Source organism: Harpia harpyja, chromosome 6 (assembly GCF_026419915.1).
Source record: "Harpia harpyja isolate bHarHar1 chromosome 6, bHarHar1 primary haplotype, whole genome shotgun sequence".
NCBI classification, from domain to species: Eukaryota; Metazoa; Chordata; class Aves; order Accipitriformes; family Accipitridae; genus Harpia; species Harpia harpyja.
In genome coordinates, this window is record NC_068945.1 from 62,468,005 (window position 1) to 62,679,028 (window position 211,024).

General features: G+C 44.0%; 6 protein-coding genes and 1 long non-coding RNA gene across 14 annotated transcripts; 3 read left to right on the forward strand and 4 right to left on the reverse strand.

The window, feature by feature from the left end:
* Positions 1-2,301: 2,301 nt before the first annotated feature.
* On the forward strand, positions 2,302-33,680 carry DMTF1 (cyclin D binding myb like transcription factor 1). Of its 3 annotated transcripts, none has more exons than XM_052788979.1 (17): positions 2,302-2,471; positions 9,343-9,459; positions 9,983-10,105; positions 11,075-11,169; positions 11,935-12,049; positions 15,694-15,770; positions 17,238-17,395; positions 18,215-18,247; positions 19,386-19,495; positions 20,308-20,536; positions 22,215-22,366; positions 23,865-24,080; positions 26,496-26,581; positions 27,274-27,435; positions 28,184-28,570; positions 31,357-31,504; positions 32,318-33,680. In XM_052788979.1, exons 2-17 carry the CDS (start codon positions 9,351-9,353, stop codon positions 32,425-32,427), a joined length of 2,310 nt encoding a protein of 769 aa, XP_052644939.1. In that variant the 5' UTR covers positions 2,302-2,471; positions 9,343-9,350; the 3' UTR covers positions 32,428-33,680. The 3 variants fall into 3 exon arrangements, with proteins under 3 accessions (XP_052644939.1, XP_052644940.1, XP_052644941.1); XM_052788980.1 differs by having other exon boundaries at positions 9,986-10,105; XM_052788981.1 differs by lacking the exons at positions 2,302-2,471; positions 9,343-9,459; positions 9,983-10,105 and having other exon boundaries at positions 11,080-11,169; positions 11,857-12,049.
* Positions 33,678-43,323, reverse strand: TMEM243 (transmembrane protein 243). Its single transcript, XM_052788982.1, has 4 exons — positions 43,153-43,323; positions 36,437-36,487; positions 35,439-35,543; positions 33,678-34,188 (listed from the first exon to the last, which is right to left on the reverse strand). Exons 1-4 carry the CDS (start codon positions 43,228-43,230, stop codon positions 34,066-34,068), a joined length of 357 nt encoding a protein of 118 aa, XP_052644942.1. The 5' UTR covers positions 43,231-43,323; the 3' UTR covers positions 33,678-34,065.
* A 13,785-nt stretch (positions 43,324-57,108) lies between these two features.
* MEIG1 (meiosis/spermiogenesis associated 1) lies at positions 57,109-66,119 on the reverse strand. 2 transcript variants are annotated; one of them, XM_052790886.1, is made up of 4 exons: positions 66,016-66,104; positions 63,511-63,643; positions 61,452-61,614; positions 57,109-59,391 (listed from the first exon to the last, which is right to left on the reverse strand). In XM_052790886.1, exons 2-4 carry the CDS (start codon positions 63,612-63,614, stop codon positions 59,263-59,265), a joined length of 396 nt encoding a protein of 131 aa, XP_052646846.1. In that variant the 5' UTR covers positions 63,615-63,643; positions 66,016-66,104; the 3' UTR covers positions 57,109-59,262. The 2 variants fall into 2 exon arrangements, with proteins under 2 accessions (XP_052646846.1, XP_052646847.1); XM_052790887.1 differs by lacking the exon at positions 63,511-63,643 and having other exon boundaries at positions 66,016-66,119.
* Positions 66,120-66,273: 154 nt separating this feature from the next.
* DCLRE1C (DNA cross-link repair 1C) lies at positions 66,274-84,278 on the forward strand. The gene is made up of 14 exons (XM_052789500.1): positions 66,274-66,412; positions 66,501-66,552; positions 68,579-68,663; positions 73,080-73,139; positions 74,431-74,486; positions 75,108-75,209; positions 75,472-75,544; positions 75,710-75,850; positions 76,397-76,498; positions 77,119-77,255; positions 77,419-77,473; positions 78,887-78,975; positions 79,842-79,942; positions 81,847-84,278. The coding sequence occupies exons 1-14, from the start codon at positions 66,304-66,306 to the stop codon at positions 82,833-82,835; spliced, it is 2,151 nt and encodes a 716-aa protein (XP_052645460.1). The 5' UTR covers positions 66,274-66,303; the 3' UTR covers positions 82,836-84,278.
* Positions 84,279-84,577: 299 nt separating this feature from the next.
* Positions 84,578-95,904, reverse strand: SUV39H2 (SUV39H2 histone lysine methyltransferase). 4 transcript variants are annotated; one of them, XM_052789504.1, is made up of 8 exons: positions 95,815-95,904; positions 94,419-94,564; positions 92,757-93,428; positions 90,825-90,971; positions 89,106-89,235; positions 87,631-87,746; positions 86,901-86,940; positions 84,578-85,597 (listed from the first exon to the last, which is right to left on the reverse strand). In XM_052789504.1, the coding sequence occupies exons 1-6, from the start codon at positions 95,831-95,833 to the stop codon at positions 87,637-87,639; spliced, it is 1,224 nt and encodes a 407-aa protein (XP_052645464.1). In that variant the 5' UTR covers positions 95,834-95,904; the 3' UTR covers positions 84,578-85,597; positions 86,901-86,940; positions 87,631-87,636. The 4 variants fall into 4 exon arrangements, with proteins under 4 accessions (XP_052645464.1, XP_052645463.1, XP_052645462.1 ...); XM_052789503.1 differs by lacking the exon at positions 86,901-86,940; XM_052789502.1 differs by having other exon boundaries at positions 84,578-86,940.
* Positions 95,905-96,676: 772 nt separating this feature from the next.
* HSPA14 (heat shock protein family A (Hsp70) member 14) lies at positions 96,677-111,631 on the reverse strand. 2 transcript variants are annotated; one of them, XR_008235663.1, is made up of 14 exons: positions 111,519-111,631; positions 111,211-111,291; positions 111,038-111,120; positions 109,963-110,011; positions 109,052-109,145; positions 108,840-108,930; positions 107,708-107,812; positions 106,720-106,881; positions 105,662-105,817; positions 104,286-104,388; positions 101,791-102,003; positions 101,223-101,347; positions 100,139-100,209; positions 96,677-97,363 (listed from the first exon to the last, which is right to left on the reverse strand). XR_008235663.1 is itself a non-coding variant. In XM_052790156.1 (14 exons), exons 1-14 carry the CDS (start codon positions 111,573-111,575, stop codon positions 97,285-97,287), a joined length of 1,518 nt encoding a protein of 505 aa, XP_052646116.1. In that variant the 5' UTR covers positions 111,576-111,631; the 3' UTR covers positions 96,677-97,284. The 2 variants fall into 2 exon arrangements, 1 of the variants encoding a protein (XP_052646116.1); XM_052790156.1 differs by having other exon boundaries at positions 101,223-101,396.
* An 853-nt stretch (positions 111,632-112,484) lies between these two features.
* Positions 112,485-115,171, forward strand: LOC128143220 (uncharacterized). The gene is made up of 3 exons (XR_008235683.1): positions 112,485-112,780; positions 113,576-113,730; positions 114,262-115,171. It is a non-coding gene; the product is annotated as an uncharacterized LOC128143220 (long non-coding RNA).
* Positions 115,172-211,024: the final 95,853 nt, after the last annotated feature.

The window sequence follows — 211,024 nt, forward strand, 5'->3', positions numbered from 1 at the left end:
GACAGCTCAGGATGCATGAATCTCAGTTACTCCACAGAACAAGAGTCCGTTACAGAGTAAGATTTTATCCAGCTCGTGAAACACCAGAGAACTCCAGTCATCGCTTTTTTCTACATATACCTTGAACTTGATATAAAGTAAATGTTCCTGAGCATGGTTATATCACGTATCTGTCAGGAAAGTGATATTACTCCCATTGTACAAATGGGGAATGGGACACAAACAGAGGTCATAACCCCAAAACTGAGCAAAAAGTCTTGCAGATCTGTGCCTAAGACACAGGACGGTGGCATACAATTCCCGGTGCCCCAGTCCACAAAGTGCTGCCACGTGATCTGACAGCAGTGGCTTGTCATCTTCATATCTCATTGCGACACATCCTAGAACAACACCACCACATAAAAGCAGGTAACAATTTTGCAGTTTAAATATGGTTTTCCACAAGGTACATCGAGATAAATGAGATAAAAAGAGAATAAGGAGAAAAACTTTATACCCAGCATGAAAGAAGCTCATAAGTGAGGGGAGAACATATGGAGAAAATAAGCAAGGTATGGAAGGAGTCCTCTTCATGTTTGCAACTTACTACATGAGGTCTTTCTAGAAATTTCATGTGATGAAGACATATATGAAATGTCAAAATTACTGCTTCCGGTACAGTCTGAACTCATCTCCTGATTATGCATTTTGGTACAGCTCAACCAAGTGATATCCTGTTGTTTTTGAAGCAAGACCACAGCCGCCTTGAAAAAAAGGCAAAACAGAGATGTACTTCAAAAAAGGCAAACGTAGGATCCCCGCTCCATTTGCTGCAAAAATTGGGGGAAAAAAAACATCAGGGAGCTGCAAGAGACCATGGGCTCGTGAATCAAACAGCTGTATGCAGCCCTAGAAAACCGAATTCTACCTCTACTTTGGCCAAGGAGTGCCTAAGAGCACTGGGTGCTTAAAACAAACTTTTCCCTGGAGGTCAACTACTGGATGGGGAATTTGAGATCCCCGAGGTTTGGTGTCCAGAAAAACCAAGTGCACAGACAGCGGAGTTAAGTGTGCTTCAAACAAAACGGACGCTATAAATCCTGCTTTCAGCTCCTTATCCCAGCTACCTTCTCCTTGTCCCAGCCGCGCATTTCATCTCCATTCTTTCACCACCATACAATTATGTGCAATGTCTCCTCCCTACCCTGCCTTGTCTCCCCATTACAATTCTGAGTCTTAGCCCCTCTGTTTCCATGTCCCAACTACAAGCCTTCGTTTTAGAGGTGCAAATGCCCAGTTTTTCTTCATGACTTTTTTAATTTAGAATAAGAGACAGCGAAACCGAGCTTTGCTACGCTCCCTTCCACAGAAACTCCCTGGGAAGAGCCACGCAGGGAGGACCCTGTTCTCCCCCGCATCTCGAAGCTGTAGCATGCTCAGGGCAGAGACATGCGAAACCATATGGGCAAGATGCAGTTGCCTAACCGTAGTCACCTAGGCCCGTCTGAGCGATCCTAGACCAGATGGGGCATCTCTCCTGCCTTGCCTCCCTCCAGTTGCTGCTTCAGAAGCGCACAGGGCTCCCCCGGTCGTGCTGACTAGTCCCCGGCAGGCATCTTCGACACTTTGGGGGTTTTAAGGTGTTAGAAGGCACCAGATGTTTAAGACAACCGAATCCTGCCCTGCAAACACATTCGGGATCCCGAGAGCCTGCGAGGACGGATTGCAGAACAGCTGTTTACAGGGGACAAGGGCACATCTTAAAGCCCCTGAGAAGGTCTGGGGGAGGACGCGGCTGGAGATCCACCGCCTAAGGGAAGCAGCCAAAATGGGACTTTGTGGTAGAAGCGGAATGAGGCTTTTACACATAAAACCGCGGGCAGGGGATTCCGCTCACCGTCTTGCCCTGACCTACCCGGTTTGTCTGCGAGGGTGACTTTTTTTTGCCAAGGGTCAGGGCGCCCGCAAGCACCCGCTCCATGAGGCAGCGAGCACCACAAGCCGCAGACCGCCTGACGCCCGTTTACTCTCGTTTTTAAGGCTCATTTCTGATAATACGCCTTTTTTTTTTTTTTTTCTTTTTCCCCCGCTCCCCAGGTCATCAGGCAGGAGGGAAACGAAGAGCCAGGCAGGAGGGAAACGAAGAGCGAGCCCTGAGGGAAGCGAGGATGCCCAGAGGAGCCTTCCCTCCGGGCCGGCCAGCGGGGCCCTTCCCGCCTCCCCCGGCAGCGAGGACGGGCCGGGCGCCGTGCGCTTTGTGGCGCCGCCGCGGCGGCGGCCCCCGCGCCGTGCGCTTTGTGGCGCCGCGGCGGGGCGGAAGCGGCGGGCGGGCGGGCGGCGGGCCCTTCCGGCGGGCTCGCGGGTCTGCCTGCGCCTTGCCCCGCCGCTGCCTCCGCCTCCCCCCCTCGCCGCTCGCTGCCGCTCGGCGCCTCCATCCTGGTACTTGGGAGTCTCCATCCTGGTTTCTCAAGTGCCCGGACCCAAAACAGGAAGTAAGTGCGCGGGGGCCTGCGGGCTGACGGGGCCGGCAGCGGCCGGGCAGCGGCGGAGCGGCGCGGAGCAGGCTGAGGGGGGGGTGGGGGGGGGGGATCGGGAGGAGGGGGAGGCGGCCATGTCCGGCCCCACGCCTCGGCCGCCGCCGGACCGCGGGCTGAGCCGGGCCGGCAGCGGAGCGGGCTAGCGGGCTCGGCCCGCGCCGCCGCCGGGCGCCGAGAGGACGGGAAAATGGCGGCGGCCCGGGACCAAATGGCGCTGGCGGCCGGGGGGCAGCGGGGGGCCGAGGCGGGCCCTGAGGCGCGGAGCCGCCGCCTGCGGGGCGCTGCCCCCGCCTTGGGGGCAGTGCCGGGGGCTGGCGGGGCCGCTGCCTCCCGCCGGCTTTCTCCTGCGGGCCGTGGCCCGTTGTTCCCCGCCTCCCCGGGGCGCTGCAGGGCGGCGGGAGCGCTGCGCAGGAGGGACGGTGGAACGGGGCGGGGGGCGCGGCGGAATGGGGGAAAACTTGGAAATCGCCGAGCCTCGGTTCCCTTGGGAGGGCGGCGTGCGGGTTGGGTTTGGGTTTGGGGGGCTTTTTTTTTGTTTGTTTGTTTGCCGTTTCTGTTTTAAAGTGCTGTCCCCTTACCTCGATGTCTGTAATAAAAGGCCACCTGCACGAGCGCCTTTAAATCTCCCGATTTCCCCTCCCTGGGTCTGCGGTTGGGGTTTCCTAAGCTTTTGGCTTTTATCTGTTCTGTTTAATCATCTTTTTTTTTCCAGCGAGAGTTGTGATTTGAGGTTGCTTGGGGCTTTATTTTTAAGTGGAGTCTGAAATGCGTAACTCTGCCAAGATCAGGGGGTCTAAAAGCGGTACCAGGCTTTTCTGCACTAGAGTTACGCTCTCTGTTTTGCCAAAATAAAGGATTCTGGTCAGACAAGCCTTTTTTTCCTCTCCCCCACCCCTCCCCTTTTTTTTTCCCAGGTTTCTTTATTCTTGGTTGTGCACTTGGGCACAGTGAAGCGTGTTGCACTTTTACTAGCTATCTCTTTAGCTGACAGATAGTATTTGAATGTATTTATTCAGAGTTACCATTGTTCAGCCCCACCTGGCCATTGTAAGTTACGTGTTGAAGTAATCTAGAAAATGCTTTTTGTTTGCCAGCGCTGCTCTGGCCATAGATGTAAGTTGGCTTCTTGACAGCATAGTTAAAATCCCTTTGCAAAACCAGGAGGTCGAGGCTTTGCAATGAGATGGGCACATCTCATTCAAATTCTCATTTCCATCAATCCACATGAATATAATAATGGCAACAATTTCTTTCTTGTTTTCTGGACACTTACTGAAACTTTCTAGATGATGTTTTATGACTTACCGAAAAGATTGAACAGTAATTAAAACTCCATAAATAGAATGCCTAAAAATACCGATTTTTGTCTTAACCACTAAAAATTATAAAAGGTGGGTATATAAGAGACAAAGACCTCCATGTGTTTGTACTGTATTTTACATATTCTAGTAGTTCCTTATTTATGAGCGTTAATTCTGTGCTCGGAAAGCAACAGAGCTATGGCTTTGCTTATCAGTCTTAGGCCTTGTACAGTTACGATAACAATTTTTCATATTTTATTGCATGCTAAATTTCTGCCTGTTGTTTATAAAGGTGAAGAAGTTACTGGAATGCTTAGAATGAAACTGGACTTACATGAAGGAAAAAGAATATTTGTTTTAGTACATATCATACTTGTCAAGATTTTTGTCCATAGTCATAACCTTGTGCCTGAGAGCCATTTTCTATTACTGAAAAAGAAAACTTGCAACTTTCTGTGTTTTTTCTTTTGAAAGAGCTACGACTTAGCTTCCCCCCCCCCGTGTGACATTTAAGCATGCTCAGTGCTCTTTATTAAAATATCAATGGATAGGCTAGAACTCATGGAGTTCTGCCAAATTTGGATCAATGCAAATGAGAACAGTTTGTCCTATTGTGTCTCCCATATATTCTGTTTCTGTGATGGCCCACTTCTCTAAATACCACTGATGAGTGAAACGTAACTGTACCTAAAGGACTGTAATCTCATGTTGTTACAGTTTAATAAATCTTTGTATGCCTTGAACTCAGGTCTTTGGGTCCTTCTGTTTGATATTTGTCCGGTTTGGTCCCCTCTTACATCCGTTGTTGCAGCTGTTAAAGACAGTTTCTCTGTGGTGGAATTTTAAATTTGAGTGGAACCCACTTGGTGTGGAGAAAAGTGGTTTTTTGTTGAATAATAGCATAAGAGAATTGGCGCTAGCTGAACAGTAAAAACTTCTGATTATGTATTGGAAGTATTGACTTGGTATGGAATACACTAAACACGCTTCCTTAAATATGAGGTATATGAGGTCCTCTAATGACTTTGTTTCATTTGTGTTACTCTTGAATGAATGCCTTGAAATCCCAGTGCATCCCATGTGATTGTTCCAGTTAAATGCCTCAGTAGTGGAAGCCTCCCTTAATAAACTTCAATTTTTGCTTCTTACAGGGTTTACTGAAATACAATTTTACATTTTGCCCAGTGCAGAGAACACAGCCTTTAATACAATTTCATGTAGAAATTTTAAAAGATTTACAACAGTCCACAGAAGACTAGACATAACATTCAGTTAATGACTAGGCATAATGACAGAATTCTGTCTGCAAGGGTAAAAATACTATTTCTTAGAAGTGCTTAATTTTTACAGCCCACAGAATAATTGAGCCCATCTGCGTGATGAAGATGATTAAGAATTACAGGAATTTTGTATAAAAATGTTCAGGTTTTTGGTAACGTGGTATAAAATCAGCTTTGTGGGTTTTTTGTACCTAAATCTGCTGCACGTTTCCCAAATAAATAAGAACTGCTGTATTATGTGGCATTAGTGGAAAATTTATATTGGGATTCTATATTAAATGATTCTTGCAGGCAAAGTATTTTCCTATCTGTTTGGTTGCATGTTGAAACCTGTTTAAAATTGTAATGCAGCTCTTAAAAATGTGGGATTTGGTAAATGCACCCGAAAATCTAACAAGCCAAAAAGTGCTTATTAAATTTGCACTAATTTTTAAGCTGCTATCTTAGAAATTTAAGATTACGCTGTCTTCGCTGCATTTCGTAATACGCATCCACACTGTTAGTGTGTGTGCATACAACAGTGTTCCCTTCCCCCACAAGCTGACGCCCTCCTTCAGAATGTAAAATATTAGTGGTAGATTGGTATTTCTATAAAGAATGTGTTTGAATCAAGGATTAAAGAAAAGTCTTGTGTCATGCATTTAAAATTAAAGCAAGCTTTTTGTTTTAAATAGAAAGCAATGCATTTTCGAAAGTATACTTAGTGAAGTTAGAAAAAGAAGGTGATACTTCAGACGTGACGAGACTACTCATGTTGTAATTCTCACTAATTAAGGAACATTGGCTGTCATTAACTTTGTATGTAACTTTTTCAAGAGCAGACTTGTACTGGATGTGCAGGTGTCTGTATTAAACAGAATTCGCATGGCACATCCTAAAAGACCTCTGCAGTGGTACGGCATTGTTTAGCCTGGCTTCGGCTGTCATCTCATGATAAATCAAGGACATCAGGCGAGTACAGTGTCCCTGCAGCCAGTATCAAAGAAGCCTGCATCAGAGGGCGTTGTCTCCTGCAGCAGCACTGTGCTTTCTCCACTGAGCTCACCGTAAACTCCAGGTGGTCCCATCATACGTTGTATTGGATGTGTCTTCAGCATTCCTGGTAGTTTCGTCGTTATTTAAGTGTAAAGCAGTGATTTTTATAAGATCTGGAGATTGTTTTCTATTCATACAGAAGAACCACCGCAGTTATTCGAGATTTTTTTTTTTTTCTCACCTTTGGGTCACTAATTCATGTCTTTGTGTGTTAGCACTCCTGTCCTGGTGTAAATGTATTTTGAAAGAACAAGTTTCTTTATTTCCTTCAGTTTTCTTGTATTTATGTAGTCTAGTGAATAAAAAATAATGTCCAAAATATGCATTTGACTTTGACTTGACTCCTCATGTTCTTTGCAGTCAGTTTTCAGTTGAGGTCCAAGGCCATATCCATTAAACTTGATGGGAATTTTTCCAGTCAAATCAAAGATTTGGCTCTTCCTAAGTTTTTATAAAGGCTTGGTTATTATTACTTTCACTCAGAAAACTTGAGATATGCTAAATCTCAAGTATCTGACGCAGAACATGATTGTTTTTTCCGGAGAGCCTGCACTTACTGTTGGGATAAACTGTTCTTGGGAGATTGGCAAAAAGTTATAAAACCCTGCTCAGTCCAGGAGTTACATTGAGGAGTGCTGCTTAGGAAATCACAGTTCCTTGAACAATGTGTTGTGCACTTTTTTTGGTGCTTTGTAAGGAGTACCTGGGAGCTCAAGCAGACAACTGTAGATGTCTAACTTGATCAGAAGAATCGGGGCTGCTGTTAGGCGTGGAGCCTCAGCTGTTGTCTATTTAGAGTCCTGTTATAGCTCTGTATGGAAGTGACAGGGTAGCAGCTATTGACGGTAGTATAGCTTCTTCCCCACCTTTGATGGAAATGCCAGGTTTGGATGCGTGGAACCCTTCCATGTGGTATTCTTTTCTCTTCTAACATGGCAAACTGGCAAGGGAGGGAATGCAAACGGACAAACCTAATTACTCTGTGGTTTTGGTTTGGGAGCCTAATCCTATAAACTTGTTTTTTGATTCTTAGCAAATCCTGAGTAACTGACGAAAGAATGGCCCGGCTTTGCTATCTCTGTATTCAGTTTTCAGTACTCTTTCAATAAAAAGAAAGAATGGTCTTCTCCTGTGGATGGTGCTATAGCTTCCGCTGCTTCTAGATCGGCTTTAGGTGAAATACATGATTGACATAATGTGTTTTATAAAAATAAATTTCATGTCTTTCAAGCCTTTATATAGTGGTGAGAAGAAAAATAGTGCTTTCAGCTGATTGTAGAAAAATGTTACTGCTATTTGTTAAGTTATAATTCAAGAAGAATCCTCTGTGGCATTTCACGTAACTTTGGGGATTTTTGCTACAGCATTCCCTGTAGTAAAAGTTGTTCAGAAAGTACATATGAACATGAAAAAGAGAAGCTATCTATTTCTTTTGGCCCTCCAGAATTACCCAATTTGTTCACTCCCAGAAAGTTAAATGAATAACTCAAAACTGAGTTGAAGAAGTTACAGTCGGCTAATTTAGCTATAACACTTTGGATTTCTTTCTTCATGTTTTAGAGTTAATGATGCCTCCTTTGGTTCTTAAAAATCAGTACTGTAGCCATGCAGCAACATCACTTCTAGTAAAGGATAGGGCAGAAGCTGTAAAACTCAGAAGCAGATGAATCCCAAGGAAGTTACTGCCTCCTGCACTTGCATGTGGCAAGGAGGTGTTGCTGATGGTAGATATGAAAGTAAATTTGAGAACCCTCTGATGTAAAATGTCAACGGTATCTGAAATTTTTGACATGTTCAGAAGGGTAATATCACTTCATTCTAGGAATCAGTCACTACATGTGCTTAAAGATGTGCCAAATCTTCATCAAGCTTGAGAGGTGATAAGTAATTTTATTGAAAGACTGACAGTAGTTTTATCCTTCCAAGAAAACACTGCTCTTGGGAATCTTCAATACCAAAGAACATGTTTTCTGATTAAAAATTAAATCATTTCCTGCTGAAGCAATATTATTAACATTATACATGGGATTTAAAATCCAGGTTGTAAATTCCACTTGCATATGGGTATCCCTGCATGATACATGGAAGCTTTGTAATGTAATTGTGATTGATTTTTTTTTTTTAAGCTATAGTCAATGATTTTTTTAACAATGTAAGTTAAAATTGTTGATAACTGCATTTTGGCTTTAAAATAAAAGTTACAAGTAATTTTTTTTCTGCTGTTGACATATGGGAAAACACATAAAAAAGACTGAGCACTTCAAGGAGAAATAGATGATATCTTCTTTTTACAAAGCTCTGCCAAAGACTCACCAAACCCAGGTGCCTAAAACTGATGAGAACATTGCAAAGTTCCTGGATATTTTTGATGTGATCCCATTTAGCTTGTGCAGCAGAAAAGGTTATTTCTTCATATTTGATGGATTAGAACTTTTTTGTGGGGTTTTGTTTTATTTCAAGGTTAGTAATAGTGCTAGTTTACATTGAAATTCTTGCAAGCTTTGGGTTTCTTCTTAGTACTTTCATAGTGGAAATGAGATCATCAGAAGCACTTTGTTTTGCTCTAGTTCATAGACTTCAGTGTATACTGCTTCTCCTGGTTAACTTCCTGTGTAATTTTTTATACTGGTGATTGCTTGCACCCAGTTTTTCTGTTGCTCTTGTTGTTTCAATGCTAAAGAAAAAGTACTAGCTTCACATTTAGTTACATGCGTGGAAGGAGACTAAAACTTTGCAATTTAGCAATCTATAAATAGTGCAGCTATGAGTGGGATGACACTACAAAAATATTTCTCAGTCCTGGCTAGCTTTAGATTATATAATAGTAAAATTATTAAATGAGCAGTGGAACAAATATTAGTGAAAGAAAAAATAGCAGATGCGGAAAAGTAATAGCCTAGGTTTGTGTTTAAAAAAAAAAAAAAATAGTGGTAGGTTGCAAATGCTCCTGAATAGGGAGTTTAGGTACTATTTTTAATTGGAAAAGTATCTTTGAAACTACCTGATGTTACCCTGTGCGATAGAGAAGTGCGCAGGAAAAGTAAAGGCAGGTGAATGTCTTAAACCATGGAATTGTTCATGTGAAAGAACAGACGGATACTCATCATTCTCTTCGGGAGTTTGTGCTGGTTGTTTGAGATAAAGGAAGCAGCACTATGGTCAAAGTGGCAGTCTGACTGAAGAAAGGTAATCTGTATATTGCTCTTTCAGGTTTGAGTATGAGCACAGTTGAAGAAGAGTCTGACACAGTGACAGTAGAAACCGTGAACTCTGTGACACTGACTCAGGACACTGACGGGAACCTTATACTTCATTGCCCTCAAAATGGTATAGAATTGTATTGCATAGTATTTTTTTAATTCTTTTTTCATTGATCCAACCATCATACTTCCCTGCCCCCCAATTCTGTGAGCTACTTGGATTCAGCCTACTGTGCTGCAATTTGTTCTGTTTCAGTTTAAAGAAGGATTAAATGTCAAACTAGGTGTAAATCACAAAATTTTTTATGTATGTGCCCAACAAGGATATAGCTGTTCTGATTTATTTCAGTGGAAATGGGTTCTTAGAACCAAGCATGTACCCGAATTTCTGTAGACTTAAGGGGTTTGTTTGTGTGTAATGGACTGCGGATGGAATTTACAAGGAAAATCTCACAGAAAATGTGTGTTGAAGGTGGCATGTGAACTGTTATTGCCCATAACTTAGACCAAGTTCCTGGGCAGTAGTAAAGCACCAAACCAACCTATCACATTTGCCTCTCCCTTTTGTTTTGGTCCACTTTGTTAAGAGAACTTGGTCCAAAGCTCCGCTTCATTGATAGAAAGTAACCTGTGTATGTTTTTGTTGTTAGAAGCTGATGAAGTAGATTCTGAAGACAGCACTGAACCTCCTCCACACAAGAGGCTTTGCTTATCAGAGGATGATCAAAGCCTTGATGATTCCACTCCATGCATTTCTGTTGTTGCAGTTCCAAGTAAGTTGTTTTAAGTTTATGTACTCTTGTAGCAAGTGTTTCTGTTGGTAAAGGTTAAAAGTGGACTCTGGATCACAGTAGAATATTTTGCATGTTTTATTTTCAAATTTTATTAATATACTTGGGTATCATCTTTACTTCTCAGAGCCTTGGATGGTTTTGCAGCAGTTGTTATCTATACAGTACTGGCAAAATAAACCTGCCTTACAGATAGAGGACTGCAGGCACAGGTGCATTGAATAAGTTGAAGGATAAGTGAATGACTAATGAACTAGATGCTCTCCTCTTACAAAGAGCAATTAGGTTTTTCTAATGATCAAACAGTATAGTTAGTATTGCCATGTTTTGTAATACTGAGATGTATGGTCTTTTTAAGGTAGAGATTGTTGTACAAAAGGTAGGCTGCGTGCTGAATTAGTCTTAAGTGAGTTGATTGAGTATTGGATAGTTCAATATAATCTCCCAAAGGGAAGCAAAACCAGATCTAGGAAGTTAAAATACCAATTTACAATACCTAGAGTAGCTGTTTATTTGGTGGAATTTAGTAGAAACTCCTTAGAGGTAAACGCATTATCATGTTGAAGTTGAAGGAAAACTGGGGAAAAAGAATACAGCCAAAAGATTTGAACATTGTACTTTAGTAATTGGATAATACTGAAGATAGGGCTGGAAAGGAAGCATTAATACAGTGCCAGATGTTTGCACCAGATCAAACACTTTTTATTTATTTGTTTCACACAAGGTCTTAGTCACAGTCAAGCGTAAAACTGAAGGTTTCAAAACCCCTATTTAAATTTTATGAAGAGGAACAGTCAATAATCATTTTGATGATTTTACTCTGTCAACAAGTAAATACCAAATAAGGCCTCTTTAAAATTTTCAGTGCAAAGGTAACAATTTATAAAACCTGTAGCCTGCATAAAAAATGTTACAGGGGTAAGGTATGCAACTAACTTGTACATTCTGAAGTTTCAGAAAATGATCAGAGCTTTGAGGTGACCATGACTGCTACCACTGAGGTAGCTGAAGATGAGATTAATGAAGGAACTGTTACTCAGATTCAGGTACAGTAAAACTTCAAATTTGACCTTTTTGATGTACTTTTTTTTTTTTAAATTGAAATGAAAAAGGAAACAAATAGCAGAAGGGGCTTATTAAATTAATAAGATTATTTTTAGCATTAAACTAATGTATTTGAGCACAGATCTTGTTTGTAAAGTGTTGTTCTGTAGAAGTGCAATTGAATCATTTTATATATGAAAGAGGTTATTTGTAGCGTAACTTACTGCCCAAAGAGCAATACAGTAAACAGTAATAGATGTAACCCCCCACTGATAATTACTTGCTCTGTGGTGATCTGCATAGAAGACAAGTTTATCTGTTATTTCTGTCATTCTTTGATTATGAATTCAGCTTTATAACAGGCCTAAATATGCTTTGTCTTGTCACCAGTCCTAACAGTTACATACAGTTTTCCTTGTGGGTGTACCATGTTTAAAAGGTCTCAATTGGAGATGCTGAACATAGTCATCTTTCCACCAAAGCCAGTGATACTCTTCATATTCACTCTACATTAAACAGGATGAGGAATGTTATCTAATTAATTCTCATATCATATATATGTTAAGATGCTAAATCTTACTCAGGTGTTTTAAGAAAGGTGAATATACTTTTAATGCCATATCTAAAAAGTGTCACTTTCTGAGCAGTCAGCAAGGTAACTAGATGTGCTGGTTTCATTTTCCTTCAAGTTATGCCTCCGTGTTAAATGCAAGGTGCTAGAACGAACTGAAGATCTTACTGGATGATTTCATATTGGTCTTTTCAAGATTCTTCAGAATGAACAGCTGGATGAAATCTCCCCAATGGGCAATGAAGAAGTGTCAGCTGTTAGTCAAGCCTGGTTCACAACCAAAGAGGATAAGGATTCTCTAACAAATAAAGGTAGGATATTTCAAATGCAATTCTCCCATGCTGTAAAAAGGTGTAAGCTATTCCAAATGTTTCAGAACGTTTCACAGGTTGCATGAAGCAATCTCTGGTCTGGCTTTTTTAGTGAAGATATTTGAGAAGACTGATTCTAAAAAAGCTGAGAGATCTAATGCATTAAGTCTTCACTGGCCCTCTTACACTTTGTATGCAAGAAGAAAGTTGGAACTCCAGATAAACTTGGAGAGGAAGAGGGGCCATGCTTGCAGTGGTGACAGTGATTCTAGTGGCTGTTGTAGAGAACTGCTGTAGATAATGTGTGTCAGCACAGATGGGGCAGACAGTTGCATTTGCTCTGTTTGCACTTCTACCTGGTTAGGAGATGGGAAGCTGCAGTCAGAGGGGGGTACACCAGGAAAAAAATTAATCTGTGCTCAGGTTAATACATCTTCCTCCAAGCAGGACTTACTGGTCTGGCTACTATGTTGGGATTCATCTTAAACAGTTTCTGGAATGGAGTTGCTTCAGAAGTAGAGGGATCATGCAGACCCGGATCTACTGAAATAATCACCGCTACTCCTAAAACTACCAATCCATTGGCATTCCTCCTTTTCAAAACGTATCTGCGTAATCATGTAGTAGCTGCTGAACTTTAGAGCTTTATTTCTGCCCCCTCCCCAGGGAAGTGCCTTTCTAAACCTAGAGAAACAATTTAGCATCAAATGAAGACATGTTGTCTCTCCAGTTTCCTCAGTCTCTCTACTATTTTTCTTACCCTGACTTTACGTCTTTCTAGGGAAAAAAAAAAATTAAATCTTTTTCAGTTAGTCCAGAGCAACTCCCTTTTTTACTAGAGAACTTTAGGAAAGAAAGTAATGGTTTTCTCTCACAGAAGCAAATGATCTCTTACCCAGTGAGTTCTACTCCAGAGAGCTGAGTATACTGCTGAGTCAGTGAAAAAATGTGGGTGAGGCGTGTAGAACCTGGGTGTTGGATATGGAAAATTCAGAGAAAGGGAGCTGAGCAACTATGTCAATGACCACTCGGTGGTCCCAACTGTGCACTAACAGTTGCTTCTAACAGCCAGTAAGTAATTTCTCCCCATTTTCTCTGTCATTATTTATTAGATTTATAGGGCTTCAAAGCTCTTCAGTATTCAGTCCAATGAGTGGGGCAGGGATGGGATAGCAAAGAGATTCCTTTGCATCACGGCACTGAAGGCAGCTGGATAGAAATAGTGAGAAATCATGTTGCTACAGTTCCTGTGCTCTAGGGTGAGAGGAAGCACAGAGGTTATGATCTTTTCAGGAGTGTCGTGGTTTAACCCCAGCCAGCAACTAAACACCACGCAGCCGCTCACTCACTCCCCCCCCACCCAGTGGGATGGGGGAGAAAATCGGGAAAAGAAGCAAAACCCGTGGGTTGAGATAAGAACGGTTTAATAGAACAGAAAAGAAGAAACTAATAATGATAATGATAACACTAATAAAATGACAACAGCAATAATGAAAGGATTGGAATGTACAAATGATGCGCAGTGCAATTGCTCACCACCCGCCGACCGACACCCAGCCAGTCCCAGAGCGGCGAATCCCTGCCCCCACTTCCCCGTTTCTGTACTGGATGGGACGTCACACGGTATGGAATACCCCGTTGGCCAGTTTGGGTCAGGTGCCCTGGCTGTGTCCTGTGCCAACTTCTTGTGCCCCTCCAGCTTTCTCGCTGGCTGGGCATGAGAAGCTGAAAAATCCTTGACTTGAGTCTAAACACTACTGAGCAACAACTGAAGACATCAGTGTTATCAACATTCTTCACATACTGAACTCAAAACATAGCACCGTACCAGCTACTAGGAAGACAGTTAACTCTATCCCAGCTGAAACCAGGACAAGTAGCCAGTGGTAAAGGACTTGGGTTGGGACCAGCACATTCTCAGCTGTGACTGGAGGAGTATGTACTGGTGATTTGGCAGAGAGATAAATGACTGTTTTCATGTGACTTGGTGGCCTCATGTTTGATGTGTGTCTTGTTAAATATATTAGAAACTTATTGCATTTGTAGCTGTCTCAGAGGCGTATCAACTGAGCATATATCACAAGTGGCATTTACAGTTGTGAATGAATGAGGGCACTAAATCTGGTGATTCTAATTAAGAGATTAATAATTTGAGGAAGATATTTCCAGTGAAATATGCCAAGAAAAATATTTGAGAATCCATACTAGCTGAACTTTTCTTGGGGTCTCCATGTTTTGTTACAGAGAGCAGCTGTGGAGGAATAACTATATGCATCTCCTTTTACAGTAGCTAAGAATTCGATGTGTGTTGCCTGACAGTCTCCACCTGATAATGCTTTCTTTCATGACCTGTGGGCAGGTTATAATAATCTTGGCACTGAATATGCAAACATGTGAAGTGCAAAATATACTTCCTTTCCTAAAAGAGTTGGGTATTAAAGGTTATTGCCAGTAAAGAGTAGCAGTGTCCCTTTAAGTCAGTTCAGATGCTTGGATAGAGGTGTGAATCACAGCTACAGTAGTAGATTGTTGGTATGTCTCTGTAGCTTTGGAAGAAGAGATTGAAGCCATCAGGCACAAGGGAAGAGTTTTCTCTCATCAGTTCCAATGGAGTTAGTAATAATGCCTGTACTTTTCATTATAATTGGATTTGAGTAAACAGTCTCTTTGGTGTGTTCTGCCTCAGCTCTGGTAATTAGCAGGCTGAGAAGGAAGTACCCTGATTTTTCTGAGCAGAGATGGGCAGATAGCCAGCACACACCAGTATGTAAACTGGGTCACCAGCATAATCTTAATTATAAGCAATTGTTAATATTAAGTATGGTATGAGCATGAGGGGAAAAAAGAGGAATATATATATATAAATTTAGGGTAGGAACGTTTTAATGTTTTATTGATAGACCTCAGGTTTGAAATTTTCTCTCTAAATAAAGTTGATTGGGTTTGCTTTTAAAGCTTAGCTGGCATTGTAGTTACTAAGGGCATAGATGGAGACAAAACATAATGTTTGTTTCTATTGGTTTACCACTTTTATTTGGGAGTAAAACACTCGCCATCAGTCTTGACTGTGACCACTGGGCATTATTCTCAATGCAAAAGAAGGAGAGAGATAGAGACCAGCTTGTTAAAACAGACTAGGTAGAGATTTACCTCTGTGAAAAGCACTCTCAGTAGGTAGCACTACTCACATGTTGGGAAGTGATAAGGCATATAAGAGAATCCCACGTTGTTGCCAATTCCTCACGTAGTATTATGAGTCACATTTTAAGTCCCAGCTTCTGGAATCATTTGCGTGCGTGGAAACTTCAGCTGTCAGTTTAAAGACAGAAATTTTCTACTTATGGCTGAAGAGATAGCCTGAGAGTGTAGCTTGACAGCACATACAGAATTCATGTTCTGTTTTGAAGAAATGCATGTTTTTGAAAGAGGGGTCTGACACATTATTTAAACATTAGTGGACAGTTACTAGGGATTGTTTATCAGTTCTGAAATAACATCTGTTTAAAATTAATTCTAGTTAAAGTAGCTAAAATTACTCTCTTCTTTGTTCATTGCAGTAATGAGGGCTGTGTTTTCTGATATTTCTGTTCTTGTTGTTTTGCTGACTTTCACTTCAGTAATTAGTTTGTCATTTCTATTTTCAGGCCATAAGTGGAAGCAAGGGATGTGGTCAAAGGAAGAAATTGACATTTTGATGAGTAACATTGAGCGTTATTTAAAGGTATGTGTTGAAGTATGTTATCTGCTAGTTGGCGTGGTGATGCAGCTCCTGCTAGAAACCAGCTTTCTTTAGTACTTCCCAGAATAGGCAATAAGTGATTCTGATCAGTTTGTAGTAGAAATGGTCATTACTCATTTGAAATACATGAGAAAATTGTATCCACACATAGGATTTAAGACAACTGAACATAACATTGCTTTTAATTTGTGTACTGAATATAACCCATTTTAAAATTTCATGTCGGGATGCTCAATTGGCTTAATCTCTTTCTCTGAATATGCATCACTCATAAAACCTTTGATGAAGGCGGACGAAAAAAATGGCACTAGGAGTAGAGATAATTTTCCTTACAAAGCATTGAATACAACTTCCAGACTTCTTTGATGCCATATCTGTGTTTGTTTACTATGCTGACAGGATGCCTGTATCTGCTTTCTTCCCCTTAATATATCGGTGTCAGAGTTCAGTGTAAAAATCGGCATGCAGTTAACATGCTGAGAGTGATAATTGCCCATAAGTCATATTTGAGGTAGGCTTACAGCTGAGAATTTTTGAGCTGAGCCCTTACAGCTGAGAATATATAGCCTGGGTACTACAGGTTCAGAATCCTTCATTTGTGAATCAAAAAAAGCCCTGAATTTAGTCTTCATTGGTATAAAAATCCTCGGTATTAGTTGTAGAAAGTGTGCCTGCCCACATGTGTATTAGGATGTCTGCCACAAAATCATTCACAGGTAATATTATTTTTTAAATCTCGAGAAGCTTTTTTAAGCTAGCTAAATAACTTTTTTGAGTTACTGATAACTCGCTGGATTCATTATTTTCCCATTTATCTGCTTTCTTGTACTGTTTCGAATAATTGAAATACAGTGATTTTTAGTTTAAGCTGAAGTTAAACTAAAACTTTCCTTTTATACTTAACTCTAATGTTCTTGTATTGAATTTACTTTGAGTTTCCGTCAGAACAAGAAGAGTAGTTTTAATTGAAAAAAAATGCTTTCAGATAAGGAATATCTAAAATTATGTAATAAATTGATATAGCATTGTTTGACAACTTTCCCTTTTATGACCCCAGGCTAATTCCACTACGGTGTATTTTCCATGGTGTTCTAAATGACAGTTCAATTTTTGATCTTAAATATACATTTGGACAGATTTTTTTTTTTAATGTGGATGAAAGTTAGAGCTTCCATGTCTACCTGGACTCTGGTGTAAAAAACAAAACAAAAAAAACCCAAACCACCAACAAAAAACCCCCCTAGTGTTCAAGGGTTTGTATTTGAAGTAGCAAATTCATAAATACTCAGTTTAACTTTTGGACGGTAGTATTTGAGATACATAGAAAGTTGCATAATAGTATGCTAGGCTTTAGTTCTTAAATGTTCTGCTTCTCGATTTCTAGGAGACTTTATCTAAGGTGTTTTGTTTGTGGTTGGTTTTGTTCTTTTTTTAAATGCTTTCTTCTAGGCCCGTGGAATAAAAGATGCCACTGAAATTATATTTGAAATGTCAAAAGATGAAAGAAAAGATTTCTACAGGACAATAGCTTGGGGTCTGAATCGGCCTCTCTTTGCTGTCTATAGAAGAGTTCTTCGCATGTATGATGACAGAAACCATGTTGGAAAGTATGAAAACCTCTAATGCTGCATGGTTTTTTTGGTATGAGTAGGGTCATATATTTAATGTTTGACATGTTATATGTGAGACAGAAGGTTCTAGACAGACAGACCTAGCTTTTGCTAATCATAAGTCACATCTGCTGATTCTCGTAGATCAACCTTGACAATTGTTGTGTTAAGTTGATGGTATCCACAACTTAAAAAAACCAACCAAACAAAAAAAACCCGAAAACAAAGGTGCAGAGAATTCTGATATGATTAGAAGACTGACACAAGCATGGATCTGCTGAGTTGTTGTTTCTTTCTGGAACTGTGATTTTGAGCTAATTGATCTTCATCCCTGTGCCCTTAGTTTGCCCATCTGTAAAGCAGTGGGTATGGTGCCATCCAGAAGTGCTGAAAAGGATGTTAGATTTTAAAGGTAGTTGAAAATTAAAAATACCATCTCAATGCTGATTTTTTTTTTTTTAATGGAAGGTCAGCCTTATGATGATTGTGAACTGAGACAGGAAGGAAAAAATAGCTGGGTTTTGAGACTAATACACAAAATTTTAATTCTGTTCTTAGTAGTAAGATGACCAAGAATGAGGAATTTTGCTGGAAAATGAGAGGAATGTTAGACCAGATAACCTTAGAAATGCACTAATGTGGAAAATGACATTTGTTCTTCACCTTTTGAAGCGTTCAGTCAGATTGGTTCTTAGAGCTGAAATTCCTTAATCTCTTGTTGTAACTAAATGTGTACTGTGTGGTTAGTAAAACAAAAATATTTATGCTGTATGCTTTCTGTTTAAAATAATGTCTTTTTATTTACCTGTTGCTTAGGTATACTCCTGAGGAAATTGAAAAGCTTAAAGAGTAAGTCTTATTATTAACAAGGTCATCCTACCTTGTTTATATTTAGTAGCTTGAGTAGTTTTAACAGGTTTTGTAATATGAAATCACTGAAAAGTTACAAGTATATTTGACTGCTCCAACTCTATGAGAAAATAGCGTTCGCTAAATTAATCTGAAGAGAATTGAACTACATTTGGATTTCTTTTTTAATATATTTTCTAATGTGTATTCACGACGTAAGCAATATGCAACAAAGTTCTAAAGCAAGCCTTCTGTTGGAACTAGTAATGTTTCAGATTTTAACAAGCACAGTCAACATTTGCAGTTATGTTTGTGAAAAACAGACGTTCCCTTTCTTTAGGAAACCTGAGCAAAGGTTATTTCTAAAGAAAGTGGTAGGTCAAGGGTAGGATCTCCCTTATGTAGTATTAGAGAGAGACATAAATAGTCGGCAAGGCTTTTTGATTTTCACTGTGAACCTGATAGATCAAGCAGGAGGGGCTGCAGACTTTATCTCCTTTTGCAGCTTTCAAGTGTTGAGCAGTTTGAAGAAACCAGGTTGGACTGAAGGAAGGAAGGGAGTGTATTTCATTGCGTTGATGGATATGTTTGGATCAATTTAGCTGGTTTGTGTCATTCACAAGGTGCCTTTGGTTCCAGACGTGTCAAAAGGAGTCATGGCTCAACATGTTAAGCAACCTGTTGTCATGTGTGGGAGGAAAATAATAGTTAAAATTATGAAAATGATTATGCAGTGGTTTGCTTGATTTAAATTGTAGGATGCCTGGGTTTTCATTGGGCATTATTTGGATTTCTCAAGTGATCTCTATACCATCTGAAAACCCTGAGGAACTTGTGTAGAATGGATGTTGACTGTTTATCTAAACATTCATACTGTATTTAACACAGTAATTAAGCCTCACAACGTTCCTGCAAGGCAGTTAGATATTAAGCATTTTGTAAGTGAGTATCCTGTGGTTTAGCTGGCCCAAAGGCTTCTAGAAACGTAGAAAAATCAGCAGTGATGATAGAAAGTATTAATACTGTAGTATCAAGTGACTCCCCATTCTGCACATTCATCCTGGTTTTATTATATCGCATTTGATATTTTGGTAAACTCATAACTGGATATAGTGCTAATGAGCATGTTTCTATTTAGGCTGAGAATAAAGCATGGTAACGATTGGGCCACAATAGGAGCTGCACTGGGGAGAAGTGCTTCATCTGTAAAAGATCGATGTAGATTGATGAAGGATACCTGCAACACAGGTGAGGTAAATGCTGGTGTCAGTAATGGGTATTCTAGTTAAAACTCTGTCACCTTTGCCTTTGTCAATGGTGTTTTCAGAGATTTGTAACCCTGAACTGAGGAACTTGCAATGTGAAATCTGGGGACGTTTTTAGAATGTATTTGGTATAGGTTTCTCCAGTTTCCCTTCTAAAAGATCAGAACACAGTTATTTTTGCAGTCCATTTTCCGTTGTATGTTGTGCTACTGGAGCATATTTTATTGAGGTGGATTGAAAAGTACTTTCCCTTGTGTTTGATGTTTATAAACATACACTGTATATTTGTTGTCAATTAAGAGACAGGTGTGCTTTAGGAGTAAAGTAAACATACACTGTATATTTGTTGTCAATTAAGAGACAGGTGCACTTTAGGAGTAAAGTATTGTTTATTTTGTAGTGTATATATTCAAATGGAAGGAAAATTTAGTCAGACCTCATGTCATTACTGAATACTAAATTGCTGTGTGGTTAATTTACTTCAACTAATACCATTCAGGTAGCTTGGACCAGTTTGCTTTGGTCAGTATTTTGGTAAGTTCTGTGCGCCTTCATTCACCTGCGAGAGGAAGAGAAGAGAAAGAAACTTGGCAGCAAAATGATGGAATTATGCATTTGTTAATCAAGAATGGATATAATCTAAATTGTTAGTAAGTAAGAACAGTTATATCTTCTTCACAAGTCAATATTTGCATCTAGAATAAGGCACTGAAGCTAAATGTCTGTTGATGTGTTACAGAGCAGAACAGAGGGCATCTCCTGTTAGTTAAGTTGGAGGGCTTTTCTCTCTTTCAGGAAAGTGGACAGAGAAAGAAGAAAAAAGACTAGCAGAAGTAGTGCATGAGCTAACTAGCACAGAACCAGGTGACATTGTCACACAAGGTGTATCATGGGCTGCCGTGGCAGAACGGGTCGGGACACGCTCTGAAAAGCAATGCCGCTCTAAATGGCTCAACTATCTCAACTGGAAACAAAGTGGGGGCACTGAGTGGACCAAGGAAGATGAAATAAATCTGATCTTGAGGTTTGTTATTTTAGTTACTTTTAAAGGTTTGTAATACATGATGCTAGCAGGATTCCATTGGGGTCCATTTTGCTGGTTTCTTAGACACTAAAAACTCTAGAACCCTCCAAAAATCACTGCTGTGTTTACAGTTCCCAGAGATTTATTATTGAACATATTTTTTGTTTTTTGTTTTTTTAGTGAATGTTAGTGTTCGTGAAAGGTGTCAGATTGAAAACCCTGGAGACTGAAGTCTTCTTTATTCCACAGAAAAGGTACAGCACAGGCAGCGACCGTGCAAGCTTCCCACACGTTGCCCCACCAATGCGCTTTAACCCTTAACTGGAGGGTAGTTCAGTCTCCCTGCCCATTCAGTCCTTGGCCTCTCTGCTGAGATGACCAACAAGGGTCAAGTGTGGTGGTGGTTTCTGTGATGTGGACGTCTTGTCTACAAAGAACTAAACTGAGACTGCAAATTAATTTCATGTAGGCCACCAAACACTGATTGGATATCAGCATCTTTGACTACATTTGAACTGGCAACCTGGTAGTAACTTTGGAAATCTTTTGCTCTCTCCAGTCCTCCTGCCGTTTTGAATGCCTTTAACTCAGGCTTTTTAGCCAGTGGATTTTTATGGGTTGATAGTTTTGGGTGGGAATAAAAAGCCAAGACATCCAGAGAATCTAAGCATTATTTACAAAGCAATATTCACTAATTTACTGAAGCTGTTTGACATGAACTCAAAATGAGGAACGTGATTCCACATTTCAGAATGTGCTGGTTATAATTCTTAATATTTCTGTACAAATGGTATCTGTTTTGGTCTGTCCAGATATCCTTAACACATCCTGCAGGGTTGGTTTTGGTAGCTTTTTTCTTTTTTCCTTTTTTTTTTTTTTTTTTTTTTTAGCTAGCAAGAGTGTTCAGTGCTATTGCTTGGTTTGTGAAGAGTACTTTTCTTAACTTCCACAAAAATCTTTTCCCTTCTCGTTGTTCACCTGTCTTTCATATGTTCCATGTACAGATGAGCTGGAGGCAGTTCAGAGATATTTATAGTATTCAAACAGATTCTGGTAGAATCCAGTGTGTGCATAACATCTGCCAAAACTACGTGAAGACTGTCCCTTACCTGGAGAATCTGATGGGTTTGATTTATGAGGAACTGTTTAATACTGTAGTTAACTTCATCTACTTTGGCTAAGAAGCATCTGAGAGGAGGCAAAAATCTGTGTTAAGGACGGATGAGTGTTATTTAGGAGAAAACAGAAGTAAATATCATAACATGAAATTAATTAAGTGAAAGTTCAGAGTGAACCTCAGGAAGTATTTCCTGCCTTGGAGATGTATTTGGGGAATGGTTTTTCCAAAGAGAAAAGATGCGAGTACCATCATTTGGAATGCTTCACAATAATCTGATCAAAGTCCTAATGTATATGTAAATAAGGAGAGTAATCCTGCATGGCAAGGAGATGGACTGGATCATCTAACAGGTCTAGTCCATCTTCTGTTGTTTATGATTCTGCTTGACCTCTGGCAGCGTGGCGCCTTGGAAGCCTGTGTCAATTCATGAGCTCTGATGGACTATTCACTAGCATGCCATTTTGCCGCTGTTACGTGTGACAAGACTGGAGATGTGCAACACCCCTTCCAGTCTGGAGCGTAGTTTCTAACAGGTAAATATTTTCTGTATTCTGCCAGGATAGCGGAACTTGAAGTTTCTGATGAAAATGACATCAATTGGGATTTACTAGCTGAAGGATGGAGTAGTGTCCGCTCACCACAGTGGCTTCGGAGTAAATGGTGGACCATTAAAAGACAGATTGCAAACCACAAAGATGTTTCATTCCCTGGTAATGTACTATCTGCACACTTCTCTTCTGACAGCTCCTTTCACAAATATCAGAGGAATAAGGCTGCATTTTGTTGTCTACTTACAGCATTGCTGGCCAAAGAGCACATTGCTCCTTTGCTGGAACTTACTGGCCCCTTGGATCTGCTGGCTGAATTGCTCCTACAAGCAATTCTTAAGTGTTTCAGTCGAAACAAGCCAAGCTGATGTATACACCTAAACTGTAGATTTTGCCAACTCCCCTCACTTTGGCTAAAGTGAGAGCATGTATCTAAGCAGCTCAGCTGGCAGATCTCAGATGATGATGATCTTTGGTATGGAGGGCAGTGACCTCTTCAGGTGGAAGAGGATATGTATCTGCAGCCTAGCAGTATCACCTCAGGTTAGATCTGTTACCTTTAAAATGTAATCTGTGTGAGGTGCTGAACCTTAGCTGTAGACAGAAGGTAGATCTACAACTAGCTGCACAGTGAGGATGAGGGGAGGAATTGGGAGTATAAAGCTCCCCAAATAGGTGTCTCATAGCATTTTCTCATTCTTGGCTGGAGAAACTAGTGCCTGAGACAAAGGGTATTTCAGTCTCCATGACCTTCAGCCCTCCTTTTCTCTGACTTGGGGAGAGGAACTAAACTTAGAGAGATTAGTCATGTCATAATGAAAGGTGTAATTTAATGGACACTTTTGCTGTGGTCGTCAGTGTGGTTATATATTAGTCATGCCTGGAGGCTGCAATTGAGAGGGTAGCCCTGTTATGCTTACCATACATTAATAGACAGTTGTTGCATGAAATAATCTATAATATAAATATGCCACTGAATCAACAGGCTCCCCTCTCTTTCCCAGACAAAATGTCATGGTGTCAAGAGTGGGAGATGTTTAAACAGTTTGCTGTATTGAATGCTAGAAAAGTAGAGGCCTCAGCTTTTGTAACCATATATATGTCAACCACTCCCTCAGTGGGACCAAAGTGATCACAGGGAAGAAAGGTGGGCAGTTTTACTGGAGTAATGGGCCGCTTCATGCACAGACAAAGAATTGTAGTGTAGCCACTGCAAGATTAATTCTCTTTTCCTCCCTATTTCCAGTGACACTTCTGTCAACCTCTTGAACAAATCCACTTCCATGTTTTGTAAGATTAGAGGGTTTACTTCTTATAGCACCATTACACAATTAATGATACTGGAACTTGATTGTAGCTTGGAGATATACTATATGTGTTTTTAGAGAGGTCCAAAATTTTATGACGTTTTCTTTTTTTTTTTTTTTTCTAAGCATCCTAAAATGTCTAGATTCCTTGAGAAAATGAAGTTCACTCCAGTAGTTGACTATAAATGTGTTTTATGTATGTGCTAAGTTTCTAGTTGATATATCTCTATAAATTGTTTAGGTTCCAAATTCAGAAGGATTTTGGTTACTTTTTCCATCTTGGATAAATCTCACATGCAGCATTTCAAATGTGCTTCTTCAACATGCTTTAGCGTGAGTATTCTTTCTCTCAGTGCTGATAAAGGGTCTTAAACAACTCCATGAGAACCAAAAAAACAATCCAGGGCACCAGCTTTCGGAGAACAAATCTGGAAGTGGATTACCAAACACTAATTCCAGTTCGGGGGTTCAGCACGTGCAGATTCGAGTGGCTCGCTTAGAGGAGAATGCAGGCAACGCACCAAGCCCCGTGGCAGCTTTGCAGATTCCAGTCCAGATTACACATGTCTGTAAGTCGCTGAAACGAATGACTCGATGTCCTCTAATGAAACGTAAAGCTTTCTTATGTTAAGATGGTGAAGGAGGAGTGGGCATGTCTTAGAGAATTTTATTAATTCTGCTTTGGTCTTGCTATAACTTGAGATTAAGGATTTCTGGATTCTATTTGCCCATTTCTAACTTTGTTAGGCAAATGAAGGTATTACTGTGGCAATAGTACCAGGAAGCTGCAATTGGAGTGCCTGGACATAGGGGTTGTAGGTGTCTGTCGGTGTGCATGCACACAAGAGCTTGCCATATAACATGTTCTTTGAAAAGGCTTCAGTACACGAGCATCCTAATGAAGATACAGTGTATATGTCTATTCTTTAAGTTTCTTCTGGTAGCTCTTGTCCAGAACAATAGATTTCATGTACAAGATCTCCTTTTGTAAAATATATGCTGTCCCTAAGTTCTGATGAAGGACACTGAAGAGAGGGTATATAATGTTGTTTTTTCTAGTCCTGCTGTTTATTATGGAGTTATTTCTAGGCACAAACACTCTGGAAAGTGTTAGCTGCCGAGTCACACTGACATTCAGCTGATGATCTGCTCTAACCACTGTATTTTTTTTCTTTAAGTTGGTGCTTCCCACGCTCTTAAGGATGAACTTTGCTCATTATCAAACATTTATTACCAGGTCTACCTTGACTGTAGTGCTTATTGCTTGTTTTTGTAACTAATCTTACTAAGTAACTCCAGTCACGCCAGTCCAGTCACTCCATATGCAGCCTGTCATCTCCATTGTATACTATTTTGTGCTGTTTGTCACTTGTGAATTTTATTAGGAAAATGTAGTGCTTCAGTCTTGCTGATTACAAAATTAATTAATCAGGCTAAGAATTGATTCTTCAGACTATGACTAGATAGGCATTTGGTGAACAATTTCCTGCTTATAATTTCATTAGATTAGCCTATCTTAATCTACTTACTAAGTGCCATCTTCATTTTATCTGATTTAAATTTTAATTAGAATGACGCGCAATACCAAGCCAAGAACTTTTTATCTGACGTAATACGTCAGTGGTCTCAGACTTTGAACCAAGCTTGGTCAAAGCTATTGGGTTTTGATGAGCAGGCAAGATGTGCTGGTATTCTGTAACTTTTCGTCCTTTCTGAATTGAATCCTGTAATGGTTATTTTGTGATGTCACTTACCCTTGTCTGCCTAACAAACCTTTTTCCCCATTTTAGTCTGCTTTCCTGAAGAATTTCTGTTTGTGTAATCAAAGTGAATTTTGTATTCTGTCTTTCCCAATCCCATGAGAGCTGAACCTATTAGCCACTTTCAGCTGCATTTGATAGAAGGCTCAAGGTTTCAAAGGGGTAATTGCTGTAAGCTTTATGAACATACCTGGCTAGGTAACAGACAAGCCACACTTTACAGCTGTCTGCTACTAAGTGCCAGGAAATCTGCAGCAGGAACCCTTGAACATGCCACTCCAACAATAAAAGCTTCAGAATCAGAGTTTGTATCTTCTTAAGAGACCAAAATTATTCTACTTTGAAGCTACAGAGTCTGAGATAGCCAAGTTTCCAGTGCTTGGAGCACTGCTGTCGTCATGCAGGTCTTTTGCCCTTTCGGCATTTATGGAATTACTGGATAATCCCAGGCAAAGTATTAATTTGCCTCCAGCTTCCTGGAACTTCTGAGTTTTTAAAGAGTTAAGTAAAAATCATGATTACAGCTCTGAATAGGTTTTTTGATATCTTATAAAGCTTTGGGTATGAGCTGTTTGGACCTGGTGATCTTGAAATGTCTGATATGTAAACTGTTTTCAATGCTTCTCTTTGTTACTTTTAGAATTAATGGAGATAATTGCATAAATAATTACTTGTAGTAAGAATACTTACAGCTTTTATACACTGTAATCATAATACACAGGGTAGGCAAATATCTTGTGGAGCATCTGATGTTTCATCAGTGGTGGACATACTGTGAAGGGCAGAAAAGGTTAAAAATACAGAAAAAAAAAAAAAAAAAAGAGGTCCATGGGAAATATAGCAATATTAAACCTGACACCATTTTAAAACAAGTTATACATGATCCAAAGGATATTATTACACCAGAACCTCTTACAAATCTCATTACCAAAAAGTAATTAGATCACTTCAGATAACTTTATTTGTCTGCTTTTATCCCTGTGCACTAAAACCATACTTTCTTTCTTTTGCTTTTTTGGATTGTAGAATGCCCTCTTTAAATAGTATTGTATCTTGGGTACCAATCAGAGAATGTTGTCATTAGGATAGAAGTCAGTTTTCTTTTTCCTCTTACTGAAATTAACAGTACTCTGCTGTGTAGTAATTATAGTATGTTACGCTCTCTGCAGGGCTGAAACATTTTGGTTTACATACTTATTTTTCCTCTTTTTCTTCCTTTTGCAGCCTCAACTGATTCCCCTGCTGCTACTGTTGACTCTGAGACAATAACACTAAACAGTGGAACACTACAGACCTTTGAGATTCTTCCAGTAAGTAACAGAGAACTGATATTTGTTACTGTGTTTTTTTCTTTGAAGCACAGCTACTTCTTAGACTATGGAACTGTGCATTTCCCAAAAAAATAGTTCTCAAGTGGAAGGTGGAAGTTAAGAGATCTAAAACTTAAAAGCTCAAAGCAAAATGTATTTCTGAAAGTGTAATTCATTAGTGCTGTGGAGTAAAATGTGAATTGTGGAGTAAAATGTGAATTACAGTTAAATGCTTTAAATCTGTCTTAATGCCTTAGTGCTATGAAGTTTTCCTTTGTGCTCATTGTTTTCTTGTTGAAGTCTGACATAACAGAGCCAGAGGAAGCTCCCAGTAAGTAAAGATTCTCTCAGTTCCATTGTTCAATAATTTATAGCACAGTTTCTCTTTCTTCTCAATGTTAAGAGTAAGTTGAATTTGTTCCTTTCTTACCTGCTGTTGTACAGCATAATACAGTCCTGCTTAACTCTTGGCCTTAGTTAGTACTTGTCTTGGTAGTCTAAGGTTATGGATGGGTTTCTTTCTACTTCTTGAGTGCAGTACAGCAATCAATGCAGTAGGGATTGGATTTGTTTGTTTGTTTTCCAGGGGAGTTACAGTTAGACTAGTTCATGTAAACAAACAGGCTCTGAGTGCTCAGTGTGGCCCAGGAAGGCAGTGTGTTTAGGTATTAAACTTGTGTTGTCTTTTGTAGTCTTTCCATCTCCAGCCGACTGGAACACCAGGTACATATTTACTACAGACAAGCTCAAGCCAAGGCCTTCCTTTAACGCTGACGACTAGTCCTACCATGACCCTAACGGCTGCTGCTGCTGCTCCAGCCTCCCCAGAACAGATCATCGTTCATGCCTTATCGGTATGTATTTTGAGCAGTGAAAAGACTGGAGTCTGAGCAGTGGAGGGACAGGAACATAATAATGCAGGCCCCTATATGTGCATGTTGAATTTGCAAAGCAGTTCTTAAGTTATAACTGTTACTTTGCTTAAAATACTGAAGAGTGAGAATTTCTTTTTTTTTTTTTATTGTTTTTAAAAAGCAAGTTGCTTCAAAACTTAGCGTTAGGAAGCAACTTAGTTCTTACTGTGGCTGAACATGATGTCTCTCTCTGGTGGCTTGCCCCCCAGCAAAACAAAATACTACAGTTTCCTGATGTTTCCAGTTACTCTCACCAATGAATATTGGTGTTCACAAAACTTGTATAGTAGTGACAGTATTACTTTTTATTAGAGGGAGGGAAGGGGAAGCAAACTGGAGATTGAATAACAAAAGTGATGCAAAATTGGGAAAAACCTCTGATCTTTTGAATCTACAGTGATCCTCACCTGAACAGTTGCCTCTTTCATATTACGTATTTACATTATTTGTGACTTAAAGAACAGTTTACACCAAATTCAGTCTATGAATTCATCATTTAAGGCCAGGAAAGGTCAACAGATGATCTGGGCTAGCATACTATATATGTAAAACTCTAAATTACACTTAGTAATGAGTTCTTTGAATCCTTTTGCTTTTATTTGCTGAAAGATTTGAAGATAACTTGGAGGAAAGTCTCTGACATTTTTTGGTTTTTGTTTGTGTGTCTTTTTGCAAATACTGCTTACAGCCAGAGCATCTGTTAAATACAAGTGACAATGTCACAGTGCAGTGCCACACGCCAAGTGTCATAATCCGCACCGTTGCTGCTGAAGATATCTCCTCCTCTGTCACTCAGGCAGAACTTACTGTTGATTCAGATATTCAGTCAGCTGACCTGACAGATCCTCCCGATACCCTAGAAACAAATACTTTCCCAGATGATATCCATCAGTCGAAGCTGGGTGATGAAGAACAGGCAGCCTACAATGAGGATGATGCCTCCAAATTCAGCAGCAGGAGCAGTAGTGAACTGATGGATGGAGTTATGGTAAGAACCGAGGAAGAGATTTCGGATACCAGCCTGAAACAGGAAGAGGATTCTCACTCTGATTTACCCAGCACTTATGTTACTGAGGTACGGGAGTGCATGATACTTGGTATTTTCCCCATTTCTGCATCTTTGACCTTTATATTAAGCTATTTATATGAAATATGTCAGTGATTTCATGTATATCGTAGTTCTATGAGTATTTTGTTCAGATCCTCTATCCTTGAGCTTCATTAATATGTTATGGGTGTGAAAGTGATAGCATTTAATTTGGTACTAAGGCTTATATTTTACTTAGTCTGGAGCATTGAATACCGCACTAGCCGTGGAGTTGCTTCACTGCTCAGGGTACTTCTGCATGATGACTGTGGAAAGTGGGAATATTAGTGGCACCAAACAGTTGCCTTCATCTGATTACTGTTTGATGCTGTTGCTTTAAACTAGGCTGTTAATTGTCCAACACACATACTTTACAAGTAGATAGACTGCTGAGCAAGGGAGGTGAGGTAGAGTATTTAGTTTTTGCTCTATGAATCTAATAACATATTTTGAGGTGCATCACAGTTTCCATTTTTGAGGACTTCTATTAAACATACTACTCCAGTAAATATCTGTTAAATTGGAATTTGAAGCATTTAAGCTATTTCTCTGGCCTCAGTTTTATTCAGCTGCAACACCTGAGATGCAGAAATGAGCTTATCCAAATGATTTCAGGCATTGGGATTGTTCATACTAAATTCCTCCATCTTTCAGTTGCTGGAACTATGGTAATGAGTAAGTCGAGGAAATAGAGATGCTAAAAAGAAGGTAACTCTCTTTAGTGGGTAGAAAATACGTCTTTCCTTAGAAGCTTGATTAGTTTAGACAGTGGGAAGAGATGAGTTAGATTCAAATACCCCATCCTGTTCTCTAAAACACTGTGCTCTACAGTTGCTGTAATTCTGCTTTATCAGTCTTGAAAATCCATTGTTGATATGCTTTGACTTTGTTAGGCTTTGTGAAGAAGTTTCTAATAGGCACTGCATATCCATTGTGCTCTTACAAAGAGGAGTATCTTTGTACATCTCAACAGTCTGCTGCTACAGAAGCATTTGAATACTGAATGCATCCAAAACTGGGGATTATTTTTCCATTTTCCTCTTTCTTGTCTCATGGTTGACAGTTGTGATAAGATTCTCAACAGTTGAGGCAGCCCATCAGCTTTCTACTCTGTTTAAAATTTTGGCTTCTCAAGGTAGAATTAATAAACTTTTGCTATAAACCTAGTCCTAATTAAGCTTTGTAGAAATCGCTTTTGGCTAGCAGGATATAAAGAGGTACTAAACTTTCTATACAGAAAGACAAACTGAGTTTGTAAGTCTAATTTGCCTTACACTTCTAGTCAGATTCAAGTTTGATATGTGTATTTAAATTCTAGGAAATAGTGGACTGTCTGTGAGCGATTCCAAGTGAAAAGTTACTCTAGAAAAACATGCCTAAATTTTGCTTTCTTTAAGTCAGTGTTGTTTTTATGCACTTGCCAGTATTGTATTGTCACTGTGGGTGTGGGTAGTGGGAAGCAGGCAGTCATGCTGCAGAGTGTTATTATTTCTGGCTGGGAAGGGTGCCCATTTGCCACAATGGCTTCTTTAGTTTTTCACGCCTCCTCTTCCCAGTTTCAAGTCTTTCCACATACTGCTTATCATGGGCAGGTTCAGCTGTGCTCTCTGCAGGAAGCTGCTTTTGCAGGTTGGGCATACTGTGACTTGCATGAATGGGTACACGTTGGGACCAAGTTTAAATCACTGACCTGCAGCAAAGAGAGTCAACTCCTTCAGCAGCACCAGGGAAAGGGGTTTCAGGCAGCTGCCTTTACAAAAACACTGTGAAACTGTGTAGGAAAATTAAGTTTTGCCATAACTAGGTGGAGGAACTTCAGGATTTTCTTGAACAGAGAGGGCTGTAACCTCTCCCAAACAGTTCCTGCTCCCTCTGAAAACAGTGATATATCCAGGTACCTTCCATTCTGCCAGCAACATTTGCTAGCATTCTGCATCAGTGATTCCTGAAGCTTGAACAAACCTTACGCATGTTACACACAAAAACTGGAATCCAAGTATCTCTGCTTATTCTGGCAGTACTATCTAGGATGTCTTTTCACTGCATTTGCAGAACCAGGAGTCTGCCGGAGCGTGTTGTGACACTGAGTAAGCCAGATGTATGACTGCCAGTCCAGTACTACAAGAGCTAGGGAAGAGGCAGCAGCAGCTATTACAGGACAGGAAGAGAGCAGGGGTATTGAGCACTTGTACCTGGAAGGAATCAGTGTGTTGCCAATTTTTTGATATAATGAGGTCCCGCTAAAAAAGTTTGGAGCCAACCTACAGTCAGCAAGTGACAGGGCAAGCAAGGCACAGCAATTAAAATGGGTCTTTTGAGCTCTGTGTTCAGTAGTTAAAACTTGACACAGAAGTTCAGGTAAAGCTACTTCATTTGTGGAGCTGGTAGTACTATAAAGGTATTGCTTCAGTATCTGAGAACATCTAGACAACAAGTAGTGGAAAAGTTTAATTATTCCTCTTTATAGACAAAACATTTGATTTAACAAGAGAACATTTTATCACCCCCTTGCAGTCCCTCCTTTCCTCTCGCCCTGCCCTTATACTGCTCACAGGGTAGAATTCTTTTCATCTTGTTTTTTATATGCCTGCACTGGGATGAAACATGCCCTATAAATGCTGAAGTAAACTACCTCAGATGCTGACATTTCAATTTAATGAGATAAAATTCATCCAGGCAGTGTATTGCTTACTGTAGAGTATGGCTGAGCAATGGAGATTTTTCTGTTTATGCTACCAAGAGTACACTCTCATGTCCTGTTCTGTGTTGTTCAGGACCTGGGTTCTCCAACGATAGAAGAACAAGTTGATCAGCCTACAATAGATGATGAGACTGTGCTTATTGTTCCTTCTTCCCATGGTTTTATCCAGACAACAGATGATATAGACAGCGAATCAGTCTTGCCCCTGACAACTTTAACAGGTACAACAGTCCCTGTGCATGGTCGATGTTGGAGCTAGGATTCATTAAAGCAGTATGGCACTTTTGAGTTCCCGTAAAGAACATTCTTTAGATCCTTGCTTTCTCTTAAATAATTTTCCATGTCATTGCTATGAAACTAAGCAAGTTGGTTACCCAACTGCTATCAGTAGAAGTGGAAGAAACTCGCACTTAACCTTGTGGGAAAAGCATTATAATAGCAGCTGCTTCATGACTTGCTGAGCCATTTCCATCACCCTTGAGCCTTGAATTAGTACACATAGGCTAATAAGTAACTCTTTCTTCAGTGTGCATTTCTTCATGCCTGGTGCTTCAATGAAAATTCTTACTTGAGAGAAGACCAGAGGCATCAGAAATGCACTTGATGCCTCTCATGGTGAGGGGCTGGGCTATTTGGGGGTATGTTTGCACAGCACTCACCTGGAAGGGCTTGTTAGCTTGTGCCACACTCCCCAATGCCAAGATTCATCTCAAACTTGGAAGCAACACAGATATACTCTGCACCTAACAAATATGCCTTTCCAGAGGAAGGATCTCCTTGCAGAGCCATCAGAGGGTCAGCACTAGGCCTGATATAGTAATACCTGATGAATCCAAATGTGAGTCACACCAGTTGCATCCATATAAGTCATAGCTTACCTTGAAACTAGAAACTGAGAACTGCCTAGTTTGAGCCACATTGCTTAAAATTGATAAAAATTCCAGACAGCATTTTCTGTCTCCTAAATGTGTATTTTATATCTTGTTATAATGACACAGCAAGTAACAGTTCTAATGTACTACATCTCTTGACAGATCCTATCCTACAGCATCACGGAGATGGGTCACACATTATTGGCTCATCGTTGGGCAGTCCTGACTCGGAAGATTCAAAGGATGTTGAAGATTTAGTGAGCTGTCACTGAGAAGCAGTAATCATGTCCATTTTCTATTGACCATGTTTGCATTATGAAATTAGTTACAACCCTGTGCCACAGTTCCAAAGAAAGCAGTCAGTCCGTATCTTTAAACAGAAACTTCCAGTTTGAAATGACTACAGTGCACTTTCTTTGCTCAGGCTATTTACCTCATTTGTAAAGGGTTACAGAGCAGCCAACCGAAGCCTGATGTACTCCGTCTCAGCTGGGGTGTTTCAGTGTTTTAAAGAACCTCTGTTGCAGTGCTCACTGCTAGGATCCACATGGTCAGTTCTGATCTGACTTGTTACTCCTGTGCTGAACCGCACAGCTGGAAAACTGGACAGAAGTCAAGGATTGTGGACTGTAGCCTCTTAGTGCCACAGCAAGAATTAGTTTGCACGTTTCATGAAGAATGGGTGAGGATTTCTGCACTTACTGACTCTTGTAATACATGGAGTAAGAGAGACTGTTGCATTTCAGGAAGAAATGTATTCCATCAAAGACTTCAGGGAGCATGGGCAGCATCATGAAGAAATGGTCTGTATTCCCATCTCATCTGGCTTATCAGTACGTCTGCGGCATAGGAAGAAGACACAGATGCTTATGGGACTTGCCTGGTCTGCTTGTTCCTGGAGTCCGTTGCTGGCAACGGACAGAGTTCAGAGAGATCACTTGTGGAAATTTTTTTTTCTTTTTTCTTTTCCTTCATCACTACAGCAAGCTGAATAAAAAGGGAAGGGCTATGAGAAAGGGAAGCTACTGGGACCCACCAGCCTCCCGCCACAAGCTTGTAACTTCTTTGAAGATTGCTGTGAGTAGGCTGGAACATTTGTCTCTCTCATTGTTTACATGACACTATCAGCCACCTCTCCAGAGGTGATTTATGCAGCAAGTTAGTAGATGGGGGGTGGTGTGGAGGTGGCAAAGTCTTGGAGAAATAGCTCTGTGAGAATTTGGGCATAGGGCCCCAAGGCAAAGGAAGCCAATTAATTCCTACATTCAAGGGTTTGAAACAGACACTAGGCTGAGCAGCAGCCTGTTAGTTAGGAATTGAGAGAAAAAGCTATAGAAACTAAAGACTCATGTATAAATTATTTTATTTATTTCGGTAATTAGCTCTTCATAATCAAGAGTTGGTCTTTTTCAGTCTGTGGTTTTGTTAATGTGAAAAATAAGTTGTAGTTTTAAATGGTTGCCTAGGGAACAGAAATAATTGTATATTCAGTTTAAACAAAATAAAGAGTATTTGTCTTACGTAACTGTAAGATGCCATTTATTTATACTGCTACAGATCCTTGCAATGCTGCAGTTTATTTGTACAGTAATAAAAAATGCAGTTTTTTCCAAAATGAAAAAGCTTGTGCCATTCTGAAACATCAGTACAACTGGAATGTTCATTAAGTGCAACAGTAGCTCTTCAAAAAAAAGCAGAATGTCACATCTTATGGCAATAATTCTCCCCAACAAGAGGGACATTACATATACATTTACATGAAAATCATGTACTGTTTTGTCCTTGCACAACCCACTTCTTTCCTCTCATGCTGACTGTCCTCACTTAAATGTCTCGGGTAGAGCCGAGAGCTGAGCTGAAAGCAGTCTGTCTGACACAGCAGCGTCATCGCTGGGTATTCCCAATGTCCATCATTTACCCACTTCATGGAAGTACAGGTTGGCACATATACATAACATGACGATAGAAAATAATATATAGTAAATTAGGTTCCTAAATTTAGGTTCCAGGTCTCCTTGTCGATACCAGTAGATCTAGAAGAGAGAAGGAGTTTGTATTACTTTATAATGCCAGGTACTTCTGAGGAAACTTTCTATGGTAACTGAACTGGCACCTTCTAGACCTTTTTTTTTTTTTTTTTTCCTGGAAAACAACCCAGGTTCATCTGACTGGAGGAGACTAGGTGTAGAGTTCAGCTGATTTTCTTAACAATTAAGAAATACCACCTGCTTTCTTAGCATGCTTGTGGAATACACAAACAAGAATTTGGCAGGGTGTTTCTCCCCCAAACAAGGCTGTTTGTTTGTGAAACTAGGGTGCCAGGTTATCTGTGAAGACATGGGTTGTCTTGTCAGCTTTGTTGAAGAGGGGGGGGGTTGGGTGGGGTTTTTTTTAACACTCAAAACTGGCTACACCCTGGTTGATGAGGACAAATGTCAGGTTTTGCACTACATATAATTGATCTTGGGCAGAGTCATGGCTAGCAGCCATAGAACCAGAAACTGGTACTGACCAGGCAGTGCAGAGCACCTTCCCAGCCTACCCAGCAGTGAGGGTCAGGGGCTCAGGGCTGCAACCATTCCAGGTCACAGCTGGAAGAAGGAGAATGCTCCAAGTATGCAAACGTACAGCAGAGGAAGGAGCTGCTGATATCCCTGCTCATGGCAGGGGCATTGGACTAGATGGTTTTTGAAGGTCCCTTCCAACCCAAACCATGCTGTGATTCTATGAACTCTGACCTGCCAGTTCCCTTTGCCAACAGTTGGGACCAACTCTCTTGGGGTGCCGCAACTGTTGAGTAGAGGAACCTCTGCTACTACCCCAATGAAATGCCACCTGCTGTAGATTCCCGCCGCTGTAACTCATCCCCTGGGCCTGAGAGGTCACCGACTTCTGCAAGTGCCTGGCTGGCCCCCCCACTTCAGGTGTTTTGCTCCAGCCTGGTCTTCTGCAGCACAATCCCTCTCTGCTTTCCCATCTCACTGCTCTGCTCCCCGGTCTCCTATTTCACATCTCCACTGGCAGCTATGGGTGGCATTGTCACAGAGGTGACAAGTCTTGCATCACAGCTGGTCTGCAGAAGTTGGCTTAGTTCACACGCTTACTCTGCGGCAAATACAAAACTGGTCACTAGTCTTTCATTGTCAACTTGTTTTATGGAGGCAGGAAAGCTTTTCTAGGAAAGTGTAAAAAAGAAGGCGGCACCACGTAAAGTAGATTTTATTCAGACTTCATCCTCAGTCATAGACTCAAAAGCTTGCACGGCAAATGTGGCGGTACTTACAAGTATGCCAGCAGAAATGCAACACAAGGAGATGCAGAAAGCAAAAAATATATTCACAGGTTTTGGAGGTAGTTGCGGGAAGACAAAAGCACTGATTAGAGTGACCTGTATGGAAGAAAACAAAGATGAAGACTGCTCTTGCCTGCCGTCACAGCTGCAATGAGAAGAGAATCGCCCTGACAGCTGGCGTACCGCAGCACTCGCATCCAGTTCTGCACCCCCCTCCCTGCTCTTTAACTCCCACCCTGTGAAGAGCTGGAGGGGAATGGAAAATTCTGGAGGAGAATCGTTTTGATGCAACTGCAGACTTAGAGGGCTGAAAAAAAAAACCAACAATAAAAGCTTTGCTACTCTGGCTTGTTGCTGGAAACCATCCTGCAAGTACCCATAAAGCCAGCAGGCACGGGGGTGCACGCTGCCCGTGTAGGAGCATCCCTTCAGCCAAGCTTTCCACCAGCTGGCACCGTGGCTTTCCCTACTGCTTCCCTGCACCTCGGCTCGCAAACGATGCTGCTGCCATGGACCACAGAACTGCTGCTCTCCAGTCACGATGGCGTTGTGTTTGTCTTTTAAAGCTTGGGGAAAGCATAACTCGAGACAAAGTGACAAACTTCGGAAAAACTTCTATAAGCCATAAATAGAGGGAAATAAATCATAAATAGAAGGAAGTAAAGAGAAGCAAAGACATTCTCCTGGGTCATAAGCACTTTGTCATCTCAGCCAGCCTCACGTTCAGCCAGGATGGACAATCTGCCCATGGACTTGGGGCTTTTTGTTGCACAACTAGATCTTAAAACGCGGCTTGAAGAAAGGTATTCTCCTTCTCCTGTTGTCAAAGAGTTTCAAAAGACAGATGCCCCCCAAAGTGACTACCGGGGCCCTAAACTACAGCCTCTTTGGTCAGTGAAGTTTTGCCACCCGTTTTGGGGAGGAACTCCGATTTTCACCCTGTCACCTAAGGGAGGCACAAAACACGGGACGGGATGGGAGATACTTACTACAAGCAGCAAGGACGTTAAGCCGCCAACAACTAGATTGATGACTCTGTCCTGAAGAAAAGAGAGGACAGTTACACACAAACCTTGCCCAAAAAAAAACCCCCAAAAACACATAAAACAGACAGGTAACCAACAACACCCAGAGCACCGCATCAGCCAGGACCCACGTTATCCCCAGCACACCCAGCAGCACCCTCAAGGCTCCCTGGTCAGCTCTGCCATGCAGGAAGGTTTCCCTTCTTCTGACTCCGTGGACCTCAGGGAGGTTGTACTGACCAAGTCCTTGTGCAGCAGGTTTGCTCATTTGCAGTCGGCTTCTTCACTATGTCCTAATCAATTAGAGTGCTGTAAATCCTTTTTAAAAAACAATTAAAAAGTGGGAGTGCACAGACGGAGCTTGTCAGGAAAAGTTTATTTTAGCCTCAGTGCCTGAGAATGAATAGCTTGGTAGTGTCTTAGGTGGGAATTTTGGGGCTGCTGGCAAGGAGGTGAAGTGTTCCCTGCAACCCAAATGTTCCCCCCTAACACCAGCAGACCTGAACACGCCTCAGGATGGCCCTGCTTGGATGGACAGGTATTCCCCCCCCTGCTTCTTTCTGCTGCTCCCCATCAGTATAAAACACTTGGCTGGGAGGAGGCAACATTTTTGCACCTGGGAAGAGGCATCCCTTCAGTGTCAGCATCGCAGTCCCACCCCAGACGGCACAGGGGCAGGGACCAGCAGTGGCACTGGGCTGCGTGACCGTGGGTTCAGAGGAGCACCCAGGGCAGGACCCCATACTGATGCACTCGCTGGAGTAAGAACAACTTGATGCAAAAGGAGAACATTCCCATCCCTGCTGGAATACCTGCCTCCTCCCTTTCTTTGTGGTGCTGCTCTGAGTATAAACATCTATCACCAAAGTCAGACTGGGTTGTACATAGTCAGGTGTAACACCTCAGACGGATGGCTCCCTAAATAAAATGCTGTAAGAACAGCTACAGCAGAAAAGATGTGCAGAGAGAGAAAAAACCCAGAACTTCAATTAATTATACTGAGAGTCATTGAAGAAGTACGGTTAAAGGAAAGTGAGAAAAGAGTTTGAGCAGTGAAAGCATCTTGCCCAAGACATCCCAGCCAGCAGGCAGGGCAACCCAAGTTTCCCTCCACCTGGTCTTGCACCCTTCTTCCCTCCTAGCATTACATTTTGGAAGACAACTTGTAGAAGGAGAAGCCCCAGGTCATGAAGAAGTAACACATGGCAGCGGCGGGGCAGGAGGAGAAAACAGAGAGCAAAGAGGAGGAGGCAGAGAGCAAAGCATGCTCTGGCAGGAGAGCACCAGCCCTGGCCTAAGGCTCACTGGAGCTTGCGGTTCAGTAACAGGCGGGTGCTGTGCTCCGGTCACGTTCATCCCCAAGGGAAAGGACCACAGCAAGCAGACTCTTCAAAACCTCTTCTATTAGTCCCCAGCTCCTCTACATAAAACAGCGGTGGCTGCAGCAGTGGGAAGTGACCCACCTCCATAGGAAATCGTCACCAACACCCGCTGCGCGGGGTCCTCGCCAGCCAGGCACAAACCCCTTCTCACCAGCGTTTCCGCATGCAGTGTCAGCGATTCAAGAGCAGCCTCTGGGAGCCATCTACGAGGCACCCCCCACCAACCCCAAAAAATGAGCTAAGAGAAGTAACTCCAGGCAAATAACAGATGCAACGGGGCGAAATGCAAGCACGCTACCTCCACGAGAGCATATCGCGACAGCTCGGCTGGACTCCTCTGCCTGAGCTAAAATAAATTAATTAAAGAACTCAAAGCTAACTTTAATCTAGACGGTACGCAGGGGGGTCCTTAGCCCCTAAAGCAACTCCGATATCGGGAGAGGACAGCAGTTTTGCTCTGCCCTTGCTCTGCACAGCTGGCTGAGCCCACCGAGGCCATTTTATGGGGCGGGGGGGACCAGAGTTTGCATTCGGCCTCAGCTCCCCAGGGACAAAATGAGTGGCAGGAGGTGAGCCGCTGGATCCTTTCTCCCTTTGTGCCATGGGGAGGTGGGTTTTGAACAGCGGAGGAAGGGGAGGGAAAGCCGAGGAGCCGGCTGCCGTGGGTCGCCATCCTGTACCGCTAACCCGGTGAGCACACAGCCACAGCTGCCTCTCCGCAGAGAGGCTCGGAGGGACAGACACACGGTCGCATACCTACGGACAGGATACACCATCCAGAAACTCAGCCATGATTAGGTTTCTCCTAATTAACTAGAGACTTGGAGGGTGGCTATTTTGAGATGGGGAGAACCTACCCGTTTTGCCAAGACAGAGACTGGTCTGCCAGGAGAAAACGAGGGGGTCGGACTCGGCAGTGACTGCGGAGCATTTCTCTCTGCCTGTTTTACGGGGTGCGGGAGAGAGCGTCCCCCCGGCACAGGGACCTCTCATCTCATGCTGCCGAGTGATGGGCATCACGGCGACAGCCGGATCGGGTATGGATGCCAGCAGCAGCGTGGCTTTGCTGCGTGGCAGCCAGTCCCTGGGGGTCAGGGCATCCCCTTCCCCGCGGTTAAACCCACGGTCACTAAAATTTTCCAAATGCGCTGCCGGGAGAAGAAGGTATTTCAGGATCCAGGGATTAGAGCCACTGATCCTGAAATCCCAGGCTTGGCAAAGTGGCAAGAGGCTGTATTCCCCGGTGCCCGCTGACACTTCAGCCCCAGGCAGCTTAGCACAGCAAAAAGGTTAAAAATACACAAGCAGAGGCCAAGACGGCTAAAGGGATTGGGGATGACGGAGCCTTTCACCTCTGTGCCGTGACCGAGCATGCAGCCCGGCCCAGGCAGACGCTTGTGGATACCGGGCACACAGAAACGGGCTGTGACGAGCCACGTGTCCTACAAGTCATGTCACCCAGCTGGCACAGCCAGCTCTTGCACCCAGCACAGCTGATTCAGGGAGGACTTTTCTCCAGGATCACTATGTATTGTGATAGCTGCTAGAGTAAAAAGACAAAAACAAAAAGGAGCAGCAGCAAAAAAGCTCACCAAAACAGTGAGCATGCAGGCTGCTGGAGATCACCCGCACCAGCTCAGGGTGCTCACACACGGACACCAACTCACGATACAGCCCGGCAGCGCACGATGCGCTGATGGGGATCCCCGTTCAGCTAGCCAGCAGCCGAGAGGTAGCGAGCTGTTCGCCAGACAGGCAATGAATTCCATGTTTCAGTGCTGCACAAGCTGCATTTCGAAACAGGAGGGTTTCTGCCCTCTCCTCCTACTCCAGGGAGGGTGTTGCAGGGGCTGGAGGCACTGGGCTGTTCCCAGTGAGCTGCTGCGGTGCAGAGGTCTCCCTCCAGCTGCCTGTGGGAAAGGGAGACGAGGTCAGGAAGCATCAAGCCCTTGCAAAGCGGGAGGGCACAATCCAGGATCCTTTGGGACCTGGGTCAGGGTTACTTTGAGCAACAGGGAAACTGAGGCAGGACCGAGGGTGTATCTGCACGACTGCGCCCGCGCCATGGGCTTTGAGAGAGCAAGAGCTTTGCTCTTTGCCCCCTTCCAGCTCGGCACCTTGCATCCTCAAGTTAGCGGCTTGCGGGCTGAGCCCACAGGGAACAAGCTCCTGGCAGAGGCTCGGCCAGGACAGGGGAACGGGCTGGTCCCCAGGAAGGTGGGTACCTGGTGGCATCTCTGCAGGCACGACAGAAACGCCATTTTTATGCCTTACATCAGCAAGTCCAGATGGTCGGCAGCAATTGCAGCCCATTGCAGCCATAGGGGATACCTTAATCTAGTGCCAGATTAAACTACGTGGAATAGCAGACAGTATATGCTATACACGAGAAGAGCTGTGCTCAGGACCGCGCTGGCCGCCCTCCCGCTGCAAGACACGGGGACGTGCTGTTGTGCCCTCGAAGGCTCCTCATTCCCATCTGGAGCTGCTCAGCCTCTTCCTATTGCCTTCTGCTTCCAGCCCACAGCAATTAACACCCACCCGTTTATATTTAAATGCTCCCGTCACGGAGGAACCCAAGCAGCTTCTACTTTCAACCTCTTTCCTAAGAAGTCCTGCATCTGTGACGCTCTGTCTCCTCTTTGCCACCTTACCGCTCGTGCCTTTGCTTTGTGTCATCTCATACCCGCTCGCTGCCAGTGCTGCATCCCTAGTAACCACAGCTGAATCCACAGCGCTTGGCATCCAGCAGCATCGTGTTGTCACTCCCCCTTCCCACCAGGGACTTCTTTGGTACCAGCTTGCCCCCGATCTCCGCTCGGGAGCCGGCACGGGAGGGCGAGCTTGGCAGGAGCAGCCGGACCGTGGCAGGGGAGGGAGGCCGATGCTGCCGCCCACCTCTCTCGTCCCCACAGGGCGGCTTTAGCCCCAAAGCCACCAGCGTGGAGAGCAGGAGAGCATAAGAAGGCAAGAAGAGGGCATCCCCACCTCTACATCCATCTCCAACCGCCGGCAAGGGCGCGAGACCCCCGATTTGGGTGCAGGGCTTCCTGGGGCACAAGCACTGCCCCTGCCTGCGGCCTCGTGCCCAGCCCAAGCGGAGGGTCCCGGTTTGCCGGCACCGGCCATCGCTTGCAAGAGACCCAAAAGCGGAGCCGGGGCACGGGCAGATGCGCTTCTCCTGGCAGACCTGTTCCCATTTGAAGGCAAAGTTTAGCTTTTCTGAGACGGAACGTTTCCAGCTCCAGACCTCACCAGCGTCCGTCTCTAAGCAACCCCAGTGAATCCCAGAGGAAACCACCCCGGGCCAGCACAGCGATCCCTTGTCCCTCGGCCATGGGTACGGCAGGGAGAGATCATCGGCCGCCGCTGGTCCCATATGACGGGTTCCAAAACCAGCCCGAGGAGACAGGCAGGGGGTGATGTGCAGGACACTGGATCCCCAGGATCTGGGATTCACCAGATCACAGGAACTGGAATTAGCATCCCATGTTTACAATTTACTGCTCTCCTTTGCGAGCAGAGCTGCAGTTGGAAAGAGACGGGGGTCAGGGATCGAAGGCTTGACCTGGGCTGGAAAGTTTGGGGTTTGCCTGCCAGGACTGCTGCCTGGCTCCGACGGCACATCCCGGTCCCCAGGAGTCTCCATCCCTGGAAGCTTCCCAAAATACCTGACCAAGGACTGGGCAAAGGTCCCCTCGCCTCCAGTGCTCCCCATCAGGGCTGGCACCCACTGGTGGGGGAGAGCTGTCCCCCCTCAATTTATCCTCTCTGAGGTCCCGCCTGTCCTCCTCCTATCCCACATCATTCTGGTTTTCCCCCCAAATTTGGCTGGTATCACTTTATTTATGTTTTTATTAAACATTATCATTTTAGCAGCATTTCCAAGTATTTGGGGGGGAGGGATTATGCATTTTATATATTTTTGCGAATAACTTAGCGCAATTTCAGCCTGCACCCCTCCAAAACCCACGCGCATGTTGACGGGTATAACCTCTCCTCCCAGGGGACAAACCCCAAGTCGCGAACCGCCGTCACCCTGCTGGAAAGGGGTGCGCACCGCCGGCTATCCTATCGCGATTCCCAAGGGATCAGGGAGCCCCCTCCCCAGCGCAGCCCCCCGAAGCAGTCCCCAACCCTGCCGAAAAGCTGCCCGGCTGAGCGGCTTACGGGGGGATTGTCACCTGAAGAGTCACCGCCGTGCACGTCAGCCACCGCCACGCACCCGGCCGAGGAAGAAAACTGAATTACCAGGAGACCACCAAAAGCAGTCCCCCCACCTCCATCCCCAGCAAAGACCCCCAAAAATTGGGTGAGTTACAGCTTGGGGTGCCGCAGCCCTGGGATCTGCTTTGCAGGGAGGGGCTGCACGTGTGCCTGGCCGGGGCACCCTGGCCGGGGTGACCCCCCCTTTGCCTGCGCCCAAGCCCCTTCCCAGCCCTGCTTGGGGGGTCCCCCGCCCCCCTGCTCCCTGCTGGGGGCCTGGGGGGAGTGTGTGTGCTTGGTTTGGGGGGGTATTATTTGGAAGTTTATTTCTTTGGGGCGGGGGGCAGGGAGGGGTGTTTGGGGAGTTTCTTTTTTATTTGGGGAGGGGTTCTCGCTTTGGGGATTTGTTCTGGGGATGTGTTTGGTTTTTTTTTTTTAAATTTGGGGGTTTTTTGTTTGTTTGGGGAGTTTTTGATAGCTTATTTTTGTTTTGGGGCACTGATCAGGAGGGGCTTGTTTTTGTTTTATTTTGTTTTTTTTTAACAATTCTGCCAATTTGAAGGGCTTCTTTCTTTTGGAATTTGGGGGGCTCCACGGGGGTGCAGCTTTCCTGATTTTTTGATGCTGGTTTGGGGGGGGAAAGAGCTGAGGATATTCTTTCTTATTTTACGTTTTGGTTTTCTTTTTTTTTTTAAATTTGTTGGCAGGTTCCTCGCTGTTAGGGGGCTGGCTTGTTCGGCTGCCTGCGGTGCTCGCTGCGTTTGCTGAGCCCTGGGGCGAGGCGGGGGGGGGGCTGCCGTTATTCCGGGGGGGGGGAGCGGGGACGTTCTTCATTATTGGGGGGCGTTTACGTTGGGGGGGGGGCGGACGTTCTTCATTACTGGGGGGGCATTTACGTTGGGGTAGGGTGGGGGGAGCTCGCTGCTGCATTTCCTTTGCTGGGGCTTATTTTGTCGGAGGGGTTGTTTGGCGGGGGGGGGGGGGTGGTGATGTTTTGGGGGTCCCCTTTGCGCTGCGGGCGGCGTTTGTTTCCCTTCCCCGGCAAAGCGGGGCCGCTCACCGCCCCCACTCCCACTCCCCCCCCCGCCTTACCCTGGCCGAGGTCTCCCCGAAGAGCGGCCGGTTGTCGGGCCCGCCGGTGCCGTAGCTGCGGGCGGCGAAGCCCTCCATGGCGCGGGGGCGCTGGGGCGGCCGGCGGGGGGCGCGCCCTCATGCTGCGCCCCCCGAGCCGCCTCCCGCCGCGCACCGCCGCGCCGCGCCACGCCCCCCCGCGCCCGGCCACGCCCCCGCCGCGGCCACGCCCGGCCACGCCCCCGGGGCGTTGCACCTGCGGGGACGGCTCTGCCTATACCGTGTCCGCGCCCGCCTATAGGCGCGGGTGCGCACCCTTCTGCCCAGCTTTGCGCGGGCGCGGAGTCGCCGGCCCCGCCCCTGGGGTGGGGAGGAGTTAAGGTCACCGGTCTGTTAGTTATTGTACTCATTTATTATTCGGCGAAGTTGCGTTATTTAAGCAAATGTCGTTATTGATGATGACGTTGTGGGTTTGGAGAAATCCAGCGGTTTTTTTAAATTTCATTTAATTTAACTGGTTTTTTTTTCCCAAACACCTGACGCCGGCAGAGCTGAAAAATGAACGTACACGGTCTTCCCGGTCACCTACACGCGTTATCTACACAAACGAGATAAAAGGGAGGGATTATTGCTGGAGCTGGGATAGGCAGCGGTGAAATATTTTTGCTCCGTACGTTAGCCAAAGTTTGCGCTCAGATTCACCAAGTGAAATCCGGCACACTGCCTCTGCTTCGCCTAAAGCTTGCTGCCGCTTTTTCAGAGCTGGAGATGGGTTTGCAGGCGAGAAAGCCCGGGGTGGGGGGGAGTAATGTGAATTTTTTTTATTTAATATTTATTTATTTTAATATTTATTTATATTTAGTTTATTTTTTATAAATTTTATTATTAACTTCATTTTTAAAATTAATTTTATTTTTTCTAGCTGCATACCTTGGGCTCACAAAATATCTTTCCTCTTGGATATCCCCAGACCGTCACAGCCACAACATTCCTCCAAGTGCATTTTAGGAGGAAAATAAACCAATTAAGATGCATCAAATGTCATGGCTCCCAGGACAGATTTTGAATTTTTTGTTCCAACTGGCTCTGTTGTTTCCCCCTGACCCTGTTCTCCCCTACCACACACCTCTCCAGGACTTCCCGGGGGGCTTCTTACCCTGAAAGACAAACTCCACTGAGTATGAGTGGAATTTGGTAGAAATGACATGGGCATTTCCTTCTTTGTCTGTGCACTTCTTCAGCTGGGGGGTCCAATTCCCGCCACCCCCAGTCACCCAAGATCCCCCTTTAGGCCACTGGTCACGGCTCGTAGGAGCTCCCCAACCATCGAACAAGAATCCCGTGAAACCGGTCGCTTTTCTTGCAAAACATTTCAGTCGGTTTAGGTGAAAAGTGATGCCGGGGCTGCTTGACCTCGGGGCCCGAGCTGCGTACGCTGGGTGCACTTGATCTCCACTCAAGCCTCCTGTGGTCAACAGGCTTGAAGACCAAAGCACCGCAACTTCAAAGATGAAAGGCATTAAGTTCAAGCAAGGCCAGAAAATTATCAAGCTTTTGACGAGCTTGACTTCGTCCTGAGCTGAAGTACTGGGTGGAAAGTCACAAAGACCTCCTGTAAGCCTCCAGCGTTTGTTCCCACGCTCACTGTTGGGTGAAGAAGGGTCTCCAGGACTCAGCGGAGAGACTCTTCATGTCATCTTGAGCCACTCGGAAAAAAAAAATCCCATGGGGTGAAGGGTGTGACTTCTTGACACACAAGTGCTCTTGACGTACCGAAACCTTACGGTTGGTTTTACGCTCGTTTTTCAGCACTTATATTCCTGAGCAGTCTCTGGCTCTGCCCAGATTAAATACTGAGGGTTGCGCAGGGTCTGGCTGGGGCCAAGGAAGCACTGGGTTGCTGGAGGGGAGCGACTGTGGGAGTCCCCTGCGTTGCTGCGCTTATGCTTGGAGTTACGGCTCAATGGGATAAATGGACATAACCTTCTTCCAGCACCTGTTGACTAATTACCAATAATTAAGAACAAATGCAAAACACAGGCAAAACTTGACAAAAACCACAAACTGTTACTTGAATATAAATAGCATCAATAAATAGCTAATAGATGAGATGAAGATGTCAACCAATGGCACTCAGAAATACAGTCTAGAGTAGTTGGGGTTCATAAGACAAATGAAACCATTTACCTGTTTCGCCAGGGGTTTCACTTGCGTAGCTCATTTCAAGATTCCTTTCACATTTCCAGCCAAGGGGGGTAGGTTGTGCTTGTCTCAGCCTCTTTAGGACATAAACTGACAAAAACTCCCTTTCTGTTGCTTCCTTCCTTGCTCATCATCAGCACCTCCAACACTTGAAGCTCTAAGATTTTGGTATGAAAGGTATCGCTTAGACTGGTCAGGAGCAAGAAGACCAGACTTCATCCTTAGATATCTACAACAATATTTTCTGTTATCGAATGTTGCTAGGCAATAGCCATCAGTTTAACCTCCAGGATGCAGCAGCCTGTGGTCTTCAGAGATGGGTGACAGCCCCAGTGAGCCGGTGCCGTGGCAGCACTGAAGTCACAGCTGGGCCTTGGTGGTGGTGTGGGACAGCCGTGGCTCCTGTGGCCTGTCGCGTGGCCCTGGGACAAGCCAAACGCACCTTGAAGGGAACAAAGTGATCGGGTGTCCACGCTGAGATCAGAACAGGGGAGTTACTCAGCCCATGCTTTGCTGCAGCATCTCATTTTTTAAATGCTACATGCCTTCTCCACTTAAGCCATCTGCATCTCCCTCCTGGACCACTTGCCTGTGCATCAAAATGCTACTCTGGGTGACACGTTCGGTCAGCAGGCAGCAACTCTAATTTGATGAGTGAGAATCTGATTGAGCCATTAATGTAACAGACCCAACAGATAACAGTGGATTTAGCAGCTGACTCGGCCAAGCGTCGGTTTTCACAATACAAATGGTTTGATAAATTGCGTCCTTTCCGGTGGACAACAACATTTGTTCAGCACACGGTGTGTCTCGTGGAGCTGTGTCCTCTTTCTCAATAGGAGACACGCTTGGATCATTAGGTGAGAAATGTCCTGTGGGAGCCGCTCTGCTTCATCCGAGAGATGATGCTCCCCAGCAGCAAGTATCTCAGCGAGACCGCTGCCCGTCCACGAGTTTCATTCTCTCTGTCAGTGCACGATGCAGCTGAATTCCTTCGGAGGCTGGGAATGAATAACTCTTTGTAGCAGTAGTCCTCACGGAAGGGAAGAAGCAAGATAAGATTGAAAATTTTCTCTGAGAGATCATTTATTGGAGGCTATACAGGAGTAACAGCAGCGAGAGGGGTGCGGAGGTATCAAGACTCATGGGTCACTTAGGGACAAACAGGAATTTCTGCCCTAAGCTGGGATTTCCTCCGTCAGAAATGGAAAAAGGAGGCGAAAGCTTTTGCTGTCGGTCATATGATATCCATGCACCAATGTGGGATAGCAGCGGCGGAGGCTGATGTGACCCCGGGTGAGGAATTTCTACAGGAAAAAGGAGTAATTTCTGCCCTGGTACCAAGTACCAGTGAGATCCCATCTGGAGTCTGTTCATCGTTTTGGTCACTCACGCTCAGGAGAGATTGTTTTGTTCTGAAACAGGTATTGGGAGGAGCTCAACGGTGGCATGATCGGCACAAGGGCCCGTCTTCCAAGGGGAAACTGAAAAGCTTGGCTTGGTTAGCCCTGCGACAGGGAGGCCAAGAAGGGGTACTGTGGTTTTTATACACAGCGTGGGGAGGAGTAAACGCTAGAGAGCGAGATAAAATGTTTAAGCTAACGGGTTATGTTGGCACAAGAGCAAATGGCTATGAAGGATGGACCCGTAATAGCGTGTTCAGACTGGGGGATTCCAGTCAATCGAAGGAGACCAGTTCTAGGACAACCTTTCAGGCTGAGTTGTGGGGAGCAGGAAATCACATTTCTTTAAGGATGGAGATTCATTGACTTGTGAAAAATAGTATGAAGTGAGGAAAGGGGATTGGCATTGGAAACTAGACATCCTTTTCAACCTGAAGCCTCTTTGTACAAGCACAAACTGAGGAAAAAAATTAATTTGGCAGCAGATCCTACTCCATCCATGGAATAGGATGCATTTGGTGTGGTGCCTCTCCTGCAGCCAGAGCTCCAGGAACAAACCCTGCTGCCATCAAGAGGCTGATACACCTGACTCGGGATGCAGGATCCAGTGAGCTTATATTTCAGAGCTCGTCAAACTTCTGAAATCTCCCTTGGAAAATGAGACCATGCCTCTAGTCCTGGCATGTGTGGTTAAAGACCTCTCTACCTTAACATTTATGTCAGTACTCGGAATACGTGTCTCATCCTCAGTGAAAATGCTATCAATCTTCTTCAGGGATATTCCATATCTTACTGGCTGGGCAGTGATGGAACATGGGTGTGCAGGGGGTCCACGCTCCCCATATCTGCTGATGCTCACTCACGGGACAGATCACGCAACAGTTCAAAGCTTAGGGGATCCTCTGTTCCCTCGTTACAACCCGGTGGAATTGAACAAATGATAAAATTATTTGCCCAATTTGCTTGGTGATTTGTTCTCTTTCTCACAGACACTGGCTTTTTTGCAAAAACTGAATCAAGCTGTATTGTCTGAGAATAAAGACAAGCTGCTAATATCAAGTTCAAAACAAGTGCATCCATGACTGCCACAGTTTTGATGCTCCATAACACCGACTCACTTCTTTCTACAATTTAAAGTAAGTACGTCAATCTTCAGTGAAAAGTACGTATGCTTTTCAGCTCTGAAATAAAAACAACCTGATTTTTAATGGAGGAAATACTATAAAAGGAAACCTCAGATGGTTTGACATTGCAAAGGTTTGTTCTGCTCAGGTTGGACACACTATGCCTTCCCTTGTTCTTGTTTAGTGCGCTTTACATTTGTCACAGCTGGCTGCGTCTAAGTGTTAGAGCAGTTCCAAGGTTTACAGGCTGAGCTTTAGCTCTCCTTTCTCAAAAGGAGTCCTGGCATTGCTTCCAAGAAATAGATTTGGCCCATAAATTGCAGAGAGCTTTGGAGTCTCTTCAGAACATCAGCACTGTAGACTCGTAAAAAAATATATGCTCTCTCCTGTCTAATATTTTATTTATTCTAAAGGCCATCATGTGGCTTTTCCTGTACTCTGGGCAAAGATTTAATTCAGCACATATATGAAAATTTTAATCTATCCCGAGGCTAATTATATATCATTGTCATTACTGCTGCCGCCTCCATAACTCATCAGCTTGCTGTTCAAGTCCCAAGGTGGAGGTCAGTAACTCATCTGTGCAGGCAATGCTGTCTTTAGCTCTTCACCAACCCAGCTCTCTGATGCTCTGCGTGTCGTTTCAAGTGATCTAATGTGCTGGGTTTTCTAATGCATCAATTTATTCCGTAACTCTTTGATAGCACTGGCTTTCTGCTGCAATTTATCTTAGTCGCAGCTCCAGCAACAGCAGCCACTGGTCTCCTGTCTCCTTCCCCGTAGCGATTTCAGCTTCCTGACACAGCCGTTAGTGATTACAGCCTGGTAATTGGTTTTTGCACCGTTAAATCAGCCTTCAGCTCCCAGTGCAATGGCCCTTTGGCTATTCTATTTGGCATGATTTATTTTGAAAGGATACGATTCTCTTTGGAGCTTTCTAGTAAAGCTTCCACAACCCAAACTTCTTGGAGGACCCAGTTTCTACCTGTGTTTTTAAGTCTAAAGGGAACCTGATTAACAAACCTGCTTCATTACAATGGACTTCAAACTCACCTCTGTCAGCCCCCAACCCCAGGAAATGCTCTGGAAGAGTTAAAAATGGACAAGACATTTAGGACACTAAATGGGATCCCTCTCTGTAGTCCCAGAAGAGTTGGGTTTGTCTCCCTCTGTGGAAAGGGTCACCCAAAGGAAGGGGAAAACCAGCTCAAGGACTTCCAGCATCGCTTCTCCACCCTGGAGCAAGGGGCACGATTTTTTCCAATTATTCTTGCAGTGCTGAGATTGCACATTTTTCTGCCTTTGCATGTGCCCGGGGCACATGCTCTGCTGTGAGGACATGGGGTTTCTGAAGAATGCTTGTGGAAAGAGAATAGAAACCAAAACCTTTATGTTTTGCAGTTCCCACGGTCAGTTTTACTTAGCTGCCTGTAAGGACCGAGAGATTTTTAAAGTGATGTGAAGTGGTGTTACAGACATATTCAAATTGAAAAAAATTAAAATCAAAATTCAGCAAAAATATTTCTAGCGTACTCCAGCTATAATCTAGTGATCTAGCCAAAGGTCCTTGCTTGCTTCTCTCAGCTTACAGCAACTTTCTTTGAGTCTCTGCCTTACAGCTTTTGGAGATTTTCCCTTAAACAAGGATTCACACATTATTTTAGTGTTAGTGAACTCCAGTGGCAGTAGGACCCGAGGGGCGGATGCCACGTGGGGGAACACGGCACTGCTGGAGTGACCAGCGCCGGCACCGTGGGGCTGGGGCTGATGTGAGCAGCTCGTATCCACCAGCTCCCTGGACGTTATGGTCATTGCTTGGGACATGGGGAGGAACATTAGCCCAATGCGGGGGGGGGGGGGGGAAATCACAGCCTTTTATCGTTTGCAGTCAAGGAGAGGTTTGGGGGAGGCAGTCAGCAGAGGGAGGCATGAGCTCACAGATTCAGTGCGCGTCTCAGCCCGTGGCATCCCTCGGAGCTGGGAAATACAGGCAGAAGGCTTTAAATGGTACCGCAATACTATTTCATTTTACTTTTTCCACATGTATATTTAGATCTTGGAGATCAGATGAGAGATTGAGCAAATGAAGAAGCTGAAACATTCAGAGTTGGGGGTGTGTTGTCCGAATTATTCATTATAATCTTCACTCTCCTTTGGGTTTCCAGCAGTTTTGAGTTTCATGAGGATTGTGGATTCTCTTTCTTTTATGTTATCTTATTTAATGTATCACAGAAGCTTTCACATCTGCTCCTTCATGCCCCAAAATCTCAACTGAAAGAATCACAGCATTTGATAGAAGAAGATTTAGAGAAAAAATATCTTCAAGATTTTTTATTTTTGAGAAAAAATATCTTCAAAGAGAGAAATGTTTCATTAAAATATATATAAGTACGCATGTATCATGAAAATTTCCCTTCTGAGCCTCTGATACTTGCATAAGCAGTTTACCAACACCCAACTCTTCTTTCAGGTTGGTGGCAGACTTTTAGTGGGGCAGCACCTGTGACCCTGCTTCAAAACATCCCTTTGAAGAGGAGGGGAAAGCCGCTCGAACTGACGCCCGTCATTTCCGTGCTTGGAGCCTGTGCACCAGCTGAACCGGGGACACCGGTGAAGGTAACAGCAAAACCAGCCCTCACATCTACTGCATTTTCAACTTAGGCAGCATCGCTTGTCAGCCCAGGGAGGGTGGCAGTAACATCGCAGGGAAATCTGGATTGTTACTGTATTTTCAAGAGGAAAAAAAAACGCTCCTTGTAATAAATCACAAAAGGACATAGAACAACAGTACCATCTCCCGATTTTGCAGGTTTTCTATCTTGTCATTTAAGCTTTCCACAGTGGGATGAACAGAAAAAAAAATCTCCCCCTCCTTGTCCTTCCTCGTTCTGTGCATATAGTCCCCTTGGCCCCGCCACATCCTTGAAATACGGGGTTTGTGATGCTCTCTGCGGAGAGGTGAGGTGAAGGACCTTCCTCGCCTGCAGCGAGTGTGCTTCGCTGTTCCAGGAGAGGTCATCCCACCAGCAGCAAAGGTCTGCGTGACTCCTGCATCTTCCCAAGTCACCTCAAGGCTACCTGGCAGCCAAGCGCATCCAGGAGAAGGAGGTTTCCTTCCCAAAACTCGGTGTCCCTGAGGCACATGCTCCATTAAATGGTCGTTAGCCACGGGGTGACTAAAACACCTGCCTGAAATCCAGACTGCTGCCTCCTGTGCTGGAAGGTTTCCAGCTGGCACTGCCAGCAGCCATGGGCTTTTTCCTCTCCGTGGGCTGTGCAATTCAAAACCTGCAGCAGCTACAGCCTCTGAATTGAAAAGCAAGTAATTTAAATCCTATTTGCACAGGGGAGCTGTTATCTTACTAAAAGTTGATGGTTTTCACGGAGTCTGAGGGTGGAGGGCTCCATCCCATGTGAGAGGTGTGAACCGCTCATCTTGGGGTCTCGCACAGCACCAGTCGCTGCTTATATTTAGGTAACTCTGGGCTGAGATTGATGATAGTGGTTAGAAACTGCGGTAGTCCTCAGGCAGTAAAATAAGATGTTCCAGAAACAAAACCTCCGAAGCATCTATTTCTTCATCTCTCCTGTGGCTCGTCGCTGATAGTTCAAATCAGCCAAGATGCATCTGATCAGCTGAGCACAGAGGAAAACACTTTCTAACTCCTTTTTCTTTATTGACAGAGTCCCAGTGTAAGCACTTCATTAATTTATCCCTGATTCAAGTCTGTTTATTCGGTCTGGTATCATTCCCTTTTAAGTACCGGATCATGTCCTTTGGCACCTCTCCAGTTTTCCAAAGTTTGTTAAGATCTAAAATTAGTGAATTAGAGAGTCCTGAGCTACTGGTCTTAAGACTGGGATTGTACATGACCCTAGACTTCTGAACCGAAAGTGTTTATATTTAGCAGGTGATGCTTCACATCCTTCTTGGTTACAGATGGTAAATTATTTCATCTGGTATAGGTGGATCCTACTACTTTGCTCTGATATAGTAAAGCAGGAATTATGAAATTTGTTGTGGGGTTTTTCCTATCATCTGATGGATACAAATGGTAAAACTGTAAATAACAGAGAAGCTATTCCTAAACTAAGATTCCCAATGACATTTTAATGTCTTCTTGCTGTCTGTAGCATACTTAAGCTTTTATATTTCTTCTATTTCTTTTGCCTTGCATTCTCAAAAATCTGCCTGCAATATACATACTACCAAGGAGTATCTGTTCTAAACACCTCTTCTGAACTCATCCTTCAGATCCATAAATCTTTCTTCTCTGTTGAAATATTGCTCTGGCCTGACAAAATATTAATCCAATGACATTTTAAATAAATCTCTTAGTAGTTGCAAGTGTAGTAATCTTTCTCACTTGGTGAAACCAAAGTTGTAAGTGATAGGCTATCAAACAGGTATTTCACGTTTTTAATGAGCGTCTCCTCAAAACAGTGATCTTTCAGCCCCTGATAGACAGACTGCCTCCTTTATGAAGAGTCAATGGAGAGAAGCAGGGTCCCTCTGGGCTGCGACTCAAGTTCCTTCTGAACAAGATGAAGATGGATCTGTCAGGGAGGTTAGCATAGGAGTTGGCAGGCTCTACCCACCGCAGCCGCAGAACAGGGCTACAGAGCGAGAGGTCCGCTGCCTATAGCTTCAGGAGACCAGAGCCACTGAAAGCGGCAGATCTGCAGGGCCACCATCCTCTTTCCTCCAGAAACACTGCCCAACACATCCCCGTATCGAGCGTGCCTGGCTCCAGCCCATCTCTCCAGGCACAGCATCCTGGCACCTATCTCCTAGCGCCCACAGCCCACCTGCTGGCTCTTCCCCGCTCACATCCCAGCATTGGCTGTTCCTCAAAAACATCGTGTATTTGGCACGAGGGTGCTCCCTAGGACAGCGCAGCGCAGCTGACATCCTCTAGACTCACTGGGCAAAAATGAAGAACGTGCCATGTGTCCAGTCCGCCTGCTTTTTGCTCCATCCCCCTTGCAAAACCAAGCAGCTGCTTGCAGCTTATCCACCCAAGCAGGACACCTTCCCCTTGGCTGAGGCAATCGGGCGCTCCTGCCAAGGCAGGAGGAACATCTGCAGCGAGGAGCTGGGACCATGTCCTGCTGCCCCAGCCAGCAAAAGCTGAGCTACTGCCAGCAAGGGAGGAGGTTTCTGCGGGTACAAGATCGCTGGCAAAATGCTGATGCATCTGTGTGGTTGACTCCTCACGCACGCTCGTCCTTCCCTGAACTCGCGCCCTTTTTCCCTCCCTCCCCCATCCTCCTCCTCCTGTTTTTAGGCATTCCTTTCCCTTTGTCTCCATGTCCTTAGAGCTGCCACCTGCCCACACATTTGCAGCAGCAGCATCACAGAGGTCCTGCTGCGTAGGTGCCTCTATACAGCATCATCCTTCACACTGCAGCCAAGCCGCCTGCCTCGGGGAGGTTGGCATGAAGACGTGTGAAATACGAGAGCATCTGGTTCAGTAAATTATTTGGTTAAGGAGTATTCCATATCATAGAAATAGCAAATAATGAGGAAACCACTAAATTAAGCACACAGACGCACAAACATTAATGAGCAGGTGATAAGAGAGATAATAACGGAGGCCAGAGCTCATCAGGCACTGACTGATGGGCCATTAAAAGAACTACTCCAGCCTTGGAGAGGGTCAGCCTCGATTTTGCAACTGATAAGGAGGAAACGTAGTTAGTTAGCGTGGCTATTAAGGGATATTTGAGGGAGCTTGGGGGACTGCACGATGGGGTGTTTAGGGGAAGGACCGAAGACGCAGGTAGGGAAGGATCAGGGAGGGACAAGTATGGGAAGATGGCAAGGAGGGAGGCTGGAGGGGTCAGACACATGCGAGCAGGCTCTTGGGCAGGACGTTCACCTGACTGGGCCCTGCCCCGATCCCTCCAGTCTGGCCTGTCTTCTTGTTAAATCCCGTTCTTAATTACCTTTTCTGTGTCATCTCACTGTCTGTCCTGTGTGCCAGCCCCTGGGAAGGGGCCATGGGTGACAGGGACCACAGGTCTGGGTGTCATCACCAGCGAGACGGGGATGTATGTGCTTATCTGAGGGGTGTAAGTGCCAGCACCCGCAGCAACCTGGCTGTGTTTATATTTTCATAGTGAATTTAGTCCCATCTGCATGTAATTTGCTAGCATCAAGCTGCATTAACTGGCAAGTAGAAGAAAAGACTCAAAGATTTTCAAGAGATCCATGAGCGTGGGGTGCCTGCAAAGGCAGAGAATATGGAAGAGTACTGAGGGAAAAAAGGGCCACAAAAGCACCAACCAGCAAAGATACTCTATCCCAACACCGAGATGTGTAAATACACTGGCTGAACAGAGTATCCATAAAAATAGTGATGTTTGCTCAAAGTTACATTGCAGGGGTTTTTTGGTGCCAACCTGGAACTCTCCTGACAGTAGACATTCACCAGTCACCCTCCCAGAATACCATTTGCGAGTGTGCTGGGCTTCACACTTGAAGTAAATGCAAAGCCTCAACTGCAACAAGAAGGAAAATGTGTTTTATTAAGTAATTACAACTTGCCAAGAGGTGCTCAGCACAGGCAGGCTACTAAGAAAGCAGCGCCTACAAATAAATATAAACCCAGTGGAACTGGGGTAATAGGAGAGAACCTGCAAAGACTGTACGGCAGCTCCATTCAAGCTGCTTTCAGACAGACTTCACTTGGATCAGACAACGGGAGGAACAGCGGCATCAACAGCTGTTTGAGTTAGAAGGTTGTCTTTAATAAATTTGAAGCCAGTCAATCATTTTCAACACCTTGAAGCAAGGGAACTCTGTTTGAAAACCAAAAGGTTGAGGTTCAACTGTCTTCAGAGCTGGAAAGACAACTATCCACTCGAGTACCAAAGTGACAATTAAAACGCTTGTACCATCCTTCTGTGTGGTGCTTTGAGCTGCTGTGACTGCACAGCAACCAAATAACCATAGTTTCACTTTCAGACAATACTGTTCCATAACTAATTCAAGTAAAGGCTGAAAACATAGAAAACCTGCCTAGAACACACAAATGCAGCTTTTATTTCCCCAGTGTAACTGGATGAATTCAGAGAGGTTGCACCCTTCCCATTTCACTTGTAGCTGTCAAACACAAAGCCTGAAAAGTAGGTCTTGGAAAAGTTTGTTTCACCTCCTTTTATGAGCTTCAACAGGCACAGAAAGCATTTATTCTTGTCTTGTACAAAGCCATGAAGTGAATTAGAATTAGACGAAGTACGTTGGACTTGGGCAGCTGGTAAGCACTTGCTAACAGGAAGCCTTGGCATCATCCATTTGCTGAGCTGCTGCAAATGGTCATTGAAAGCATTACAGTATTCCCTGAAAAGAGGAATACCAACAGATAAGAAAAGTACATTGGAAGGTATTTTCACAGAATTATGTTTTATTAAGACTCAAATCACCAAAATAGCACATATTTTCATCTCTAGGCAATAAAATGGAGAGATGTGATTTTATCTCTATCTCTTTAAAGTTACTAAAGTTCAGTAAAAAAAGTTTTTGTAATGGTGTTCAGAAATGTTATTTATCTTGATATGAATTGTTGTGTCACCCCCAAAATGAAGCACAGCTTCCCCAGATTGCTTACTTCCGATACTTTTTCACAACTTAGAGACCTTAAATTAAGACAGAAGTAAGCTAACAGTTTTGAACATGCTTAAAACTGAGGTGACAGACATTTCAGTTACAGATTTATCAAATAAGAGAAAATACTGACACAGTACATTCTTTTGACAGCTTTTTTGACTGAAAGAGATACATCCGGCGTAACGGTAGCAGAGGAAAACTTGCTAGTATTCAAGTATCAGCTTCATGCTCAACAAGCACAGCTGAATACCAAAGACACTTCAGGAAGAAATTTGACAGGCTGAAGGAGTGGGACCTTGAGGTTCAACAAGGCCAAGTGTAAGATCCTGTGCACGGTTCGGGGCAATCCCAAATATGGATACAGGCTGGACGATGAGTGGATTGAGAGCAGCCCTGAGGAGAAGGACTTGGGGGTATTAGTGGATGAAAAACTGAACATGACCTGGCAGTGTGTGTTTCCAGCCCAGAAAGCCAACTGTACCCTGGGCTGCATCAGAAGAAGCGTGACCAGCAGGTCGAGGGAGGGGATTCTGCCCCTCTGCTCCCCTCTCGTGAGACCCCCCCCTGCAGTACTGCGTCCAGCTCTGGGGTCCTCAGCAAGGAAAGACATGGACCTGTTGGGGCGGGTCCAGAGGAGGCCACAAAAATGATCAAGGGGCTGGAGCACCTCTCTGATGAGGACAGGCTGAGAGAGTTGGGGTTGTTCAGCCTGGAGAAGAGGAGGATCCAGGGAGACCTTATCGCAGCCTTCCAGCACCTAAGGGGGGCCTACAAGAAAGCTGGAGAGGGACATTTTACAAGGACATGTAGTGATAGGACAAGGGGTAATAGCTTTAAGCTGAAAGAGGGGAGATTTAGATGAGATGTAAGGAAGAAGTTCTTCACTGTGAGGGTGGTGAGGTGCTGGCACGGGTTGCCCAGAGAAGCTGTGGATGCCCCATCCCTGGCAGTGTTCAAGGCCAGGTTGGATGGGTCCTTGAGCAACCTGGTCTGGTGGAAGGTGTCCCTGCCTATGGCAGGGGGGTTGGAACTCGATGATCTTTAAGGTCCCTTCCAATGCAAACCATTCTATGATTCTAAGAATTAACTCAAGAAAACATCCTTATCCTAGATTAATGTTATCTACTGATCACAGACAAACTTGAACTCAGGCAAGAACCCCTGTACCTGTTTCTTTTTAAAGAGAGGAACCCATTTAGCTTCATAGCTAAGGCCATCACACAGATACGGTCTTTAAAAAAAGAGAGTGGTTTTATGTAACCTTAAGTTTAGCATGAACTGGAGTGAAATTTGGATACAAACTGGATGTCAAAGGACAATTATAGCTGAAACTCACTATCAATACAAAACCTGCTGTTTGGCTAATGAAGTGAGCAAACTTCCAAATACAGCATTAGGGCTGACAAAGGCTATGTCTGTAAACTGGTCTCCAGCACTAATTACAACACTTATCTTTCCTTTTCATCCCATTAATCTTTTAAATATTACAGTGAGATTCAACCTTTTAGAACACTGACAATGCTGAAAAATGTTAGTAATAAAATCTAGGTAATTCACTCTGAAAGTGAGAAGAATCTGCCAACTCATACAAAATCGGCATTTCCGAAGTGGAACATGAATTCCCATGCTACTTGTTTGAAATGAAAAGAAATCTCCGTGGGCGGTATGAAATGCACACTCATTGTTTTAAAACATAATAGAAGAGAGAAAGCATCCGGCAGTATTGCAAAAACAATGAGGTGTAGTCAGGTAAAATAAGGGATGCTCAGAATAATCTTTTACATTTGTTTCAATTTTTAAAAGTCTTTCTTTAAAAAAAAGTTAAGCTCTAAAAAGTTACCTGCAGTTTTAAATCCTGTTCTTGAGTGCCCAACTACGTCTTTTTCTATAGACTGAGAAAATGGCTGTACCAAACATTCTCACTTATTCTGTGTGTGCTGATAGCAATAATTTCTGTCAATAAATTTGAGTTGGCTATACAACACATCTATGTTTGTGAAGTTTTTTAAGGCTTTTTTCATGTCCACTGGAAGATTTCTTTTTTAGGAAACTATGAAGTTAACAGAGTGAGATCCACTATCTTAAAATGACAAAATAGATGGGTTATCCTCATAATTGTTCTGTTCCCATTGTTTGATTGCAAAGTATGCAAAAAGTTCTCTCTTAAAAAGTACATTCAGAGCAATCCAAATAAAAAAGAAATCATAATGAAAATCTGAAGTGAAATTTATTGTAGCAATACTTTATTTCTGTCATTGCAGTAACTCTCTATTTATATGCCATTAAGACCTTCCTGGAATAAAAAAGTTTCACAGTTTCTTCTGAGTAACTTTCAGTCATTTCTCTAACAGAGCTCATACAAATTTAAGCTAAAAATTTCCAAGCAGTCTAAATAAGATGACTAGATCATCGTCACCTATTGTCAATGAGATCTTTTGAATATTGCATCCATACTACTTATTTTGACTTGGAGCTGTAAATCCTCTATTTCACATCTTGAGTTGGCCACCATCTTAGGTTCAAATGAAGGAAGAATATCTGTAAGACAGATGGTCAACTGTACACCGCTAATCCATGCCTAAAACTTAGTTTAGATATCCCTTGGTTTACAGTCTAGAGACAGGAGATATTAGTAACATTTTTTCTGTAACTACCATGAACGCACCTACTGGTTTACTTAACGATAATCTGTTCTACTGGTCAATTATCTAGAGTTTTGGCATCTTAAAACATTTTATTCAAATTCCCTAATGAGTGAAGGTAAGCATGGTACCTTGCGTTTCCCGGGTGTCTCAGAGTGGCAGTCATGTGGACAGCTTCTGCAGACCTGATGTCACAGCAACGTGTTCAAAGCAAATGTTACAAACCTACATTTAGAAGAAATTAATTGTGCCCAGAAGAGCCAGCTTTTCTCCATTCAGAACAAAGGGTGTCCAAATGACAAGATCAGGTGTAGATGCTGACAATGTGACATTTGAAGTTAGATGAGATGAATTCTGCCCAGAAATCCCACGTATCATCCATGTAAGTTACCTAACCTTAAATATTACATACTATGGATTTCATGTTCTCTCTGCAGTTTTGTAGTGACTCCACCGTATGTAAATCCACAATCTTTTTTTCCACCCCTCCATAAAAAGGCATATGCTACCAAGTCAATTAATACTTCCTCCTCAAGTAGTTAATACTTGCACCTGACAAAAATACGTTGGGGATACCTTACCTATTGCTCAGAAAGACATTTTTGTTGTGACTGTTTCTATCACAATAATCATTTTTCAAATCTGCAGCTCAGCACTGGTACTTGCTACTTGATCACTCGGTGTCCTTCACTAAATTATTTGCTTGTTATTCTTGCTATTCTCCAAAGGAACTTCAGTTAGCATTTTGGCCTTACTTTGGCCCTTTGTAGTCTCATAACCCTTAGCTACACCAAGAGACCATGGCTGACATTAGCCAGTGTTTTGAGTAAAGATTGGTGCTTGTACTTATGATGGAATTTACACACAGTTAAACCAAATAAATGATGCCCATTTACCAGCTTTTTATTTTTATGTCAAAACATTTGTAACTAGGAAAATGAGGGATAATAAGACTTTTGTTTATAGCAAGAAAAAAATGAAATTCCTATGTCTATAGTTCCAGGCTTCTCTACATTTCCAGTATTCCTCCTTCTATCCAAGAATGACATCGATACTTAAGGTAAGTCAGATTATACAATCTCATTTGCTTACAGATGCTAACAAACAGATTTATAAAAAACCACAAACAAATTAGAACAATAACAAAACTAATATACATAAACTTTCACTTTATGGACTTCTTCGTCTTCGCACTCTCTTTGCTTATCATAATAATAGAACGTATTGTCCCTTCTCTGAAGTTTCTTAACAAACCCAGTTTCTGGCCAACACTCTACCTACAAATAGAATAAAAATGACATACATTCACCTGAACATGCTCACATTAAATGACGTTTGTGCATTGTATTGCAAAGAATATAGGGTATACTTCCATGGGAAAACCTCATTTGCATCTAAACACTACTTTGCTATTAATTTACTTAACTTTTAAAAAAAGATTAAGAACAAGATGTCAGAAACCAGTTTTCTGGTCTAGTATAAAGAATTATGTGATCAGAAAAGTCTAGAAATAAGGATCTAAGAATATTTGATAGACTAGAGTAATTTAAAAAGTGGACTAATCAAAGGTTTTAAAATACCTCATTTAGGAGTAAAACATTGATGCTATTCAGTTATTCAGTAGTCTGAGAGGTTGAAAGATTCCATTTCTGTAGGACTGACACACACTTAAAGGTTTCTTTGGGATCCTTCTGACCATGAAAAATGTGCTTTTCATTAGCAATTTCATAAAAGTGAAGTGAGCTATATCTATCATAATCCCAAAGACAGCAGGATCAGTCCTGCAGGAAACCAACACCATCCTAGTGCTCCTCAGTGTTCCACAACATGAAGCTTTAAACTAAAGGCTTGAGCACTTGTACGTTCAACAGCTTTATGACTCTAGTAGCTATCTGCAGCTTGAACACCTATGACTACTTCTGACCGAACCAAACCTTAAAAATCAGGTAGTAAGAATCTTATTTCTCTTCCAGGCAGGGTTGACAATAGGATGTCAAACTAGAGCATTCTCTAATTGGAGAGTCCCAGAGGTGGTAGTTTTATCACTTGCCTTATTACTTTAGGCATATAGCTGAGTTATTTGCATTCTCTGTCTAAACATAACAGCCTTAATATTTATTCCACCTACGTTGTAATTGTATCATTAATAACAACTGCATTATGGAAATATAATATGGAGTAAACAAGACATTTCAAAATATGTAAGTTGAAAGAGAATCACTGCTGGCTCCTGGCAAGTTTGAACAGAATGCACGCTGATTTTACATTGAGTAAGGTGTTCTTTAACTTTTATCAGGGTTTAACTGTCTATGGTTATGCCCTGCTATAAATCTAAAACAGACTGATCCTACCACACTAATTACGGGATTTCCTTTCTCACAGTTAAAAGGAATTTACACCACAGCCTTTACGGTGGTATCCAAGCCCACAACAAAATAATAAACTGCATCTTATTATGCACATCAACGTTTTGCTATGCTGTGAGATAACTGGACGAGGAGTGACTTTCCTAGGAACATTCTGCTCTTTCTTATGTGCACAGGAGGTTAAGATCTTTTAAAAGTGGATTTTTCATACTGCGTGTGCTGCTTTGGAAGATAAATTACAGAGCTCTGATAAAGATAATGTGTTGTTTGCTGTATTAACCTCTTGGTTGCTATTTTGAATCTCAAGTAGCCACTGAATATCAGGACATTATTCATGAGCTCATTTGATGTGCTAGGGAGCATTGCCACCAACTGTAGTGAGCAGAGGACCACATCCTTGATGTTCTCTGTTGATAAAAGCCTGTGTCACAACTCCCTTTACCACAGCTGGCATCAAATGTTTCTATTGTGGACAGTTTCAATAGAAGCCAAGTTTTGAGTGTGCACAAAGTCTGATTATGTTACCACACAATTCAACTGTAAAACTGAAGTCGGTAGCAATGACACAGGACTGACTCCCTGGACAACGAACGAGTTTCCTATCAGGTCTATTGGCAGAGTTATGGGGAAACTTCACAGAGAACTCACTTCGAAATAATCCTTTCCTCAAAACTGAATTATTCTTTTAGATAGCAGCTACATCTATTCAAAGAAATCTATAATGCTTCTAAATGCATAAGAGAGGGGGAACAAAAACACAGGCTGTGTAGTGTTTCTGTTTCACTTCTGTGAAAGAAGTTATTCTGCACAGTTAATAATAGCTTAAGAATTCAAGTCAGACCTGGGAGAAAAAAAGTGTATCAGAAACTAGCCTAAATGAAAGGAAATAAGTGGCACCTCTATTTTTATTTGATAGTTTAACATAAGACAGAAGTTTAAAGTAACAACCCTTTCAGCATTCTAAATCTTACCATGTCAACTTGTTTTACTTGTTTATATTCAAACTCATCTCTGTATCCAGCTTGCTGAAATCTGTATAAGTTCTCTACATCATCTGACCATTTTTTGGCATGATGTATAGATTTTGGTTTGATGTCAGCTTTAGCCATGACTCCAGAAACTTCAGACTTTTTCCTGAAATGAGATTTTAAAAAATTAAATAGAGAAGATGGAAACAAGTGATTTTTTGTTGGGGACATATAGAAATGGGTAGAACAAAATTTAAAAATAAAGGAATTACAGACAGTACAATATTATCTTCCCCTCAAAGCCTGAGGTTGAAAAAGAAAAACGTTATAAGCAGTTGGAATCAAATTAAATGCACTACTTGATCTCAGACAAACCCAACTCATCTATACTGCTATATACACCTCTACATCTCATCCTAACCTACCTAAAATTTATCTGTGCACACTGATGCATTAAAAAAAAATTTAAAATACAGTAATTTTTTAAATTTCACATCTTTGCAGTTGCTATCCCTCTGGGGCAGGCAGTTTTTCAGGTTTTCCTTTCTTCTTACTGAAGGGACACCAAACTGGGAACCACAAAATGAAGAGCTGGGCTGTAACTGAAGAACAGCAAACACTCAGGATGGGAGAGGAGGGGAAAGGAGAAATGCACGGCCAGTCATATGGCCGCAGTGGAGCAGGTCTTAAGAAATAAATTGGATAAGGAGGCAAGGCATACAACCTGCCAAAATTCATCCTATTCTATCCTTACCCAATCAAAATCTGCACTAACTGCCGCTGTCTTCCTCCTCACACAAAACCCATTTGTTCAATCCACTGAGAAAGTGTAAATAGGTTAATCAACTGCTAAACTTGAACAGAGCAGAACTGGGACAAGAAGAAATTCAAACTGTAAAAAAAAAAAAAAGAATAAAATAAGCAATCAAAAAAAAAAATTGCAAAGTCAGTAGAAACTCACCAGGGGTGGATTTGAACTATATTTCAAAAAAATAAGAATGATTTGACTTCTACCTTATATCTGAATTTCACTTCATTTGCTTTCTTGAGTGTATCTTATTCTGCTACTAAAACAGAACTTTATGTTGCTTCTGCAAGCAAAACACACAGAACACTATCCTGTCTAGCAGGTATGATAAGAAATGCACCCTTTCCTGGTGTTGTAATGTCACCAAGTGTCAGCTTCATAATTAGGAAGGTATCTTCAAAGGAGAAAAAGCTTCTGGTTTTAGTAGTGGGAGGATGAACACAGTCTAACTCCCTGTGGGTAGTATGCTGCCTCCAAATCCTGTGCACAGAGTACAATTTCCTTACTTAGCAAGTTCCTGTATCAACCGAGAGCTTGAAAAGTTGAATGCTGATATCTTATCAAATGCATAAATGCCCTTAGTCTGTTAGAAAGGCAGGAAAGGAGAAAAAAAAAAATATTTCACCACAGCATACAAATCTTTGGGAAAATTTTATCAAGAATCATTGTTAACATAATGTGGAAATAGGAGTAGTCTGCATCTCTGTCGTCTAACTGTATGAGAGCCATTAGCACACAAAGAAAGGGCCTTTCATCTCTTACTGCACACACTTCATTAAAGATTAGTAAAAATATGCACAAGGGCTCTTTTCTGGCAACACTAAACTATTTCTTGCATTCAGCACTCCAAACATTCTTCTACGAGGCTCTGCAGCATTTTGTAATTGAAGGCAACCATTTACTAAAAAAAAAAGAAAAAGAAAAATAATTTTCCCACCCAGTTATGAGGTGTCACATACAAATTAACATGATAAGTGTATATCCCTATTCTAAATCTTTAGTGTAGTCTTTGTGATATCTATCTCAACGTAATTTTTTTCCTCCCTTGCTGTAAAGGGCTCTTTTGTAGCCATTACAGAATTTTTCATGCCCTCTATATGCTCGTCAATGATTGATAAGAACTGTTGTCAATCTGGGACTTCAAACAGTCAATATTATTAGCAATAACATTAGATCTTATTTTAATTAATTAATTAAATTTAGCATTAATTAATGCTAAACTATAACGACTTTAAGCATCTTATGATAACTTACATGTTATTAGTGTTAAATACTTCTTTATAGGTTGTACTGAATTCATCTAATGAATGTGCTTCTTCAAGACATCTAGATATGTGTGGCACTTCCTGAGTCACCATTAATTCAGATGGCCTGTCCACAGGTGTTCCTGCTCAAAAATATATATATAAAGGTCATACATTTAAAGTGCCAGCTTGGTGGCTTCAAATAATAAAAGCGACATCCTGATATTTTTAGGCTGTTGTTTAAGCCCTTTAAAAATTATACTCTTTGTCTATTGTAGTGCCTCTGACTTCCAGGCATAGAGCTGGTTTCATAGCACAAGAGCAAGAAATGAGACAGCCTGCAATTCAGGGAAGAGACAAAAGACAGCAGACAGATACAGGCAAATGAAAGAATGCAAGAGAATGGTATGAAAATATTCAGCATAATACTAACACTTTTCACTTAAAGGGAATTTTTGAACAGTGAAGTGGACTTTGCTAAGATGACAATGTTTGCCTACTCTTAATTTAGGGGAAATAATAGTGAGATTTCATATACCCCTGTTTTGGCTTTGGGAAAAAAATTTTTTCAGCGTCAATCATAGCACAATTTCTATGGAATCCTAACTAGCCTGGGCTTGCATATGGTAGTTTCCTTAACGCTTATACAAGTTGTAAGGGTCTGTGGGAGGAGAATGTCTGCTCCTTTAAGGCCATCTGGTCAAGGGCCTTTTTCAATGCAACAAGGGATAATAAGAAAGGGAGGAAGCCATAAAACAAGAACATATGGGGACACAAACCCGACCAGTAAATTATGAGGGAGGCAGTGATGAGAACCAAACCTGGTCAGTCACACTAATTGATGGGGGCGTGTGGGAGTGTGAGAATGTTTATTCCAGCAAGGTTATCTGATCAGGGACCTTGTCAATTGGGAAACTAAGGGAAAAAAGGGGAAACCAGAAACAGAATATACAGAGACACAGACCTAACAAAACAAACATGGAGACCATGACAAGAAACAAACCTCACCGCTCACACTAACTGATGGGCTATCAAGGAACTACGGGCACCACTTCCAGGAATATCAACCTGGACTTTGCAACTGATAAGACTGTAAACCAGCGGGACCCCAGACTCAGAGGGCTACGGGAATCAATAGAGCTGTACAAACCCGTGAGGGATGTGCAGGGGAAGGGAGCAGGGAGGAACAGAGATGGGAATAGACAGAAAGGACTATAAAAGATGCCAGTCATGTGTAAAACAGGGACAGTCAGTATGCTTGCCTGGCTGAGCCCTGCGCCTGATCATCACAGTCTGTCCTACCTTCTTATATCTTCTTATTAAATCTCGTCTTCACTCTCTCCTGCGTAATCTCACTCTCTATCCTGTGCGTGTGTGTTTGCTGCAAGGACTAAGTGCCAGCTGCTGGTGAGACCTGTGTGTGAGGGTGAAAACTGGTGTCAGCTCCTGGAGTCAGACCTGGGGTACGGGCACCCCTGGCCTGATGTCAGCTGCTGGAGTGAGTGGGGGTCTTTAACTTCCAGCCACTGGAGCAGGAACAGTATGTGTCCTGAAAAATCAGCTACTGGGGCATGGCTGGCATGAGTGAGGGGCTCTATGCCAGCGGTTGGAGAAGGACTGTCAGACACAGCCTGTGTGCCAGGTGCCAGCTGTATGGAGGCAGGGTATCTGTATCTTCCCCAATCCAGGTGTATGTGGGGTGGGTATCCATATTCACTAGCAAACTTTAAGCTGGACTAGCTGGCAAGTAAGGGGACCTTGGGTACAGGCCAGGGTATCAAGTGGCCAGGGGGGGCTATGCTGGTACACCCAAGGGGACTTGTGAACATGAAGTGCATGAGGGACGAGTGTGAGTGCATGTTTGCTAGTGAGCATCAAGCTGGATTAGCAGGCAAGTAGGGGATCCATGAAGCAGGTAAGGGGGCCTGGGATCTGTGCAGGGGTGCTGGGCAGACAGAGGGGCTGTGCTGGTGCTCAAAGGATCCACAAACATGTGCGTGCTTGTGAACCTAGAGAGTGATCTGTGTGTGCCTGCACTGGTGAACTTTTACTGCTACCAGCCAAACAGGAGGAAAGGTACTTGTCTGTGTTTATGTTTTATATGTAAAGTGCTGTTGAAGGCCACGCTTTGTGGCAGTCAGCGTGACCAGCCATGTCTGTAATACATGCTCAGCTTTGTTACTGGTTGAGCCTGCAAACGGGAAAGCACGAGCTGCATCCCTCAGCCCAGGCAGAGGCCTCAGGTCCCCGAGCAGGAGAGGTCCTGAGCCAGAGCAGCTGGAGGAGATGGCTGTGCTGCTTAGATCACTTAACACAGGACCTATCTGGGGTCCTAGAAGAGTCAGTAAGAGATTTGCAATGACTTCCACAGACTTTACGGGATAGCTTCTTGTATTTGCCAAGGTGTTCAGGCAGATGTCTAGGCCCTGGTCCGAGTCACCGCTGTGACCGTAACCCCACCCTGCTCCCACCGCCATAGCCACAACCCGGCCACCCAGCCCTTACGACGGCCCACCTCGGTGCGAGGGCCGCAAAACGGGGACTCTTCCCAGGTCGGGCGGCGCGGATGCGGCGGCCGGAGGGCGACGGCGGCGTTCCTCACAGCGCTCCTCTCAGCGCAACTCTCAGCGCCAACGGTCGCCGCCGACCACCGTTGCTAGGCAACCGCCCGCCATCGCCTCTTTAAGAAGCCGTTCCCGCCTCTCCCGCCGCGCGTCTTGATAGGCCGGCAGGAGGCGGAGCCGCCTCGCGATTGGCTGCGGGCGGGGGGGAGCGTGGCGGAAGCGGCTCGCCGTTCGCCGCCATGAGCCGGTTCGGGGGTCGCGTGCGCGAGTACCCCGCCGTGTCCATCGACCGCTTCGACCGCGACAACCTGCGCGCGCGCGCCTACTTCCTCTCGCACTGCCACAAGGGTGAGCCCCGCCCCCCCCGCCCGTCCCCATGGCAACCCGCTACGGACCCCCCCCCCCCCCGAGTGACGGCCGTGCTCTGTCTCCCCAGATCACATGAAGGGGCTGCGGGCGCCCGCCCTGAAGAGGAGGCTGGAGGGCAGGTACGGGCTGGCTGAGGGGGAGAGGGAGAGGGAGAGGGCGGGCAGGGCTGCCCCGCGCTGCTGCGGGATGCGTCGGTGCGGCCCGGCCCGGGCGGCTGCCTCCCCGGCCCGGCCTGCGCCTCTCCACGCAGGGTCAGGAGCCCTGAGGAGGAGGCGGCTGGTTCAGAGCAAAGCGTGAGGAAATAGGGTAAGGGAACTGGTGTGGGTCATAGAGGCACAGAGTCAGAAGGGGTTGGGTTGGAAGGGACCTTAAAGATCATCGAGTTCCAGCCCCCCTGCCATGGGCAGGGACACCTTCCACCAGACCAGGTTGCTCAAAGCCCCATCCAACCTGGCCTTGAACACTGCCAGGGATGGGGCATCCACAGCTTCTCTGGGCAACCTATGCCAGCACCTCACCACCCTCACAGTGAAGAACTTCTTCCTTACATCTGACCTAAATCTGCCCTCTTTCAGTTTAAAGCCATTACCCCTTGTCCTGTCACTACATGCCCTTGTAAAAAGTCCCTCTCCAGCTTTCCTGTAGCCCCCCTTTAGGTGCTGGAAGGCTGCAATAACATCTCCCTGGATCCTTCTCTTCTCCAGGCGGAACAACCCCAACTCTCTCAGCCTGTCCTCATTGGAGAGGTGCTCCAGCCCCTCGATCATCTTCGGGGCCTCCTCTGGACCTGCCCCAACAGGTCCATGGCCTTCTTATATTGAGGGCCTCAGAGCTGAATGCAGTACTGCAGGTGGGATCTCACCAGCACAGCATAGAGGGGCAGAATCACCTCCCTCGTCCTGCTGGTCACGCTGCTTTTGATGCAGCCCAGGATATGGTTGGCCTTCTGGGCTGCAAACACACACTGCCAGGTCATGTTCAGTTTTTCTTCCATTAATACCCCCAAGTTCTTCTCCTCAGGGCTGCTCTCAATCCCTTCATCCCCCAGCCCATACTATACAGGGGATTGCCCCAAGGCATGTGCAGGACCTTGCACTTGGCCTTGTTGAACCTCATGAGGTTCATGAACTTCATGAGGATCCCTGCTTTTATTCCCTGGGAGTGTGTCAGTGCATGAAGACAGCACTGTGCCTGTGCTGTGAAGGAGGCCAGCTGTGCTCTGAGGCATATGAGCAAGTGGGTAGCCAGCAGTTTGATGGAGACAGTTGTTCCCCTCTGGTCAGCACTTGTGAGACTTTGTCTGCAGTATTGAGTCCAGTCCTGGGTTCCCCTGGACAAAACACAACATCAGCATTTTGGAGCAGGACCACCAAGCTGATCTGGGGCTGGAGCACGTGATGTGTGAGGAGAGGCTGAGAGCTAGATGTCTTCAGCCTTAAGAGTAGGAGACAACCGTGTATCACTGCAGGAAGGGGTAGAGAAGATGGAGCCAGACTCTTCTTGGAGGTGCATAATGAAAGGGCAAGTGAGACCTTTTCTTTTTACCGTGAGGATGGTCAAACATGGTAATGGGCCCAGAGAGGTTGTGGGCCAGTTCCTAGGCACTGTTTAATTTAGAGTTTAATTTAGAGTAGATGTTGCATCTCCTCAAATGCAAGCAGAGAATCTCTCTTTGCTCGTCAGGTCTCTTTGTGCACTGTGCAAAAGCTAGAGCTATATAGGAAGTATTCAGTGTTCTGCTGAATGCCAGCTGTCCCAAATGCTTGTTCCAGGGAAAGCATGCATGTCTGAAACAGACCTTGGTGGGTACAGAAACAAGCAAAGATGTCTGTACATGTGACCATGTACCACACACTTTATTTATTTCTGCACAAAACCAGGCAGGCACAGGCACACACAGGTAAGTCTTTGGGTTTGCTGTGTTGAAGAAAAGCCTGCTCAACAAGGTGGTCTAACTCACATTCATCCTGATTCAGGTTGGGGCAAAACAGCTCCTGCAGGCTTACTGCTCTGCAGGTCTCTTCAGAGGAGAGAGGGGTCTGAGCCCATGTTTTGATGTACTAGGTGCCAGGTGCTGATGCATTGTTAGATTGTTCCCTGCCTCTACTTCAAAAAACACTCATCTATGTTTTTGTGTTCTCACAGCTTGAAAGTTAAATTATACTGCTCACCAGTAACTAAGGAATTGCTGTTGACTAGCTGGAAATACAAGTTTTGGGAGAATCACATTGTGAGTTTTTGTTTATTTTTAAATTAATGCTTTCCAAGCAGTGATTCTAGGGAAGAAGCAGCTTCCCCTCCTCAGAAATGTCTAAATATTGGTATTGGTATTGATACAGTGTTTCAGGGCTTAAGTACCTACATCAGTATGCCTTTCCTTGCTGCTTGCTATGTGGGATTGGTTTATTGTTGTTTACTTTTTAATCTTATTTTTCCCTCTACAAAATTTATCCTTTTCTCTCAACTTCAGCGTTAAATGTCCTCCATCTGTACATGGATCATTTGTATCACTTTGCCATGGTTTAAGCCCAGCCGTCAACAAAGCACCACAAAGCTGTTCGCTCACTCCACCCCTGCCCCGGGTGGGACGAGGAGGAGAAAATACAAAGAAACGCTCGTGGGTTGAGACAAGGACAGGGAGGGATCACTCACCAACTGTGCTCATGGGCAAAAGACAGACTCAACTTGGGGAAATAACCAAAATAAATTTAATTTACTATCAAGCAAATCAAAACAAGGATAATGGGAAGTAAAATCAAATCTTAAAACACCTTCCCCCACCCCTCCCTCCTTTCCAGCTCAACTTCACTCCCAAATTCTCTCCCTCCTCCCTCCCCACTAGTGCAGGGGGACAGGGAATGGGGGTTGGGGTCAGTTCATCACACCTTGTCTCTGCCGCTCCTTCCTCCTCAGGGGCAGGACTCCTCACTCTTCCCCTGCTCGAGCATGGGGTCCCTCCCACAGGAGACAGTCCTCCACAAAATTCTCCAATGTGAGTCCTTCCCACAGGCTGCAGTCCTTCAGGCACAGACTGCTCCAGCGCGGGCTTCCCCACGGAGTTGCGGCCATCCTGGGGGGCATCCATCCCCCTGCTCCGGCGTGGGCTCCTCTCTCCCCGGGCTGCAGGTGGGCATCTGCTACCCTGCTCCCCTCCGTGGGCTGGGGGGGGGACAGCGTGCTGCCTCACCATGGGCTGCAGGAGCAGCTCCTCCTCCCCCTCCTTCCTCACTGACCTCGGGATCTGCAGAGGGGTTCCTCTCACGTTCCAATCTCCTCCCCTGCTGCAGGTTCCCCTTCTTAAATCTGTTCTCCCAGAGGCACCACCACCGTCGCTGATGGGCTCAGCCTTGGCCAGAAGCTGGTCTGACTTGGAGCCGGGGAAGCTTCGAGCAGCTTCTTGCAGGAGCTGCCTCTGTAGCCCCCACCACACAAACACAAAACACTCTTTGATTTCCTTACCTTGCTCATGTCTCTTTGCTCCTGTCCTTATTTCATTTCTCTCTTGCTTCATTTAAAATTTTGTACTGCTTGGGGTATATATAATCTTTTAGTTATATTGTTTTTCTTTGCTTTTTGGAAAATGGATTATCTCTAACATAAAATGTTTTAGTGATGTAAAATCACTGAAGAACTTAATTAGTTTACTTGAGTTCCACTGTTTGGAGCCAAACTTCAAGTGATCAGTGGTCATCTATGGGTGTGACTTGTAGTTATTTCCTTCCCTTTGCAGATGTGGGCTTTGAAATTGAACACGTTTCTTTTCACATCTTACTGTATGCATATACATCATCACCTAGGGCAAGGATTTTGCTGTATCCCCCAAGCAAGGACAGGAGAATTTCCTAGTCAAATGGAAGGTCAAGAAGGAGTTCAGGCAAGCTGAAACTTGTTTCCTTGGGGGAGTTATGGCTCAGAGTTTCCTTAAATAGGTTGTAAGTGTGGGTCTTGAGCTCCACATCCAAAGAAACTCATACGAGTGGGACCTCAGAGATAAGTCTGGGTAAGAGAAAAAAGAGAAGTAGGGGACTTTTCTGTTCAAGGTCCTAATTTAATTGTGAAGCTGAGCAAGAAGATAACTAACTTTATATGAAGCCTTGAGAAACTGAAAGATTTAATGATTTGGAGCATGAACATGATTCAGGGCTCTGTAAAAAAGACTCTGGACATGCCTTAGGCATGTTTGATGTGTGAAGGAGCACAGTGTGCATAGGTGACAATTTTTCTAACCTTCTTGGACTAGCAAAAATAAAATGGGGTAGGTTTGTGGTGGTTTTTTTGTTTGTGTTGGTTGAGGTTTTTTTATTTTTGTTTTTAAGCTTGTGTCCGTTTGCTTCCAATATCCCTTGTGTTTAACCTAGAAGAAGGGGTCCCTTCAGGGGAGATATCTCTAAGCTATTAGGAGTTTGTATGAGCGGTAAAAGGAAAGTATGCAGTGCTGGTCCTGACATCCCCGTTTGAGAACATCTTAATCTTGGAAGAGATGCCAGAGGTACCTGTGGTACAGTCTAAGATGAAGCACAGCTAGCCCAAATCAACAGCATTAAAAAAAAATACATAGATGTTTGCAGCTGCTGCTCCCAGGAGTGACTGCTGGTGATGGCATGAGCTGCACAGGCCCTAAATCAGATAGTAGGTGTTGGATGTCTTGTTCACAAGCTTTGCCTTACAACAAATAAGTTTTGTACTTGTAGTGTGACTGAGGAATGAATTAACAGCTGATTTGATATTCACCAGACTGAAAGAAGCAATCACGTTGTCATCTTCCAGCAAAATGTTTTTATGATTTCCAGTCTGACCTTTATTTTTATGTATAGCATAAGAAGCTCTTTATATCTGCTGCTGGCTTTAATATTTAAACTGTCAAAGATGAGGGGAGAACTCTGCTGTAGATATTATCATTCATGGTTGTGAAGCTAAACTGTGGCTGTCAGTGAAGAATTCTTCAGGCAGTTTAGATCTAAAACTTGACAATTGTTTAACTGCAGTAGGAAATTTTAGAATTACTGAGAAATATTGAGCATGCAGAATTTACATTGGCCTCGAGTTTATTCAGCTTCAGAAATTGTAGATGATAAAGTTAGTATTGATATTTAAAAAAATAAACTCTTGCTAGTGGCTTGAATTCTTAGTATAAAATACTTTTTGACACACATATCTGTGTTTTTGAGCAAGCTCTGAATTTGCCTGGTGGTGTGGTTTCTGGTGGAGAAGCCAAACGTTACCATCTTTGTGTGAGTGTGTGAACTGAATGGATCTTGTGGAGTTGCCCAGAAATTTGCGATGTGGCATCTTGTGAATTCATCTAGTGCACTGAAACCCAAGCTGCTGAGGAGACTGCTCAGCTGAGAAGCTGCAGGTTATACCTAAGGAGGGTAATGACAGGAGACTTTCCTTTTGCTTTGGCTTTTTTGGGCAGGAGAATTATATACAAATATTGTCTGAAACAAAGGAATAAAAAACAGGAGGATGAGAGAGGAGCCTAAATAGCAGCACTGACCTTGCAGATGGCCACAGAGCATGTATGTTGTAGGACTCTTTTAGTAGAAGATATGGTAAAACAGGATTAATTGCTATCTATAGATTAATCACCTCTACACAAACACAGAAGTATGTGCTGCATGTGATTTGTGGGCTCTGCTTCTGTTAATAGGGAACAGTGAGAAGAAGTGCTGCAGCACAGAGATCTGTCCTAGCAAGGTCTGCTGGTGTGCTCTGGCACTGGGATGTCTTGGGCTTTGCAGTCATCCAAAAATAAGGCATATGATCCAGCCAGAGAAACTAGAGCTGTTGCTGTTAGAAGTCCAAAATGTTCTAACTTTTTTAGGCATGCACACCTTGATTGAGGTATCTCCATTTCATTTTTAGACAATTTTTAGGAAACTTTTTTTTCCTCTGGAAATGGAAACTTTACTTACTATGGGAAAATGAGCTTAATTTTACAGGCTCAGTGTCCTGGTTTCACCTGGGATAGAGTTAATTTTCTTTCTAGTAGCTGGTGTAGTGCTATGTCTTGGATTCAGCATGAGAAGAATGTTGATAACACACTGATGATTTCAGTTGTTGCTAAGCAGTGTTTATACTAAGTCAAGGACTTTTCAGCTTCTCATGCCCAGCCAGTGAGAAGGCTGGAGGGGCACAAGAAGTTGGGAGGGAACACAGCCAGGACCGCTGACCCAAACTGGCCAAAGGAATATTCCATACCATGTGACGTCATGCCTGGTATATAGACTGGGGGAAGTTGGCCTGGGGGGGGGATCGCTGCTCGGGAACTGACTGGGCATCGGTCTGTGGGTGGTGAGCAATTGCATTGTGCATCACTTGTTTTATAGATTCCAATCCTTTTATTATTATTGTAATTTTATTATTATTATCATTATTAGTTTCTTCCTTTCTGTTCTATTAAACTGTTCTTATCTCAACCCACGAGTTTTACCTTTTTCCTTCTGATTTTCTCCCCCATCCCACTCAGTGGGGGGGGATTGAGTGAGCAGCTCTGTGGTGCTTTAGTTGCCGGCTGGGGTTAAACCATGACACTTAGCAATAGCCGCAGTGGGTGCTGAAGATGTCTACATAGTGAATACTTAGCCATAAGCATGAAACAGAATGTTCAGTAAATCCTGTAATGCATTTATTCATTTTGTTACAGGTTGCATTGGAAGTTGAAACCCCAACTCAGATTTCTTTAGTAGATGAAACATCTGGTGAGGTAAGTTACAGGAAAAAAAAAAGATTCATGTATTTGTTATGGACAGTAATACTGTTTAAATGAGCATGGGAAACAGATCTTACCTGTAACATCCCAAGTGGACAAGCTATTTTTCAAATATATGTTCCCCTTCTCTCCAAGACGTGCAGCCACATGAATTCTTCTTGCCTGCTTTGTTCTTACTATCATAGCATTTTTTTGGTAATGTCTTTCCAGGATATTAGTGATCTGTCTTACCTATTGCTCTTGTGATTTTTTCACTTTGTATTTCCTGGCTTATTTTAACAAGCTTTAAGTGCAGGACTTAAAGGTCTGGTAGAGCATCTCCAGGCAAAGCGTCCCCCAAGATATTTCCATGATTTTGGTGGATGAAAAGCCGGATGTGGGCTGGCAATGTGCGCTTACAGCCCAGAAAGCCAGCCATATCCTGGGCTGCATCACAAGCATGGCCAGCAGGTCGAGGGAGGTGATTCTGCCCCTCTATGCCGTGCTGGTGAGATCCCAGCTGGAGTACTGTGTCCGGCTCTGGGGGCCCCAGTACAGGAAAGACATGGACCTGCTGGAGCAGGTCCAGAGGAGGGCCACAAAAATGATCAGGGGGCTGGAGCACCTCTGCTATGAGAACAAGCTGAGAGAGTTGGGGTTGTTCAGCCTGGAGAAGAGAAGGCTCCTGGGAGACCTTATTGCGGCCTTTCAGTACTTAAAGGGGGCTTATAAGAAAGATAGGGACAGACTTTTTACCAGGGCCTGTTGCGATAGGACAAGGGGTAATGGTTTTAAACTAAAAGAGGGTAGATTTAGACTAAATATAAGGAAGAAAATTTTTACAATGAAGGTGGTGAAACACTGGAACAGGTTGCCCAGAGAGGCTGTGGATGCCCCATCCCTGGAAACATTCAAGGTCAGGTTGGATAGGGCTCTGAGCAACCTGGTCTAGTTAAAGATGTCCCTGCTCATTGCAGGGGTGTTGGACTAGATGACCTTTAAAGGTCCCTTCCAACCCAAACTATTCTATGATTCTATGCTTGTTCACCAGGAACCAAGGAAGTAGGATTGTCTTCTGGCTGGCTTGCTTTTATGAGCACCGTACAATATTCAGTCATCACTTCTGGCATGACAAGATGGTTGTTGCATTTCAGGGCTTGTTGGAATGTGAAGACACTCTTCATTCAAAAGCAATGCTAAATGCTGCAAGAGGCTTTGGGGAGTAATACATTGCTTTCACTGTGTCAGTGAAAGTACTGGAAGTACTTACTATAGTGTGAAAATAATGCTAACCCATCTCTTCCAGAAGGAAGATATAGAAGTGACACTTCTACCAGCTGGTCACTGTCCAGGATCGGTCATGTACGTCCTTTCAGTACTCTAAATGTCTCTGCTGAGAAATTTGTCCTATAGAGTTCTTACTAAGTACTGGGTTTTTTCTAACTAGAAAAAGCTAGTGAATTTAAAATTCTTACTTGGAGGTAATACTGTTGTGGCAGGGCCTACCAGCTTTGGTCAAGGTTGGGAAACCACTGTACTGGGATCTGTCCAGACAGAAGCTGTTACCGTGGTGGGGCAGATTACTTTTCCCCATGTGTATGAACAACAACTTTCTTGATTTCAACTGTACTTTAAAATGACGTACCAAACTGATTAAAAAGAAATCCTCCATTTCTTAAGTATGACATGAAAAAGAAGGTGCCCAGCTTCCTGGTACAGATGCCTAATAGATTCCTTTGGCTGCAGCAGTATCTATGAGGCTTTTGTCTTCAACTCTGACCAGCCTAGGCACAGGTTGTTTTCCAGACATACTGAGTCTGAATTATTTGGTTTATCTGAAATTACTCTAGGACCAAATTGAGCCCAGTATTTCTGTTACATGATATGTTAGTCACATAGGCTGCCCTAAGCAACGTAACAAATCGACACCTGGCATTTAATGCTTTATATTGTTGAGTTTGACCAAAGTGTTCCTGTTTGTAGGTTTTTGTTTGAAGGTGAAAATGGCACTGTGCTGTATACAGGGGATTTCAGGCTTGCAAAAGGAGAAGCAGCCAGAATGGAGCTTTTGCATTCAGGGACCAGGTGAGACTTCAGCTATTCATGGGATTTAGAAAGAATAAAAGATCACACAGGCACGGACAATTCAGGAATAATGTACTCTTTTTCCTCATTTTTTATTCTGGATTAAATATATTTGCAGTCAGGCAATAGTGCAGTTACAAGCCCCTTTTGACTTGCTCTTTGTAATAAACAGGAAGAACTGCCTCCTTTTGGAGAGACAGGAAGTGGTATATCGTGGTACATGATGCAATGCTCACTCTGATATCACATTTTTCTCTTTCAGAGTAAAAGACATCCAGAGTGTGTATTTGGACACTACTTTCTGTGATCCCAAATTTTATCACATACCAAGCCGGGTAAGTCTAAATAGGCTCTGAGAGGAAAGGTCCTTAAAGCTGCTAATTAATTAACCACCCCTTTGTTAGGCAAGTCTTGCAAGGCAATGCCATTTTGCATTGCCAAATCACAGCACTTTGGAAGTATCTTCAAAGATGATTCACAACATTTTCTGAACTTTTCAGGAGGAATGTTTAAATGGGATCTTAGAGTTAGTGCGAAGCTGGACTTCACTGACTCGCTATCATGTTGTGTGGCTGAACTGTAAAGCTGCTTACGGATATGAATATTTATTCATAAACCTCAGTGAGGAACTTGGAATCAAGGTAATGTTTCTATAATTGTTGCTTTAGAACAGATCCTCAGTAACGATCGTGGCCAGTCACTGAGCTGGAAATGGCTGTTCAGAGGACTGCTGTATGTGAAAGTTGTGCCTGCTTTCATTAACGTCACTTAAAAAGCTACAGTTGTGCTCAAAATGAGTTAACTAGTTGATTTCAGTCTGGAACATCTGGGCTCTCCAGGGAGAAGTTAATCCCTAGTTTTCAAGCTCAGTGTTTACCTCTCTCCCTTATATCTTGTGAATGATAAAAGCCTTCCCATTTACATATGACCTTAATAGTAAGCAGGTATATTCTGACTTTCTTTGATGAATATTCATCCCTCTTCGGCATAGGAGGTATGTTCTGCTTGTTCTAGATGTCCAAGTTACTTTTGGCTAACACTTCTCCGCTTGGACATTATTAGTGGGTAGTAATTGTTTAAATACCTACCAGCATTTGTTGAGAGCAGAACCACATCTGTATAGTTGCTCCAGCTGCAGTCTGGCAAACACATTGAACTAATTAAGAGTAAACTCTGCCTTTCTCTAGGTGCATGTGAACAAACTTGATATGTTCAGAAACATGCCAGAAATCCTCTACCATGTTACTACAGATCGACACACTCAGATTCATGCCTGTCGACATCCTCGGGTATGTATCATTTTGCAAAGCCTCTGCTAACTTTTCTGTGAAAGACTGGTTATAGGTGCTAATGTTTTGGTCCTATTGTGCTAATGAAGACTTGGGCCAAATGGTGGCTTAATGTAAAGAAGAGTGAGAACTTTAGTTAATGGGTTGTAGTTTTAAAAAAAAAAAAAAAAGTAAAAAAGGGAAAAAATATGTTAGCTGGTGCTAGAAATAGTTTAATTGTATTTGAAACTTGAAAATTATGTTTTTAAATGAACTAAGACAAGCAGCAGATTAGATCAGTCAGGTATTATCCATTTAAATATACCAAAAGCAGCTCAGATGATGCCTCCTGCAGCCACACACTGTGTGCTTGTCGTATATAGCCTTCCCTTTCCAGGATGTCTATCAAGCTGAAGGCTCCAACTTGGAGGAGTGCAGGTAGAACTGGAGACGGCACATTGGGGCATTGGTCTCTGATTGATTTGCTTTGTCAGCTGCAGTATAGAAGCAAGATACAACAAAGAGTGCTCAAAGGAGTTGGAAGTGAGATTAAAACTTGGTCTGGCTAGATACTATGTTGCTCAGTTTCTGGGGGGGAAAAAGGGTCAGGATTATGCTTAATTTTATATCGCATTTGTCAGGATGATGACTACTTTCGAGGGAACAGACTGCCCTGTGGGATGACTTGCCAAAATGGAACTCCCTTGCACATAATCAGCATCAAACCCTCCACTATGTGGTTTGGAGAAAGGATCAAGAAAACCAATGTAATAGTGAGGTGAGCATTTGGGCCATGCAGAAACCTGTTGTTTCAGGTGTGTATCTTGCCTGACAGTTGTACAACTGAATCTCAGAATGGACTTTTTAAGAGTAGGTTATGCTTGCCTGTTGACTAAGGATGAGGAGCAGTTACCTAATTTTTGTGCATCTTTTTTTTTTAGGACTGGGGAGAGTACATACAGAGCTTGTTTCTCTTTCCACTCTTCATACAGTGAGGTTTGTATACTTGTAGTACTGAGTATACATTGATTAAAAAAAATTAAAGGAGTTCTGATTATTTTGGAGTGGATGACATGTCACAATAAAAAAATCTTTTCAGTAATAAGACATAAGGGGATAGGAAGTTCTGGATGCTGAAGACAGAAAAGTTTGTTTTAATATAGCTGCAGAAGAGCATGTTAAGGTAGGGTGGGATTATAAGCCTAGTTTTTTGTTCTCCTTGAAGTGTAGGTCAGTGCTACAATTGTTTTGACTGCCTTTCTGTTTTAGATTATTGTGTAACTATGCAATGCTTAAAGCGTGGAATTTCAGGTTTCAATACATTGTTTATCTGCTGTGACTCAGGTTTGGGTGGCCTTGCTCTCTTTTCCCTGCCCACACATTTAAACAATTTTCTCACATCGTAGCTGCCACTGTTACTCCTCTTTCTGTGTTAAAGACTAAAAGGAAAATTGGTCATGGCAGCATCCTCTCCAGAATCACACTTTCATTTAGTATGACTCAATCCACTTCTTAAAATGCTTCTCTCTCCTAAGAAACTGAACTGAAACTGGATCAGTGCTAACAATTAACCTGTCACAAAGCCTTGCACATACAAAATGGAGATTATTCAGAGCCCTAGGAAGACAGTCCTGTTTTCAAGATCCTGGTTAAGTTTTAGTTTTCTCTGCCATGCAGAATTTTAAATGGAGGTACTAGTGTAGTACATACGTGGCAGCTTCGCTGGCAGAATATGGGGAGTAGTGTATTGTAACAGACTAATACCTCCATGTGCAAAAATATATGGGTCCTACTGGTCTGTGTAGATAGGAGTGTAATCTGCAAACTTTTTCAGTGCTCAGCACTGATAAAGCCTCAGCTGGAGTAGAGTGCCCCAAACCGTCTTCACACAATTCTTCAAGAAATTTACTGTCTGGAGAGCATCTAGAAGACAACAGAGTAAGGCAAAACAAGTATGTTTTGTCATAATGGGCTTTTATAGTGGACTGAAAGGAGACTTTAGAAAAAGTCTTTGAGGAAGGGAATACCTGATCTGCACAACTAGGGACTTGAAGTCCAGTGAGAAAAATGCAGGTCTGAAAAGATCTACAGCAGTAAAGACAGTGAAGCGCTGGATCGCATTCCCTAGCAACAGGTCTGTCTAGCCTTTTCTTTCAGAGATGGTGATGGTCTGCGTAGTAGTTGATAATTGGTGAGGAGGTAGGTGTGGCTGAGTTCTCAGCATGCTTTCAGACCTGTTCTTTTGTTACGGAGCTATCCACGTTGAGAGTTTGGCTCATGGGTCATATTGGTCTTTTCATGAGACAACTGGTAGTACTTGTGGGTGTGCTTTGATCAGTGCTGCCATTAAGTGAAATTATTAACTGTTGATGTAACTTGTTGAACTGCTTCTTCTTTTCTTCAATTTAGATTAAGGATTTCCTGAGCTATATCCGTCCTGTGAATGTGTATCCCAATGTACTGCCAGTGGGTGGGGGAGAAGACAAAGTTATGGAAATGTAAGTGACAAGTGGCAGCTGAATGGAGGTGATCTAATCTCTGTTCTTGTAAGGACAGCTCCCCGCCTGAATCCCAGCCTCTCAAGCAGGTGCCTTTTGCTTCTCTGATAATTTGGATTTTTTTTTTCTATATTCAGTCCTGCAGACTTCAGCTTTCTGAAGAATACTTGTATGTTGTGCTAACTCTGTGAGTTTGTGTTCCACACACTACTTCTATCTACATATAGAGGCTTTTCTGCTCTTAAATGCTATTTGGGTGGAATCTGAATAGACATTCATCTCACTTTATTCTGTGACCCATTTCTATTTGTCATTGCTACTTCTCAGAAATTTCTTTTAAAGCAGGTTTCTCTGAGGACTTGAACTCCTACCCTCTGTACAGCATCACAGCAGCCTGTTCTCTTGTGCTGCTACAGATGTTGTCAGCTTAGAAAGCGCTCTAATGGAACAGAAGAGCAGTGGTGTCACTTGGTCTGAACAAAATGAGTACTCATTTCTTTGCTCCTTCTTCTTTTCCTCCTTAATAAGAAAGGAGGTACTTTACAATTATTGGATAAAACTGCAGTCAGATTTTGAACCTGTCATCTTGTCTTCTCTAAGCAAGGGACTAAAAGATAGTTTCCAAATGGTGTACGTGTTTTAAGGTAAATATATAGAAATGGCAGATGTCTACCTTGAAGCTGCCTAAGCTCACCAATGAATTAAGAACTTTTCCCTAGCTATTGCTGCCTTTGCTTTAACACTTTTGGTGCGGTGCCTGTGAAAGGCATGAAGCAGTGTACTTAAATCAAGTTAAAAGATTTACTTTTGCTCCTGAAAGTATCTGCTGAGTTCTAAAGATTAATCGCTTTTCTCATTCACCTCAGATTAAAGCCATTATGCAGGTCATACAGGAGAAACATGGAACCCAGGTACAAGCCCTTAGGAACACTGAAGAGAGTCCACAAGAAAGACTTATCTGATACAGGTAAAGGTTCTGCTGTGCTTCTGTGCCTTAAATGAAAGTCTGAGACAAAGCAGAGGTGCCAAAAGCCATGGTGTTCACCGTTGTCTGCATTCAAAGCAACATTCAGAAAGGAGAAATATAATTTAAATTGAACTTACATCTTAGGAGGGTGAGAGTGCGCTAATTGTGTAAAAGGACACTTGTTTGCAATCTTAAAATGTACTTAATGCTCAACTTAAAGCATTAAGTTTCTGGAAGAGTTCCAGCCCACAGTCCTATACTGTCCCTTGCAAAGCTTCTTCTGACTTGTGTCACCTCCTGTCTTGTGGAGATGATCTTCGTTATCTCACATTGCTGGACTTTTAGCACCTAGTAACTTTTTTAACGCAGGATGGTAAATGTAAATGGAAGCTGTACATAGCCCTGGGAAAGCCACTTGGGAACTTGTGTGGTTTGACCCTGGCTGGATGCCAGGTGCCCACCAAAACTGCTCTATCACTCCCCTCCTCAGCTGGACAGGGGAGAGAAAATATAATGAAAGGCTCCTGGGTCTAGATAAGGACAGGGAGAGATCATTCACCAGTTACCATCATGGGCAAAACAGACTCAACGTGGGGAAAATTAACTTAATTTATTACCAATCGACCAGAGTAGGATAATGAGAAATAAACCCAAATCTTAAAACACCTTCCTCCCGCCCCTCCGTTCTACCTGAGCACAGCTTCTCTCCCAAATTCTCTCCCTCCTCCCCTCACCGGCGCAGGGGGATGGGGAATGGGGGTTGGGGTCAGTTCATCACATGTTGTCTCTGCTGCTCCTTCCTCCCCAGGGGCAGGATTCCTCACTCTTCCCCTGCTCTGGCGTGGGGTCCCTCCCATGGGAGATACTCTTCACAAACTTCTCCAACGTGAGTCCTTCCCACGGGCTGCAGTTCTTCATGAACTGCTCCAGCGTGGGTCCCCCGCGGGGTCACAAGTCCTGCCAGCAAACCTGCTCCAGCGTGGGCTCCTCTCTCCACGGGGCCGCAGGTCCTGCCAGGAGCCTGCTCCAGCACTGGCTTCCCACGGGGTCCCAGCCTCCTTTGGGCATCCCCCTGCTGCGGCGTGGGGTCCTCTCTCCCCGGGCTGCAGGTGGAGATCTGCTCCCCCGTGGACCTCCCTGGGCTGCAGGGGGACAGCCTGCCTCACCATGGTCTTCCCCACGGGCTGCAGGGGAATCTCTGCTCCGGCGCCTGGAGCATCTCCTCCACCTCCTTCTCACTGACCTGGGGGTCTGCAGGGCTGTTGCTCTCACATGTTCTCACTCCTCTCTCCAGCTGCAGTTTCTGTTCTGCAGCAACTTATTTCCCCTTCTTAAATCTGTTCTCCCAGAGGTGGTACTACTGTTGTTGATGGGCTTGGCCTTGGCCTTGGCTAGTGGCAGGTCCATCTTGGAGCCGGCTGGCATTGGCTCTGTTGGACATGGAGGAAGCTTCTGGCATCTTCTCACAGAAGCCACACCTGTAACACCCCCACCCCCCCCCCCCCCCCAAAACCTTGCCATGCAAATCCAATACAGAACTAGAAGACAACTTTGGGCCTGCTGCATTCTCTCTGGCCATTTTTGAAGTGCCAACTATGCAAGGGTGACGTAGTCCCGGCAAAACACGTCAGAGGCCTGAATAAATGTGTCTACCAGGGCTACATCTGATCTGCTGTAGCTTACATGGAGGATGGCAACTAGCAGCTTTCTTTGCAAGGCACTGCGCTAGAGAAGGCAAGGCAAACACTGTCAATAATGTCCTGCTAAGTCTCCATCTGCGTTAAAGAACTTTTTCCTCTCTTTATACAAAATTAATTTTTATTAAAACTTTGCTCTCAACAAAATTTTACCAGAGATGTGAACTTTCTTAGTATTGTTTTTTTTTCCTGTTCTTTTCTTGACAGATGAAGATGATCTCTTTGATTCAGAATTAGCCTCCGCAAGGCCTAAGATTTCAAAACAGCAGAGAGAAGAGAGCAGGCCCTCCAGCACAGGACAATCTGAAAATGCTGAAGGAAACATTAACGAGAGCACAGAAAGTTACAAAGTGACCACAACTTACACCTCCCTCCAAGGAGACTTTATGGACTGTGAGGAATCAAATGATGATGATGATGACAATGATGATGACGATGAAGAATCTGAAAAAAATACAGTTCAGGTTCTTTCCTGTGAGCCAGATGCCACTTCTACATCAAATTTCAATGGAGTAACTAGTGACCAACAGGAGCCTAATGCCAATGGTCCTCGCTGGGATGCATTTTTTAAGTGTAACAAACTAGAAGAAAGTTCTGAAAATGAGGACAACTTCCCATCTTCAGCAGACGCTGGTGGGTCCCAGTCACTCTTCAGTGATTCAGATGGAGTAAGTGACTCAACACACATCTCCTCCCAAAATTCTTCTCAGTCAACACACATATCAGAGCAGGGGAGCCAGGGCTGGGATAGCCAAATGGACACAGTACTCATTACCTCGCAAGAGAGAAATGCCTTGGACTTTAGCTGCCTCAGCAAAGCTGGGAGCAGAACAGTTGTTTCTGTATTGCAGGAGACTGCCAAAGACAGTCAGCCTGACAACAGTAGGCAGAAGCCACTGGGTCAAAATAGATCTTGTGCCTACAATGTTGCCGGTGACTTGCAAAGCAAAGACTGTGAGAAAGATGCAGAACCTGGCACTGCTTACGTTCAAGATGTGCTGGTGGAAAGAAGTGACAACTCCAGGACTCCTGATCTAGAACTGAGGAGGGACTCCCAGAGCTCCTCTGACTTCGAAATTCCCTTGACTCCTGATGCTGAAGCGCCTCAGCCAGATAAACTACACTGTTTATATAAGAAGCTAGCAGCAGGTGAAAACATACTCGGTGAGAAAAAAGTCTCCCGAAGACAGGTATAACTGATTGCATCACAGTAACAAATGCTGGAATTTGTTTATTAAACACCAAATTATTTTTCTCTTTAGTGTTGATTACTATCTGCAGCTATGCTTACAATTCATGCAGTTTTTTCAGAAATATCTTACTGTCAGAACTAGGAATTTGCAGCCTATGTAACTTTATTGTTCCTTCCATGCAATACTGAAAAGGAAGTATTCCTTGGAGGGACCGTAAAAGCCTTCTACCTCCTGAGGTTCAGTTCTCTAGGACTGTAAATAGACAAAAAATGGACCAGACAAAACAAAGAGTAGAACACTAAATGAAATTTAGTGTTTATCATGAGCTCTAAGAGTTTGCCTTTGATACATATGTGATCTCAGGTTTTAATAAAACACCACATTTTTAACTGTGGGGAGGAACATTACATCTTTCAGGAATGACCATGCAAACAATGCAATAGTTGCACTTTGACTTTAATCCTGAGTTTTCACTGCAGTTATTTTTAAAAACAACTGCAGAACTGATTAGACAATTACTGGGAAGTTTTATTTTTTAAAAATCAAATTGTTCTTTTCAAGCAGCCTCTCTTTACACTGAGAAGTATTGTCATCAGATTTTAACTAACTCCTGAATAAGGTACTACACACCATTGTCTATGTTTTAAATCTAACTCATTACAAACAACTTGTCATCAGGTCCTCCGTGTTTTGCTTTGTTCTGAATTGTTTCTCAGAACAACTTAAAAATAAAATCCTGTGGCACATAGTTCCAAAGCCACCAGCAGTAGGCCTGCTCTGGAGGGTAACTCACAGCAACAGAAGCTAACCTGTTATCCTGGGTTGGCTGTTCTGTTACTCAAGGCTCTTACGTTACCAAATTTTACTTCCTCTGCAGCATTCTGCTGACTTTGCTGAATTCAGACATGTTTAGATTTCTTTTTTAAATCAGGACAATAGATTCTCCATGCATAGGTGCCATCATAACTAACTCTTTGCCAAAATTCTTAAGCTTCTAAAATGGAAATACACTTCAGGTTTTTGTTAAACCCTAGCACCTACAAAAATGCCTAAACAGCAGAAGTCATCTAAAAATCCATGAGGTTTCCCATCCATGTGGTCTTAAGTCCCAAAGAATTAAACAGACTTTTAGTATGACAGCTCTCCCCTCTCAAGTATGTCTTCAGTCTTTCTGCCACCTTTAGCAATATGCGAGTGGTTTGCCAGCATTCTGCTGTTGGGAACAGGGGTGGAGGGGGGAAGAAGAAAAATTGCTATCATCTATGTATGGTTTTAAGGATAGTCAAGTCCATGTATTTCTCTACTGGCAGCTTGCCCACTACGTTCCTGGGATTTGTTAATGTAATTTCTAAATGTGGTCTATCAACTTTTTTTTTTTTTTGCAAGCCTGAGTGAGAGAAACTGCTGTTGTAACTGCCTCTGTAATTAAAGTCAAACAGAGCAGAATTTCTTCTGTTGGTTTGTTTCCTTAAGTGTACTATACATGTGCTTAAATATACAGGAACTCACTCTGCTTTAGACAATTCGACAGTGTAAATTTATACCAGTTCTTACCAGCCATAAACTGACTAGGAAACACATGACTTCCTCATGATCGCTCTGCTACCGTCCTGATAGTGCTAGAAAATTTGGGTACAGAACAGGAATTAAGAGATTGCAGTCTTAAAGCAAATTCTACTGCTCCAGCTCCAGCTAATTTTGACAAGCTAAGATTTTTTCTTTTGTTAAGAATGACAACAACAACAGAAAAACTAAATTTAATTTATTTTATCAAAAACTATAGGAAGATAGGAATACTGGAGATCACACATTATGAAAAGAAAATATTCCTGAGCTTACAAACTGCATATTCTAATGTACACAGTCCTAAAACATACATTAGAAATAACCAAAAGATTGACTTAACTTTGAGATTAAATAAATAGACAATAGCTTTTCTTACAGGTGATCGTGCAGCTTTAGTTTTGCTACAAACAAAATAAAAATTAAACCCAACAAAAAAAGAACAGCTAGAGGGTAGATCACAGGTTACCAGTCTCTTAAGAAGTGCATATACACAACTGAACTGGTGGCCATGATGATGCTAACGGACCACAAGGCAAAACAGGCAGAAGCTAGGCTGGTTTAGCCTCCTTAAGAAACTGAAAATAGCTTTTTCTCTTTTTCCAATTTGGCAATTTTCCCCTGAACTCATAATAACAGCAAAACAAGTTTTAGAAGTGACACAGTGTCCCATTAAGCTAATTCACTGACTGCAATCCAAATGCACTGTGAATATGTAAATTTAAAATACTGTTCAAGGCTCTAAATTGGAAACTGGATACATGGGTTTACTTCAAATAAATACAAAATACTGTTACCTCTCAGAACATAAATTAACGGTCTTTTATTTATCACACAAGAGGTAACACACATATCCTTAAAGAACAGCAGTGTTATTGCAGTGCTGGTGGTAACATAAACTGCCTTGGGAAAAAGGCAGATGCTGAACTCAAGTACAACAACTAAGACTTTTATCTTTTAAAATGCATTTACTTACGATGTTTAAATCAAACTGGGCATGGACATAGATAGACAAAGAGTGTTGAACCAGCCCTGTGTCATCTTGCACAGGAGAGGCCAGAGAAATCGATTTGGTAAGGAATCCATTTCTTGCCGCAGCCACTTTCGCCATCCTGTACCGACAGGGAAGGCTGCAGACTGCAGCGGATTAAGGAGATGGAGACTGCAGATTCCATCCACGTGGAATGCATCGCTGAATCGGGCTACATGCAAGAGAAAGCACTAATGACTCCAAATGATGTAAGATCATCTAGAGTTTGCTAACATTAAAGCTCCACATTTTACTTCAAAACTGTATATATATATATAAAAAAAAATCATTAGAGATGTGGCATGATAAAAATTGACTAGATTCAGCATTTATCCAAGTGTGTGGATACAGGTGAGCCAGGTAATGTTAAATACTTTTAAATCTAAGCAAACTTTCTCCTATTCATTAAACAATACAAAGTATCTATTTCAACAGGTATCTCTTTGTATTGTAGATTACAAAACTTAACACATCACTTTCAGTGGCCCACACTCTTCACCCCAACTGTGAAACTGATTTTGGCTAGTAGCATATAAAATTTCACTTTCTGCCAAAGAGCCAGATCATCAGTGCAAATGCATCTGTGCTTCTTAATGAACAAACCACCTGTATTATCCTTTGAAACACTCTTCTTGGAGTGCTAGCTATCAACATGAAATTTAAGGCATTTTGTAACAAATTAAGTAAACGGTTATATGCTGGGTACTTGACTTCATTCACCTGAGCCAACAGCTGTGCACCTTATAAAGGTAACTAGCTGACCTATGATACATAGCTAGCATCCATTGATGAAGCATCCATTTATGGAGCAACATTATTCTGCCTGACCCTGTCAACATTTACATGATTTGTAAGCAATATGCAAGTTTTACAAGCTTTTAATCCACGAGAATAAAGCACTTAGATCATCCCTGGAGCACGGACCTCAGCTGTAACTCCACTAATAATCTACCTCAACTGCTCTTCAATGTTTCTGAAGCCAAGCAAAACTTAGCATACATTATGAATAGATCGAGACAACTTTAAGATGATCAGGAAAAAAAAAAAAAGACGACTCAAGCAGCTGAAGAACAATACACTTCTCAGCCTTTACATTCAAGAACATCTTACAAATGTCTACAGCAAATGGGTAAACTCACCCCTAGCCTAACTTCACTGAAGTTAACATTTTTGCAACAAGAAAAAACAGGCCTAGTATCTTAAAAGTCTGTCACTAGATAAAAAAAAGTCACAGTATGTAACAACTTAATCAAAACCAGTTGTGAATACAAATCAATTCCCAAGGTATTTTTGCACCTAACAGATAACTGAGCGTATCTCCGTAATGCATCAGCTTTGTTAGACAATGGGCTGCTCTCCCTATTATTTTGTTATCTATTTCCAAACTGTAGCCAGTAATTTGTTTCAGCAATGACTGCCAAATTTCTGCAATGAGAACAAACAGCATATGTTACTACCAATAATCCGGTATTTACAAATTCTCTGTAGAACTGCAGACCTCCTGTAGCATCCTAACTAAAAATCAGAACATAACAATTGAAAACACTTCTATATGTAAAACTTCTAAATAATGTAACATCAGCTAAAAATGTTCCGAGACCTTGATCTTACATCTGGAATCTGCTAAAACCAATTACTTTCATGGAGTTCAATGGACATTTTACAACTTGCGTTCCTGTGAACCTTCATTTAGACACAGTCTGATGGTTGTCCTTAATCCTTCACCCTGGTGCCATAAATGTTATTGCTAATCTCGCAAAGCTTTTCTTTATACAACAAAAAGCAAAAGAACTGTCAGGTATGACTTAGGATTCAAATCAAATGCCTCCAGACTTTTCAAGGTACAGAAGATACTCAACATCACTTCATCCCACTGAAATCAGCTCCTAAAAGGCATATGGCTGTAAGCTCACACTCGAATATTCAAATCAAGGTACATTTTAAAGAGTTTTCTTAGCATACATTTCACTGCTTCCTAAATAACAGTTCTAGATAAATCAATTTTTAGTCCCCGTTATCAGTTCTGTATTTGCCTGAAACACTACATCTCTTTCTTTGGCCAATGCCATTTCAATTACAAATGTAATGCCTTGTTTTCACGGTACTTATTTACATCAGATGCAAGAATACTTGAATATATGTGTGAAAGAAGAGTCTTCTTAAAACACATTTAAAAGAGAACAAAATATTTGTGACTTTGGATACCCGAACTCAGTTGAGATAACCTCTGCAACACACAGCTCCACATTTACAGACAGTTCTGATCCTCTTTCTGGATGGGCTAAGACCATCAGCAGAGTCTGAAGTCAGATCTATTGAACCTGTGACACAGATAAAAACAAATAAGGGAAGTTTTAAAAGACAGACTGAAACTGTGCTAGGTATTCAAATGGCTTCAAAAAGTCTTCTACCACCCCAGTTCTTGAAAGAATTGCGTGTGAAGCTATACTCAAGTTCTACTGACACCCACATTGCAACTACTTGCACAACACCTAGCATACATATCAGAACCCAAAGCTCAACAAACTCGAGGCTTGTACCCTCAGGTCTGTATCCATACTGATCAGCTGAGAATCCAGCCTGCCTTGAATGTCAGTGTCACAGACACCACAAAGAAAAAAGAGGAGTTTTAAGGATTCAAGAAAGATCAACTTGTCAGAGAGCTTCTACAAGAATGAGGTACAGCTCTGGAGTGTATAGATGCTTCTCTGAAAACAAAATAGCAGGGCAAAAAACACATTGCTGTTGTGAATAAATGGTTTGCATGCAAAGTTTGACACACACAACACCCCTGCCAGCAAACCTCAAGAATTTTTTATTGTATGGGGAAAAAAAGGAAGTCACAGACTGGTTTGGGTTGGAAGGGACCTTTAAAGACCATCTCGTCCAACCCCCCACAGTAGGCAGGGACGTCTTTCACTAGATCAGGTTGCTTAAAGCCCTGTCCAACCTGACCTTGAACACTGAATGGAAAATCAATTATCAAAGAATCATCAAACGGCCCAAGTGGGAAGGGACCTCAAAGATCATCTAGTACAACCTTTTGTGGCAAAGGGAGCCTAGATGAGATTATCTAGCACCCTGTCCAATTGCACCTTGAAAACCTCCAGTGATAGGAACTCCACCACATTCCTGGAGAGGTTGTTCCAGTGAATGATGGTTCTCACTGTAAAAAACTTTGGACTATCCTTCTTCCATCCTAAACATCTGTACCACAGGACCTACACCCACAACTGAGGCCTACAGACACCAGAATCCAAAGACAAACCTATGGTGCCTTAGACCACTCAGCTGTTACAACTGTCTTTTATGACTAGCAGATTACTAAAAAAGTAGTTTACCTGAAATGCCATATAAATGACTTTGAATAAAGGAAAGATTTTGTAAATTCTTTTGAGCATTCTTGTGACAAGTCTTCAAAGTAATTTGCCTTGCCAGATGTCCCAACCACAACCCCTTGCTGTGAGCTAGGAGTACTGAAGGAGGTAATGCACTAGAGGCACACGCAAAAGCTTCTGGGTGCGCTCTGACTGCACTACACGTCAATGAGCGACACCTGTTCTAGAATCCAGAGCTGTGTCAGGGAGATGCAGTGCCTGAAACACTAACATCAGTCAGGCTGCAACAGAATCCACCAGTACCCCAAACCTCCTGCAAGAACAGTGTTAAAATCTGCAGACCTTTCATCTGATAGTCAAAGGTTAGCTCTTCTCCAGCCTTGATGGTTCGTGTAGAAAACAGTGCTATTCGAGGAAGACGCAAGTCAAGGTTATCAATAAACACATTGAAGACTTGAAGATTTGGATCACACTGTAAGGCAAAAATTAACATAGTTTCTGTTAAGAAAAGTGCAAAGTAAGTTTCACTGAAGTGTTTAAGTAAACCTAGGTCACAGGAAAGGAAGAACTGATTCTTCTCTCAATGAAAGAAGTCTGAAATTGATTTCAGAAGATAACTTAACAAATTACATTCTTGAAATAGAGTTAAAGGAGAACATTCATAGCTTGGAGTTGAGTCCTTTCAAGAAGGCAACCTTTGCACAGTACGTAGATTACACTAATATGCAACAGCCTATTAAAAAAAAAAGGTACCTTCAAAAGATAAACTACAAAAAAGATGACAAACAAAGCAATTAAAGCTACATTCTGAGATTAGTATTTACCTACAAAACCCACAAAAAGAATTAAAGTTGAAAGAAAACAAAAAACAACCTAGCATTTCAAGCCACATACACTCACTATTTTGTATTTGAGTTTAAGCATTGCCTCCAGGCCAGAAATACTATTTTCATACTATGAATAAATTTCTATTTTCAATTGCTAACCTGCCCGGCTTCTGAATTATCTGCTGCGGGCTGGGTGGCAGGAGTAGCGTCAAGGACACTAAGCAGGAACTAGAAACCACTTTATCATTTTTTTCTGAATTAAGTGTCAGAAGTCAGTAGTCACTGAGGCAGTTTGTTAAACTCTGCATGCTTTTTTGCTCTTTAACAGTAAAATACATCCCATGTTAAAGAATCAGAAGAGAAGTTAGACATTTAACTTTACACAGAAAAGTGAGAATACTTCACTCCCATTTCTGAAAGTGAAGAGCAACTGGCTGTATCTAAAACTCGTCTTCATCCTTCTCCCTGGCAAGCCCACATGAAATACAAATGTCATCAGCTCACAAGTCTGAAGACATGAATTTACTGTATTTGTAGAACAGACTACATACCTCACAAACATTACATCAGTAAGAAATTACAATTTTTAGTTCAGGAATCCTTACAAATGCACTTCAGCCTTCTTGCTTTAGGTACTCAGTTAAACAGGAAATAAAACACTACAAAAATTTTCTGTTTAAAATTTACTTTTGGGTTCTCTGGCAAGTATAGATTTAGGAGGGAAAAAGGTATCTACAGGGGAGAAGTGTCAAAGAAAGCATAGGAATTTTCATTTTTTCCTCTACCAATCTCTGAGGGTTGAAATTCGGCATAACCCTCCATCCTGCCCGGCTACAAAATAACACATCAATTCCTATAGTCTTTGACTCTTCACTGATTTTATTAAGTACTGCTCATGTGTTATGTCTTATAGTTACTTGGAAAAAACCACACCCAAACAAACCCTATTTTGGTTGGCTAGAACCAGCAGATTCACCGACAACCCCAGTCCTACCAGATGCCCATTTCAGGCAGCATCTCATCCCCAGGCTTTTGTAGGTAGTCCTACTCTGAGTAAGGCTAAGTACTCCATTCTATTTATTATGTCATTTAACTGAGTGGACTGTGCTGGCATAAAACAAACTACTCCAGAAAAACTGTGATTATGGTAAGAAAATGTTTACAGTAGGAGAAGATATTTCTGGCACAATTAGGATAATTCTCCAAATTCTTAGCATACAAAATGAGGTCTTACACTGTGATTCACAAAGTGGGATACATTTCCATATCGAGCTGCATCTACTGTAAATTCATCTGAATCATAGTCCAAATCAAACAAGTATGTATTTCCCTGGTTGTCATAGAGCTGGCCTCGTCTCTCTGCTTCCTCACTTGTAATCACCTAAAAAAAGAGAAAAAAGAAACCTGCATCATATTATTAACTGTTACTAAATTAAAACAAAAATCAGAATCAAGTTAGGAAAAAAGCTTTACTTAGTAAAAAATACCACATTCACTTTTTGATGTTGAAATAGCATTCCATCTCTAATGAATAAAGAATACATACATACAGCTAAACTAATTAGTGAGTGACTGAGGCTTCTCTGGATGTAATTTGTCTACAGCTGATGCACAGCACTACCTTGTTTCAGGAAAAAAAAAAATCAGCACCTTCTATTAAGAATTTTGTTGATGACAGATACAATCAACAGTTTCTACTTGAAGTTTCTATACACAGATTTTTTTCATTAGACCCAGAAAGCCTTGTTTACTTCCCATAAAATAAAGTTTCAACTTTCTCCTTTTGCACAAAGATCAACAGGTATCAGTCTTTACAACCCAGTCACATTTATAGTCCAGTATTCATCTCCTCCCTCCCTAGAAGCATCTCTTCCTGCCTGCTATTTTTGACTGCAATGAAAGATCCTATTCATGACAACTTAGACAGACAAATCACTTCACAAAGCTGAATCTATGCAATTAGGCTAGCAAAAGGTAGAAATCCAGAAACTCTACCACAGGAAGAGAAGAACTACAGTCACTTTTGACAGAAGCAACAGCTTAAGCAACTTCATCTGCAGCCTGTTATGTTAAATGTATTCTCTTGTGCAGACCCAGCAAAGAAATCACAGTTTGGCAGCAAGACAGATATGAAATGTGGTGGTACTGGACAAAAACCCCTCTAAAATCTCTCTGATGGATCAGATTTGAGAACTTATTCAGTAGTAAGGGAATAAGCAGATTCAGGTGAAAGGGTAAATACACACTCTTTCCTTTAAGCAACAAAATTACATAATGGTCTTTCTGCATTAACCCCTCAACAGAGATATTTTGAATGACTGACCTCTTGTACGTTCACAAGAAAGGTATAAACATAGGAAGTCAGAATATTTGGGGCAGGAAGCATGGAGGAAATACAATTAAGACCACAAGCATTTGTACGAAGGGACAGAAGGAATTATTCTGAGTTAACTTAGTAGCAAGGCAGATTTGCACCAGAAATACAACAGACTGGCTCAGAGAGGCTGCCAGGAGCTACTGACATAACAAGCCCTGAAACAGAGCGGGGGCTGAACCAGATGAACACAGGGCAATGCAAAATCTCAAGAGTAACTCAAGGTCTGTATTTTATAACATGTAAGTTCTGTTTGAAATAGTATGAAATTGACTAAACAGATAATGTCCATACTACAAATCTTATTCTTGCTGTTAATCAAAAGTAATAAGTATGTTCGGAAATACTACCTTAAAAGTTCAGACAAAACAGAAAAGGGACTGACACACTGGGTGGGGAGTTTGGCAACAAGTGTGCCTGGGGAACAACAAAAACTACAATAATGATGACCAGGGAAGAATGAAGAATATGACTGCCATGAAAGAAAAGAAGGACTTGCCTTTAGAAATACTGTTAGGGCATGTATCCAAAATAATTCTTTAGCGACACACGGGACAAGTATTCTCTTTATACTCAACCTTTTACAATTGTTCTGGAATGGAGGAACGTTCTGGACAATGTAATTTTGCTGTCACCTTGAATGTCTACTTACTGTATTTCTCTACTCAAAAGTAGACTTATCCATTATATAGTAGAAGTCAGGAACTGTTAAAACTGAGAGAAAGCTCATCAAGACTTCCTCCAACATTTCCTTTACTGTAAATAATTCACCTATATGAGATAAATACATACCTCTCCGACATACTCCATCACAAAACTGTTGGTTTTAATTGTCTGGAGGGTTTTCACTCCCCAACCACGGCCATTGTTAGTTCTGAAGATGCAAAGAGAATATGGTGTACCTTTCTGTACTATCCTATTAGGGCAGTCAGGCCCACACCTACAAAATGAATTGCATTCATAGATGGGCAAGCCGGGCTGGATTTTCAACTTCTTTTGTTTATTGTAAGCCAAAATAAATCCAGCCTCCTTTGGACAGCACTTCTCAGCAGGGCAGTCAGTGCATTCACAGCCAGTCGTTATTCCGTTTATTACATTTATTCCCGGAGCAGGTTTGTACTCATTAATGTAGTAGAAGTCTAAAGGAGGGCCTTCGAGATCCACAGTGTTTTCTACCAGAATCATTGCTTTATGATTCTTTTTCCTGTTGAGTTCTTCTTTCCATCTCTGCAGAGCTATTCTTTGCTTAGCCTTCTTTACAATGTAATCTGCAACCGCAGGTTTCAAAGCTTTAACATGGTTTCTCACTTTCAGTGCTTTGCCTTCTCTCACCCGAGACAAGTATTCATTCTTGTCACTAAGAAAGTTTTGAAGAAGCAATGGGCATTTCAGATTTTTCTGAGGTTCCCAAGTATTTGAAGATTCTGGCCATCCTTTCCATTTCACAAGATAGTATTCTGTGCCCTTGAAATACAGAAACAGATACAGATTTAGCCATATTTCATTTTTCTGAAATCCAGCATCCCAGAGCACACAGACAAACACAAGAGCTCTGGAGTTAAGAAACGGCATACAGTGCAGAAGGTCTTGATGTCCCCGTAACAATTAGAACTGGGGAGAAAGAGAAAAATCAAGTTTTCTGTTTGCAAGTTAACTTACAGCACAATTTTGGATACTTTACATATCATGTCTAGGGGCAAAGAAATAAACAGCTGGGATGAACTCTGATTGCTAACAGTACACCTGGAGGAGGCTAGTTTGTTAAGGCAGTTACGTAAGTTATGCTAACTAGTTGCATGACTCGTATGCACAAGCAGAATGTAGTCGTATCGCATACAGAACAAAAAAATAATTCTAAACTTGGTGAACGAAAATCTCTAAAACCCACTATTTGTCATATCAACCATCCTCCCAAAACAGTAATCCATTCAAAACACGTAATATTGTATTTATAATCAAGAAGCATACATTTTGTACTTATTTTAAAAAGGCCAAATGACTGTAACAAGGCCAAATCCTGAGACTGAATTTCACTGGCACGATCAAGCCGAGGAATCCAGTTGCAGCACATGGCCCTAACTCTTCATCAAACAGACTACAACAGTCAAGAGAGAAATATAGACCGTTACCTGCAAATAAAGGAGAAGCATCATAATACATACCAAGCTACAACCTAAACGCATCAGCTTTTGCTTAACTTCTAGATACGCAAAGGCGAAACATTTCATATTCTAACATCTCTGTAATTTCAGAAAAAGACCTTCCTTCAAAATACTGAAAGCAGTTGTTATACCGCTTTCTGTTTACAGTTCAAAGTTTAGAAGATATTTCATTCGATGTCAGCAAGAGCTTTGTCCTCACAGCCTGCTGCTTTATATTATGAGCAAAACTACCTTTGGCGCACTTCCAAATTTCAGCTGAAAGAGTGATCAAATTGGTCTGTGTTTCTCTTACCTCTTCTACCTTGTAGTCACACAAATATTCCACCTCATAACTCTTTAGATTCCTGTTGGTGATTCCAATGGATTTACATCTGAGATTTTCCTTCCTACATAATTCTTGGAGGGTCTCAAGTGAAGCTAGACATGGCACATACCAAGCTACAATAAGAAAATTGGTAAAGAATCCTATTTAATGTCTCGGCTAAATTGAAATCATTACGCCTTACCCCAGAGTCCCCACATTATCAATTGTGATAGCAGTCCACGAGCCTCTTGTACCGCTACAGAGTCTCACAGAGTCAAACTCAACCCTTCTCTAACGGGTAAAGCGAAACACGTCGATGATTCCCTCCCTGCGCCTTTATTCGTAGATTACGCACGTTTATAGACAACAACCAATATTCTGGAGGGCAGAGACTTCCACGGGTGAAGGCTGCACTAAGAGCCGAGTAATTTTCCTACCATTACAGCATCCCACAACTGAACTACGGCGACAAGGAAACCTCCCTCCTTTAATAAGACCGCCAAGTATCTGTAGTTAGTCAAGTGGAATCGAGCACTTGCGATGCAACCATGGTGACTGGACGAGGAAAGAAAGATCCACCGCGCTCTTCCAGAAGGATCGCGGGTCCCTTGTCAGCCGGGCGGATTTAAAGGGACGCGACACTCCGCGGAGCGGCGCGGCGAGAGTGCCAGCTGCCCGCCCGAGCCGGGCAAACGCCGCCGGGCTGGGATGATGAACTTCGGAGCGGAGGCCGCGCGTCGGCGGGGCGGCCAGGGCCCTGCCCCGCGTCCCGCTCCCCTCGGCGCCGGCCGGAGCACCCACCGCCGGCCGCCCCTGCCTCAGCGCCCGCCGGCAGCGCCCAGGGACACCCCCCCCCCCCCCCCTCCTCCGCTCCCCGGCCCCGGCCGGGAAGGGGCCGCCCCGGGAGGAGTTCACCTCCGGGGCGCACCGCCGCGACACGGGGAAGGCGGGGAGGGCGGTCGCCTTTCCCGCGGCCGCTCCGGGGCCCCCGGCGCCTCTTCCTACCCGCTCCCCGCCACCTCCATATTTACCTCAGGCGCCTCACCGCCTCCCCCCCCACCCCCCCACCTCCAGCCTCCCCCGGGCAGCAGGCAGAGCCCCCCCCACCCCCCCCAAGGCGGCGGGCAGGGTCCCCAGCCCTCCCCCGCCGGGCCCCGCTGCGGCCGGGTGGCTGAGAGCGGGGCGGCGGCAGCAACGGCCCGAGCGGAGCCGGGTGAGAGGGACCGGCAGCGGCTCCCCCACCGCCCAGAGCGAACGGGAGGCCTCCCTCCCGGCCCACCCAGCGCAAGGAGAAGGGAGGGAAAGCCCGAGCGAGGCGCCCCGGCCCCGGCCCCGACCCCGGCCCCGACCCCAGCCCGAGCCGCCGCCGCCGCCGCTACCTCACCTCCTCGCCAGCCCTCCATCTTGGGACGGGGTGTGTGTGTGAGGGGAGGGGGGGTGTCCCGCGCTCGGGGCCGCAGGCGCCAGGCGCGGGTCGAGGCCCGCGCGGCTCCGCCCCCCGCCGGAAGGGGGCGGGGCGGTGGGGGGGTGGGGAGAGCGCGGCGCCGGCGCGCACGCGACGGGCTGTGGCGGGAACGGCGGGAACGGCGGCGGGCGGAGCGGCCTGCCCCGGCCCCTCCTGGCTTGTGTCTCTAAGGGCGGCGGGACTCCTCCGCCCCGGCAGAACCGGACTTCGGGTTCCCCGGGACCGCGGGGAAGCTCTCACGCAGGGACTGGTGAACTCTTTTGTTTTCCAGAGGTCAAAGACCCGGGGATACGGGCGGCACAGCGTTCCACCCGCTCCGGGAAGCCTCACCAGTTCAAAGCCCTTGTCTAGGCTGACAGACGTCTGTTTGGAATGCAGCAGGGTTTATACCCACGTATAAACCCACGGGTTTATATATGCTTTTCTGAGGTAGGAAGAATACAGAAATACACATCCTGCAAAACACTAGGCAATTCGGGAAGCCTGCAGTAAGACAGGTAATCGAACACAGGTCTCCTCGAATACAGACGGGCGTCCCTCGCTCCTAATTTCTGTCTCTGATTTTGAGGCTCTGCTCTGTCACTCTGAATATTTTACAAGATAACATCTGGCCCTCAGGGCTGAACTGCACTGACCCTCAAATCCCATGACTACACTTGCTTGCTCCGTCATCTTCTCACTACTCCCCTACCTAAAACAAAAAAAAAGCTGCCAGCTTATATCCAAACATACGATGACATACAGGTTAGAACAGTGCCACACAGAACAGAGGATGCCAGGATCTGTGTAAAAAACGTATTTTATTACTAACACATAAATAAGCACATATAACCCTTACACACGCTTTTCAGACAACACCACAAAACCATCTTAAAGTAACTCCAGAAAAAAAAAAATCCCACTCAAAAGGCCAGCACAAATGGACATCACCTCCACAGCTTCAGGCAACATCAAGACCACACAGGATTACAGTACAATTCGGTACAGTTATCAGAGAGTGGATTTTCAGCAGTCTAGCTCTCGCTGGTTCAATGCTATGCTGTTGAAGCCACAGATATACTGGTTGAACGGGTAGACAACCTGATTAGTCTGAGGAAAAAAATCTTTAGATATGTAATATGCTTGTTGCTGAACCACAGGCACAGGGATTTGCCCTTTGCATTCTTTAAATCAGGTGCTGCAATTCAATGCTCTGGTGTCTGCGTGTCTTGATTAACATTTTGCACCACATTTTCCACTCCAAACAGACTTGGTGGCAAATTAATGTTTTCCTTCAGTTTGTTACAGTCCTCTAAGAATCATTACAGACATCTCAGAGAGAGTCACCGCTTTGGCAGAAAACCAACAAGAGACAAAACTCAACTTAGAAAAAACGTCTTTCAAAAGTGACTATGATGCCACTTCAACAGTGATGATTTCACACTTTCCGGTATCTTGATCTGTGCAGGTAACATGCAAGGACCCATCCCTAGGTAAAAGAGAAAGGGATGTTTAGGACTATCTCAACACAACACTTAGTATGTTACTGCATGTTCCAGAGAGGATAAAACAATAGTCTTCATGCAGACGAAAGGAAGAAAGGTTAGCATCAAAATATCCAGGGAAGAACATGCTTCAACGTAGATGAAACTGATTAATGAAATTAAGTTCAGTTTATTGAGTCTTTATATATGCACTTCTTGCCCTCCATTAAAGCATGTGTCTTCTCTACATATGTTGGAACAGATTCAGGAACATGTTTAAATACTGTAACTAAGTTTATTTAGTAGAGGTTTGTAAACAGAATATGCAGTAATATTATTCAAAATATTCATCTTGAGAACTCTGAGTAACAGCAACCAACAGATAAGCACATCTTCTCAAAGCGTGAGAACTTGACTTTTAAAAAGTAGCAGTCTTTAAATACCAAGGATCTCCTTCAACAAGGAAAACCTTAATTTTCAAAATCCCAAGAATTGCAGACAATACCGACTCCTACTTCATCTAGACATACAACATGTAATATTTAGGTAGAAATAGATGTGTTCTAGTGAACTTGCCCTATCTTTTTCACCTCAATATTACTAAAAAAACCTTTAAAATAATGCAGGTTTTCTGCACTACACAGTTACATATATAACCCCCAAGACGTTTTTCTTATGAATGCTACATACAAATCTCTGTATGACCAACAAGGTATTTCAGGTGAAGTCTATTAGTAGAGCATTAATACACCTGACAGTTTGTACTGGGTGTGCGTGGCAAGGTTTTGTAGCAGGGAAAGGGGGGCTACAGGGGTGGCTTCTGTGAGAAGCTGCTAGAAGCTTTCCCCATGTCCGACAGAGCCAATGCCAGCCGGCTCCAAGACGGACCCGCCGCTGGCCAAGGCCGAGCTCATCAGCGACGGTAGTAGCGCCTCTGGTAGAACAGATTTAAGGGGAAAAAAACCTGCTGCAGAAGAGTCACCAAGGAGAGGAGTGAGAATATGCAAGAGAAACAACCCTGCAGACCCCAAGGTCAGTGAAGAAGAAGGAGGAGGAGGAGAGGAGTGAGAATGTGAGAGAAACAACTCTGCAGACCCCAAGGTCAGTGAAGGAGGGGGAGGAGGAGGAGAGGAGTGAGAACACGTGAGAGCAACAGCCCTGCAGACCCCAAGGTCAGTTGAGAAGAAGGAGGCGGAGGAGGTGCTCCAGGCACCGGAGCAGAGATTCCCCTGCAGCCCGTGGGGAAGACCATGGGGAGGCAGGCTGTCCCCCTGCAGCCCAGGGAGGTCCACGGGGGAGCAGATCTCCACCTGCAGCCCATGGAGGACCCCACACCGGAGCAGGGAGATGCCCAAAGGAGGCTGTGATCCCGTGGGAATCCCTCGCTGGAGCAGGCTCCTGGCAGGACCTGTGGCCCCATGGAGAGAGGAGCCCACACTGGAGCAGGTTTGCTGGCAGGACTTGTGACCCCACGGGGGACCCACGCTGGAACAGTCTGTGCCTGAAGGACTGCAGCCTGGGGAAGGGACCCACGCTGGAGCAGGGGAAGAGTGAGGAGTCCTGCCCCTGAGGAGGAAGGAGCGGCAGAGACAACGCGTGATGAACTGACCCCAACCCCCATTCCCCGTCCCCCTGTGCCACTGTGGGGGGAGGAGGTAGAGAAAATTGGGAGTGGAGTTAAGCCACAGAAGGAGGAAGGGGTGGGGGAAGGTGTTTTAAGATTTGGGTTTATTTCTCACTATCCTACTCTGGTTTGATTAGCAATAAATTAATTTTGCCCAAGTCGAGTCTGTTTTGCCCATGACAGTAACTGGTGAGTGATCTCTCCCTGTCCTTATCTCGACCCATGAGGCTTTTGTTATATTTTCTCTCCCCTGTCCAGCTGAGGAGGGGGAGTGATAGAGTGGCTGCGTGGTGCTTAGCTGCTGGCTGGGGTTAAACCACGACACAGTTAACATAGGAAAACAAAGTATTTTTAACTCAAGTAGCAAGTAGGGATTTAGCTTTTCAGCAACATCTAGACAACCTTCCTATTTTAGAAAAGCAATATGAGCTTCAGGACAGTTCTCAGAAGACAAACATGCTTTGACTACTTAGAATTCCACTTTCTGATATCTTTATAAACTATTTATTCAAATGAGGCCAAGCACTCCTATTAAGGCCTAAGGAAGTTAGACAAATTTCTTCAGTATCATGTGCTCCCCAATCCCCACCCCACCATAAGATACTTTGTGTTCTCCCATAATAAACAAGTAATTCTGTAAAAAGTAGATTTATGAAGCCTGATTTCCTGTGGTGGTGTTTCTCATGCTTAACAACCCTGCCTCTGAAAGGCTAGGGCCACAGGTTTTCATCACAAATGCTGCGTATGAGAAGTCCTGCATGGATTCCTTAGCAACTTAATAAAGACAAATTCTACTTCAGTTTTTGCTAAGAGTGTGGGCCTTCAACAGAACCACCTGACCCCCTTCCAGGGGAAATCTGAGATCCTGACTGCTCTCAGGCATGGTTACACTCATCAGCAGTTCAAAAGTTGCTAAAAATCATCTGTACAACTGTGTTAAGTTTTATTTCTTTAGGAATCAAACAATGAAAGCACAGAAGGTACCGCATAAAAACCACATTCCTACAGAATTTACCCCTGCTAGAGCACAGCCTGTAAGCAATGAAATGCTGAGATTTCTCAAAACAAAATTAAACATTCTGTAACAGGAGAAAAGACCACTTGTCAGAAGTGTGACATAGCAAGTTAAACAGCAGAACAATAAATATTTGGGTACCTTTTCATAGTGAGAACAGTTAGTATATCATGTAGGCCATCCTCTTTCTTATCTAAATCCTGGAGTACAATCTATTTAAAAAAAAGTTAAATTATAAAGTGCTGTAAATCCTTGCACAGCAGTTTAATGGAAGCGACGCAATAGCTAAAGTGTGCAATTCATTCTGTTTAGCATCTCATACTAATAATTCAACATCAAAGCATGCCCTAGTGGACTTAATTCATCTGTAGTACAACTATGTATTTTTAGCTATTTGTACTACTGTTTCAGTGGTTTTGTTCCAGAGTCCATCACCAAGATAGCTAGAGTACCCACACCTCCCACAGACTACAGTAAGAGCTGAGCATGTTCCTTTACTTAGGATCAGTTCTGTAACTATTAGGTAACATCCCTTCCCTATCCCCTTAAAGATTTTCAGGCAGGACTAAGGCAGAATAACAATTTTCTCAGGTACTCCATCCATTTCAGCCACATCTGCCCCCTCCCTGATGCTTTAAGTGCACTGAAGCCAAGGTAAGCACATCATCACTGTTTCAAACAAGCTGTATTCTCTCCATAGGTTGACTCCAGAGTAATATCTTTATATCGGGTGAAGATTTAATCATATCATTTTACCACTGTGAAAAATCAAATGTGGTATTTAATACCAAGATCCTGTCCAATCTAGGAATATCAAAATACAATCAACAGTACATACACTAGCTACGTCATTACCTCCAGCAGTTTTATTTCTAAAATGTTGGAGATCTGTGTACTACTGGAATGACTGGTTATGATCTCTCATCCCAGGTGAGCTTACTACAGTAGTGCCAAACGTCAAACCCAGCCATCTATTTACAAATTCAAAAGGGAAACTTCAGTTTCTTTAAAAAGTGCTTCAATACTTCATAACACATTTATAGAAAAATGTTTAAAGACCGTTTCCAGAGAGATGCATGTCATTCTAATTTTGTAACAAGAAGTTTCGGTAGGGGTGGGACTGGTTTCAGGGTTTGGGGGTTTTTGGTGGTTTTTATTCTTTCCAGATCCACTTGATTTCCAAGTGGTTGATATTAAAACTGCATATGAATGTGTACACACTCACCTGTGCAAATTTACCTTCTTCATTCATGGGGCTTTTCCCCAATGACTCGTATAGCTCAAGGCATACAGAAGAAGTGTTTCCAGGAGCATGCAGGGTGTGCTGCCTTCGAGCTGGTAATGGTGTCCCTGATGGAAATAGCACTGTGAATTTGTCAGCCCCTGACTCGTCTACTCCCTTTAAAAAGAAAAAAAAAGTTCATGCCTTTCTCTAAGTATTTTACTGAGCTGAGTGTTACAACAATGCTCCATAAGAAAAGAAATCCAAGATTCATGTTCTCTGCCACATTTACCATCACAGCAAGTAAAACAAAAAATTGGCATTCCTATAAATAAATGAAAAAGTCCAGCTATTACAACATAGCAAAGACACTATCTGTCTCCCCTTAAAATCAAGCAGCTTTTCCTGTCAATTTTTTTGTCAATAAACCTGTTACCACTTACTGATCTATAGCCAATCTGCAGAACTAATAATAAAACAATACTGTTTCTCTAACATCAGTCATGCATAAGTAGTGCTGTATATTCATTGCAGCAGTAAAATTTTTAAAGTTAAATAATTTTATCCTTACCTTAAGAAGAATATCTTTGGCAGAACACTCAATAAGTGTTTCTTCTTCTAACAAAGGATTCTCTTTCCCTAGCAGAATTCCTGCCTCTGTGGCTGCACCAATGGGAATAACTTCATCTGGAGGAATTGAATTCAGTAATTCCACAGTTGGGAAAATGTCTTTGATCAGCTGCTGTAGCTTTGGGATTCGAGCAGACCCACCACACAGAACTACCTGGAAAACATGCCTTAATGATTTCAAATCTTTCTTCTGACAGATAAAACAGACAGGTCACAACCTGCAATACAGAAATGCGAAGTGCTCTGGGATATTTTATCATCTGTAGTTATTAAAATTGATGCCATCTTTGCTTGCCTTCTGTTACTTTTTTATTTTAGAAACCAAAGGAAATAGCTTCCAAGTTTGAAACGGTGTCTTGAAAAAGTGTTTGTTATAGTTAAGCGTCAGCTAGATGAAGTAACATTTTAAAAATTGAGGAATTTGTCATAAAATAACGTCAGGTTGGAAGGGACCTCCAGACATCATCTAGTCCAACCTCCTGCCCAGAACAGGTCTGGTTACAACAGGATGCTCAGGACCCTATCTCCACGGATATAGATTCCACAGACTCTGTGGGCCCTTGTTTCAGTGTTTGATTAGCCTCACACTACAAATTCTTTTCTTGGTATCTAAAATTTCCCCATGTTGTAACTTGTGCTGCTTGCCACTCAGCCTTCCATCGTGCACCTATAGGAAGGGGTAAGTCAGGTTTTGTCTCGATGAGGTAACTGTAGGCAGCGCTAGTCTCCCCTGAGCCTCTTCTTACAGGTGAGCAAACCCAGCTCTCTTGGCCCAAACCATCTGGATAGCCCTCCAACTGGACTGGCTCCAGTAGGTCAGAACCTTTTGTCTCCTGTGAAGCCCAAAAAATGATGAGACAGTGTCTGGACACTCTAAGTGCCAAAGAGGGAAACAAACGCTTTCCTACACCCATGGCTATACCCTTGCTATTACAGCCCAGCATGCAACTGGCCACCTTTGCAGTCAGCAGTATGCCTCTGCAGCAAATAAACCTCCTGTCTATTAGAACCCCCACATCTTTTCCTGCAAAGCTGCTTTCTAGCAACCGCAGCCTGTACTGCTGCACAGGATTATTCCATCACAGACTCTGCATTTGCCTTTGTTGATCTTTGTGATATTCTTCTCCATTGGACTAGATGATCAGTGTAGGTCCCTTCCAACTGAAATATTCTATTCTGTTATATAAATTTCCCTTGCCTTTTTCAACCCCTCTGAATAGCAGCCTTGACCTACAGTGGTACTGATTGCTCCCTTCATTTTCGTACTGTCTGCAAACTTGCTGAGAGCACATGCTACCCCATCATCCGTGTTATTAATAGACATTAAATGGTATTAGCCCTGGTATCAAAGCCTGAGGGATGTCATTGACAACTAGCTGTCACTTACTGATCCTGTGCAAGGAAAAAAACCCTTAAAACCTTTCTCTTATTACAGTAACTTTGTTGAGATCAACCAGATCTCAAAACAAAGCTAATTCCCACCTTTCTTCATGTAAAACATAACTTAAGAGTTGTAAATTAGGTTAATTTATTTTTACATTTAAAGTGCTCCCCCCACCCCCCCAAAAAAAAAATTAAGGCCTGAGGGAACAGCACATTGGGCCACCTAAAAAATACTGCCAGCAGAAAACAAAAGACATTCTTTAAACAATGGCCTGGGATACTTCATTATCCTACCAGTGAAACTCAGATGTGACACAGCAAACCCTAATTAAGAGCCTGAAATAGCATCAAGTATCATTAAAAGCGCCAGCTAACTTTTGCTGCAGAATTTATGTGCCAATTCCACCAGCGATAAATACAGCACTATTTGCCACACACAGGTACACAGGAGTTGAGAGGAAGTTACTCTCTTATACCAAAGCAAGAAAGACATTTGAATGAAACTAGTAAAGCTTGCTACTTTACTCACCATCTTTGGTATTAAAGCACTCTATGGTTTGGCATCTAATGTGTTCCTAAGTTTTTTAAGCTAACAAGGAGGACCAAAGGCACCAAGCAGACACTAAGCAATTTGTTCAACTCATAGGACAAAAGTCAAAACTCAGGCTTTCTTCAGAAGTGTCAGCAAACCCCATCCAAAGCTCAGTGAAGGCAGAAGAAAGTCTATATACTAAACTTAAAGAAGAAGGTACTCCTCAGCTCTACCAAGAGTTACATAAACACACCAAATGGAGACAAATCCTCTATCATTTAGTCAATTTGCAGCAGCAAAAACACATCATTGACTCTGACTCTACCTTATACTTAACTTCAGGTAACAGAAATCAAAGCAAAGATAGGAGTTCTAAAGATCTTGAGTCTACATACTTTGTTGGATCTGAACCAAAAATGCTTAAACACATCATGAAATAATCTCAGTCTGCAAGAAAAACACGCCCCATAAATCTTCTTGTGGAGTTATAAAGCATACAGACAAGGGATTTCTATTATTACCTTATTAATATCATCTGCTGTAAATCCAACTTGCTGCAAGAGCTTTTTAATTGCTTCTACACATTTACTAAAAAGTGAAGAACAGATAAGTTCAAACCTGGCCCTAGGGAAAAAAAAAAAAAAAAAAAAAAATTCAAGAAGTGTCATCTCATCCATTACAGACAAATACCTGAAATGGAAGAACAATCATTTTTAAAATATACTTTGGTTCTCTAGCTATACCTGGTACTAAGGTTTTATTTTTTTTTTTAAATCTTATTTCCCAATTATTAATCTTGAAGAAGTGGGTTGGTTTTCTTTTTTGTTGTGAAAATATCTGTGCTATTGATTCCATCATTAACACCTACACGGAACGCACATCTGTTCTTCTTCAGTGTACTCTAGAGAAAAACCAGTATTGTAGTCTTGACTCATACCTGAAAAAAAAGCAGCAAAAATCCTGGAACTGCTTCATCATCTTTAAAATGGAGACACAAAGACAAATGTGCCTTTTGAATTTTCAGAGGCAAATCAAGCTGTATCCTGATTTGCACGCAGGGAGTAGGTTAAGCAAATTGAAAAGCTTGTGCTTGCTTCAAGCTCTTTCAAGCCTGAAGAGGAAGTTTTACTCTGTATGAATACAGCAAGTCAACTTCTGCAACACTAGTCCACAGGACTTAGCATCCTTACCCAAAACTGAGCCAGAACAAGTTATACAGCATCACTTCTCACATTTGCAAACATACTGTGCCTTATTTTACCAGATACAGCTGCTGCAGCAGTGGATGCACAGTTCTGGAATTGAAAAGTCTATTTCATTTTGCTAAAGCTGCTGCTGACTGGAAGAGCAATCAAAATTAGCTCAACATTTCAATAAGAGATCATCCCAAGAGAGAAAATACTTAGAGTAGGACACAGCAGTATGAACAAAAAGACAGAAAACATTGTTCTACTCCAGCTGTCAAAAAGAGGCAACAACAAAACTTCCATGAGCCCTATCATTTTGGAGCTCATTTAGATGAAAGAGTCCAAAAGTCTTCTTTATCTTTAAGGAAAATCCAACAACAAAAACAAGAAGGGGGGGTGAGAGGGAGAACCACCTTGAGTAATTACAGTATCTATTCCCCTTTCATCAACAACCAGACTCTAAAGATGGGGTCTCCTTGTGCCTTTTTGCACTTCATTTTCTATCCATTAGGGATGTACAACAGAATGCATCAGAACAGAACCATCAATATGAAACAAAGCTGAAAGCAAGCAAGTTGGTCTTCTATCTTACTTCTGTTTCTAAAATTAACGCCACCAAAAATCAAAGCTTATTGAACATCCCAAATACCACCTAGAAAGATTTCAAGCATAGTTCTATATAAAAGCAGTAGCTTCAAGATTTGCTTTACCTGGACACATTACAATCAAAATCCAATCCTTCATACAACGAATCTACAAAACAGTTTGCACTTCCCAGGGTTGATAAAGAGTGCTTTGCAATATCAGCACTGTTCATTAACTTCATCATGGCTCTGGGATTTCCTCTAATGTCATGTTTACAAGACCTACATTTAAAAAAAAGAGATTATCACTTCAGAAAGGCAGGCATTTGACTGATAACACTAACTTTCTGAAAGGAAAAACAGGTTAAAGCTATTGAACTTTCTTTTCTGTAGACATTTTAGTATTATCTACAATGCCACCATTGAAAGCTTGCAAAGAATAAAAGTGTCTATTTCAATTTCAACTAAAGAACACTGTGTAGAGGCACCCTGAGCTCAGGCACTAGTGTTTATCATACAGATTTAAGTCCTTCTGAACAGTTTCTCAGCTGAACAAATCCTGTAAGTGACTGCAAGGAACAGCAAGAAAAGGCCTGCAAGTTAACCAATTTTAACCACAGATTAAGAAGAAATAGCACACCAACATTAGACATGTCAAAAAAATAGTACGTTTCATCCAAAGTCTCCCTCTGTGACAGCACGCAACTGATCGCCTCAAGATCACTAGAGCCAATGGTAATGCATTTGTTCATTTTTGTTCATCATAGGATGATGTGCCATACAGACTTCAGTCTGATGACCCAAGCCCCTCCACAGTCCTTCATGTCAACATGAAAACCAAACAAAACCCACACAGGTGAATTCCCTGCCATCCAAAAGTTTGTGACTGGAAGGGTGTGAGCAGCCTGTAGTCACATACATCACTCAAAACACAGAACAGTTCATAGCTGAGCCCTTATAGCTCAACATCAACTTCAGGCAACACCCACCCAAACCCAAATATTTCCCAGCCTTCCTCCTTGGCCCCCAACAGCTGACTGTTCCTTTAATAACTTTACTTAAGCCATTTCACATGCAGACAGTCTGCTAGATCTGACAAACTAGTATGAATTTTTTTTTGAAAGCAAGCATCAGGTAACAACGTTCCTGTCCTAACAGCAACATGCTTGGAATTCAAAACCTACCTCTGAAATTCAGAAGCTAAGTGTTGCGCCAGAGCTTCTGTGAAGCAAACTCCACCAATGCTATCATCTGTGTTTGTAGCAAGCACACGATATATTCCACTGTTTACTTCTATCACTGTGATAGAAAGTGATGTTCCACCAAGTTTATAAACCAACACATTGCTGCCATGGTAAAAAAAAAAAAAAAAAAAAGAAAGAAGTATTAATACGAGTCATCTAAAATTATGTTTAATTTGACACACTTTCTAAAAAGATGACCACCATATTACGTATTGCAGGTTTTAATCAGTTTTGTCAAGAGAATTTGATTTGAGGTGTTTGTATTTAATGCATCTTAGTACCACTGACTACTTGACAATGTTCCCTAAAGGACAAAATTAGTCTATTTCATACAGTGGGAGTAGCCAATGCTTCTTCTACAACACAATTGAGAACTGAACATTACAGTCAAGGTTACAGGCAAGAATTATATGAGAAGGGTAAAAAATACCAACCAAGAAGCAAAAAGACAAGACATCTGTTTGCACTGATGGCAGTCTCTGCTATTTTGAAAATTCTGTGAATTATCTGAATATTCATAAGGGAAACTCAATGCACCTACTGAACCCAGGAACTCAGCTTTAGTTCTTCTACCATATGTAAAATGACCCCATCTCCCACAATTAAAAAACAGCTATGGCAAAATCTGTTTGAGAAGGGATGCATTTTTCTTAAAGCCAATCAGCTCATTGAAGAGCAAGACAGAATCTGGGGACAAATCTTTAAAGACAATTCTAAAAAAATAAAAACCAGAACAAAGGGATTTAAAACACTACGGATTTACAACTTCTAAATTGTTATTGGCTTTATTGAGAGAAAAAAGAAAAACAAGCCTCAAATCATTAATTTTGTATTGACTGCTAAGGCAACACAGCATTCCCTCATTTAAGATTTCTCAGGATTTAAGTACAGCAGCTTACATTTAAGAAGTAAAATATTAGGATTTTACCTTTTCCCAGTGGGTGAATCTTGGCCAATTCCATAAGCCAGGAGAGCAGCCGATGGTTCGTGAATTAATCTCATAACATTAAATCCAGCAGCTGCAGCTGCTTCCCTGTGATAAGGCATAACAGCATTTCATTTTACTTTAAGGATTTCACTATAGTCACGCACGCTATTAAGATTTTGTCTGAACTACATGTGTCACCAACTCAGAACTTGGTTACAGCATGGTATTAACAAAGCAAAGTGACTGGAAAAGAAAGGTATCAAGAAGTTCAGTTGCTACTGTGTTCTTCAGGTAGTTGATCTGCTGCATGCTCATTGTCAAAGAAAACACTGACATATCAGCCTACATACTCCATAAAACCCAGAACACCCCTCCCCCCTCAACTACTAGGTGAAAAACCCCACCCTCAATCAAACTTGGTAACTTATTTTCAAGTGTGGCATTAAAGTTCTTGGTACATTATTTCAACACATAGAATGCTATGAAAATTGATTTTACTTCCAAATCACGTTACCACACCTCACTTGTAACATTTTCTTTACATGTTTCCTTGAAATTTCAGTAACTCTGTGAGTACCAGTCAAACAGAACATACCAGAAAGTAGAAATAGATGCTGCCAACTATGCACAGCTTTAAGTCTACTTATATTTTCATACAGAGGAACTTTTACAGCAGAACTTTTTCCCAAACAGAACTTCCAAGTAGAATACTGGTGTGTATTCCATATCTGCTCTCTGACAAAACAGTCCTCAAAAAGGTCATGTAATACCACTTGGCTTGCTGAGTATTATTGTATGAAGGGACGGGAAATTATGGAGGAGGGCTGAGAAACATTTCAAAGGGGACACTGAAGATCCACATCTGAAATAACATTCTATCCTTAATGATGCCAAAATTCCCTCTCACTTTAATTGATTCAGAATTTCATTTTGGTTACAACAGTGAATTCCATGAAAAGTTTCTAAAGTCAGGATTTAAACTCCTGCTTTTATATTTTCCCAATTCAAGTAACATCCCAATGTCATGACTGATAGTCGCAAGCTGAAGTCCAGCAGGAGAACTCCCATTGCTGATCTGCCAGCCGGTCTGCTTTAGGCATGTTAAATAACAGAAAAATCTTAATCCTCTTACCCAAGGGCATTTTTCTGATTCTCTCCAAAATCAAATGGTACAGTGATAACAACGTCATTTACATCTGAACCCAATGCAGACTGAGCAGTTTCTGTTTATAAACATAGGCAGAACATGTTGATTAAAAGCAAAAAAAACCAACATACCACATCTTAAAAATATGAGGACAGCTTAAAAAACTAAAACATGTTATGATTTTACTTATTATATACCTTTCATTTTACTGAAAATTAGTTTTGCCACATCTTCTGGGTTAATAAGTTTATTATCTATTTCATATTGAAGTTTTCCATTCTTCTCAATTATCTGTAAGCAAAACCAACATACCTTTGTTAGATATGTAATTTGGTTATTAACAAAAAAGTGTTTAATTTAGTTTCTGTTTGAAGTAAAAAGCACAGGACTGTGTAAATACTTTCTGTGTTAGTACTCTACTACAAGAGAATAAATGCTTCCAAGATGCTTATCAAAGATCACAAAAAACTTGTATTATCCAACAGACATGACAGTGACATTTATATGGACTTAAAAGAGTCCAGACTCTCTTTTTTGTTTCTAAAGCAACATTTAGAACAAAAGTACTTGCCTGCTTATATTCCATAAGAAAAAATAACAGCTATTTATATAAGCATGTCAATACAAATGGTCAAAAAACAGAGAAAAAACTCATTACTTCTTTAGGAATGTACTTTCCAGGATAACTTTTCTCGTTTTACAAAAAGGTTTCTAGTAACAAGCACAGTATCGTCCAAATTAAATACTGAGATTAAATCAAGTGGTTAAGCATTTTTATCACAAGATGCTGTAATGTGAGCATGTTCTACCAGCACTAAAACACCATGCTATTACCCAAATATATTAAGAATCATCCCTTTCGAGAACGGCCAAGAGATACATATCATTTTTCTGTTGAACTATATTATGATGGCAGATCTCAGAACACAGTTAAGTTCTCTATTTTATAAAAAAAGAAACATTCTATATAGCAGGAAATGGACCTCATATAATGAGAGCTGATCACTACAGAACATAAACATAGTGTGGCACAAACAATGCCAAGAAGAAAAGTATAAAATAATCCAAGTTATTCTGGGAACAACAAAAAAACCTAGATCATACTCACTGAACATTTGCTTTCTGCAATATATTTCTCTGCCTGTGGGTCACCAGAGCTGTCCAGACAAATTCAAAATAACAAAATAAATCATACGTTCAAGAGTAATTGCACAAATTCATCTTGCTGATATTCCTTATAAAATCTACAGCATACATAAGTTATACTTCAACCAAAACTCCTGTTTCCACTGTACGGACACATTTATACAGGAGAAGAAAAACCAACAGTTCTGCCTGCTGGTATCTTTCAGGCTCCTTTCCCCAAACTAATAATTGAAAAAAATACCTACTAGTTAGTGAAAAGGGAAAATAAAAACCAACACATTGTTTTAATGTGCTATCCCCAATAATCATTATAAAATATTTCAGCGGCACTTTTGTTGCATTGACTGAAATAACGTGATAGCAGTAAGCTGACTATCCTCAGTCCTCTACTACCTACGTAAAGTTATGCATCTGGAAAGTGCTGAGAAATACATCAGAATGGACATCATCTTGTCAACGCCTTTTAATGAAAGAGCTGTAACACACAGCTAGTTATCACTGAAACGTTTTGTCGCATCTCGGATGTTAGACCTAAGCCAGCAAGTTTAGTTCTAGTATTGCTGTAACTGCCAGTGCAGATCATCACATCTCCACTAACTGAAGAATCACAACAGGCATTACGTCAATGCATTTCACAACTGTAATAAAAGACATACAAAGTTTCATGCAAATAAAACCACGGTGGATTTTAGCCCCAGGAGAACATCCAGGTAACAACAAGACTTTTTAGTTAAGAAACTTAAGTATATATCAAAAGCATATATGCAACTTGTTACTGAATGTCACAATTTGATTTTTGCAGACAAATTCAGACATAAAGTGCTAGCATCTCTTTGCTCCTGGAATGAAACGTAGAGTAAGAAATTCATAACATAATGAGGTTTTTAAGATATGACACACACTCCTGTCAATGCCAGGTTAACTTAACTACTATCACACTAGATTAAAATGCCTTCGCTATCGGTGCTGAGACTACGTTTCACTGACCGGGGGGAAAACTAAACTTCTCACTTTCCCTTTCACACCTGTTCTCTTACCTTCGCCCAAGGATCTGCTTTACTTTCACTACAGTGTTTGAAATATTTCTTATTCTACTTTGCTTTGCAGCTAAGCCGACAACCTGAATGGAAAATAAAAACACAAACACCAAGTGAGCAACAGGCCGAGCTCCCCTCCTCCCCACACCCCCACCTCAGAAGGGAAGCCTCACCTCCTCGCTCTCCGAGAAAGCCACGACCGCGGGAGTGACCCTGTCCCCGGCGTCGTTGGCGACCACGTCGGCGCGCCCATCCTGCGGGCAGAGGCACCACGGGTGAGCCGTCCCTCGGGACACCCCGCGCCCCCTCAGGACTCTCCTCCCTGCCTGACCCCCGCAGCCCCGGGAGGGAACAGAGATGACCGCGGCCCACCCCCTCCTCCCGGCGAGGACACCTCCCCCCCCGAGGGAGCCACGACGCCTCCGGCCCGCCCCGGGCACGGCGGCGGGGAGAGGAGGAGGGCAGCCCCTCATCCCCTCACCTTATAGACGGCGGCGCAGGCACAGGTAGCGCCCAGGTGGACACCGATGGCCGCCATGAGTCCACCCCGCCCCCCCCCCCTCCTCCCCGTTACCGCTCCACGCGCGCGCCCGCCGCCCCACAACGCACCGCGCCGCGGCCGGCTCCCAGCCAATCCCGCTCCACTCTTCTCCCCGGCCGCCAATCGAAGCCCGCACCGCGCTCTCTCGCAAACCAATGGCGGAGAGGCGCGCTTGGAAGCGCCGTCATCGGGCGGAGCGGCCAATGAGAAAAAAAAAAAAAAAGCCGGAGAGAGTGGCGTCATCACGCATGGCAACGGGGCGGAGGGCGGGCGGCAGGCGCGGGCGGTGTGGCGGCGAGCGGCCGCTGAGGGGAGTCGGTGGGGCGGAGCGGGCCGGAGCGCACCGAGCGCCGGCAGACCCAACCGCTGCGAAAATGGAGATTGGAATGGGGGAAGGCCAACGAGGCTGTTTCACGCGTGGGGTGTTTTACGCCAGCGGCATCCCTCATGGTTTAATTGCAGGCAGTGAAGGACGTGGAGGCGGTGTACGTGGTTTTTTTTTATCCAAGTGCTGTCGTTGTTAGCGAAGCAGTCAGGCTGAAGCGCCGGTTCGGCGTAATCTAGCCAGGCATGACCGAGGTCTGAAAGCAAAGCTCAGTGTCTCCTTATGTCGCCCTTCTGTTGGAGAAATCCATCTTGGCATTACCACAGGAGGACAAAAACAATAAATTATTCCTGATTGATCCTGGGGGAATTTAAGATCATTCACACAGAACTCACTTCATCCTGGCCAGAGCCGCTGCCGTGCTTAAGGCTCCTCAGATTTCGCGTGGCCCTGCAACGGGCACAGCAAAGTTCTCCGTGTGCCTTAGCGGGGAGCAGGTCACCTCCGATGTGCGGCCTCTCACTGTAAAGGTGACGGCACTTCTGTAGGTTCGGGTGCACGGTTGCCTCTCATTTCCTTAGCGAGTCTAAAATGCCCTGCAGTACTGTCTCTCTGCATCATTCTGAAGTAAAGATTGTCCTTATCCTGCTTTATATGTGATATGTTGAAGGTTAAAGGAATTAATCAAGATCACATAGAGGTGAAAGGATTTAACCCGGAGTCGCAAAGGGCTTTTGTGTCCCAGAACTGATCCTGGGCTTCTTAAGTGGCGGGACAATCTTCCTTTAAGTAACCAGGCTTGCTGAAGTCTGACCAAAGGCTGGAGCTCAGATTGCCAGCGGTCCGTGCTCGGGAGATGGTCGCAGTGTTGATAAAGGTGAAACTTGTACAACTGAAAACAATACCTTTGAAGTTTGTCCAAATTGTAGCTCCTTTCTGCCTCCTCCTGTAAACAGAGGAGTGAAAAGAGAAGAAGGGTAGAGGGAGCAGGAGAGACCTGTGGGGACTGGAGAAAGGTGTTGTAGAAGATAAGATAGAAATGATGCTTTTGGCAAAAAAAAAGATGGAGGGAGTCTGGGAAGAGACACTGAAGATAGGAGGGTAAAGAAGAACAAAAGCCTCCAATACAGAAACCAAGAATATTTTTCCTGTGCTTTCCCCCAAATCCTAATACCTGTTGCACCATTTATGGCAATATACTGGTAATTAGAACGTAAACCAGTATGTGTAATCTGTGCTTCAAAAAGTGCTTGTGGCCACGCTGCTAACATCTCCTACACAACTAAGCACATCCACGGTTATTTTCCAGTTGTTATGCCACAGACACGTCAGGATGGACACAGAAGTTCTGCTTATCTCAGCTAAAGCAGTTAATGTTCCTCCCAGGTGTAAGCAAACCTGAGTGCAAGTAGGCAAGAAATGCCTCGGCAGAGGTTTGTGGTGGCCAGTAGTGTTTGTTAAGGAGTGAAAAGCCCTTGTCTGTCTGTGTCCTTCCTATTTTTTTGGCTAGTGTCCTTAGCGTATGGGAAGCTCAGGGACTGCAGTGAGCTTGAGTGAGCTGAGAGATGGGGTGAACAACCCACTTCTAAATCAAAGTGGAAGAGGCTGTCCTGCTTGCTATGGCAGTTCTGTAAGTAAGTGAAAGCCTTAATATGCTTGTTGTTTATTAAAGGTGGGGTAGAGGAGGCGAACACTGATTCAAGCAGCAGCCTGGATTCAGGATGCAAGAAAATTTAGTCTTTCACGCCTCCGGGAGAGCTATCCCTCTGAGTCAGAAGCAGGAGAAAAATCCAGCCCCAGCATGACTGGAGTTCTGCACATCTCCAGGTACCTACATCAAACAAACAAGCCCACCGTGCTCCCCCACAACAAACTCACCTCTGATTTAGCCAGGTACTCTGCTGAAACCTCTTAGTATTATTTCCCAGCTGACAAAGCAGTGGCACAAACCTTCACAGCGTCAGAGCTGCCCCTTCTCTCCCAGTCTGTAGCACATCTCTAGGGCATCTAAAAACCAGACCAGCCACTGTCAGACCAGCTGTTGGCACAATACAAAGTGAGCTCGCCCAAGCTGCTTTTGTACCGAGAGGTCGCAGTCAGCCTGAGAGGCTTGAATGCAAAGATGGATCCCCCTGGCACTGTCCGTAGCCGGCTGACTGTAGGAAAATCACAGAGATTACGACAAAAAGGCAGTAACATCTGCTGAGTTATTTAAAGTGGAAGCAAGTGTCTCTGTTGAAAAACAGACTGTTTTGCAGCTGGTAAATAGTATATACTCTAAAATGTCCCTTGGGGTGAGGAAAGAAGGATGAGAGAACTTCTTTAATTATCTTGTGTGTGTTCCGACTTAATTCTCAGGAAATTAAGCTCCAAGGAGGCTAGAGATGGCAGCTGCAAGACCGTGGCCTGTGATCGTCTCCGGCCTGGGGGTGTGAACAAAGCCAGTGGGGTGGATTCTCAGGAGAGCTGCGGGAGAGCCTGGCTGTGGGGGGGACCTGGACAGTGGTCCTCCACATGGCACTTCCCCCCTGGCTTTGAAAATAGCCTCTTCCCCAGGACAGCGGTGTGAGACTGTACAGTCCTACTGGAGATGCTGACATCTCTGTTGGAAAACTTCCATCCCCATCACTTGCCTTCATAAAAGCATCCGTGAGATTTTTTTTTTTGCATAAAAAGAGGCTCTTCAAGCTCATTGCTTAAATCTCTCGAAGTAATTACACCATCATTATTCATTGCATTGCTTATTTTGGGCACAGGAATACATGCTGTTGGGTGGTCTGTCTGTATATCACCCCCAAAGTTGCTGGGTTTCGGTGGAGGCTATAGGCTGTTTCTGGGATTGCTGTAACACTTGCCACCCATTACAAAAGGCACTTGACAAAGCTGATTTCAGTATCCTCATTGCTTCATAGTCACAGTACCTAAGTGATAGGGAAGAGGCAAGTTCAGTTAGTGGATCAGATTAATTGAATACTTGTGTTAATTTTTAATAAGCCGAACAGAATGTTTTTATGGGTCGAAGGTCAGGGCTGACTGCTATGGAGTCTTCTCACAGCAGTCCAAAAAAGAAGTGCATAGAAAGTTTGGCAGGCAAACCTGTTGAAAAGCTGGTATTAATGCCTGTAGGTGGCATAAACGCAGCATGTAATTGCAATGCTACAACTCATCTGCAACATTCAGTCTGTTTGGCAGCTCAGTAGGTTTGCAGTAAAGCTGAAGCCAGATTTATTTTTTTTTTACTTACACCAGAGTGCTTATTAGAGAATATCCCAAGATTTTTTTCATGTTTTAGATGACATAAATCATATTAAACATCTATTTGGTTTTGCTTGTAAGACAAGAATGTTAGTTTTCTTTCTCTCTTTTCTTGAAAAACCTTTTGAGTGCCTGCAAAATAAACTATCCTTTATTGCACTCCACATCACAAACTTGAGTCACAAAGTAGGAAAAATCTGTTTTTCTTATAACCCGAAACAACCAAACCTCCAACCCCTAGCTGGGGCATTGATCAGTGTTCACTGGATGAGCTGCTGACCCACGCTGAAGTATCCTGCGGGAATCAGCCAATGACTCCAGCTGACGCAGTTTGTCTGAAAGCAACATTGTCCTGAAGACATGAACCTCTTCCAAGTTACTCCGGTACAGTTCTCTGCTGCCAATGGCAGATTATTCTTGAAAGGAGTAAGGAGGCACTAAAGGCTAATTAAACACAGCAAACATACTTCATAGCTAGAGCACAAAACTAGCATAAGTCACCTTTGACAAGGCTTTGTTGGCTGTTATGAAAATCAAATATGTATGATTTTCTTTAGAGTAAGAATAAGCACATGCCACAGATAATTGCACATACAGTCTGTGTTAATAAAACAAGAAGTATGTAATATTCTCATTGCTGTTTTAAGAATTTCTGTAGACTGTATCAGGCACTATCATCTCTAGGCACATATATGATGGTCATGATTGGCCGAACAACTTTATTATGCTTGTCATGTCTGAGAACTTTTAAGCATACATACAAACGATTTTTTTCCAAGGAAAATAATAGAAAAATCTTCAAATAACTTATTTTTAAATTTTTGGCTTTTTTCCTCTCCATGTCCCAGTTTTTCCATCTCCTAAATTATGTCAAATTCACTTTGCAGGAATGTTGAAAGGTTTTAATAATAGATAGAGATCCTTGGCTGGAGGATGCTCTGTAAATATAAAATGTTATGGTTAATAATGCAGATCTAAGTTATGACATGAATTACAAAGAGTGCCAGGAGGCAATCCCAGAGCCTTCCAAGCAAGCTCCATGGTAAAATGTGCTTGAAATTCACTTTTGTGCTCTGGGTGGAAAACCTTGCGTTCATTGAGCACTGGCATGAAGTTTATACTCTGTAGGGCAAGTTCAATACAAAACTGGGCAGTGTTTAAACCAGCAGTTTAAGAAGAGCTGACTACCAAAATAGGTCGTGATCTGCATCAGGTTATTTAGTGACAGGTGTCTTAATTTTAGGCAAAGAACTGATTTAGATGTGAGGGTGCCAGCTTGAAACAAGAAGTTCATTCTGTGCACTGTCAGAGATTTACTCTATGACCTTGAGGAAGTCATTTAATTTTACTGTTTCTTGAGTTCTTCATCCAAAAAAAAAAAAAAACCAACCAAGAGTAGCATTTTCCCTTCCTCCCAAGGGTGTCATGAGGATAACCACATTAATTAGTTGCCTGCTTAGAGGTGAGTGTAATAGGATGGAGTAGCTAGAACATAGCTCTTCCTTATCTCTGCTGACCAGTCCTGGTCAGTATCATGTCAACTAAATTGATTTTTGCAGAAGGTGATTAAACACAATTAAATGTCCATGTTAAAACCAACACTTTATTGAACTGAGATCAAAGTGGTGATAGATGCTGAGCTCCTTTTATTAAAAAAGTGTTAATGGGATACATGCAGAGCTGACAGAATGATTTCCTTTCCCACAAACCCACCGTTATCTATAAAGCTAAAAGATGAAATTAGAGTTCTTTTTTTAAACTACAGAGCAGTTTGGGGTTTTTTTTAAGTGTTAATGATCCCTGTCTTTAGCTAACTTGTTAACATTCCTTTGGCAGCTTTACCAGTTTCTGCTGTTCAACTTAAGGTTTTTATTTTCTTGTTGCAGTATGTAAAGAATTTTTGGACAGATTTTACAATTCACTTAAAAGAAATGCAGATTTTGCTGTGGACACCATAGCTGGTCAGCAGCTGTAAGGGATGCAAAAGGAAAAGAACAACATCTGGAACCATTCTCCTTTGTTTTAAGTTCTGAGAAAGTCCTAGTTAAATGGCAGAATTTGTGTTCGATAAAAATCTCTGTCCAACTGCACTCACGGGCATTAATTCAAATCCAGTAATGACAATAATAATGATAATTACGAGTAACAGAGGACAGTCCTGTGGCCTGTGTGAAGCGAATTTGGAGGATCTGTGTTTAATTTTCGGCGTATATGGCTGCGTGTTGTTGGACAGCCATTGAAATCAGTGGGAGTCTTTCCAGCAGCTTCCCTGGTCATTGGCTGGGGCCCTAAATGGCCCATTACAACCAGGGGAAATTAACATAGTTGTTGGCAGCTAATCAGCTGATGACTGAATAGATACACTGAAATCCCCTTCCACCTTTCTGGACTGAAACCGGGAAAGGCCAGCGGTGCAGAGGAGGAAGGCTGCGCTGCTGGTGAACAGACAACTGCACTGTTCTCCCTTAGTGACAACTTCAGGTCTTCAGAGGTATTTCAGGCACCCAATATTTTTTATTGTGTGATGTGCTGATTTTAATGACCTGGGTCCAGATAGCTGCCTCTAAAAGAATAGCTATCACTTCTGTGGAAAGCTACGCGTGTTTGTGGAGACTGAAAGACTTCTCATTCAGGGCAGACCTGGGGTCCAGGCAGTTGGGACATTATATCCACGGATCCTACCACGGGAGCTTTGTGCAGTCAGGCGGTTTGTGTTGTAAAATCTCTGCACACTCCGATGTTAAATCAGTCGTGTTGCAGGGACTCCTCGCTTCTTTGGAAGCGGGAGGGGAATCCCTGAGCTGTTCACAGAAGAGCTGCTGCAGAAGACGCATTGCTTTCTGGTAGCTCACAAGGGACAAGTCCCACTCCACCGAAAAGCAGTTTTAGGCCAACTTCAGCAGACACATCTGCAGCACCAATCTCTTCCATGGGCCTACCCTTTGAAGAAAGGCATACACTGGATTTTCAGCTCTGGATTTTCCCAGGTTATCATTTGGGGATTTTCCTGGCTTGTTCTCATGCCCAGAGGTTATTCTTCTGAGTGCTGTTCAACCACAGAGCAGAAAGACAAGATCTGCTCGAAGAACTTACAGTCATAATAAAAGTGAAAAGTGAGGAAATGAGCCAAACCAACAGGAATTCCCTGGGGTACGGAGAAACAGTGAATCAGTCTGGCCAGGAGATAAGCAGAGGTTTCAGCGGATCAGCTTCCTCCCCCTGTGCTGAAGAGTGCTTATCCACCATGGCTCCTGGTGGAATAGCATAAAGGGGTAGAGGTGGAAGACTCTCAGCATTGATGTAGAACCACAGGTGGTCTGTTGGTCTTCTCTACGCTGTAAAAGCTAGTAGGAAAGCCCCACTGCTTTCAATGGGATGCATTCTACCATGAAGAGGAGTGCTTCATTGGTGTATCACCTTACTCATTAATTCATTTAATTGTACATTCAGTATGTTTACTCATGTGACAGACAGACACAATCCAAGGCTTACCTTCAGGATTTATTATAGGTACAAAATTAAACAAAACGTTGCCAAATAGTAATAACAACATTCAATAACACCTTGAAAATCCATTATTTGCACATTATCAACATCGTTTATAAGCAGGTGTGGCAACACTGTCCCCTCTGCTTTGCCATGTGTTTTACCCCATGGAAGAGGGAGTCCCGTGATCTTAGCAAATGGCTTGTGGCAGTCAGCACCCCTGACTTTTGGGTGCCTTCTACTCCCACGGGTTTCTAGGAGTGTGAAAGCACTCCCCACTTTGCAGCATCCCCTCTTTTGTCTCGGCATTAAGTCCCTGTCCTGTGTTTTTCAGTTCTGTTACTGTGGAGCTACCAGTAACATACCCACAAAAATCGTTGCTGAAGTCAGTTGCACAGTGGGTAGACACATGCCCCTGCCAAAGCTTCTGTGAAAAGTTTAAGATGGGAGATCCTTATCTTGGTGAGGGCAGGTAAGGTAGGTTGAGGTTTTAAAGCAAATTGCTGGGTTTGGGGGTCTCGTTGTCTAGTCACATTCATTTGTCCCTCTGGGTCCCTGCCCGCAGACTCTTTCTGTTCATTAGCCTTTCTAAACCTAAGCAGAAAGGGAAATAAATAGTTCTGTACTCCCTCTCTCCCTCCTCTCATCCACTTACAGCTTAGGCCAGGAAAAGCAAAGAGTTTGGGGCTTACGCTTTCCTCCTAGCCAGAGCAGCCTTTGTTGGAGGCCTGTTGGGATGACTCACGCACGCGGATGGGCACTTTCCCAGCTCTGCAGTGAAGGAGGAGCAGTGCCGACTCCTTCAGAGAGAAGTTGCTTGTTCAAGTTGAGCAGCTGTTAACAAAGACTGCAGAGTTTTAAATAACCTGAATAAATGAAATCTCTTCTCCCTCTTCAGTTAATCAGTCCTTGCTTTCTTTGTATGTCAAAAACCTGCTTGCTTTCCTCTTACCCAGACACTTTTTCACGGCAGATAAAACCTGAATGTCAGACATAAACAGCCAGTCCCATGGACTGAATGAAGCTTTATTTCCAGTGGTTTCACGTCATGTGGATCTGCTGCTTTTGTCCTAGTAAGTGCAAGGGTTGGCACAAGGTTTTCTCATGGCTGGGCACCACTTGTGATTCACTCTCCTGTGTGACTTCTCTGGTGTCTAGTAAGATTTATTCTACAGCCTTTCTCTTGGGGAGGGGAAGGCTGTGGAGATCCCAAACTGTGGGGAAAGGGGTGAGACAGAGGAGCTGGTGCCATCACTCTAGAGATGTCATGGACTGGCAAAGCCCTGGTCCTTGGCTTTAAATACTTGGAGCTGCAGACAGATCACTGGAGGGCACAGGACTGCAAGCCCATGTCATTTGGGGTGCAGCAGCTGCTCTCCCTGACTCTGCCGCCCCGTGTTACAGCAATCACTCCGCAGCATTTGCATGAACAGGGTGATTTTTTCCTCTCCAACAGCACAGAGGAGTTAAGGACAGCGTGAAAACTTACGTGCTCTCTAAAGCGTCTCTCACATTCTTTCCTCTTGCAGAAAGGAAACTGGACTTAAAATACATGGAGCTCTCCAGGAGGATGAGAGGGGCTGAGCTCTGGAAGTACTGACAGGCTGGGGAGAAGTGAACAGGGTCTGTACGGAGAAAGCAGAGCTTGTGAGCCTGATTAAGGAGCTGGTCCCAAAGTGTACGTGTGGAAACCCCAGATCAGACCTTTAGTTGACACTGGTATCAAGCCCATATTGGTCACAGATGATACTGTCTAAAGGAATGGTTGGGGTTTTTATTAGGAATTGCTTTTGTAGCACCCTAGCAGTGCAAGGCATTTTTCAAACACCTTCAGAAAAGGTTACTAACAGACATACAATCGTTAATTATTTACCTTACAATAGGTGAGCAGAGCTCCCAATATGCCAAGACCTATACATGCACACACACAGGGACACACACACGGGGACACACACACACACAAGCTGGTTTCCTACATTATTCTCTGAGGACATGGTGTAAATAGAGCCACAGACAAAATCCATAAATAAATAAAAGGGCTCTGCCCTATTACCAGTGAAGTCAAGGGTCTCTTGCTGATGATACTGAGAGCAGAATTAGCCATGGGGTATTCCTGGAGCACATGGTACTAGGGAATGGAGATAGGGAAGGAGGGAAGTGCCAAAGCACAGTGGAGGTGAAACTGGTGTACCCTGGCTTAGCTGCCTGAGCACAAGGTCCAGGTCTGAGCTAGCTGACATGTGGCAGAAATGGGCACCTCAAGAGGCGCTTTCAGCCCATCAGTTTTCAGAGAGCTGGCAAGTCCCTCACACACAGAGATCTCACCTTCAGACATGTAGTCTAGCACAGATGGATCCTATCCTACGTTCTCTATTGCTTTTTCTCTCTCTTTCAGCACAGGTAGGCAAGTGAGCAGCAGTACAGATAAAAAATGCAGCTATTAGAAAATGCTAACCAAAACTAAGCAGCCTAAAGCCTGTGTTGCTAGGAAACAATCTGCCTCTAACTGTGCATTGCTACCATTTGTATGCATCCACTCTTCTGATTTTGTTATTAATATTCTTTGCCTCAGACCCAGTAAAAAATTTCCACTACAAGCTGGCACAGAATCCAGTCCTTTCCAGGTCCCATGATGGTTTGATTTAACCTCAGACGGCTTGTACAAGTGGCTTCAGTTACTTCATTTTAGTCTGGCAGAAAACTGGTAGAATTCATATGCCTATTTATGCACCTGGGCATATGCAAACAGGGACAGCTGAGCTTTGCAGGATGTAGTGGCATGTACTGCCTTCTGGTTTTCCAGCCTCTCCTAGAGGTTTCTTCCTTTCAGCGATGCTGTTGCCTCTTATATGTCTTGAGGAACTAACCTCCCTGCTTGTGACTGTCCAAACATACCCGGAGGGAAACCCAGGCAAAAAAAAATTAATCCTGCTAAAATTATTTTTTTAGGACAAGCTACACTGATAGAAGTACCTTAACCTGTGTTTTTGTGTCAATGCTAGGGAGCTCTGTTGATTTACTATATTTGAATTTAAGTCAATGTAGTTAAATCAATACCTAACTGGAACGGAGATTAGGTTCCCCATTGATTTTAAGTGTGCCTGACACGGGTAGAGTTTGTAATTTACAAGCACAAGATATATTGATGTGAGGCAGCTTTAAATCTCTCTGGCCACATTGCACGAGCTGCTTCCGAGCTCTGCTAAGATTTAGCCTGGGAGTTGGAGGGGGCTTTCCAGTGATGCATTCCCAGTCTGCCGATGGTTGCTGATATGTGAGGTCTTGTGACAAAACACGATGTGTGACTGCTTCCCAGTGCAGTTCTATCAGAAAATTTAAGTTTAGCAAAAATCATATTTTTTTCTTTTTTTGGGTGTGTTTTCAGGTAAGTTTATTTAAAGCATGTCATTATGCTATCAGGGTTAGGAAGGGGCTCTGCCTGCAGTGCCATCAGCAGTATGGGAGTGCCATAATCTTGGTCCAGGCAGAGCAAGGAGAGCACTGACCAGCAGAAGTTGCAACCTAAGCACTAGCTGCTAACACTGAGCAGCAGCAGCCAGAAATCACATCACCTTATAATCTCATACGGAGGTATTTGGCACCGGCTGCAACTTCCACAGGCAGCTCCTTGGCCACAAATCCATCTTGGCTCTCCTGGAAGGCTCTTGCCTTTCATCTTAGCAGTGAAGGAAGGAGGCAGTGTCCCTGCAGATAACCCTGTCCATTACACATTACTGAATAAGGAAGAATCCTGGAAAAAACAGTCTGAGAGAGTGTTTTTCAAAAATCTGAATGTAGGGCACAAAGGACAAGATTAAAGTGTTTCACCTTGCACCTGTAATCTTATAATGGATGGGAGAGTCAGTACGGCGTACATGTACGTACAAGTTCCCTTGTGGGGATTATTCCATAATCCATAGATCATTGCTGTTTGGGAATAATTCTTGGACAAGCCTGCATTTTCCTTTGCTTGTTGTCTTCATAGCAGTTTGCATGAATATGCAGCCTAGTGCACTTGAAGCTATTATAAATAAAAACTTAAGCTCTTTAGACCTACTCTAAATACATCTCTTCCCACCTTGGTTATTATACTTTGCCAAAATCTATAGCTATCCAAGGGCTTCGCCACCTCATTTTACTTTGCTAAACTGAAGTTTTCAGAGGATTTCAGTAGAATTTGAGCTTTCAACTCTTATTCTTGTTTTGACATTCTTCAAATCCCTTGCAATCAGGGATTTATACAATGGATGGCAACACAACCAGAAAATCCTGCTACTCCAGGACATTCTGCTCGTTTAAAAGAATTATTCGACATGTATACAGGTAGAGCCTGTGAACTTAATTTTAAGTACGGAAAACAAAGGTGCAGGAAGATCAGCAGACGGCCATGAAAGGAAAGCAGAGGGCTTGTTCATTGTGTTTCTACCTCAAAAAGCCCCTGTCTCCCTGTGGGAGTGAGCAGAATCCCTTTCAGCCCCGCCAGAAAGGAACATGCTGTCTCCCATGCTGGGTTGCACTGCCCAGGCACCCTCATACCGTGAATGGTGTGGGTGGCAGCAGGACAGGTTATGACATACTGAATCCTGAGTGAACAGCTTCAGCCTTGACAGGCAGGATCTGAGCTGGTCCCAAAGCCTGAGACTAGCAGCAGATCCCTTAATGGCAGGAAGAAACCTTCCTCTGGTAACTTGACCCATCCTGGAAAAAGTGAGACCTACTTTCTGCTAGCTGGAGGAGGAAAATAAAACAAGATGCAGTACTTGGAAAAGAAGCTAGTTCATGCATTGGAAGCCCTTTAAAATGCTGTTATTTCTGTAGCTCACTGCCACATTCAAACACCAGTAGAAAAAGGACTCAAATTGCAGTTGGTTAAATGCAATGGTAAAAATGGTAAAAAGCAAACTTCTAATATGTTACAAATTAATAAATGCCTAAAAGTTCATATCTGAACATTGGCAGCCTTGTCTTGTCTGGAAAACTTGGACTTGAATCACTTCACTGAGCATACATCTCTAATGCCATTTGGGATGCCCTAGGATGCCCTGTGTGACTTCCAGCTGGGCTGGAAGGATGTGCATCTCCTGGAGGTCCTTGTGCATATCTGCTCACACTGGGCATCTCAGCCAAGAGAGTTTGAAATGGCTCTAGATACATGTGTTGAGGTCACTGAATCACGCCTGTCTTGTTTGGTTTTGCAGTAAATTTTCAGTATTTCCTGTTACAAACGTAGGTAGACAGATAGATGGATGGATAACTATATATATATAAATATTTATAAGTTATTTGGGTACATCTGTTTTAAAAAAGGAAGTGGAGAACTACAGGAAGATTAATCTGTCAAATGTGGTTGAAATGCTCTGATGAGCACGTAAAGACTCCCAGTAGATTTTACACTAATGCACTATATTTTTAGTACAAACTAGTTGGCTTATCCTTAGCTAATTGGGGGACTTGAATCCATTTGCCCACTGGTGCAGTTCTTGTATGAGACAGAGAAGTGTCGTATTCTTAGGGACAACACTCTGGTCTTGTGGGTGGGAGAGGAGGTTCACGGACATGAGGAGTTACATTATCGTAGGTCATCAGAAAATCCAGACCCTTGAAACTGTAGTCTCTGTTGATGTAATTCTGTTGACTTCAGCAGCAACTCATTTGTCTGTTGGTTTCATTGAATTCATTTGTAGCCCAGCAATTGAAATCTCCTTAAGATTGTTCTTCCAGTTAGGGGTCTTCTGCTGTCTTCCAGTCTTTTCAGATCTCCCAAGCTGACCTGGGCCTAGAAAAGATCAGAACCGTATTGAACTGAAAAGAACTTAAAAATGCAGTTTTCTCCTCTCTGAGAAAGGGACTATGGAAGCAATCTCTCATGTAACACAAAACTTTCATTTCTAGGTAGTCTCAAGAAAAACAAAGTGAGAGCTAGAACCACCAAGAGGCACCAGGTTTCTTCTCTTTATTCACTAATTACCAGTTATTAATTCAGCCATCTTCCTGATGAGATCTTCCTCCACCTTCAGATGAGGTGACTGGATGTCAGAGCTGAGATCTCCATTTCACAGCAGTCCATGTGCTGGTGGCCAGGCCAGCTCTGGAGGTGTTGTGCCAAAGGTGGCCCTGAGATGGTGCTCAACCAGCTACTACGCGAGCACTCTGCTGCTCACCTCCTCCGTGGAAATGGCAGCACAACCCCATGACGATGCTTCTAATAGCCACATTTTGGAGGAGAGGGGGTAGAAATTTATTATCAGCCAAACCATGTAATTCAGTCTTCATGCTGGTAAAGATAACTGGGGAGAGGCAAGAGGTTCCTTCTGCATCAGTAATGAACCAAGGACCTGCTTTAGTGTTAACGTTACTTGTCTTTCAGATGTGCTCTGTTGCAGCAGTTAAGTCCATGTTCCTCATCCCTTCCACCTTGTTAAGATTTTCTAGCACTTCATAAAAGAGCAGAGTATTAACTCTGGGGATGCGGCCAAACACACCTTACTCAAAACCTTCCTGCCTACTTTCATTTTCCTCCCAGGTACATCTGGATAAAATATTCTGCATTTCCTGTCCAAAACTACCATATCATTTTGCAGTGAGGTATAAAACTATGTACGAAATACACAAATTTATATTTCATGGCCAAAGCATACCAATAAATGGATTAAATTGTGTTGCCTAAAGTTTGCAAAGTACCAGAGTTTTCCTTGTGGCCAAGAATATATATTTATACATTTGTATATTTTTTATATATATGATATAAATATGTATAGATATTTAGATCCTGGTTCAAGACCTCTTGTCTGCTCAGCTATGACTTATTTGCCTGTGGAGTGACCATGGAGCCAGGTGTGCACGTAAGGATAGACTTGCAGTTGCCATGAGTCAAATGAGCTCAGCAGACCCCAAACAATTTCCATCGTCCCATGGCTTGGTGGGGGTTCCTATGCAAAATTATTTAGAGGGAAAGGCACTCAAGTCACATACATGCTTAAGTAGCAGTTTTAAAATTAGGAAGGAAAATATTCACTCTGGACAAAACATGGGAGTGGAAATGTTTTGTGTACCAGGTGGGACTCCCGCACCCGATTAACTGATGCAGAAATAGCTGCCATCAGCCCACAGCGTTCTGGAGCTGTCTTGTTCTGTAAGTCCACATTTGCTGATGCCAGCAAACTCAGCAGCCCGAAAAGCTATTTTTTCCCTACTGCTGAGACCACCATTTCATAGACTCTGGCAAAAGAGGTGCCTTCTGTCTCCCAACATCACATGCCAAGAGAAAGCCTTTTGTCCGCCTACAATAGAGCTAGTGGCAGAGAAGGAAGTTGTGAAACACTAGTTACTGTTGCTGGCAAGTGAGCCATAAAGGAAGGTTCTGCCAAAAGGACACAGGCTGGGATCTGACCTCCCTTTCTATGCTCATAGCTAGTGTATATAGGTGAAGTTGTCTCTTGTAGGGAGCACTGGAGGCAGGCTACATGCTGAGCCGAGCCAAGAACTCCTTGGAAGTTAATAGCATTGTTAGTGCCGGAGCAGAGATCCGGGTCCGTGTCGGAAGCATGGACAATGCTTCCCCTCAGTCCTTCCACTGAGGGATTTCTGCCACTTGGGCAATTGCCATGGATCTCAAAATGCAGCTATGAAATTGGTAGCTATCCCAAATTAAATAATATCCTGGAAGAGGGGGGCAAGAACCAGAGGGTGGCACTGAGTATCTTTCAGGCTGGCCAAATTTGGCATCTTTTTAATTTGCTAAAATGTACCTTCTTAATAGTCCTTGGCTATGCCTGCCCTCTCTCTTTGTGCAACATCAGCTCCAGAGCGTCAGAGCAGCAGGATGAGGTGCCTTTGGGCATAGGAGACATGATGCATCGGTCCCCTCCAGAGCCCAGCAGCCTCCGCTCCTCCTCTCCCCCGCAGTCACCCGTGCTCGATGCAGCTAAATCCGGCGGGACACCGATGGGGTGATCCTCTGCGTCTGCTGTGGGGGGTGCAGAGCAGAAGGGGGGTGCAGCATGGGACACCGGCCTGATAGCACGGTGCTGTGCGGTGATGAAGGAGCTGTTCCCTCCCTACTAAAGGGCACTTGCTCTCTCCTCCCTGCTAGAAGCTGCGCAGGGCCACAGGCACATGTCGGTGCGTTACTGATTACTCCCAGGGTAAGTCTTCAGACTCTCTTTTACATGCCCGAGGGCTCAGAGACATATTTTTAAAGTTCAGTCTGCAACTCTGGCATTTTCACGTGCCTCTGAGAACCAGGAGTTTTAACCACAGCAGTACCGACTCCTTCATCCAGCGTTAAACAATCTTACAATTGCTTGACTCAGCTCTTTCACACCTAAATTATGCTCTGGATTGTCATTGCCTCCCAAGACACTTTGCTGCAATAAGATTTTCAAACTTGCTCCTTAAATTTGGCTGTTAATTTCACATTTGAGGCATGTGAATTAAATGGCCAGATTTTCCAAGCCTGAAGCACCTTGAACGCGCCCGTGACTTTTGTTGTTGCCAAATATTTGTTCTTGAAGGTAGAGTGAAACACACCCATGCTGTGGTTTATCATGACCTGATTATATCGCCGTGAAGTCAAAGGGTGGGTGTGAGGGGGATGCAGCTATTTAAAACCATTTTCACTGAAATCAGAGCAGTCTACGAGAGCAAGACAGCTGTTAGATGCATTGTGGGCACGGAGATGGGAATTCCTGCCTGTTAATCAGGCAGCCAGCTGCAGCCGACAAAACCGAACCCGGCAGGTCAAGCGGTGGAAAGCTGCACCTGCAAGCTGTGTATGTGCCTGTTGTGGGATTGGGAAGAAAAAAAAAAGGTGTTTAAAGACTTGATCAAACAAATGAAACCTGAAGTGTGGAAGCTGTACGGAGGTTAAATGGCAATAGCTCCATCATGGACCATCTTGCAGGCTCAGCTGAGAGAGGACTCAGCGCATTGTGGTGAGGAGCCATCTGTGCTTAGGAAAATTTCCGAATGTCTGTAACAAAACCCTCTGTTAAAACTTCTGTAGCTGGGTTACCATTCGCACTGCCTGAAGTTCTGGGTAATTAGCTTTAAGGATATTACAGTGATGCCTTTGGATTGTCGCCTGTGAGGGTTCAGCAAAGAGCTGAGGCAGTGAAATGCCTGGAGAGCCCCGGCACAGAGGCAAACCTTACCATCTGTGTTTAGCTCAGGCACTGTAAGCAAACATTAAACAAGAGCGTTGCATCAATACACACATGTATTTCAGCCTGTCGGTCGGAAACTGCCTGTGTTTCATATGCGGGCAGGCAGGCAGCATGACATGGAAGGGCAGCCCCCTCCACCAGCTGCCCACACTGGTTCAGGTTGGACCTGAGCCGGTCGGTCTGACAGTTGGTTGCTGTGGTTCCTGGACTCAGTGAATGAAGTTTGTTAAGTCACCCACTTCTACTTGAGATGGATTTTATGCACTCGTAAACTGGATGTCACCAAACTGGGAAGAGTGGCTGATGCACCGAAGGATCATACTGCCATCCAGACCTCCAAAGGCTGGAGAAATGGGCCAACTGGAACCTCCTGAAGTTCAACAAGGAGAGGTGCAAAGTCCTGCACCTTGGGAGGAAGAGCCCCAGGCACCAGCATGTGCTGGGGACCACCCGGCTGGAAAGCAGCTTGGCAGAAAAGGACCTTGATGGACACCAAGTTGAACGCGAGCCAGCACAGTGCCCTTGCAGCAAAGAATGCAAATGGTATCCTGGGCTGCATTAGACAAAGTATCACCAGCAGGTTGAGGGAGGTGATCCTTCCCCTCTGTTCAGCACTGGTGAGACCCCACCTGGAGTACTGTGTCCAGTTCTGGGCTCCCCAGTGCAAGACAGACAGGGACATACTGGAGAGAATCCAGCGAAAGACCATGAAGATGATTAAGGGTCTGGGGTATCTCTGCTGTGAGGAAAGGCTGAAAGAGCTGGGACTGTTCAGCCTGGAGAAGAGAAGGCCCAGGGGGATCCCATCAATGGACGTAAGTACCTGAAGGGAGGGTGCCAAGAGGAGAAGAGAGCCAGGCTCTTTTCAGTGGTGCCCACCGACAGGACCAGAGGCAATGGGCACACACTGAAACACTGGAGGTTCCCTCTGAACATCGGGAAACACTTTGTCACTGGGAGGCTGACCGAGCACTGGCACAGGTTACCCAGGGAGGTGGTGGAGTCTCCATCCTTGCAGATACTCAGAAGCTGTCTGGACATGGTCCTGGCCGACCAGCTGTGAGTGGCCCTGCTTGAGCAGAAGGGTTGGACCAGATGACCTCCAGAGGTCCCTTCCAACCTCAACCATTCTTCAATTCTGTGATCTTGTTTCTTGATTAAATACAGGATCTTGGCCACAGGCATGACTATCCATTTTCCCAAACATCAAGCAAGAATGTTGCAAAGTAAACAAAGCCAAGTGGTGTGCAGACATAGCCAAATTAAATTGAAAGTGGCAGAATGATTGAGGGCCCTGTTTGGATTAATCACCTAGCTCTGGTCAAGGCCATCACAAGTGCAGGTTTTATTTAGAGTTTTTAAAAATAGGCTCTCAAAAAAGAAAGATCATTTACCAAAGTAATGATTTTGTGAGATGATAATTGCTTTGGTAGGTTCCTTTTTTCCATAAAAATGTTCTTAGAAAGAAAGATGACTTCTTTATACAGAGAAAAAAAGAGAAGCTTTTCTTTATGTAAACAAAATCTTAACATTTTTGAAGTGTTTCTACAAAACACCCGAAGTTTTACAGGGAAATACAAAACAAAATGCAATTATACATTTTTAAAATATCTCACCATGTTGCCCTTTAAAATTCATTCTGGTTTTATTACTTACAAACCACTGCTGCACTGAGATGAAGACCAGTTTTTTTCGGCAAGCATACAGAATGCAAGGAACTGCATGGATGAAATCCTATATGATGATGTGTTTTCAAGCCTCTGTGAGAGAAGAAGGAAATACAAGTACTTCTCCTTGCATCAGAAATTTCAGAGTGAGATTTCATGGCCCATATGTGACACAGGGTACCTGGCACAGTTCCTTGTGACTCTCAGGTCTGCAGATCCTTCTGTTAGCCACAGACACTTGTCCAGTTAAGGGCTCACAGAGTCAAAGGAATTGGGTGAATTTATACTGAGAGGTAATTGTCACATTGTAATTAGCATAGTCAGGCAGCAAAAGGCAATTTTAAGGGTGAGAGGTAATGATAGTGCCTTGAAGTTAAATAGCACTAACGATATTTTTTAGGTGGATATGGGGACGGTTCAAAGAAGAGATCAGTGGGAATGAAAAAAACCTGGAAGCTCACATTTCCTGCTCCCAGATGTCGCTCCCTTCTTTTGCATGCCCCATTTCTCTGCTTTATCCATGTCCCAAATCAGATTCCCATTCCCCGAGGGCAGGACTGTGCCGTAGCCTCGGGTTCTGTGCCGTCCTCTGGCTGCAACGTGCAGGGTCCCTCCATTTGCCTGTATTTGCATGCTGTAAAGGCAGAATGACACACCGATGGATCTCATCTGCATAACGAAGAGCCAATTCTCAGCACAGAAGGCCACAGAGCAGATTTCATCTCTCCATGATCCTAATTAGCCATCTGTGGTGTGCAACTGGAAGGGGACTTGGCTCAGCCAGCAGAGCAGGAAAGGGGCAGCCAGAGAACGATTCCCCCAGTCTACGCTCGGTCGGCATTTCTGTTTACATCAGAGTGGAACCTGCCCATTGCTGTGGGGAGCAGTAATACAGCTGCAGCCCAGTGAAGGGAAGGCTGAGACCCATTCCCTTTCCCACGCCAGTTATGCAGAAGCTGGAAAAATCAGAGTTGTTTGAGAAAATCCCTGCTGGGAAAGTGGCCTTTGGCTCATCTATTGCCAAAAGGGCATCTGGCAATCTGCTGCATCCATATGCCAACCTGTGCAAGCAGAGCAGTCATCCCACAACCGGCCAGGAGGATGGAGCGTGGCTGTGGGGCACTGGATCAGGCCATGAGGGTCCAGAGATGTGCCTGCTGCTTATGTAAAAGATATGTTTCCAGTCTGAAGGAGTGTGGCCAGCAGGTCGAGGGAAGTGATTCTTCCCCTCTACTCAGCTCTGGTGAGACCCACCTGCAGTACTGCGTCCAGCTCGGGGGACCCCAGTACAAGACAGACGTGGACGTGTTAGAGTGGATCCAAAGGAAGGACACGAAGATGATCAGAGGGCTGGAGCACCTCTGCTATGAGGACAGGCTGAGAGAGTTGGGGTTGTTCAGCCTGGGGAAGAGAAGGCTCCAGGGAGACCTTATTGTGGCCTTTCAATATATAAAGGGCACTTATAAGAAAGGTCATAGGACCACAGAATCATTTACGTTGGAAGAGACCTATAAGATCATTGAGTTCAACCGTTAACCTAACACTGCCAAGTCCACCACTAAACCACGTCCCTAAGCACCACATCTACACATCTTTTAAATATCTCCAGGGATGGTGACTCAACCACTTCCCTGGGCAGCCTGTTCCAGATGGGGACAGACATTTTACCAGGGCCTGTTGCAATAGAACAAGGGGTAATGGTTTTAAACAAAAAGAGGGTAGATTCAGACTAAATGTAAGGAAGAAATTTTTTATGATGAGGGTGGTGAGACACTGGCAGAGGTTGCCCAGAGAGGTGGTAGACGCCCCATCCTTGGAAACATTCAAGGTCAGGTTGGACGGGACTCTGAGCAACCTGATCTAGTTGAAGATGTCCCTGCTTATGGCAGGGGTGTTGGACTAGATGACCTTTAAAGGTCCCTTCCAGCCCAAACCATTCTATGATTCTAAGTCACAAATAAGATAATCCCCTTTCTTTTATTTCTTGAAGGCCACCTGCCTTTTGGAGTGATTACTAAAAATTGGCCATTGGGCAGGCCTATGTTACTTTAAAATGGCTGCACAGAAGCTAGAGTGCTTATTTCTAAATTCAAAAGAAATCTTTCTATGAAGAGAAATCATTGAAGCTAAGGAAGTATTTTGTCATTGCTCTTTTGTTTTACATAATGCTCGCAGTCACGCTATGTTAGTGTCAGTGGGTGAGAGTAAAAAATTGAAAATTGCTATAAATGTAAAGTTACAAAGGCTGGTTGTGTAATTGAGAAAAGAGCAGAAAGTAAATGAAGCTGATCAGTTACAAATTGTCAATTATATTAAAATGTCCTTCTGGCTCAGAAGCTTCAAGTGTCATTAGTGCATGAAAGGATATTTTAGAACAATAATATGGTTTTTAATCTTGAATCCTTTAAACTACAAACAGAAGAGATTCTACTCCTGTCTCAAGGACAACTTGTGCTCAGACAGAAGTTTTATTTCAGTTGCTGTTAAGCCAGCTATAACAACAAGGCTCTAAACCCACCTCAGAAACTAGTAGCACTTGTTATGAAAGAACAAATTTTTTAAGCAGCCTTCAGATTTTCCCAGCTTTCACTGATGGAAGTAACATGCCCAGCTGGAAGATAGCTAAATAAATGTCATCGTCTCCATTGTACGCATTTCAGCAGCAGAATCAAGACTTGGTTTACAAAAGATTCTGGCACCCAGGCCCAGGACTTTGATTTGGCATGAATATGATTTGCATGGCCACAAAGAGAAAACCTGAACAATTAACTTCTTTAACATTAAGACCGCATGTATGCATCCATCCAAGTTTGGGAATCATCCTGTTTTTAAAAATTCTGCAGTAGGATGGCACAATTTGTTGAAAAGGACTTTAGCCCTTATTTCCAGCCTTCTGTAATCTCACCAGCTGGGTTTACTTTATACCCGTGTTTTTTCCCAGCTTCTCAGTGGCCAGCATGAATCCCTTAAGGTGATAAGCATTTTCAAAGCCCCACAAAATGATAACCCTTCCTGGGAAGACAGAGAGGGGTGTACTCAGTGTCTACCTCCAGCCGATCATTTAGTCCTGTTGGGTTTTAGGTGTTCCAAGGCAGGAGGTTTTTGCAGCCTCCCAGGAGAAAGATTTTTGGAGCTCACTGAACAGGCCCACTTAAGACCTTCAGAATTCAGATTTCCAAGGGAATCGTAGGGTTTTTTGGACAAAAAGGGGCATTTTTTTTTGAATGCTTGAGCTGCAGAGTTAGCTGGAATTCTTCAAGCATCAGATATTGTAAGTCTTAAAAGTGTCAAAACACCTAGAAATTTCAGAAAATGCGTTAAAAAAATCTCTCAAAAAGTTTCCTGTGCATTTTTAAAAATTGGTTTACTATTAAGTAAATTCTTTTGCTAATCAGTCTAATTTTTGCCTGTCTAGAAACACAGGCTCTGCCATAACTGGATGAGACTAATGGTTCCTCTAACCCAGTCACCTACCCTCAGTGATGCCTAATAGCAGGTACAACAGAAGATGAAAGAAACTCTGAAGTTATTAGGGAGTGTTTTGGCTACCATAATCAGCTTCTTTTTTAACCTTAATCCCTATGCTTCTCAGATAAACACAGAGCATCTTATCTTATTGCTTATCTTCCTGGTTTCTTGTTGCATGTCCAGCTGAGCTCTTTAAACCTTCCCTTGTGAGCTGGTCCCTCTGCTATCTGCATTGCTCTTCTCTGAACTCTCTTCTGTTAAGCTCCATCTAAGTAGTGCCAAGTTGCTTCTAGCTGTATTTCATGTTTTAGGTACACTCTCTTCACATCCTACTCATCTTTTCCTATAGAACGTATATATTGTGTGTATACAGAAAGTATATATGAAGTAGCGGAAGCCAGAAGCTCAGCTGGTTTTAAACTAAAGTTTGGGCAGTCTGAAAGGAGGTAGAGGAGATAGCAGGAGACTGGATTTAATTCCTCTGATCACCCTTTCAGACCCCCATAATTTGAAGGCAGTGGAGCTCTACTGATCATCACCAGCTCAGATTTAACCTAAAACTTACTTTAGTGCGATGAACATATTCCTTCTGCAGGCAGCACAGAGGCAGCAGACGCAGACTGGGGTTTATGGCAGGATGAGGAAGAGGAGATGCTGGGGAATGCCAAGCTATGGCCAACCCCCGCCAGACAAACATGGGTTTGGGGGATGTTTAGAGAATCAGTGCTACTGTAGGGGCACAATGATGAGGAAAGATGGGACAACACAGAAGCCCAAAAGCAGGATGACATGCTGTAAAACTGGCTCCTGCAAAGATAACCAGCGAGGCTTAGTCCCTGCTGTAAGCGTGGGGCACCTGAGCTAAATCTGACCCCACGTCTCCTGCTGAGAAAAGAGTATAATATCAACCACGTGAAGGAAAAATTTCTCTTGAAGGAATAATACTGAAGACAGGTCAAGAGTTGGCTGAAATTCACCTTCTCCATTTACTTGACTTGTCCAGCTTGCTGAGGCGTTAAGCCAGTACATTTCAGTTCATCATTAATTTATGAGCAAATTCAGGAAGAATAAAGTGGGCATTGTCACTTGTCCTAATAATATCTCATCGCACATCAAACTGTGGTTAGCACACTTGGTTGATTGGTGCAAGGAGATCTGCTTGAATGAAATAAACCTTGAATCGTGTCTTTAGCGTTAGCTAGAGTGATGAGCTTAAGCCAAAACCAAATAGCCCCAAGCTGTGAGGAGATTGGGCCCAGGTCTGACTGCTGGGGCTCATGGCTGTCATCTCTTAGATGTCACCACCAGTTCATTTTGGACGTTCTTGGCTTGTGAAGATTTCTCATGTTGTCTTTAAACTCAGGACAAGACTCATAGGTTAATTACCCTTGTCCTGATCACTTCTTTTACAGTTTCAATAGAACATTTAGCCCTTTTTGTTGACTGAAAAAGCATCTCTGTGGCTCCCACAGCAAGCAGGCACTGAATGTCCTCCATCCTCAGAGGCAATACAAGCAGATGATACCTGATTTTTAGAACAATGCCTCTTCACACAGGTATGCATCTGCTGCATGGTGACTGTAAGTGATCATGACTCGCTCGTGCACCTTGTCTTTGCGTAGGCTAGCATCACTATAATCTCAGAAAGAGCTGAAGAAAGGCTGGCATGGCAGACTGAAGGCCTGGAAAGAATTGAATGTAGGTTGTTGGCTGACTGACTTGCTGAAATAATGGTTTTAATTCCAAGGACATCTTACTGTGTCATTAAAGATGTGTCAGATGGCCTGAATTCTTAGTTGTGCATCACTTTTTGAAATTACTGTTCCCATCTAAACACCAAATACTGCTCCCACATAAAAGCAGTTATTTCTTTGGTTGGCTAGTCCTGCCTCTCTGATCTCTCACAGCCATGAAATCTGTCTGGTGTGTGCCCAGTGCCACCTATACTGGCCCCTATGCATGGGTCTGTACATAGCCTAGTGTCTATCCACAACAGACAAGTCTCAGCCACCATGGTCTACGAAGCCTTTTGGCAACCAATATCCAGGATTTTCTGGACACGCTGAGAGCATCTGAGCTCTCTTGTTTAATACAGTCATGGTGAAATGACTTTATCAATGTTCTCATGTGCTAAGACATCAAGTACCCAAGTGGTACCATAACTAGCCCAATCATGGGATAATACATAAACACTCAAAATGTAGAGCTGAGTTTAGAGGATAACACAGAAAAACCTCCTAGAGGATTTTACTAGTTTCTCTTAGGCATTTTTATGAGGTCTAAGGATTAGTAAAGGGAAATGTACTTAGAGGGGACTTGCTCTGCAAGAAATAAGATAGTCTCTAAACTTTTGTATATGTCTAGACTCAAACTGATCTTCTTCTGAGGATCTGAATGTTTCAGTAGTTTCTTGAAAATATTTTGCCCGTGTCTGTTGTCCTACTGGGGCCTGGGACTGAATGGAGGCACCAGAAATCCCGGGAGAAAGCTTGTTCTGTGACACAGGTCCTCAATGAGTCTGTAAAACTCAAATAGATACCCAGGCTTGTGGGTACTTCCTCTGCTTCTGAAGTTCCCTGATCTGAGAGTTTGATCCCATCAGGCTTCCAGTGCTGTGATACCGGAACAACTCACAATGTTTAACATCCACGAGACAGAGAAGTACTATTATCTACCTTTGATAAATTAGCAACCGAGGGAAAGAAGCATCCAAGGTCAGATCCAGTAAAGAACTGAAGTGATTTAAAAGTTAAGAGAAAAAAACCACCTGAACTTTTACCTACCTGCTGCCCAAAGCAGAGCCCAAAACTTTCAGAAAGGCACCCATGGTGCTCTGCAGAAGAGCAGGGCATCTGGGTGGGTGCAAAACGGATCCATCTGCAATGGATCCACTTCCAGAGGGATCCATGTCCACTCCAATGGATGCAAAGCAAGAAGAAGTTGCTGTGTATCAGCACAAGGAGTCTTTTGTCTCCTGGCACTTGCTGAAGGGGAATACTGAGATCAGTACTGATGCTTTCACCTCACTAGTGAAGCAAGATGCACCCCAAACCAAAATCATCCTCTCCCATCAATATAATACAGATAATACACTTCACTTAAAGAATTTCCAGTTTTTCAGCACATTTTCCCCCTCTGACTTTGCTTTCCCCACTATCAGATCCTCTCCTAATATTTTTCAAGGTTTTTTGGGTCACTAGGTACATCTTTCTCACTCCAGGAGCTGTATGGTCTTCACCCCACCCTGGTAGTATTTACAAACCAGGGAGTGATGCAGGACAGCAAGAGAGCTGCAGCTCAAAATGCATTGCTACTCAAGCTGGAGGCCACTTTTGACGTTTCTAAAACCCATCACCAGCCATTGAGACAAGCTGATGTACAAGACCTAGGTTAGGAAGGGGTACAAAGAGAACTGCAAGGTTAATGGGGGGTGAGGGACCTGAGATTGTTTTGCTTCGGGCACTGACAATTGACACAACAGGAGTTTAACCCTCAACCTTCTGCACCTTGGTTCCTGATGAGCTACTGGAAACATGAGTATCTCTTAATATATCACATTTTTGCTCAATGTCAAGCCTTACAGTAAGATGAAAAGCACAGTTACAGGGAGGGTACGACAAGCATCTAACAATATCTAACAACAAACCAGGCTAGAAAAGTAAATGGAAGAGTATGGGTTTGTTGGGAAAGATTGAAACCCCAAATTTCTCTTTAGATGCTATTAGCAAGCAGATGCCAAGTTTGGATTTGGAGATCTTTTGTACCAGCAGCTTAAAAGGAAATAAGAGCAAGCCGCTGCCCTCAGGAGTTTATAACTTTTTATAAAGAGACAGGATATGTATAATGGCTGGAAAAAAAGAAGTGATTACTCTCCTCCTTTTTACAGATGGAGATAGAGATCAAATAACATCTCCGCTATCACACAGGAAGCCTGTGGCAGCACAAAAAAGAAGGAACTGGGATTTTCTGGAGGCAGATACTCTAACCACAAACTCTCCCTCCTTCCTTCACTTCCCACATATTTTTGTTTTAACAGCCAGCGTTGAGCCAGTGCACACTGAGAAAGGAAATGTCTCCTCTTACACCCGCGCGATGGCAGATGAGTTTTAGAAGGATGCTTCCCCGGTTTTCCCCGGGAAAAGGAGGGGGCCAGGAGGAGCAGCGGGTGCCTTTGAGAGGAGCTGGGAGAGGTGATGCTGCGTGGTGGGGAGCGAGCTGCACGGCCGCAGGAGGAGCTGCGGGGCCGGATCCTGCCTGTGCCATAGGACTGTATGCTGGACAGGACGTGGGGTGCCCGCACGGCACCCCATCTTCTCCTCCCTGACCAAAGCAGCCACTCATTTCCCTTCTTAACGATGAACAGCCCAACCAGAGCCTGAAAGTACATTTTTTGATCTAAGGCAGTGATAGATGAACGATTTGGGGTTTTATCGCTAATAAATATCTGAGCAGGGTAATCGGAGCCAGTTATACTATTGTTATGATGACACCGATACACGTGTTGATGCTGTTATGGCTGGAGAGCTCGGGCTACATTATCTTTTTGCCTCTTTCGCCAGGTAACTTGAGGCTGCGGCACTATTGATTGAGGACCGCCTGGTGCTGTAGCGTCCGCTCCTGTAACCATAGCCCGCCGGGGTTATGGGGCTATTGTGAGGGCTTTGTTTAGCTGCTGAAAGCTCTGAGGAAGAGTATGCAAGGGTTGCAAACGTTTTTACTGTGTCTGCGCTTCTTTGCCTTGCAGACAATAGGAGTGGGCGGTGGCAAGGAGATAGCGGGCTGACTTCGGTGGAGGACAGAGCAGGAGGTGTAGTACCCCGCTTCTGAATGCTCCTGATAGCAGAAAAGGGAGTGCTCTCTCTTAGGAAGGCTGGAATGACATTATGCCTGGGCTTTCATTTTGGGTGCTCTTCTGGAAGTGAATGCAGCCTGTTGATTATGCGAATGTGGAAAGCAGGCTAAGCGGATCCGGTAACCTGTCATCCAAGATGCATCCTTTCCCTTGCTCAGCCCTGCTCACCTGCTTTGGAAACGCACACGAAAACACTCCGTTTGACCAGCCCAACGCAAGCCCTCTAGCCATGGAGGAGGAGAAGACGGAGGCAATCTCAGCGGTGTGCCTGCAGCCATCTGCAATAGCAGCCAGCAGCATCAAGCACAGAGGAGAGAAGGACGGCGAGGAGATGTTCAAAGCCAGCAGATGCTCTGAAAAGCATAGCCGTGCAAGCAGCAATTCTAGCAATCATATTGCTGCTCAGTCAGTTTCTGCTACCAGGGAGTCATCAGTGTTTGCTGCTAACGAGCTAAGCCATGATGTTATTGCGCTCTGTACTCACATCCCCAGACCATCCATCATCCACGTGCCAAAGGTGAGTGCTCTAGAAGTCGCTATGCAACAAGGCAAGAGAATTGGCTCGCTTGAACAAAGTATAAAAAGAGAGGAAAATAATCCATAGGAGCATTTATCTTGTATTGATTGGCATGCAGTCAAGAAAGGACTAATGGCTGTTCTTACTAAAATAATACAATATGACAGCTATAGCTTTCCTGCACTATTATCAGAAGCCTTAGGGGATGTTTGTAATAATACCGGGCACTTTTACAGTACGTTTTGTTCAGTTGTCTTCCTATCTTTTGGTGATCCTCACTTATTTTGGACCTGATCCAAAATCCCTTGAAATTAATAGGCATTTTTTTTTCCACTGACTGGAGTGAATGCTGCATTTTTGCCACCTCAGCCAGGTGCCTCGAGGCTGTGGCACCAGTGACTGCAGAATCCTTTTTCCATCTTATTTTTAGCTCGTGTGTGCTTGGAGGCAACAGTAAGGTTTTGAGTACGGTTTTAGCGAATGCAATTTATTCTTGCCTGAATAAGAAGATCACAAAATTGGGTATTTTGCTGTTGGTACTACTGAAGTAATGAATAGTAATGGGCAAACAGCACTGTTCTCATTTTCCCTTGGTTAGGTAACTGGAGATCACGTGCTTTTTTTCCCCCTGATAAACACTGAGGAATAGAAGCCACATGTGTGACTCAACTTTTTATACCACAGCTTTTATTTAGTAGTCCATTCCACTACCAGTTTCCCTGCCAAATCACACATATATTCAGAGTGCCCCTCCTTGCTTCCCTTTCACAGTCGGGTAATATTGTGTTTGGCAAAGATATCTGTCTGTCTTGTAGAAGAAGTGTTAGAAAAAGGTTTAATATGAGATTTATCTGCTGGAATTAAGAAAATTATCAGAATCAGGGTTTCCAGGTGGGTTATGCTGCTATTACTAGTGCTGGGGGCTCTGTAGACCACCATTTCAGTCCTGTTGCCATCAACCACAGCCCCTATGTGGAATACAAGGAGCAACTGGAGCTGCCTGAGAGCAATAATTTGCTTCAGTGTAAAAGGGAGGGCAGGCTATGGAGGTGCTGGGATCTCTCTTTTACGTGAGATTTTGAAGAGCTAGCTGACCATTATCTGGCGATGGAGTAAGTATATTTAGTCTGGCTGTCATTCAAGGAGCCAAACCAGATGCTAACAAGGTCTCCCTCACCAACACAGTTGGTTTCACTTGGTTGTTTGTTTTTTTTTTTTTTGCTTGGGAGGTTCAGGTTGGATGTTAGAAAAGGCTATATCTCACCTGAAGAGTAGTGCAGCATGGGAGGAGGACACTCAGAAGTGATAGGGGTGCTGTGCTTGGAGGATTTCAAGACTTGGCTGGACAAAGCCACAACTGACCTGATGTAGTGTTGGCAGCAGTCCTGCTTTGAGCAGAAGGTTGGACAAGAGACCTCAGGAGGCTCCTTCCAGTCAATGTTTTTGTGGTTGTGTGACGTGTGGATATTGATGCATGTATGCTGCCTATAAGCACGAGGAAACAGGATCAGACTGAGGCATCTCTTTGCTGTCACTGAGACAGCAACACAGCTGGTGGTGCTCTTGGCTTTACAACACCTTTGTGAAAATTTCTGCCCTACTTCTGCTCCTACCTGCTCCCTTCCAACCACATCACGCTGCCTTTGCTCATCTGCTGCCCTTCTCTGTGCTGTCAAAGCCACTGCCGGTACCTATCTCATGCCGCGAGTGTCCACTGTAGCAGAAGAGGTTCCCTACACTGGGCACAGACGTCTCTAACCTCCACAGGTCAGTGGTTTTGGAGCAGGCAGTGCTGAAGGGCTGACACCGTACTGATCCAAAGATGCTCCCGTGCCTTTGCGGTGGTGGAGCAGGGATTCTGCTGACTGGCCTGCGTCAGGGGTTTCTCTAGGAGTACATATGGTCAAATTTAGGAGTAGAAATCTATAGTGATCTCCAATCAATCAGAGGAGTAGTCAGGAATGGGCCCCACTGCTCTGGACAATCTGGGTGATTCAAATTATTCAATCATCCAAGTCACCACAACAAATAGTCCATCACTGTTTTGATTTTTTTTTTTTCAAGAACAAGCTACAAAAACATCCATCAGGACGATGTGTGGTCCTGCCCTGAAGTTCCCGCTGAACATCTTCTTCTAAGTACCTTGATGTTTTCCTGTCTCTGGGGAGACCTGCAAGGAAACTGCTTGTCACAACTAGGAACTGGGCTTTCTGCTGCCCCTCAGCCTTGAGACCTTCCTGCCAAGGTCTGTGGGGTCTTGGTGACACTCGTGAAGTCCCACACACATGAGGAGCACTTCTCTCTCCATGACACACACAGACCAGACGTTGCATCTGATCAGACCCAGGCTGTCAGGGCACTCTGCTGCTGATGGGCTGAGCTGAGCCAATATTGGTGGCGTGTCGGAGACAAACAGGAGACCCACAGAGGTCTGCGTGTCTGAGTATCCACGTCCAGCTTTTCTATGAGGGTCTGTGCATCAGAGACTTGCTGAGCGGCAGCTCTCAGTGCATAACAGTGTCCTCCCTCTCGGCTCTGCCCATCAGCACAACCAGTTTTAAAACGTTAGTACCCTCAATGATTGCCTTCCCAGGCAAAAAGGAAATAAATAATTGAAGCAAAATAAAAGAACGGGGCTATTCACAGAGGCTCTGTAGTGCACTGGTTGGAAGTAGAAGTGCAGTGGGTGGAAGAAGGTATGCAGAATGTGTACCGGCTCTGATGGGATGAGAATAAAAGCGTGGCACATGGAGATACTGGGGAATTTGGACTTTCTGCCACAGTAGAGGAAGAAACATGATAAATACAGAGAGGAAGAAGAGGGTCCCAGCAATGGGACTGCAGCAGAGAGTGGAGAAGAGCCCTGTAATGAAGGCAGAGGGAGGTTATGGTCATGGTGTGTGATGGGCTGGGGACCACACACACAGGTCCTGGCATGAGAGGGAGGAAGAAGATGGAGAGAAAAGGTGGTGGGAGGCACACAGGACATCTGGTATACATCTAAGGGAAGGGACTGGAATGCAGGGCTGAGGGAGAATATGGGCCACGAGGAGAGAAAGAGGAGCACAGGGTCTCCGTGAGCAGGGAGTGGGTGGCCTCGGTGGGAGGGTGGAGAGGAACGGAGAGGAGAAAGCACAGGGCTGCCTGAGAACAGAGGCTGGAGGCATTGCAGTCCCCGAAACAGAGCTCATGCCTGTCCTAAAATAATAATATCCAGACATTGCTAACGGAGCCAGTGAGGCCCAATGGAGAAGACACAAATTTCCATCCTCCTTGGCATATCTGAACTTCCCTTTGTATCTCCGTTTCTCCAGCTATAAAAGAGACAAAATTTTTCCTCTTTCCTATGCATGCTGAAATCTATAAATTAAAATAACATACACCTGCTAAGGCAAATGTGCTATGTCAACACAGGAATCTCACAGTCCTATTCAGGAGACTTTTAATTCATGTTCTTGCCTCAAATTCTTCAACAAAAACTGAAGTAATGTCAGGAAAAATGCTCATACTCTTTTGTCTCTTTCATTTTCAAAATGACATCCACAAGGGGCTAACAACAAATATGCTGAGAACTTCCAACACCAAGAGACCTCCTGTCTACCTGTCAGCATAATCCTTTTCAAGCAGAAGATCAGTCCATTTTTCACTAATAGCAGCATAAAATTCTAATTTGAGCAAATAATATACTAATTAACAAGATCTTCCAGCTGACCCTCCCCACTGGGACACGTAGTCACATAATTTGGATTACAATGGAGTTGCATGCATGTAACCAAATCCAGAATTTGATCAATTATTCCTTTTATGAGAAGACTGCATCTGCTCCAGATGGAGCCAACCTTAAATCCGATATAAACGTGATCCTAACAAAAATTAGATTTGAATATAATTACCAAAGAGATTGAGTTAGACTTGTTTGGTCACAAATTACTGTGGCAGCAATGTGCTTGTAAATAACTGACCATCATTTTAATATTTAGAGATTGCCTCAGTAATAAAGCATGATTAAATGTCAATGAAGTTCTCCATGTCTCACATCTTTGTCCTGATTCTGACATGCAAAGAATTAATTTTGTGTTTTGTATGCTGCCTGGAGGGTCTTTATCAGACTTTACAAGGCCATAAATCAAAGCTGCCAGGACTGCACACTGAAACTTGCTTGCTTAGTCTTTCAACCTCAGCTACAGCATCAAGAACTTTCCCATCTTTTCTTTCCAAGTCCACTTTTAGTCACTGAAAAACTCTGGGGTGGAAACTTAGGAGAAAGCCTTATTGTTCTGAACCAACAACTGTGCTATGACTCCAATAAATGTTTCATGTTGACAAAAGCATATTAGTGACCCTTTCTACTAGCAATATCATTCACGTGACTTGAACTCTGTTGACCTTCAGAGTTCAGCTTGAGGTTTTTTTCCAAAACAAAAGAAACCCAAACAATATCCAATGCATCATGGAATCATTTCTTCCCTTTCAAGCTGCTTGAGACACCAGAAAATCAGGAGCTGAGACCTTGAATGAGAGAACCTGGGAATGATATGTCTGATGAAGTAAGCTGTGCTTCCCATTGCACCTGGGGAGCCTCACTGAAATCCGTCTCACCTGTGATTTCCTATATAAAGTGTCAGTCATACCTTCAGGGTATGTAGACTTCTTTAGAGGATGTTATAGCTGCTTTTAAATCTTGAATAAATAACTTTGTCCCTTTTTCACCTGCGCCTTTTTGATACCTAGGTTAGTTGTTTGGCTAGAGAAGCTAGAGACTGGATTTGACCCAGTGAAGCTCATTTTTCAAGTCTCTGGATGTCAACAGACAGGCTGTTGGTACCACATTGACTCACGACTTTACCAGGCTTTGGACCAGAACTGATCTGAGTGGCAAGATAATTATGACAGACTCCTGAATTTGAAGGTGTAATTGCAGCTGTCTGGGAAATTGAAAAGGAACCTCATGAATACCCCTCCCCACACAGGATAAATTTCTATTATCATCCTCATTTTGTTCTTTGGATCCTTCTCTGGTCATTTTGCAGGTATGGTTTATATCTAAGGGGTTCAAGTAACGCGTTGCATCAAGGACTTGAGCTTGATTCCTCCCTGCTTGACACTTTGCAGAATTGTTTATACCCATGCAGATGAACTGTAAAACAGAGCCTGATCATGACTTGTCACACAATTACAGGAGGGGAGAGTGCTCATTGAATGGAGATACAGGACTGCAAGAGATGAGGATGGTTGAGATGGAGGAAACATACTAGTAGCTGCCTAGGTGAAGCCCTACACTGAAGTTATAACCCATAGGTAAACTCCATAAATACATGGAAAATATGAAGAGTCCATTGCAAATAATGGGACTTCTCACAGTCAAACTCACGCGTACTTGTGGGTTTGTAGTACCAGCTCCCAGGGACACAGTCCTTGGGAGGATTCCTGGCACTGCTCGTGCTCTCCTGGGAAAACGGCCAAGAGCGGTTGTGTTCAACTCTCCCTGGGTGCTGTGGGCCTGAGTGTCCGACTGCTGAAGGAAGCATTTCAAGTACACTTTGGGAGTTGTTAAGTATTTTGATGACTAGTTAGCGATAAAAATTAGTAGGAAATGAGCAGCATTACTTGGTGAACAGCAGCTAGATGATACTGAACTGTTTCCTTTGCTTACCTTTGCAAAGGTTTCACTCCACCCCTCAGCAGAAGGGGATTGTGGTCATTTTATCGATGTGGCTGTGGAAATTGCACGGGGACAGTCTTTTCTCCAGCACAACAAGCAAAAGCTACCTTTGTTTTCTCCAAACTTACTCTGGTGCAAATTTGCTTTAATTTAAGCAAATTAAATCCAGAGGGTAAAACCCATCCCTTCAAAGTGCTCAAGCTGGGCACTCAGCTATGTGCTGTGGTTGCCAGAGAAACATTAACACCCTTGGCTCCTCCAGTATTTGCAGGAGCTTAGCACCTCAAATAAAATGTTGTCATTTATTTAAATTACATTTACATTTTAACACTTTGGCAAATTCAGCTGGGAGATTATGGCCTTGGTGACTTGGCCAGAGCCCTCCAAGAAGCTTGAAAGAGTCCTTGGACAGGGTTCATTTTTTTTTTCTCTCTGCTTCCTTGTGCTTTACCACCAAAACCTCTTAGTAGCGTATGCTACTGTAAAGTTTTCCCTTCATCTCTTCCTCTTAATCTTGACTCTCTAGCTGGCAACTGTCTGGGGAGAGTGTGTGTGGGCTGGGAGTTCTTGACTCTCAATATAAACAGCACCTAAGTGAAACCAGACTTGCTCATTACATTTTTTCTTTGCTTTCTACTCCCACATAAACACAGAGGTAATGGCACTTCACGGCGCAGAGCCTTTCATCCCGGCCAACGCACAACTCATTTACTTCCGTGGCCCGCACATACACAAAATAAAATCCATCCTAGTAGTAGAAGTAGTGGAAGTAGCAAGCTCTGATCAAAGAGACCCCGTGTCCCATCCCGGGCTGGTGCACAGCAGCGTTGCTGGTGCTGGGCTGGCACATCTCTGCACAGACCAACGAGCACCAGCACCCCTCTCCTGCCTGCAGGATTCCCCATCCAGCAACCTTCCCTTTCATCTTTCACATGGCATTGCTTTAGTTGATACATAACTACTCCACATGTGACCCCGACCAAAATGGTGCAGTTTCCTCTATTTGACAAGAAGCTCTCCTTTTTGCTTTTTCTAAATCTTGCTCCTACCCCTTCATTTCTCAGCTTGCATCAGCTGGGTTATTTTTTGCAGAGGGGTCATGCAGCTTTCAGCTGCTGTTCTGCAACAGCTCCTGCGTAGCAGAGTGATGAGGGACAGCCTAAGAACTTCCTTCATGCCCTCTCTCACCCTGAAACCTACTCCAACAGCTCTTGGTAGTAATGAACCTCCTGTGTGCCAACAATAATAATAGAAATAGTAAAGCTTTCAGGGAGTTCTTGGAAGTCACGAGACCCTCATTTAAAGGGGATTAAGGAGGAGAATTTGTAAAGTTTCATGAAAGGTACTTCTGAAAACAAGATACTGTAACAAGAGCACTTTGAAACCTCTGCTAGGAAATTGGAGACCGCATGAAACTTGACAGGTTTTGGGTTTCATCACCAACACAGAACAGCCCAGGGTCACTGAAGAGTTCATACCCCTTCTACTCTTAGGGTGAGCATGAGGGTGCTGGGATGCTGCTACATAAGCAAATACTGGCACCGCATTAGCATTCAGGTTTTTGCTTTTGCTGACTTTAGCACCTGCAGAACTGGTACTGTTCAGCCTTCGTAGGCTTTCATGCCCCATTTGCATGTTCTCCGTAGCCTTGCTCTGAACACAGTATGGATGTTATGTTAGCATTCTCCTTCCTTCTGCCTTTCAGTAAATTAAAGGGTGTTTGCAGCTCTCAGGGGGAGATAAGATGCAGTTTGAATCAGTGGAGTAATTACAGAAGAATATGATACTAATGGAGCTGATTTGAATGCGTATCTAAGGATGAATGCTATGGCTCCATGCCCAGACGGTGCACACTTTCCTCATGATGAGTTATTTGTGACTTGACACATCGCAGCTCTGCTGTTTTGTGGCTCAGCAGCGTTCATGTCATTGATAAAGCAAACTCTGTCAATATTGTGCGTTCTTACCGATCCAGGCCTGGCTGCCGAGCAGTCTTCCCATCGGATACAGCCATGGCCACCCCCTCTACGGCAGCAAAAGCAGAAGAGAAAGGTTGATATGGCTTCGGCAAGGGCAAATCATGCCTGACTAAGTGGCTGTAGAAGTGGCCTTCTATGAAGGAGTGACTATATCAGTGGACAAGAGAAGAGCTTCTGATGTCATCTACCTGGACTTCTGGAAGGCCTTTGTTATGGTCCCCCACAACATTCTTGCCTCTAAATTGGAGAGATATGGATTTGATGGATGGACTATTAGATGTATAAGTAATTGGCTGTATGGCCACATCCAAGGAGTTACAGTCAATGTCTCAATGTCCAAGTGGAAACCAGCAATGAGCGGTGTCCCTCAAGGGTCTGTACTGGGACCAATACTATTTAATATCTTCATTAATGACATAATGGGCTTGAGTGTACCCTCAGCTTGCAGATGACACCAAGCTGGGTGTTGCCATTGATTGTAGGATCATAGACTCACAGGATAGTCTGGATTGGAAGGGACCTTAAAGATCAGCTAGTTCTACCCCCCTGCCATGGATTCACTAGAGGGAAGGGATGCCATCCAGAGGGACCCTGACAGGCTTGAGAAGTGGGCCTTTGTGAACCTCATGGAGCTCAACAAGGAGAAGTGCAAGGTCCTGCACCTGGGTTGGGGCAATCCCCAGTATCAATGCAGACTGGGGGATGAATGGATTAAAAGAAGCCCCGTGGAGGACTTGGGGATACTGGTGGATGAAAAATCAGACATGAGCCAGCAATGTGCACTTCCAACCCAGAAAGCCAACTGTATCCTGGGCTGCATCACAAGAAGCGTGGCCAGCAGGTCGAGGGAGGTGATTCTGCCCCTCTACTCCGCTTTTGTGAGACTCTACCTGCAGTACTGTGTCCAGCTCTGGGGTCCTCAGTAGAGGAAAGACATGGACCTGTTGGAGTGGGTCCAGAGGAGGCCACAAAAATGATCAGAGGAATAGAACACCTCTGCTGTGAAGACAGGCTGAGAGAGTTGGGCTTCAGCCTGGAGGAGGGAAGGCTCCAAGGAGACCTTATTGCGTGCAGCCTTTCAATAATTAAAGGGGGGCTTACTTTTTACCAGGGCCTGTAGTGACAGGGTAAAGGGCAATGGTTTTAAACTGAAAGAGAGGAGATTGGACGTAAGGAAGAAATTGTTTACGATGAGGGTGGTGGGACACTGGAACAGGTTGCCCAGAGAAGCTGTGGATGGCCCATCCCTGGCAGTGTTCAAGGTCAGGTTGGATGGGGCTTTGAGCAACCTGGTCTAGTGAAAGCTGTCCCTGGTCATGGCAGGGGTGTTGGACTAGATGATCTCTGAAGGTCCTTTCCAACCCAAACCATTCTGTGATTCTATGGCATCTCTCCTTAATCAAGAAGAAGGTCTGAGCTCAGGGTACCTAAAAGGACACATGGCTTCCCAGGGACCACACAAGAGCTTGGGACCATGCAAGTCTTGACTGCTCTCCCAGCCAGAGAGCTCAGGCAGGATAAACCCAGCCAGAGAGACTAGTGACATGCTCAGCTTCCACAGCCTGGGGAGTCTAGCTCTAATCATGAGGCTGTTTTTCCCCTATTAGCTGTGGCAGCCCTCTGCTCCAGGTTTTTACAACAGATGAGCATGAGAATATTATAAAAATCCTGGGTCAGTTTTGATTGCCTCTTGAGATCAACGTTTTCACTGAGGATCCTCTGCACTGTATTGGTTTGGGGTTAGTATTAGTAGCCAAAGAAGAGTTCTGTATCTAAGGAATCTGATCCAGCACCAAACTGCTCATCAGTCCCCCAGGAAGTCACTTTCCAGCCTGTAGGACCCTGGGCACTCTGCCTGTGAATTAAGACCAAGTCTTACATGAACATGACTGTATATTGGCCCAGAGCCATAGAGCTCAAGAAATCAAAAACTTTATAGATCTTATTTTTATATATATATATTAATAAATATACATACTATGTATATCATTATATCATTATATTCAGATATAATACACTGTAGTATAGCTATTTTGGGACCTTCAGAGTCCATTCCCTGTGGCATCCCATGCTTCTGGCATGACAGTGTTTATCTTTGCCTCTGCTTTTCTTATTTGTTCCATAGCCATAGGTTGAGGACTATTGTACCTAGAGATATTATAATACCTAATACACTGTGGCTAGGTGGTAACGTGAAATACATATCTGAAAGGGAATGGCTTGGCAGTAGTCCAGCTATACAATAATACAAGCATTCAGCCTCTCCCCAGCCAGTATGCCTAAATACTGACCTTTAGAAAAATCTTATCAAAACCATAAGAAGAAAGGTCTTATTTCTTGATTATTTTTAATGGAAGCATTTAGACCACAAATAAGTGTGCCAACAATGGCAAACAAACAAATCATCTGGGCCATTAGTTCCCCTAATGAAACAACTGGGCACAGCCAGATCTAAGTGTTTGATGTGGCGGGTCCATCCCAAGAGAGATTGTCATTGATTTCAGTTCCAGAGCATCAGATGCAAAATGCTGTTGTTTGAGCTTTGCAGGCTTCGGAACATGCACACAGAGCTTTATTTTGGGTAAGGACTCTGCACGGAGACTAAAACTCCTCCAAGAATAATGGCAGGTTCCTGTAATTGGGGACCGGCTATACATTTTGAATGTAGCCCTATTCTGTCACCCTCTTTTCCATACACCAGCGGTCATAGCTCTCCAGCTGCTCTGTTTAAATTAGTGCTTTTTTGTAACTCTTTAATTAAGCAGGAGAACGCCACAGCAAGAGCAGAAGGGACCCTTCGCTTTCCTACCCTGACACAAAGCAGACATATGCTGTGGCTAACAAGGCGATTCCTTCTCTGGGGACAGGATAGTCTTTTCACCTAGACACATACATAGCTGCCTCCAGTCCTGCTGTTGTACTGGCTCCAAGAAGAGAAGCTAAGCAAAGGCATATAACAGAGCCAACAAATAATTCGGTGGGTAAAAGTTGGTGAATAATATTTAAACCCGCATGCCATAAAACATGTGTTCCTTGCTCTGCAATTTCAGATCATAATGGTGGGGATAGGTAAAAAGATCAAACTGATCTGTTTGGTAACAGAATTTGTGTCTGTCCTTTGGCGTATTATGAAAAAGAGTAGCTGGGTGCCAAAAGATTAAATTCATTTTTAGGTACCTAAAGTGAAATTTGGGTAGATATTTCTTGCTGCTGAGGAACATGAGCTCTTCACTTGGCAGCTGTAGGAATCAACCCCAGCTAATCAAAAGTGGGCATCGAAAAGTAGTAATAGTAGAGGACCTTGTTTCAGTGGTAGACCTAAATCTTCCACAGCCCTGCTGTGTGATCTAGACCCTTCTGGGGAACAAAGAAAAAGTAATTAAATGCAGCAGGACTCTGCTGTCCAGGTTTCAGCTCAATGAGATTTCAAATGGCTGATACAATTTCTTGCTGACTGGTGCCTTCACTAGGAAGACTGAGCGCTCAAGTGATCCAGATAAGCATCGATACCTGCACAGGATGAGGCCCATCTCTCACCAGAGTGGGGTATTTTCAGACTTAAATTTATTTGTTTGAGCAAAAATTTTCCCTCATCCCTATGAGGACTGCAGTAATGCTTGTTCAACTTCTCTGGATGTCTGCATGGGTAGGTCCATTTCTAATGTTAAGCCCAACTCTTCCTCTGCTTCCACAAACCGGTCTAAAAGCTCTTCTGTCTGCTGCCGGCTTCTTCTGCAGTCCTGCCAGGCCTTGAAACGCCACTCCTTTTATATGCCAAAACTTCTTGCTACTGGCCGTCTCCTTGCTGAGATATGTGGCCTTCTAGAGGTTAAACGCAAATATGTCTTATAATGCAAAAATCAGTTTCAGTTCTTCTTCTCTCTATTCAGCTTCAAAACCTGAGCGAACTTCAGTCCTTCATGTTGCATTGTTCTCCACTTTCTGGAAGACATACATAAGAATTTTTCTTCCAGTTTCTCTGCTACTATTCAATCAGATATGAGCCTTTGACAGAAGCATCTAATATTCATTATGCTGTTACCATACAATTCCCATTATACACAACCTCCACCCTTTGCAGCTTTTCTTAATTGCGACATTTGCAAATGAATAATTAAAAAACCCCACCAGAATAGATTTTTCTTGTTTCTGCCAAATATAATTATGTAAATAATTTCAAATGTTGCAATCTCATAATTTCAAGACAAGTTTGTTTTCATTGCACAAGAATTCAGCAGTATATCATCTGGTGTTATAACTTTGTTTAACAGAAAATTGTGTGAAATCGAGTCCCAGATCTTGAGGTCCTCTGGTCTGAAATCATGCACTTCTGAAAGGAAAGAGTGGCAGTCCCATCTCAGGAAGTTCAAACAATAAACTGAAGCAGTAAATGAAATTTACACTGAGTCATCATCAATTGGCAGAAGAATCTTACTAGTAGGGTGGGGTCTTTTTGCATGTAACTCAGAATAGTAAAAAAGAGAAGTATTTAAGGTCTAAAAATGGCCTTAAGATGATACATAAAGGTAGATATATAGGTGAGGTAGGGAGCAGGAGAAGAGAGTTTCTGTGTCTACAAGATCCTCTCCGAAAGTCACAGTAAGTGCCAGTATACCTCTTGACATGACTCCTGCTTGCTGGAGATGGGCATTTCCAGGCATCTTGCTCTAGTTTAGCAAAGGGGTACAAAACAAAGCAGTGTCATCTCAGAAGTCTTCTCCTTCTCACCTTGACAAAGTTTAGCTGGCCCAAACTCAACAGCTGAAGTCATCCACCATCATGACATGTTGGGATATTTCTCAGACTCTTTTCACATACAACTGTGGCCTTTCTGGTCTCCCCAGTCAAATGAAACTGTTCCTGCCCAGAAGCCTACAGAGGTTCAAGCAATCACCTCGTGGATGCCCAGCCTTTTGGGTTCATCTTTGCTGCTTGGAACTTGCATATCCTTTGGGTCCGTGCTCCTCCCAGCCCCAGGCAGAGGCTGAGGTGGGCTTCTTGGAGACCGATTGAGAGCAACTAGTTGCTCCCATAACCTCTTCTGCTCCTCACCTTGATGTTGGGATTGTTTTTTTCCTTATATGATTTTAGCATTTCTTGGCCTAGAGGGAATGATCATAGATGGAAATTACTGGGTTTCAGGAGTCCCTCTTTGATTCCTGGCCATGACTTTCTTGTGCTTTTGTCCAGCCTGTGCTCAGCAGGCTGAAACCGGAGCTGCAGCTATGATGGGTAGGCACAGGAGAGGGCTTGGGCACTTCAGAGCTCATCTGCTCTCCCCCCATGCACCCCAGCTCATTCAATAAAAGCTGTTACCTCTTGGTGCAAGACATGGCACGTCTGCTCTGCTTTCCTTCACCCACATCTCTGCAGAGTTTCTTCTGGGCGTGTGCCCTGTTTCTTCCCTCCTCATCTCATCCGAGGTGGTTTGCAGCTGGTGGTCATGCCTGACATTCACCCAGTGTTAGATGTCTTTTAGAAGCCAGAGCGTGTTCTGAGTCCTCATGGATGCTGAGAAAAGCAAGAATACCCTAGAGGCGCAGAAAGCAAATAAAATTAACAGTGCTTTAGTATCAAAGCAAATATCATTATTCTGAGCATGCCTGACTTTTGAGTTGGGCATCCCTGGAGCCATGCACATGCACACACACTCACAGAGTGGTGTTTAAAGGCTTCCCAGGAAGGGAAGGAGGTTGCACCTTGCCATCCTTAGCCCCCCGAGAAGGGGAGAGGGGAGACCCCAAAGAGGTCTGAGAAGGTGCCTGCTGCCCCTGCCCCAGCGCGGCTCCAGGGACAGCAAGAGTTGGACCCAGTTACCGGGGCTCTGGCTGAAGCCAGTGGCCTTGAGCAACTGCTTGCTCTTATTTTTCTGGCTTTCATTTTTTGGGGATTCTCCAGTTTTCAGAGGGATTTTTCTTTTCTGTAGGAGGATTTTCCCGGCAGGCTTTGCTCATACGTGTAGGGAAGAAGGCTGATACAAGCAGATTTTAATTAAACCATTCTTTTAGCTCCCCAGTCTTGTGCAATTTAACTTCTTCTCAAAGATAATATTAACACTTACGTCATTTTTCATCATCATTAGTTTTGCTTGTGGAATTGCATTGGAGAGAAACCCCCTGGATGCAAATGCTCGTTGAATCCTATTGTTTCAATTCCCTTCAGCCATCATTTCTCAGCCTAAGCACAAACATTACCAGGAGCAGGAAGGATCCTGATTTTCCAATAAAATCAGCAGAATTGCACATGCAGAGAATGGGCATAATATCTCACTAAGATCTGCCTGGTTAGAGGCATTATTTGTCAATAAGATTTAAAAAATAACAAAAACCTGGTACTGTCTGTAGGGGACTGAGATGGGAGACTCAGAAATCAGTGGCATTGCTGTGGCACAGGTCTGGAGGAAGGGAGAGCAGGGATGCGGGGAGGTGGGGGACCCCTCCTCTGCCCCCTCAGTCAGCAGCTCTCCCTCTCTTCTCATCTATGTGTCGGTTCATTAGCAGCCCTGTTTGCCATCTGAAATAATAAAATAAACACCACTCCAAGTGGAATATCCTAGGATTAGCTGCTCAGGCCTGGCAGGGTATGAGCTCATACTTTGCTTAGACCTGAAGAACAGGCAGATAAATAAGAAAGTATGGGTTGAGTGTGCTGGTTATTATATTGCCCTCCAACGTGCAAACGCTGTGCTATTTCATTTCAGAGGTTCATCATTCATTGCAAGGACAGCGAGAAGGGGTAGCTCTCATGAAGCCGGTTGCAAAGCTTAGTTAGGTCTTAAACCCCAATAGGGAGGAATGCATATATTTGGATATAAAGAAGCATCTGGAGCCCAGCTTGCTTTAACGCTGTTCCTAGGAGACTTACTTCGGGTGCTAGACAAAGCTACGATCATTTTAGTAGTTTATGCCGACGTGCCGAGGTGGTGTCTCTGTCAGCCCATGTGGGCATGTAACCAGTGAAGATGTGCTGCCACTCCTCCGTTCTACAGGGGGGAATGCTGGAGGAGTGGTGGGCTCGCCCATCATCTCCCTGTCCTGGAGGTGGGCGCAGCAAGAGCAGCCACTGGTTGTACCTGCCCTTGGTGCATGCACACCCATGCTTCAGCACGGGAGGGGGAATATTTGAGCCCAGGCTGAGTTTTTGCATATCCTGAACTCTCTCCCCAACCTGCAGGACCGTGTAAATCAGGTAGGTTACTTAAAGAAACCATGCTGCTCTCCAAGATGTGCCAAGGCGTTAGAGGAAAGAAATCTAGTCTAATCATCTGGTGGGTTTCTCATGATGGGTTTCTTTTCTAAAATATAGTGTCACTGTGATTTTAACTTCTGCTCTGATAGCTGTCGCAGTACGTGGCTCTGGTCCCTCGGTCCTTTCCAACATGCCTTCCCTTCCTATCGTCTGAGCCTGCCTTTCATCTTTTATTTCTTAGTGTTTCTCCCTAAAGCGCATTTGCTGTTGTAAACCCTAACCTGGCCTTCAAAATGCCTTACCAAACCTGTGTAATGTAAACCAAGAAATGCTAGACATGGGATCCGGAGGGTGCTGCTCCCCCACTTCCTTCCCGCCCCTTCCAAAACAAACCAAATAATGTAGGTTTTTGGGCTGATGAGCTCCGTGAGCTGTTTTGGCTCACGGCTTTAGACCCAGTGCAGTTGGCTCAAGCTCAACCGCAGGGGTGGTGGGCTCTTGTAGGAAGGGAAGGGCTGAGAGGTAAATGCAGAGGGATGCGAGTCCCTAACACAGCCTGTCACCTGAGAAATCGCAGCCTGAGAGCACAGCCAGTGGGAAGGCAGAGGTGGGAGGGAAAGGGAAACTCCCTTAATGCTGAAAAATTGGAAGTGAGGCAAGTTTTGGGAGGTGACTGAAACCCATACTGATCCTGCTTCATCTCCTGTTCCTCCCAAAGTCAGTGTGGTTTGAACAAGAGCAACACAGAGACCTGAATATGTATTTTGTAATTTTGGTTTTTTTATTCATTCTCCCAAAGCACAAGCATACATCATGCGTGAAATTATTTCTCTTTCTGCTAAAGAAATTTTTATTGTTGTTGCTGATGTTTGGCAAACAAAACAAAGCAAAAAGCCAAGATGGAAAACTTGGATCAGCTCTAATAAGTTTATTAAAGTTCGCCATGGCTGTACATCAGAAAACTCTTTTCATAATACGGCCTCTTAAAGTATTAATGTTTGATACCAGTGTGGATATTTTGGCTCTGCTCTTCTATCTTTCCTGGTTGTATCATAAAATGCATCACACAGCGTGACACCTGCTAACCTCTAGAAATACCCAGCTACTCAATGATGCTGATGTTTTTCTGTAAATGATCAGTTCAAAGGCTTTTAATGTATTTTGGACCTCAGTCATTATGGATTTCTGGTGATGGCAAAGGGTAATAAGATAATGGGTATATATTTTCCAACACTGTGCTTCACTTATCCTGCCAGCCTGCTCTGTGCAGGTGGAGCTCGAGGGCAAGAACCCAAAACAGTTACATTGCACATCTCGGGTCTGTAAGTAAGTGGAATAATAAGGAGCAGCTTAGCAGCGTTACTGAACTGATACAGGAATTTGGCATTGCATCAGCTTTCTTCTTACCTAAGGGGAGTGTGGTGAACATGTGCGATTAATGTTCTGGGTCTTTCAGGGGACACGGGTAATCTGATATAGCAAGGTAAACTTTTTTTTCAGGAATAAATTAGAGGTGAGCTACTCCACTTTAGTTTTTAACCTCTTTCTATCCTTGTCCTTCGGCTGACTTGAAAACAGGGGTGGGGATGTTTGGGAGGGAATCTCCCAGGTAACTGGGATGCAGGCATCTGATGCAGATCTTTCTTTACTGCAAAAGATATCATATCATATCTGTTGTTATCGGGAGACTTGTGCGGCTCTACGACCTGATACGCTGCCAGGGTCAGATTAGCAGCTCTGGAAGTTTAGCTTTGATTTCAAAGGGAGATATTTAGCTAATAATCCTTTGCAGGTTTGCACAGGAATGCGGAGGGGAGGTGTCTCTCTGCGGAGGGACTGATGGATTTATTACCCTGCTATCTGCTGTGAGTGTGGGCTGCGAAAGGGCAGCAGTGGAAGGCTGTTTCCTTGCCTGCAGAAGGCATTAAGCCCTGCCTTGCTGAGAGAAGGAAATCGTGGTGGCTTCCCCCTTCCGGCAGCTCATTTCCCTTTCCCCTTCCTCTCTTTTGTCCCCCTTCCCACTATATCAAGGCACTTTATATAGCGGCTCTGCTACCTGCACCCCCAAATTGCTACAGCTCTGCTAGTGGTTTCTCTTCAGTTTCTTCTGCTCTCTAAGCAAAACCCATGTAGTACAGAGCACTGTGGTATGTTTTCAACTTACGGAGCACCTCCTAAGCAGACTCTCGTTTTTTCTTACTTCAGGAGATTCTTACAAACAAAATCTCTTGCCTTGTATTTGCAAAAAAGTCTTCTACAGAGAAGACTCTGCAACTTCAGTACCCCAAGCTTGCCAGGTACTGCCTAAGATGAGGGTGACCATTCCTTCTGGGAAATTAGATCTGGATTGCACATTTATTACAAGGAGATACTTTCTTCCAGTTTTGGACAAGCTCCTTTTTTAACCCAGATTTCGCAGAACAGCATATGCAAACAGCACATGCTTCAGATTTGTGTAGCGGCTCCTCACCTCCCCTCCTCCCCAGCAGAGCCTTCCTCCCCTCCAGAGCCCTCTGCCGCAGGGGGAGGACCAGTTTCTCCTCCCAGCTGTGGCCTGTAGGTTGACACATGGCTCAACCTTGCCCCTCTCTGAACTCTTGCCCTCTCCGTTTGTCCGCTCTGCCCCCCATATCCCAGATTTCCTGGCACAGCACGGGGCCGAGGAGGTTTAAAGCAGGTGTTGGTGAGGCAGGGAGCAGTCTCACTGCAACAGCCCCATAGCTAGCGCCGGCGTTGCGACAGGGCTCTGCTCCACTTTTTGTGCAAACACTGAGGTTCACCGTGGTCAGCAGGAGCTGATGAGATACAGGCTCCGTGCTCCACCGAGTCCCCTGCTCTCTAACCTTGTATCTCCTAAGGATATCCCAAGCCTATCCAAAGGATAAGAAGCTGTCCTAAAAGAGTTGGGGTGAATGGATTCCCTACAGAGCAACATTGCATCACCAGTGAGATATGGACAAATCCCACCCATACGGGAGGACTGCTCCATCCTTTTATTTCCACCTTCCTGCCTTAATCCAGGATATGCCCTGGCAGGTGGCCTGCAGGCTCAGATGATCTGCTGGCCTCAATCCACTGCTTGCATAAATTCTGCAGGGAAGTCTGGCAATAATAAAACACCCAAGAAATGAATTTGTAGCAAATTCCTTTGATCTCTTATGAGATATTTGAAATCAGACCACAGTTGACTCTTAAAGTTTTGCCTGCTTCATGTTCCTGGGAAAGGAACTGCCTTCCTTTATATCTTGCATATTGGGAGCCTCTCATTTACAGCACTTTTGCATCCCTGCAGGATAAAATTGCTCATTTCTGCTGGTATGGCCATGTAAAGTCCTCTAGAGAATTACAAACCACCGCCTCTTTTCAGAATTTTTATGTCATAAAAAGAAGGCAATCTGAAAGAAATCCATATGACAAAATTAATAGCCTGAAAAGGCAGAAGGAGTCTTTATGCACATCTTATCTAACCTCCCAAAGAGCATAGCCATTGACTATTATATAGTAATATCCCTACAGAGATCAACAAGAAAATTCAGCAGCATTTTAGCTTGTTGTTGAAAGGGGTGTCCGTTTTATTCCATCAATTTTGAAAGGGGCATTGCTTAGAGCCAAGAAGCGTGTTTTTTTGATTCAGCTACTGCAAAAAAAAGAAAAGGGGAGGCAGCCTTCTTCTTACTGCTGATGGCTGCATTTACTTTTCTTCCTTCTCCAAATTCTGCTGGTTTTAGCCTCCTGTAGGCATTTTTGCTTGGTTAACTACTAGGAATTGTTCCTTGGTAATGAAGGATGCTTTGTTAGCAGCATCCTAACCACCACATTCCTGATGGGCCTTTGAACTCACAGGAAGGCAACACCTTCCTTTTCTGGAAAGCAATTCTCTTGAACGGCAAGGAGTTGAAGGCTGTTTGTGCTTGGAAAGCAGAATATGTTTGATAGGAATGCAGCTGTTTGTTCCCAGCCAAAAATCACACCTGTGAGCCTTTGATTCAGGGAATCCTATTGTGATGAAAAAGGCTTTGTAAAATAGCAGCGTGGTCTCCCCCTGCGAAATAGAAGATTAAATCGTGATCACCCTGCTGTTGACTCAACTGTTAGCAGCTGAAATATTATTTGCTCAACACACTTAACTTGGTTATGATCTGCAGAAAGATGCTGTGGTTAGAGTACCTCAGAAACACAATGGAGACTCACAACTTCCCCATTAAAAGAGAATTATTCGTATTTACCAAAGGGAAAATTAAAAGCAGGTTTTCATGAGAAGTTCAAGCCAATCCAGCTCTGCCTGGCTGCCAAAAGGGACAGTCCTGCTTCCCTGTCCCGTCCCACCCCACCCCATCCCCGGCCGTGCATTCCTGCCACCGCCACTGTGCCAGGCTAGCAGTTGTGAAACCACACGGTGAAGCAGGTCAGCCTGTTAATCTGGCTGAAAAATGACCCACCAAACTGATCCAACTTGCTGATAGCTGCACAAAGAGTTGTGCTGACACACGGGAGCAAGCAGGAACATGTGGCCGGGGCAGGAGGTAGGCAGGATCACACCTCTGGGTGACAACGTGGTCTTAGATTGGCTTAAACTGATTGTGAACCATGGGCGTAGCTGAAGGGGCATACCAGTGTTGGTCCTGGTCCAGGACAGTGACGTCCTGCTTCCCTCAGAGGGTTTTATAAGCAGAGACCAGAAAATCCCTTGACCAAGGTCAAGAGAAAGGCTGGTGTTGACTGCAACCAGAGCATGGAGAATGTGGGCTGACTGTGATGGGACCCAAACCCAGCAGCCCAGCCAGCATCCGAGTGTGGTAGCACATCACCAGCTCTACATTGCCAAGGCTTGTCGTGGTCAGGAACTGGTTTATGGAATCCTAACCCTTTGCACTTATGCTGTTATAAAGTCGTAAATGCACATGATAGCCCATGCGAGACATGGTAGTGGTGTCTCTCTCCCATGGACAGCTAACGATGTATTTGCAGGAAGGGACACAGGCAGTCCCCAAACCTTTTCTTCTCATGAACTCCCTGTATTCCTGCACACGGATGAAAAGATGGATTTCCTGGGGCAATAAAGGAGGGGGTAACCCTCTCCCCATTGCTAATACCCAGTGTAACATGCGTTTAATGTGTCATGCAATGTTAACAATTCTGTTCCCACTGCAGCTGTGTCCTCCCCCAACATGCACATTATATGGGCTGTTCCTGGCTCACAGGCTTTAATATAACCTCAGCATGGGGATGTCTTTTCCCACATACCGTTTCTGTGGTCTGCATTTTTGCATGCTTCATACTGTGATGCATGCTGTACTCGGCCTCCAGCTCTGCAGCTCTGTGGCTGATGTATAGCTCAGCCCCCCACTTGCCACCTGCACAGAAGGGGGTTAGAGTAAAGTTGGGGATAAATCACTGAGAAGGAACGTGCCCATTAAGGGGGTACGTGACAAACCCCTGCACTAGGACGTTGTAGGGCTCTGCGTGTTGTTTGCATCTTGTGAAGGCAGAACATTTTTAGATCATATTTCTACCAACACTGCTGGTGATTAAAGACTAAAGAGTTTTTCAAGGCTCTTTGCTTCATTTTCCTGTCTAATGGCAGCAGAGAAGTGCAGCCTTTCCAATCTGGGTGCTGGGTGTCCAGCGAGTCCAAGCCAGCACTGCTGCAGCTGCCCATCCTTCTTGCACTATACATGTGCCATCAGGTTGTTCCCAAACCATAACGAGGAGTTTTCCACTTGGCAAATCCCACCTAGAAATATGGGAGCTCTAATCCTTGGCTGGCCAGAGCTGTAGGGGCAGGGCTACAACACGGCAAGGGAACAGGCAGAGTGGTTGAGGCAGAGAAACCATCCTTCAAGGCTCCCACAGCATAAATTCCAGATCAAACGTATTGTTACAGACCAGCACGACACCAAAAAGGGCAGTCTGTCCTCTCCCCCTTCCTTCCCCACATTGCCGTCCTTGTGCTGGCATGAAGACCGGTGCCTTACACAGTGACCAGGGATGGGGAACTGTTAGAGGGTTGCAACGCTGACACTGACTGCAGCAGAGAAGAGCTTCACCCCAACCCGGTTTGCTCCTCTGAAGCTCACCTCGTGGCTTTCAGTGCTGGTGCTGATCTGGGGGGAAAGACAGCATCCATCCTGCACTTAAGCCGTCCCTCTCTGGAGCTCTCCCTCTTCCCCCGGATCGTGAGGATCGCTGTTTCGTGGATCACGAGACCATGCAGGACCCAGATGTTGTCCTTGCGTCGCGCTGAGCTGTGTCGCAGGCGCCGGCATTGTTCTTGGCTGTCCGCAGCTCTCCTGCTGAGTGGCCTGACCGCATTTACTATGCGGCTCTGGCTGCTCGCAGGGAGAGGATAAGCAATAGTCTAAACAGTAAGACACACCACGGCAGCCGATTCCAATGCTTTTATGTTGAACATTGCTTAGAAGACTCCACTTTTCTGCGGTAAAATTGTGGCAGTCCAAGTTCCCAGCGAGCGGGTTCAGGCCCCTTCCTTGCACTTTTTATTATTGTTCTGAATCCAGTCCAAAACTGATTCAGATTGGACTCCCCATTGGTTTTCCCCTATCCTGTTCAAAAGGCTCTACTGTGTGCTTCCCATAGGACTATTCTGCTAGACAACACATTTATTGTTAGAATTGTTAAAGCTACTTTGCTAATAAAGATCTCATCTCTCCTCCCCCCAAAAGCTCTACCAAGCCTCAGCAGAAATAAGAGCACAGAGACTGCTGCCGTTTCACTGCTGGCTGGCCCATCCCTTGGTGTGGGGTTCCAGGGGGGGTTTGAGGGTGATTGCTTTACCACTCAGGAGGGTCTTTCCAGCCTGACATACCCACGTGCCACTGCCACATGCAGGGACTTGGTCTGGCAGGTCTCTCTCCAGCCCACCTCTGACTATACAAGATCACCAGCCTGTGTCTTCCAACTTGTAGGAAATAATTGGGTTTTCTGCAGGGCTGACACGTCACTGCACTTTCCATGACCAAGGCTGAGCTGGGCTTTGTCAGGCTCTGCAGGTTTGGGTACCCACGGACCTTAGTGTATCATCTTCTGTGCTCGGTCAGCTGCCAGAGCTCACAGTGGAGAGTGTGCTCTGTGGGAAATGGGGACGCTTACTAAAGTGGTTTCTGTTTGGTCAAACTTTCACAACAAGAACAGAGCACAGCTTGGAGAAATCTTTATCCATAAGATTATAACAGATTTAAAGCAAATCGCTTTTGGGCCAAGAGTACAGTGACCCCTATCTGAGTGACTAATTAATAACTAAGAACTGCAGTTATTACACTAATTAATTTATTAATAGCCAAGTACCAGTCATGAAAGAAAGATACTTGCCTTTCTGAGACATTTATCTGAACGTTTTAACATTGCATGACTAATTTGCACTTTTGAGCAGACCAAGTTGTACACTAGTCTGAGTCTAGTTTAGAGCATGCTGCACTTTTTCCGAAGTGCAGTTCAATTCCAGTTTTTCAGCATTAATAGACATTTATGATTGCAGAAGTGAAGTTGAAAAATAAACCAGAGACTGCAGAACGCTCTTTACCCTGAAAGTTTGGTGACTTGTGGAGGCCAGACAGATTTATGTATTTCCCCTTGTAGAGGTCACATATTTTTAGCTCACAGATAGTTTTGTGAGATGCAGAAGAATCTGAATCACTGGACTCTGAGACAAAAGTAACTAGAGACTTTTAAAGGTTGATTCTGGTGGCTATATCTCTTGCTCTGTATTTTTAATTTATTCTAAGAATAGAGCATCACTGAATGCATGGGGCTGGGACAGATGGACGGCAGGGGCTCTCCAGGAGTCAGCAGTGGTGAAGGGGTACACTTGAAACTAGGGTATGGGGGATGAGAAATCCATTGAGGAACATGTAAAAGAGACCCAGCATGTCCCCAGGGCCAAAGAAGTGGTGTCTGCTAGGGGACTCCAATGGGGGATGTTTGTGTTGGAGAGGAGGGAGATCAGTTGTTGTAAAGGTGAGGAGCAGGAGGCAAAGATGTTTTTGCTTTGAGTTTTACAGCCAAGACCCCAGATTCTAATGCAGGAGGGGTGTTGTGTAACTGCGTGAGCAAAGCCGTTGGGAAACCTGGAAAAAGGGAACGGAGGCGATGGCCCCGTGGAAGGCTGATGGGATTGTACACGTGGTATATTTGAATATCACACGGGAAATGTGAAGGAGGACTGGGAATCGTAACCCCCGCAGCAGGGCTGGGCAGGGATGTCCATTCCTGCTCCGAGTTTACTCGCAAAAGCCCAGAAGTCACTGAAGGTGCTGGAGAACGCATTTCTAAACAGGAAGATCTGCTTGGTGAATGCTAGTGGTATCTATACACATGTTCTGCAAAGCAAGGAATCTCCAGAGGTTCACGTACGGTCCATAGAGGCCATTCTGCTGATATCACTGCAATGCTGTTTGACCTAAGTGACATCTGGATTGCTGAGTCACTTGAGGCCTCTTGTGTGCCATGTGTCTTGGTGAAAGTCCAGAAAATAATGAAGATTCAGGCTGGAAGTATTCTCCAATGAAGTTGGCTGTGGTGTCTACTTTTGCCCTTATGTTGCCCTATAGCGCTCATATATTCACAGAATGGGCTTCTCCCTCTCTTCGCAGCCGGCTAGGTAATGTGTACCCACACTCACATCCAAATGTGTGATTAAGGTTAATTTGGATGAGCCCTTGGATGGGCTGCTCTGATTTCCCGTGGGAGCTGCAGTGATCCCTCACAAGCCCCGGGCAATGCTGTCACCATCCTTCCCACCCTCAGGACAGAGGGGGACAGGGCACGAGGGACACTCATCCCGCATCCCAGCCGGCCCACCCTGGCACAGAAGCTTCCCAGGCGAAGGGCACGCGAGGCTGGATGGCGGCGTGGGGGGACCCAAAAGAACCGAGCCTCTCTGCCCCTTCGCGGCTCCGTTCGCAGGACACATGCACGTAGCATCCCCTGCCATCCCGGAGCGGCATTGTTTCCTTCCACTGCTGTAGCCCAAGGGAGATCAGCTGAGTGTTACAAAGGGAAAAATGAGAAGAAAAAAAAAATATCTCAGCTGTTCCCCTGCTGCGCGGGAGCACAGGAACAGCTGCGAGCGGGTTTAGCTCCTACCTTCTGGAAAAGGACTTACTGGGAAATGATAAACATTCCCCAGCACTTTAAAAGCCATCACGAGGCAGTTAGGGGGAAGGACAGTGCTGCGGGCTTCAAGCTTTGCTTTTATAATCTGATTATCTGCAGGATTTCTCTAGCAAAGGCAACACAAGCACAGTACCTGTGCTGCATCAGCCACCCCCACACACCTGGCCTTGGAATGGATGCTTGTCCATGGGTGACCTGTGGGTCAGGGGGTCCTCTAAGATCTTAATTCCTGGAAATGGGAAAATGACTGGTTTGCCTTTTCTAACAAAAACCCACATCTTTTGAAAGTGTTTCCCCCACAGTCACCCGTAATTTTCTGAAGCCTCCAAGTACTCCGTCAAACTGAGAAGTGAAACATTACTCCCCCTCACCCATTTCCTTCCTTTTAATAGTGACATGAAGGGCTGGAAGGAGAAGGGAAAATGTATGAGCAAACATTTGTTTGCTTCTAAAATAAACTCCAATTAAGAAACAAGAGGACTGCAGCTTTACCCCCCTCCCCTTCCTCTGCCCCACCATCTCTGCTGGAAGGGACCCCTCTTAGTCAAATACCCCACCCCTGCTAATCCAGTAAATCCACTTGCGGAACCGGGGTGAAGGCAGTTTGCTGCCCGTTGACGGTCAGTTAGTGGATGTGGTGTTGTCCTTGCTTGGAAGCTGTGCCGCACATCCCCGGTGCTTCCCCCATCAAGCACAGGAGCATCGTGGTGTGGCACAGAGCCTGTATCTGTTTCTGCATCTTTCATGTTCCTCCGCTTCTCTGGTGCGGTTAACGTGCTGAGATCTCCGGTTTGCAGCTGATACGGGGACTCTGACCCCTGCAAAAGCCCGGGGGCAGCAGCATGGGCAAAGGGGGCTTTTAGAGAAGGGAAAGAAATGAGAGGTGTGAGTGGGTCTGGGGGTGTCCTGGAGAACAACCCACTCCCAGGGAAGAGGGAGGCTCCCCGAAGGCACCTTGTTGTAGGTCTCCTGCGAGTTTGGAGAATCACCTGCAATATATGCTGGGATGTCAGAGGCCTGAGATTAGGCAGGTACAGTCCTGATGTGGGACCTTTTCCAGTCCTGGGTGTTTGGCAGCTGACTTTAACCACAGAAACTAGCAGCTTCTGCTTTCTCAATTTTTATTGCAAAGCCCTTTGCAAGATTGCACAACTTGGCCTCACGTCTCAGTCATCTGGCAGTGTTGCTGTGTGAAGTGCAAATATATAAATGAGGATTTGATGAGGGTTTCCTTTCTTTCCCTCTTCCTCTTCCCCCTTCGCTTTCAACTTTGTCGATTGCTTTAGGTAAACTTGCTTGCCTGTCTTTGCTAGCTATGGGACATACTGGTGTCCTTTAACTGTAGCAGATACGATGACAACCTGTCCTCCTTAGGCTAGCATGATCATTTGCTGTGAATGAGGCTGAATTTCATTTTATGTTGGTGCCTAATTAAAGGCTTTTTGTAAGCTGCTTCACCCCTGAAGTCTGTGAGCTTTCCCAACACAGTCAGTGTCCAAGTACATCCAGCAAATCCAGTTCCACAGGTGATATAAGTCTTGGCATGTGCTACATGCCAGCATGGGAGAAATTTCTTGTGCCTTGGCCCTTCCAGTTGAGATTACCTCAACTGCAAATATATGAAGGATATAAACATGGGGAGGCAGCAAAAGGTGGTCTCAGCTGGCAGGGCGGCTGTGCCAAGCAGGGCTGGGTAATAGCATCCAGCAGCATCTTCCCTAAGCACCAAAGCTGAGGCCACTAACACGCAGCAAGGGTGAGGAGATGGGGGAATATATTTATTCAAGGAAATTATTTTCTAGGCTGCGCTCATTAAATATCCAGTCTCGAATATAGCCACGCACTGGCAGGATCACCAGAAGTGATGTGGGATGCAATGGAAGTTGAAGGAAACTGTGCCTAGAAAATAAACATCCCAAGGATAAGACTTTAAGCAAATTTCAGTGAAAGTAAAGAAAAATACAATGCAAATATTGCATGACAGACATATACTTAAAGAAAAAAACTGTAATATTTTAAATTTTGCATTCTGAGATTCAAAGAAACACTAGCAGGTAGCCAGCCCGTTAGTGATGCACCTTATCATTCTTCAGAGACTAAAGATGTTCACACAGCTGTTGGGGGGAAGCTCAGCTTGTGCAGTAGTTCAGCCTTAGAGAAAGAGAGCGCACAACCTTCTCTAGTGGTCTGCTTCCTGGGGCAGAGCTCCATGACAGCACACGTGGCAAGCAACTGCGCCAGCTTTGCTACCTCGCGGTCAAGCTGTGGTTAAACCATATCAGGCTGTGATTGCTGAAAAGTTTATTGCTTCTAAAATGTCTTGATGAGGATCACTTCCCTTGGTAGGTGATACCTTTTCTCCCCGACTTTGGGCGAGTGGCTTATGCAGGCTGTGGAGTCTCACCAAGCCCAATAAAGGTCTGTTCAGCAGAAGGACAAGAGTCGATCAACTCTGGGGTGCTCCTCTAGCACGGGTGGGAAAAGATTTGTTTGAATTGGTGATTTATGTTCAAATGCTTCCGAATGACCCCCAGTGTGCTCCCTAAAAAGATGAATTTATCTTCTCTCCAAGCAGAGAAGTGTAACCATTTGGGGATAGAAAACATGTTTCTAAGAGGATAAATCAACTTATAATGGCTATCTGTAGACTTATTTAATGCCAAGTGTGAATCAGTGCCTGGGGATGTGGAGGGAAGCCTGCATTACTTGTTCTTTGTGAAAAATTTGTACAAATACTGTTCTTGTGATAAACAGGTTCTATTTTTGTGTCCTCTATGTAGAAAAGTATATGTGTGTCTGCTATATGCAGGTAGGGACACCTAGCTCATCCCTCTGCCTGTGTCCAGCTCCCATCTTAAATTTCCTCTTCCCGCTGCCCAGAAACTCCTGTGTAACTGCTGCATTGACATTTTGCTGCCAGTTTTTGGATGGATCTCCTCTGCTCTGCCTTTGGCCCACTCCTTTATGCAGAGAAAGCTTCTACCAGGCTCCTCAGTGACAAATATCTGGCCACATCTCATGGCCCCATTTCGCTTGAGCTGTTTGCCACATGTAACACAGAGGGTTACCATCTCCCCTTTGGCACTGGACTGACTCACTATCAATTTCTGTAAGCTTTATCCTCCCTTTCTGGTTTGGGGAAAATTCATCACAGTGCTGTAAATGTCTTGGAAAAGGGATATAAAGGGACTGCTTTTTTGCACAAATATTAAGCAATACTTCCCATTGTAGCCTCCTGTCTCCTTAACTTCCCAAAGTAGTGACACACAGCTTTAATCTCTCCAACTCCTTCTACTCTCTCCATAGCTTTAGCCACTCTATCATTATAAAAAACATGGCTATTTCAGGCAATTGTCAGTAAATTCTGTCTTTGGGGAGCAGGATCAGCTCGTAGCCAGGAGTTTGTGTGTGTCTTTTTGCAAGCGCAGAAGCAAATATTGCAGGAAAGGCAGAAACCAGGATAGTAAAAAACATCGAAATCAACAAGCTGAGCCAGGGAATGCGCTGTGTTGTAGCAGTGAGTTGGTGGTAGATAAGCTGTCTGAAAATCACAGTCTTTCTGGTAGGTATTTTTTCCTGGGAAAAAAAAAAGAAGCAAAATCTGATTTTGCTCCAAACTGGTCCAAAAGCAAGAGCTTTCAAAATTTTCCACAAATATCCTGCATCCTGCAAGAAGCCTAAAAAATGCCAGTTCCCCAGCAAGGTTTTGCTTTTTTCCTGTATTTATTATAAGACCAGACATCTTCCCTCCTCCCATTCATTCAGTTTGTACCTGCAAACTCTTTCTCAGTTTAGAAATACACAAAAATTGCAGACCCAGCCTACCCTCAAGGCCACCTTTGAGACCTAGAGGGTGGAAGACCAGGAATGACTTTCTCTTTTTGAAAAAAAGAATGGAGACTGGAATATGATCCCAAGCTGAGACATTAGAGTTAAGTGTTTGAGAAGCCTTTTTTATCTTGAGGTAAAATTAAAATTTGTTGATGCATCCAGTGCATTTTAATACAATGAAGAGGCTTAGAGGCAGCCAAAGTGAGGCTTTTATTTCAGCTGTAAAGTGGTTTCTGTCCCCCAAAATTGTGAGAAAATGTTTCTGTAAGGAGACAAAGAGGTTTTCCAGGCAGAAAGTACAAAAGCTGTTTATACGGGCTTCACAAAGCCCAGGGCAAGGCTGGAGAGAGCTAGTGACAAAGCATTCTTGCTTGAGGAAAACCAGCAAGAGGAAGCAAACTACGGAAGAGATCAGGCGAGACCAGTTTGACCAGCTTTAAACCCCCCCTAAAATGCCTCCTCTCTTTGTAAAAAGCCTTTCTACCATAAAGATGACACTTTGCAATGCTGGCTTTGCCACTAACCTTGTAACTCTAACAGCCAAAAAATAAATGAAGTGAGGAATGAACCCTCTCAAAATCAGAAAACTTTCTCCGAATATAATTTTGAGAAGTACTACTTCTTTCTATACGCATATTTGTATATTAGGAAAAAGAGAGAGAGGCAAACAAGAGTCCAGGAAATTCCCCAGTGTCTTGCTATCGATTTTATGCAGAAAGAGCTCAGATCCCACAGCAATGGGCAGCATACGTGCAACCCGTAACACATCTGGAAGTTTCTTCTAGAGCTGAAAACCCTGAGCCAAGAACAGCCTCTGGCTCCCACATGCTTTTGGGCTGTGTGACTTGCATTGTTTAAAGAAAAATGTGTGTGCCTTAGACCCGCACCCTAAATTAAAGATGAGGGGAATCTCTGCTTCTCAGGGACCTCTGACCTGGGTGAGGGATGGATGGCCCTGTGGCCCAGTAGCTGTTTTTTGACCTTGAGATGAGGCTGGAGCCTTTGGAGAAGACAACACGTGGGAGTCAGTGTTGGTGGCAGACAGCATACGTAGTGCCTTCAGAGCAATTTGTCCCACCGTGAGACTGCATGGTCGGCCGCCTACAAAGGCTGAATGTAAGGATGAAGATGGCCACACTGGTCCCAGATGATGGGACAAAGTGTCCCTTAAAAACAGAGGTGTAAGGAGGTGTCGCTGCTGGCACCAACTGCTTCTGCAGAAAAGACAAGGTCAAGCAATGCCGTGGGACTTCTACTACTCCAAAATGGACTGGAGACATCCGAGAGGAGGAGGTGGGTGGCCAGGCGGACCAGTGCTCATTCTTGTTTGAGACACCTGGTGGTATTGGTGGTCTCTGGTGGGTATCATGGCAAGTCTGGATGTAGTCCTTAACCACTTTGCAAAAGAAGGTAGAAAAACCAGCTGACGTGGCTGGAAGGCAAAGGCAAGAGCTCAGCACTCCTGAAGCCAGGTTCATTTAGGATCCTGCCTCTGCATTGTGAAGACCATCATTTTTGGTTAGTCTTCAGCCTAGTCCTCAGTTACTATGAAGGGTGCAAAACACTGCAACGGTGGCTAACGTGTAAGTGTACTGATTCTGTTAACTTCTTTTAAGCTAGAGAGCAAAGCAACAGTCATGGTGTCTCTCCTCTTCTTAACATATGTTTGCCCCCCTGTTTTCTGCATGTGTTAGGGTTTTGTCAAACTCACTTGTCAAGGCTCATTAGTCTTCCTGATATGAGGTCAAAGTGGAGAGTATTTCCTAAAAATTTTCAAGACTTTTTTCTTGAGGGAATAAGATGGGAATTTTTTTAGTTTGTATCAAGTTTTATGTGTATAGAAATAAACATTTTGGGGGATCCCACTAAAGCCAGTTGTAGCCCTGATCAAACAGTGTAGCCCCATACAAACAGTGCCAGTCTGGATGTATTAGAGATACTCCATTCTCCACCACTTTGAAGGTAGACACTGCATCTGACACCCAGAACGAGACTGTTCCTACGCCTTTTGTCAGTCTGTGGCACCCTGAGCAGCACATTCCCTTAGGTTTATAGGCATTTCCTATTAAATTGGTAGGTTAAGCCCTTTTTGGTGCTGGCCCTTAATGGCCTGAAGCTCAGCTACAGTGAGACCAACTAACAGCAAACTCCGATGGGGCATTTGCATTTCGGTGATCCAGTGGTTCCAGCAGTTCAGCTGGCTGTCACAAAACCCAGCTCCAGAGATACTGCTGAGCACTTCACTGTAGCATGCTCCAGACTTTACCTGAATGATGCAGAAAATCCAGACAAACAGATCTGGTTAGGTAGATTTCCTACCCATGTCTTCACCCTTCCTCCCATTTTTTTGTGGATAACTATTCAGATGGTGTGGAGCCAATGTAAATGGCTGATGCTGTGCCTCACCTACTAGGTCCTGGATTAGGGAGACTGGTTTGGCTTTTGTCACCTGTCGTGTGGTCCTTGTGGGCAATTTCAAGTTTGCATGAGACTATTCTAAATCATTTGGCGCTCAGTGTGGTGATGATCATGCTGTAAACATGGGATCCAAAGTGACCTTCAGCGTGGCACCTTCCTGCCACTTTGAGGAGAGTGTCCATGAAGGAGATACTTGGAGCTTCTGTCTGTGTCAGTGTCAGGGCTTTGGCCAGGACAAGCCAGAAAGTCCTTTCTCCTCAGGAGGAGTAATTCTGGCAGTTCTTGGAGGAGGATGTGGACATTTCAAGGGCAGCCACTAATCTCCAGGCTTTTGTGTGAAAGGGCAGTGGGGTTCTTTGTTGGGATTTAGGAGAGCCTGGGAGCGGAAGCGGGGAAGTGTGGGTGGGTGTGATGTCCCCCGTGGCTTGTCTGGGCTGAAGAAAACCATCTGTCAGATCAAGTGCTCACTGCTGGCCTTGTGGGCAGTTAAAAGATACGGCAGACAGCACGTATGTGAACACCCATCCTCCAGCCTTCCTGTGCATCCCATTATCAATGGCTTTTTCAGAACCCCGCAGCTTTCTCCAAGCTTTACTTTGATCCTTGGAGACTTGGTGGTTTTTGCTCTGTGTCAGGGACCAAAGAGACACAGTCTGTGTCAGAGAGACATGAAAGCAGATTTTCTGCCAAGGGGAAAATGCTGTGGCCTGTCTGTGAGCAGCAGTAGCACCTCAGAAAGAGGTAGTGATCGAAGCTGGAAGTCCGGACAGAGCCATCGTCCTCATATTATCTGTCTGCTTCCCCTTGACCTGGACTTGGAGAGGTGAATTAGGAAGGTTTAGTGATCCTTTGTTCAAGCTTCACGGATGGTGATTCATCTACCAGTTACCACATCCTTGGGCTCCCTTTTCAACGTGTGTGACCTGGGTGTCCCTTCTAGGGTTGGATGACATCTCAGGAATCCACTGGACACACATGTCCTGGCATACAAAATGGAGTCCTGTGTCTTAGGGAGGTGTCCAGGGGCCACCAGGTGTCACACAGGAGGTGTGACTGCAAGACTGTATTTATCCAGCCCTAGCTGCCAGCCTCTGAATCTTACCAGGTCTTTGTCCATGAGCGTGAAACACCTCCAAATCTGATCTGGGGAGAGGGGCACAGCCCTCATCCCATGGGGGGAAGAGTGGATGCTGTTACCACATCCCACAGGGCCAAGGAGCAACCCCAATGGAGCAAGGGAATGACTTGGGAAGGGAAATAAACCTCTCTAATGCTCCCCACCCAATAAAATCTGTGCAAGCCATGTTTTTCCCAGGCATTTGTCTCTCTGACCAGTCTCCTCTCCATCTTTTAATTGGGCTGAACTGAACAGCGTAAGTTTTATACCCCAAGTCTTGTTTCCAGAACACTTTTTTAACCCTTTTTTTCATGTCCTTCTTGACAGGTGGGAACAGAAAGACCCAAGACAGGATGACCCTAAGGGTCATCTTAGAAGTACGGTGCACAGGGGCAGCATCACTTTCCTTTCTCTATTGCCCGGTCCTGTAAATCTACAGACCCCACCAGCCCTGCATGGCGTGTGCAGCTCAGGATGAGATGCCCATTTTCCCCAGCATTACTTGGCTGAATTCTTCAAGGCGGGCTTTGCCAATGAGTCTGGTCAAGCAAGACATTTTTTCCAGGCTGCTTTTCTGAGAGGTGCAAATGCAAAGTTTTGTTTTGCTTCTGAAAAAACCAGAACACATTCATCTACATGTTTCAGTGTGCAACCTTGCAACTCCCCTGCTGTGTACACAGGTACCATCACACGGGCTCCAGCAGGTCTGAAGCAGAAAAGCTGAGGGAAGGGTTATTTACCCTATAGCCTCTTATAGCTCCGTACTGCATACTAATACAATACACTCACGCTAACGCACAGGGAAGGGATTATCTAGCTAATGTCTCAGGCTCAAATGAACTTTTGATAGCCAAAGCGAAGAAAGCCCTCTGTCGAGGCGTGATCCATCGCTAGAAGGTCTCCCTTAACCTCAGGTTTGGATTTAACCCACGGTTATAAGAGAAAGCTGAAGATGCTTCTTCCCCAAGCAGAGCACTTCCAGCCTCTGTCTCTTTGTGGGGCCAGCTTGTGGGGGGGCAGAGGGGTCTGCTCACAGGGGCTCTCCCCTTGTGTCAAACCTCTGCCCAAATTTTCAATGAGTTGCAGCTGTGCTGCAGAAGAGGGATGGAGATGATGAGTGCCTGTTGGATAGATTCCCAAATAACTCTCATATGAGAAGGGTGCCACTGAATTTAAACCAGTTGTGGTGGTGGGAAAGCAGAGGTGACTTACTAGAGGCGGTGGGTCAGGAGAGGAGAGGGGAGAGCTAAATGGCCAAGTCCTGGCCTGAGAGACTTGCACCCCACTGCCAGAGCCACGGTCCGCTCTCAGCCGTATGGTGACTTCTCCGCAGGGTGGTACAGCTGCACGCTCTGCTGGGCTGAGGAGAAACACAGAAAGATCAGCTGTAATTACTACAGCCCAAATTACACAATGGAATAAGCTGATCATGTAGTTCGTCTCTATGTCATAGTTGGCATGCGAAGCAAATACATGCATAATAATGGGCCAGAAATGTAGCTATTATAAATCCTCTTATCTATCCCAGAAGGCCCATAAGAAAACCTTTTCTTTTTATCTTGGAAGTGCTGAAACATGTATGAAATGTTACTTGCCCTGTACACCCATAAATATGGCTCTTGCCTATCAGTGTGCTTTCATTCAAGACATTATTTCATCCCCTTGGCATGTCATTAACCACGCTGTCCCTTCCTTATCAGCCCACTCCTAACAGGGAGGAGCGCTCGTGTACTGCTTGTCCCCCTTCATTTTCCTACCCATTTGGATGGGTGCATGAACCCAGTTTTGGGTTGAGCGTGTGACCCTCTCTGCGAGGCGAGACACAGGGCTTAGTGCTTGCAGCCTCCAGAGCCTTTGCTCCACTGGCAAAGTTTATCTGGGACCCAAGCCAGCCTAAACCTTTATTTGGTGTAAGCACTGGGGATGTGAACATCCTCCTTTCTCTCAGAAGGGTCCTTGGTAGCTGGCATTGAGAAGACATTCACAGCACCTACTGGACAGGGAGTATATTACTCCATGTAGCTTCTCTTGTAGCTTCCCTTTACTGCCTGAGATGGCTGCTTTTCTGATAGATACAAAAATGCATTTATTCTGCAAAAATCAGAAAAGTAAGAATCTCCCCTCGGATCTGCCCAGCAGTTCCTGACTAGTAAGTCCTACATTTCTCTTAACTCACACCAGCACCATGATCCCGCTGACGGTGGAAGACAAATGACATGTGAAGTAGCCATAGAAAATAAGGAAGGGGAAAAGTTTTCACAGCTGAACACACTGGGGCTGGGTCACTTTGCCCTACGATCCCAGGAGGTGCATGGGGAAAGTCATGCAAGACAGGGCTGCTGAGTCCTAAAAAGGTTTCACAATAACTTTTTGGTTTCAAATGCATGGATGTGCACTAGCGTGTGAGCAGCTTTACCAGGAATGACGCATTCTTTCAGATGTTGTTAAAGCTGCACCTCCAACTACCTTAATATATATAGATATATTTATATATCAGCAGGAGTGGGAAGCACAAAGGCATTCTTGCAGTTAATTTTTTGCTGCGAGCTACCATGATGGCATGCTCTGGATGATCCTAGACACAACATGGAGAGAGGATTTTCTTTCCCTGGAATGGCCTGGTGCATCCAGGTGGGTATTTGCAGAGGCTCGTGTCTGGTGCAGCTGCAGTGCTAGTGCATGGCAGGTACAAAGTGTTACTTTTAATGGATAAATAACAGAGATGGTAAATAATATTGACTTCCCTGGTTACTGCTCTGTTTTAAACACTTTGTTGCTGGACACTGCACCTAGCTTTAAGCAGATATTATTTCTTTGGTGCAGTATAAGTTGAAATTTTTACTTACAACGAGAACAGGCAGGAGCATATGGTGCATCCCCATATGCTGCCGTCAGCTCAGGGACAGTCTGAGCTGAGGCGGTTTCTGCATATTCAGAAACCCCTGTCCAGCTTCTCTCCTGTGTAGTTGTGCAGCTGCCCTGCGTGAAGCCACCCGTCCTTATATCCTTCCTATTGCCCTTCTTCGAATCTTTTCCAATCCCGTTACAAGAATATAAAATAGAAATGTTCTTCAGTTCCCTCATAAAAAGGAAACTCTCCATCAGCCTGAGATACTTAAGTCTGATTAAACTTTGCCAGGAGAAAGTGGTGGTCCTATTTAGTAGTAAGCCACATTTGTTTGGATGCCTTGATGTTCTGTCTACTTGCAACTACAATAAAAGCCTCCCTGACCAAAAATTTTGGTATGCTGCAGTAAAGACTCAAGGAATATAATCCCCCGAAATTTCCACTTCTTGAAAAACAGAGATGGTTTCGGAGACAGATCGTTGCTTATAAGATGAGAACAGAGCACTTATAGCATAACACACTCATCTATAAGCTCAAACCCAAACTAAATGCCCTTGAGGCATCTTGGCAACCTTTCCAGAGCTGCTGCCTTCAATGACTGATGAATACTGTTGTTTTTTTCATTTTCACCAAACGTGAAGAATTTTCCATTGACAATCTTTCTATGGGGAAGGTTCAAATTGCAGCAAGTTAATGCTGTTGTCAACAAGGTGGCGAGGCAGCTATCGGGCAGCTGCTTGGGGGTGAAAGATGAGGGGGAGTGAAATGATGGAGGGCATGCAAGACCTTTGCCTGCAGATAGTGTGGCTCCCTGCCTGTCATTTACCCTTGCGCTGGACACTGTCAGCTTTAGCCTATTAAAGTCACTGTGGCCAAGAAATGGTACAGCAGGTGAAACCCAGTGTGCTCCAGAGCAGACACAGCAGTGGAAAGCCAGGGAGATAGCAGAAGCTGGTGGAGCCTTCACTCAGCGTGTCCCAGCGGCGTTGCCTGCTCTTCCTCTCTGTCATTCCCGTTGCCATCTCCTCCCCTCCACCACTATGATTCCCCCCCTCGCTTCTCTCCCTTCCCTGTTCTGCCTCACCAAACTCTTTTTCCTATGCCAATGCAGGGCTTAATTCTCATTCATGCTCATACTTCCCCACCGCAAGATTATAAACAAACCTCCAAGCGGACATGAACATTCGCTCCTTGCCCCCCACACAGTTGCTTTGTGTAGTTTCTGTCAAAACAACGCTGAATAGCAGCAAACTATTCACTGACCTGTCACTCGAGAGGCTGTTGTTGTCAGCAGGTTCTCCATAACCGCCTCATCCATCCTCCCGCTCCACGTGGTGGTTTGAGTGTGTGACAGATTTGCAATCCACACTGCATTTTTAATAAGCCTGTCCTCCCTCTTTGGACATCAAAGGCATCATTCTGAAAGTCAATCTCAGCCTCTGACCTCTCTGAGCTTCCCTCTTATATTTAATCTGGAAATACTACTCTGAACGACGAATATGATCTCCTGCCTGCTTTATGCACCGGCAGCTCCTCCCTTTCTTGCCAGCCGCTGTGTGGCATTTTGCCATTGCCAGCACCAAGTCCTCCGGGCTACATTGCTCACACGCATGTCCATGGCCAGCTCACCACTGAATATCCCAGTAGAGGTATATGCACGGTGCAGAGCCTGCAGGAGGGCTGTTGGTTTTTTGCTTGTGGGTAGAAAACTGAGGTATGGAGAGATGTGAGCGTGTGAGCAGGAGGGGATGAAACCCAGACCGCAGGCTGACCGCTGGGCCGTGCCATGGTGAGAAAAACACATTGACGTGATGCATGATCCACGCTATATCCTTTTGCCGTTGCTGCTGAGAAAGCTCTGATGGTGGTATTTTTGTCCATCTTGATAGGTTGGATGGAATCACACCTTTTTGGGTTTCTTGATGAATATCTGCTTGGCAGTATTTGCCACACAAGGTCAAGCTGTCTGTGCCGTTGGCTGTAATGAAGCAAAATAAAGCAAAAAAGGCACTTGGTATTTTAAATACAAGAAAACTATTTACACCAAGGAAGGGTTATGGGCTGTGTTATCAAACCTGTTCTGAGTTTCCCACAGCAACTTTCATCTTCCAGTCTGACACCATGAAACCTGTTCTGTCGCACACTCAAACCTCCATCCAGTCTCTTGAACGTGTCCCTCCTTTTCCCCTTTTAAATCACATGGACACTTCTGACAGGACATTACCCCAAGAGACTTGAAAGTGCTGAAAGAAAAATCTTAATTTCTGCTTATCTGCAATTAAACCTCACTATGTTAATTGCAGACCAGTTTTCACTGTATCTGGCTGCAGTCTTTAAGAGCTGCAAAGCTCCATCCATTTAGCATCTGTTCAGTGCCCAGCACTGATTTATGTCACAGTATAGAATCATGGAATCATTTAGGTTGTAAAAGACCTTTAAGATCATTGAGTCCAACCATTAATGTAGCACTGCCAAGTCCACCACTAAACCATGTCCCTAAGCACCACGTCTACACGTCTTCTAAATACCTCCAGGACTGGTGACTCCACCACTTCCCTGGGCAGCCTGTTCCAGGGCTTGACAACCCTTTCAGTGAAGAAATTTTTCCTAATATCCAATCTAAACCTCCCCTGCCACAACTTGAGGCCATTTCCTCTCATCCTATCACTTGTTACTTGGGAGAAGAGACCAACCCCCACCTGGCTACAACCTCCTTTCAGGTAGTTGTAGAGAGTGATAAGGTCTCCCCTCGGTCTCCTTTACTCCAGGCTAAACAACCCCAGTTCCCTCAGCCGCTCCTCACAGGACTTGCTCTCTAGACCCTTCCCCAGCTTCGTTGCCCTTCTCTGGATACGCTCCAGCACCTCAAAGTCTGTCTTGTAGTGAGGGGCCCAAAACTGACCACAGTACTCGAGGTGCAGCCTCACCAGTGCCAATACAGGGGCATGATCACTGCCCTGGTCCTGCTGGCCACACTATTGCTGATGCAGTAGAGGGCAGGGCCCATCTGATCTTGCTCAAAACATCTGACAGCTGTGTCTCTGTCCCAGGATAGTCTCTGGTGTTCATCCTAAACTGTCTCCAGACTCACCTCACTTATCTTGGGTGACTCTCTTAGATGGGACAAGTCACCAGCTGGAGGTGCCTGTCTCTAGAGCCTACAGAGCAAACTTAGAGTAGACTTGAGGCAGATAGAACTGAAGAGAGAGGGATCCCTCTTGGGCCAACTTGCCCAAGACACATAAGAAGGCTGATGTGGAGCCAGGGACTTGCATTGTCACCTCCAGAGTCCTATGGCGATCCTCCATAGAATCATAGAATCATAGAATCATTTTGGTTGGAAAAGACCTTCAAGATTCCTGGTCCCACCTTCACCTCATTCTGCGAACTGCAATAACGAAGCTATTTCCACCCCACCAAATGCAGCCGTATGTGTACCGCACAGACAGCATCAGAGGCCATTAGATTACACCATTACTTATGTAAAGCCATTTACAGAAAATACTGGCTTGCTTCTCTTAACTAAGCTTTGGGACATGGCAAGTCAGAATTTTTCTGGAATTTTCCTCTGAATGCTGAAGACATTCACTTCCCAAGGGACAAAGTCCCAGAAGAAAAAACAATTCTGCCTTTTGCTTTGTTCTGTGTTTGGCATCAATGGGATTTTCAAATGAATGGGGTTAGTATTTTAACAAGGAAAAGTTGAATAGTTCTAGTAAAACTTTATTTCTCTTCTGAAATGGACAGAGAAGCTTAATATCTTCAGCTGGAGCATGAGACAGGCAACACTGGGTTTTAGTGTCAAGATTAAATCTTGGATTTTCATCTCCAGCCAGCTCTACCATTCAAATGCTGGGTGAGTTTTGTGAGGTTTCACATGCTTCCTGAGTCTCACATTCTCCATCTGCATTAGCGGTGTTCTGGGGAAGTGATGTCTGACACAGGGTTGTTAGGAGGCTTGCTTTCATGCTAGGCATGAGTTACAAGACTGATGAAAGATGTTTTTGATGTAATCCATGTTTCTATTTGGTATTAGTACCATTCAAAATTTTCTGCCTCTTTCTGACAAACAGTTTAATGGTTTGCATTTGCTTTCTTTTTTTTCCTGCTTTCTCTTGGGAAATGCAACATAAAAGGAAGAAGACGATGAAGAAGAAGAGGAGTCACAGAAAGAGCTGGATTTGCCAGTCTTGGAGAATGAACCCTTACCAGGTATAAGCGATGCGCAGAGCTTGCATCCACTCTGTGGTGCAAACTAAAACCTGTCTTTTCTAAATTGGCCTGAGCTGGGATGACAATGTGATGACATTCAGATCATGGCAAATAAAAGAGAGAGAGATCTGTGATAACAGACCTGGGACTTGTTGCATGTCTATTACAGCCTGTCTGTCATCTTGGGATTTGTTTCAATTTGCTAACGCAGTGGTTCTATGGGACAGACATTTGCAGCTAATGCAATTAAAAATGGCTTTGACTTCATCCCTTGCAAAAGATAGTGACTATGTGTACATGCAGTATTTGATCTCTCCTTCAATCCATACACTGCAGAGACATGTTCTTACAGCGTGAATGACGAGGAATTTGTCCATCTCCCCCTTTAAAGAACTTCATTCTCTTTTCGCTAACAAGAAACGATGGGCCATGAAATCTCTCTATAAAGTTTTGGATATGAATCATGGCCAGGCTGAAGGTTGTTAACTCCAGTTTGGTACATCTGGCTGTTAAAATCATTGGCAGTTCCTAAAACGTCTGTTAAAAAGGTATCCAGCAGTATCTGTTCCCTGCCACTCTGAGCTTGTTTTGGTGGAAAGCTTCTGTTTTCCTACCCTTGCCTGCCCAGACTTGTTTTCAGGAGTCTTGTATACCTCCTGCTCCCAGACATGTGTTGGGGCGAGTGGACAACAGGTATACCCTAAAAAGAGAAGACTTCAGGCCTGCTAATAGAGCATCCATCATCAATATTACTGTCACTTAGCAGGTCTAGCTGCTTTGTAGACTCAAAACTCAGAGGGGTGGTGAATCTGGTCCTGTAACCACACTGTATTGAAATTTGGGGTGATTTGGTAAAACCATATGAATTCTGTTAGTCACATGATGTAGCAGCTGGTTGGGTGGAAGCAGGTCTCGGTGAAATGCCCTCATCTTCTGAGACATGGACTCCACCTACCAGCAGCGAGAGGGATGAGATCCTAGATGAGTGTGATCCCAGATGGGTACAGCTGTGAACATCCATATTTCTTGCACAGATGCTTATTATCACGGATTCCTATAATCTTTACAAGTGCTGAGCATGCGTCGATGCCACGGGAGCTCTGTGTGTGAGGTTGGACCCAGAGGTATTAGATCTTACCCTTGCGGCTTTCTAGATAAGGCAAAACAAACAAGAGGCCAGCACAGGTTTCAGCTGTGTAGGGTCTCCTCCGCCTTTCCCTCTCTGCCTGGTTTGCTATGAGCAGAGCGATAAAATAAAATGTTCTCAGCAAATCTGTGGTTATAGATTGAAGTGGGGCCAGCATTTCATATGGGCCCACCCAGACGGCAAGTGAGAGATCAGAGCTGGAAAAGAACCCTGGAAAAAGCTGCCTGGGCACCTATTTAGAGTGTTTAAAATTTTCTGGGCAAGTGAATTAATCTCTCGGTAATATCCAGTGCTGGAACATATGTGAGCTCTAACCTGAACCACCAGTTTATTTATGATAATACAAGCCCTTGTTACCAGCCGCAGATGCTGAGATTTAGGATGCTGGGACTGGAGAGGGGAAAACGCCACAGCATCAACTGAGCTGCTGCTGCAGCCCATGCTGGTCAGGGTAATGCAGCAGAACAAAGCTGCTGAGGAATAGCATGTGAGTTGATGCGGCCATGGAAAAAGTGTTGGGGGAAAAAAGCGTGGAAAAAAAAGCGTAAAAAAAGCTCTCCCATCTTCCCCACTCGTGTCAGCACTGAATCTGCCCGGCATTGACCCAGGGGGTTCATGTGCAACGTCTGTGCCATGTCCCAGAGGCAGCGTTGTAAGGGAGCAGCAATGAAACAAAACATTTTTACCGATGTAGGTTTTAGCCTTCATCAGTTAGAATCAGTCACAAGGTTGCTTTTATTTTTTGTGGCAGAGAAATGAAAGCGAACCTTCTGGCTTTTGCATTCGTGATCCAGCAGACAAATTAGTGAGCAGAGATGCTCTGAGCAGCGCACAGCTCTGGGACTGGTGTATGAAGAGTCAACTGGAGATCAATACTGAGCTGAAAAGTTGCCCTCTGAATTGTGATTTATCTAAATTCTACTAAAGAAAGAACCTGAGCAAGACTCATTTAATTTTCTGAGCAGAAGAATAGCAAATATTTTCCATGTAAAGTGAAAAGTTCAGACATCATTTTGTTATTGTTTTTTAGCATTGCTCACAGGAATGTGTCATTTTTAAAAATGAAAAACCGCATATTTTCCTGGCTTAAAAAAAGGATGGCGCCGACAGAAATGCAAGTCTGTGAAGAAAATACTCTTTAAAAAAAAAGAACAAAAGAGTTGTTTTTCATAAATATCTGAACGAAACCCGGTTCAGGACCAGCAAGATGCCAAGAGGAACTGGGAGGAGAGACTGAAGCTCTGGGAACCACTTTGATGTCCAGCTGCCATCCGCATCTGTCTGCAAATGAATCTGCAGCACAGAACAGCCTTTCCCCATCCAGACCTCTGCGGGGTTGGACATGATGCTGGCGTGAAGCTGGTAGGAGATGTGCTGGGTGGCTGTGAAGCTGCTTTCTGGGTCCTCCATGCTGAGGCAGAGGGAGTTTTCCCCTCGGCACTTCCTTAGACTTACCTCTAGGTAAGGACTAGATTAATATCTTCCACTGCTGTGATTGCCCATGACCTGTTACTGGCAAAAAGGGGTAAACTCTGCCTCCAGGCAGTACCCATATATTGCTGTGGATCCTACTGGTGGACATGCAGGTCCCAGCAAACTGCAAAGAAGGAAGGGAGGAGTGGAAGAAGGAGCAGCTGGGGTCCATTGCACCCCCAGGCAGAGCCAGGAGGAAGAGGAGAGGGCATTTCGCTGCTTGGGGAGCAAAAGGGGAGGGGAAGCTCTGCCACAAATTCCTCATCTTAATGTCTTCTAACCTTGCTGCAGGAGGCCTGCTCCATCTTCACTTGCTGGGCTAGAGCGGGCTGTCACACTGTTCCTCCTCTTGCTCTCCGGTGACAGGTCCCTCCTTAGCTCTGGGCCATAGCTTAAACATCTGTGGCATAGGGATCCACGCTGATGGCTTTAGCATAAGCCCCATGCAATACAAAGAGCAAGTTTTGGCAGCCTTCTCACCACCGCTTTGCAACTGCATCTTCACAAGCCCCATCGTTCGGCACTTCTCCCAGCACAGACGCCAGGAGCAATGCTGGCACCGGCTGTCAATGCCACAGGGACGTGGCATCTGGGGAAAGGTAAACTCCACAGACCAGCCTAAAATCACCCATTCCTCCTCCACAAACCTTGAAAGCAAAGCCAAAGTAGGAAACCGAGGGAAAAGAAGGAAAAACAGTGTTCTGGCTTCTTGCTAAAGAAAATCCACAGGGTGGCTCCTCTCTTCTTGCTGCCATGGTGTGGTTACACGCTGCACCACAAGTGAACTGGCCACAATCCAAGCAAAGCAGAAAGCACATTTCTGAGCAAAAATCAGACAGTGTGCAGGTAACTGGCAAGTTGATGTAGCTGCAGTACTTTAAGTTATTAAAGTACTCCAACTGGACATGCTGCTCATCTGCTTCTGCACCAGGGTCGGAGAACAAAGGTGCTTAAATCAACTTACAGTGATAAAGAAGATGGAAATGCCAACGCTGTATGGTGAGCTGCCCAGTAAGACATGGGCGTGTGTTCATTTCTGCTGCCTTTCAGGCCAGCCTGTGCTGCCGGTGACACTAAAGCAAACATCTGCACCATTGCAAAATAATTTTTTTAAAATGCCTTTCTTAACCCAGGCCGGACTTCCTTTGATTGCGGCAGGATCAAGCCACAGGTATTTTTAACCAGCGCTGAAGCAACTGCATTGCTGCTTAGCTGCAAAACAGACACGATTTGCCCGGTTCAGCAGGTCTGTCCTCTGCTCATGGCTTTCTCCTTCTCGCAGGGTTTCTCCATTAAGCCACAACTTCCTTCTTCAGCTATCAGAGAATGAAATATTTTGTCATCTGGAATTTTGTCCTTTTCTAAGACAGCAGCTAACATGAGAAAAGCCTAAACTGGCCAAGTTGTTTATATCCTTGGCACAAAAGCTGCTTGAGCAGAAGTGGAGCGGCAGGTTAAAAAATGACAAATGGAGCAGGGTCTAAAAAAGTATTTTGCTGAAGTAACCCCCTGGTGCCAAGCAGAGTTCAACCGGAGATGGATTTGGGTCTTGCAAACCAGAAAATACTCCACGTTTCAGATTTACCTCCCTTCCACTCCCCTAAGCACGTGTGCAGTTTAATTTGTGTGTGCGACCGATGGTAGAGCCGGTCATGACCTGGCAACAAAAGCGTGAGGCTGTGGGCAGGAAGATCTGGATTCTGTTTCCATCCCTTTTACATAGCACCCACATCTTAGGGTCCATGTGTGTTTCTCTCTGCAATGCTGTGTACAAATGGAAAGCTGAAAAATCACAGGGAATGCTGGAAATAAAGGGGGAGAAAGGGCACAGGGTGTGTGGGGGTTTTATTACAAGGAACTCGCTCAATGTGGCATACCCTCCAGGAAGAAAAATTGAGTATTTTTTTTTTCTCAAAGCATCAGCAGCACCACAGATACCCTTCCAAACTACGGCCCATTTGTTTACATTGAGATAAAAATAATAACTTCAAAAAAATGCCTTCCTGCAGTGCAGGATGCAAACATACATCACACACCTTGAATGTAATTTAAAATAACAACCCATGGCACATGTGACTCCATCCAAAATACAAACACCACATAACACGTCAGGGCTCAGAAAGCAGATCGCTCCCTGTTATTTGCAGGTGAGCTATCCCCTGACCTGGCCACCCTGAGAACAGGAGCCTTTATGATAGCTCATCTGAAGGTGAACAGACAGAGGCAGGGGTTTCCTTGGCAGCTCCACTGGATGCAAGCGCTGCCGAGGAGCCGGGGATGTCCCTTTGCGGAGTCCCTTCCCCTGCCCTCGGCAGCTGGCACGGAGAAGGTGCGGGGCATGAAGCAGCGGCCAACGCAGGAGCGAACTGCATTGGGTATTGCTTTTCAAAAAGCAGATGGTTTGCAGTTTCACTTTGGTGTGGCTGATAAGCGAGCAGATGTTGGGGGATTTATCTGTGTGTCTTGAAATGGCCAAGCGGAGCTGGGAATCTGGAGGGATTTCTGGTATTTCCTACTTTGAGTCAGGCTAAATATACTCAAGGATGACCTTTATCTCAATATCTTAACCCTACCTCTTCTAATTCTGATGTGAAAAACAAAGCAAAGAGATTCCTGGAAATGTGAGGTTAAAAAAAAAAGGTGCTGGTCCTTTTTTCCATCTCTGGAAAGGGAACGTGGTCATTAACGGGTTTGGCAGTTCAGCCTGGTTATTATTTTATTCCATATAAATCCAGAGCTCTTTCATTGTGCTCAGTGAAGCTTTCCTCACCTCCTGCTTTTTTTATAGAAAATGTAAATCACTTCTTTTAAAATTCCTTTTGGACCACCACAGATCCCTAGCCATCAAAAATGTCTTACTGGAGCATTTAATGCTCTCATTTAAAATACCAGTATCCATGAAACAGAGTTAGCAAAACTTCTGACCATTTAAAACTTTTGCTTTTAATTAGAAAAGTTGTTTCCCAAGGCAAATTCCAGAGGAGCAATCTGTTGTCGGCATGGCCTTTAGGTAGCATTGAACCTTTGGCAGACCTGCTAGATAGAAATCCTCTTCTGGAAGCTCCCCCAAGGAGTTTTTTCCAGCCTTTTGTACCCCACAGATTTTTCCTTTCCTGAACTAGGTCCTTCCCTGGGCTCAGTGGGGAGATCAGACGCTTTGCCACCATGGACTTGGTCCAGGTACCTATCTCTCACTTTGGATTCTCCAGCAGCTCCAAGCTAACAGAATTCTTGGAAAAAGACTTAAAAAAAAGATTTTTAAATGGAAATTTTGTATTGAAAATATTGCATGCCATGACACACTTCAGGAACGTCTATGTGCAAGGATCCAGGTGAACTTTCCTTCTCTGAATCTGCTTGTGTAAGGAGGGATGCTCCCACTCCTGTCCTCCTGGAGAGTGGGACTTTGGGCATATTCCTTGTGTCTCTCTGCAACAGGCTGTACCCAGTGATGGCCATATCCCAGCAAACACTCTTTGCTTGTTCCCTTACAGCCCTACCGATATCTGACATCAGTCTTTTATTTCTTCCTCTTACAGTCTCTGTTCTTTTAACTCAAGATGATAAGTACTATATACTGAGGAGGTAAATTGAGGTTCATATAATGTTGAAATTTCACAAATTCTTCAGTCTTGAGTGTCTATTTTTTTTATTGGGAAATACAGGGCTTGTATGAGACCAGTTAGGGCAGGAGAGCTATAAAAGGACCAAATCTAAGGTTTTTAAAGTTATCAGCACTTCTGGAAGAGAAATATAATCCTCATGGCTGAAGGGATATGCTTATCTGCTCTTGAAGCCACTGGTTTCAGCCTTACTTGGAGACTGGATACTGAGCTAACTGGACTTCAGATCAGATTAAATGCACTGATCCTCACGTTCCTTTTTTCCATCTGCATATCGCACTCTCTACAGCTAAACTCTTCCTGATGAGTGAGGTTTGTACCTATGTTGGATCTGGCCCTGCCTCTCTAGTCTTACAATAACAGCACAAGAAGCAGAGCATGTGTATGGTCTGTAGAGCAGGTATGGAGCATATGGACCCATATAGCATTAGGTAAAGCTGCTGATATGGGGAGAAGGGAGCTGGATTCCAGGTCTGCCAGTGGTCAGCAGGGACCATCCCTTGGCTCCGTAGCTTTGCTGTGTCTCTTTGGTCAGCTTTCAAAGGCAAAGCCATTGCTCCCACAGCAAAGCTTCAGTCCCAGCTGGGGCTTTAGGGTGCTGCTGGAAAGCAAATTACAGTAACAAGGAGCTATTTGCAAGCAGTTCCCGGATTTGGCAGATGCTCTTACCCAACTCAGTAGAAAAGAATATCATTATCTTCCAAGCTTTGAGTATTGCTTTGCACGTTTGGTGGCACTGTGTTTACTAGTCAGCACTGGTTTTATTTGTGAAAGGGGAGCTGCAAACAAAGCTCCGGCTATCGTCTCCGGGAGCGGGGGAGGCTGGATTTCCTGCAGGGAGGAAGCTGGGCAGGTGGTGAAAACTTTCTGGATAGATTTGTTTTGCCAGCTGCGGTGCAGTGGGATATATCCCAAACACCCCACACCTATGGTGCTTGCTACTTGTCATGCAGCGAGAATAAAACCCAAAGTCTCTCTGGGTTTGTTCGGACTGGAAAGTGCCTCCTTAGTGCCAAAAAGATTAGTAGAGTGTTTCCTGCATCCACCCTGCAGAAAGCGGGATGTCAGAGAGTGACAGCACATCTCCTCTTAGAGCCAAGAGGAGACAGGGAAAACCACTGAGAAGTTACACAGAGCCCAAGAGTAATGCTGGAAACTACAAAGAGCTGGAGACTGTAATATCAGCAATGCAAGGGCTGAGGAGAGCAGAGAGATGAGTTTCTTTATTTTCTGCTATAGACAGTATAAAAGCACCCACAGACCCCAGCACAAAGGCATGCCCTGAGTGTAGGACAAGATAGTTAAAGGCAGGGATGAAGGTTCCCTGTCCTCTGGGGTCAGAGCAGGCAGGACGTCTGCATGCAAGGCTGCTGCCTGCAGGGGTTAGCATGGACAGATTAAACAGGTCTGCAAAAAATTTTCATTTTTTCCCCCAACCTTCTGTCCTATTTCAGTGAGAGGAGTGGGAAAGGACAAGAGTGATGCCAAGAGGTACCTGCAGGTCATCCAACAGCACTGATGGAGGAGTAAATAAAGAAGCAGGTGAACTTAGCTGTCTGGTTTTCCAGCTCATGCAGTGAAAAATGTGTTTTTCCTCAACTGGTTGCTGGAAGAAGGGGTGTCCTTGCTAATGGCTGGAACTGCATGAAGCTTCCCGACCCCAGGACCTGCCTGGAGCTGGGTAAATTATATGCTCTGTAAAATATGGTCAGGTTTCAGTATCAGATTGGCTAAATATGCTTCTGAGGCAGCAGGGTCTTCTCCACGCTAGACTTTGCTGATGTGTTTAAAATAGCTCCTACGCTTCAGCAAAAACGGCTTCCTGCTCTCACCGAGGCCCCTCCAATCCGTCTGCTCGGGCTGGCAGAGCCCAACTGCAAGAAGCAACAAGTTGCAGGACCATCTGGCTCCGAAACACCGGTGCCAGGCAAAGCACAGTCCAACGCAAAGGAGCAAGAACAGGAGCGATCGACCAAGGATAGTCTGTGGCCACCATGTTGCAGCAGAGCCCATGCAAAGCGTCCACAAAGCACATCTACACCGACTTCCCTGGAGAATACCCCAGGGAGGCAGAAGAGAAGGAGAGGTCCTGTCACCCTGGGGAACCCTGGGATATTAAAGCTCAGGATGCTAAAAACTCAGTGCTGTTGTGATTTGCCCTAGGAAGACCAATCTTTATGCCATGACCCTCAGGCTGAGGAGGGACAAGTCATCTCCTCTGTGCATCTCTCCAATACGCAGCACTGATTTGGGCCCAGCTGCCTACAGGGAACATCAAGAGGAACAAAATAGGACATTTTTCTGTTTTCAATGTGAGAAGTACTTACTGTGGCATGTCAAATAGATCATGACTCTGTACTGATTTCTTTAGGAATACTCCTACACCTGGCAATAAGGTGAACATCTGAGGCCATTGGAAGGGAAGGGACATGGGTGGAAACATGGTCCAAGGATTAGAAGAACAGCCTGGGGACCTGACTTCAGGTTTTTGTCTGCCACAGACCTTCTGTATGAACCAAAATGGGCACATGTAGAGGACCACGTGCTTTTGTGTCCAAGAAAGAGACATCCACGCTTGGTGTCTCTGAAGCACCAGGACACATACAGAAGGCAGACAGGAGGTGAAGCTCAGCACACCTGACCATTACCACCCAATTTGTGTCTCACCGGCCCAGCGTTAATAGAAGGCAATGCCACTTTCCTTGCTAACAGGGATGTGGAAGGAGAAAGACATGCAAGACTGCAAAGGGCTCAGATGTTGCAGTAGGAGCGCAGGACACAGCTAATGCAAGGAAGCTGAGCGCGTACGATAAATCTGGCCCAGTGGCAATTTTTCTGGTGCTTTCTTACATTTCCACTTGGCTTCCTCTCCCACCCCAACCCAGTTCCCCACCCTCTCCTGAATATCTGATTTCCCAGCTGGTAATCCTCACCCCATCCACATCCCCTCTGAATGTGGTCTAGACAGTCTAATTGTGTATAATCCTAGAGCTATAGTGAACACCCCACACTGAGCCCTGCAGTTCTGCGCACGCCGGGGAATCATTTGCACTTGTCTTTGCTGAGCATTCAGAGCACGTCTTGTTAAGGAGAACATCAGGGATTAAAAGGTCGGGGTGAGGTGAAGAGGAAAGCACATCCTTCGCAGTGTGTGATAAACAACACTGCCTCATACTGACTTTTGCTTATGAAGCAACAAATGTTGAAGGCAGTCACGATGTTATCTCAGGGCACCTTGTTGTGTCTTTGCTCTGCTAGGACTCTTTGCATCTCTTGCTCTCCTGCTTGCCTTGCACACTCGCCTCTGCCACCCAGAAGTGGGCATCTGTGCACACTCCACCACCTGCAGAAGGGCACAACGCTGCCAGAAAGACCTCAGTGGTCTCTCTGCACGCTCTGCCTGCTTGCAGAGGAAGCCATTGGATTCTTCATGGATGCAATTCAGTATTGCCTTCTCATTTTCTGCTGTAGGAGCTATAAATCTCTGAAAATTATGACTGCCTTCCCCTTTTGTCTCCTATCCCTTGCTGATGAGGGAGTGAGCCTTCAGTAGGGCCCCCCATAAGTCATACTGGGAGACCCAAGCTGAAGAGCTGACCTCTGAAGTGACACGCCGGCCTCCACCAAATTACTGTTAGACAAGGTGCTGTGTGAGATTCTGGGACAGGCTGTTGCATAGTGAAGACCTGGCTGGTGTTTTTGCTTAACACAGTCTATTTTTAATCAGTCTCAAGGGCTCGTCAGCATGCAAGTTTCAACTTTTGGAAAGTGTGAAAACGAGCTGGATGAAATCAGGAAGGGAACTTATCTGGCTTTGCAGTAAGAGACAGGGGCCAGATGCCTAAAGGTTACTGGGAAAAGAGGTTTTGAATGACAAGTCTTTATCTTTCATTGCTCATAAGCATTCTTTCTCAGGAGGGGATGGGTGGGGAAGAACAACATGTTTTTCTATGCTTTGAAGCCTTAGAAAAAGAGAGAGATCCTTGCTACGGCCAACACATTTGCAAGATGACAGCCACATGCAGTGAGGAAGCACCAGAGCAAGTGGGAGAGTTTCCTGGCAGATCATGTTGGGGGGTAACACTGGCTGGTGGCACCCCAAAGCACATAAAGGTTGAAGGGGATCTTCATGGGAGTCAGGGGGAGAGGGCAGAGATGGGCCCACCTTGCCTCGGGGCTGGGCTCTTCGGGGTGTGCCAGGGAAGGTGTTAGAGTCATTCCATCCAGGTGACAGACCTTCAGGGACCTGTCAGTAGCAGGAATGACTCAAACACGGCTCCTCCTGAAGAGAGGGCATCCTGGAGGAGATTTATGAAGCAAGCAGAGGTGGGCAATAAGGGAACTCTTGGTAGCGCTGATCTGGAGCACAGTGTGAAAGGACAGCCAGGGCATGCCCATGAAAGAGCTGACTCCTCACACTGACATGCACAGCTATTGAAATATTCCTGGTGAGGCCAGGTTTCATTTTTTTCCCTTCCCTTCACTGGCTTTTTTTTTTTCTTTTCCTTTTTTCTTTACTATACCCAAAGTAAACACGCTCTCCGTTCAGCCTCCTGCCCTGATGCAGCAAGTTGGGCTGGGTTTAATAGCAATCTATGTTTTGAAAGCTCCAGGAGATGAAGTGTGAAGGACTTCCAGCCCTGCTTGAAGGCTGACTCCCAGAGGGGTCAGCAGCTGGTGCACAGAGCAATGCGTTTCCTGCCCCACGGCAGTGAACGAGAGGTGAATGGAGGAAACAGATGTGGAAAATCCCTCCCAGCCTATCGCTCAAAAGCAGCAAAAAGCAGATTCGGGCTCTTTTTCGATGTGGTGGTAATGACTGCTTAGTTTTGCTGACGGAAAAGGGCTGCTGATCCTGATAGTGGGATTATCACGTTGCCACAAAAACAAGCAAGAGGGGAGGAAAACAGATTTTGTTTTGTTCTCTTGCTATTTTGCTGGCTTACCATCAGTCAGGTAAAAACTTCACAGGGCATCTCGGTGGGTATCTCAGATGCAGTCAATGGAAATACTGTTCTTTTGTACCATTGACTGCAGTGGCTGGATGTGATGACTGTTACCTGCCTCCTGGCCCGTTGCAATGACAGCTAAAAGGCTAGGAGTTAGGTTCAGCCATCTGAAGTGAGCAGAAGCAGGTTTTTTCTCCAACAGAGATGAGCATTCTCACAGTCAGTTTGCATTGTCATCAGCTCAGCTCACTACAAGGGAATAAATACATCCTTACAGATGCAGTGATTGCCTAAAGCCTGGGTGCATAAACCCTGAAACACTCAATGAGGTTTCCTCTGAAAATGAAGTTTGACAGGACTAAGCTTTTTTGCATACCAAATTCCTTAAAGACAGGGACTGCATTCTGCACAGCTCTGAGCAGAGGTTTACTGATGCTCACTAAGTAGCATCTTGTATGTTATAACCGATGCACATGCTGTTCCTCTTATCCTAATGTGTAATATCCAGCTGGGAAAAGCCATGATGGAAATTCCTACAATTATTAGCTATACACTTAGTCTTGGTTTGTATTGGATCAGGAAGGAAGTCTGATAATGGTTTGGGAGAGGGTTTACGTTCATCAAAATATTTTATAGAGGATAAAAACATGAGGGAATATATACTGATTTTCTGTGTTTGTCGTGTTGGAAGGATGGTGGTGAAGATTACAGCTGCTCCTAAAGGGCTAGCCAGGATCCAGGATCTGAGGTACAGATACAAACTGGGAGACGATCCTAAAGGTCCCACTATCAAGTGAAAGGCAAGAGCAGTCACCCCATTTTCCTGATGGCAAGCTCGGTCAGACAGAGACATCCACAAAACATACCATTCCTTCATCCAATGCCTGTGAGATACATGAATATCTTGTATTTAAGGCAGTATCTATGGGAGCAGGACCCAAAACCTGGGCCAGCTGTTTTGCACAGCCCGAGGAGTCACTTTTCCATAGACAGGATCCATTTGGCCAAAACTGCTTGCAGGAAAGCCTTGATGCGTACTGTGAGTCTCTTGGTTAAATATATGCGCGTGATCCCAAAATACATGTGTAGCTCTTACTTTTGGTGAATTTCCCAAAGAAATCCCCGTCAGTTGCTGTCATCTCCCCCAAACACCTGGAACCCAGAAGGGTCCCAGCGCATCACTGGTGCAGCAGCCTTCCTCTTCTCTTTGCATTCGCTGTGGACAAGAGAAGTTTTATAAGCCAAAATGCGAGCATCAGAGCCAACGGAGCTGGGACTGCTGCCTGGCTCAGCCTATCAACCCGATAAATAATTACAAAATGAAGAAAGCTCTGCTGTAGCTATCAAAACTAGTGGAAATTTTATCTCTGATTTTGCAGGAAACTGGAAGGGCCCCTTAATCTTCCTCACATAGGGAGGGGTAGGGGTGGGAAAATACAACTTTTGTTAAGGAAGAAAAAAATGATGCAGATGATAATGTGTAGTGTTTCTGTCAGGCTCTTAATTGTTGTTGCCAGGGAAATGTATCCTCTTGGGTCAGGGATAGTGTAATGACAAAATGCAAACAGCTTGATTCATGTTTATAGAGAGACAGAGCCAAATTCATCCTTGGTGCAACTCGGCCGAAATGCAGAGATGGATTTGGCTCATTACCTAGCTAGCAGTTCTGTATTAACATGTTCTCCCAAGCTATTTTACAAACAACACCTAATTTATTAAAAGGGAAAGTTTAGGAAATGTTTTTTTCATGATTTATTGCTACTTGCCTGCCAGTTGTTCGAACAAGGACTCCACCAGTCTGTTCTTCTTTGCATTTTTATTTGCTAAAACAAATGTTCTAGCTTTGGGATTTCGAATCTGCCTCAACAAGCTTTTAAATCAACAGCAGTAATCCCTTCACCCTTGATTATCACTTATTTCTATGTCTTTCTTACAAGACAACATTTCTAAAGTAATCAGCAATTATTAAACTCCCATTTGCAATATCACACTGACTGTGCAATACTTTTACTACAAATCTGCAGTATAAATTACCACTGTAGATCATGGTTACATTTTTAAAGCAAGGGGTTGTAATTAAAACACTTATAAAGCTCTCTTGCGCGTTAAGTGTTTCCTCAGTCCCAGCTCATTCACGTCCTCATCCCGCATAACGAAGATCAATGGGAGCTTTGCCACAGGTGTAGGATCACGTACACTGATCCAGGCCATGATCATGAAATAGGCTCCAGGTCTCTGCATCTGCACAGGATCCTCTTTGACTTCAGCACAGCCCTAAGCGTGATTCAGTCCTTGTTTTGTAATTTCTGTGCCTCAATGCCGCACCGGTGCTGAGTGTCTGCACTCAATGCTGCTGCTTTGCTACACAAAGCGGGAAAATAGGAGCGCTTGGCTTGCAAAGACAAGGAGTTTGGGAATGCTCAGCCACTTGGCTTTCAGATCAGGGCAGGCTCATGTCCAGCCAAGTTAAAGAAGAGCTCAGAACTCTACGTACTTCTCCTTCTGCTTTGGGGATACATGCAGCCCTTCATCCCCTAGTAGAGTTTGCAATAGCTTTTTCCAGCAAAGCAAAGCTGACATCGGTTCCTCCTGCTTTTCCAGCAGAACTGGAGAGAAAAGCTGGGCTTCTTCAAACCAAAATATGTTTTTGGAGGAAACATATTTTCCAAGAAACTTCTGATGTAAATCTCATGGAAAAAATAAAAATGTTTCAAGGTTTGCAGTACAAAACTGAAAATTATCTGATTCTAACGCAACTTTTTGTGATGCTTTGGGTTTACAAAAAGCCCCAAAGATGCCTGTAGAGGAAACATCCAGTTAGCAGTTACCAGACTGGATTCTTGCAACTCATGTTGAGTGTTGATATGGAAACTGTCGGTGTGGCTAAATCTCTAAAATGCCAGAGAGGAAGCAAGCTGAGGAAGAAGCAAAGGAGGGGTACGAACAGATCATTGATAACGGAGAGCTTTTAGCTGTGAAATGAACTTGCAGTGCAGTTAGGGGAGAGCCTGGATGCTATATTTAGGAGCCAGGAAGCAGGGAAAATTAATCTTAATTTTCCAAAAGGCCTTGCTACTGAAGCAGAAAATGATAGATGCTGTTGGAAACTCGACATTCTTCACTCTAATTGCCACCAAAACCATCCACAATGTTCTTGTGAAAGTTACAACTGGAAGCAAAACTAAAAAAATCCATAAAATTAATCAAGATGATATAAAAAAAAAAGCTGAAGACTCTGAGAAGTTCAGTGAGGACTTTTACATCTGCTTCTTTTTTTTATGTGGAAGATGCCCGAGTAGTACAGAACCTGATGGCAAGTGAAAATCCTGAAAGATGGGTACGATTTCCCACCATCACACTGCAGAGCATCTTGGATTGCAGCATAGTTGATGTTTTACTTAGTTTAAAGAATTGGAATGTCATAGAATCATAGAATACCAGGTTGGAAGGGACCTCAGGGATCACCTGGTCCAACCTTTCTTAGCAAAAGCACAATCTAGACAAGATGGCCCAGCACTCTGTCCAGCCGAATCTTAGAAGGGTCCAATGTTGGGGAATCCACCATTTCCCTGGGGAGATTATTCCAATGGCTGATTGTTCTCATTGTGAAAATTTTTCCTCTTGTGTCCAATCAGAATGTCCCCAGGAGTAACTTGTACTCATTACCCCTCATCTTTTCTATGTGACTCCTTGTAAAAAGGGAGTCTCCATCTTCTTTGTAGCCACCCTTTAAGTACTGGAACATGGTGATAAGGTCTCCCTAAGCCTTCTTTTCTCAAGGCTGAACCCAGTTCTCTCAGCCTTTCCTCATATGGCAGGCTTCCCAGTCCTTTGATCATCTTTGTGGCCCTTCTCTGGACCCTCTCCAGCCTATCCACATCTTTTTTGTGTAGCGGGGACCAAAACTGAACACAGTATTCCAGGTGTGGCCTGACAAGTGCTGAGTAGAGTGGGATAATGACTTCTTTATCTCTGCTGGTGATGCCCTTGTTGATGCAACCCAGCATCCTGTTGGCTTGCTTTGCTGCACCAGCACACTGTTCTCTCATATTATGCTTATTGTACACCAGGACCCCCAGGTTCCCCTCCACAGAGCTACTCCCCAGCCGGGTGTAACCCAGCCTGCGCTGCACTCCTGGATTATGTTTTCCCAGGTGCAAGACCTTACATTTGTCTCTGTTGATTTTCATAAGGTTCTTGTTAGCCCACTCTTCCAGCCTATCCAGGTCTTCCAGCAAGGTGGGTCTCCCTTCCAAAGTGTCCACTTCCCCACTCAGTTTGGTATCATCAGCAAACTTCATCAGGGTACACTTGATCCTATCATCCAGATCACTTATGAAGATATTAAACAGCGTTGGGCCCAATATCGATCCCTGGGGGACCCCACTTGTGAAAGGCTGCCAGTTTGAATAGGAGCTATTTACCACCACCCTCAGTGCGGCCTGTCAGCCAGCTCCCCACCCATTGCACAGACCACTTGTCTAGACCGTAATGCATCAGTTTCTCTAGGAGGAGGCTGTGAGAAACCGTAACGAAAGCCTTGGAGAAATCCAGGTAGACAATGTCCTCTGCTCGCACCACATCAACGGAGCAGGTTACTTTGTCATAGAAGGCGATCAGGTTTGTCAAGCACGATGTCAAGCAAGGTGGGTACTGGTCTCTTCTATCAAGTAACTAGTGATAGGGCAAGAGGAAATGGCCTCAAGTTGTGCCAGGGGAGGTTTAGATTGGATACTAGAAAAAATTTCTTTACTGAAAGGGTTGTCAGGCATTGGAACAAGCTGCCAAAGGAAGTGGTGGAGTCACCATCCCTGGAGGTGTTCAAAAAATGTGTAGTCATGGCACTTCAGCACATGGTTTAGTGGGCATGGTGGTGTTGGATTGACAGTTCGACTTGATGATCCTAGAGGTCTTTTCCAAACTTAATAATTCTAATTCTAATTTGCCCTTGGTGAATCTGTGCTGGCTTTTCCCAATCACGTGTTTCATTGGACTTGTGATAGCCCCCAGGAGGACTTGTTCCATGACTTTCCCAGGGACTGAAGTAAGACCGATGGGCCTATAATTTCCTGGAGCCTCCTTTAAGACCTTCTTGTAGATGGGGGTGACTTTAGCCTTCTTCCAGTCTTCTGGGATGTTCCCCGATCTCCATGACTTCTCAAAGATTATGGAGAGCAGCCTCGCAACGATGTCAGCCAGCTCTCTTAATGCCCTCGGGTGGATATTGTCAGGGCCCATTGATTTGTAGGGGTCAAGCTCCTGTAATAGTTCACATACCAACTCTTCCTTCACTGATGGTGGGTCTGTGTTTGCATCAACCTGGATTTTTGCTCCCAAGACCTGGGGGCCAACAGTGCTGGTACAGATAGAGGAGAAGAAAGTGTTGAGAACCTCTGCCTTTTCAGCATTGGTGACTAATTCATCTCTCCTGTTTAACAGTGGGCCAATATTTCCTTCTGTTTCTGCTTGTTGTTTACATACCCCAAACCCCCTTTCTTGTAGTTTTTGACTTCCCTGGCTAATTTCAATTCAAGCTGAGCTTTTGCTTTTCTAACTGCATCTCTGCATGGCCTGGCAATGCCCTTATAGTTCTCAATGGGTATTCGTCTGCTTTTCCATTTCTGGTATGCTTCTCTCTTGGTTTTGAGCAGACTCAGAAACTCACAGTTAAGCCAAGGGGGTCTCTTGCTCCACCTACTTCCCTTACCTTTAAAGGGGATGAACTGGTTTTTTGTTTCCAGGAGAACGTTCTTGAAAAACTCCCAGCACTTGCTAGCTCCTTTATCCTCCATGGAAGCTTCCCATGGAACCCCTCCCAGCTGAGTTCTGAGCGAGCTGAAGTTTGGTCTTCTAACATCTAAAACCTTTGTCTTAGTACTAACCTTCAGCGTGCTCAGCAGGATCCCAAACTCCACAATGTTGTGATCCCTGCGGCCAAGGCTATCACTAACCAAGATATTATAAAGCAGGTTTTCTTGGTTTGTGAGTAGCAAGTCCAGCAATGCCTCATTCCTGTTGGCACATCTAACATTTGTGTGAGGAAGCAGTCCTCTACGCATTCCAGGAACGTGATGGATGACGTGAGCTGCTGTATTTTTCTTCCAACAAACATCTGGGTAGTTGAAGTCACCCCTAAGAACCAGGTTCTGTTGACCCAAAGCTTGCTTAAGTGCCCCAAATATTGCTTCGTTGGCCTTATTGTCTTGGTTTGGAGGTCAGCATCAGATGCCTACTGTAACATCTCCTTTAGAGAAGACCCCTCTGATCTTGACCCAGAGGCATTTGATAAGGCTTCCACAATCACCATAGTTGACTTCTATACATTCAAGGTTCTCTTTGACATAGAGCACTACTCTTCCTCCTCTTCTTCCCTGCCTGTCTTTACAAAACAGCCTATAGCCATCCATCGTGGTCCTCCAGTCATGTGAGTTGTCCCACCATGTTTCAGTTATTCCTATGACATCATAACTTTCTGACTGGGCATGGAGCTCCCGTTCCTCCTGTTTGTTCCCCAGGCTGTGTGCATTGGTATACATACACTTGAGGTGGTTGGTCTTCTGGTTCTCATCTTGGGAGGCAGCTAAGGAACATTTGTTGCTGCTCTGGTTGGCCTGGCTTATTCCCCAGTTGGTTGCAATGGCATGAGCACTGCTGCTTTGGACCCCGCATCCCAAGTCCTTCAGTTTAAAAACTCACCTAGTTGGCCAGCCTGCTGCCAAAGGTTTCCTTGCCTCTTCAAGGCAGGTGGATTCTGTCCCTCCCTAACAGGCTATAGTCATCGAAGCATGTCCCATCACCACATCTTTCTTACCAGTGAAAGTCATTTATCACCAAAGTGGGGATTTGTTGCTAATGTGTCCTTCACAGATGTCTGCTGTTATTTTTTGCCCATATAACCCTAATGTATATTTTTAACCTGCTGTTTACTGTTATCTGTTGCATGGGAACACTGGAAAAGCAGAATTCAAATGAGTTCAGTTTTAAATAATTTGGGATGCCCTGAAGAGATCTTATATTGGTAGTTTTGGTTTTGGTTTCAAGAAGCTGTTATATTTTGTGGACATGTAATACCACATTTAAAAAAAATAAAAATCCGAGATCAAATTAGGCTGGTCATGGGCAAACTTAACAAAGTTTTTCTGTTTCCTGTCAGACACACAGACTGTTCTGCTCAGGAATTTGTGCCTTTCAGTCCACATTTAATTTCATTTGCTGCCTGATTTCTATTTATAATGCACAAAGCAATGTTATTTGCCAGTAATACTTTAAGCAATGCCAGCAATATACTGCAATGTGAGCAGCACAGGAAAGAGGAGAAGGCCTTCCTAAATAAGTTAACTGACTAAATTTCTGTCTCGTTTGAATGCTCAGGGAACTACAGGAATGAATTAGAAGTATTCAAGGTTCACAGTGGAGCCTGAAAATTCTGCGTTAATAAGGGGCCGGGGAATAAAGGTTCTGTTAACCATGTGGTGACGAGAGGGGGGGTCCCTTCAAAAGCAACCTTGTTTTCCTCAGTTTTTGTCATTCTTATGGTCTGTGATTTTCTTAATTCTGTGTACACATTCAAATCAAACTACAAACTGAGCACACACCAACCTAAATCACTGAACATTATGTTTCTTTTTCTTCCCTCCACCACATTGACATCTCTATCTATTACTGTACCACTGTGCATGTGCCTTCTCCAGGTCTTTTCAGAGCCACTCATTTTCCCTCTCACAGAGCTGGTTTCCTCTCCTTTTGCAGTATGTCCCTCTACTTGCTTTCATGTTTCCTTTCACTGAGCATCCACACCTTTGTTGAGTACCTCAATGGGTTACACAGATAAAAGCAAAGTTCTTGGACCATTGAGCTTATGAGTGAATGTCTGTGTCTTCAGGTGATCTCACCTCAAGCAGATCCTTCAAATACATTGATTCTTTCCCCATGGTGAGCTCAACTTCACATTTGATGGTCAGCAGTCACAGCTGAACAGAAAACGGGACAGTTGGATCTCTCAGTCTGGTTTCAAGTATATTATTCTGTCTGTCTCAAGTATATCATTCTGTCAATTAAACTACACTACAACCTGCACAATCACCTAAATACCATGTAGGAAGTGTAGTGATTGGCAAACAGCAAGTGAAAACAAACGAAAGGAGATAGTTCTTCACACAATGTTTGGTTGAGCTGTGGGATGTTTGGGCTGCCAGCCATTTACATGAGTTCATTAATGGACAAATTCATAAAAGCCACTGAAATGACTGAAGGTTACTAAAATACAAAGACACTATCTGTGGCCTGGCACATGCCATAGCTGGGAAACCAGTATAGCTTTGCTCTGCTCCTACATTCTTCCACATACCTTCACTGTTGGTCCTTGTTGAAGACATAAACTAGGAAACAACCATAATGAGACCAATCTCATCTTTTTATGACACTTAACTGACAACTAAATATGAGCTTCATTAAACAAAAATACTACATGCTCCACATCCTCAGAAACGGGAGGTTAAACCAGTGGCATCTTACACAGGACGACTGTCCGTCCTTGGCTTTGCTGCTCCCTTAGGTTTACTGTTCAATAAAGTTACAGTAATTCAGAGCAGAGACACTCACAGTCCAAAGCAATTAGCTCTTAGTCAGGAAGTTCCCCCAATGTCAAGAGCATAAATCTCCCAGCCCACGCAGAGCTCTGCATTCCTGTAGCACATGGGGCCCATTAACGCCCCTTGCAGCCCTTAGGAATGGCAATGCCTGAGCAGCTCCGGTCCGGTGTCTTTCAGCTGCTACATCTGCCCTGTTTGCCCTGGGCCCTTTGGGGATACTTCTGATGATTTGGTTAGTACGCCAGATGCCATCATGGTGGCAGACCCCTTAGAAAAGCCTTAGTGGATCTTCTGCACTGACCCCGAGCCGGTGCCAGGTGCTGCAGGAGGGGCTGGTAGCTCTCGTACTTTGCTGGCTTTGAGGAGGATCACGGTGTTGAATTGCTGAGTGGTGCCAGAAACCCCTGTAATTTTGCCTCATTATGTTCTAATGAAGCATGATGAGACAGAGCTTCAATTTAGTGCTGCTCTTTTTCGACAAGGCTGGAGGAGAAATGTCATCTGTCACTGAGCAGTGAAGCTCAGAGGACTCAGCAGTGGCCGAGTTAAGATTCATCCTGTTCAGATTAGTTCTTTAGAAGTAAGAGGCTCTTACCACAAAAAAAGTCCTTCCAAACTCCTCATTCTTTTCACCAAAGCTTTTCACGATATTTACGAATATGTCAGGACTAGCCTGCAGATTCAGTGAGGGAAAGCACTCTGGTACCTGGTCAGGGCTGTTGAGTTGCACTCTTGAATCTAAGAGAGGACATCCATGATGAAGGACCTGCATCAGCAAAACTTTGTGAGAGACATATCTCATTCCCTGCCTTGGCCTCATCTCCACACCTCAGCTATGTTGCAGCATGGAAGGGGAAGCAGGAGCCCACTTTACAGCCACAGACAACTCTTCATATGGCTTTGCTACCAGGTTTCCTTCAACCGCAGCTGGCCAGGGCTATTTGTTGGAGGCTAGACCAGCTGGTTTCTTCTCATGTGATTACAGTCTTCTAAGAAGAGGGAGATGGGTTGTAAAATACATGCACTGTTTTCTCACGTGGAGAAAAATGCATGCGTGTATCCTCTTACTGGAAAAAAAGGAGGTAGATATGGCCCACAGCGTACTCATGGAGTACCTAGACCCATCTGGACTAACCCTGCCTGAATTTCAAAGTTATTTATAGTTATTAACAGACATTCTAAGAAACCAACACCAGCAAAGCTTTCTTTTGCTCTGCCTCAAGAAGATGGGATGCATGGGGTGATGCATAATGTGTTTAGTGTTTGAAAAGTTTTATACCATTTTCAGTCTAAAGGGTTTGTTCTAAAGCCAGGTCTCTGGGCTTTGCCTGAAGATAATATGCTTTTAGGCAATTGCACAAGCTGTAGAGACTAGAGGGGGTTTCTTTGCTCAGTGTGAACCCCTCCAGAGCCCTAAGCCAACACTTGGAGGGAGGTGATCACCTGGAACCTCAACTCAGTCATTTATGGCTTGTCAGAATGGTTGGGGTGTGCACCGTCCGGGGCGTGCACCGTCCAGGGCTTCATCCTGCCAAAGTGAAGACCCAGCTGTGACCTTCAGTCTTAATAAGTCCTGTGAGTGCTGAGGTGGTCAGCAGACTTCCTAGAGCTGACTCAATATTTTAGGTGAGGCAACTTCAAGCAAAGACATTGAGAAGGAATCATTGGTAGCATCGCAGGCAGGGCATGCACTGGAGATGTGAGACCTCAGAATCGATTACTTGTTCTGAATTAGGCAAAGCAGGATTTGGTGTTGGCACCCTCATCTGAAGTAAATGCTCTAAATTCTGAGTTCTTGCTATTCTGAGGTGGGACAAGCTGATTATCATGTTGTATGGATTTGCCCAGAAATGCCATCATTGTTGAAACTAGTGTGAACATTCCCACAAAAACCCCTCAGATCAGGTAGATCAGTTTTGTTTTCTTTGTTTCCCAGCAAAAAGTTGCCTCACTGGAAAATTCCCAAACTTGACTAAGCATTATCCTTATAATTTGCACCCACAGATACGTAATTGCAGGTGCGTTTTGTTTTTCAGAACTGGGCACAAATGAAGCAGTGACTGCAGTTTTGCTAAGCCTTCTGAGAGGCACAAATTATACTCCTGTACAACTGATGACAGAAAATCACACCCACAGTCATTTGCAGGTGCAAAAGAAGAAAACATTAAAAAAGGAAGAAAAAAAGTCAAAGCCCAGTCGCAGAGCAGCGATCTGTGTCTGCCAGGTTCAAATGCATATTCAGAGTGTGAAAGGGCACAGGGGAGCAAAAGGAGAAGGCGTGGGTGAGAAAGAGAAGTACCTTCAGCAGTACCATGAGGAATTTAAAGCTGTGTCAGGACAGCAGGAAAGCAAACTGAGAAGATAAAACACAGTGCGGCAGGCTGCATGCTGATTAATGAACTCCTTGCCCTTGATGTCTGCTACTGACCAAAGAGATAGGCACAAGAATGTGCTACAGCTCAGCCTTTGTGCATACAGCAATTAAATCAGATTTACTGTCTTTTTGAGTTTCTTTCATTCTGCTAATGAAAGTAGTAGAATTCTACTCATTCTACCACTTTTAATTCATAGCATTTCTGATGTTGGGAAGCCCAGCTCCTGCATGACTAGCAAGGAATCCATGTACTAGTCCAAGCACATGAGCAGGAATGTGGGACCTGAGCTGAACTGTTCAAACCAAAATTAAGGTGAACAAATCTGTGATGGTGTCACTTGCATATTCTTCCACGCCTGTGGAAATTTATACAACTGGGACTCATTTTGTTTACAGGTTAGTTATCCTGTGTGAAGGGCACCCCATGCCAAATGGATTAAGGACATAAGAAATGCCTGAATGCTCAGATCAGTGGTCCACTTGCAAGTCTTTCTCTACCTCCTTCTGGCCATGACCACTGTTTTACCTGGGAGGCCTGCTTGCCTTCCCTGGTGCTGTCATGTCCCCGGGCAGAGCATCCTTGGCAGCAGTGCATCAGCTCAGTGGATCCCCCCAAGAAGCAGTTGGTGCTCTTGGGGTGCTGTACTGGTTATAGTATTGAGGGATGAGTGGAAAACTTTGTCCTTTGACCTTACCCACCACCTTTGTGAGCTGGTAGAGCTCAGTCATATCCCTTCTCAGCTGTCTTTCCTCCAAACTGAAGAGTCCCAGCCTTTCCCATCTCTCCTTGTAAGGCAGCTGCTCCATCCCCTTGACTTCAGTTGCCTTTCTCTGTACCTCCTCCAGCTCCACTAGGTCCTCTGCTATCTTTGACACATCAAAGCTTCCCATTCACCACTTAGATGAATTGTGCTCGTTTTAAGTCCTGCAGAGCCATCTGACTCATGTGACAAAGTTACGCTGTACAAATTACGACAGTCACACAATCGTGGCTGATACAATTTGGAGACCAAGAATTATCTCTAACTTGTAACATATTGTATATCAATTATTCCAATAATGAATAAATGTTTTCTTGTTTGTTTGCTTGTTATGATTTTGCAATCTGTTCATGAACAGTTTGTGAACTTAAACGGTACAAAATCCATGGAAGAAATTATATGCTTGGAGTTATTTGCTGAGCTATATGTTTGCCATGATTTTCTTGCCCTTGTTTTAGTTAAGTTCTCGCTTTAATTTCTTCAGCATTCCTTGGTTTTACTCGCAACCTTGTGAGAATCCCCTGGAAAGACCTCACTTGCCTCTTCCTAAAAAACAGATCAACTTGCAGCTGGGTTTAAGTACAGTTGATGAGAAAAGCATTTCATTGTTTCAGTCTAACTACCCCCTTCTCCTTGTTTCCTTCCACTGTGAACTCTCTAGTTAGCAGATTATTTCCTACAGCAGAAAAGAGCCATCAGGCCTTTGGTATGGCTCCAGCTCTGCTAGGAAAGTCATTGTGCTGATGGACCGAATGCTTCCAGCTCCACCCTTTTCCTCTGTCCTTTCTTGCCATCACTTCAGCACATTCCCATGATCCCAGGGACCCAAGTGGATTTGCAGACCCAAGTCCTATATCCTGTAGTCGGACACAGAGCCGTACCAGGGGATTTCAATATCCAGTAATTTCTTTAGGTGCTGGTTTATTAAGGAAATTGACTGGAACTATTGCATCATATATATGAAACCTGACAACCTCCTAACCCATATGTGCAATTTATTAATGATCGTTGAGATGAAAGATGATAAAGTGGTAATATAGATATTCATGCTCTGCAGGTCTGAATGATCTAAAATGTCAGAAGCACTAAAATTTAGTCTGCTTCTGTAGATCTAAATAGTTCAGGATTGTTTTAATTGGGTTACGTATTTAGTTTAAATGAGCATGGAATGACTCTAAGCAGTCCTTGAATAATAAGATTAACAAAGGAGATGGATTGAAACCAGAACCATTTATCTAACGCTTCCCAGTCAGGAACTTTTGATTACATTCCAGTCATTCCCACTTTGGATTTTGCAAAACAAAACTCATCTGGCATATCCTGTCATACGCAAACAGGGCTTCAGATTCAGTGCTCGGACTGGTAAAATCATGTTTGTATGCAAGGCATGGCAAGTCCTAGGAGAGCTGGTGACACATGGTAAGCTTCAGCTTGCTCTCTCTGATCCCCTGATCTCAATGGTCTGTGAGAGGAAATGGCCCAAACTTTTGCCAGCCTTTTTCCATTCACTTGATTGCTAACAAAACGTGTGTCTCGATTCTGGATGCTGTGAGACCAGAACAAGGAAATCAGTGGACAAAACCAAGGGCCATGACTAAACACTGCTGAGCTTCCCTCTCCAAAATCCATCCTGTAACACATACATCAACAAAAAAACCCCCACTGATTTTCCATTTTGTCTCTTTCTGTGAAGGGACATATGGAAAAACACCTCTCGTCATAGGAGATGCATGAAATATCCCTTCACTGCCATTAAATCCAGGGAATACAGACAATGAGATACACACAGGGGAGGACTTGGTGTTAAAGGCAATTTATGTTGGATATGGCATTTGTCCAGGGTTTAATGCATAAGAGGGCCCCATAAGATGCCCACAAGGAAGAACAAACTGAGAATCACCCACATTACAGGGTCTGCCCGGGATCACCATAAGTCTTACATCAGTTTTTCTAGAAGAATTGGTATCTCCAAAAGAAGTTTTTTCCAGAAACAGGTTTTTAGACTAAATGGAAATATTTGTCAAAAGTTTTAGGAAGGCATGTGGGTTTTGGTTAATACATGAACAAATCCTGAAAAAATGTCTGATTTTAAACTGAAACAAAATTGTTTTCAAGTTTTCATGTAAATATTTTGCAAGAAAACCAGAAATTACATCTAAACAGCTCCTTTTATCAGATCAGAGTCAGCTTGAGTATTGTATGTGTACCAATAGAGACATAAATTTGCAACACAGTAAAACAGCGCAGAGGAGTTTATATAAACTACTGCCAAAAACTCACCCTGTAACTATGTACATCCCAGTGGTGCACTTTCCCCTTATGATTTCCACAGTACAAGGACATTTAGTCTGAGTAAAGATGAAGTGCTTTCTGCAGGGCTGTGATGGTGAGCGATTGCACTGGGAAAACTCCATTCCTCTCTACAGGCAAGATGTTTACTATTTCGCTTCTAGGACTGTATTTTTTGTTAAGGTTCATTTCTGATGATTTCTAACTACCCTTTATTTCCACAGGACACTGAAGTGAATTATTTCACTTCTATGCTTCCAGGAAAAGCTAGCAGGAAGCTTTTTGTTTCTTTTTCTTCCTCTTTTGTGCTAAGGGGATTTATTTAATACAGCTGGGAGGCCAGGCCCCCCGAGGTCTATTTGTATGTAACTCTACAACTGACTTGCATTATAAAAGAATGCAAATTCAATACATATTGAGTGTATGGGTCATGGTGGCACGTCTAGTTTGGGGGAATATTGAAGTTATCTATAAGTACATAACTAAGGAAGTCCTCTTCACTGAAGTATACTGCATTAACAGGGTACCTCTGCCTTAGTTAATAGCACAGTAGAAAATAGCTGATCAAAAGCAGAATACAAATGGTATAAATTTGAGGGAATTGCAAGGAGATCATCTGGATTTAAATCCTTTGATAAAAGGGGCCACAATTTGGGTAGATGAGCGCTGTACCCATGTAAATGAGAGCAGAGCTTTTTGTTGGACCTATTTGTTTCCGTAATTGTTTGTAGTGGGGCAGCCCCACTCACCATTCATCCTTTCATCTTTCCTTAAGAAACACTCTGTAGCTTTTTTTTTAAAGTGAAATCGATGTTTTGATGAATTCTGCTAGAAACCAGAGCAGGATTACAAAGCCAGAACTGCATTAAAGGCTACTGGCTACTTAGGAGAGGTTAAACCTCACTTTGACTAAGTTGTAATTTGGAATATTTTTTTCTGGCAGCCAGGAATTGTGGACCTAGCTAAAATTAAGAATCTCGTGCTGATTTTGTGGGCGCTTGGGTTAGACCATATTACTGAGATCCAACACCAGAGAAGCCTGTAGAAGTTTGCCTCTATTGACTGTAGGATCATTTTACCTATAAGAATAATTGTACCGATAGTGATTAACATTTACAAAACATATTTTTAACAAGTGGTAGCACAGTATCCTCTCCTATGAGAAGACTATTGAGCTTTGCAATTTCTTGCCAAAAGATACTGCCAAAATCTTACATGAATTTAAGGGGAGGCTGGACAGGTTCAAGGGAAAAAGATCTATTGAGAGTTATTTATAGAAATCTACATCTATTTGTAGAAATTAGTAGAAATCTACATCCAGCTCAGGAAGCTGCGGGTGGCTGGAGGCTGTGATCGGGGTATCATGTATGTTTGGCCTTTTCTTGTAGTATTCCCTGGGCATCTACTTTTGTTCACTGCCAGAGATGGATCTAGACATTGGTAATCTGAACACTGCAGCCACTCTTACAGTCTTTTTATGCCTTTATGCTATGAGCGATCAGGCCATGACCAAGGCCAGGTTGGATGGGGCTTTGAGCAACCTGGTCTAGTGGAAGGTGTCTCTGCCCATGGCACGGGGGCTGGAACTAGATGATCTCTAATGTCCCTTCCAACCCAAACCATTCTACAATCCTATGATCAGAAGGAAGTGCAAGAAAAGAGGTTTCCAAGAGGATCCTATGAGGCACGTCCACAGGACAGACAGCACTTCCTTGGGCTGGCAACATAGGTTGAGGTTGAGGAAGGATGATCTGCATGTAGTCCCGTCATGTCCTCAGATGAGTGCTCCTCCTTCTATCATCTGACATCCCAATCTAGTTTGCCCTCCTGGGCACAAATTAATGATCTAATGAACAGCACACATAGATGATAGCAGCAATGAGACAGCTTGTTCATTTCCCACCAGAGATGGCAAAATTCACTCTGTATTTGGAGCTGGGTGAGTAATAAACTTCCCTTAGACAGAAAGAAATGCTGTGAAATAAACATAATCTGGGGTTTTAATGCACAATTAGAGTAAGTAAGTCATTAACATTACATTGAGTCAAACTGCCATATAACCTTGGCGTGGGTTCACAGATTCCATTAATTTAGTTGCTAGATGCACATTTGCCCCTGAATGAAATAAATCCTTCTGTTTCTTCCTATTTATCCAGATGAAAATAGAAAGCTGTAATAAAAGTCATCTATCTACTAGTGCTCAAGCATACTTTTTAGATTTTAATAACGCAACATGAAACTTAATCCTTTCTCCAGTGAAAGGGTGCTCACAAAAGGCAAGGTTCAAGAAAGGCTAGAGCTCAGGCAGGACCTGCAAAGCTGGACATTGGTGCTAGGATGTGTGTGGAAGACCACAGAAAGTGATGCCAGTTGTCTCAGTTACTGGAACTTGGAGCAGGTACTGACCCAACAGGAGCACTAACAGGCTCCTTTATTCACCTTTTATTCAGTACGGTAGGATGCTTCCATAATGTGAGATATTTTTGTTCACAGAGCTATAAGCTGGACTAACTCATCTCCATCAGCACTGATGTGTTGAACTCATGCTGCAATCCAGGACATAATTTATCTCCCTAACACGCAAAAATGTTAAGATAAGCTTATTCCTTTTCCATTTGCTCTCTGACATTCATTGATTTCATAAATGAAATGTTTTTCCTGTATCTTGGTGTGGAGATGAAGCATCTTCCAAGGCTTTCTGTGTCAGACTGGGGAGTCTAAAGCAAGTGACCTATCCAGTACATTTCCTAGGGTTATCACCTGAGTTATCACATACATCGTTTTTGCAGACAGAAATACTTACAAGTAGTTCTACTGACAGGTGTATGGACATCCAATTTTTAACTAATTTTTGTGGTGAAATAATAATCAACATGAACAGGAGTGGTGATATGTTATTCTGTTGGAAACCACATGGAAATCAGAAGGATACTGGCCTGGAAATGCTTAGCTTCACTCTTGAGTATTCATGTTTACCCTACTTAGGAATAGTTTATCTCATTTCACGTTCACTGGGGAAGCCACTTCTTGAATTGTACTCTCCAATAATTGAAGAGACATGCAGGATTAGATCAGGTTTTATAATGAGGGGAGAGCAGCCCTGAGGCAGATGCTCTTAAGCAGAGCTATAATTTACTGGCAACCTTTTCTAAGATATGGTCAGTCAATAAGAAAGCCTCAGAGGACTTCAGGGTAGCCACAGCCTAAATCAACCTGCTGATTTCTTTATAAGGAATGCCAGCTGGTTACTAAACCACAGGGGGTAGACAATAAAACCAAAGTTAGGGACAGAATAATGATTTATTTCAAGTGGGAAACCAGGAAAACAGTTGAAAACCTATTTCTGTTAATTGTTCGTGTTGCTGTCATTACTTTCTGTTACTATTTGTATTAGAATTGGTGACTAGAGACTCAGCTGAGATCATAAGTTGATTAAGCTGAAATGGGTCTATTGTGCTCGCACTGTGCCTTCACTACCCACTGTTGAAGGCTCTGATACGGTGTTCCCCATATTTTCTTTCTTGATCATACACAATACGCTGTCACCCAGCTTTGAAGCCACAGTTGGAAGTGCAGGCTATGGCTCTGCTTTCCCCTGGGATGCGAACTCATTTACTTTGTCTCTTCAGTTTCTTCCCACAGTTTTCTCCATGTGTCTAGAAGACCAAGACAAGCACTCCTGTGATGAATGACTCACTGAGAAAGAATCAGAGAGACTTTGAACTTAATTTAGCACAACTTCCCCAGGAAGAATGACCCCAGAAGTCCTAGTAGCATGCAGGGCCAGAGATAATGCAGGAAGAATTTTATGGTGCAACTCCCTAAGACTTGCCTGAGCCAGCCAGAGGTGTCACATGCAGATCACAGACCTGAACCAGTTCTGGGGTGGAGATGCACTCCAGTGTGCAATCTACCTGCTACTGGGATAGTGAGAACCAGGAGCTCTGACTCCTGATCCCAGAATTGCTACTGGCCCAGTGTGTTGACCTGGATGTCTCTGTCAACCATACAATTTCTCTAAGTCATCTGCCATCCTGTGGCTTTTTCTGTTTTTCTTGGAATTTATGGAAAACCAGAGCAGCTTGGCTAATATTAAGGATTTCTAGGTGCTCAGCAACTGTTGTAGTATGACAAGCAGCGCTAATCTGCCCATGCAAAAGGACTTGGACATACTCAAAACTGGGCAGGCTGTGCATGTACCCACCGGTTTCGCAGAGCTTACACAGAAGGTCTGAGATTTTAAGTTTGCACAAGACTCGCTGCTCTGCACAGCATGACCCATGTTCATGGATTTCTGCATTGGAAATCCTGCATAGAAATATAGGGAACTCAAAACCTAGAGGTTAAACTGTCTGCTTTTAGATGTCAAATGTCAGCAGGTATGATGTGTGGGGTTTTTTTCTTTTTCCAGTTTATTTTCAGTTGTGGTGATCTCTGAGACACGCATTAACTTCAACTAGGGTTGGCCGTTGTTGGAAAATGAAAATCTGTAGTTTTTCATCTCAAAATTAGACATGCTTATATATTCTGGTGGTAGACATGCTGGAAATGGCATGGTTATTGATTTCTTACAGTTGTTAGGTTTAACCAGCACTTTGAGGTCCTGTGATGGAAGATGCTGTGGAGTCTCGATTCATGTACATGTTCCTCTGCAAGCATGTATGTGGCCCATGGGAAGTCTTTGGAGTGTAATCTTACTACACGAAAGACAGAAAAAAGCTGCTTGTCACTTGCAATTTGCATGTACTTTATGGTGCAGAGCACACAGAATATCTGTCTTTCCTTTCATGGGGGAAAGAGCAGTTTATTTGCTTTAGTGGGAAATGATAGGAGATTGTCTGCTCCAATTGCCATAAGGCCACCCTGAGTACAGTCTGCTAACAGCCTGCCATCTTTGGTAAATAAAACAGCTTGGAAATGGAAAAATTTGCCCAGCCTGCGCAATAGTCCAGATGTGTCCTGGCTGGAGGTAGGGACAGACCTCCTCAGAGGCCTTGTCTCACGTTTTTCTGTGTCTCCAGCTATTACAGCTGTATTTTTGTAGACTTTTCTGTGTCATCCCTGGGAAGACAGCTGGGTGTGTCTTTACAGGCCCAGTCCAAGCAAAATTCCTTGTGATCTCCACAGGAGCAGGAGCAGTTTCCAAGCCTTCATCAGGCATTGCTGCTTCATCTCATCTACAAGGAAGGCAGAAATAAGTGCTCAGTGTAAACTCACTTGAGGGCTGTGGCAATTTTAGCAATGTCTTTAATTAGCTAAGGATGAGGCTTTCTGTGTCAGACCTGACTCTAGAGAAGTCAAATGGGGAGGAATTCTGGTATTATTAATCTCAGCACCTCAAGGCGTTAACCCTATAGCAGATGCCAGTGACATGTTGTTAGAGTCTGTTGAAGCATTCTGTGTTACAACTCTAAGCCTACCTACTACCACATGTTTGAGGATCTGGTTTCCCCAGAAAAGTGCCATGGAGTGCTATGCACTGTGTATTTGTAATATATGGGATGCGTATCATGTCCACAGTTCCTGTGTCCTTCAGGATCTAACTGACACATAGGCTCAGAAATCTTGATGCCTGCTTATCTATGCCAGGGCCACGGGTACAGTTTATGTTATTAGAATGATGTAAGATCACTACAACGACATGAGAAGGCAAACACAATCTGTGGCATATAAGAACCGCAAGATTAGGGGAGAAGGTGGCCAGAAAACCATGATCCAAGTGCAGCTATGATTTTCTGACCTAATCTTGTGAGACCTCTAGATTCTAGAGATCAATACCTAATTTTATCTGAAGATGAACCTTGTTTAGCGTCTTCTATCTGCAAATTTCAAACTGTGTCAGCAAGGAAGTCACAGTTATTTTTGCTGTTCTACTGGACCAGAAAATGAGGCAAAATGACTTATTTCAGGTTGCCCAGCAAGCCGGTAGTGGAGGCAACATGAGAAGCTGGGTCTTAAGAGTCCTAGCTGAGGAAGGGCAGAACAGCTCTTCAGAGGCCAACCTACAGGCAGGGATAAAATCAGTCTCCAAAAGAGTGATCAAATGAAATTCTGCTGTTGGAAGGTAAATTAAATCCCCCTTTTTTCTGCAGCCTGGGGAATGAGCATGTTTTGGATCCAACTGTGCGACATTAATCACAATATGGAATATTTGAGCCAAAGGTCAGCCACAGGGGGCCAACTATTAACATATGGGATTTATCTGTCTCCTTCTTCCATAAAGATGCAGCATGCTGGATAATTAAACTTCTGAGTGCCAGCGTGGAGTGTAGTCTGGTTTTTTCCACTGCTCTTTGTGATTCGATCCAGAACCATTTCCTTTCACTGTATGCTCAGAAGGGGAGGAAACAAAGGTGGCATCCTGATCTTCATTATTAATACACAGGAAAACTTGGAGGAAATCCCTTTTATGCCCCTAGCTTTGTGTAGAGAAAACCCTGCAAACTCAAAAGTCATATTGTTCAGCTCCTATATATATTTATACATCTATGTGCATAGCAGATGTTTCTTCAGATACTTAACCGATGTTTCTGCAGAATTATGGCATGGAAAAAACTTCATAGCAACCTGCATTCAAGTTGATTTACTTTGATTAAATTAAAAATCTAGAAAAAAACATTTAGAGTGACTACATTGGAATAAAGAAAACCATATTGTCCTATGATGTCAGTGCTTCTCCATGATGTCAGTGCTTCTCCATGTTATGTGGAATAAAAATACTGGTATACAGGCAGTGTTCATCTCTTGTTTACAAATGGGAGAAGGTAATGGGGAGGCATTTTGCCACTTTAGGTAAAGGAATTACACACAGCTAAAGAATTTCTGAGGAAGGCATCTAGCTGAAGCTTGTCAGGCCTCTGCCTTGTATAACCAGCAGAAGCACTTCCAGAAGCAATTAATCCAATTCTAATACAGACACCTAAGGTAGGAGGCATGAATCTCCCTCTGGAGGTACCTACCTCTCCCACAGCCTACATGACCTGCTTAGATGAGACTTCTGCTTTCAGACAGCTAAAATTAAGCAAGGGGAGTCCCACAGCTGCTGACTCTGTACTCCACTTTGTTTCTGCCACAGTAAAATAATAATAATAATAATAATTATTATTATTATTATTATTTAAGGTTATATTATGGTAACATTCAAAGGCCAGGTATGGTACAGGCATGGAGTAAAATGCAATTCCCTACCCCACAAAAAGGACAACACAAGTAATTAAAGGATGATTTTGCTTTTAATTCTGCAGTTTGACTGAAAAGAAATACGAAGACCAGCAGGCAATTAAAATACATAATACTTGATTCATAAGATACCAAAATGCCAAACTACATACTACATACGTCCCATGACACTTACACAATAGAATGACTATATACTTTTGGCTATAATGTTAATAAAAAAGGGATTTATCTTGTTAATTATTTCCAGTGCATCATTCTGTCTGAAAGTTGTTCTAAAGTGCAGCCAGTTCATTCATTTTCTGGATTCCAATACACTGCTTTTCATTTAAAAATAAAATGGTAACGTCTTACATTTATATAGTGCTTTTCATCTAGAAAGATTCCTGAGGCTTTCTCAAGCGCTTTCTGGAGTTTCAGTACCCACAGTGCTGGAGGAAGAAGGCTTGTCATGAATAAAATGCAGTTGTGGCCAAATTTGTTTATCACATGAACCATGCAGTGTAATTTTCATGTGGTCAAGAGGCACGAGGCACATACGATGTGCCCTAAAGAAGGAAGGGGAACACCAGGAGCCTGAGTGGCTCACAGATGGGGGACAATACTGACTCCTCATGTGTCCCTGTTCCTCACTTACGGGCTGGAGCTGAGCTGGGCTGACTCACTCTCTCCCCAACGAGGGGTTTGGGGTACCTAGCAGCCCTTGCACCAAAACCAGGCAAACTGATGACTCAAGCTATCCCTTACATTACTTGTGAGATGTTTGACTCAGAGCTATCATTTGACCACTGTCTTGTATGAGGCACTGAGTGAGGAATTAAGACACTAGGGTAACAGGTTGATCTCAGCCATCACTGGTCCTCAGATGTGTTCTTGGTGAGTCCTTTCAGTTTTCTGTCTCTCCCAAATCTTCCTCTTTCTCTCTTACATCCAGCAATAGTTTTCAAGTCTGGATACAGCCATGGTAGCTTAAGGGTTGCATGGCGTTACAGTCATTTCATGGAGCACAAGCTGATAGTATGCGTGGGGAGGGACTTTGCTTAAGCTGCACCTGGTATGGCCAATGATACCACATAACCACACAGTTAAACTGAATGTAACACTGGAACAAAGTAGCTATATCAATCACCATGAAAAATGCCTCTGCTCTTTTGACAAGCCATGGCAAGATACCCAGAAATTTTTAGTGGCTTCAACAAAGTGTTACATTCCATTTAAAGGTGTGGATGTGCAGGATCTGCTGAGAAGACGGTATGTATCGCAGCAAAATAGCTATCTGAGCTGAGAAAGGGTTGGGAAACACTGCTGTAGAGTGTCCGATTTCAGAGCAGGGACAACTAACTGCCTGTCCAGTGTCTAAGGCAACAGAGGTAAAAACTTCATCAGGACTACAAAGTGTCTTTAGAATACAAACAGTTAATGTTTACATACAGAAATAATATGGAGAGGTCCATAAGGTCAAGAATGCAAAAGATAGGAAAAACCAGCATTCCAGCTGGCCTTGCAGTTCATGTTATTTCCTTGTTGTCTGCAATTCCCTGGTCATACACCATTTCCCCCTTTCATGCTTCAGATGGAGAGCTGCTCACAGAACAGGGAACTATTCAATATTTATACTCCCTTATTCATCTAGGCACATCATTGTACTGCATTTAATAAAAAAAAATCAATTTTTATGAGGTTTTTCTCCATACAGTATCCATGGGCTCCACATACAGAACAACTATATCTCACAACATTCCTGTGAAGGAAAGGGCCCCTGGGGAATGAGGCTGCCCATAACCATGGCTGACACTGTGAACATGGACAACACAAATGGGTGTCCAACTTCTCATGCCACAAGTCACTTTTTGAGGAGCATGTAGTATTTTATAATATTTCATTTGTTCACAGCATAGCTCTGATAGCATATGTTGGTGCTTGGCAACAGACTCAAATTGAA

Coding starts and splice junctions, on each gene's coding strand:
- DMTF1 (XM_052788979.1), top strand. CDS start 9,351: ATGAGCACAGTTGAAGAAGAGTCTGACACAGTGACAGTAGAAACCGTG. Junction 26,582..27,273: donor AGACCTTTGAGATTCTTCCA/GTAAGTAACAGA, acceptor TGTCTTTTGTAG/TCTTTCCATCTCCAGCCGAC. Junction 31,505..32,317: donor GCCCCTGACAACTTTAACAG/GTACAACAGTCC, acceptor ATCTCTTGACAG/ATCCTATCCTACAGCATCAC.
- TMEM243 (XM_052788982.1), bottom strand. CDS start 43,230: ATGGAGGGCTTCGCCGCCCGCAGCTACGGCACCGGCGGGCCCGACAAC. Junction 36,488..43,152: donor TCGGGGAGACCTCGGCCAGG/GTAAGGCGGGGG, acceptor TCTTTTCTTCAG/GACAGAGTCATCAATCTAGT. Junction 34,189..35,438: donor GCATTTCTGCTGGCATACTT/GTAAGTACCGCC, acceptor TCTCTCTTCTAG/ATCTACTGGTATCGACAAGG.
- MEIG1 (XM_052790886.1), bottom strand. CDS start 63,614: ATGGTGACTCAGGAAGTGCCACACATATCTAGATGTCTTGAAGAAGCA. Junction 61,615..63,510: donor GTATTTAACACTAATAACAT/GTAAGTTATCAT, acceptor ATCTCATTTCAG/GAAAAAGTCTGAAGTTTCTG. Junction 59,392..61,451: donor AAGTAAAACAAGTTGACATG/GTAAGATTTAGA, acceptor TTCTATTTGTAG/GTAGAGTGTTGGCCAGAAAC.
- DCLRE1C (XM_052789500.1), top strand. CDS start 66,304: ATGAGCCGGTTCGGGGGTCGCGTGCGCGAGTACCCCGCCGTGTCCATC. Junction 68,664..73,079: donor AGTTTTGGGAGAATCACATT/GTGAGTTTTTGT, acceptor ATTTTGTTACAG/GTTGCATTGGAAGTTGAAAC. Junction 78,976..79,841: donor GAAGACAAAGTTATGGAAAT/GTAAGTGACAAG, acceptor CATTCACCTCAG/ATTAAAGCCATTATGCAGGT.
- SUV39H2 (XM_052789503.1), bottom strand. Junction 89,236..90,824: donor CCCACTTTGTGAATCACAGT/GTAAGACCTCAT, acceptor TTTGCCTTACAG/TGTGATCCAAATCTTCAAGT. Junction 87,747..89,105: donor CTTTGACTATCAGATGAAAG/GTCTGCAGATTT, acceptor TCTGTGTCACAG/GTTCAATAGATCTGACTTCA.
- HSPA14 (XM_052790156.1), bottom strand. CDS start 111,575: ATGGCGGCCATCGGTGTCCACCTGGGCGCTACCTGTGCCTGCGCCGCC. Junction 109,146..109,962: donor TTGCAGAAAGCAAATGTTCA/GTGAGTATGATC, acceptor TTTTGCTTACAG/ATAATTGAGAAGAATGGAAA. Junction 104,389..105,661: donor TTTGATTGTAATGTGTCCAG/GTAAAGCAAATC, acceptor TTTTTTCCCTAG/GGCCAGGTTTGAACTTATCT.